Source organism: Rousettus aegyptiacus, unplaced genomic scaffold (assembly GCF_014176215.1).
Source record: "Rousettus aegyptiacus isolate mRouAeg1 unplaced genomic scaffold, mRouAeg1.p scaffold_m13_p_6, whole genome shotgun sequence".
Taxonomy (NCBI): Eukaryota; Metazoa; Chordata; class Mammalia; order Chiroptera; family Pteropodidae; genus Rousettus; species Rousettus aegyptiacus.
The window spans coordinates 64,798,072-65,060,542 of NW_023416309.1; the positions used below are offsets into that span (position 1 = coordinate 64,798,072).

Consider the following 262,471-nt stretch of genomic DNA (forward strand, 5'->3'; position numbering starts at 1 on the left):
GCATTAAGTACACTCACATTGTTGTGCATCTGTCACCATTCGCCATCTCCAGAAATTTCTCATTATCCCAAACAGAACTTCTGTACCCATTAGACACTAACTTTTTCTCCTCCCTCCCCCAGCCCCTGGTAACTTCGAATTTACTTTCTGTCTCTGTGAATTTGATGACTTTGGGTACATCATATAAATGGAATTGTACAGTATCTGTCCTTTTGTGACTGGCTTATTTCATTTAGCATGTGTCAGAATTTTCTTCCTTTTTAAAGCTGAATAATACTCCACTGAATGTACTTATCACATTTTGTCATCCATCAAACACTTGGGTTGCTTCTGCCTTTTGGCTATTGTGAATAATGCTGCTATGAACATCAGTGTACAAATATCTCTTTGAGACCCCGTTTCAATTCTTTTGGATATATACTCAGAAGTAGAGTTGCTGGATCATGTGGTAATGCTTTTGAAATATTTTTGAAAGTTCCATATTATTTTCCGAGCAGTTACATCATTTTATTTTCCCACCAACAGTTCTAATTTCTCCAAGACCTCCTTACCAGCACTTGTTATATTCTGGTTGTTTTTCTTTGTTTGTTTGTTTGTTTTTGGAAAGCAGCTATTCTAATAGATGTGAGGTGGTATCTCATTGTGGTCTTGATTTGTATTTCCCTAATCCTTAGTGATCTTGAGCATTTTTTTCATGTGCTTGTTGGTTATTTGTATATATTCTTTGGAAAAATGTCTGTTCTAGTCCTCGTCCCATTTTTTAATTGGGTTGTTTTTTATTGTTGAGTTATAAGAGTGCTTTATATATTCTGGATATTAACCCTTTATCAGATATACAATTCACAAATATTATGAGACATATAATTTATAAATATTTTCTCTCATTCCCCAATGGATGCTTGAAACCCTATATATACTATGTTTTTTCCTGTACTTACATATCTTTTCACCTAGTGGAAGCACTTTACAGCTTCTCTTTGGCATATCCAAATTGCCAGCATCACTACTCTTGCTCTTTGGGGCCATTATTAAGTAAATTAAGGGTTACTTGAACACAATCACTGTGATACCAGGACAGTCCATCTAATAACTGAGAAGGTAAGTAAGTGAATAATAGGCAGGTGTACAGCCCTTGTGCCGGACAAAGGGATGATTCACTTCTGGGAGGGTTGAAGTGGGATTGTGCAAGATTTCGTCACACTACACAAAACAGTGCACAATTTAAAACTTATAAATTGGTTTCTGGAATTTTCCTTTTAATATATATTTTCAGATTGTGGTTGTTCAGGGTAACTGAAACCACAAAAATGGCAGATAAGCAGAGACTACTGTGTCTTTTGAAGTACAAATCAAATGAACCCTCTCCAGAAGTTTGTAAACTCTGTTTTAAAGATTCCTTGGGCAGCAGGAACAAGCAAAGTTCAGAGCTGGCTTCCCAGCTGGGAAGAGGGCTCCAACCACACTAAGCATCTCCATTTTGGACTTTCAGCCTCTAGAACTTTGAGAAAATTAATTTGTTGTATAATCCACTCAATGTATGGCATTTTGTTATGGTAGCCTAAGCAAACTAAGACAACCCCTAAATACCACAGCATGCATCTGCTAAGAATGACATTCTTCTACATCATCACACTCAGGAAAATTAGCAATTACTCCATAATATCTAATATCCTATCCAAAGTCAACTTGTCCCTAATTGTCCTAAGAATGTCTTTTTATAGCTACTTTTAAAATTTTCAGCCAGAATCTAAACAAGGTCTACACATTACATTTAACGTCTTTTAATCTAGGACAGCCCCCCTGCCTTTTTGCCCGTCATTAACAGTTTCGAAGAGCCTAGGCCACTTGTCTTATAAAATGTACCACTTTCTAGATTTGTCTAATGTTTCCTCATGTCTAAACTCAGATACAGTATTTTTTGGCAAGAATTCCACATAGGAGATGCTGTCTACGCTGCATCATATCAGGAGGTATCTGACCGCAGAGAGTAAGGCTAAACTGGAACTCGTGGTTAATGTGGTCATGGGGACCCGCTTTTAACCTCTACACAAAACAAGAACCACCAGGCTCAACGCTTTTTTTTTTATACACCTGCAAAGTCAGTTATGCTCGGGACCTGCAGTTCAGGGTTCATCACGTAAGATTCCTTCTCTGTCTCCCACAGCCGGTTCTTCCCCATCTTAGCCCCGGTCCAGGAGAGCACGACCCCGCCCCCCGCCCCCCCGCCCGCCCGCCCTGCCCGGCATAGCCCCGACCCTGCCCATCCTAGCGGCTCGAAGCCGCCATAGGCTCAGGGAGCGGAACCAATTGTGTCTGGCACTCCGCTGGGCGTCGCACACCCGGACTCTGAATCCCGGAGCGCGCGGCGCACGAGTACGCTGTTTTTCGTGGGTTTCCGGGAGCAGGCTGTTCGGCTACTGTGTCGCCTCGCCGCCGCAAGGCCGGAATTCCCGGCTTCGCCGCTGTCTCTCTTGGTACGCCCAGCTCAGCCGCAGCCATGGGGATCCTGGAAAAGATATCCGAGATAGAAAAGGAGATCGCTCGGACGCAGAAGAACAAGGGTGAGGGCCTGCCCGACGGGGCCTTCTTTCTGCCCGCTTCAGTTTTCCTGTCTGTTAAACGGGGGAACAACTCCAGCGGTAGAGCTGGAGGCCGGCTCCAAAGCCGAAGAGAAGTGCCGGATTTGTGCCGAGGCAGGCAGGGCCAGGCAGGGTCTGGCCCCAGTCGGACTGCAAACGGCCTCAGAGAGATCTGATCAATACCAGAGAAATCTGATCAATACCAGAGAAATCCCAGCTACAGCGCAAGCATCAGTCCCAGAGAGAGGCAGAGCCAGGGTTCACCTGGTGGCTGGGCTTGGAGGGTTTTTTCTCTCCCCTTTTGTTCTGAGAAGGGTGGGAGAAGACAGCTCGCAGGTACAACCTTACCCAGCAGCCGGGGGACCCTGGGTGTAATTGTGGTGGCAATCAGAACTCGAGTCTGGCACACCTGGCTTTGAACCCACTTACCTGCTGTGAAACCTTGGAAAGTCGCTTCACCTCTTTGAGAGCTCAATGCATGCAAAAGGGGACAATAATCCCCTGCCCCATCTTAACTCACAATTAAATTAAACTAGATAGCATATGCAGAGCACTAGGCACATAGTGTGCACTGAGTATTTAAAGTAAACCTCCAACATAGATAGCACATAATGAAGCATCAAATCTGGATTTAAGATGGTAAAGGCTGGAGGAGCTCAGAGAAGAGAATTGTGGAGGAAAATGGTGGCACCCAAGAAGGCTTCCAGGAGGAGGTGGCACTTGAGCTGCTGGAGGGTAGGGTATTCCAGGCGAAGAGCATTCCTGAGGCATACAAATGGGAGTCAAGGTGGAATGCTGAGGAGAATAATCTAGATTAGAAAAAGGGTTTTGAGTAATGGGGTATGCGATTGGCCAAGGCGGGTGAGGCCGGGTGGGTGAGGCCCAGTGCCTGGCCATACCTGCTGTGGGATTACAGGGCCAGAAACCAAGGAATGCTAGGTGGCTAGTCTCAGTGACTGCCCTCCTTTGGCACCATTTAGTTGTAAAGGCTAAGAAGTTGAGGGACTTATATCAAGTATTTTGTAAATTTTTACTGAGCCCTTACTGTGTGCTAGGCACTATGGTTAAAGCAGTGAACACAGCAAGAACATCCCTGCCCTCATGGAGCTGACCTTCCAGTGGACAGTCTGTAAATTAGTAATCAAATAAACAAGATAATTTTAGATAGCAATAAATTTCATGAAGACAAACCAGAGTGATATAGCAGAGTGTTGAAGTAGAGGCTAGGTTTACTAAGGTGGAAAGATTCCAAGATGGTGAGCAACTGTAGGTATAGTTTCAAATAAAACTTCCCTGAACATACATAGGAGTTGCATTCCTGGAAATTTCAGCATTTATTCACACTGCAAAAAATGTTCTGTGTTTATATGTGAAATAGATTCTATGCCTCAGTGATCCTAACCCAGGTTTCCCTCTGGATGTCTTTGGGACATGAAAAGACACCAGACAATTCTAGGCCATGCTGGACTAACACCTTGTACAGCAGTTGACTTCCCTGACCCCTGCCGGATAAATGCCACTGAGGACTTTACCATCAGAGTGACAATGGAAAACATTCTTGGGAATTTCCAGAATGCCCCCATGGAATGGTGCTTCCCCCACTGACAGCCACTGACATGGGGTATCAAAGTCTCAATAAGGAGGTTTGTTTTTATTCTAAACGAAGTGAGAAGCCAAGGGGCATTTTAAGCAGAGGCGTCTTTTCTTTCCTGATCTCCCTGACAATGATTGCAGATGGTTCTGATATTCCCAGCCAACAGCTGATTGTGTGTGGGGCCCCACCTGACCATGGGGCTTGGCTACTTTGGACACTTACCTTCCATTTTGCTTTTCATCCTTTAGCCACCGAGTATCACCTGGGCTTGTTGAAAGCAAAACTTGCCAAGTATCGGGCCCAACTCCTGGAACCATCCAAATCGGCCTCATCCAAAGGAGAGGGCTTTGATGTCATGAAGTCAGGCGATGCCCGTGTGGCACTGATTGGATTTCCTTCTGTGGGTAAGGTCAGTGATGATCAGTGTGGGCTTTGGGCAGAAAGGCAGGATGTGTCCATTCAAACATGACTGTGCCTCTTCTCACTGCCCCTCTGGATTATTTCCACGGACAGAGAAGACCCAGGATAAAGTCTCACCGCTGTATCATCCTAACATGGAGAACATTCTTGCAGTTCTAGCAGAAGTAGCTCCACTTAGCTCATCCACTGTGCACATTTATTAAGTGTACACTATGTGCCAGGTGCTGGAGATACAGCTGGGGATGAGACAGTTCTATACCTGCCCCTACAGAACTATCATTCTCAGGGGAGAAAAGACAGTAAGCTAATGGAGAACCAGGTGTATTAAGTGGCAAAGACTGTTTTGGAGGGGTATGTGGGGTGGGGGTTGAGGTCCCACCAATTTATGTTGGGGGTCCGGAAAGCCTGTTCTGGTAAGCAGATATTTGAACAGAGGCCTGACTGAAGTGTGGGAGCTTGCAGAGTCCTGGGGAAGGGACATCCCTGGCAGGAGGAACAGTGAGTGCAAAGGCCTATAGGCGGGAGCTTGCCTGGTGTATTCAAGGGGGTTAAGGTAGCCAGGTCTGAGCGAGCTGCAGTAGGAGATGAATTATAAAGGGTGGATGACCTTGGGGGCTGCCACACAATTTTGGCGTTGAGTGAAGAAGAGTGAATCGGGGAACGCTACAGAATTTTCTAGAAGGTTTCTTCTGTAAGCATTTTAGTTTAGTATAAAATCCATATTTTTATGTGAGGAGTAAGATAAACATCACTGAAGGGTTTTGAGCAAAAAAGGCACTGAGATGACTGGTTTCTGTTTTTTTTGTTTTTTTTTTTTCTTTAATAAACTTTAAATTTTAGAAGAGTCTTGGATTTATAGAAAAATTGCAAAGCCAGTGCAGAGAATTACTGTATACCCCACACCCAGTTTCCCCATTACTAGTACAGTACATTTGTCACACTATGACTCAGTATTTATCTGTTACTATTTATTAAAGTTCATACTTTATGCAGATTTCCTTAGTTTTACCTGTCCCAGGAGACCACATTATACTTAGTTGTTATGTCTTCCTCAGGCTCCTCTTAGACTTGCCTTGATTTCATGACTTTGATAGTATTGAGAAGTGCAAGTCAGGTATTTTGTAGAAAGTCCCTTAATTGGAGTTCGCCTGATGTTTTTATCATGGTTAGACTAGGGTTATAGGTTTTAGGAGAAAGACCACAGAGGTAAAAGTGCCATTTTTATCACATCATATCAAGGGTACATGCTATCAACATAACTAATCACAGTTGATGTTGACCTTGGTCACCTGGCTATTGACCATACAGTGCTGTAGTGAATGTCCTTGTGTTTGGAGCTTTGCGCATTGAAGTTGTGTTTCTAGAGGAAGCATTCCTAGATGTAGGCACAGTGGCTCAGGGGTTTTGGGTTTTTAAAGCAGCCATCAGCTCTGCCACTTACCCACTGAATGCTCTAGCTGTCCCCATCTGAGAACAGCTGGGAACATTTCCTAGTGCACCCACTATATACAGTGCTGTGTCTGGGCAGGGTTGGGTGTGCTGGGGCAGATGCCGATTGGACTAAGACTAGGCTCTGCTTCAAAATCTGCAGGATACCTTCCTGGTGGCATTTAAATGTTTCTTAATCTTAAGGAACATTCTTACCCTAAGTAGATTATTATCAATACCTAGCTGCTTGATTTTCTCCTTGTCCTCTAACTGTATGGGCTCAGGAAACAATGTCATTTTAGTTATCATCTAAGCCAGGTAGAGTGAGGCTGGGAAAGTTGCTGTAGATGAAAGTTATAAAATGCTCTGGAAATCAGGTGCCAAGCCCCTTGTAACTCCTACTCCTCCAAGCCTTTTGCAGTTCATCTAACACATCCCTTTCAACCCTTTCATAAAATGTGAGCGCTCCTTTGACATGTAGTTTTCTGGCCTGTGCATGAATTCCTTTAGTGATGGGGTGCTCATGATTCTCCAACTTCACAAAAGCGGAATGTGGAATGGCTCAAAGGCCTCCTTAGAAGGAGCAGGTACTCTGACTTCAGGAGCCCCTCCTGCCAAGAGAGTAGAGACATCCCCCAAGGGTGCCCTCTGCTGGCTAAGTACCCTCACAGTTTTCAATCCTGGTATGGTTTCCAGATTGCTCTGTCTTTTTGGTCCTTTCTCATTTTTCTCAATTTTATATAATAAAAATTTTAAAATATGCAGAAGAAATGAAAACAGATACAATATGCCCTCCATCTAGATACATCACTGACTGACATTTTGCCATATTGCTCTATCTTTGTGTGTATGAGTGTGTGGGGTTTTGTTTTGTTTTGATTGAACCATTTGAGTAAATTGCAAGTGTCATGCTTAATGACCCTTTACCCCTAAATCTCCAAGAATAAGAACATTTTCCTACTTGGCCACAAACTGTTATATCACACCAAACAAAATTAACAGAATTAACAAAATTAATTATCTAATGCCTAGACTATATTATGATTTCAGTATTTACCCCAAAATGGCCTTTGCAACTAGTCTGTCCAAACTAGGATTCATTCTGGAACCACATGTAACCCGTGTGTCAGTTGTCCCTTTGTGTGCTTTAATCCCTTTTGTCATGACTCTGACTCACTGAAGAAACTAGACCAGTTGTCCTACAGAAAATTTCATGCTCTGGAGTGGTCTGCTTGCTTCCTTATGCTGTGCTTTAGCTTGTTTGTCTATTCGCTATACTTCCCGTGAACTGAAAGCTGGGACTGCATTGCCCAGGTTTTATGAGATGGTGCGCACCTCATTTTACACCATGCCAGAAAATCTCTGAGAGCTAGTTGTATTTCTGAGACCACTGGATTAAAGAGGGGACACCCTGTGTTCCCCTCCATATAGTTACATTCTCCCCACACAAACAAATTAGAAAATCACCTGCGGGGTGCTACTGTTGTGGCTCATACAAGTCAGGCCCTGTCAACATCCTTTCAGTGGCTTTGGCACCAGTGAATTGTCTTTGCCTGCAGATTTTTATTAGTGGTCGTAAAATGGCAATTTTCTACTTCCCTTCTTCCTCATTTAATAGCTGACATTCCTCAGTAAAGCAGCACTGTGTCTCATCAGTGTGAGCTGTTTGGTTACTCCGAAAAGTTCCACCAGGAAAGGTAGGACAGATGCTTACCTGTTGCCCTTAAAGATAAAGCATGGCATTGGGCGCACAGCTGTCCAACAGATGACAGATAAAGATTTCTAAGCTTTAACTGTTTGGGTATTATTATGAGCTCATTAGTTTTAGTCTTTTCTTTTGATTTTACTTTCCAATCTGCCAAAGGCTTCTTTACCAGGTGAGAAGCTCAAGTTGGAAGAAGCTACTTTAGTTCCCAAGGTCTATGCCCCTTGTGGTCTGGACCCTCTGGCCAGACCCCACTGCCCTGGTAGAAATCTAGGCTCTCTGGCCATGGAAGGGCCCAGGCCTCTTCAGCAGAGGCCAGACAGGATCAGGGACATCTTCCAGCAACCACTGCTCAGTGTTTCGGCAACCCTTGCATCCCCCTGCCCTCCTTCCAAGAGGTCCCCAGAGTGTTTTTGGATTTGAGGCCTGTGTTTCCTTCATGTGCCCCATTCTGGGTTTCAGAAGTCCAAGGGTGTGTGAGTGAGGTATGTGCTCAGACTTCCTGTCTGCCAGTGAGGGGCAGGGTCTATACAACACAAGCCCCAGGTCCAGATGGCACTGTCCTCGTCACAGCTGCTTCTCAGGCTTCTTATTCCAGGTTCCCTGCTGACTAGATGGGCCCAGGATGCTGGGGCTGGGTTTCCTCTATTCTTCATGCTGCCCACTGCTTTGCACTTGCCCTCTGGGCCATAGCATCCAGCACTGTGGTCTTGGTGTATCCTGGACTCAATGTGCCCTGTGCTTTGTCATCTCCATTAATCTCCATGCAGCCCTGGTTGGATGCCCACTCTACATATGAGGACTCCAAAGCTTAGAGGATAAAGTTTCTTGCCCAGGGTTCTCCAGCAGAGGCAAGGTTCAAGGCCAGGTCTCTGTCATCTAGCCAAGCCACAGCTCCATTCCCACTGTGAACCATGGCTTAAGTGTTCCCATCTAGGTCTTTCCCATCTCACCCCTCCCTTTCTCTCAGCATCTTCTCCCACCATCTGGCTTTGTCTCAGACCAGAAGGTGAGTATCTCTGTGTATATCTTGCCTCTCCCTGGGTGAGCAGCAACTTCAGGTGCCATGGGGCTGTTGCCAATTTGAAGTTCTCTGGGGCCCAGGAAGGTTTGGAGGGTTTTGTAGAGCTAGGGAAGGGCCCCTGATTTAAGAAGCTAGGTCCCTGTGTCCTCTTGAGACAGGCCTTGAGTCCTCTGAGGAATGGAGGGGTTCTCTGGTGCCCATCTCCTGGGTGGGGCTAGAAGCAACTTTTCCAGGTGTTGGTCTCTTCACAGCCCCTCCAGTCACCAAGCCGAGGGTGAGGAGAGGATCTCCCTGCTGCTCGCGGCCTGTGGAGATTCTCTAAGGAGGCTGGGACAAGATTTCTTGATACAATGGCTTTCTTTTTCTTCTAGTCTACCTTCTTGAGTCTAATGACCTCCACAGCCAGCGAAGCTGCATCCTATGAATTCACAACGCTGACGTGTATCCCCGGGGTCATTGAAGTAAGTTGGAGTTTGCTGGATCCCAGGAGGGGAAAGGGTGTGTGCTTGTGTTTGCAATTGTGTATATGTTATGTGCATGCTTGTGCAGGTGTGTCTGTGTCTGTTTCTGAGGAATGGGTGTCCCTGTGTGGGGAAAGGCTCTGAACTGAGCTTCTTTGCCCTCAAGCACTGGCACTTCTGGGATTCTGGCTGCTAAGACTCTAGAGATGCCTGGCCTATCTTGCAATCCTAACTGGTTTCAGGAGTCAGGCCAGTGTATAGTGCCTTTTGTGCTCCACTCCCCCACACCACCCCAGCTCAGGTCATTCATTACTGCTTGGCTGGATTCCGTTTCCTATGAAGCTTTAGAGCCGTGGACAGCCCGGGTCCTGTGGCCTTGAGCCTCTCACTATGAAGCACTTAATTTTGTGAAGCGCTGATATCATCAGCAATGAATGTTATGAGACTAAAAACTCTAGAGCCCTCCCCAGGTGGCTCTTCAGCTCTCAATGAGCAATGAGGCTCAGACAAGGCCATGAAGGCTGACCCCAAGGTTCCTACAGCCCCTAGCTATAGGCTGTTGTATGTGTCCTGGGTTCAGGTAGGCCCTGCCCAGCAGTGGCCCATCCTCACCTTACCATCTTCTCTTCTGCATCCTAGTACAAAGGAGCCAACATCCAGCTCCTGGACCTTCCTGGAATCATTGAAGGCGCAGCACAAGGTGTGAGATGGGCACCCAGATCCTGTCTTCTCTCTCAGGGGACTCAGGAAGCCTCACTGTTAAAATTGGATGTGGCTGTTAAAGATTGATGGATGGGGCTCACAGCTCCTCACACTGCTCAGTATTCTATTCCTAAGGGATGCTTTTCCCAGGGGAAACACATCTTAAAGCTGAGGAAACTGAGACAATGAAATGTCTTGCCCAAGATTGTTCAGCTTACCAGGTGGGCTTGAATCCCCACTTCCACTCCATGTGTTCCACCATGCCCTGCTAAGATACTTATTAGCTGGTGAACTCAGACCACGCTCCTAGTCCTGGAGCTCTGTCCTTTGTTGTTTTGGGGGTTTTCATTTTATTTTATTTTTCTGAGATAGTATCATGCCTGTGCTTCTGGTGGCAGGTGGCTGCATCCAGCATTTGGAGAGATGATTACTAACTGCTGGTTATCCAGCACTTGCTAAGTGCTGGGCTATGTGCTGACCATTATCTCACTTAATCCTTAGATAGTCCTATGACTTAGGGGGCATCATCATTTCCTTTTAATAGCCAGGAGGAACCCCAGGGACAGAAAAGTTAAAGGTCTTCCCTAAACAACTATTCAGCTGTTAAGTGCCAGAGCTGGGATTGGAGCTGCCTCTCTGGTTCTATAGCCCCACGGTGGCTGGCAGTGAGGTGTCCTCTCTAGGTATTCAAGTGCAATCTCTGCTATACACCCTCCCACGCCCCACCACTCCCATTGTAGTGAGATCCTGCCTGTTTGAATTGGTTCGTGGGGAGTGGTGATGGTTCTTCATGCCATCCCAGCCAGCATATGGGGGGTCTGGAGGTGGTCTGGTCACATGTGTTGGAAGGGCATGGGCCGGAGGCAGAAGGTAGCTGGCCCATGGAGATAGATCACCTTGTCCAACCTCTTACTCTTAGAAGAGGGAGGCAGGTCATAATTGAAACCCATACTACACAGATCCTGGTACTGCTGCTTTGGTCCCTGACTTTGTGTGATGTTGGCAAAGTTCTTGACTTCTTTGGTCTAATAGTAATGGAGTCTGGTTTTTGTATAGTAGTTTCTAAAGCACCTCCTCCTATGTTGTCTCCTGTGATCCTTTCTGCAGCCCTGGGTGAGCATTCTAACACTTTGTTTTCTAGAAAGGGCAGACAAGTTCAAATCCTGGCATCACATTAGCTTTGTGTTCTCGAGGAAGTGATTATCTCTAAGCTAAGCCTCAACACTAACCATATGGGATAGTTTTGAGGATTAAGTGAGGAAATGTTCATGAAGCACTTAGCACAGGGCATGCCACACAGTAGGGGGAGAGGGAGGATGTAACTTCTCCCAAGGTGGTGATGTTGGATTTCCTTCTAAAACAAGTCTCCATGAGTTGGACAGCATCTAGATTAAAGACAAATGCCAAAGAAATCACAGCCAAGAAAGTGACATGTGGCAGGTCTATAAAGGACAGCAGTCCAGGCGCTGTGGACTGGGTGGGAGTCACATGGGTCCTGTTTGTGTCACTGTGTAACATCCTTTCTACCTGTCCAGGGAAAGGCCGTGGCCGGCAGGTGATCGCTGTGGCACGTACAGCTGATGTCGTCATCATGATGCTGGATGCCACCAAGGGAGAGGTGCAAAGGTCTGCGGGGTTGGGTAGGAGGCAGGCTGACATATCTAGTAAGGCCTGGGTATGGCGCTGGGACACCTTGGCTCCTGCAGATGTGTCCTGGAGCTTCTGGGTGGTCCAAGGGGTGCTTGGCCCTGTCACATGGAAGTAGTGATAGGACTGACCACAGGCTAAACCCAATGCACTGAGCCCTGGAGAGACGCATCCTCTCCAAGAGGCTTCCATCTAGCACAGAGGCTGTCCTGGGCCCAAGGTCTGTGGCCTGGCTCTGGCTTCTGCTTGCAGAGGGTCAGTGACCCAGTCACTGCCCAGAACCTACTAGGAGCCTAACCCCAATCAACAGAAGCCTTGTTCGTGCCCTAGTCTGATGCCTAAGGGGCATACCAGGCCTGCCTTTTCACTTGGATTACAGACTTGGCTGGTCTGCCCTGGACTGGGCAGAGGGTCCAGAAGCTCCCCCTCTGTAGCTCTGAGTCATTGGGTAGGAATGTTCCAGGTTGTTGATGTAGGTGGGCAGGGGCTTCCTGTATAACATAGAAACTGTGCAGGCTGCCTCTGGGCACCTATGAAAATTTGTCAGTGCTCTGCCCAGGTCTCTGCTGGAGAAAGAACTGGAGTCAGTGGGCATCCGCCTCAACAAGCACAAGCCCAACATCTACTTCAAGGTGAGGCCCCTCTCACCTTCAGGCTGCAGTGTGGGTGGTTTGGGACTGGGTCAGTCAACAGCTGAGGCACATGGGGCTATTGCTGCTAACTCTTTGTCAGCATCTCTTCCCCTTTCCTCCTCCAGCCCAAGAAAGGTGGCGGCATCTCCTTTAACTCAACAGTCACACTGACCCAGTGCTCAGAAAAGCTGGTGCAGCTGATCCTGCATGAGTACAGTATCCTTCCTGAAAAGAGCAGTGAGAGAAGGCCCACAGCCTTCAGAGCAGGGGAGGAACAACCAGAGCCAGGGCACCCTGTGGCCCAGGGTCACAGTAGACCACCCCAAGCCTCCCTGGATCCACTGAAACAGGCTCCAGGAAAGCTGCAGTCGCTGACACAAGGCGCTTCCTGTTTGCTTTGCCTTTGTGCATAGTAAGTTCCAGCTGGCTGGGCCACAGCCATGCACTCAACAGTGGCTTCCTTGCTTCTCACTGACTACTAGGTGCTGTGGCAGCCAGTCACATCTGGAAGGAGATGAGATGTTGAGGGAAACAGCCACTGTGGTTTGGCCTCCTGGCCTAAAGAAGCCTCAGGGAGAACCGGGGTCCTGTGCACACTCCACTAAAGTATTGTCGGGGCTGTGTGGGATCTGGGGCTCTGAAGGACAGGGCAGGGCTCTAGAGTCAGTTGAGCTCAGCATAGAGAAAACTCATGGTAGGACAGACTGCCTAGCAAGGTGGTGAGGCCCTCGTCACTGGGGATATGCGAGCAGAGGCAGGGTGGCTCCTGAGGAGAGTTGTGCATGAGGGGCAAGCCGAAGTTAGACCAGAGCTTTCAGACAATGCTCTTAGCACTGAAACCTGAAGTTCCACTGAGGTGCTTTGGGGATTCTGGCGAGTAGGTTTTCTTGCATAACAGCAAAGATTTAAACTGCTGGCTGAAACTTTTACATGTTGTGGTTCCTTTTGGAAAAAAAAAAAAAAAAAAAAAAAAAGGACCCTCATCAAACTTTAAAATCTGGTAAAACCTCACAAGCAGATGACCTCTAAGGTCTCTTCAGCCATCATATTTCCTGATTGGCTGTTTCAGGCCCTCATCTGAGTTGGCATAGGAACTGCTGGTGCACAGTCTGCCCTTAATCTGAGCTTCTCAGAGATCTTCAATGCGGAAGTACTCTTCCGAGAAGACTGCTCCCCGGATGAGTTCATTGACGTGATCGTGGGTAACAGGGTGTACATGCCCTGCTTATATGTAAGTGGTACCAGCACATCCCTGGGTGCTCTTGTAGGAGGGGAGCCCTTGTTCCAGGCCACATTTCCTGAGCCCTCTTGACCCAGATGGGATCTGTCGCCACTCTATTTCAGTGTCTCCTTGAATCTTGCAGACTCAAGTCTCACTTGACACTTGGGTTCTAGTCCACCAAGCCTTTCCTTCTGGAGAGGCTGGGAGCCTAGGCCCCTTCAGCCTGGGAGGGGAGGTAGGACACTTAACATCAGCCCATGACCATGGTGTGCAAAGGAAGGAACCACAGGCAGGGCCATGGCTGTTTGGGGACCCTTGTCCTATACTACTTTGTCCTTTTCTTCCTTTTAATTCCAGGTTTATAACAAAATTGACCAGATCTCAATGGAAGAAGTGGACCGCTTGGCCCGGAAACCCAACAGTGTAGTCATCAGGTGAGACTCTGCCATCCTTTCTGTGTGTGAGGCTATCAGTGAAGCCTGCCAGCTGCCTTAGCCAGGCAAAGCCTCCACTGCACAGCTCAGAGCAGATGGAACCCTCCAAATTGCTGGTCACACTCTGAATTGACGTGAACAGTGTGGGTGATGTGGGGTGGGTTCTGGTTAAGAAAACAGATTTTGTCCATCAAGGTAATGGTTACGAATGGTTAAGAGGCTTCATACTTAGTAGTTAACCTCAGTTCCCCAGAAAGCCCTAGGGTGTGAGCTAGTATCTTGATATTCTGGAAGATGTGGCTCTGTAACCACAGATGAGAGGAAAGAGGGAACTGAAGTCTTTAGGTGGGTAGAGTCATCCTTGGCCACCTGCTCCCTGCCATTCTTCAGGAGTGGGTCCTGGGAGTGCAACTTGCACTCTGGCTGATGGCTGCTCATTCACTTCCCATCATTGCTATGGGGTTCCTCTTTTGAGGCAGACTGACTCGTGCTTTACTGTCCAGTTTCCCAGCTCAGCCAAGGTGCTTTGTAGCTTCACAGTGAGGCTTGGCTTATGAGGAGGGAGATGCTCAGGGACCAAGTGGAGGTGACTGTTACAAATGATGGGTGAAGGTCCTGGACTCAAGAAGGTCCCTCCTGCAGGATAGCCTCAGCTCATCTCCTCCTGCTCCCTTCAGGGGTGGCCTGAGGACATGCCTGCCTTCAGGGTGTAAGAGCACCTTTACTTGCTCATGCTCACAACAGCTCTGCAGAGGGCAGGACACCCATTCAGGGTAAGACGACTATAAACCATCAGCCAGGGGCTCCCCCATTACTGAATTCTGTGACGGGCAGCCCTGGGCCACTTCGCAGCTCCTCAGGAGAGGTGAGCTCTGGATTGTCATCCTTTGCCCACAATCCCATCATATCCCCTCACCATTTTCCACACAGCAGGTACCAGAAGGGAAGCCAGAGCTCCAGTGACCTGTCTCAATTACAGATGCCATCTGTCCTCCACAGAGAGCAGTTGTGACCCCCAGGAAAGATGGCTAAGTTCCATTGGGTGTGATTGTGATTGCTGACCAGAAGCATTGGCAGCTAAAGTACAGGCTGCCTTCAGAACTATAGGCTTGGTTCCCCACAGGCGCCAGCTTGGCCATACTGGCCTTGGTGCCTGTGCCCAGCCTGGTGGAGGTTGTCCTTTGTAACAGTGAGAGAGCAGGGACCACTGGTCTCTGAGCCCATTGGGCTCTTCTAACTAGCTGCCTTCCTCCCTGGCAGCTGTGGCATGAAGCTGAACCTAGACTACTTGCTCGAAATGCTTTGGGAGTACTTGGCCCTGACCTGCATCTACACCAAGAAGAGAGGACGTGAGTCAAGCAGCATGCAACCCAAGAAACAGCTGAGCCTTACCCTCCCTCAAGGGCTGCCATGCTATGCATGTGGTCCCCTGAGGGGGGTGGGGGAGGATGGGAGTAGGGTTGGGATGCAGTGGGGTAGAGTTCCCTACTGGCTACAGCAGTAAGTGCCTCCTGACCTCACCCAGCAGTGACAGGCCCCACGTCACAACTTTAGGCAAGTAAATACACAAGAGCCTTTTCCTTTTCCCTACCCCCTGTACACATACCTTACATATTCAGGGACCTAGCTGCTGAGTTCTGGCAATTTTCATTGACCTTGATCTTGTAAGCAAGGGGAGAGATGTGGCTGCCTCTGACTGGATTCCAGCAGCTGTCATATCTTGCCAGTTCAGTCCACATGCTTCACATGACTCGTCTCAGTTTTGGGGCTTTCACGGCAGACTAGGTTACAGGCAGTTTGAATCCTGGACTTGGTTGGATTCATTTTGATTTTCTGTGTTAAGTTCAAGGTTGTAGAAGAATGTGTGAGGATCGATAGTGAGGCTGTGCCTAATATGACGGGAAAGGTTAGTTCAAGGCTGGAGACTGGAAGGGCCTCTGTTCCCTGTGTAAAGGAACTATATAGCATCAGGCTGTGACTTTGGTTGACACTCATACCCATCTTTACCTGTTTAGAGAGGCCAGACTTCACAGATGCCATAATCCTCCGGAAAGGGGCCTCCGTGGAACACGTGGTAAGTTAACGAGATCTGCCTAGACTAGGGTCTCAGGGACTTCTCTCTGTCACCTCTCAGGGCGTGGTGAGGGGGTCCTGCCTGAAGTTCTCCCAGCCCTCAGCTGACTCTTGGATGACACGTGCTACAGTGGCAGAGTTGGTGTTAGACCTGAGATGCATCCCAATCACCCTTCCTAGCTGCACGTTGAACTTCCATCCTCTTATAAGATGAGGATGGTGCTGCCCACCCCCTGGTAGTTAGGGAGTGGCATCAAATGAGGTCAAGCATGTAAAGCACTTGGCACACTGCCTGGTACATGGTAGATGTCCAGGAAGGAGTTGTCCTCATTATCCTGTCTTATCCCAGTGCTATAGGCTCCTCAGGGCCATTGAGATCTTCTCTCAAGGAGAACTACTGCCCCAGGGTACTCCTGTGTTCATTCCAAGTCATGTCTCCCCAGTGCTGGTCTAGGGCTCAGAGTTGCCACCTCCCATGCCCTTGGCCCTTACTGGCTTCCAGGTCCCCTTTGTACTCCCAGTGTGGCCTGCCCCTTCCTGCTTCTACATCCCACCCCCAGACAAGGGATGGCTTCGAATGCTTCCCACACACAATGTGCTTTATTGAGCGTCAGCAAAGTACCCTTGGTTCCTGCCAGAACTAGGATCCTTGGGGGTCAACAGATGCAGATATCCAATCCTGGAACTAAGAAGTCACACATAAAGGTGAGGGCAGTAAAAGAAGAGGACAGTGAATGGGAAGATATGGCACCAAGTCTGCATAGGACATCTCAGAGGAGGTGATGTAAGTGGACCTTGTAGACCAAGCAGGACCTGACTGTGAAGAGTCAGGCAGGGGAAGCTCCTCAGACAGGATGTGCAAAGGCCGTGAGGCCAGGGACTCTGAGCTGAGCCTGTGGGTCAGGGAGAGGAAGTGTGTGTTTCTGTGTCTGGAGCTCTGTCAGAAGCACAGGGATCACTCTATCCCCTGAGTTTATCCCTGCACCATCTTTTTCAGAAGGCATTGTGGGACCTACTGGAATAGGTGATGGCCCAAGAGCTTAAGACAATGCTCCATGTCACACAGCCCTCTTCTGGGGCTTTTGTTTTCCTCTAGCTCATTTCTTCTCAGGATCTGTAATCTTGTCAGTAGGTGGGCATACAGTCTGGTCTTATGCATTCCTTCATTCAATTGCACACCCAGCCTGAGGCCTCTGCTGGCCTGGAGATAGATGCTAACACAAACAGGGCAGGGCTTGAAGGCCTGCTCACCAGGTAGAAGCCAAAGAAACTCAGGATTACCCTTGCAGACCCCTTAGATCAGGGGTCCTCAATCCCTGGGCCACAGACCAGTAGTGGCCTGTTAGGAACTAGGCCTCGCTGCAGGAACTGAGTGGCAGATGGGCCAGCGAAGCTTCATCTGTATTTATAGCCTCTCCCCAGCACTAGCAACACTGCCTCAGCTCCACCTCAGATCATCAAGTGTTAGGTTCTCATAAGAGCACTGGTCCCTGGTGCCAAAAAGATTGGGGATTGCTGCCTTGGAACACTCCAAAGAACTCTGGGAGTCCCTGTTCCCTGGGCCTGTTTTGGAACCCTGCTGGGTTCCAGCAGGCCATTAACACAGGTGCCCACATGTGCTGCCCCTCCCTGGGGTTACTCTACATCTTCTGTGAGCATTTTCCTCAACCCTCTCAGGCCCTTAGCTGTTTACTCAAGAGGATGTGGGGCTTCGGCCACACCTGGGAGGAAAACAGGAGATACCAGGAACAGAAGGATAGTCTAGGCACTGAGAATAACAGGTGCAAAGGCCCAGAGGCAGGAGTAAATGTGGGGAATGCTAGCTGTTTGCTATTAGCTGGCATGGAGGGTCAAAAGCAGCAGGTGAGGAGAAGCCAGCAGGGTGGGGAGGAGCTTTGGGGGCCTTACTCCAGAGCCTGGACTTTGTCCCAGAGAGGCCTACTCTTAAGTGGTCAGCCCCTCCCCACTCACCCACCCTCCCATGATATCCACCTCTCCCAGGTGCCAAAGAATGTATATAAAGGCCTGCCTGAATGCTGACAACAGAGACCCAAAGTAGAGGAACCAGGTAGACACTGGAGCCAGGCAGACCTGGGGTAATACCCTAGCTCCTGATAATGTCAGCCTTCCTATGCTTCAGTATTCTCATATGGGGGTAACTGACCCAACCCCCAGGGTCTTTGAAATACACCTAGCCAAAGCCCTGGTACATTTTCAGTGAGTGGTAACAAGCCTGTCTACAAAAGGGTCATGGGCCATAAGCCCCAGAGGTAGGGAGGACCATGCAGGTCTCAGGAGTGAGAGGCACAGTGGACTCTAAGGAGCAATAGTCTCCTATCCCCAAACCATATACTGTCTCCTACATTGACAAGATAGCCTTGGATGACCTTTCATTCTCTCCCATTACTAGAGATGCAAATACAGAGAACTTCTATGAGAACCATAGAGCAAGCTCTGTGGTAAACGGTTTCTACTGATAACACTTGACTTTAGTGTCAGATCACTAGGGCATGGTGGGGCCTGTGACAAACTGGAGAACACATTCCCAATCTGCCTCAAGGGTGTGAGTGCCAGCCCAGTGCTCCCAAAGCTCTCAGGGTTCCAGGAGAATCCCTGACTATCACCCTGTTCTGCAAACTTTGCCAGTAGGTTTAATTTAGTTGTTGGGCAAGCCGAATAAACTTAAAAACCAGTTCGCAGGCCAGAGCTGACTTCTGAGCCATCAGATTTCATTCTCTGGTGTAGGAAACAGTATTAGAACTAATTGTGTGGGTATCTCTGTTTGCCACAGACAGTAGCATCCTCTCTGCCACGGCTGTGGCATCCTTGGTCACCCAGAGGAGGCCCAGATCAGGTTGGCTCCTTGGCTAATGTTCCTGCAGGCCTGACGTTGGCCTCTGTCCCCACTGAAGCTAAGCTGAGGCATTTGGTCTCTAACCAGTAAAGCTGTGGACACATGGGAAGAGAGGCAACATTGCACACTTTTCTCTGTAGCCCACCTCTACTGCACCCATCCATCGTCTTACACCCAGGGGTCCACATTCTCAGGGGAAGAGCTGGCTGTCCCTCCCAGACTGCCTCCTGGCCTCCTGACAGTGCAGAGATTTTCATGACCTTCATCCCTACCTGGGAGTGCTAAAGAATGTAGGCTGTCTTGGGGGTCGGGAATGGATGATGTGATATGCAAGAGGCTCCAGGTCACAGCTATGGACAGGAGGCATGAGAGACAGTGACCAAACGTGGTGACTTGCTGAGATGAGCAGGGGATTGGGTGTTCTGAAACTACTCTCACTCCTCTGAAGGGTCATCTGTCAGGGCTCTTGTTCAGGCAAGGTGCACAGCCAAGACCCATACCTTTCTTCAGTGGCTATGAAAACATTCCTAACTGGATATCAGTTATTCCAGGTATTCCTAACTGGATACCTTGGACAGAGCTGGAAGCAGGTGTGTCAGAACAACCTACAGCCATGAATATGAGGCTGTGTATGGACAGTGGTGTTCCTTGACATGAGGCCAATGCTGTTTGAGCACTCACCTTGGGAAATGCTACTTCTTGGCATGTGCTCAGGGCTTGGTGGGGTTGGATGGAGCCTCATCTCATTATCTGACTCTCTCCTGTCCTCCCACTAGTGCCACCGCATCCACAGGTCGCTCGCCAGCCAGTTTAAGTATGCACTGGTGTGGGTAAGTTTGGGCAGAAGGTGGGCCAGGGTTATACCCAACATAGCCCCCAGGTTAGGCAGGAGCAAGGGGTTTACACTGCTCTGCATGGTGTCCCTGTCCTGTATGGAGACCAGAGTGTCTATGTGTCTCACTCCATAAGGTATGCATGTTGTCCCATACTGGACAAAGGCTTCTCCATCTTTGGGATCCAGAGATAGTCAGACCACTGGGGAGTCCTGCTGTCTGAGGCCTATGGGGTTTGCTGATGCTGGGACCCCCACTTAGACTCTGGCATTCAACACACCCCCACCTCTCTCCACTGATAGCTCCATCAGCCTTGGCCTTGGTCAGTACTGATGTGGCCCCTCTGCCCTGTTCCCTGCCCAGGGCACCAGCACCAAGTACAGCCCTCAGCGGGTGGGCCTGACTCACACCATGGAACATGAGGATGTCATCCAGATCGTCAAGAAGTAGTGACCTGAGGCCAGGCCACCCATCTACCCAGTCTCCCTGGGGCGTCAAACAGGAAAAGAGAAATACACATACTCCAGGAAAGGGTCTTTCAAGTCTCTGCTTTTTCCAGAAGTTTCTTCAGTAGGCAGGTGATGAAGAGTGTGTGGGATAGAGGGACAAGGTTGTAGGCCTTGGGCTGGGCTGGGGGTATTTCCCATGAGACTTGTCCCTTATACAGGGATTCTAAATTTGGAACCCTGGGCCTCTACCCTACCCCTGGCCTCCTTCAGGCACTGACAGAGCAAGTTGCCCCTTAACTTCCCAGCCAGCGTCTAAAGCAGATGGGTTGCTCAGTGCAAGGGTGGGGAGCTGGGCCTGCCTGGGTCCCTAGAGGTAGTAGTTACTGTTGGGGCACCTCCACCTCGGCTCCTGCAGTTTCTCTGGTACTCAGGGAGGGGAGCTCCAGGACAAAAATTCCTACCACCCTCCCCCTCCCAAGGCTGCCCTGTGTTGGAAACTAGAGGTCAGTGGCTTTAAAGGCCTAGCTCAGGGCCTCTGCAGCCTGATGGATCCTGAAGTGCTACCCCTTCCCATGGCAGCCCCTGCCCAGCATAAAACCCCAGGCCCCAGGCCCTATACAAACACCTGGGGAAGTGACTGGAGTTTGGGTTCTGTATTTTCTCTCTAAGCCCCCTTGATCTCAGCTCTCTGTGAAATAAAGAATGAAAACAATTCCTGTTCAGACTGAGGTCAGTTTTGTAAATTTGCTGAACTTGGTTACCAGGCCTGGTCAGGATGCAGCAATTAGCCTGGTAATCAAAGTGAATGGAGCCTAGGCTCTAGGGGACCAGGCCCAAGCCTGGGGTGCAAAGGGGAATGTAGAGACTTCAAGGACAGGCTCTACCCTGGAGGGTTGGCCAGGGGCTGCAGACCCCAGACTTGGCACCTCCTTAGACCAGGCTTGACTGCCAATGTGGGCAGCATCCCCAGAAGGCCCTTATATTTTGTGGGGTGGCAGGGAAGCTGCCCTGTGAGAGTAGGATAGCCCATATATTTCCTGTTGCCTCAGGAGGCAAGGGTGAAAGGGCCTCATCATGGTGCCAAGGAATGGCAGCCAGTGTTCACTGAGTCCCTACTGTGTGCCAGGGGCTGAGTGGGGCCATCTCCCCACCAGCCTATTCTCCAGGGGCAGTGACTTTCCCTGGGCTACACAGCTTGTAAGTATAGAACTGGTATTTGAACCCCAGCCTGAGATGTCTGAGCCATTGAGAAGGCTCCTGGAGGAGGTGTGCCTTTTAGGATTGAATGTTAACAGGTTTTGTGAAGCTGCCAGGCACTGGGCATGCAGGAGGAGTAGAGAGCTCCCCTGGGGGCTGGAATATGGAACAGGCCCACTGTCCAGCTCTCCAGGATGTTCTTGGCTCCTCTGTCAGCTGGTCAGGCTCCTTTCCAGAGACAAAACAGGAATAATAGACATCATCAAATATACATGGGGCCCCAGGCGGTCGGCGTGATGAGCTGAGCTTCCCTTCCCCACAACACCGAGCTATTCTGTTGGGCTAGCCATGTATCTGAGGCCAACCACAGGACCCCCATTAGGCGGCATGCAGTCAGGGAGTAGGCCACAGGACCCAGGTAAGGAGACCGTCCCTGTTCTTGGGCCCTTAGGGTCTGCCCCTAACTTCCTGCCCCCTGTTGCAGATGGGAAGAGGTTAGGGGGTGGTGGCAAACCTGGGGCCTTGCCCCTAACTCACTGAGGTCCTTCTCTGGGCCTCAGTTTTTCTATAAAATGGGTATGATGATGCCCATGCAGTACCCCTCTTGGCATTAGTGAGATGCCAAGATGGGTATGTGCTCAGTGGTTTAATTCAACTCCTCCTAACTGCCACAAGACCCGGCCATGAGGTCCTAAATAAGGGAATCTGCCTGGTTGATGGTCACTACCACTTTCTGCCTCAGGTAGTGAAGGGCTGTGGGTTCACAGGGTGTCAGATCCAGGCCTGTTCTGTCCCCTAAGCTGGCTGGGAAAAAGGAGGAGATGAGACCAGAGGTCTGGACATCCTTGGGCAGTGTGGGCTCAGGGCCAGTAGTGTCAGAGGCTCTAGCCACTGGGCTGCCGTTTTCCTCACCGAAGATGGGCTTGTATCCTGGGCAGGGTCTGTGTGTCCATGTATCAGAGCTGTCAATGCATCTCTGTTGAGTCCTTGGCCTTGAATCTATGGTCAGCATAGTTATGCTGTCTTAGCCTGAGTGAGAGCCAGAGGCACTGTATGCATTGTTCACCCATGTTAGTGTGAACTGGCAGTTTGCAATGCCCTTGTACCAAGGATGGTGTGTTTAGGCCTGGAGAAGCCTCCCCTAATACCTCCCAAAGGGTCCTGTCCCAGGCAGCCACCCGATTCTCATTCCTTACCCACTCTGGGCCTTCTGTGCAGGGAGGCTATGACAAGGGTGACCTGAAGTTCTTTCCTGCTCAGACAGCCTGGTTGTCTTCGTGAAGGTCAGCAATTCCCCTACCCCCCACTCAGGCCCACTGCTGAGCTACAGAGCTGCACTCCCAGAGGGTGGCCCTCCTGCAGCTTTTGAAGATTTGGGTACAAAGGAGCCTCAGGGCATGAATGACCATCATTTGTCCATGTGTTCATCTCTATGTCCAGCTTAGATTCCATGGGTCCTCATTTTAGAAACCTCCTTTAGCAGGAAACCCTGAACTCATCTGTCCTCAAGATCCCATCCAGCTCTAGGAATGCTGCTGGGGGCACTTGTATTACCTATGGCTGGGCGTCTCCCCACATCATTGACTGCCCTAGCTCCCCCTTGGCAACTCTTCTAAACCCGCCATGCTCCCCTCAAGCCCAAGCTAGAAAATTTGTCTCCCAAAACCCCATACTCATCTGCACTCCATCTCCCTCCTCAGGGCCTCCACATGCCATGCCACAAATGGTTCAGTCTCCTCCCTCACTCCCTCCATCCCTTTCTCCTGGATCAGTCCCCTTAATTCACCAACTACAGTTGACCCTCGAACAACACAGGTTTGAACTGCATGGGTCTACTTATACATGGATTTTTTTTCCAGTAAATATATCGGAAACTTTTTGGAGATTTGCAACAATCTGAAAAAGTTCACAGGCAAACCCTATGATTTTAATAACATCTTTTCTCTAGCTTACTTCATTGTAAGAATATAGTATGTGATACGTATAACAAACAAAATATGTGTTAATTAACTGCTTATGTTATCAGTAAAGCCTCCGGTCAGTAGCAGGCTATTCGTAGTTAAGTTTTGGGGGAGTCAAAAGTTATACACGGATTTTGTACTGCACAGGGGTTGTCTGTGTCTGTACTACACCTTTGTTCAAGGGTTAACTCTAATCCGTATTCCTTTGCTTGGGCTTCCATAACAAAGTACCCCACACTGGGTGGCTTAAACAATTTTTTTTTCTGCCCTTGTACTATAATTTATTTTTTTTATGGTGACATTGATTAACAAAATCAGCTGTACAATGTAACAATAAGACATATATATATATATTGCATTGTGTGTTTGCCTCCCATAGTTAGATTTCTTTCTGTCACCACATATTTGACTCCTTTTACCCCATCTATCTTTCCCCTCCCCGCAACAACAGAAATTTACTTCCTCACAGTTCTGGAGGCTGGAAGTTCAAGATCAGGGTGTCAGCAGGGTTGATTTCTCCAGAGCCCTCTCTCCTTGATTTGCAAACTTTCTTACTGCATCCTCATATAGCCCTTTCTTTGTCCGCCTCTCCCATTGAAAAAATCATGAGACCCCTAAGCGCCTCATTTCTATGGCCACCTCCTTTTCATGGCTTAGCTTCTGCAAGTCCACCCCTGTGTCAATTTCCTGATGCCAGGCCTCTCTAAAATGCCATCAAAACAGGTACTGCCAAACCCTAATGCCACACATTGCTAAACAGCGAACATTTCTAACCCCATTTGCTTGGGCAAGCTTGTCATAGTTTGGCACATCTGGTGTCAGCCCCCTCTGGCAGCTGCTCCTCCTCGCCTCCTTCCCACACAGTCTTTAAGGACTGGAATCTGAGGCCCCCTCCTTCTCATTCTCTCCCTCTCCTAGACAGCCTTACCCCTACCTCCCTGAGCCTCCATCTCACCCAATCTGTGAGTCTAAACCACATCCTTCACTCCACCTGGATGTCCCTACACCCCAAACCCTCCTTGTCCCAGACCAAATCTGTGATATTCTCACACCACCCACCTCACCTCACAATAATTCTGCTCTCCATCCAGCTGCACCAAGCCAACCCTGGGGGTCCCCCAGGTTCCACTCTCATTCAGACCCCCATGCAGCCCCTTACTGAGTGTGTCCACTGTACTCTGTCACAGCTGTCCCAGGCCAAGCTACTATCTTCTCTCTCCCTGCCTCCACTGTGTATCCCTTCCTCATCCTTCACACAGTGGCACAAGAGCTTTTTCTAGAATACCTTTCAAGAAGTAATATGAGGCAATGCTTGAGAGCATGGACACTCTGGACCAGACTGCCTGGGCCTGAATCTAGTTTCAAGCTGTGTGGCCTCAGGCAACTTACTAGACCTCTCTGGGCCTGTTTCCTTATCTATAAAGTGGGGAGGATAATAGTCTCTACTTCCTGAGATTGTAGCAGAGGTTGAATGAGTAGTGTGTAGCCTGGTAGTTCTCAGCACAGGCCTCATCATTTTCTCACTGTCGGCTCTTTCTTGGCTGAGTGACCTATCCTCTTTAAGACTGGGCCCTTCATCTGTAAAATGGGAATAGCAGTTCCCATCTTGCATGTTGTGAGAATCTAGTGATTTTATTAGAGGAAAGCATTCAGCACTGAGCCTGGCATATAGTAACACTTGGCAATGTTGGTTATTTTTATTTTCGAAATGAAAATCTGGTCACATTTCTGACAGCTTTTAAACCCCGCCATGCCCCCCGCCCCACTACTCTAGGGCTGGGGACCAAAGTTCCATCCCAGCCTCTATGGCCTCATGGGGCTGGTCCCTCCTGCCATCCTAGCTGCTTCTCACTCTACATGCCCCCGTCACTCTGCCTCTCTCACCCCTTGGCCTTTGCATCTGCTGTTCCATCTGCCTGAAACACCATTCCCTCTTCAATTCAATTAGCTCCCTCTTATCCTTCAGATCTCAGCTTAGGGTCATCAACTCAGGACAACCTTCCTGGCCTTCTGATGCCGTGTTTGCCTACCTGCATTGTGGCCTGGCCTTCATAGCTCTTCCCATAGCTGCAGTTTCTCCCTTTTTGGTTTGGCTCTTTGCTTAAAGTCTGTGTTCCCTGTGACATTGGGAGCTACATAAGGGCAGAGACCATGCCTGGTTATGCTCTGCTCTGACCCCACAGGTGCCCAGCACAGTGCCTGGCACATAAGTGCACAACCAGTATATGAGGCATAAATAAGAGACTTATTCCCTGATACCCCTCTGTGCCTGCTGTGGAGACTGAGGACCCTGAAGAGGAAGGGGGATCCTGAACCCACCAGAGAAAGGGCAGCTCAAGATGACTGGAGGGGTGGGGCACTACCTACATAGCCTGGGGGCAAGCCTCGGCCCCAGAGACCAGAAAGGGTCATGGGGGCAGGACCTGCTGCCAGCAGTCACCCAGACCACCTTCCCGCAGCAGATAGGAGTAGCAGCCTATAATACTGATGTCAGCAATAATAACAGTAACGGCACTTTATTACAGGCCAGGCACTGTGCCCAGCTATTTCTCTCTTAATGCTTCCATCAGCCCTGGGGGTAGAAGGCAATATTAGCACCTACACTTACAGATGAGAAGAACCAAGTGTAGAGGCTACACAATTTGCTGTGGTCTGATCCAAAACGGGAACCGGACCTGACCCAGAGTTCTGAGCCACCTGGCTCCATATCCCTCTGGGCTCCTCTAAGTGCCTTGGGCTCTCCTATAGCTACGTTCACCTCTCTGAGCTTCAGTCTCTTCATCTGAACAATGGGGCTTCAGAGCCTAAAGATGCCCACTGAGTGTGCCATAGGCCCCAGTCAAGCCTATTGGCCACTTGCCATGTTGGCCTCTCAATTATTTTCCTGGACAAACTCTAGGAGGCTAAAGATCCCCCAACTTGGGGCAGACAGGGGGTGTGACTGTGGGAGGTGTCCTTGAGCCCAAAACAACCCTGCCCTTTTCCCCTCCTCAGTTTCCTCAAATGTCACATGGAGCCTGGGGGTGGGTTTAGACCCTGCAGCCCTATCATTCTTCTGGGAGCTCTTCTGAAGGTATGTTCCCACTCACTCACTTTAATTCCTTTTTTCTGCGTTTTCATTTTTTCGTTTTAAATGTTACATTTTTGTTCATTTGAATCAAATGTATTCATGTTTTAAAACTCAAACCACAGATGTATAGCAAGATAACCACTTTGATCAATTTATTGTGTATCTTTCTACTATTTCTACATGTAAATAAAAGGAAATGCAAATTTACATTCTTACACACACACACACACACACACACACACGCACACACACACTCTTCATACAAAAAGACAAGCCTAGGTATATATTATAGACAATACACCGCTCTGTGCCCTGTTCTGTTTATTAGCAGATCCTGGGGATCTTCCCTATCAATACACAGAGATCTTTCATGTTTTTTATCATAGCTGTGTAGTACACTGTGGAATGTACCATGGTGAATTGTAGCAATGAGTAATTTGGTATGTAGGCCATTCCCTGTGTACATGAGGCTCTGTAGGATACATTCCCAGCAATGGGCTCCTTCCGCCCTCCTTTGCTCCTTTTTTTAAAGAATAGCTTTATTGAGATATAATCCACACACCATACAGTTCACTCACTAAAGCATGTATGATGCAGTGGGTTTTGGTATGTTCACAGGGACACACACCCTGTGACCACCACAGTCCTTTCTTCCCTGAACTCTCTTCCATCAGGCTGTTAACCCCCTTTCCCCCTTTACTCTACTGGACCCCCCGCCCCACCCCTGCTTGTCGTTCTATGTAGCTGCTTCCAATGGTCGGCTGTCCTTAATTAACCTACCCATGTGCCCATTTGCTGCAGCTGCCCTGTCCTACTCTTCAGCCACTTGCCACCCCCTTGGGCCCCAAACAGTGCTCATTCCTTGGGTCTCTCCGCTATCTGCACTCATTCCCTGGTGTCATCCTTCAGAACTATGGTTTCAACACCACATAAGTGCCACTGACTCCCTAACTGATGTTGTCAGCCCTGAGCTCTATGATGCCTCCTCCCCAACTCCCTGGCTGTGCCCAAGAGACGTCTGAAACCAACATATCTAAAGCTGACATACTGGCTTTGCCCACAGCCATCCTCATCTCAGATATGGCCTCTCCATCCTTGCCCTTGTTAAATAAGGATATCTTGGAGATACTTATGACTCCCCTATAAATCCTGTTGGCTCTACCTGCAAGATAATCAGGATCTCACCACTTCTCTCCATCTCCACTGCCCCCAGCATGGTTCAGGCCCCCTGCAACAGCCAGAGAGATCCTGTGAAGACTGAGATCCAATCCCATCCCATCTCTGCCCAAACCCTCCCATGGCTCTGGCTTCACATGCAAAGCCAAGTCCTTACTATGGCCCACAAAGCCCTATATGCCTAGCCCCAACTTCTGGCTTCACCTCCTACCTTTGCCCCTAAATTGTACTCCTGTCACCCTGGCCTCGCTCTTCCTCCATCATATCAGGACCATGTGCTTCCCCCAGGACCCCCTCCCTCTCCTCCTACAGCTTTTGACCCCAGTGTCACTTCCCAGCAGGTCATCCCTAACCTTATTTAATGTTGCACACATCTACTTCTTCACGCCTCTTCTCTGCTTTATTACAATCCCAGCACTTATTGCCACCTAACCAATTACATCTTCAATTACATCTTTTACTTATTTTCCTGGTTTGTTGATAACCCCCCCCCCATACATGTAAACTCCACAAGGGTAGAGTTTTTATCTGTTTTATTCTTAGCTGTATCCCCCATGCTTAGACAAAGCCAGATGCACAGCAGGCTTTCAAAAAATAACTTCTGAATTAATAAATGAATAACCAAGCAAATGTATATTGGCTATAGGACCCTGAGGGTCAGGGTCCAGGCCGACTGAGGAATCCAATTTCCCTCCCACATGATGGCCCAAGTATCCAGGAGTCCAGCAGGCAGGAGGGTGTAGCAGGAAGGACTTTGGACCCACCAAGGCCTTGGTCTGAGCCCAGTTCTACCCTCCCAAGCTGGGTGATCTTGAACAAGTCACTTTACCTCTGAGACTGTTTTCTTATCTGGAGAATGGAGATGGGGCCTCCATCTCATGAGAACCTCATGAGATAATAGTGGCTGGGACCTCAATTTGGAAATCAGCTCCAGGAGGGAAAGGGGTGGCTGTTGGCATTTCTGGGCTCAGATAGAATGACCCCCTACCCTCTGTTTTTCCTCAAGCGGGGAGCAGGCACAGCCCAGAACAAAGCAGGAGAATGGGTAGTATAGAAGGTGATGTGGAGAGTGGACATCCCCTCAAAATTCCACCCTGCTCAAGGCCCAGTTCTTGCATGACCCCCACCTCACCCTGGAAGCCACCTGATTGCTCCAGTTTCCATCAAGTTCCCTTCCACTCCCTGGGGTTGCCTGAAATAGGTACCACTAGCCCCTGGCACGACCCCCTTCCTGAATTACTGGGCACCTGACTGGCTTTCAGTGAATCTTGGGGGAGGAACAGAGACAAGAGAAAAAAAAAAAAAGCGAATAGGCAGAAGAAGTGAGGAGATGGGGAGAAAGAGACCTTGCTCACTCGCAGATTCACCTCTCGGTTCCTCGCCTCTTGTCTGAGAAAGGCCTCTCACTGTCTCCATTTCATAGCTGAGCAAGCTGAGGCTCTGAAACCGCTCGAAGGCATGGAGTCAACAAGTGGCAAAACCAGAGCTAGAACCTCTCTGCCCTGGGTTCTCCTATGCAAAACCTTAAAGGACCAATTTGCTTTGGGACCCGAAGACTAAACAGAAGTTCAGTGATATTAGCTGGAGGTCTGTCTTCAACCACCCTGGGCCCTGTGTGTCCTGATCCTTGATCCTTGGAGAGAGGGAGAGGGAGAGGTGGAGAGGGGAAGAGTGGGAGGGAGAGGAGAAAGAAGCCACAGCTCCTACCTCTTACAGTGCAGATTCTCAAAAGTGGACTGGTCACTGACCAGACAGTGGTCATATGGCCTTGTGTCAAGTGTCCACTCTGGAGCAATCAGCTGTAACCAGAGAGGGAGGGGTCCACTTGGCCAATGACTTCTTAGCAAGGGCAGAAACCGGGAGGAGAGGCCAAGAACCTCAGATATGAGCCACACATGTAGCATCTCCAGCCACTTACGTTTCTCAACAGTTCCATCAAGTCTTGGTTTCTCCTTGTGAAGAAGACAGGGCACAGCTTATCACTCCCATCCTACAGATGAAGAAACTGAGGCCCAGAGGGGGCAAGGGCTTTCCTGAGGCCATACAGCCAGTCAGTGGCAGAGCCGAGGATCAGAGCCAGGCCTGACCCATCCTCTGTTTCTGCTCCCCCAGCCCCCTGGCATATGGTCTCACAAGGCCTTGCTGAAGTTCCACTGAAATGCCCCCACCTTGCCCTGCCTTCTGAGCTGGCAGCCTGGTTCTCAATGCATTATTCATGCTCCCGAGAGCCCGCCAGCTCCAGTTACACTGACCAAAACCCTGGGCACCTGCCCTTTTCACTCCCCTCTACCCTCTCCCAGGACCTGGAGGGTCCAAGGTTCCCCTCCAAGGCAACTATGTGGGTTTTAAACGTCCTACCCTGGCTCAGGAGACGTAGCTCCACTTCCTGCACAGACAGATGTGCTGGGTGGTTTAGGGCAGGTGGTTTCCCCTCTCTGGGGGTCAGTGTCTTCCTCTGTGAAGTGGCAGTGACCCAAGCACTCATTTTGGTGGGCTAAACTGGCTGAGGCACAGGGAGGGCTTGATCCAGGGTGGTCCTCGCTGTGACTTTAGAGCCAAGATGGTCACCCTCAGCATAGTCCTCAACCAGGTTTCCCCTGCTCTCGGGTAAATAACACCCACGCACTTTCCACTACTGCTTGAGAGTGAAACCCAATGCGGTGTCTGAAGGAGATGAATTATGGATCCGTCCTCTCGGAATCCTGGTCCCAGCCAGAAGCAGCTTAGCCGTTCCTCCCCAAGCCACCCAGTCCTGGCAGCTCATAACTAGAGTCTGCGTGTGCCACCACAGGCAGGAGACCCGGGACGTCCCCTTGTCTCCAAGTCCCTGAGCTTGTGACACTGGCCCCAGCCCAGTGAGTAGGCTGTCACCATGGCGAAGGAGGAAGATGATGATAAGAAAGCCAAGAAAGGGAAGAAGGGGAAGAAGGCTCCAGAGCCGGAGAAGCCTAAACGGAGCCTGAAGGGGACTTCGCGGCTGTTCATGGGCTTCCGCGATCGCACACCCAAGATCTCCAAGAAGGGCCAGTTCCGCAGCGCCTCAGCCTTCTTCTGGGGCCTCCACACCGGCCCACAGAAGACCAAACGCAAGAAGAAGGCACGCACTGTGCTCAAGTCGACGTCGAAGCTCATGACGCAGATGCGCATGGGCAAGAAGAAGCGTGCGATGAAAGGCAAGAAGCCGTCCTTCATGGTCATCCGCTTCCCCGGACGTCGCGGATACGGCCGCCTCAGGCCGCGCGCCCAGTCACTCAGCAAGGCTTCCACAGCCATCAACTGGCTTACCAAGAAGTTCCTCATCAAGAAGGCCGAGGAGTCTGGCAGCGAGCGGGCCACAATGGATGCCTGGCTCAACCGCTCTGGCTCCCGTGTGGGCTCCCGCAAGCTGCCCTTCCCATCAGGTGCTGAGATCCTACGGCCCGGAGGCCGCCTGCGAAGGTTCCCCCGCAGCCGCAGCATCTATGCGTCGGGAGAGCCCGTGGGTTTCCTGCCCTTCGAGGATGAGGCCCCCTTTCGGCACGCGGGCTCCCGCAAGTCATTGTACGGGCTCGAGGGCTTTCAAGACCTTGGCGAGTACTATGATTACCATCGCGAGGGCGACGATTACTACGACCGGCAGTCGCTCTATCAGTACGAGGAAGAGCAAGAGCCCTATCTAGCCGCCTACGGTCCCTACAGCCCGGCCTGGCCACCCTACGGAGACCATCTCCATAGGTATTCGCTCGAGGACCACTATGACTACTACCACCCTGACTATTATGGTGGCTCCTACTATCCCACATCCACCTACGGCTACGGCTATGACGATTACGAGCCCCCTTACGCGCCCCCAGGGGGGTACACGTCTCCCTACAGCTACTATGATGGCTATGGCTACGAGGGCGAGCCGTACCCATACAGCTACTACCTGGACCCTTTTGCACCTTATGAAGCACCATACCCACCCTACCACCTCCAGTACAACCTTCCATATGATGTACCTGCTTTTGATTCTTATGGAGTGCCCTATGCTGCTCCCTACAGCGTCCCTTATGCAGAAGGCATCTATGCAGGTGGGGACCAGGCCATCTATCCCCCCGAAGTGCCCTACCTTTATCCAGAGGAGTCGACCTTCGAGTACCCGTGGGTGCCGCCACCCATCCTTTCGCCCCACAATCCTTATGCCCATCCCATGGATGACATTGCAGAGCTGGAGGAGCCAGAGGAGGCAGCTAGGGAGCGGCAGGGCACCTCCTTCCGCCTACCCAGCGCCGCCTTCTTCGAGCAGCAAGGCATGGATAAACCTGCCAGGTCCAAGCTCTCCCTTATCCGCAAGTTCCGCCTTTTCCCGCGGCCCCAGGTGAAGCTGTTTGGGAAGGAGAAGCTGGAAGTGCCCCTCCCCCCCTCCCTGGATATCCCCCTGCCCTTGGGAGATGCAGAGGAGGATGAGGAAGAGGAGGAAATGCTTCAGGTGCCCACCGGGCCCTATGGCCACCCTTTCTGGGGCTTTCTCACACCGCGCCAGCGCAACCTCCAGCGTGCGCTATCAGCCTTCGGCGCCCACCGCGCCCACCGTGGCCTGGGCTTCAGCCCTGAGTTTGGCCGTCCTCCACCTCGCCCGGCCACCTCGCTGGCCCGCTTTCTCAAAAAGACGCTGTCGGAAAAGAAGCCGGTCCCGCGGCTCAGGGGCAGCCAGAAGGCCCGGCTGGGGGGCTCAGCAGTCAGGGAGGCGGCCTATAAGCGCTTTGGCTACAAGCTGGCTGGCATGGATCCCGACCGGCCCAGCACCCCCATCGTGCTGAGGAGGGCCCAGGCGCGCGCGTGCAACAACAACAACTCACACTGTGCGCCCACACGGCCTGCCCACTGGAGTGCGCTGATCTCCCCTCCCGCGCCGCAACAGCCCCCCAGCCTCAGACCCCCGCCCAACGCCCCCTTCTCCTCTGCCCTCTCGGGCCTGCCCCGACCAGCCTCGCCCTATGGCTCACTCCGCCGCCACCCACCACCCTGGGCTGCCCCGGCCCACGTGCCGCTCACACCACAGGACAGCTGGTGGGCCTTTGTGGAGGCCCCTTGCGTGAGCCCTGAGGTGCCCCCTGACCTGCTGGCCTTCTCTGGACCTCGGCCACTTTTCCGGGGCTCCCACCGAAGAGGGGCGCCCTTTGGCTTCCCTGGGCCGTCCCCACCGGCGTCGCGTAGGCGGGTCTGGCCGTCTCCCCAGCCCTCTCTGAGGAGCCTGCCGGGCCTAGGCTACCGCTCCCCTATGGGGCCCGGGTCCCCTCAGCCTTCCATTCGCTCCGGCCCCTTTCAGCCGCCTTTCTCTCCCCCACTCCGGCGTTTCCGCTCACTGCGAGAGCCCCTGACCCCACGCCGAGTCTCTGGGCGTCTGGGCGCACCCCGTTGTTCACCCACGCTTGGCGACTCGCAGCAGCCCTCACCACCCCCTCTGCTGGGCCCCAGCCCGAGAAGCTGCTCGCTCAACCTGCCCTCACGCCTCCCACACACGTGGCGCCGTCTCAGCGAACCTCCCACCAGAGCTGTGAAACCCAGAGTGCGCCAGCCCTTCCACCGACCAACGAGCCCTGGGCCTTGGCAGGCAGCAGTGGCTGCAGCTGCGGTTACCCCTGATCCCCAGGAAAGCCAGCGTGAGTCTGAGGATGCCGAGACACCCTGGACAGTACCCCCGCTGGTCCCCAGCTGGGACGTGGACATGCCTCCCACTCAGCGCTCACCCTCACCCTGGCCGGGAGGTGCTATCAGCCGCCAGGGCTTTTCCAGGCCACCCCCTATACCTGAAAACCCTGTGCCAGCCCCTGCCTCTCAGCTGGAGGACCCAGCCTCTGACTTCACCAGTGTCTTCCTGGGTAGACACCATGACCTGGGGCCTGGACAGCTGGCCAAATCAGCCAGCCCTGGCCCTGAGCAACCCGAAGAAGAGGCTCCCTGGGGGGACCACCAGCCACCAGCAGAGCCCGAGCCCCCAACCCAAGTGCTCCCCCAAAAGTCCCCCCCAGAGCGGAAGGCACTAAGGCTCAGCCTCTCCCACCCACTGGCTGCATGTGACCAGATGAGGTCTGCATGGCCACCATGGCGCCGCTGGGGGACGCTAACCAGTGCCCCAGCTTCCTTGGCACCCACTGGGATCCCAGGGGCCCTGCCCAAGGCAGGTGTGCAGCACCAAGCAGGTCCTGGGCGTTTTGCTGTGGTTATGCCTCGGGTGCAAAAGTTGAACTCTTTCCAGCCAGTTGGTCCTGCCACCCAGCAGCCCCCTACCCAGCTGACCCAAGATCCAGAATCCAGCTTCAAGCCAAGAGCCTGGAGTCTGCTCTGGTCCTGCCTCTGGCTGCCAGCAAAGACCCACAAACCCTGGCCACAAGTACATGCCTACCCCCAATCCTGCCGCCTGGACTCTGGAGCTGCCTGTCTGTCCCATGGGGGCCCCTGGGAAGAAGTTGGCCCCAAGAGCTGGTGGAGCAAGGTATGGGCACAGGTCAGAGGGAGGGCTTGGGGGTTGTGTCCTGGGAAACAGGCAGAAGACAGCCTCAGGACCTTGGTGAGCTGCTGCCTGTATGGGCCTCAGTCTTCCCATCTGTAACTTAGGGAGAACAATTCCAGGCTCCCCAAGCCTCTGGAGGATTTAACAAGCGGATGCCTAGGCACAGAACGGAGGCACCAGAAACTCCTCCCAGGTCACTTTGGGAAAGGGATCTTGTCCTAGCTTGGGTTCTGAGCAGCCCTGTCCTGGTCCAGTCTGGATGGCATGTTGACCCCTTCCTACCCCTCAGAGATTTTGGCTGAGTACAGAATTGCAGTACTTGACTATCCACCCTGTCCCATCCCACATTAAAGGCCATGCTGTTCCTCTTGCCTCCTCCTGACCTTCCCCTCAATTGGAGTCCTTTCTCCTGGGTTCCTGCTTAATGGCAGTCTCCTGAGCTGGAGGATTCTGGACTATCTAAGGTTAGGGACTCAGGAACCAAACTTCCAGCCTCTTCATTGCACTGTGGGGAAACAGAAACCCAGAAGGTCACAGTGCATCAGGACTGAGCCAGGAATCTGGCCACCTGTGGGATATTGGGCAAGCAGCTTGTCTGAGGGGTGCCAAGCCTGTGCCTGGCTGCCATGTTAGTGGTGGAATGCGAGTCTGACTCTGAGTGGCCATCTGCGAAGGGGGGTGGTCACCGGAGCCTCCCCCGGGATGCCTAGGGTGGGCGGGGCATACAGAGGCAACAGGCGTTTCTCAGCCTATGCAGACGGTGCCCCGTGGAGCGGGCAGCCAGCTGGCTTGGCAATGGCAACAGGGGCAGCTTGGCTGCTGGGGGGGCCTTGGCCCCGGCGGCGGGTACCCCAGGCCGTGTGGGCCGCAGCGTTGCGGGAGCGGGCAGCAGGGCGCCCTGGGGTGAGGGGCAAGGATGCCTGGGCTCTCCTCACCCTGGAATACGTGAGTGGTTGAATTATTCAGGGTTTGTGGCCACTGGTACACATGGGTAGACGGGTGGGCAGGAGGCCAGGGCCTCAGGGTGATACTCACTGTGGCCTACTTAGTCCTCAGGGCTCCCTTCTGGTGTCCCCTTTCGTCACCTGCTTAGGGAGGGGTTTGGGATGGATCTGAGAAGCTGGAAAGGTAAGGCACACACGTGCACTTGCAGTCATGTGAGTCACGCGCAGGCTTGTGTGCCTGGGATGTATGCATGGGTATACTACAGCCAAACAAGGAAAGCATGTGTCTGTGCTGCAAGGTCTGAGGAGCTGTGGCATCCATGGGGTCATGTGCACATGTAGTCAGGCACAAAGGAGACCCGGCAGCCAAAGATGGTATCAAGACTTCCATGTTGAGCCCCCCAGGTATGGGGACAGCCCCAGACGTCTATGCACACAAGAACATGTCAAATGGACTTTGAAAGCATATGCCTCCAGCTAAGTACCATGAGCTTTAACACATGTCCACAGGCATCTTGCAAAACCACAGCTGTGCATGGGAGTTGTATGAGCAGCAAATGCCATTGCATGTAGGTCTGTGCTTCTGGGTCTACATGATTGCCCTGGCCTAGGCACAGGGTTATGGCGTGGAATGGGACAGTATTGGTCTTGAACTTGCTGGAGGTCCCATGCACCAAGATATGAATGTTCATCGAGTTGTCACATAAGCAAAGATTTGGGATCCATTCGGAAAAGGGAGAATACTGAGAGAGCATGGGAACACATGGGCATAGGGCAGCTGTGTGTCTCTGTGAGTAAGAGCTACATGCAGGCTCCACAGGCCATAGCATTCTAAGGCAAGAAAGCCCACAGGACCTACCTGACCTGGACTTTTCCCTCCTTCACAACAGGAGCAGGCAACAGTGTGCCCAAGCTAGGGGGCCGTTCATGGAAACCCTCTAACTGGGTAACCATAAACTCTCTCTCTCACAGATGCACTCCATTCGCAACCTGCCATCCACACGGTTCCGTGAACAGCTCCGGGAAGATGGTGTGGAGGACATGACACAGCTGGAGTGAGTAGGCAGGGTGGCAGAGTCAGTGACGGGTCACAGAAGAGTTACCACCACACTCCAGGGCGGAGCAGTCCTCCTACCAGGGGCGCCTCTCACTTCCTGGAACACTTTCGGAGCCTCAATTTCTTCTGCAAAGTCATGTAGTGTCACAAAAGCCAAATGTGTGCATAGTATCTCTGTGAGTCAGACAGGCCTGAGTTCGCGCAGCCCTACCACTTACCAGCTGGGGGACCCTGGGTAAACCACTTTGCTCTATGTGCCTCAGTTTCTCATCTATAAGAGGGGGATGGTACGGCTGTTATTATGAGGATGCTGGCACATTGGAGGTACCCTAAAAATGAGGGTTATGCTGGTCAATATCATTATCTAATCATGGTGACCTCATATCTGCTAGCTAAGAGCATCTCCAACCAGTGAGGTAGGGACAGTGATTATCATACCAATTGGATAAGTGAAGAAACTGAGGCACAGAAAGTTTAAGCGACTTCCCAAGACCTCAGAGACAGGACTTGAACTCAGGCCTTTCTGACCAAGGCCTGCACTGAGGGAAAGAGGGCCCTGACTATATCTATCTCCCTGCCCTCCCAGAGACCTCCAGGAGGCCACCGTGCTGTCCAACCTCAAGACCAGATTTGAACGGAACCTTATCTATGTGAGTCCTGGGGCTGGCGCTGCCCTGGGCTCAGGTCTGGCAGGCAGCCGCCTCCTGGGGCCCTGGTAGGAGGCATAGACTTCTGCTGGGTCACAGACTTGTGACCTCTGGTTTCAATTCTGGGGTTTCTATTATATAAGCATAACCTACTGAAGCTTGGAGCTCTGAAATCCAAGGTTCTAAAGATAGAGTCTTAGAGTGGTGGGTGCCAGGGCAGAGACCTAGAGACAGGAACTCAATGGGTAAAGCTTCTGGAGTCTTAGACTCCATTGACCTAGATACCAGAAGTGGGGAGGCCAAGGGGAGGAAGGGAGCTACTGGCCCCAGAATGACAAAACAAAGGCCCAGAACCACAGGGGAGGCGGCAAGGCCACCCAGAAGGGCTCTGGCCACCTCAATCCCCTGTAATCCCAGCCCTTCCCCTCTCCAGGCAGTAGAGATTTAACTTCACACTGAGGCAGAAGTTCCTCAAGCCTGGCCCTATGAATAAATGAAATAGGCAGCAGCTGACACAGCCATATTTGCAGAATCATAGCTGTGGGGCTTTGCTCACTCCAAATTCCTCCAAGCCTGAGCCTGGTACAGTACCTGAAATAGCAGATGACCCATCAAGCTGTCAGAGGGCCCAAGGTTTGAACATTCAGGCCAAGCACCTACACATCTGTCCCCATAGAAACAGGGATCCAGGCTGGGGGAGCAAGGGAAGGAGGGACCCACAGGGCTGCAAGGAGCCACAGGCACTGAGGCCGCTGTCTGTCCAGCAGACATATATCGGTAGCATCTTGGTGTCGGTGAACCCATACCGAATGTTTGGAATCTATGGGCCGGAGCAGGTGCAGCAGTACAGTGGGCGGGCCCTGGGAGAGAATCCCCCGTAAGTGTATCTGGGCTTGGGGAGGGAACTGTCCTGGCTCTCCTGGGTCCCTGTCTGAGCTTGGTGAGCCCCTGGCTGCCCCTCAGCCATGAGTCAGGGCTGATGGTGGGCAGCCCACCTACTCAGCCCAACAGTGTTTCCCCAAGCCTGGCCACAGCCCCTACTGGGTTGTAGGCCACTGTGGCTCAGACCACGGTGGGGGGCATTGCAAGGAGTGTTTCCCCAAGGGTAGGGGATGGAGCAGATTGGCTGCTTGGCTGGACACAGATGCCTCCACCTATACCCTGGGAGGTTTGAATACACAAAGACAGGCTTCTGCCCCAGTGCCTTCCCCCCATGGCCTGTTTCTCCAGGCATCTCTTTGCAATTGCAAATCTCGCCTTCGCCAAAATGCTTGATGCCAAACAGAACCAGTGCATAATCATCAGGTGAGCAGCAGGTCAGGCTGGGGACCTTCGTGCATGCTGGGGGGAGAAATGGAGGGGGACCTCAGGCAAGAGGTTTGCATCAGAATAGACCTGCTGGGGAACCTGGGGAAGTTACTTGTCATCTCTGGGCCAGCCTGCCTGCCTGCCCATGTCCTCTTATATCATGGCTGGTCTGGGGGAGTCCAGAAGAGGAAGCTTACTCCGCCCCTTTGCTTGGTCAGTGGAGAGAGCGGCTCTGGAAAAACTGAGGCCACAAAGTTGATCCTACGCTACCTGGCCGCCATGAACCAGAAACGGGGTATCATGCAGCAGGTGAGTCTGTGCCCAGGGCCCTCAGCTGAATGCTCCTTGTGTTCCCCAAAAGGCAAGACTTCTTGGCCCCACTTGGAGAATGGGGAAGCTGAGCCCAAGTTTGCACTGAGAGGGTACTTAGGATGCAGGGTCGTTGCTGCCACCCCTCCCAGGGAGCGTCTGCAGGGTTCCCTCCTTCCTGTATCTGTGCAGCTCTGGGTTTTAGCACTCCTGGGTCTGGCCCAAGTAGAGACCACATGGGCAAGAGGAGTCACTCCACTTCCCTCACCTGGCCTCACCTTTCTGTTAATGGCTCCTGGTCCGTAGTCAAAGAGGCAGGACAGGCCTGAATGTAGGGGAGGTTTGTGCGGGTGGGGGTCAGTAGATGCTGAGCAATGAGGAGGCCTGGCCAGGGTCTACAGGATCTGAGGTCTGCTGAGAGTGCAAATCCTCTGAACCTGAGACTGTTCAAGGTTTCCTGAGGACCTACTGTGTGCTGGGCCCATGCTAGGCTCTGGGGAGGCAGACAGCAGCAATGCAGACTGAGCAATGTTCCAAGCCCTGTGGGAATTGTAGTGGAGAAGACAGAAAGAAAAATAATACACAAGTAAATTATGTATATGTGAAAGGGTTATAGGCCGTGGAGAAAAAAAGCAGGGAGTAGGATAGGGAGTGTTAGAGGTTATATTTTGAAGTGTGGTAGTCAGGGTAGGCCCTACTGAGAACTGAGGGACTGGGCTGAGGATGTCTGGGGGAAGAGCAGATAGGCAGAGGAAAGAGCAAAGGTCTTGGGGTACAAACAGGTTAAATGTGTCAGGGGACAGCAGAGGGGCAGTGTGGAGTCTAGATGAGGGAAAATGGTAGCTCAGGCCAAGGAAGTGGACCCCAGTGCAGTTCAAAGGACAGCCATCAACTTGCCGAGGGACCAGATAGGGTTGTAAGAGAAGAGGGCAGTCCAAGGGCAACCCCAGGAGATCAGCCTGAGCCACAGGCAGCATGGAGGAACTGTCATCAGCTGGACGAGCAGAGCTGCAGAGAGAAGACAGTGGTGCCCTTGAGGTGTCTGCTGGGCATCAACACAGAGATGGTGGAGAGTCAGTGAATGCACCATGAGCCTGGAACTCAGGGAAGGTGAGGCTGGAGGAAAAGGCCCACCAGATCAGAAACTGACTCTCAGACTCCCTGCCCTAGGCCCACAATCTCAGCAGGTGATCTCGAGGGCATCAGGTGGGGCTACTCAGCTCTCAGTGAGGAGTGGGTCAACGCAGGCTTTGCGGTCAGGACATTTACTTCGTGGCAGGCCCCCTCTGATGCCTACCTTGGCCTGCCAGCCCCTCCCATCAACCTGGGTCTCCTGGAGGCCAACCAGACCATCCCTCTGCTCCAGGCAGGGTTTTCAAAACCTCTCAGTTAGACATCTGCAAGTACCAACTAGGTAGGCAGGCAAATCTGTGCATCGAGTCCCTCCTGTGTGTAGGTGATTTTAATCATGTCACTCTAGAGCCTCACGGCAGTCTGGGGCAGATATGTTGGTGTCCATTCACAGATGAGGAAATTGAGGCCTGGGAGGGAGATTACTTACCCAGTGTCTCAAAGTGAGGGGGTGGAAGACTTTGAATTTGAAGTTCACGGCAGAACGCTGTCTTAGCAGGGGTCAGGGAGGAGGGTCAGAGCTGTGGGACACAGCAGGTTTGTGAGTTTCTGTGCCAGGCATACAGTAGGTGTGATGATGTGTGTGTCATCTGGGACAACTGTGAGCTCATTTCCTAACAGCTGCTCCTCCCTTCTCATGTAATCATACAGGCTGGATCCAGGGTCTTAAACAATGCCCCTTGTCTTGGCTCCACCCTCCCCCATGTATGAGCATTGTACTCAACCAGTCTCCCATTGGTCAGCAAAATGGTGCCACTAAGCCACAACCCATACCTCCCAGCATGCCAGAAAGTCTCAGGGCTCCCTCTTGTTGGACTGCTTTTGGCTCTGTGTCCTCACTGGACCTAGTCATGCCTCGACTAGTTAAGGCCTAGGCCACAGGGCTAGAATGTGATTAGGATACTCCAGGGTAAGGGGGTTGGCTAGATGCTGTGCACCCCGAACCACTGGCACCGCCTTACCTAGGGGCTGACCTGATGGCCCCACAGGGCCAGATGTTCATCTACGTGGCTCACCTGTCCTTGCCCCTGGCTTCTGGCTATGTGCTCCAGCCCCATGGTAGGCACTAGGAGCAGAGAAGCTGCTGACCTACCCTCAGGTACCCTCAAGAAACTCCCAGACTAAGGGATAGTACAGGCCACAGCCCAGGCAGACCCTGACTCATGGAGTAGCCTCGGGCTAGCCCCAACGCCTCTCTGAGCCTCAGTCTACTCCTCTGTACAATGGGCACATATTTCTTGGACTAAACAGGACTGTGGGAGTGACCAGATGGAGGAAACTGGCACTGTCTCCAAGGTAACTTCTGCAGAGACCAGGCTTCCTCTGCTTCTCCCCTAAGAATTTATCCTAAAGAAATGAGTCAGCGAGAGAGAACACACGACTATCCACATGCTTGTCACAGTATTATGCTCTCTCTTATAGACACTGGCATCCAGAGATAAGACATTACCTTATCTCTCCAAGTCTGAGTCTCCTAATCTGCAAAACAAGGGTGATATTAGTGCCTGTTTCATAAGATTGACTATGATATAATTTAAGTTCATAGTAGGTGCTTAATAAATGGGAGCTATTATTAGCTATGTGTGCCCTGTGTAGCTCTGCTCTCATAAAATACTATTCCTCCTTGCATCCATTTAGCAGATATTTGTTGAGGGCCTTGAGTACACCAAGTACTATGTAGATGCTGGGGACCCAGAGGTGTGCAAACAGACAGATTCCTGACTATATGGGGTGACATTCTAGTAGAGAGAGATAAGATACATAGAAATGAATTTGCCGCTGGTGCTGAGGGCTGCAGAGGGAAAGAATTCTGGTGCTCAGAGGGTGTTAAGGGCACAGTCAGGAGGGCCATGGTGCTGGGCAGAGTGACGAAGGGGAGATAAGAAGATGAGGCCAGCAGGGGCTGGGTTGTGCAGGCCCTTGGAGGTCACTGTGAGGATTTGTCTTTGAGCCTGAGTGAGGTGGTAGAATGTGACCTATTCAAGTTTTCAAAGGACCCTTGGAGGGAGCACAGCAGAACCAAGAGCCTAGATGGTAGCTGTGGGGGTGAAGAGGACATCCCCAGAACCTTTTGGCAGGTAGACCCAGCAGACTCTCACATCTGGCACCTCACTGCAGTCCCCAAGGCTCAACACCTGGGGTCTCTGAGGCTCATGGCTTTACTCTCACCTGGTGGCTCTCCTGCCCACCACAAGGGCCCAAAGGGGTCAGCCATTTCTTCCATGGTCTGAAGCCCCTGGTGTTGTCGGAAGAAAGGTGGTCAGTCCTACAGGTGACCTGTTTCTGTTCTTGTCCCTCTCTCCTTCTCCCTCCTGGCTGCTCCTGAAGATAAAGGTATTTGGAGTATGTGTGCATGCGTGCGTTCATGTGCGTGTGCATGTTTAAACCCCTGTGAGATGCATGCATGGGTGCGCATACTCATATATGATGGGCAGGAAGTAGCATTTAAAGGCCTGTCCTGGCCCGGGGCTGCCTTGTGAAAGGCTGGAGCTGGTTGAGAGGTAGCTGGGTCTGTGTGTAAGAGTTGAACAGCATGAGGTGGGAGCATTGTGGGACAGTAGGGAGACCCCAGGGTTCTATAGGGAGCCCACCTCTAGTTTCCCCTTCACAAAGGGAGTTCTTGGGGAGATCTGTGTCTGGGAAATCCTGTGGTGGCCCTCCCCATGTCCCCCACTCTAGGCCCCCAGAACAAGTTCCACATCTTCTTTTGGGGTCCAGATCCTGGAGGCAACACCCCTCTTGGAGTCCTTCGGTAATGCCAAAACTGTCAGGAATGACAACTCCAGCCGCTTTGGGAAGTTTGTGGAGATCTTTCTGGAAGGGTGAGTGGGACAGTGAAGGAGCCTCCAAAGGCCTTGCAACATACTCCATGTCCTGGCACAGCCTCTCAGAGCCACCGCCCCCCACATCCTGCCTGCTGACTGCCCAGGTGAGCTGACTGTGCTTCCTTACCCCAGGGGCATGATCTCTGGTGCCATAACCTCCCAGTACCTGCTTGAGAAATCCAGGATTGTGTTTCAGGTGAGCAAGGCCTCCTAGGCCCTTGTGTGTTGGTTGGGACATGGGATGGGGTCAGGGGGTGTGTGTGTGTGCGCACACACATGTGTTTGCATGTGTGCACTCATAGAGCCTGGCACCTGGAAGGGCTGGGTAAGTGTTGAATTAATGAATAAACATGTGTGTGTGTATGCACGTGACTGAGTCTTCTACCCAACCCCACCCCCGCCTTCCAACTACATTGTCTCATCCCTGTCCCTGATGCACACTGGGTATGATCCTGCCTCAGGGCCTTTGTGCCTACTATTCCTTATACCTGGAGCACTCTTCCCCTAGATACCTGCATGGCTGAACCCCTCACCTCTTCTTGGTCTTCCCTGAAATGTCACCCATGTAGGGAAGCTATCCCATTTAAAAATGCAACCCCCTCTACCCCACACCAGAACTCCCCATCCCCTTCACTGCTTTATTTCTCTCCAGAACATGTCTCATTACTTGACATATTTTGTATTTTAACGAGTGATTTGCTGAGTGACTGTCTCCCCAGCTAGCAGGTGGGCTTCTGTCTGCCTTGTTCTCTACTGTGTCCTAGAACAGGGCCAGGCCCACAGTGGGTACTCAGCCACTCTGGCTGAATGAGCCATTAGGAGGCCTATGTGTACATGTCTGCTCTATGGATACACATATATGTAGTTATATGTAGCCAGTACACATGTGAGAATGGCCACTTTCTCTGATTTCTCCAAAAAAAAAATTAAATTCTGCCCAGAGCCTCCTACCCACAACCATATCAGGGCTTCTCCACCCCCGCCCCTACTCCTAGCTAGTGCTCACTGAAAGCTCACTTAGCACAGAGGTGCCTAGGCTTACCTACAGGCCCATGTGTGTATTTATATTATGGCTATACTTGGGTCTGTGTGTCTGGGGGTCACATAGGTAGGCAGGCCACCTCTCTGCACCCATCTACCTGCTCTGCAGGCCAAAAACGAAAGGAACTACCACATCTTCTATGAGCTGTTGGCTGGACTGCCTGCCCAGCTCCGGCAGGCCTTCAGCCTTCAGGAGGCCGAGACCTACTACTACCTGAACCAGGTGAGCACCAACAGGCATCTGAGAGTCCTTAGCCCTGGTCATCCTACCTCATCACCCCAGTGGGATGAGAGAGCCAAGTTGTGATGTAGTGATGGGAAGTGAAGGTGATGGAGGGTTGGGAGGGCAAGTTTGGATTTCAGGTGTCTCATAACAGCAAGCAGACAGGCATCTTTGGGGTCCAAAACCAGAGTAAGAGTCAGGCCTACTTGACTCTTCATTTTCCTGGAGTCTGGAATGAAACTAAGCAGCCTAGAGCTACTATACTTCTCCTCTAGTGCCTCAGTTTCCTCATCTGTAAAGTGGGGACAGCACAGTACCACTTTCCAGGGATGTGGTGAGGATTAGAGGAAGGAAATGTATATGAAGTACTATCACAATACCTGCCCAGAGCCTCCGAGCCCATGGGAATGGAATGAGAGCTGAGTGGACAACACAGGACACACTGCCAGTCAGGACGGAGCAGATGCCTCGAGGGGTCCCAGCACCCCTCTAGGTTCCCTGACCCCTGGCCCTACTCTTGCCCAGGGTGGAAATTGTGAGATCTTGGGGAAGAGTGATGCAGACGACTTCCGCCGGCTCCTGGCTGCCATGGAGGTGCTGGGCTTCAGCGGGGAGGACCAGGACAGCATCTTCCGCATCCTGGCCTCCATTCTACATCTGGGCAATGTCTACTTTGAAAAGTATGAGGTAAGAGAATGCCACAGCCTGCCATGGGGCCCTAGGCACACAGGCGTCTTTTCAGAGGCCTAGGAACCATCTGCATTTGCTTTTCAGGTCACGTCATGCACATATCATTAGTTTTCCCCTCACCCCAGCTCTGGGGTTGTTCATCCTTTCATTATCAGTGTATGAGAGATCTTTACGTATGTTAAGGAAATCAGCTCTTTGTCTCTGATATGAATTGAAAATATGCTTCCTGGTTTGTTATTTATATTTTAACTTTTTTACAGGTTTTTTGGTGTTTGGGTTTTGTTTTTTGTTTTGGCCACACAGATTTTTTAAATCATTTTCAGGCATTCATTTATCAATCTTTTCTTGTATAAATTTTAGAAGTTTTATGATTTTTTTTAGAGAACTATTTCTCTAAAATTATAACAGCCTTCTCCCATAATTTTTTAAAGAACTTTTATGGTTCGTGTGTGTGTGTGTGTTTTATAACATTTAAGTCTTTGGTTAAAAACAACCAAAGGAATTCATTTTAGTAGGTGTGAGGTAAGGATCCAGTTTCTTTTTGTCCAGGCAATTGCTTAATTATGCTAATCCTACCTCTTGAGAGATACATATTTGTATCTAATTCCAGACCTTTTATTGTGCTTCATTAATCTATTTATACCTATTATGTGTCTATCATCATACTGCTTTAATTATTATAACTTTATAATGTATTTTACCATCTCACTGGGCTCCCTGCTATTCCTATTTAAGAATTTGCTTGGTTCTTCTAGCTTGTTTATGTTTTTTATATGAACTTTAAAATCAGCTTATCTAGCTCAAAACACACTTCTGTTGGTATTTTGCATAGACGGACGCACAAGAGGTGGCCTCGGTGGTGAGTGCCCGAGAGATCCAGGCTGTGGCAGAGCTTCTTCAGATCTCCCCTGAGGGCCTACAGAAGGCCATCACCTTCAAAGTGACTGTGAGTCTCTGGGCACTGGGGACTCTATCAAAGCCTCCTGCAAACACCCACATAGATCTTCATTGTGCCCCATCCTGTGGGGGCCATCTTTCCCTCTTCCCTCCTCTCCTGTGCCATTCATCTGTGTTGGGCCCAGAGGGGAGTAACCTCAGATCCCAAAGGCATTAGGTACTCAATCTCCAGGCTGTTTCTTCTGCCTGGAATGCTCTTCCCCTTTCATACATATTCCTCTTTCAAGACCTAACACAGGTATCCCCACCTCCATGAAGATGTCTCTGACCCCTAGTGGAATCAGTACCTCCTCTGGCCTCTCACGAACCCTGGCCCTTTCTCCCTTCCCAGGGCTGATCTCACTGTGTTGTGTCTGCTTATGCCTCTGTCTCGCCCATTAGACCAGCAGCCTTCACCCTCACCAGTATAACCAGGCAGAAGGGGGGACAAAGATGACCTATTCCACCCCTGGCCAACTATATGCCTAAGACCATTTCCCTTTCCCACACATACTCCCTAATCTTCTGGAGACTTCCTGGAGGTGGTGGCCAGTCTTCTGTCACTCAGAGGCCATATCCTTCCCCAGGAAACAATGCGAGAGAAGATCTTCACCCCTCTGACTGTGGAAAGCGCTGTGGATGCCAGGTGAGTCCATACTCCTTACTCCTCCTTGCCTGAGCCTCCAGATGCTTCGTGCCCACTGTGTTCACTCATCCCAACACCATCTCTCTTCAGGGATGCCATCGCCAAGGTCTTGTATGCACTGCTATTCAGCTGGCTCATCACCAGGGTCAATGCCCTGGTGTCTCCACATCAGGACATGTTGTCCATCGCCATCTTGGACATCTATGGCTTCGAGGTGGCACTTCGTGTGTGTGTGAGGGGCAGGGGACATAAAGCTTCATCTCTCGCATTTCTCTGCCTATGGCGCAACCATTATCAGGGCCCCCTTCCCTTATTATTTTCTCTCTTGTCTTCTACCATTTTCTTCGCTTACCCACACTGTCAGGCACTATCTGAGGCCTCTGGGTGCCAGACCCTGTGCTGGGCAACACGAGGGACCCTGGAAAGGACCAGACCTGGGACCTTCTCTTAGGGAGGTTCCGGGAAGGACTGGGTGGAGATGGGAGACAGAAATTAACAAACATATTTGGTCAGAGCCATAACAGAGGCAGCCTGGAGCTGGAGGAGCCTAGAGAAAACCCTTATTTGGGTAAGGATCAGGGAAGGCTTCTTAGAGGATCAGAAGACATCTCTGAGCTAATTCCTTAAGAATCAGTAAAGGTGGAGGGAACAGCATATGCCAAGGATGGGGCATGGTGTCTGGGGAACTGGAAGTCATTTGTAGGGGTGAGGAGGTGTAACTCTGTGTTGAGTGCATGATGGGGGAAATGGTGAGAGACAAAGCAAGATCATTGTAATAAAAGAGATAGCTAATACTCACATGGCACGTATTATGTACCAGGTACTGTTCTAAGCAAATTATGTTTATTAATCCACTTAATCTTTATAACCACCTTATGAGGTGATATTGTCATTATCCCTGTTTTACAAATGGGGAAACTGAGGCACAGAGTGATTGTCAAAGGTCACATGGTTAAAAAGATTGGCAGAAGGTTCCAGAACGTGGGCCTTTAACTATTACCTAAGCTGCCTTACATTGGGACCTACACTGTCAGACTCTCACCTGTACATAGCAGGAGCCATAGAGGCTTCTGAGCAGAGGATCTGTGGTCCAGGCTCCAGCTTTCTGAAGCTGTGGCCATGGAAGGCAGGGATGGCACTGAGCCTGGGCATGGGGGATGGGTAAGGCCTGGGAGGGGCCAGATGGGCTGCTGCCAAGGAGGGGCCAGGCCCAGCTTCACCACCCGCCTAACAGGACCTGAGCTTCAACAGCTTCGAGCAGCTGTGCATCAACTATGCAAACGAGAACCTTCAGTACCTTTTCAACAAGATCATCTTCCAGGAAGAACAGGTGTGGAGGGCCTCCATTAGCACTCCCATCCCCATCTTCACTGGCCAATGGGCTTCCTTGGTGGCAGACAGGATATGCTGGTTCTTTAAGGGCAAAACAGAGGTTGTCAGTAGAAATAGAGGGAAAGGCATTGTAAGGTGGGGACCAGAACATATGAAGGCCTCTATTCTGGAAGGGAAGGTGCTAGGGTGCTGAGCCCAGAGAAGAGCCCTCTTGGGGGATCCTTCTCACCCTCCAAGGGCTGTCCCAAATAGAGGGAGGAGCAGAGCCCCAAAATGGTTCATGTTGCCCTGCTGGGGACTGAGTTTCCTATGCTAGGAGGTGTGCAGGCAGAGGTGCCCCTGGCCTAGTTTCTTCAGATGGATTTGGCCTGGGAGGCAGGGTGGGTGGGACCTGGGCAGGGCTAGGAGGCTGATCCCCTGCTGCCTGCAGGAGGAGTATACCCGTGAACAAATCAACTGGAGGGAGATCACATTTGCTGACAATCAGCCCTGTATCAACCTCATCTCACTGAAGCCCTATGGCATCCTACGCATCCTTGATGACCAGTGTTGCTTTCCTCAGGTGAGCCACAGACACTGTGTGAGTCTGGACAAGTTGCTCAAAATCTCTGAGCCTCGTGTCATTAAGCCTGGGTCTTACATTCCTCTCTGCTCTGGCCCGGGAATGGGGCTTAGTATACCCAACCTGCCATTTATAACCTGGGATAATTGCAGTTGAATAGGGAGCTGCAGGTGTCCAGATGAGGAGCTACACAATCTGGGAAATCATAGAAGGCTTTCTGGAGGAGATGACCTTGGGATTGGGCCTCACATTCTGACTGGAAAACACAAGGGTGGGATGGGTGCTCTGGGCAGTGGGACTAGAGCAGTGGTCCCTAACCTTTTTGGCACCAGTACCAGTTCTCCTATGAGAATCTAATGCTTGATGATCTGAGGTAAAGCTGAGTCAGTGATGCTAGCACTGGGGAGTGGCTGCAAATACAGATGAAACTTCGCTTGCTCACCCGCCACTCACCTCCAGCTATGCAGCCAAGTTCCTAACAGGCCACGGACTGGTACTGGTCTGTGGCCAAGGAGCTGGGGACCCCTGGACTAGAGAGTGCAAAGGCAGCTGGGCTGGAGGGGAGGCAGCTGGGAGCTAATCAGACACACCTGTCTGCAGGGGTCTGCTTTAGGTCTCCCCGCCCAGGGCAATGGGCAACAAGGGGAAGCTGTGACTTGTTCCTTCTCCCCAGTGCTCACTGGGGACCAGTCAGGGCTGGAGAGTTTGCTACTAGACCAGGAACAGGGTGCCCAGGTACCCTGCCCACCCACTGACCCCTACCTATCTCCAGGCCACAGACCACACATTTCTGCAAAAGTGCCATTACCACCACAGCACCAACCCACTTTACTCCAAACCCAAGATGCCACTGCCAGAGTTCACCATCAAGCACTACGCAGGCAAAGTCACCTACCAGGTGAGACCCAAGATAGCCCGCACGGCCTCTGGTGCCACAGTTCCCAGCCGTTGGAGGCATAGAAGCATGACAGGAGGTCCAACATTCTCATCTGCTTCCAGCTCTGGCCCTGTTGATCCTTAGCTGTGTAACCTTGGGCAAAGCACTTTACCTTCTAATCCCCAGTTTTCTCATTTGAAAAACAGGGTTAATGATAGTGCCCATCTCATGGGTGAATGTGAGAAGTCTAGCACTAGGACGGATTTGACAGAGTAGCTATTACTAGTAGTGATAATCACTGTGATCACTCTTATCATATTATCTCAGGCGCATTCCTACCCTGGAGTTGTTTCAGGCCAGGATTCTAAGCCTCTCCCCATTTGGGCCTAATTTTCCTCATCTGCAGCGTGGGCCCCAGACAATATCTTCCACTGAAGATGGGGCCAAGACCCAGACTGAGCATGTGAAGTGGCTAGTGCCTCCTTCCCCTGGGAGTGGGGAGGATAGTAGGGGCAGGAGGAGAGGGGAACAAAGCAAGGGAACTGTCTAGTTCCTCTTACGACAGAGTGGGAGACAGCGGCCTGGATGGGCTGGGCCAAGGTTACCCACGGGATGTAGGGTGGAAGGGAAGAATCGGGGAACAGACTGGCTGGCGTACACAGAGGTGGATTAGCCTTCTACACTGCCCCCCAGATGGCATGGAGGTGGGGGCGGGGTCCAGCCTCAGCTGTGCTGCCATTCCCCCTTTCCAGGTGCACAAGTTTTTGGACAAGAACCACGACCAGGTACGCCAGGATGTGCTGGAACTATTTGTTCGGAGTCGGACACGGGTGAGCAAGCGTTACCTCCTGCTGCTCTGGCCCTGCCCCAGAGCACCCAGCTCACCATCAGGCCACTCTCCTCGTCTTTGAAATGGGGAGGTACCCTAGCCTAATCCTTCCTCTTGTTCACCTCAGTCCTAGCCAGGCTCTGACCCCATCCCAACCCTAACCGCATACCCACTTAGCTTTGCTTTGCTCTGTACTTTCTCTAGTTCCTGGCCCCACACCTAAAGGGCCATGCCCCTGGCTGGCCACACTGGGTTGCCCTATCTATCTCCTAGCCCTTCCTGGCCACGCCCACACCCACCCCATCCCCTGGCTGAGCCGTTCTCCCATTCTGCCCCCATATTCTCAGCCACCCACCCCAAACTCTGGGTCTCCATTTCCTCCTATGGCAAATGGGTACATTGCCAAAATTCATGACCTGTGTAACAGGCCACCTCGGGCCCAGGCACACAGTCAGTGCCTGTATGTCCCCCAGACTGAAGAAAAAAGTCATTACAAAAATAGGACAGGTTCCTTGAAAGGTGCTGAACTCCCTGGCTTGAGATATATACAAGCCAGGAGGACAGTGGCCTTGCAGAGAGGGCAGGGGTTCAGTTGGTTAGTTTTCTGGTCCCTCAGGTCTGGAGACTTGATTCCTTTTGTTCTCTCCCTTTTTCTCTCTCTCTTTCTGTTTCTCTCCTTGTTTCTGTCTCTTGGTCTCTATCTTCCCCTGTCGCTTGGTACCTCGACCACTACCCTGGGCCTGCTGCCCACCCCTGCCCAGGTGGTGGCACACCTCTTCGCCAGCCATGCTCCGCAAGCTGCCCCTCAGCGCCTGGGCAAGAGCAGCTCTGTCACCCGGCTCTACAAGGCACACACAGTAGCAGCTAAGTTCCAGCAGTCGCTCCTAGATCTGGTGGAAAAGATGGAGAGGTAGGTGTGGCAGGTGGGTGGGACCTAGCCTTACCTCTGACACTCAGGGATAAGCACCTTTCTTCTCTGAGGCCTCACACTGCTTTTCTTCTCCCCCTGCCCAGATGTAACCCTTTGTTTGTGCGCTGCCTGAAGCCCAATCACAAGAAGGTACATGATGGCTGAGATCCCTGGGAGAATCAAATGCTCTCCCCCATGCCTTATGACCTTGGACAATTGGCTTTGCCTCTCTGGACTTCCATTGGCCCAGCCCACCATGAGGACAATTTGCTGTTGTAATGTCCTTTGCACAAGGGTGGGACAATGTGCAGACTTCCTATCCGGGTCCTCCCTACAGGAGCCAGGCCTCTTTGAGCCAGAGGTGGTAATGGCACAGTTACGCTATTCAGGGGTGCTGGAAACTGTGCGGATTCGCAAGGAGGGCTTTCCAGTGCGGCTGCCTTTCCAGATGTTCATCGACAGGTACCTCAGTCAGAATAGTTCCTGAGCTCCACAGACCCCTACCCAGCCCATCGGGATCCCAGGAACATACAACTTGGGCGGAAAAGGGTTTGCTATGCAGTTGCCCAGGTCATACATTACACAAGACCACCACATGCTAGCTGTTATATGGCAGATATATTTATTGTTTTGTATTTTTTCATGGTTTTCTTATGTATTGATTCCAAAGAGGAATAATTTTAAAAGTTATTATGATGTTTCCAGCAGATGACAGTAAGGTGTCTTATTCTACTGAAACCATTTTTACAAATTTCTGACTCTGAGAAGTAGTCTTGAGGATGGAGTGCCTATTTATTATTAGAAGACACTGAGTAGAGCCACTGCTGGGACTCAGGCCTCCTGGAGAGAGGGGATAGAGGTGGTGAATCTGTGATCTAGTGGGCAACTGGGGTAGGTCCCATAGCCCCAGGCTGAGTTTTGGCCCCTGCAGGTACCGCTGTCTAGTGGCCCTCAAGCACAACCTGCCAGCCAATGGGGACATGTGTGTGTCGGTGCTGAGTCGCCTATGCACAGTCATGCCAAATATGTACCGCGTTGGCGTCAGCAAGGTGAGTCTCACTCCACATTCAGCCCCTGCAGGCCCCAAGTTGAAGGACTCCAGAACTGGAGCCTGTGGATTCAGAAATGCCCAAGCTAGAGTTTACTGTCCCAGAAGCAGTCCAGTTGAGCTTGGTAAATGGAATGCTAATCCCGCCTCCAGACCTTTGTTCAGGCAGTTCCCATTGTCTAATTCATCTTCATCCTTTCTTCCAAAACCCAACCCATCTTCCACTCAGCTCCAGCAGGCTGCCCTATCTATTCTGTCTCCATGGATTCTGGAGAGGGAGGGAGACCCCAGGCCAGTCACCTGGCCCTTACTTGCCACATTACTTATCTTCTATCCTCAGCTGTTCCTTAAAGAACACCTACATCAGCTCCTGGAGAGCATGCGGGAGCACGTCCTGAATCTGGCAGCCCTTACTCTGCAGCGCTGCCTTCGTGGCTTCTTCATCCAGCGGCGTTTCCGCTCCTTGCGCCGCAAGATCATCCTGCTGCAAAGTCGGGCCCGAGGCTACCTGGCCAGGTGCAGCCCAGATAGGCAGGACTCCCTGGATCCCTATGGCTAAGCTTGGGAGAGGTCTTGCCTGAACTTGGGTAGTAAGCACCCTGATCCTTAAGGAATGCAAGCTGAGAGTTGGGGCCTCTGCAGGAAGGATGATAAGATTCTCTGTGTTTCTGCTTTTGGAAATTTTCTGTCCTACTTCCTGTCCCTTGTGACTGGTGGGTGGGACTCCATCCAGCCAAGAGGGACCCCACCCTGCCTTTCAAGGACCCCAGGACTTTAGCCTGTTGGGAAATCCATAGGCAGTTTAATCCAGGCTCTGCCACTTAATTTGCTGTGTGACTTTAGCCAAATCCTTGCCCTCCTCTGACCTACAATTTCCCTTTGTGCCAAAGGGTCCGAGTAAAGTGTGGGTACTGACACCCAGACCAGGTTGGCATGGGCATCTCTGCCCCTTGTTCCCCCTTGACCCCAACCGTTAAACTCCCCTACCAAGACACTCCTTTTCTCCCCACCTCACAGGCAACGGTATCAACAGATGAGGAGAAGTCTGGTGAAGTTTCGGTCCCTGGTGCACACATACATGAGCCACAGGCGTCACCTCAAGGTGCAGGCCTCCCCCTCCCCCTTCTAGGAGCCAAGCCTACCCTGTCTGGGTCCAGGGAGCAGCAGGGGTGGGGAAGAGACACTTAGCCCCTAAGAGGAGACTGTCTTGGGTTTGAATCCCTGCTCTGCCACTCACTAGCTGTGTAATCTCAGCCCCTCTCTAGCCCTGCTTCTCCCATCCACTCGTTGGGGTTGTGGAGAGGGTTAAATAAATTTTGCATGTAAAGGATTTGGTCTGGTGCTGGGTTCACAGTGGTATCTTAAGTTATTGGGTATAATTAGAATGTGGTGAGTAGACCAACACTGGATATGATTTTGCTCTTACTTTGATGTCAGTCTTGACCCATTGTCATGTAAACCAGAACCAGAAAGACAAATGTCATACCTAAAGCATCAAAAGAGTTTGTGGCTTTTACTAAAGGTTTTGTGGAGCAGCAGGGGAGGGAGTTTCATCACACATCTCTCAGCTACTTCCTAGAAATCCTTCTGCGTATCTCTCCCTTTTCCCTAAGTGTTACTCTCTCTGCCTTTTGCCTCAGTCTCTCTCTTGCTTTGTCTTTTTCCATTCCCCTCCCTCTTTCTCTGGCCACACTTCTGCCTCCCCTCATCTACAATGTGGGGCAGTTACCTCTAAACATCAGGCAAGCTCACCCCCTTATTTCTTGTGCCGGACTCCTTGTGTGAGCTGGCCTGGCTTGCCCCTGGCCTGTGGCCTGCCGTTGCCTCTGCCTGCCATTCCCTGCCTTGACCATCTGCTCTCCTGCAGCTAAGGGCAGAGCGGAGGCTCCGGGTGGAGGAGGTGCGGCTACGGGAGCAGGAGGTGGGTGTGGGGGTCTGGGTGGTAGCCGGGGACAGGAAGGGAGGCCAGCAGGTGGGGGTTGTGACAGGCCTGTCCCCTCACCATGAGCTGTCCTTCCAGGAACTGAGCAAGCGGCAGTTGGTGGCTGTGGCTCACCTGGAGGTACCAGCAGAGCTGGCTAGGCTCTTGCAAGCAGTGGCAGGTACATCAGCGCTGGATGGTGTGGTGGGAAGGGCGTGAGTTGACAGGGGAGTCAGGTACCTCATGCCCTCCTCTCTCCATAGGCCTCAGGCCAGCCCAGGTACCCCGGGTGGCCCCTGTGCGAACTCCTCGGCTCCAGGCTGAGCATCGTGTCACACTGCCCTTAGATATCAACAACTACCCCATAGCTAAGTTTGTCCGGTGCCATTTCAAGGTAAGAGGGGCATAGGCTCAAGCAGCCCTGGCTGATGGGCACTGACCAGTTAAAATTGATACTGTCCTCAGCCTGGGGGCAAGCTCCTAGCTGTGCCCTGTGAGACCTGGTACAAGCCCTTCAGTTTCTGTATCATGAGGTGTCTCAGGGCTCCACAGGGGGCCTGGATAGCAGTGGAGGGGGGAAAGTGGCTGTTTGTCAACCAGTTTGGAAATACTTTAGAAATTTAACCATCAGTGGAGCCATGGATCGTCATCTCTGCTTTAATTTCCTGCCCTCCGGAAAGGGCCTAGATAGGGGCTCAGACTATCTCTACACCAACTCACTGAGGGCTAGTGTCCACCCCTCTCCAAGCCTGAGTTTCCTCATCCACAGGTTGAGAATAGGAGTCCTTGCCTCCCAGGTTCTTGTGTCCCCACCTGGCACAGAACAGTGGATTCAGAGGTGCCTGTCAGTCCAGGCTCTGTCCCTATATGTCTGCCTTGTACCTTTAGGAACCTGCCTTTGGGATGCTGACAGTACCACTGAGGACGCCTCTCACTCAGCTGCCGATAGAGCACCATGCAGAAGCCGTGAGCATCTTTAAGCTGGTATGGGTTTGTCAGGATCACCTTTGAATTCATTGGCCTGCCCCCGAGGTCAGGCCACAAAGCCCCATGTCCTGCCCTCCTGGACCCTTCAGTAGCCAAAGCCATAAGCCAAGGCCTCTTTCTTGGAGGAGAGACTTCTCTCAGGGGTGGTCTGGCCTCCTCTCTGGGCTGGGATCTGGGCATTGGGGGATTTTCTTCTTCCAGCCATCTTCCTGGCAAAAGGCCACCTCTCTGGAACTTACCAGAGATACAAGAATAGATCCAGGTCCTCTCCTCGAGGACTTCCTAGTCTGAAGGGGGTAGGGGGCAGAGCACCCCTGACTAGTGGCCACCAGTATGGACAGAGGGAGCCATGGAGTCTGTGGAGTTCAAATGGGGTCCCTAATCCAGCCCTAGGCAGGATCCAAGAGGGCTTCCTTGAGGAGAGGACATTTGAGCTACAGTGGAAGGAAGAATTGGAATCTCTCAGCCAAGGCAAGTGGAAAAGGCTCAGAGAGATGAGGAAATCGATGTGGTTAAATTAGAGAATCAAGAAAACAAAGGCAAGAAAGATCACAAGGCCTGGACTGACAGACCAGGAGTTCAGAGTTCATCTCAAGGGCCCAAGGGAGCCAAGGAATGTGCTTCCATAGGAGGCATGTGGTCCCATGTGTGACCCCTCTTGGGCCTGAATGGAGCAGGAAGTGAGGCACTTGGTGGAGGCCAGGGTACAGAGCAGAGCTGGGGCTGTATGGGAGCTAGAGGAGGTTCATGAACAGGAGAGAGAGTCAATATGTACCTTGAATCTTGACTTTTCCCATTGTTGGTGTGAACTGCCTAATCAAATAGTCATTTGATTATTATATTATAATTTGGGGGATTTTTATATGAGCAGGGGAACACATGGGAAGGACATGAGAGGGATGCATGTTGGGGGTAGGGATCTGGTAGGAATGACTTTCCAAGAGTCCCAGGAGAGTCTGTTTGTGGCCCAGATCCTACGTTTCATGGGTGACCCCCACCTGCATGGTGCTCAAGAGAATGTCTTCGGGAACTACATTGTACAAAAAGGTCTGGCAGTACCTGAACTGCGGGATGAGATCCTGGCACAACTGGCCAACCAGGTGTGGCGCAACCCCAGTGCCCACAATGCCGAGCGGGGCTGGCTCTTGCTGGCTGCCTGCCTCAGCAGTTTTTCGCCTTCCTCACGCCTCAACAAGTACCTGCTCAAGTAAGTGGAACTGGGTGGGACTGGGATGAGGATGGTAACACTGGCACTAGGCCCCAGGGCACAGTGTTAAAGGTCAGGCCAGGAGTGAGGTCTCTGCGTTCAGAAGGTTAGCCAGGCCTGGAGGTCAGCCAGGGGCTGCTCTCTGTCTCCACTGAGCTCACTGTGGAAGGTTGGAGTCAGGTGAGACTCAATAAAGGACTTCTAGAACTCAGCAAGTGGTGGGGAATTTGGAATTGAGGCATTGACCTCTCAAAGCATGGAGGTATAGCAGGGTGGCTAGGAGTATAAACTCTGACAATTTGTGCTCAAATCCCAGATCATGACCTTGGGAAATTACTTAACCTCACTGGGCCTCAGTTTTCTCAGTCTAAAATGAGTATAATAAGAGTATCTACTACATCTGTGTGAGGATTAATGTGTAAACACACGTGAAGTTCTTAGAACAGAGCGAGCATGTGATAAGTGCTATGTGAGGACAGCCATCATCAGCATCCTGAGGAGGAAGAGGAAGATGTCACACTGCTGGGTGACAAGGATGATTTACAAGGAAAAGAACTCAAGCAGGCCCTGGGTGCAAATTCTAGCTATGATGCTTACCTGCTGAATGACTTGGGGCAAGTCATTGCCTCTGAACCTCTTTCCTTACCTATAAATTAGAGATGATAACAGGACCCACCTCACAGGGTGGCTGTGAGCTGCAGAGTGTACAGAGCTTCACCCAGGCCACATGTAGTAGGTGGGCAGCTCACTTGCCAGTCCTGTGAATCTATGGCAGTAGGGTAGCACCACCTGCTTGTCCCTCTGTAGAGACTGCAGACCTGCTCCTCTGTTGCTCTCAGCCAGAAACCCAGCAGTTAGGAGGGGTACAGGGAGCCAGGCATGAGGAGAGCCTGCAACTGGCAGGGATCAGGCTCATTGGTCCTGGGCCAAGTTGAACCCTCACAGCCATCTCTTGAATAGGTGAGAACTTGGCGACAGGCTCAGAAAGAGCAGATGACTACTCAGGGTTGCTTGGTGAAAGAACAGAGGGCAGAGTCTTCCAGAGTCTAGGCTCTTCTCCACACCATGCTGCAGACCCCACCCTGTCAATGACATTTTGCTCCAACAAGCCTAGGTGGGCCGACCTGGAACCTCTTTGGCTAGCTTCAGACCCTCTCCGTTTAGCATTAGAACTCTAGGCTAGCCTGAGATCATTTACAGCCTAGCCTCAGAACTCTGCGATAGCCTGGGACCATTTAAGCCTCACCTTAAAGCTCTGGGCTAGCCTGGGCCTCCTTAAACTACCCTAAAAATCTTCCCCCACCTCAGATCCTTCTTCATCCTGGCTCCAACTCCTACCCATCAGGTTTGTGTCTGATTATGGGCGGAATGGCTTCCAGGCCCTGTGTCAACATCGCCTCATGCAGGCCATGAGCCGGGCCCAACAGCAGGGCTCTGGGGCTGCCCGCACTTTCCCTCTGACCCAACTTGAGTGGATAGCGACCCAGGAGAAGGCCAGCATGGCGCTGGATGTGGGCTGCTTCAATGGTGAGCTGCTTTCTCACACCTTATGCTGCCTTTCCGCCCTCCCTCTTTCACGGAGGAGCAGCTGGAATCACCAGGCCCCAGTATGTCCTGGGGTCTGGAGAAGCCATGGGAGGTTCTAGAGTTGGGGAGGGGCCTGCTGGATTTGGCCCTGAAGAGGTCTTCGTGTGGGTGTGGGGCTGGACCTGGAATGAGGGAGAGGGGCTAGGGCAGAGAAGATGCAGACTCAGGGTCCTAGAGGAGAATAGAAATCCTAAGCACAGGATGCAGATGGGGAAGCAGCAGGACTGGACTGAACGCAGATGCCGCAGGCTGAGCTCAGCACTTGCTGCCATCCCAGGTGACCAGTTTTCCTGCCCAGTCCACTCCTGGAGCACGGGAGAAGAGGTGGCTGGAGACATTCTCAGGCACAGGTTGGCTCCTGGAATGCCCAGCCCAGCACACCCTTGTGTACTTGGGAAGAAGGGAGGGAGGAGAAGGAGGCCAGATCCTTTGAAGAGCCCCACAGGGTCCACTCTGGTCATGCTTAGGGGCTGGCCCATGTCCCAGGGTCTCCACAGGTGTTACTTCTTGGCTCTGTCCCTCATTTGTGTCTCTTCACATGCTGTCACCAGGGGGCTGGCAGATGGCTGGCGGGGCTGGACAGTGGCTGTGAAGAATGGAGTCCAGTGGGCAGAGCTGTCAGGCCACGACTATGTGCTGGACCTGGTGTCAGACCTAGAGCTGCTCAAAGACTTCCCACGACAGAAGTCTTATTTCATTGTGGGTGCAGAAGGGCCCATGGCCAGCAAAGGAGGCCCAAGAGCGTAAGTGGCTACCTAGGTCCCCTTGTACAGATGGCCTCTCCCAGCACAAGGTTCCCCCTCCCAGCTGCTGGGAGAGACTGTGTTCTAAACTTAAGCTTCAAGGTTCTCAGGGAGGTGGGGCTCACCAAAGGGCCCTAACTTCAAAGGAAGAGAGTCACCCAATTCCAGGGTATAGAGAATTGGCGTGAGTTCTGGGAGGGTAGTGGGTCTCTCTGGGGGTCAGCTGCTCCATGTTCCCCTTCTCACAGGGTGTTTTGGAACAGCTGGGACTCAGATGAGGATGCACTCACTAAGCCCCAGCCAAAGGGGTGCATGCCCAAAGTGGCTGACTCCAATGGGTACTGCGGCCACAATGAGGACAATACAAATGAGAAAGCTGAGGACCAGAGAGGGACAGCGACCCATCAAGGTCAAGTCAAGCAGTGGTGGCAGCTGTCTCTAGTGGGGAGGGAGCCTGGGGGCTGTGGGAGGTGATCAGCAAGAGAACAGAACTTGAGATTTCTTTTTAAATTAGTTTCAGGTATATAGTACATTGGTTAGACATTTATATAGTTTATGAGAACTTGACTTGTGTGTGTCCCCCCACTGCCAGACTCAGACAGCCTTGGAGAGCCCACTGCACCCCACGAGGGACTGGACTGCTACCTGGATAGCCTCTTCAGCTCTGTGCTGTCCTGTGGGGAGATGGTAGGGATGGGTTGGGTGTGTGAAAACAATAGGCACAGCACATACACACCAAGTCACACACACCCACAGGGTGACACAGCCAGGGCCATGGGATGGCGTAGCTCATCTGGGTTCTGCTGGGGGCCAGACGAAGGATGAGGGTATCCTCGTGACTAGAGATATTCCTGGCTGACTCTGGAAGAACCCACAGCTAGAGGCCCAGGACCCCCTGACACACACACCTCCTGTGGCAGCCAGCCCCCCGAGGTACCCCTGCTCACTCTGGGAATTCCCAGGAGCCCCTCCATGGCATGATGTTCAGCACTGAGTCGGGCACAGCCTCTCTTTGAGCCTCAGTTTACTCCTCTGTGAAAGGAGGGAAGGGGAGTTGGGAGCTTGCAAGGTTGTAGGTAGACTGACGGGAATGCATGTGGACAGAGGGCGGGCATACAGCAGACACTTGACTGGTGGGAGGCCCCTGGGATGGCCCCTGGTGTCAGGTGCCCGTTGCCTTGGAACCTTGGAAGGACAATATTGAGGCGGTCACTCGAGCTACCTGCTGCTCCTAGGACCTAGAGAAGCCAACAGCCATTGCCTACCGCATGAAAGGGGGAGGCCAGCCTGGTGGAGGTGGCAGTAGCAGGACTGAAGACACCCCCAGAAGGCCCCCAGAGCCAAAGCCAAGTCAGTGCCTGCTTTTGGGTTGTTTTCAGGGTTGGGCAAGGCTGGGGACCCCTCTGGTTCTCTGGACTTCTTCACATGCTAGAATGGAGGTAGCCATGGGCATGTTGGGGGTAAGATGACTGTGGGGGGGGGCATGGTAGGGAATTCCCATTTCCCTCATCTCTTGCACCTTGGGATCTGTGCCTTCTGACCCGACTCCTGTAGTCCCAGGCCTGGACTCCTCCACGTTGGCTCTGCAGCAAGCTTTCATCCACAAACAGGCCGTGCTGCTGGTGAGTGCGAGAGGGGTTATGTGGGAGTCCCCTGAGCATGGGCCTGCCTGGTCACCACCACCTCTCTCTAGGCCAGGGAGATGACCCTGCAGGCTATGGCACTCCAGCAGCAATCCCTGAGTCCTGTCCCAAGGCCCTTGCCTCCAGAGGTGAGCTTGGCCTGCCCAGGTGAGTGTTATGCTGCTCCAGGGCATCATTGCACCTCTCTGAGCCAAGACTCCCACAGCCTATCCTGAGCAGACTTGGGGTCCCTGAGAGCAGGCTGGTGTGTCCCAGGAAGCCCATCTCATACCCTGCTCTCCACAGAAACCCCTATCATCAGAGACACAGCCAAAGCTCGTAGGCACTGGACCTCCAGCCAAGCCTGTGCTCCTGCGCTCCACTCCAAAACCTTTGACCCCAGCCCCCCTGGCCAAGGCCTCAAGGCCCCCCACCAAGCCCGTGGCTGTCTCCATTCTAGCTCAGGACCAGGCTTCTCCAGAAACCAGTGAGTGTTATACCCCACCTTTTGTCAGGGGCAGACTTCCCAGAATGGGACTGGGAGTGTGGTATCACCCTGTCCCCTACCCTCACCCCTTGCCACAGCTTCAAAGTGCCCAGAGCTGGTTCGGTACTCAACACTTAACTCGGAGCACTTCCCGCAGCCAACACAGCAGATCAAGAATATCATCAGGCAGTATCAGCAGCCGCCAAGGGGAGGCCGGCCCGAGGCCCTCAGGTCAGCTCTGCTCCAATCCCAGCTTTCCAGTTCTCCAGACTAGGGGTCTCCTTACCATCTCTGAGTTCCCAGTGACATTCAGGGAATGAGTCTATTTATGCAGATGGTCCACACGAGCACTTTAGGCAGAGGGAATCCCATACTGTTCTCTAGGTTGTGCTGTGTGGTCTCAGGCCAGTTTCTGATCCTCTCTGGGTTCTCATTTATAATGATATGGGGTGGAGGAAGAGGTTCCCTATTGTAGGAATTTGTGGCTAGGAAGAGGAGACTCAGTGTCCAACCCACCAGGAAGGACGGCGGGAGGGTGTTCGTGAAGCGGCCAGACCCCCATGAGGAGGCTCTGATGATCCTGAAGGGGCAGATGAGCCATGCAGTAGCAGCACCAGGCACCCAGGTAAGGGGTAAGGTAAAGCTGGGCCCAGACAAAATGGAAGGTAAAGGGGAGTCTCCAGGGGAGCCTCAGAAACCAGATGTACCTATAAGTGTGGTCCTGATGCTGCCCCCCTCTAGGAGACCCACCTGTTGCCCCCTGAGCACTCTCTTTTTTTTGGGGAGGGGGGACAGGTGCCCAGAGAGGCCGTGGCCCTAGTGAAGCCAGTGACCAGTGCACCGAGGCCATCCATGGGGCCTACTCTAGGTGAGGGGCCAGGAGAGAGGGAGGGAGTGGCAAGGGACCATGCATCCAAAGTGTATGAGTAAGTCTGTGTGAACACAGATGAGTCTTGGTTTGCATGTCAGTGGCATGTGTATGTTTATGTCCTGAGCCTGTATGAACCTATTATGTGTACTTTTGTGTTATTACATCAGCACTTAAATAACACTAATTTTAGGTTAAGCCGGCCTTGCTAAATCTTCACTAAAGCCCTTTGACACAGTACTATTTGTAACTACAGATGTTAGTTACAGATGAGGAAACAGGCATAGAGAGGTTAAATGACTTATCCAAGATCACACAATTCAAAAGTGTCAAACCAGGGATCTAAATCCAGACCTCCTGATATTACAATAGGAGACCTAATCTCTACATCCTTTGCCTCATGGCAGCCACAGAGATCTTAAGAGATATAAATCAGTTTACATCATGTCCCTGGTAAAAATGCTCCAGTAGATCCCAGGACAAAATCCCTAATTCTCACCGTGGCCTTTGAGTCCCTGCGTGACCTGCCCACCTCACCAACCTTGTCTCCTTCTTCTTTCCCCTTGGCACACTTTGTTCCTCAGTGTTCCTGAAACACACCAAGCCCACTCCTGCCTCAGGGCCTTTGCACTTGCTTTTCCCTCTGCTCTTCTCTAAAGATCTTTGCATGTCTGGCACCTTCTTATCATTCAGGTCTCAAATTCTGCCTTCTTAGAGAGGTCTGACAAACCACCTGGACTGAAGGACCCTTACACACCAGCCCCCCCACCCCCCAGATTCTTTCCTAAACCACCCAGTTTTTCTTCTATCCCATAGCTCCTAGCACTAAGAGCTTTCTTGTTTTCTAATTGTTCCACACACACCTGCCAGGAGACTCTGAACTCAAGGCAGGCGCCTTATCTATCCTGTTCATGATGGAATCCTCAGCCCTTAGCACAGAACTGCATACACTAGGTGCTCTGTGTATGTGTCATATGAGGAGTTGGGCTGTATTAGCGTTCGTATGTGCACATGATGAGGTATGTCTGTGGCTAAGAGTATGGGAGACCACTCTGCCCCAGCCTCTCCCACAATATAAAGTTGCCCTGAGTCCCCTCATCAACTGGCCCTGTCTCCCCCAACTCAGGCCTCCCCAATTCTCTGTGCTTTCCAGTGATACCTTCGAGGTCGCTGGAGCCTGTGGAGGAACCTGTGCAGACACGGCTACACCGCCTCCTCAACCCTAACTTCTACGGCTACCAAGACGCCCCCTGGCGGCTCTTCCTGCGCAAAGAGGTACCTGTAGCCAGAGGAGAAGCGGAATGGGGGCTGAGTTGCCCACTGGATCAGATCATGGGGTTGGGGCCAGGAGAACAGGGTCAGGGCAAAGCAGAGCTAGAGGACCGCTAGCTGGTACAGAGCGAGCAGGTCTGTATCCAGGAGGTGGGGCCGGGTGTGAAACAAGGTGAGGGGGCCTTGGGAAGGTCCTCATTGAAGCCCTGCCCCCACAGGTGTTTTACCCAAAGGACAGCTACAGCCACCCTGTGCAACTAGACCTCCTGTTTCGGCAGGTGAAGTCCTCTCTTGCCTTTCTGCCTCAGTGTACTCAGCAGGGCAATGGACACATAGATTAGCTGTCTGCATTTCTGCTTCTGCACTCTTGGAGTTGGGTCCTTGACCATGGTAAGGATGGGAAGTTGTTCTACTGCATCCCTCACTGCCATGGAAAGGGTCAGCGAGCCCACAATCCCATCTGACCAGGTTCAGTTTGTCTGAGTTCAATAGGGCCCAGAGGTCAAATCCAAGTCCCACTGTATAGATTAGGAAATTAAGGCCTGGGACGGGCAGTATAGAGTGTGGAGGTGAGGAGAAAGGAGAAGGTCCTTATAAGTGGGATCTGTTTACCCAGGATGACTCACTGCTGTATACATGGGACACCCCCCACATTCTCACTCATCCTAGAACAGTCCAGCCTGGGTTCTTGATTGGGGTGCCCCAGGGCCTGCCTGCATCACAGCTTGTTCCCACAGATCCTGCATGACACGCTCTCTGAGGCCTGCTTGCGGATCTCCAAGGATGAGAGGCTCAAGATGAAGGCCTTATTTGGTACCACAGAGGGAAGGAAGGGAAGGGAGGAGCCTAGCCCCACTTGCCCACCAGATACCCATCCTTGCTCTGCTGCTGGTCTCTCCTATGACCAGGCAACAAAGTTTGAGGTCAGCTCTGCCTAACAGGCTGGATGGCCCCAGCCATCCATCTGTCTCTGGATATCAGTTTCCCAGTCTGGACACTGAGACGACAATGGTCCCATACCTTTTTGCTGAGTGTCAGCCTCCCTCCCCGCAACATGGGCCAGCATGGGGAGCAGGGAGAGTGTCCTGACCCAACCTGGTGTCCCCTTAGCCCAGAACCAGCTGGACATGCAGCAGCCCCTGGTGACAGAGAGCGTGAAGCGGGCCGTGGTCAGCACCGCACGTGACAGCTGGGAGGTCTACTTCTCCCGCCTCTTCCCTGCCACGGTTGGAGCCTCTGCCACCCCACCCCCACCCAGGGGCTTTAGGTGCCCTTATCCCCTTATACCCTCACGTGCCCTTATCCCCTCCCCAGGGCAGTGTGGGCACTGGTGTGCAGATCCTAGCTGTGTCCCATACAGGCATCAAACTCCTACGGATGATCAGGGGCAGTCGGGAGGCTGACAGGCAGCTGCGGGTCCTGCGTACATATAGGTAACCAGCAGGCGGGTAAGAATGGGGCTAGCCAAACACTGGGGCACTGACTGGCATAACATTTCCTCACCGACTCTTTCCACAGCCAATTACTGAGCATCTGCAGTGTGCTAGGCTCTATACCATGCTGTTTAATCTAGCCCATTTTCAAGATAGGGAAATGGGCTCAGGGAGAAAGGGTACTTGTCTCAGGTCACACAGGAAGTAGATGAGCTAGGAACTCACTCTGCCATCCTACCACCCAGACCACACCCCAGCCCTGCCCTCACAGAGCTCACTGTGTAGTGGGGCAACTGTGTTGTCAACAACCAAATTTTGATGCAGCCCAGAAGGAAAAGGGTGCTCCAGTGAGACTTTACTGAGTCCCATGGCCACTGCCTGCCAGCAGCCCCTTTTGTCCTTTATAGCACAGGACAGGAATAGAGCCTTGTTCACCTTTTGGGTGAAAGCTCCTTGCTTTGAAAGATGGAGAGAATTTGGTCAATGAATGAAAAATAAATTTCTGTGAGCAAACCCAGGAGCTTAGATCAAAAGGCAAGTAAATAAGTAAATAAATAAATAGCAGAAGGTAGGGAGGATCTGGAATGTTGGTGCAAAGGGCATTGGGCAATGAGCTGGAGCCACTTTGGGATCAGGAAAGGGATGCTGGGGCAGTTCCTTGGGTCTCAGGGTGCTGGTATAATAGGGCCGAGGTGGGCATGGGACAGGGCAGGGGCAGTAGGAACAGGATGAGTGGGGTAGAGGGTATCATTCTGGTCATGGGATCCTGTTCTCATTCCACCATCCCATCCTCCAGCTTTGCAGATATCCTATTTGTGACTATCCCCTCCCAGAACATGCTGGAATTCAACTTAGCCAGTGAGAAGGTCATCCTCTTCTCAGCCCGAGCTCATCAGGTCAAGACTCTGGTGGACGACTTCATCCTAGAGCTGAAGAAGGTCAGGGTCCTCCTACAGATGGCCTCCCACCAGTGGCCAAGTGCCCAAGAATAGGGCTCTCCTACCCGATACATATCAGTCATGCCTTCCTGGGAAGTATGAATGTGTGTTTGCACGTCAGTGGCTGTTTCCATAGGCTTTTGTAGGCCTTCGGGCCTTTGCGCAGGTTTTACCTTCCACCTGGAATACTTTTTTGCCTTTTGCCCGTTCTTTAAAAAACCTTTACTTTTACCCTCAGCAGGAGTGTCATGGCACCTCCTCTGAGCTCCGCAGCAATTGTATTCCTCACCCTCCTGCAGTGACTGTACTGCCTTCCACTGCTCACTGCAATTGCAGTGTCCAACCCCCACTTACCCTCCAGACTGGGGAGCCCCCAGGCCAAGAGCTTTGCACCCTCCTGAAGGTTAGTACAGCCAGCTTTGCCCAGTACTCTTTCCTGCTCTGTGGCTCAGTTCCCCAGCTTCTGGCCTCAGTGGGGAAACTTTTGTGAGCGATGGAAGGGGTAAGGTATATGTATGTACTCTAACATCCATCCGTGTTCATCAGACACCTTGTGCAACTAGCCCTCTGCAAAACCATACTTTGTACCCAGAATGTCCCACCCTCTTTCACCTAGAAAATATTCCCTAATGAATGGGGAGAAATGCCTGTGGATGTAAGGGACAGAGAAGTGGCCCCAGGCCTCTGAGGGAGAGGAGGATGGGACTGTGGGGTCCATCACTCTTCCCCTGGCTAACTCAGGACTCAGACTATGTGGTTGCTGTGAGGAACTTCCTGCCTGAAGACCCGTCACTGTTGGCCTTCCACAAGGGCGACATCATTCACCTGCAGCCCCTGGAGCCACCTCGAATGGGTCAGTGCCTTGAGGTAGAGTGGGTACAGGAGGGGGAGGCTGGGCATGGGGGCCTCCCTGGCAGATGCTGACACAAGCCTGGACCACAGGCTACAGTGCTGGCTGTGTTGTCCGCAAGAAGGTTGTGTACTTGGAGGAGCTGCGACGTAGAGGACCAGACTTTGGTGGGTACCCCAGGATCCCTCCTCCAGCCTTCAATGCTTAAAAACCTGTAAACCCCAAACAGAGCTCACCCTTGTTTCATGTACTTATACTGCGAATGCACAATGGGGGTTTCTCAGTGCCCCAAAAGGATCTGGCCTGGCCAGGTCTCCTAAGGTGACTCTTGGTGGCCATCCAACCCAGTCCTCTGACTGCTTTATCTGGCTAAGTGTTTCTGGGCATTTGTGTTTCTATGTTTGTGCCCAGTCTTTTTCTGTGTCACAAAGGCTGCTCCACCTCCTACTGAGAGAATGCCATTCATCCCTTCCTGGAGCCTCTAGTTTTCTCATCTGTAAATAGGCTCCCAGGCATGTCTCAACCTAGGGAGGGGCCAAACTACTGGAATATTTCTAGTTTCAAGAGAAGACCCTCAGGTTTGCCTCAGACCTCTTCCCTGCCATAGGCTGGAGGTTCGGGACCATCCACGGACGTGTGGGATGCTTCCCTTCTGAGCTGGTGCAGCCTGCAGCTGCCCCTGACTTCCTGCAGCTACCCATGGAGCCAGGCCGGGGTCGCGCAGCCGCTGTGGCTGCCGCTGTGGCCTCCTCTGCTGCTGCGAGGGAGGTGGGCCGCAGGCGGGAGGTGAGACTACTGGGGCCAAGCCAATGGGGCAGAGTCAGCAAGGGAGTCAACCTGACTGTGAAAGTGGTTTGGACCAAGGTCAGCCTAGGGCGTGACTAGTCCTAGGATAGGGCAAACACGGTGGACTAGCCAGAGGTATGAACTATGAGATGTGACTAGAGGTTAGGGGAGTGGCCAAATGGGGTAGAGAAGGGTGGAGTCAGCTGAAGGGTTGTTGACTAGGTCTATGGGACAGGAGCAGCCCAGAAATGGGGCAGGGCCAAGCAAGTGGGATGGGGTCAGGTATGTGAAGTGTGCTAACTAGCTGAGGAGTGAGGTAAAACTAAGTAGTAAGGGGCAAGGTCAGCCCTACGAAGCAGCTGGGTAGGTCAACACCTGGGGAACAGCCTGGTGGTAGGGCGTGGCAAAGTGGGGCAGGAGGTGGGATCAGGTGGGCCTCTAGGGTGTGACCAGGCTGAGGGGCTAAGCTAATCGAAGATGGGAGGGCAGGGACAGGGGTGGGAGGAGGGTCAACCTGCAGCAGTCCGAGCTCAGTCTGCCTGGGGTACTCTTGAGTCAGCTTTAATGGAAGTAGGGTGTGGTGGGATGTGGTAGACAAGGCCCTCCTAGCTCCTGCCTTCCTGCAGGGTCTCCCAGTCAGAACTGGCTCAGCTGACCGTGGGGAGGATGACCAGACTCTCCCACCATACACAATGCTGGAGTTTGCCCAGAAGTATTTCCGAGACCCTCAGAGGAGACCCCAGTGAGTGGTGGCCCCACCGTGAGGAGGGTCCTTCTGGGGTTTCTTGCAGTGGTCCAAGTTGAAGGCCCCACTTTGGGTGGGGGGATGAGAGACCCACCTGCAGCCTCAGCTTCTGGGAACCTTCCTACCTGGTGGACTGACATTGAGTCCAGAATATTCCTGTGTGGGAAAAGGATGTAGTCACAGGCTGAGATGCAAGACTGGTCAGGAGCATGTATTTCCTGTCGCAGGGACGGCCTCAGGCTGAAATCAAAGGAGGGCCGGGAGTCCAGAACCTTGGAGGACATCCTTTGCTTCACCAAGGTGCCCAGCCCCAGGCCTCAGTTTCTCCATCTGTAAAATGGTGATGATGCAGGAGCCCTCTCTCAGGCCGCGGGAGCAAGCAGCCTTTTCCTCAGAGGGCCTCCAACTCTCAGCACCCTGAGGGCCTGATTCCTCCCAAGGGTGGCATCTGTCTGCAGTGTCTGCCTAACTCCCATTTCATGAATTGGACCCTCCTGTCATGAGGCAGGACATACCACGTGGCCCTCTGCTCTTTTCTGATATGTCCCTCCCTCATCATGACACCGCCTCTCCCTCCCTTTACAGATTCCACTCCACGAATCCCTCATTGAGCTCAGCGACAGCAGCCTAAACAAGATGGCCACTGACATGTTCCTAGGTGTGGGGGGTGGGCCCTGGGCCGAGTGGGATCCAGCACTGTGTGACCTCTGCTCATCACCACTTCTCTGGTTCTCAGATATTTCCCCTCCCCCAACTCAGACATAGGCCCCTTTAAGATAAAGGAAGTCCCAAGCTGCCCTTGGCCTCAGCCTTTCAGGGAAGGGCCCAGTGCTGGGGTCTCCTGAGGTGGGTGGGCAGCAGGGATCTGGTGGCCTAAGTGGGGTAGGTGTTTTCTACAGCTGTGATGCGGTTCATGGGGGATGCCCCGCTGAAGGGCCAGAGTGAACTGGATGTCCTTTGCACCCTCTTGAAGGTCAGTACAGCAGACTTTGCCAGATACTCTTTCCTGCTCTGTGGCTCAGTTTCCCCATCTGCCAACCAGAGTTGCAGGCCTTTGAGGTGGGCTGCTTCTCGTGTGGCCCAAAGAGAAGTGCATCCCACTGGTGGGAGGGGACTGGGGAAAGGCCATCAGGCCTATCTCCAAGTACCCACTCTATTCTTATGTGTCTGGTATGTGGCATGTGACCTGGCATGCCCTCCTACAGCTGTGTGAGGACCATGAGATCATGCGGGATGAGTGTTACTGCCAAGTTGTGAAGCAGATCACAGGCAACACCAGCACCAAGCAGTGAGTGAGCTGGGCCTTTAGCTCTGTCTTCTCCTCCTCCACTGTGTCCATGTCCAGGAGGGCAGCTCAGCCTCCCACTTGCCAGGGCTGTCCATTCCTGGATTCTCTCCTCAGTCCTCTTCTTCACTCAATAGATAGAGCACATGTATTTGAAATTGCTTGTTCTGGGACAAACCATTCCCGTTCTTGGAGTTTCAGTTTCGCCATCTGTAAAATAGCAGTGATAATGTGTGAGTCAGATTCTTGGTGGCAAGTGACAGAAACCCAATTCAAGTTGGTTTAACAAAAGAGGATTCAGGTAACTAGAAAGTACCACATATGACTTCAGGCATAGCTAGATCTAGGAGTCATCAGGAAACAAGCTTTCTCTAGATCCTGGCCCTCCTTTCCTTTGTGTTAATACCATTCCCAAGCAACATTTCCCGTAGACTGGCAAGATGGTACTCAGGGGAGACATTTCCCAGCTCAGTAATCCCAGGGAAAGCAAGATTGACCAGTATTTGCAGTGAAAATTCCCAAATCCAGTCTTATCAGCCTGAGTTGGTCCCATGCCCATCCCCAAACCAACCACAATAGCTAGAGGACACAGAGATGTGATTGGCTAGACCTGGGTCACATTCCTGCCCCTAAACCATCACCATAGCCAAAGGGAGGGTGAACTCTAATTAGCCAGGTGTGACTCTCATGCCCATCTCCACACCACACAGATATAGGGAAGGGTGGGTGGTTTTCCAAAGGAAGACCAAGAGCTGTCCCCAGACACTAGAGGTCTCCAAAAGTGAAATTCTCACACCTGGTCAGTGTAAAGGTGAATTACTACAGGTTAGGAGCAGCACACAGCAGGTGCCCAAAGTGTGTGCTGCTTTCATTACCACAGGACCAAATGACCTGTTCCCATCTCCTCCACTTCCACCACATGCTCTCCACCCCCCTGGGAATTTTAGAACCATCCTGCACATCCTCTTGCCCCTCAAACCCTACCCCAGGCCTTACCTGACATTACCTCTATTCAGCCCTAGAAGGTTCCCCCTTGCCCTCCTTCAAGGACCTTTACCCAGAAGCCTCTCCAAAGAGATTCTTCTACCCAGGGAAAGCTTGTTTCTTCGTGCATTTTTAGAGCCTCATTCCCTTTCTTCTCTGCCTCCCACCTTGGCTTCTCATGCAGAATATACGTTCTGCATGGCTTTGGGGCCACCTGCCCTGCTCTTCAGGCAGGGAGGAATATCCTCAGAACACAGGAGCTTCCTGAGAACCAGAGACCTCCAGCCCCATCCAGGAGACTCCTGGGAATGGCATTCTAATGCTGTGGCCACCTGTCATGTGGTCCTATGTGTGTGTCCTCACAGGGACAGCTGCCAGAGAGGCTGGAGGCTGCTGTACATTGTGGCTGCCTACCACAGCTGCTCTGAGGTCCTTCAGCCATATCTTGTTCGCTTCCTCCAAGATGTGAGCCGGACCCCAGGCCTGCCCTTCCAAGGTGAGAGGCCAGAAAGTGGGGACCCAGGGCCAAGGGCCTGTCTGCATGGGCAGCCAGCAGGAGAGAAAACCCAGGGAACCTAGCCCTTCGCAGGTGCCTGGGCATTTTTTTCTAGAATTAATTCACTCCCCAAACATTTGTGGAGGTCCCACAGGGGCTGATGTGATGGGTTGTCTGATCCAATGAGGAGGGTGACATGTCAGGGAAGGCCTCCCAGAGGAGATGTTGTTCTGGGTAGTGAGCACATGGGAGAGATTTCTAGGTGGGCTGAGTGGCAGGAGCAAAGGTCTAGAGGTGGAAGTGTGGCATGTGGAGGAAGAGGAAAAGGAGGTAGCAAAGCCTAGATTACTGGAGTGAGGCCCTGCTTCTTTGGTCTTGGGAACCAACAAGGGTCTTAAGTGGGTCCAAGTGGAGGCAGGCCCAAATCTGGTGTCAGGGTCTCAGCTTTTTTCCTCTTGGAGTATAAAGGAAAGGGGCTGTGCCTCAGCCTCCCCTCCAGCCTTGTTTCCATAGCAACTCCTGGGTCCCCCTAAGAAAAGAGGCCAGGGCCCCTGTGGTCAACACAGCAGCCAGCCGTAAAAGAAACAGGCAACCTCTTTCTCTCTTCCTCTGAATCCCCCTCTTTGATTTGGTTAACAGATATTCGCAGGCTTAGAGGTGAATAGGCCCAGCTCTAGGGAAGGGCTCCCGGAGTCATGAAGGTGGCTGAATGTGCCCTACAACTCTGGATTTGACCCCTCCCCAGAGCAGGGCTAGGGTACTGCTTAACCAGAGAAATGGAGAAGCAGATGGTGGAGTCTTATATACTGGGACTTTAGGTGAGGGAGGGAGGTTGACAAGGGGGTCCTAGCTAGCAAGGGCATACCTGCATCACCATAGTCACACAGCCTGTTAGGGGCAACTCCCCCCACCCCACACACACACACAGTCAACAGCTCAAGGTGACAGCTATTTCCAGGGCTCATCAGTAGCCAAGGGGACTGTGTACTAGACAAAATGCCTTAACCACATGGAATGTGGGCAAATTACTGCCCCTCTCTGAACTGTTTCCTACTATCAAATTGGAACATAAAAGCCTGTCCCACAGGTTGTGGAGAGAACCCAGTGGGCTTGTGGCTGGTGGCCAGAAGAGCCCCTTTCTCTTACTGCTCACCCTGAGCAAGACCTTGACTCTGTCTCTATAGGGATTGCCAAAGCCTGTGAGCAGAACCTGCAGAAAACCTTGCGCTTTGGCGGCCGTCTGGAGTTCCCCAGCAGTGTGGAGCTTCGGGCCATGTTGGTGAGTATGCAGTGGAAGCAGGGGTCAGGATGAGCACGAGACTCGAGCTCTGTCCAGAGACCCCATCGTGCGCTTGGATACATGCAGATGAACTCTGTGAGGTTCAGATGTACAAGTGTTCCTCCATGTGCCTGCCCAGAACCTCTTGGCTTGGGGACTCCAATGGCAGGGGCTAATGGCTGACCCAAATCCCAGGACCCAGCCTCTCCTGTCTCCTCACCCTTCTTTGTCCCAGGCGGGCCGCAGTTCCAAAAGGCAGCTCTTCCTTCTCCCTGGAGGCCTCGAACGCCACCTCAAAATCAAAACATGCACTGTAAGTGAAGGACTATCTCTAGCAGGCAGCTGCTGGAGGGACAGGGACACACCCCAGTCTCCAGAATGGGTCCTCAAGGGTACTGAGCCCCTCCCAGGTGCTTGCACAGCCCCAAAAGGCAGGAATTATGTTTCAGAAGAATAGACTAAGCCTTAGAGGGGGTGAAGCTTCCAGCTCAGGATTGTATGCAAATAGTGAGCCTCTCAGACTCCAAAAGTTGTGCTCCTTGCCTGTGTGAGGCTGATTTTCAGAGACCTTAGAAGATCCATGCCTCTCTGCAGAGGTCCTAAGGAACTCTGCACTTGGCCTCCTGGGGCCCGGGCAGGCTGGGAGGACAGAGCCATCTCATCACGGAGGTAAGCCTCACTCTTACCTCTGCCCAGGTGGCCCTGGATGTGGTGGAGGAGATCTGTGCTGAGATGGCTCTGACACGCCCTGAGTCCTTCAATGAGTATGTCATCTTCATTGTCACCAACCAAGGTAAGTGGCCAGGAGGGCTGAGCATGCTGGGCTTACGTCTACCACCTAGCCTGTAAGGTCCAGGACAGATACCACTTCCTCCTCCCAGAAGCTCCTTGACTCCCATGTGGAAGGACCACTCTGTGCACCAAGCATCCCTCAGTCCTTTGTCCCTCTCTGCTCTGTTGTGTATAAGTTTGTCTTGCCTACCAGACTGGGAGTTCATGGAGGACAAGGCCTTCTCTCCGATTCCTCTGTCTGCCCCTCCTTCTGCCCCAACTCCTGAAACCCACGAATGCAAGCATTTTTCTTGCTACTTATACCTTAATATTTGCCATAAGAGCCCCTTTTCTTCATTTCACCAGGCCCTTCTCATGCAGCCCAAAGCCCTTTCCACCTGCTGTCCACCCACTCCAGACCATGGTCAGGCCTATAACCACCTGGTTGACTCTATCTACTTTCAACCAGCTCTCCCCACTTCCCCACTGCTGCCTCATTCCTGAACCATGTGTCTTTCCTCAGCCCTCCTCCTTGCCCCAAGTCCAACCAAGAAATGGGGGGAGGGGAAGGTGGTAATGAAATGGTCCTAATAACTGACATTTCTGGAGCAGATACTATGTCCCATGCACAGTTAAAAGCATTTAATTCTATCGACTCCTTTCACCCCCACTATAACCCTATGAAATGGAAACCGTTATCATCCCCATTGACAGATGGGGAAAATGAGGCCCACAGAGGCTGTACTAGTTTCCTATTGCTACTGTAACAAACCACCACATATTTAGGGGCTTAAAACAACACTTGTTTCTTATCTTATGGTTCTGAAGATCAAAAATCTTGAAATCAGAGTGTCATCAGGGTTGGTTTCTTCTGGAGCCTCTAGAGGATAAATTATTTTCTTGCCTTTTCCAGCTTGTAGACGCTGCCCAAATTTCTTGGCTCATAGCCCTTCCGCCATCTTCAAAGCCAGAAGCGTGGCATCTTTATATCTTCCTCCCTCCCTGCCCCTCTCTATCTCTCTCTCCCCGATCCTTCTGCCTCCTTCTTATAAGGACCCTTGAGATTACATTGGGTCCACTTAGAACCCAGGATAATTTCTCCATCCTAAGATCCCTAATTTAATCACATTTACAAAATCCCTTTTGCCATGAAGGCAACATAGTCATGTTCTAGGGATTAGGGTATGAGCATCTTTGGAGAAGGACCATTATTCAGCCTTCTATAGAAGTTAAGGGACTTACCCAAAGTCACACAGTTGGAATTTAAACCCAGGCAGTCAGGCCTTAAGAGTCTGGACTTTATCATCATGCCGTACTCACCTCTTTGGTAAATTTTACTGAAGGTGTGGAACAGGGAGCAGAAATGTCCGTGCAGGAAATAAAAACTTAAGTCTCTCCTATAGTCTCAAACCCATTCAGTGCCAGACCCAAGTCCTTCCCAACTCCCACCTAGGAGCCCAGCATAGGGTCTCTCCTGAAGGAGCTCTATGAAAAGACACCCGTTGGGTTTCATGATCTGAGGCCTGTTGTGCTTGTCCTTGTCCCTAGCCTCCTCTGGAAAGGGACTAGGCTTTCTCTGAGCATAACCTGAGACACTTTCCTAGACCTAGGGGACTGTAGCTTTGAAGTGGAGGTATTCCCATCTCTGGTCATCAATGTTCTACAAATGCAGGGCACTATATTCCATAACATGCTCTCTTCTACTGAGGGTGCTGTGTACCAAAGGCAGCAGGGGGCTTGCCAGAGGTGATGCCTCACCTGGGTAGCAGTTTGGGATCTGCACATGTGCTCTGCAAAGGCACACACATGTGCACATGTGTACCCCTACTCAGCTGCCCCTGGCTCTCTGCAGGCCAGCATGTGTGCCCTCTCAGCCGCTGCACCTACATCTTGGATGTGGCCTCAGAGATGGAGCAGGTGGACGGTGGCTACATGCTGTGGTTCCGGCGTGTGCTTTGGGATCAGCCGCTCAAGTTTGAGAATGAGCTGTATGTGACCATGCACTACAACCAGGTCAGCACGTGTGGGCCACTCTGATGCTCTGGAAACTCCCAGGTTCCCCTAGGCATCTAAGGTCAGACTGTGTGGCCTTGGCATTTGATGCCTTCATTATTCAGCCCTGGCGCCTCTGCTTCTTTGTGTGGTCTCCTTGAAGTACTTAAACGATGTCACTCTCACTGACTAATTCTCAGACCTTTGCAGGTCCGCCTGGCCTGCCCTTCCTGCACCTACACTTTTCTAAGTCCTCCCTAACAAGGCTGTCACAAACAGCACCTCTTCTATAAGGGCTCTCTGACTTCACCTCTCCTGATTTCCTCCTGCCACTTGGCCAGTTCCTCACTCAAAGGCCTAATCAGATGTTGGCTGGCATTGTTATTTTTATCTTTGTGTTATTCCCCTTTGCTACTTGGTCCTCTAAGTCAGGATCCCGGGTTTTGCAAAATCTGGTTCTCCCCTCCTGTGCTAACATTTGTGTAAGTGCTTAGACAGAGAGTGCGTGTTTTTATGGAAATGCCAAAGCTTCAGCAATTCTAAGTACAAAATACAGTCACTTGGCTTTTGTGGCCACGTGGTGTCACTGTTGCCCTACTATCCCTAGCAGTCTAGCATAGTGCTGGTCAAGATAAGGCCTGTAGGCCAGCAGTTTAGCTGGGAACTTGTTAAAATGTAAATGCTCAAGTCTTGCCCCAGATATAGTGAATCAAAATCTGGTGGTGAAGCCCTTGCATCTGTTTTAGTGACTCTAGCATGTGCAGTTTTCAGTAACTCTAGCCAACAGACACTCCCACACACTGTGGCGTGGATGTCCACAGTCTTTCCAGGTCACCATGGGAACTACTATGTGGTCTTCAAGGCCCTCACAGTTCACCCTCACATGCCCTCTGTCATCCTTACCCAAAGCCCAGGAAAGTAACAGGCCACTCAACCCCAGAAGCAAATGGGACTGGAACCATTAAAATTTTGTATTGGCACATCCTCTGTGATTAAATGCCCGAATGCGTGCCTGGCTGCAGGCTCTCATTGCAGTACTCCCCAACAGGTCCTGCCTGACTACCTGAAGGGCCTCTTCAGCAGTGTGCCAGCCGGCCAGCCTAGTGAGCAACAGCTACAGCAAGTGTCCAAGCTGGCTTCGCTGCAGCACCGGGCCAAGGACCACTTCTACCTGCCCAGCGTGTGAGCACCTATTCACTTGTCAGCCCTCCCACCCCTACTCCACCACATTCCTCAGAACTGGCCTTCCCAGGCTCCTGTGTACCCCTCTTGGACCAGCAGGCAGACTGGGAAGGGGCTGTCCTGGCCATGGGGCTAAAGTCCTCTAACTCGCCATATGAACTGGGACCACCTCTTCCCACAACAGGCTGCTTCCAGCTGGTATTAATAGCTCAGAGCAAATCTAATGATGAAAAGGCTTTCAAGACACACACACACCCTGTGGTCCAGGAAATACACATGGCCATGAAGAAAGGTTTAGCCACAGAAACATTCACCACAGTGTCACCTACAACAGCAACCTCAATGTCCAACAACAGAAGGTTCCTTGAATAAATCCTGGGTGTTAGGCAGCCTTTAAACTGATGTTCTCAAAGAGGTGATAAATTAGTCCTTCTCAGATTTGGTCTCAGGAGCTTTTTACTTCCTGAAAATAGGACCCCAAAGAGCTTTTGTTTATGTGAATTCCATCTATCAATATAGTGACCATATTAAAAATTAAAGCAATTAAAAATATTTATTAATTTTAAAATAAAGATATTACATTTTAATGTAAATAACTATAATAATTATATAAGGAATAATTATAATACAAATAACATAAATAACTTATAAAAAAATTTATATTTTCCAAAACAAACTTAGTAAGAAGAGTGGCACTGTTTTACATTTTGCAAATCTTCATCATCTGGCTTAACAGGAGAGAGCCAGATTCTAGTATCTGCTTCTGCAGTCGGTTTGTTGTAGGCTCACATGTCGTGTAGCCTCTGGCAAACTCCATTGTACACTTGTGAGAGAAGGAGAGGGAAAAAAGCAACTAACATCTTAGTGTTATTATGGAAGTGACTTTGACCTTCCATGCCCTAGGCCACACTTTGAGAATCCCTGGTGTGAATAATAGTAAGATAATGTATGTACAGTGTATGTCCTAGGGCTCATAATGAAGTAAGGGCTTAGTATGTTATAGTTTCATGCAAAAAGCACAAGAAGCACATAAAGGTATAATTCCAACCCTGGATAAAAATAATCATTGAGTTCTTAATTTTTGCAAGGCACTCTGCATGCATTATCTTAGCTAATCTTCCCAACTGCACTTTACTTCCTCTTATACAGATGAGGCAACTGAGGCCGAAAGAGTTTATGTGGCTTTCTGAAGCTTATCGAGCTAATGGGTGGTGGGGGGGTGGGATCACGATACAAACTTGAGAAGACTGGGTCCAGATGCCAGGCTCTGATTCCAGCAGTGTGAAGAAGGAAAGATGTGCCCAGTGGGGGGGTCTCTTGGGGTAGGGGGCTTCCTCGGATTTTCTCCTAACTGTTCCCCAGTCTGCAGCCTAGGGCAGCCGGAATGTACTGGGACTGCTGTTGGTATTTTCCAGTTGTCCTGAGAGCCAAAGGAGCTGCCCTGAGGGAACCAACAAGTCAGAGAGAAGGGACTGGAATGGGGGTGGGAGGCTGATGGTCCCTCAGGAGGCGAATGGAAGGCGGTATTCTTGGCCTTCCTCTGCTCCATGCTCAGACCTGTGGTGGTGGTGGTAGCTTTGCCTACCGTGTTATTTCCACCTTCCCCGCAACCTGGTGACCTCTGGCCTGGGCTTCTCCTTGGAGGCAGGGACTATAAAGGATGAACTCACCTTGGGTTCAAGTCTCAGTCTCCTAACTCAGACTCACTTGAATACTGTGTGACCTTGGACAAGTCAGTGAACTTCTCAGAGCCTCATTTTTCTCATCTTCAAACAGGGAGCCTAGTGGTGGTGGCCAGCAGTAATTGAACACCTGCTGTGTGCCGGGGTACCATGTGAGCACTTTACCACCCATCTTCAACTTATCTGCATTCCCCAGCATTTAGTCTTCCAGGAAGGTGCAAAGATCGCATCTGTTTTGCCTAACACCTGCCTTGCAGTGAGGATTGAATGAGACTGTGTGCAGAATACATGTAGTGACAATAATGGGCACTCAGGACCTCTTTTCCCACCATGTCCAGGCGAGAGATACAGGAGTACATCCCAGCCCAGCTATATCACACCATGGCCAGTTCGGCCTGGCTCAACCTGGTCAGCCAGCACCGGCAGCAGACACAGGCACTCAGCCCCCACCAGGCCCGTGCCCAGTTTCTGGGTAAGAGTCAGGGGCTGGGGGAAATAATTATAGGGGATTGTGCTGAGGAGGGGATTCTAGAGGGTGGAGACAGAGAAAGATTTTTCTTTGCACAAAGGTATTTTCAGTGTTAGCCAAGCCGAACTGCCTAGAGAGAACACCTTTCTAAAATTATCACCAAGGCATCACCTAGGCCCTGGGTGGCCTTGGGCAGAGAGAGCTGGCAATTGGGGAGAATTGCTACAAGTGGAGAGAGAGGACAGTGCTGAGACATGAGGCTGGGGAGGCAGGAGAGGCAGGAGGAGACCCAGAATGAGGACTCCTTTGCCAGCCACAGTGAGAGAAGACATGGGCAGCAGGCAGCTGTGCAATTGAGGGCTCTGGTTGCCACTGATGAGTCCCTCCCTCTGACTGCCCTTCTTGCACTCTAGGCCTCCTCAGTGCCTCACCCATGTTTGGCTCCTCCTTCTTCTTCATCCAGAGCTGTAGCAATGTTGCCGTGCTGGCCCCCTGCATCCTTGCCATCAACCAGAATGGCCTCAACTTTCTCAGCATTGAGACCCACGTGAGTTGCACCAGCCTGACACTGCCCCCTCACCTGCCTCCTCTGAGCCCCACCCCTCAGAGGAGCTGAGATCTCCAGGTGGATGCCCAGCTCCACCACTTATACCTGTGTGACTCTGGGCACATCCCCCCTGCTCTCTGAGCCTCATTTCCTCCTCTGGAGCATGGGGTTGATAGAACCCACCCCATGGGGCTGTTGTGAACCTAGAATGAGATAAAACACATACTAAGCATTCAGATAGTATATTTGTCAGCTCCAGCTGCCATAACAAGGTACCACAGACTAGAGGCTTCAGCAACAGAAATTTCTCACAGTTCGAAAGTCTAGAAGTCCAAGAATCAAGTGCCAGGAAGGTTGGTTTCCTCTGAAGCCTCTTTCCTTGGCTTGCAGATGGCTGTCTTCTCCCTGTGTCCTCACACAGCCTATTTCGTTCAAACTTCTTTTCATAAGGACACTAGTCAGGTTGGATTAGGACCTACTTCTTTAAAGGCCCAATCTTCAAATATAGTCACATTCAGAGGTGTGGGGGGTTAGAGCTTCAATATATGGATCTGGGGGAACATAATTAAGTCCATAACAAATAGGACCTGTTACCCCCTTTTTTAGTTCTTCTTCCAGAACTGGAACCTGAGATGAGGACTCTGGGGCAAGTGGTTTATGGAGGTGATTCTAGGAAACAGTGGAGTGAGAAAGTACAACTAGGAAGGGATGTCTCACACATCTTGGGAAGGGTGTTTAGCAAGCAAGTTCCTGCTTTGGTAACTGGAGACCTGGGAGACAGCATGGAACACATCCCTCAGAATATGCCCTCTAGCCTAGGTACAAGGGAGCTGGAGTGTCTAGCCACCACATTAACCAAGGCATTCACTCTCATTGCTCTGGCTTTCCCTTTTTTGCTCCAAGTTTGCTCCTGGGGATTAAAAGAACACTCCAGACAAAGAGGTACATGTGTTAAGCAGTGGCTTTGATGTGAAGGTCAGGGCAACCCATATCTACAGCACTCCTAGATCCCAAGCATTTAGAACAGTGCCTGGTACACTGTATATCTTGTTGAATCAGTTTTATAAGTGAGATCCAGAGAGGTAAGGCATTGACTTGCTCCAGGTCATATAGTAAGTCACTGGGGAACTGGTACTCAAACCAGGGCATCTTGCTTCCTACTGATCTGATCTGCAGGGGAGGGAGGGGTAAGGGTGGGTGAGATCATCTCACCTATAAGCCTGTCTGCTCCCCTCCCCACCAGGAGCTGATAGTGAAGCTCCCCCTGAAGGAGATCCAGTCAACACGGACCCAGCGGCCCACAGCCAGCTCCAGCTACCCCTATGTGGAGATTGTGCTGGGGGATGTGGCAGCCCAGTGCACCATGCAGTTGCAGCTGGAGCAGGTGGGTCCTGCCCCAGGACCCAGGCCTTGTCACCCAGCCCCTCACTCCCTTATTCTGCTCACCGGGCTCTTCTCTGAGCCTGGCTCCAAGATAAGTCAGCTCCTTGCTATGACCCAGGGAGCTACCGCCGGCCCAGTGCAGGGGACAGAACTAACCTAATACTGCACAGAATTGCAGGTCATTAGGGTAGTCTTCCAGTGAAGCACCTTAGTGGTGGGATCATGGGAAATAGTCCAGGGTTTTTACAGAATAGTGAGGAATTTGATGGAGAACCTGGTAGACACAGCCAGGGCAGGAGAGGTCTTAAAAATCCTTGAATGTCAAGCTAAGACTGCAGATTTCTCTTGAGGGCATTAGGAAGCCATAGAAGGTTGATGAGAGAGCAGGAACACAGAAAGTCTGAGGAGTTCACCAGGGCTAAGGCTTGGAAGATGGTTTGTGGGGCCTGGGATTGAGGATGAGGAGAGTGGGGTCCCCATGTGACAGACAGGGAAACAAGCCCACCTGCCCTGTCCCTAATCATACATGCAACAACTATGGCTGCTCCCTGAAGGTATGGCTGACCTCTAGGCTCCTGTCCAAGTATCACAGATTGCTGGGGGTTGGGCAGGACCAGGGTTCTCGCCCTGTTGAAAAGATGATTGAAGCTCACAGAAGGGGTAGAATTGGGGCTGGGACCCACACTCTACCCTTGCCAGTCTACCACATTTGTCCTCAAGATCTGGGCCCAGGACCATACCCCTTTTCCCCCATGCCAGGGCCTGCCTTGAAGGGTCTGATTTCTCAGGGCAAGAGAGAAGAGTTCTCATGGCCCCAGCCCTGCCTCTGAAGGACAGGACCAGAAAAGAACCCCTATGGCCTCCTGTGCCCCTTGGTGAACCTGTGACTCAGGGCTAGGCTCCCCAGTCGGCTTTCTACTACACTCCAATTCTTTTCCTGCCATGATTACCCTAGTTCTGGCTTTACCCTCTGGCCTTGCTTGCATCCCAGAACCTTCCTCTCTCCCACTTTAGCAAACCTGCCTCCTTGTACCTGCCAACAACCTTTTCCTACTTGGGCTCCTTTCCTGGGGCCTTCTCCCCAGATAGCCTCTGAATGTTACTGAGTCTTGGCCTGTCCCCCAGCACCCTCTCTGGCCCTGAGGCTTCCAAAACCATCTGTTGTCATCAGCCCCCATACTTCTGTCTCCTGCCGTGAGCCCCCTGCATCTTCCTTGGAGACCAACAGTCCTCTTCATCTTACCTCCCAACCCTCCCGAGCACTCGGGCCCCCAAACCCAGGAGCCCTTCCCATCGCTGTCCCTCCTCTCATTATCTCCATGGCCCTCTGCTCACTCTCCCCAGCTTCCCTGGCCTCTTCCTGCTCCCTGATGCCAAGTTTGCCTTCCCCTCCCACCCCAGACCCTTTTGCACTTATTGCCTCCTTTACTTGGAATGTTCGCTCTCCTCCTCTATTCATCACAGGCCTCCTTCCCTTCCTTTATTCGAGTTTCAACACTAACATCATCTAGAAGTCTTCCCTGACAATCCTCTTTTTTTGCCTCAGTAGCCCTGACTATGACTTGCAGATCATTTCATCTAGTTATTTTTTTGTTTATGTATTATTGTCTCCCCGACCAGAATATCAGCCCCAAGAGGGCAGGGCTGTGTCTATTTTGTCCATACTATGTTCATAGCACAGTACCCAGCACATAATAGATGCTGAATAAGTGGATGGATGACCAATGGAGTCCTTTTTGGCTTCTCTACTTCCTTGCAGCCCCACTGACCTCTTTATGCTACCACCTCTGCCTCTCACATGTAGAGTGGGGGACACATCCATTCATTAATTCATTCAATACATAACCATTGAGCATCTCTCTGTAGCAGGCTCTGCACCAGCTGCAGAGATACTGAAGTGATTGAAATCCCCTGATCACTGGCTCTCACAGAGCCTTGAGTCTCGTGGGAGAAATAGATATCAAAGAATTTCTCCAATAAACCACCATGATCAGTGCTGAGACAGTGTACTTGAGAAGTACTGGGAGGTAATCAGGAAGGCTTCCAGGAGGAAGTGATATCTTAATGCAGCAATGATTCAGCCAACAGATCTGGGTCTCTATCCCACCTACCTCTGACTGTGTGAGGGGATCCTAGTGATGCCTGGAGCACTGCAGCATGTGGATAGGAAGATTGGCTGGAAGAGAAGGTCCCCATTTTATACTCTCTGATCTCATTAGCTGAGGTGGCCCCAGGGTGGAGCAGCCACAGCTAACCTCAGCAAGAGCACTTCAGAGTGTGGCCTTGGGCATCCAACCACCTGGGTTCAGTCTCTACCACTTACCAGCTGTGAGATCTGAGGCAAGTGGCTTCATGGTTCTAGCCTGTTTCCTAGCTTGTGGAATGGGATCTAAGAGTGTATGCCTCATAGAGACACTATTGGGTTTAGAAGGGGTAGGAGACAGGAAGCTCTCAGGACAATGCCTGGCCCACAGCTGCCTTTCAGTAAGTGCTGCCCTCATTATTTCTACCCTCTCTCTGAGCAGTTCCTACTGGCCCTCTGGACATTCTCAGGGGGATTCCAATTGGCTGTGCTCTGAGAACCACTCACAGATAGATTTTCCACGGTTCCCTTTTGCTCCCCCTGCTCCAGTTGGGAGCTCTGAGGCTGGGTCACTGTGTATTTTGAGCTGTGGGTGTCAGGTGGTAACCATGGCAACATATAGTTAGAAACTGTTACCATTTATTGACTGGACTAATATTTTTAAGATCGAAAGGATTCACATATAATAAAATCCCATGGAATCCTCACCACAGCCTGTGAAGCAGGGTAAATTGAAACCCTACAGATGAGGCCACTAAGGCTTAGAGAGGTGAAGTAACTGGCTTCAGGTCACACAGCTCACATGAAGCAAAGCTAGCAGATGTTCTTAGTCTCCTGCTTGCTTACCCCTTCCAGCCTGCAGCCCAGCATTCCTCCTTCTAGCATCTCATGCTCCTCCCAGGACTCTGGAGAAAGTAGGGAGGCTGGTCTCCACCTCTCTCCCAACCACATCTTACCCCAAGGTGCTAGCTGGGGAAGTGTTGGGTGGGGTGTGGACTCTCACTGTCTCTCCTGCAGGGCCTGGAACTATGCCGTGTGGTGGCCGTGCACGTGGAGAACATGCTCAGTGCCCGGGAGAAGCGGCTCACATTGCCCCCCAGTGAGATAACACTGCTCTAACCCAGCCCCAGGCATGCAGCTGCCCTCTGATAGAATGCTTTGCTGTGTGGCCCTGGGGGAGTTACTGGGCCTTTCTGAGCCAGTGATCCTTGTAAAGGGTCAGAACCTTGGGGGAGACCAAGAGGTGGTAGGAGGAGTGACCCAAGTCCCCAGGAACCCGAGAAAAACCATCTAGAGTTGGGAAAGAATAGCAGCATGTAACCTAGGGTCAGATAGCTGGAGGAACTTCCAAAGGCTGGCCCATAGGGCCTCCTGCCACATACTCACTGAGAGCCCTGCCCCCAACTCCCACCTGAGGCAGGAAAGCCCCACACCAGTGGCCTGGATGAACTGGACTTTGCCTTTAGTTTACCCTGGGTCTGATGTTCAAATGTGTTCTACATCCCAGCCCCTCACATGTCTTCCTTGGGTGCCCCCCGCACTGCCACTCAGTTTGGATTTGTGACCTTTGGTCATTTCGTGCAAATAAAAAGGTTTCCCTGGCAGCCACCATTCCCTCATGGAGTTGCTGAGTGGCTAGAAAACAAGTCTGAGAGATGAGGCACGAGTTGGAGGCCTAGTTGTGCTCACTGCCCATGAACAGACTTCCAGAAGAGACATCTGTCCTTACCTCTCCCTGCAGACCCCTGTGCTCCTGCTCTACACTCCTTGGGTAGCCCTAACCCCAGGCTCCCATCACTGGATGGGCCACACAAGGTTCAAGAGTGGTCTAATAGAGGGAGCGTGAAGTTTCATGTCAGGGGCTGGAGAGGGAGAAGTCTGGGAAAGAGATCCCTAGAGAATGGGACTCTGTGGTTGAGTTTCAAAGAATGAATAGGAGTTTGCTAGGAATAGATGGAGGGGAGAGGAATGAACATTCCAACAGAGAAAATAGTGTTTGTTCCCTACTATATCGCCCAGAGCCTCTAAAAACAATGCCTAACACAAAGTAGGCACTCAAAAAATACTTGTCACATGAATAAAAGAATAAACGAATGTTGCTGGTGCTTTGGGGAACTTGTGGGGGAGGGGAGCAGGAGTCTTGGGAGAGGAAATCTGGATAGTTATGTGGGGGCATAATTGGCTGGAGAAAGGATTTATTTACTTATTTGATACCTATTAAGCACTTATTGTGTACTAGGCAAATGCCGGTCACTGGGAGTTGCTCGGTTAAAGTATAAACCAGAATAAAATCTCAAAGTGGGAATTAGCTAGGTGATTAGGGTAGGAAAACAGCATGTACAGGAACCCTGAAGTGGACATTACTTAGGGGATGGACATTACTAGTGCAAGGACTTGAGATTGAAGAGGCTGGCAGGGGTGGATTGGGTAAGGTTTTGCAGGATACACTACGGATTTAGGATTGTATCCTAAGAGCCATGAAGACCCTTCAAAGGTTTTTCAGTGAGGGCAAGGGGCAATCTGCTCAGTTGTACTCTGAAAAGGTCATTCTGACTACAAAGCAGGGTGCATGTAGGAGGCAGAGACCAGAGGGGAGGCTGCCGCAATGTCAGCTGGGAAACAGTGGTATGGGCACTGGTGGTGGTGACAAGGGTGGGGAGAAGTTAACTTGGGAGAGACTTAGGAGGTCCAATGGGCAGGACTGGGAAATCAGTCAGACCGTCCTGAGACAGGAAGGGTCAAGGAAGAGATGCCACAGGACCGTTCCACTTTTACCACTGCCTTAGGTTGGCTTCCCCCAGAAACAGCCCCAAAATGAAGAGTCCAGTACACATAGCTGATTTGGGAGGTCAGGTAAGTGGGGAAAGAGCTAGAAAGAACTACTCCTGCTGTAGTAGCTCTGCCCATGTGAGAAGTGAAAGACCTTTTGGGATTCAGAATACGACTAGGCTGTGTGAATAAGGCAACTTGAAAGTGAGTCCTCCAGGTCAAGTTGCCCCAGGTGAAACACATGGAACTGAAAGGAACCTCTTAGCCCATCCCTAGCCAGACTACAGATTTATGAGCTGGATAAGTGACTGTTGTCTCAGTTTTGGGGTACTTTGTTACAAAGAATTGGATAACCAAAACATCAGGGCTTTTGGGCTTCAGGACCTGGGCCTTAAGGCATAAGGCTCATGCTTTAACAGCTGTCGTGGTGACTAGTGGCATCAGTGAATTGAGCTCTTTTAAGAGAAGGTAGCAATTCCTGTGAGGCAGAGTGGAGAGTTAGGGGTGGCAGGAAAGTCAGACTCCCTACCCCAGACACCCTAGGGGTACACACTGGTCTAGAACTCCAGGTAGATGTGGGGAGATCTAGAGAAGAGGGAACCAAGTCCCAGGGTTTCCAGCCTAGCATGGGGTTAGAACAACACAAGGGAAATGTCTGGGTGCCATGGGAGCCTGAGACAGTCAACTGGTGAAAGCTTGCAATTACAGCTGAGTGTAGCAGGATGTACCATATGCGCATGCTTAAAAGTAACTGGAAGAACCTCTGCTGCCTCTCTGTGAGATAGGGGGCTGACTTGGCCAGGTTCCAGTATCTACATACTTAACCCACTGGTCTTCCTCTGCCCAGGTGTGCCTCCTCCTGCCTAGGACCCACAAGAATCTTAAGAAAATTTTGGTTTGGTAGTTAAAGGCCCAAGTTGTGGAGCCAGAAATCCCTGCGTTCAAATTCCACACCTGTATGCTGGTTAGCTGTATGGTCTTTTGCAAGTTGCTTGCCCTCTCTGAGCCTCTGCTTTCCCTCTCTGAGCCTCTGCTTTCTTCTTTGGAAGCATTGACAGAATCTTTAGGACAAGTGCTTTCTAAGTGGTCATCATTATGTTCCACATGGGATTCAAATGGATGTCTGGAGTGGGAAACTTTTTTTTTTAAGAAAGCTAATTTTCATCAAGTTTTTACTCTATACTCTGTACATGTACTAACCCATTTAATCCTCAAAATATCCCAACGAGGTTGGTACTATTATTGCCATTTTGTATGTGGGGAAACTGAGGCCCATAGTAGTGAAGCAAGTACCTACTTAGTGGCCTAGCCAAGATTCAAATGTAGGCAGCTGGATTCCACAGTCTGTGCTGTCTGTCACTGAGGCTCAGAGAAGGGAGGGCCCTGATTCCAGAATACAGTCAGGTAGGAGCACATGGTAGCTTCCAATGAGAGTGTCTAGGATGGGAGGGGCTGTTAAAATCTAGAAAAGAGGTGATTTGAATTTTTGCCGGGGCTCCCTAGGGGAGTCTCTAGAAAGACTTTCTGATTCCTGAGGTAGTGAGCTCTCTGTCAAGCAGGTGTGTGAACAGAGTATAATGTCCCCCTGTTGGAAGGCAGTGTAGAGTTGGGTGCTGGGCTCCTGAAGGGCGTGAGGCCTCCCAGCCAAACAGCCTATTATGAAGGTAAGGAGCCCCTGCCCAGATGTTCACTTAGTATGGCACAGGCAAGACTGGAGCCATAACCTAGGCTTTGCTGCCCACTGGCTGCCTTCTCACTACCTATGGCTGCCTTCCTACCACCCCCACCACCACCAGCAGCACCCCAGGACAGGAGCCAAAGTTACTATAGGCTTCATGCCTGCCTCACTTTTCCTCTGCACCTGCTGCTTGGAAGGGAGGGTAAATCAGCAGGGAACCTGGGGACAGAGCCCAGGTGTCCAGGATTCCCCATCCCACAGACTTTGCTGGCCTGGCCTTGCCAAGTCACTACACAATAACCCCCACCTCCAACAGGGACTGGTAGGACTGTTTACAAATGCAAAGACTGAAGCCAACTCTGCTTAACATACATGACTTCATTTCATCCTCGAACTACCATAAGAGGTGTTATTTCCATTTTATAGACCAGAAGACTGTGGTTCAGAAAGGGGAAGTCACTTGCTCAGAGTCGTACAGCCATACAGCCCCTCAAGAGGTCAAGATTCAAATCCACGTCTCTCAGATTCCAGAGGCAGGTGCTTATGCTTTGACAAACTGCTGAGGGGATCGGGGCGGTGGAGAGGGCTCAGAGACACACTAGCTGGGAGCAAAATGGCCAGGAAGTTGAGGCTGAAGGCAGCCGCAGAGGCCAGGTCATGAAATCTAAGATGCATTTCATTTCAGTGAGAATCTGGGAAGTTTGCCAAAGAGAAGGGAGCTGAGCCTCAAAAAATCAAAACGAAGATGGGTGGAAGGGAACCAGTATCCTAACTTGGATAAAGTCCAGTCAGTGTAACAGGGTATATATCTGAAGACTTGACAGTGTCCAGGTGAGGCTGGGTGGGACTCAGTGTTCGCGGAGAAGGGCAGGAAAGGTCTTCAACAAAGGCCTTGAACGCCAAGCAAAGCAGATGAACTTTATTTTGAGAGGTTGACCAGAAAACCCTACCCGTGGAGCCGCCCCTGCACACCCCGAGTAGCCTGGCCTCTGTTCACACCGATCACCTTGTCCGACCGCACTATTTCAAAACTTATTATTATCTCGAGTAATGATCTACAATTTTGCCGTATCCACGAGCTTATTCTTCCCCTTGAGTTTTCTTCTGCCGTTCCCGAAAAGAGGTGCTCTCATACTTATCTCTATGTCAAAGGAAAAGCTATGACAAACCCAGCGGCGCAAGCGCCCGAAGCCAGCCGGACGTGACTTTTGGAACGTTCGCTCCGGGTGGGGGCGGAGGGCAGCTGTAGCGGTGGTGGATGGAGTGGACAGGGAGATGTTCCGTCAATGCCTCACGTTCTGCGAACGTTGCTGCCTGGGTTCAGAGCTGGGACGCGGTACTCTTGACCCTGCAATTTCAGCAGTACCCACTGGTTTCAGAAGTTTGCTTAAGCGTCTGAGGGATTTCTTCCGGTCGGTTCTCCATTCAGGCACTTACTTGGCCACCCATTCACCCTCAGGGGTCCTCAGCGCCCTCCCGACAACTAATTAAGTGACGGACGCAGTAGCCAAGGCAACCGCCTGATTGACAGTTATGGTTACCAACCAACTTGCGGAATCTCCCGTGTAGGACCGCCCTGCACGCAGCCGGTGGCCCAATGAAAGAAGTGAAAGCGTCAAAGGGGACGGTAACGGGGTAGCCTAGGTTGTGGCGGTTCCCCGGGAGATTGCGCGCCGGGGCCTAAGGCGTTTTCGGGCAGTCGGACGATGCTATGACGCAGCATCGCGACACCGTTGGCACTGTGAGCGCAACACTGTGGAGGGAGACTTTCGGTCGTGGAGGTGGCGCGGCGTGGAGGCAGGTTGCTATTTGAGGGTGCTCCCTTGGAGCCCTTCACGAGTGGGGGAGGGGCGACGGCCGACAAGCAGTCCCCGTCTGCGCATGCGCTGGCACCTCTGCTGACCCGGCTCGCACGCACGCGCATGCCTGCTGCGCGTGGAGCCGCCGTGATCGGCAGCATTGCGCGTGCGCGCTAAGGAGCCCGCTGAGGAGCGGCGCTGGCGGACGTCGGACGGTCGGCGCGTGACGTCGTGAGAAGCGCTTTAAAGTGCGGGTCGGGCCGGGTTTCTGAGGGTCTGGCCGGGAGTCAGGCGGAGCCTCCGCAGTGGGCTTCTGCGGCATGAGGCGCTGCGGGCGCCCCTGCTCTCCAGGACGTGGAGAAGGTGGTGGAGGTGGAAGCTTCGTTGCTGCGACCACTGCATGACCCGCCGCCCCTGAGGTTCGACCCTGCGCCTGGCCTCTTGACTCCCTCCGCCGGGCCCTCAGGCCTCGCATGGGGGCCTGGCGTTGAAAATCCCCTTTCCTCCGGGGGCCCCGGGGCACATCCCCCGAGAGCCATGCCCGGCCGCCCTGCCCGCCCCGGAGGACCCTAGAGCAGCGTCTTGGGGCCATGGCGGCCGCCAGCGGTTACACAGACCTCCGTGAAAAGCTCAAGTCCATGACGTCCCGGGACAATTATAAGGCGGGCAGCCGAGAGGCAGCGGCCGCCGCGGCCGCTGCTGTGGCCGCGGCCGCCGCGGCCGCCGCTGCCGCCGAGCCTTACCCGGTGTCCGGGGCCAAGCGCAAGTACCAGGAAGACTCAGACCCCGAGCGCAGTGATTACGAGGAGCACCAGCTGCAGAAGGAGGAGGAGGCGCGCAAGGTGAAGAGTGGCATTCGCCAGATGCGCCTCTTTAGCCAGGACGAGTGCTCCAAAATCGAGGCCCGCATCGACGAGGTGGTGTCCCGCGCCGAGAAGGGTCTGTATAACGAACACACGGTGGACCGGGCACCACTACGCAACAAGTACTTCTTCGGCGAGGGCTACACATACGGTGCCCAACTGCAAAAGCGCGGGCCCGGCCAGGAGCGCCTTTACCCGCCGGGCGACGTGGATGAGATCCCCGAGTGGGTACACCAGCTGGTGATCCAGAAGCTGGTGGAGCATCGCGTCATCCCCGAGGGCTTCGTCAACAGCGCCGTCATCAACGACTACCAACCTGGCGGCTGTATTGTGTCTCACGTGGACCCCATCCACATCTTTGAGCGTCCCATCGTGTCTGTGTCCTTCTTTAGCGACTCCGCGCTCTGCTTTGGCTGCAAGTTCCAGTTCAAGCCTATCCGGGTGTCGGAACCTGTGCTTTCCTTGCCGGTGCGCAGGGGGAGCGTGACTGTGCTCAGGTAACCCACCGGGAGGAGGGGGCAGTTCAGCTTCTTTAGCTGCCCTCCCTGACCCAGGAGGCAGTAGCTTCTAGGAGCCCGTGCTTTATCATACAGTTCTGGCCCATTCTGTTTTGCGGGGGTGATGAGGGGCAAAGGGTCTGCGTTTAAAACATGTAGTAGAAAAGCAGGCAGGGAGGGCTGGGGGAACCATCTCGAGGGTAGGTTTGGCATGAAAATTGAAGGCATCTTTCTAGAAGGCTAAGATTTTAGGAGTCTCCGTTTGTGATTTTAGCAAATTACTTTTTAATTCTGGGCCTCTATTTTCAAATTTGTGTTTTAAAAAAATGAGTTGAATTTATTATTTCAATCTTTCCAACTCTGCTGTTCGTGGTTTCCTTAACAGTGTTCATGGACTCAACAGAAAATACAATGGAAGGCCCTTGAGCATGTTTAATTGATACACATTCTCCATTGAACAGAGTTGTGATTGGGCCAAGAATCGAGTGTAACGCACTCTTAAAATTCAGCCCCTGTTGGCTGCAGAAGAGCCCATTGGTGTGTACCTTTTATCAAGACTAAATGAAATAAAATAAAGCTGGTTTCTTTACCTGGAATTTGGTCTTTTGGTTATGTCGGCAGCAGAACCTAGGTTCTTGGCCTTTTTGGGGCCCCACATGCTGCTGAGAATTAGTACCCTGACCCCCAGAGGAGATTGCCTGCTAAAGGAACACTTTTGCTCTTTATATGAGGCAGAACATTTATTTAGGAGCTACCTTCTTCCAACTCTGAAACAAGTAAATCTAGCAAAGTACTTCCATAAATCCCCAAAACCTCTTAGGAGGTCTAGACTCCAGCTGTTCAGAATGGCTTGGTTGACCACCAAAGTCTCCTACAGGATCTGGACACACTGAGCTCTTGTTGTGAGCAGTTTAAGTTCCGAAATGCAGTCAGTGCCATAGCCCATGGTCATGGGGAGAAGCAGCCAGGGTCCCTGGAACCCTCCTAATATCATGAGTAGGTCATCTATCTGAATTGAACAGCCCGAGGCTGCTTTCATATCTGGGATGGCAACAGAGCCTTGTGATATCCAAGGTCCCCTGATGGGGAAGTTCGGGAAGTCAGTGGCAGCAGAAGCAGTATTTGGCCTCCTTATGCGGTAGTTGCCCTTTTCATCATTTGGGCTTTAAAGTTTCTCCGTTGACCTATACCTGGTACTCCTAGATTGATGTCTTAGCAGAGCTCTTTAGGATAGGATTTCCAGGGCAGACCCTCCCAAGTGGCTTGCTGTAGAAGAGTTTGGTGTCTGACTTCACTGAAGGGTAGTAGATGCCAAAAGGACCTCATACAAGAGCCATTTGGTCTATTAATGAGATATTAATATTTCACGTCACAGCCCTCAGGGTTGTCAAGAGGTCTAAAATAGTCAGCTATGTAATGGGGCAATCACAGGAAGCAGTTTGACTTTGAGACTTCCCACCCTTTTTCATATGGGCACCCGTGTATTGAAGAGCAGAGTTTCAAGTTCTTAAAATGCAGGTCTGTTAATGATCAGAAACAGGATTGCATCATCAGGAAAATTTTCTTCATCTTTCCCTTAGAATAGTAAAGCCCTAAAGCTTTCCTAGTCCCTTCCAACTCCTCTTGAATTCTGACTTGGCTATGGAGTTGGTGTGGGAGGCTCAGCCATGTCCTGAAAAGTGCTGCCTCAGGCTTTGAATCCAGCTCTCATTTGCTTTGGGATTTCCTGGGTGTTCTCTGATCTGGGTTTCCCATCTGTAAAATGGGGGTGATGCAAACTTCTAAAGCCTATTAGAATTAAGTGATGATTTTGTGTCCTGGCACGAGGTGGGCACTTAAATGAGTGCTCACTTTCATGCACAACCATTTAATAATTCCCTGCTCTCTCTTTGGAGAAGGGGCTAGGGATGTGGTGGAGCCTAAAACATGGCTTTTCCCTTCATGGAATTCACAGCCCATTGGAGGCTGCAGACAGTTAACATTAAGCCCAGAAAGGTAACTGCAGGAGTGCATTGAGGGAGGCATCCTAACCCACTCTGGAGTGCTGGAACTTGAAGGGTGACTAGGAGGTAACCAAGCAAAGAAGATTTTGGCAGCAGTAGCAGAGAATAGCTATAGGTAAGGGGATGGTGGGGGGCGGGGCATAGGTGTGTAGATGCTGACTTGAGGCAGATGAAGTTCATTATTAGTCCTCACATCCAACCTGGACTTGAAGTAGAGATTCTGGTGAAGCATGTCTTGATAAATAAAGCCCTAGTTCAGAGCTTTTCGATACCAGTACTATTGACGTTTTTGGGTTGGCTAATTCTTTGTTGTATGGGAGCTGTCCTGTGCATTGTTGAGTGTTTAGCAACATCACTGCCAGTAACACCTATGACAACCAAAAATGTCTCCAGACATTGCCAAATGTCCCTTGGGAGGCAAAATCATCCCCAGTTGAGAACCACTACTCCAGAGTTCTGAACACCCCCACTCATTTAAATCTTATAACACCTGCTCACTTAGCACTGTCAGCTTACTCGCTGTGCAGGTGGGTGAATACCTTCCTTGTTAGTAGTGGTTCTTTTCAAATCCTGCTTGAGCTCCTAGTATGTATTCCAGGCCAGAGATGAGGAGCCTGTTGTTCTCTGCATATGGGGAAGGGCTGTAGTGATTCTCATCTGACTCAGACTTCATTTGTTGGTGGCTGTGGTGTCTGTACCTGTCCAGGACAACATGGCAGGAATACAGTTTGATATTTAATAGTTGTTAGCATGGATGTTAGTGTGTGACACAGGTTGACTCAGCAGTGTCCCAATGTGAGCATTTAGAGCAAGGCCTCACAGAACCTTCTGGAGGTACTTTAAACTTCTTTCCAAACCCATTTGTTTTCTTTGTAACCTCACATTGGGCCTGGATGGATCCCCTCTTAATGCTGTTCTCTAGGGAAGTAATATATTTTACCTCCTTTTCCTATCAATTCATACCACCTATCTTCTTCCCGTTCCCTGTAGGGTGAATGGGCAGATTAAAACATATTTAAGTTGGATTAATTGTAATAATTACTTCAAGGCTAATTGCTTAGTTGCTGCTACTTTTTAATCATTGCTATATGGGCAGTGGTTTGGTGGCCAGGTGCCCAGAGACCCAGGCCCTAGCCACCTGTCTGGAAATGACTGTATTGCCCAGCCATAGGATATACAGAGGTGAGCCTGTAACTCCTAGTTAACAATTGATAACTGGGTGGAGTGAGTACCCCTGTCAGTTCTGGGCTAACAGCTGATCTTCAGCTGGTTGAAAGCAAAATTTAGCTTTCTGGCTTAAAATAGTTGGGAAAGTAGGGCAGATAGGTCTGGGCCACATCTCTTGTGTGGAATCTTCTGATTCCATGAGAGGGGGAGGAACCTCAGGATGAAGTCAGGGCAGTGCATTCTCAGGAGGAGCTTTGGGCCAGCAGAGTTGGCTGACCTTGGTTCTGCCAGGCCTGATAAGAAGGCAGAGGGCAACAAAGGAAAGGAAGCTAGCAGGCAAGCCATGGTCTTAATCATGAAGCTCAGAGCAAGCAGAAAATAAACAGGTTATAAAAATTTAAGGGCTGGATGGCCATTTTTACCTGGGCAGTTGGTGTGCAGCCATTGTTTAGGTAGGGTGCTTGCTTTTTAGGGACCTGGGCTCATCTTTGCAGACTTCTTCCATGGGGGTCATTGGTATATCTGTGGCCTTTGCTGAGGCCAGTGAGGTCACCAGGAAACAAATGGGCTTTTCTTTCTACCTCTTATTACCTACCAAAACCCAAAAAACATCTTCCACTCAAAACCCCCCCCCCCCAAAAAAAAAAAATCGATGTAGCATAGACACTAAAACTAAGAGTTTTGGTTGGAGTTCCTGTGTCACCACTTTAGCTGTTTGACCCTGGGGAGGGTACTTAACCTCTTTGGGCCTGAGTTTTCCTCTGCAGAATGGGGCTATTAATATCATAGAGTTGTTACCGAAAATTGAATCTCTTTCACATTACTGAATGCTTGAAGTTTAGGTAAAGTGTCTCAGAAAATGAGTTGCCTTCTCTGCTTAGCTACTAGTGTCTATCTGTATCTTGATGTGTACAGAATTGGGACTCTGAGCAAATAGATAGTGTTCTTTCTAGATTCAGAAAGTCCTAGGACTTCTAATAGTTAGGGCATGTGTCATCTTGGAGGTTTGGGTCTGCTTATAACTTGAGCCTGAGCTCACCATCCAAACCCTGTCTCCAAGTAGCTGGCCTGCTTCCTCCAAAACCTCAGCTTCTCAGTCCTGCAGGCCTATAACTGGTGAGGTAGGCTTGTGGATGCTGCCCATAGCCGGTATCTCTAACCAGAGGGAGGCTGTCACAAGGCTGATACCTTGGTCAATACCTCCATCTCTGGTTCTGTCCTGTGCCAGGTAGGGCACAGAGTAGATGGGAAATGGTGGCCATCTTAGAAAAGTGCATTAACTCAGTCTCTAAGACTGTCCCCTAGAGCAGAGATATATAGTCCCTTGTCATTGAATTTTTAAGATTTTTTATTTAACCTGCATCCTCTGAGGACTGACTTGCCATGATTTCTGTTTTGCACATGTAGAAACTGAGGCTTCAAAGCCGTAGAACAGTTGAGCTCGACACACACATTTATCTACTGTATGCAGAGCTGAGGAAGAACTTTGCAGAGCTTCGTCTTGTAGGGAAGACAGTTTTCACAAAACCGAATGTAGTAGTAAAGAGGCGTGGGTGGATGGTGTGGGAAAAACCCAGCCCTGGGGAGGCGAGAAAAGCTTCTTAGGGAAGGAGACTCAAGAGTTACTGTAAGGCACAGCTAGTGGATGACAGAACCAGGTTCTGTCAGTCTTGATGCTTGGGGCATGTTAGTCACTACCGCAAGGGGAGGGGGGACTCCAGGGGGTTCAGCACAAGCAGGGAGCGGGCAGGTTGATCAGCACAAGGTATTTTCCTCCTTACTCTTCCCTGTGAAAACAAAAGAGCAGGAAGCACTGGAACTTTTCTTCATGCCAAGGGTAAGACTGGATCCAGGGTGTGTTAAATTTCAAGCCGGCTGACTGGGAGTCTCAGTTTCTCTTGTAGCAAGTAGGTTCCTTAGTAGTAAATAACCTGGTCTCTACTGGACATTTTCTGATGAAGTTTAGCCAGACAAGCATCCCTTGGTCAGGACTTTGAGCCTCTTGCTCCCAGAGGAGCCTGATACTTTGAGGAGGTATCCGAAGGCAGTGGTGTCACAGCTGCCAGGAAATTCTAGAAGACTAGTGCCGATGAGCTCTTCTGGTGGGGTCAGTGCCAACAGTCATTTCTGTGGGCCTCTGCAGTTCTACCTTTTCACTAGTTCTTCTGAGGCCTGGGCTCTGTGGCAGGAACCTGGCATGGCTTATTTTTCATTTTAGAACCCTTTGGGGGTGGGGACAGTTAAGATTGACAAACATCTGGATTTGCTCCACAACTGTATTAAGTGTAAGACAGATTCATAACACTTATTAACAGTAGAGAAGGTTGCCTGTATCCAGTACTGTAGATTCAGTCTTAGAAATGTGCCTTGGAGTACCTTTGAGGAATTGGACTTAGCTTTTTGAGGAAATCCTGTGTTTATATGGAGTTGTCTTACAGTCCAGATCTGAATGTGGAGTGTCAAAAGCATAGGAGGAGACCTAGAGATCCTAGCCCTGGAAATAGGGCCCAGGAGGCCTCTGCTGCTGGCAGATTCTTGCAGGGGGAACGTGGATCACATCTCCTTGGCAGGTGCTGAACCCAAAGCTCTGGCTTGCCCCAGGGTGGTCCAGGGCCCTCTGGTTTGTGTCAAGTGTTTAGTAAATGAAGGTGGTGTACCAAGCACCCTGCATTATCTGACAATTCTCAAACAGCCCTGCAGGTAGGACTCCACTGCCCCTTTCCAAAGGTGCCGGCTGTGTAGTGTTAGAACTATAATTCTGCCTGGAAGGGAGGAGGCACTGTCCCCATCTAAAAATTTTTATAGTTATCAGTGGCCACAAAAGAGGGCCTACATTATAAAGCATAAAAAATGAACACCCAGGAACCTACCGTTGTCCATATTATGGATGAAGAAACAGGTTTAGGCCCAGCAAGTGACTTAACTAAGGTTACAAAGCTAGCTGGTAACAAAGCTCAGGTTTGAACCCAGATCTCTTCAACTCCTCAATCCCTGTGTGGCATTTCTCACCATGGGCCTACAGTTATTAATAGGTGTTAAATTTGAGAGAAGGTTCTTTGGTCAGTGCTCAGTTAAAGTCAGCAGTTTCTTTTGCTACAGTAATTTTCAGATCCTTAACATACTAATGCTTTTTTAAACTCCTTAATACTTTCTAACTTAATTTGACTGTAGACATTTGTCCATAGTCTCTTGTGTGACTGATACAGAGAAAACTGAAAAACTCTGGTTTAGGAGCAGCTCTAAGGGGAAATCCCTAAAACAAATGTTCTTTTCTCTACCCCTAGTATGGCATCAAATCAGATTTCCAAATCAGAGGTACTTTCCTCTCAGACTTACTTTTTACTTGCTTTTGCTTCTAGTTCTTGTCCACAGCTGGGGCAGCCTGCTGTGGCCATTTTGAGGAGTCCTCCCCTTGCCCACAGTTTTTCTGACAAGTTAAGCATGTGTCTTTACAGCTGCCCTCAAAAGGGGAGATGATTAGCATCCAGGTCAAGGAAGATTTATGGTCCAGGGATGGTCAAGGGAATCTTGAGCAGGAGGAGAATATTAAGAAGGTGCTCACCTCCTACTAGACCTGTGGCCAAGTATGTTTCTGGCTGTGTAGAACTGCCTTCGCTCAGTGGAGGAACTTGGGATGGGGTACCTCTTGGGTGCCATGCTCCCAATTAGGGTATGCAGTGGGGCTCAGGAAGCTGAGTTTGCTTTTATAGTGTCAAATCAGAAAGATGTTAACTGTGAAGGGAACAGTCATCTATGTTCATTGGTTTGGGAGGATTTTTAAAAATCATGTAACTTGATGAAAATAGATATTTGTGATGGAAATTCTTAAAATATCCCAAACACAGCTGTCTTCAAGATTTCGAATCCCCGCCCCCTAAATGGAGGTTTTTTGAAAGCTTTTTCCCAAGTAGACAAAATCTCATTTTGAACATTTTAGTCTTAGTTCTCTCTGGTGACTCAGTGCTATCAGTGTCTGCCTCGGCTTCCTCTGCAAGCCGAAGGATGAGGGGAAAAGGAGGGAAGGAAGGGTCGGGGTAAAAGGAGGGAAGGAGGAAGAGGAGATGTTCTTTTTTTGTCACCAAGGTCTGGCCTGAGTCACTCCAGCTGCCTCCAAAGCAACTAAAGGTGTACCCTCTTGGAGGCCTTTTAAAAGGAGAGCTCTTATAGTCTGTGCAGGGAGTTTCCTGCTTCGGCTTCTGCCTTCAGGCTCTCCTTTGCCTCATCCCAGGTCTTTCTTGCATGGTTTCTGGGGAGAAGTGTTCTGGAGCTTAACATGTTATTTCCTTTCCATGTGGATCCTTAAACCTCTCAAGGCAGCCATAAGACCTGAATCATATTTTTCTCATTACCCCCCACCCCTTCCCAAGAATTTTGTCCATTCTCCATGCTCACATGTTTTGTTTGTTTTCAGTGGATATGCTGCTGATGAAATCACTCACTGCATACGGCCTCAGGACATCAAGGAGCGCAGAGCAGTCATCATCCTCAGGAAGTAAGTGCCCTGGTACCTGATACCTCCAGGCCTCTTTGAAGATATAAGTATGAGTTTTCTTAGAACTTAGCTGCTCCGTATCAGTAGCATGGCATCTGGAAGCCTGGGAGAGGAAAAAGGCTGTAAGTTCTCTTTTTGATTTGACTTCTGTGAGGATAAAGCTGTTTTATATTTTCTTCATCAGAAAATTAATTTCTGTGGCTATTGAGAGAGTTTAGGGCTGGGTGAAAGCACATGCTCTCAGTGTTATGAGAACAGTATTGAGACAGGATTTGGAGAACACTTTTCTAGACACCTCCCCCACTTTTCCCAACTTCCTTGGTTCTGATTTATCACATATGCTCTTGCTGATTATTTTTAGACTTGCTTTAGCAGCCTGCTTTAAAAATGCCTGGGTTTTCACTTCGGGGAGGAGCAGGGAGTGAGGAGAGGAAAAGAAGGTGGGAGGTTAGGCTATATAGTGTTCAGCAGGTACATAGCTGTGCCTGTCCCTCTTCTCTGGCCAGGAGTCAGGGATGTACAACCAGCTTTGCCAAACTCTTCTTTCTTTCTGCTCATGGGGTGAATGGATTGAGTCAAGCAGACACTGGGTTAAGATAAGCCTACCTTTAAGAATGGAGTCCTGAGAGGCTAAGTGATTGCCTGGGGTTAGATAGACATCAGTGAGCAGAGCAGGACTAGTAGTTAGACCCAGGCTGGAGCAGAATGCCCTATAGCTTGCCATCTTTTTTTTTTTTTTTTTTATAAACTTTATTTTTTTAGAACAGTTTTAGATTTACAGAAAGTTGCAAAGATAGTATTGAGAGTTCCCATGTACCCCACTCCCAGTGTCCGCTATTGTTAACATCTTATATTGGTATGGTATGTTTATTATAACCAAAAATCCAATATTGATCCATAATTATTAAGTAAAGTCCATACTTTATTCAGATTTCCTTATTTTTTTTCCTAATGTACTTTTTTTGTTCCAGGATACCACATTACATTTTGTCGTCATGTCACCATCGAGTCTTCTTGGCTGTAACAGTTTCTCAGACTTGCCTTATTTGTAATAACTTTGGTCAGGTTTTTTTATAGAACATCTCTTAATTGGGCTTTGTCACGTTTTTCTCATGGTTAGACTGGGGTTATAGGTTTTGGTGAGGAAGACCATAGAGGTGTAAAGCATCCTTCTCATGTCATATGTCCAGAGTATAGGACTTATAACTGTTGATGTTGACCTTGATTGCCTGGCTGAGATCAACAGATTTCTGCACTCTAAAGTTAAATTATTTGCCCCTGACCATACTGTCCCCTTAGAGGGAAGTCACTGTGTGCAGTCCATACATAAGGAGTGGGGAGTTAGCTCCACCTCTTTAAGCAGGGAATAATCTACACAAATTATTTGGAATTCTACACAGGAATTGTTTCTTCTCCCCCATTTGTTTGTTTGTTTATTCACTCATTTGCTTATATCAGTATGTACTCATAGATATTTATGCTTAACTTATTTTAGGTTTGGCCATTGGGAGTGCTCTTTAAGTATGTCCTTATTTTCTAACTTGCCATCTTTTTAACTTCAGTCGATAACTTTGGTGTCTTGGCCCTTTGGGCCTTGAACTCCAGAATAATGTGGTGGTGAAGTCTCTTTGGCATGGCTCTGCCACTTTGTCGAGTCAAAACTTTGAGTCTCCGTAGAGTGGAGATGATTCAGACCTGTAGGACAATCCTGTGGTGCAGGCAGAGCAGACTCAGGTCTGCTCAGTGTCGGCGCCCGAGACACAGGTCTGCTTGGCAGCTGGCAGCCTCTTTGCTCTAGCCCAAGAATGTTCTCAGAATTCATCAGAAGAAAGGTTTTTATCTACCTTTCCACCTTTTTTTTTTCCTGTGGTGCCCAGCACAGGCCATATCCCAGAATCTGGAAGTGATAGAGCCTAGCGTGTAAATCCCTTCTGGTCTTTCCTCCCCAGTCATTTCTTCTCAGTAGCGCCTGGCACCTCCAACTGCAGCCACAGATAGGTGGCCTGCTCAGGCCAGGAACCTGGAGAGAGACTCCCAGGGTGATGTAGAACCAGAGCAGCAACTTCGCCTGTGTTCCCTCCAAGCCTCTCAGAATAGGTTACCTCAGGAAAATCTTCACTGGAAATACAAATGGAGGTGGCCATAGCCAGAGTATCAGTTACTCTTCAACTGTTAACTTCCTCTTGAATGGTGTCTCTCATACCTGGCTACCTAGGCTGGCTGAGTTGCATGCTTCTCAGTAAAGGTAGGTGTCTTCACTGTTACCAGTTCCCCCAAGAAGCTTGTTAGCCAACTGGGCCCCTGGCAGTGGTCTGACCTCAGAAAGGCTGTTGTTGGTAACTGAGGCTCTTTGATGTTCTGATTTGAGTGATCCCAGCAGCCAGCCAGTGAATAGGCTGGAGGGCAGACATACAGAGCTTTGGGGTGAGAGGGCTGAAGAGGAGTGGGAGGATGCCAACCAACTTTCTCAAGTACCTGAGGCACAGGCATCTCTGTTGCCTGCAAGATAAAATTCAAGCTGCTTTGTTTGGCTTTGTCTATTCATCCAACCTGATCTCTTCTAGTCCTCACTTATGTATGTTAAAGTACTTGAAATTCTTAGTATGGTCTATGGACTTGTGTCCTAGGCTTTTTCAATAGTGTGGCCTCTGTTGGGAATGCTTTCCTATCTAACATGTTCATCTTCTGATCCCTACCCTACCCCCCAAATGACTCATATACACACACTGAAAGTTCGTTAACCTAGCCATCCTTCAAAACTCAGGTGTTGACTGTTTTGACATGCCAGAAGCATCATATACACCATATACACATCTGTAGCCCTCTTAGTACACCCCTTCCCCCTTTAGACTGTCATAGCCCATATACTTGACATTTTGAATTTCCAAATCTGTCTTCTTTTGGGAAAGAGAGATTCCTGTTCATCCAGGGTTCAGCATGAGGCCTGGCCCAGAGGAGGACAATTAGGCTGAGGAGGAGAAGCTTCAGAGTAGCTGTAGGGTCTTGTCTTGATAAAAGACAGGCTCGTTACCAGATAAAAAGGGGAGCATCCTGGCCTAGACACTGCCTTGATATCAGGGATATGGCCTTGGTGTGTACCTGGCTGGCTTGATGTCTTCTGGTGAAGTCATGTCCAGATAGGTGGAATTTGGGCATTGAGCTGGCCCTGCTTCTCATAGGCAGAGGAGTAAAGCTAGTTTGTCTTCTCAGGATTAGATAGGCTGCTGAGAGAGGGCCTGGGGGCTCTGTCACCAGCTCAGGTCAGTCAGGGCAATGGCCTCATGAAAATTGGGTTGGCAGCTGCAGAGTTCTTTGTGGTTCAACAAAATGTGGCTCCTTGGAATGTGGATGATGCTGAGTCCTCATGAGTGTGGTGCCATCACTTCTCACAGGGAAGATGGGCTGGGAGTGACCTGAGAGTTTCTGTAGGAGTGGATCCTTGGGATACAGCTTAGGTACAGCTTAGTGTAATAATCTTTTGAGGGGCGCTAGTAAATGGCTGAGTGAGGCCTACAACCTGGGTCTCCTGATACTAGGTCTTGTGGTCCCTTGGTGGATGGCACAGTGGCTACCCCAATCCCTGCTTCTGCCCCACTGTATCATTGGTGTGGATGCTGAGTTTAAGAAGCAAACTTATATGCAGATAGGCTTTCTTGTCTCTATTGTGCAAGTAGAAAGCTGATTAGTGAGAATGTTTTGAGTGGCAAGAGAGCTACTCTACAGAGAGTGGAGTGAGGCAGTAGCTGCAGGCCGGTTAGCTCCTTAGCATTCCCAAAATTCCCTAAATGTCAGTTTCCAGCCCACCCAGGGCAAGCTGCCCAACATGCATCTTTATTAAACACTGGTACTTCTTTTAGGGAAACTGGACCTAACCTTTTTAAAGCTGTGGTTAATGTTTTAAATCACTGGTTAGAGAATGAAGGGGCAGTCTGAATTCTGGGGTATAGTAATTCGTCAGAGCCGAGTGCGGGGTGATCCTTTTTTTTCCACAGTTTCCTAATGTGCAACCTGCTGACAGACCATGTGAGCTGCCCCATGCCAAGCACCTACTAGGTGCTAGGCACTGAGTAGAGTGCTGCATACACATTAATCCTCAGTGTGTGAACTCTGTTTGGAAAAGAGCACAGGTAGGCAGTGAGCTGCCTTAGGTGATCTAGTTTGGAATGATCTTTGAGCAGAGCTTCCTTACTTGGAAACATTAAGCATCTACCATGTGCAAACCGCACAAGGCAGGCATGTGGGAAACTTAGCTCCTTAAGTGCTTGGTATGTGGTAGGTGGGCAGTTTGCATGCCCATGCAACACAAGCAGAGTGAGCACTGTCGTAGAAGGACAGAGTATTTTCTGGGGCCCAGCAAAAGAGAGAGAGACAGAGACAGAGACAGAGACAGAGAGAGAGAGAGAGAGAGAGAGAGAGTGTGTGTGTGTGTGTGTGTGTGTGTGTGTGTGTGTGTGTGTATCCAACTTAAAGAGTGGGGGGGTGTTTAAATTAGGCTTGGCAAATCTGGCTTCTGAACTAGACACTGCTTGCTGGGCAGAAATGGTAAGCTCAAAGACTGGAAGGCAAGAAATACAGAGGACCTCTGTAGGTGAGGGGTGATCAGGGAAGGAGACCTAGGATCAAAACTTGATCATTAGGAAAATGGCTTCTGACTCCTTGGATCCTTCTAGTTGGTGGCCCAGGCATCCAGTCTCTTAGCCTTCAGGAGGCCCCCAGGGCTGCACCAGGTCTGCGTGTAAGACTTTATTCTTGCAAAGTTGCCGCCCAAGTTAACTAGACAAAGTGGCTCAGCAGTGTAAATACACTTCTTGGTCAAGTGGTGCTCAGCTCAGAGTAGGCTGAAGCTGAGAAAAGCAGGTAGAGATTGATTTGCCAAGTATTAACCAAGGCTGATGTGAGCTAGACTCTGCTAGCTCTAGGAATGTGGTAGTATGGTCTCTTCTCATTCCCTTTGTCTTTTTGAGAAAGGCAGACATTTAGTACCTCACTGAGGACTGGCCAAGGAAGGCTTTCCAGAGAAGTGCCATCTGAAGGTAGTCAAGGATATATGGGCTTCAGGCATACACAGAAGAGGCTTAGGGGCAAAGATAGTTCAGGCAGAAGAGATGCTCTTTACAGAGGCTTGGAGTCTGGAAATCTGTTCTGGAACATAGTAGAGATGGAGTGGAGCAATTGAAACAATCTCAGCTCATCAGAAAAGACTGTGCTGTGCCAAAGAAATCTAGAGGGCATTGCAGAGCCATTGAGGGCGAAAGATTTATATGAGAGAGATTGTAGGAGGCTGAAATGAATGGCTTATCAGGACATTCAGGCCAGAAGGCCTCAGGGGTCAGGGGGAGACCTTCCCTGAAAGCAGAGCAGCTCAGATGTGAGACCATGTGTGCCAATGAGCTGAGGGTAGGTGAGAAAGAAGGGTATGCTCTGGGGTTCATCCCTCAGATGGATGGGGAGGAGTGGCCAACTCTTGGTTTCCTTGACCCTGACCAGGCCTGAGACATACCCCCACCAAGACTCCTGCCATTGATTCTATCTTCATGATTCTTGTCTCCTGTGCTAAGAGTGAGGCCACTTTTGTTGTTCACTGGTCCAGTGGGTGTCCACATGCATACACCCTATCCATATGGCAGCCTGACTAGCCTATTGTGTCCACAGCTGACCAGTGAATCCAAGGGGACAGTGAGACTACCAGGGGATGTGACTGGCTTGAGCTCCTGGCCTGACTTTGTCCTTTTCTTGCTCAATACAAGTCAGTTACCTGAGCCCTATGTTCTCACTTGTGAATTGGGACAATCATGCTGGGGATGGTTCAACTCCAGAATGCCGAATGTGCTTTTCCTAGCCCCTTCCTTACCACACCTCCCCTCTGATTTTGCTGGATCAGGCTAGGAGCTGAGGAAGGCTGTGCTCAGATGATGCACAGTGAGCAGAGGCACCTGGAACAAGAAGAAAGAGATACCAGGAGGTGTGTTGTTTAGTGGCTCAGGTTGGGGAAAGCAGGCTTGGTATCTGGCCTCTGAGTTCCTGGAAGATGATATCTAGACCTTTCCAGGCCTGAACTAGGGGGATCCCTGGGCGCTTGTGGTGTGCTGTTGTCTGACTGGCATCCATGGAACCCTGGCTCTTGGAGCTCTGGGTTGTGCACTTGTGTATGACATGGTGGTAACCAGGCTGAATGATTTAGAAAGACTCCCCTTATCGCCTGGGTATCTTTCAGGCTGTATATAGGGGGAGGTCTTCTGGAAACTCAGGACTGTGCTTGGGGTACCCTCTCTTTGGGTAATACCCTCACATGGCTTTTAGACTCTTCTGACCATAGTAGGCTTCTACACCTGTCTCAGAATTAGCTTGTGGGGAATAGGCAGGAGTTGGAGAAGAGGTTATGTTGGAGGGAGGTCGGTGGAAAATGGGGAAGTGGGTAGTACGAGGAGGGGGTAGATACTGTTGAAGGAGAGACAGTGGTGCAGGTCTGGGATTTGTGGAATCTGATACTTAGAGGTGCTAAAACTTAGGCCTAGGGGCCCAGGTCACTTGATAGATAAGAAAGTGCTCAGATATGCCTGCCATACTGCTTCTTGCTTCCTTACTCCTTTGGGAAAGCCAGACTTTGTAGCACAAGAGTGCTTGGTGAAGGTGGAGCCAGAAGTTGGGGGAAGTGGTGGCATCAGGGCCTGAAGTGCAAGCTGATTCACCATCTCCCAGAAATGGTGGTACCTGGACAACTCTCTGCTCTGCTGCAGTGAAGCAAGCCCACCTGGGCTTCAGGGACCGTCATCAGGTCATAACTATGTGACAGACCAGTGACTTGGTCTCTGATTTAGCCTTGCTTTTCACCCCCAGTGGATATAGTCCTACCCAGCAGTTTTCCAAGAAAACCTGGGACAGAATCAACTCCTTCCCTTGCCCTCACCACACATGGTGGTAATGCGTTACATTAATGCTGGCTCATCCTCTTTTTTTTCTGGCTTCCCCTATACCTAGGCCCAATCCCTGCTTTCCCCAGCAGGTTGACCTTTCCAGGTATGGTAGTCTGCCTCATTTCCCATGCCTGGGGTACCTTGCCGTGACCCCTGCATGCTAACTCAGATTTATAACACAGGTCTTTGTTCCTGTTGCCAGTTGAAGAGTCCCAGGCCCAGACCTTACTCCTAAAACTGGGCTTTCTTACTCCAGATTTGTGACTGTGTACACTGAACCCTTAAGGGCCTGGCCTGCTCCTGGGGAGTTCACTGCCTTTAAGAGGGGCATGTTCTGGAGTTAAGCTGCTGGTGGACTCTAGGGTTGGGATCTGGCTCTAGCTTGGCTTCCTACAGCTTAGTGGTGTTTTGAAAGTAGAAGGAGGAGCTTCTCCAGCTGTTCTGAGATGTACTTGTAACAGCCCCAGGGGGTGTGTAGGAAGGCCTTTGCGGCCCCAGAACTTATGCTGTTCCCGAAGTGGGTAGAGGAGGCTGGGATTCTGGTAGGGCCACCTCTGATCACCACTCCTTTGAGGGTGGCCCGTTGATGGCAACAGCTATCGTGTGGGAAGAATACCCTTCCCTCATTTAGGCAGGTAGAGAGCAGCGGAGCCCCTCCATGTCCCTGGCCTATCTGTTCAGTCTCAGCTTGTCCTACCTTTCTCCCCAGCCTCTTCAGGAGTCCTAGACCCATAGTAAGGGGCTACCACCACTGCCTCTCAGCTGCCCAGGCAGGCTGCACCAAAGAGTAAGCAGCTTAGGAAGGGCGAGGCCACACCAGGTTTGGCCTGTGTCAGCTGTGCCTGCGTGGCAGGATGTGCTTATGTTTTCCAGCCCCAGAGGTGTGTGGGTCAGGCTCTCCTTTTGGTGGCTCTGTTGTTCTCTTGCCATCTGTCATTCACCCAAGGAAACAACTCCAGGGTGCTAGGCTCTGTCCACCAAGAGCTTTGGGCACAAAGGGGCTTTCCTGCCCAGAGTATGTGCTCCCTGGCACCTGTGGGTTCTTAGTGTAGGACTTAGCTCCATGGTGCCAGAAGGGGACATTCCATCATGAGGTTTTAGACCCTTAGAGTCCTCAAAATCAAGCTTAATCGCTGATTTCTCATTTAGTCTGATCTTTGCCACACCTGGACCTCTCAGCAAGGGATAGAAGGCCTGACTGACAAGGAAGAGCTTGTGGCTCAGGTGATTCTAATTCCCACTCTTGTGTCTAGGTGTTGCCCAGCATCACCTCTTCCTGGTGCCCCCGCTTCAAGAGTCCTTGAAGGAGGCAACTTGTCTTTGGTTTCTAGACCCTCAGAACTGAAAGAGGCCTTTGAGACAATCACATTTCTTTCTCCTTTGCTTAGATGGGGAAACTGAGGCCCAGAGAAGGATGGTGACTAGCCTAGACTCTGAGTGGTAGCTTTAGGGCTGGATCTTCTCTTGCTGCTAGGTCCTGCTTCCCTGAATCTGGAGTCCCTAGAGTAGAGGCTGAGACTGGTGGGCCAGTCAGCGCAGCTGTGCTCCTCTGGCCTCTGTGGCCAAAACAAAGGGGCAGGAACCAGTTGCCCTGCCTGCCCACCAGTTTGGGCCTGAGAGCTTCAGAACGTTAGTTCCCAGCTAGAAGGCACCCCCTGTTGGCCTCAGGAGAAAGACCCCTGCCCAGGTTCAGAGTCCTCTGGCTTCTGCCTGTCATGGTTGGAGTCTCACCTAGGCTTAAACCTTTCTCCCATGACTTACAGGGCACGTGACTTATTATCTTTCTGACCTGGTTTTCCCCATCTGTTTACAGCAGGCTAGCTAGTAGGGGTATGGGGAGCTATGAGGACTGGACACAGTTATTAACTAAGAACACCAGGTGGCCTAGGGCAAGGAAGCTCTCTGATGTCCTGCCATTCTCTTCCCCTCAGAGTTCTTATGAGCATGTCCTTTGAATACTGCCCTAATCACAGCACTTGCTTCCTCAGAAACAAGTTACTACTTTGTACCCAGCAGCCAGTGGGAAAGGTGCCTCAGAGCCTTGTGCCAACTATGCCCCCATCAATCCACATTCTTGGCTTCTCTCCTGCCCCTTGGTGTACTCGCCTGACTTGCCAGCCTTCTTTGTACCATACAAAGAACTTCAGGCTTCTTCGAGGTTCCCCTGGCTTGGCTTTATAAAGGACTCAGATCATTGCCCTGGGTACCTTTCTGCCCAGCTTCTCCATTCCCTCTTCCCTGTCCATGCTTGCATGTTCTTCCTTCATGAGGCAGTATATTCCTCGAAACTCTACTGTTGGTAGGTGGGGACTTTGCCTTCAAATGCCCTCAGCTTGGTCAGTATCCTGGAACAAGCAGAAACTGCCAGGTGGCCATGTTGGAACCAGAGCCAAGTGCATGAATGTGGAGTTGGGCCTGGGCTATCCTTCTGGCCCTGCCACAGCCTCAGCATGCCTGTGTAAGGAAGTAGGGAAGCTCTTAACTCTGTTCCCCTCCAGCCCTCCACAGGCCTGGGCCAGGGGAACCCTCTTATCTAGGTAGTGTAGGCAAGGGTGAAGTTGTCTGTTGGAGTATACTGGTACCAACCAGTGGGCCCTCAAGTCCTCTGGCAGGTAGAGTAAATAACCCTGGAGAACCTGTGGGCCTGAAGTGGTACTGACTTGTCCAGCTGAAAGAGTACCCTGGTATCTTTTCCCCTGGGGCAGCAGATCTCTATCATGGAAGTCTTCAAACAGAACTATTCTTGTTCCCTGCTTCTAAGCCTGACTTTAAGAAGGAGTGTCTTTGGAATTCAACCAGACCAACTTTAGTTGAACCCCAAGGAGACTGAGGCGCAGAGCAGAGCTGCTGGCCTCCTCACTCAGCTTGGCTGGAGAGAAAATTGGTCTGATAGAGTCCCTATCCCCACCAGAGGCTGATTGGTGATCCCATGCCTGTTTCCTTTGCAGGACAAGATTAGATGCACCCCGATTGGAAACAAAGTCCCTGAGCAGCTCCGTGTTACCACCCAGCTATGCTTCTGATCGCCTATCAGGAAACAACAGGGACCCTACTCTGAAACCTAAACGTTCCCACCGCAAAGCAGACCCTGATGCTGCTCACAGGTACTTAGCTTAGGACTCTCAACAAAGACTAGCAAAGCAGCCCCATGGCCTAGCTGCAGTGTGAGAGTGGTGGGGGAAGCCTGGGGTAGGTCATTAGGAGCTTGGCATTGCCCACATTTCTAAAGCCTTCTGTCTAGTTCTCCTGGGTTGATAACATTGGTGGCATTCACACTTTATTCCTAATCGATTACCTATATCCCCAGAGAGAAGAGGTTGGGTGAGACTGACAGGTGGGAACGCTTCATGGCCTGCCCATGATTTCCTTTTTTCAGTCCACCTAGACAAATGCTCTTGTGGGTTATACTTAAATGTTAGGAGGGACGTTCAGGGCTTGAAAGATAGTGAACTAGGGACCCATTTCAGAAGGGAAGGTTTCTGAGGAAGTACAGTTTCCGCTAAGACTAGAAGGATGAGGAAGACCTATTGGAACGGCAATCTAGGCAAGAGGTACTATGTGGGCTGAAACACTGAGGCAGGAAGAATTTGGTGGATTCAGGGGCGAGTGGAGTTGGTGAGCAGAAGAGGGGGTGGGCAGGGAGAGAAAGTGGGAGTAGAGAGGAGGATTGAGAAGTAGAGGGAAAGGGCAGGATTGCAGGGTCTTGAGGCTATAATAGGGAAGGTCTCTTTCCGTCTGGCAGCCTTAACAGTGTCTTGAGGCACTAGACTCAGAGCCAAGCAGACCCCACACTGTACTTAGTAATGTCTCAAATACTAGGAGTGGCCACTGGCTCTTAATGGGCAAAGTCTACATTGCCTGCCTGTGCTTTTGCCAGTACCACCCCTGTGGAGGGCTACTGAGCTGGAGTGAGCGCCATCCTGTAGATGAGGGTCAGAGCCAGGCACAGAACTGGGAGGCCCCTTGGCCAGCCTCTCTTGGTAACCCCCTTTCCCCATAGGCCTCGGATCCTGGAGATGGACAAAGAAGAGAACCGGCGCTCAGTGCTGCTGCCCACACACCGGCGGCGGGGGAGCTTCAGCTCTGAGAACTACTGGCGCAAGTCCTACGAGTCAGGGGAGGACTGCTCAGAAGCTGCAGGCAGCCCTGCCCGAAAGGTGAAGATGCGGAGGCACTGAGGCCCTCCTCATCATCCCGGGAACTCCAGTTAATCCTCACATAGCTGCCCCTTTTGTTTCGTTTTGAGGAGTTTTGTTTCTTTTTTTGATCCCTGTATTTTTTTTCTTGGTTCGTTGCCTGGTAAGGCTGAAGAACAGAATTGGCTAGGACCTGGTTCTCATGTTCTTGATTTTCCTCTTGAACAGAAAGACTGACAGAAGCTCACGCTGGAGTGGCCAGTAGAGGCATGGGGGGCAACCATCCTCAAGTGGGGCTGTGTTAGGCTGGTTTTATTTAAAAGCAACAAAATATTTTGGTTAAGAAAATTCTTGTTTTGCTTTAACTGTAAATCCTCTCAATGTTGTAAATGTAGTTCAGTCTCCTGCCCCTCCCTGCCATGTCTATGCTCGATTGAGGTCTCCTGGACCTTGTTCGCTCCACAGGGGTCCTGCTGTCCTCCCACCTCTCTCTCACCTGCTCTCCAGGCCCGGAAACTCATGAAAACAGCAAACACCCTCTTCTTCTGTGGCAGAGTCATTCCGGATGACTGGGCAGGGGCTTAAACAGTGCTAGCCCCCGAGAGCTATTGGCTGCGCCCTGGGCTTCTTCCACGCCCACTGGCCTCCTCTACCCATGGGTCGCTGGCTGCAGTTGTCCTGACCTCTCTTGCCAAGAACACACCTCTTTGCTGGGTTGCTCCTTTCAGGCATATGCGTGATTGTATGAAACAAGACTTGCCACGTTGGGGCAGTTTTAAGAATTGTTTCTAGCTAGAGGGACAGATGTCCTTCCAAGTCTAGCATTTGGGGTATGGAAAATTGTTGTGGTGTGTGGTAGGGTTTTTGTTTTGGGTTTTTATTTTTCCTTTGGTCTCTTTGCTTTCCCCTTCCCTTTCCTTTTTCCAACATTGGCCAGTTTGGGCCTTCTCTCCATGTCATCCCCATAGGAAGGTGCCTGCCCCCTGTCTGCCTGCAGCATGCAGCCAAGGCCAGCGCTCAGGCCTGCAGACTGGGTGCCTCTTCTGCCTCAGAGGAGTGGGAGCTGGGGAAGAGGTTTTTTAAAAAAAATAGCAGTGAAAGGGAAAAAAAGTGAAGTCTGCGGCAGTTTTCCCCTTACTCAGATCCTTGAAGGCTGCAAGATTTTCCTATCCAGATTCATTAGAAATGTTTCCTTGCCAGCCAGAGCCAAGACCTAGGCCTGCTAAGAGCAGAGGCTCTCCCAGTCCCCAGGCTGCCACCACCCCATGAGGACCTTGTTTTACAGAGGCCTAGGCCTGAGGCTGCAGAAATCTGAGGCAGCCACCATCAAGAAGGCCCTCTCAGGGGCCAGAACTCCTTTGCCAGCGTGGATTCCTCAAGTTGGGACTGCATAACTAAAGCAGTTGCAGTTTTTTTTTTTTTTTTTACAGCTTTTTTCCCAAAAATGATTTGTAGTTGTGTGTGCAGCACTTTGCCCTGATATGTGTGCTCTACAATAAAAACCAAATCTAATATATTTTGAAACAGTTGTCTGATGTTATCATAAGAGAGGGCTTGCCTTTGGTGCTTCCTTAAACCCTTTATTTTCTCAAACCTTAATCCCTTTTATTTCTCAACGGGGGTTGGGGGTGGGCAGAGCTCATTGCTCACCAGGGCCCTAGAGATGATCAGTTGCTTACACAGGCTGAGGGCTGAAGGTGGACTTGCCTTCTGCCTACTGCCTTCTCTCCCGCTCCCATGAGGATGGATTTCATAACCCATGTGTCCAGGTGCTAAGGGCACCATGGGCCCACAGGAGCCAGGACCATACCCTGCTGAGTTCTAGAAGCATCTCAGGGTGATCAGAGAGGCTTATTCCAGTGAAGGAAGGACAGCATGAGCAAAGGCAGGGGAGAGCCCAGACTTTGTAAGATGTGCAAGTGGTTTCGCACATTAAATTTTTGAGGTCTTAACTATATATGCCAGCCAAGCCTACAGTGTGGCCCTACTAGTGAGCAAAACACTTCTGGTCCCTGTTTTCAAGATGCATACTGTAGGGTTATGGCATATGGATACAGGCATGAGGCAGACATTCTGGGATGGACTGGGATTGAGGACCAGAGGGTTTTAGTCCCTCCATGGCTTGGGCCTGGTTCCAGTTTCTGGTCAAGGGCTTTGGTCTAAACTCCCCTTCATTCACTTTCAGTCACTCAGAGCCAGGCTGCTTAGCCAAATTTTTGCTGTGGAGATCTGGCAAGCCACTTAACTGCGCATTTAACAGGAGAGAGTCCAGAGGGACTAAGTGACCGCCAGGTCACAGCAAATCAGTGACAGGATATACAGAAAGGGCTAGAGCCTCCATATGGTCTGGCTAGACTGAACTGTGGATGCCTCAGAGAGCAGACATTAGAACTGAGAGGAAAAGTGACTTGCCAAAGATCATCCAGACTACATGGTAGAGGTGGATACCTACCATTCTATGCCTGGGTCCCTGACTCTGGGAGCATGGAATGGAGCTTACATGAAAAGCTGGGAAGCTGGGAGTGACTCTCTTCTATAGCTGTCACGAAGCCAGACCTGCATTATTCCTAGGCCCTAGGTTAAAGAGGCTCTTTGCCCTGCGGGATCGAGAGACAGGAGAGGCTAGAGGAAGTGGCTCCAGCCCTAGCAGGTCCTGCTGTCATTGGCTTTGATCTCCATGGTATCCCATTTCTGGAACTATGATAATCCTCTTACAAGTCCCTAAGCCTTTAGAGGCCTTAAGGAAATGGGAGTGGGGGTCCCCGTACCTGATGGCTCCCTGAATCTGACTGTTCTCAGCCATCTGGGGCACCAGCTGTTTTAGCCAAGTGCTGACCTCCATCAATCTCTGCCCCTAGCCCAGTCTTGCACACAGTAGGTGCATCTGGCACCAGTACTGCCCACCTGGGGAGTCCATTCCCATTCTTCCAACCTTGTTGTGTGGTGGGGGAAACAGGTCCAACATCATATTCATTCAAAAAAATATTTGAGTGTCCTATTGTGTGCCAAGCTCTGTGTTGGGTGCTGAGGATATAAGACAGACTTGGAATATGTCATATACACTCATAAAGTTATTATAAATTGTACTGATAGAAAAGATGTGTAGCACATAAATCACAAATAATAAAATGTAAAATACTCTTATAAATTCTGTATAGCTGGTTATTTCTCACAGAATTTTTTCTGAATTCTTGTATTTCTGGCTTATCTGTGGTTGTGATTCAACCACGATATGGCAAATGAACTTGCATTCCATTAACTCATATTAGTTTCTTATGGCCGCAGTAACAAATTACCACAGACTTGGTGGCTTAAAACAGAAATGAGCTTTCTCACAGGTTTGGAGGTCAGAAATCCAAAATTGCTATCACTGGACTGAAATCATGGTGTTGGCAGGGCCATGCTTCTTCCAGAGGCTCTAGCCCTTGCCTCTAACAGCTTCTGGTGGCTGTTGACATTCCTGGACTTGTGTCCACATGGCCTTCTATGTATACCAAATCTCCCTCTGCCTTGCTCTCATTAGGACACTTTTGTGATTGGATTTAGGACCAAGCTGGATAATCAAAAATAATCTCCTATGTAAAGATCTTTAATCATTTGCAAGGTAAAAAAAAATATACAAATGTTTGTGTGTAGTGCCAGATGGGTGCTAGAGTAATTGGGGGGATCACTTCATGGATTGTATAAATATCTTAACTCTTTTAAACTTAAAAAAAAAAAAAAAAGGAAATTTATAAGTTCCACAGATTAGGAACCAATTTATTGTTACTAACTCTGATACATGACCTATTGATTTCTCATCATTGAACAAATTGTTGGATTGAAATGTCTCGGCCTCAACACTACTTTTAGATTTAATCTGCATCATTAATATTTTCTCCATCTAAATCTAGACCTGTGCTGTTCAATTCAGAAACCACTAGACAACTCGAAATGTGGCTACTTTCAATTGAGATGTGCTTTAAGTATAAAATACACACCAGAATTTGAAGAGTTAGTATGAAAAAAAGAATGTAAAATATTAGTTACTTTATATTGATTACGTGTTAAAATAATATTTTGGACATACTGGGTTAAATAAAATATGCATTTTAATTAATTTCACCTGCTTCGAATTTATTGTTTTAAATCTGGCTACTCAAGAATTAAAATTAAATGTGGCTTGTATTATATTTCTATTGGATGGCACTGGTCTAGAAAATCAACAAAAAATCAAGCCTGATTTGTGTATGCTAATTTTCATGGTATAAACTTTCCCGTCATGGCTGATTTCAGGCTAGTAGTAATGCAATGTAACTGGAGTGGTGAAGAGATGTGCAGAAGCATACCATTATAGTGTTTCCATCATACAGCTATAATAGATGTAATTAAAGCACAGACAGTAGTAAAATATAGTAACAGGAAGCGCTTAGTTTTGAACATTACCTTTATTTTTAATATAATTTAAATTTAATTTTTAATAATGGCTGTGTTTCAAAAAACTGACTTGCAAAAATTCTTAAAATTTGAGTTGGTTCTTGTGAGTGGCTTTCCATGAAGAGCAGAGGACATGATCAGACTTAGAATCCTTCAAGATGCTGTGTCAAGGACAGTCAACCTCAATAAGGGAGCCACTACACTGGAAAGAGATTAAGGGGCTCCAAACTGGGGCTTGGGGCCCAGGTTGGGTGGGATTGGAGCCATTACTGGGCATTGTGAACTGGGGTTCTCCAGTTAGGTTTCAGGGCACTTATTGGTGCAGTTCTCCCCTCTTCCCACAGTGGGGCAGCAGAGTCTGAGCAACAGTACTTCACAGTGGGGCAGAGGACAGCTGTCCTTTGGTTTGGATGGGGAGCTGAAGCCCAGAGGCAAGAATTCAGGTTCCCCACTGCTTCTGCCCTGCTCAGCCAGGGCCCCCAGGGTTAGCAGAGGGGCCACAGCTCACTGGGGCTTTATACCCTTAAGACTGCACATACCAGTGCCCTCTGCCTTAGGCGTCTCCTGCTGAAAGCCACCTTCTTTGTCTTCCACCCAGCCACCTCAGGGCTGCCACTGTGCTCCCCAGACCCTGGCTTTCCTCAGCACAGCTCAAAGTGTACGGTGTGGTCCCAGTGCTTCCACTCCAAACTGGGAGACTATGACCTAACTCCCACCCTCTCCTGGACTCTCATAGTGAGTGAAGCCCTTTACAAATTGTTCCATTAAATTGTTGGCACAATTTCTAATACCTCATTTTGAGGCTTGGGTTCAAATCCTAACCCTGCCACATACTAGCCTTGTGACTTTAGACAAATAACTTTATTTCTTGACCTCAGTTTCTTCCTTTGTTAAATGGGCATAGGATTAAAGGAATGATTATAGTGCCTGGCACAGACCAAGTGCTCAGTGCCATTAAGTGGTAGCAATTAATATTCACCCCCATTTTGCAGATGAGTAAACTGAGGACCAGAAAGATGAAGTGGCAGAGGCAGGATTAGAATTCGGGACCACAGAGGAATGAAGCACAGAACCCCACCTTCTAATAGGCCTGTGACAATGCCCACCTGCTCAGCCTCTGGAGCCTCAAACCTGACACTCTCTGCTAGAGGCAGGTATACCTGAATCCCCAGGTCCTGTAGCCTAGCATGAACAGAGGAAAGCATAGCACAGGATACCAGCTCAAGGTGTCAGGAGTGTGCAGGTGGGACACTTGCACTCAGAGATGAAACACTAGGCTGGAGGTCCAGAGACCCAGGTATTATCCCCCCATGTGACCTTGGGCAGGTCACTTCTCTCTGAGCCTCAGTCTCCTCCTTTATAAAATGAGGAAGAATTAGGTCTGCCCAATACTCCACTCCCCCTACCTGTGAGGCTTTTCTTTTGCTGAGGCTCAGCACACTGTCCACCCTGTCAAATGAGGGGCCCAGATCCATTGCCATCTCCCCTATCTGGGCCCTAAAGGGCACCCTTAGAGCCAGCTTCATTTAGCACACTACATAGGATGAGGGACTCACCCCTTCCCACTGGCTCAGGCTCCCCAGTGGTCTCCCAGTCAGTCTGTACACCCCACTTGCTTTCTCTTTTATCTTGTATGCCAGGCCCTGCCTGCCTCTCCTGCCTCTGCCCTGCTTTTAGTCAGATTCCACTCCAGGAATCCTCTGGTCTACCAGGACCCTGGAGGGACCTCCAGTAAGAAGAGGCTTGTGTGGTTTGGGCACCAGAGGAGGGTTATGGCCTCAGCAGGGATCTGGGCAAGCTCCTAGAAGGCAGGGCCCACCTCCTTTAGCCAGGTTCTCCTGGTTTTCCTTCCACTCTCTTGCTGCCCCTACTCTGCCTCCACTTGGGGCTTTCCCCCTTATCACCCCCTTTCCCCTCCTTCCCTCCACAGGCAAGTCACTTCCTTACTCTTAGTTTCCATTTACTGTCTGTAAAGCGGGATCGTCCCTGTATCTACCTCCACCATTGTTGCAAGTATTCAAAGAGAGCAGGCACAGATCCATTTATTGGGGTGCCCGCCTCTGAAGATACCTTCAATGCATGTCAGCCTGGCTCAGGGACACCCCTACTCACACATCTATCCCCACATATCCCATTAAACCACCACTTCCTATGGACTTGACTCCTACTAAACAGTGTGGACTACTTGTAGTTTTTTTTAAATGAAATATTTCAAACACACTGAAAAATAAAATCTGAGGAGCCACATAAGCACCCACCACCCACATACATTAACATTTTGTCATTTTGCTTCAAATCTTTTTTAAAAATTAACATATATTTTTTTCAAACTGTTGAGTACCTACTGTGTGCCGGGCACTGTTCTAGGCACTGGGGGCACAGCAATAAACAGCTTTAAAAACCTAGCCCTCAGGGAGCTCATTTCTCAAGCTGGAAAGACAACAGTATGCACAAAGAGAAGTCGAATAGGTAGTAGGTGAGAAGAGGTAGTCAGAGAGAACCAAGCAGGGGAGGGCATCCAGAATGGGGGAAATGGAGAAGTCAGGGAGGTTTCCTGGAACAAGTGTTGTTTAAGGCAAGACCAAAAAGATATAAGGGATTGGGCTAAGTGAAAATCTAGGGGCAAAGTGTTCCACACAAGGAAACAGCAAGTGCAAAGGTCCTGAGGCAGAAGCTTGTCTAATACATGTGAAGAATGATGACACAGTATGTTCTGAAGCAAGAGTCCTAAAAATAACTGACCTCACTAGGTACAGCCCCTGCAGGACCCTGTGCTCAACTCCTGTTTTGAATCATCTCACTTAGTCCTTACTACATTTTACAGATGAAGCAACTGAAGCCCAAGATGGACAATTGGCTTAACTGAGGTCACCCAGCTAGCAAGGGGATATCTTGGGATTTGAAGCCAAACCTGGGTTCTACCTCACAGCTAGGGTAGGGCCCTAGGGTGGCATAGGAGGAGGAGGGTGGTGGGAGAGGCCACTCCACCCAAGAAAGCAACAGTTCCTCTCAGGCCTGAGGTTGACCCAGAACTAGCTTTCCTTCCAGTGCTACTCACTCAAGCATCCTCCTGCCTCCTGCATCTGCCAAGACAGGTGTGGAGGCATCTGAGATCACTGAAGACCCTTTGTTCTCATCCTTGCTTGGGCTCCCCTGAGAGTCAGTTTCCTGCTTCAAGTAATGAGCAGACTTGGCCTGGGGCCTGGTCTTGCTGCCTTGGGCTACCATGGGGAGAGACAGACCCTCCAGACTGGGAGATGCTCCCCACCCAGATGCCATTCCTACCCCTGGCCGGCTGTATAGATAAGCTGGGCCTGTCCACCCACGTCTCAGTTTACTCATTTGTACCTCAGTGTACCTATTTAACCCCCTTCGATCTGACTGAATTGGGGCAAGCTGGGCCTCAGAGTCACCTTGGAAAGGGTTGGTTTAAAATCCAGATTTTGGGGCCCCATCCACAAGCATTTACATTTGGTGGACCTAGAATCTGTATTGTTAACAAGTGTTGGGAGTAGTTCTGACCATTTGGGAACACCGACTTTCCAGGAGACCATTCTCTAATCCCCTCTCTACCTGTTATTGCCCTGCTTGAACAGTGCCCCCTCCCTCCAGGCTACCTGCCTTGGGATCAAATGCCTCTGCTGGGCTCCCACAGCCCCAAAAGATTCCCCTAACACAGCAAACTCCTGGTGGTTGTGGTCTCCACTCAACTCTGTCCCACTCCTCAGATTGTGAGCTGGAGGTGGGGGTGGGATGGGGATGGCATGGTTGCTTACTGCCTAATGACTAAGCCCCATTTCAAAGAATGGAGACTGAGGAAGTGTAGGGACTGGCCCAGGACGATAAAGAAGAACTCAAATGACAATTAGTAAGAACTCTACAGCTAACGCATAGTTCTTCATGTCTGCCTGGCACATTCTAAGGGCTTTAGAAGTACTAATTCATTTCATCTTCACAATCCTTTGAGGTAAGTCCTAGTATTACCCACATTTTTACAGATGAGGAAACTGAGGCACAGAGAGCTTTAGTAAATTGTTCCAGGCTGCAACAGCTTTTAAATGGTGAATTTGAGATATGAATTAACAAATTCTTAACACTTCCCTGTGTGAAACCCTCATTTTGTGGAAGAAGCAACTTGTCATTTGGCCAGTGGACAGCAGGACAGGTACCAGAACCCTGGCCTCAGAGCTGCCTGTACTGGGAGTGGGATGAGCAGTGGTTTGAGGAGTCTGACCTTTCTCAGCCCAGCCAGCTCTGCACATAGCCCAGGTCAAAGTCCTTCTTGCCTTTGCCCATCTGTCTTAGCTTTCTCATTTGTAAAACTGGGATAATATTGTTGCCTCCCTCACAGAACCATTGAGAGTATTAAATCAGTTGAAACCAGGAAACGGTTTTGAATAGTGCCTGCCACACATTGGGCATTAAAGCTTTGTTGTTCTTAACATTTTTCCCATGCTCATCATCCTCCTTCCCTATCCAACCCTCTTCCAGATCCACCTACAACTTCAGGGAAGGGGATGAGCAGTGCTGACCTGGGTTGAGAGGGGCAGCCAGGCCACCGTTGCTTGACAGCTGCCTCTGGGGCCAGGCCCCAGGCCAAGTCTGCTCATTACTTGAAGCAGGAAGTCAGGACTACCAACCACCCTTGATACCTACCGCTGGTGGGACTGGGGCCCCATCTAAGTTTCTGGGACCTTGGACCTGTCTAGCCCTGAGCCTAGGGCAACCTATCCTTAGCCTGGAAGGAAAGGTTCAGCCTGGAGGCCATTGTCCAGATGAGAAAAAGAGGCCCAAGAGGTAGGTGGGCACAACTCAACTGACCCCAAGAGAATGGAGGCAGGGTACAGCTTTGTTCATACACTGTTCTCAGGGGAGGGGAGGCCCTTCTTGCATCTTGGAAAAGCCCCAATCCAATCTCTGTACCTTCCCAATTGCCACCTCCTGAGAAAGGGCCTCTTCTCTCTGCTGGGTCTCTGTCCCTCTATTTGGCTGATGGCACTCCTAAGCACCCCCTGCGCTGCCACACAGAGCCTTTTATGTCAGAGCCTGAAGGATGTGTAGAAGTTCTCCAGAGGGTTGAGGCTAAGGATGGCCTTCCTGGGGACTGGCAACACAGCCAGGGCAAAAAGCATGTCGGTAGGTGTTTTGGCACGCTGGAGAATAAAGTGGTGTCCCGCGAACCTGGTAAAATATTGGGCCAAATGGCTTAGATGGAAAACCTGAGGCTGAGAGGCCAGGGAGTTGCACCAGTCAGAACTCTACTGGCTTTCGGGACAGAACTGTCTTATTACTTGAATGTGCATGTCGTTTGCTCGCTAGAGGAGTGAAAAAGAGTCTTTCAAATTCGGGAACACGCAGTGACCCCTCCAAAACCTGTCTCCGGCCGCCCACGCTGCAGCTCTAGCTCGAGGACTGCAAGTCCCGGCAGGCCCTCGGCCGCAGCGCATGCTCGGTGGGTGTACTTTCGTGAGGCTGGAGATGCTCCAGGCCTTCTTCCTCCTTTGTCTGGCCGGCCCCGGCGGGGCGGGTTGCACGCGGGCGTGCCTATTGGTCAGGTGGTGCATCAGTCTCGCTCCGCGGCCCACCCCCGTGAAGGCCCGCTCCGCGCGCTCGCGCCCCGGACGCCTGGCGCCCCGCCCGCGCTTCAGGACCCGCGGGGCCGCGCCGCGCATCTTGCGGGCGGCAGAAGCGGTGGCGGGCGCGGCGCCGGCGGCCGTACGCAAGATGATGAAGTTTCGGTTCCGGCGGCAGGGTGCCGACCCGCAGCGCGAGAAGCTCAAGCAAGAGCTCTTCGCCTTCAACAAGGTGAGGCGGCAGCAGCGCCCGGGACTGGGTGGGAGGGGGCGGGCCGGGAACTGGGGCCGGGGGCCTGGGAGCCAGAGCCACGTCGGGCTCGGGGGGAGGGGACGCCGGGCTGGGGCGTGGCGTCGGGATCATGCGCCCCCTCGATGGCCCCCACTTTTCGCCTCTGCCTCAGCTTCGGTCTCTGGGTGGGTCTGGGTCTCTCGCTCACTTTCGTGTGAACCTCTCCAGATCTCTCTGGGCCTCAGTGGCCCTGTCTCTGCGTCTCTGTGCGACTCTACAGGTCTCTGCGTCTCTGCCCTTTTCTGACTATGACCGCCACTCTATCCTCAGTGTATGCCAATGTGTCTGGGGAGGGGGGGGGGGTTTGCCTCCGTCCCTGTGTATCTCTGCGTACCTCTTCCCAGTTTTCCTTCACCTCTCCGCCTCTTCATTTCTCTGTCTTTGCATCTCTTTTGAGTCTTTAACTCTCTTCCTTTCTGCCTCTTTACGCCACCATTTCTGTGGGTCTCTTGAACTCTCACGCTGTCTCTCACTCACCACTATCTCTTTATCTTTCTTTGGGGGCTCCTCCATACCCATGTCAGCCCGTGGGGCAGCCCAGAGCCAGGGATTGTTTTGCTTTCACACCCAGTACGGGTAGGAGGGGTGAGAAGAGGAGGCAGATGTTGCAAGGGCGGGGTGAGGGGGTGGGAGGTGGAGAGGTGGGGCTGGGAAATCCCTTCCATATTCCTCTCCTCCCTCCCGCACAACTTAAGACTGCCTTGCCCTGCTCTGTGGAGGGCTGTATACCTAACTGCACTTCGGATCATGGAGCCTCAGGTTTTTTTTTTTTCCCCTGTGAAATGGGGCCGCTTTTCTCTCTGCTGTGGGCTATGGCTCCCTGTGTCACAACCAAGAGGGAGGTAGAATGGAGGGCTGCTCCTCCTTTCTTTCCCTAGGTAGGTCTAGAGGGGCCATGGGAAACGAGCAGCCTTCAGTCTCCACCGCCCTCTGCACTGATGTGTGGTAGTGTGAGCCCTCAGCCGGACCCTTGCTAACTTCTCCCAGTTTGTTGATTCTGGCCTCAAAGCCCTCTGATTGTACAGCTCTCACTGCTCTGGGGGGATCTGAGTTGTTATCCCCATCATACAGGTGACAAAACTGAGGTTCAGAAAGGGGCGGTGCCCTACCCAAAGTCACAGATGAAGGTGGGGCACTTTATCCTTGTGTCCTGTTGTTGGTGGATTTTGACTTTAACTTTGAGGGGCTGCTGTGGTCCAAGAGGAGACTCTTGTTCAGGAGGAAGCTCTGGAATACTGGGTCTGTAGTGGCTGGGGCACTCCAGCATATCTCTGGGGCAGGCAGGGTTTCCAAGGTGGTGATGGTTCGGGTGGGGGCTGCCAGGACCCTCAGACTCAGTGGTCAATAACCTGCCAGAGGCTTGTGGGGCCTAGGGTGAAGGCTGGTGCCCAGGTGCTTCCACGTGGCCCTCTTCCTGTCCAGGGTGGCTCTGATGGTGAGCCTCTGTGGGGTGAGAGAATGATGAGGGCAGGCACTCAGCTAAGGTGTCAGTTCCTTAGCCAATGATTTGGAGTGTGAAGCGGGGACCTGAGACAGATGGTAGGGAGGCTCAGTTCCCCCTGGCTGGCCCTGGGTTGGCAGAGGGTGAGGACTCCCCACTAAAGAGAGTGAGGTCCCATTCTGAGTGGGCAGCAGTGGTGTGAGAGGCTAGTCTTGGGCAAGGAGCTTGCTCACCAGAGGGGGTAGTAGGTGATCACTAGAGAATAGGCCCTATATTCCCTAGTGGGTGGGGCAGGTGAGGGGCAAGCATGGACTTTGGACTCAGTCTTGGGTCCATATCCCGATCCTGCCTACAAGTTGTCTATGGGATGTCCATTCTATGTCAACAAATACTGAGCTCCTACTGTATGAGTTCTTTTAGGTACTGAGGACACTGAAGTGACCAAAAGGGACAAGTACCTCTTCACTATGGGGGCTGATGTCCTAGTGGGGAAACAGTGAAAAGCTCAAACAAAAGAGTAAAATATGCAGTAGTTTGGATGGTAGCTGTGGATAAAATAAATTAGGATGAGGGCCTGGAGCATGTGCATGGATCGTTGCTATAGCCAGTATGGCTTGGCGGAGTTCCTCTGAGGAGTTGACTTCTGCACAGTCAGAGAGATGGAGTGCATTCCAGGTAGAGGGACAGCAGTTGAAAATGCCCTGAGGCAGGAGCCTGCCTAATATGTTGGAGAAGAGCAAAAGGCCACTGGGCCTGGAGTCAAGTGAGCTGGGGGAGAATGGGAGGAGGAGAGGAGCCAGATGTGAGGACGTGACTTTGACTGACTTAGGTGGGAGCCCTGGGGAGGTGGGGGTGTCCTGAGCAGAACACGGGACTATGCAGACACAGGTCCAGCATGGCCATGGCAGTCCTGGTAGGAAAGAGAAGCTGCCCAGCCAAATGGACAACTATGTCCTCAGGTGGACTCACTGCCCCCAGTGCTCAAATGAGAAATTGAGGCTTGAAGAGTGCTGTGACTAGCCCAAGGCCAAACCAGCTGTCCAGAAGGCTCAGTCCCTCCCTGCATGGGCTGAGGCAGGAGGGAGGCCTTGGAACCAGGGCTTCTTACAAAATTTGTGTCTTGCCGAGGCAGTAGTCAGGAGGTTTTAGTGGCCCACAAGTGGTATCCCACATTGGTGTTGAGGACAGAGGGCCGGGGGTGGAAGCTTCCCAGGGGAGGGGCCCCCAGGTAGGCCTCAGGGGATGCATAGGAGCTCCTTGGGTGAGTGGGCAGGCAACAGAGGAAAAGCCCAAGCCAAGCTGGTGGGGGTAGGACCACTCTGCACTTGGATTGGCCCTGCCAAGGGCAGAGGACCAGATGGGTGTTGTTCCATCAACACCACCAGTACACAGGTCCTCTTCACACCATTCCCACCATTGGTGGGGTGGGAATTATGTTGCTCAGTTTCCAGCTGGAGAACCCAAGTCTGGGAAGTGGGTGTCACCTTCAGGTGCTGGGCAGGAAGCCTCTCTGGGCCTCAGTCTCCCTGTCTCTGAGTCTGGGGGTTGGGCATAGAGCCCTCTGTGGGAGGTGTCTAGAGCCTCTGCCTAGATGATCTTGAGTGTTGGCCTCTGACCTCCACACAGGGCCTGTGTTTGGGGAGTGCCATGGTCTTCATGGGGGTCCCCTGGTAGCATGGTACCTCATTAAGCTTCTGTCTGTGCCTCTAGGAATGGGGCGTGGAGCTCCGCCCTCTGGGGCAGGTGGGGTCCACTTCTGAGCCTGCAGCTTGTTGAACCTTGTTCTTCCTGTTTGTTGCTGGAGCCCTGGGCATAATGGGATGGATACAGGTGTTGAGAGGCATGGGGACTTGGCCAGGAGTGGGCCTCTAGTGGGACCCAAAGGTTCAGATCCTTCCATACAGACTGGAGGTGTGATTGCCCATTTCACAGTTGAGGACACAGACATAGAGCACAGGTGGCCCCAACTTGAGTCCCAATTTGTAGCAGCAACAGAGCCTAAAAGGTACCTTGGGGTAGGCCTTGGTAGGCCAGGGGACAGCTGTGCCTGTGCAAGTGCTCTTCCCTCTCCCACAGACCGTGGAACATGGTTTCCCCAACCAGCCCAGCGCCCTGGCCTTCGACCCCGAGCTTCGCATCATGGCCATTGGCACCAGGTCTGGGGCCGTCAAGATGTATCCTTTGTGGCCCATGGCCTTTGAGGCTGTGAGGACCTGCTTGCAGCTCCCTGTGTGCTGGGCCTCTTGGGTAGGGCCCAGCCTGGGAGGTTGTGGTAGGTGCCTGGATCCTGGTGGAGGCTAGCACAGCTTCTGCCCTGGGATACCTCTTCAAAGAGATAATGGCGAGGTTCAGTTGCAATGGCCACAGCTGTCCCTTGTTGCATTTCAGCCAGCCAGTTACCCAGGTGTCTCTGCGATCCATCATCCCAGCAACTGTGACTAGGGAGGCTGGCTGGCGCTGGCCAATTGAGGTACCTATTGAGGGTCACACAGCCGGCTTTGCCATAGTAACTGGGCATATATACATGTGCAAATGTGAAGAGACCTGTGTTCAGCCAAGGGCTGGAGGCAGTGCCAGGCTCGGCATAGTGAGTATGGCTCTGCCCCCACCTGGATGCTGGCAGCTACACAATGGGCCATGTGAGCCACACAAAGCAGGCATTTTCCCTGCAAGTGCAGAGTTGGGGTGGGGTGAGGGCAAGCAGACAGCTGAATGCCTTCTTGCCTGCCATGGAGCATCTCATCCCCACTGCCTGAAGTGAAGCCCCCCACTCGGGGAAACTGAGGTGCAGAGTGTCTGGCAGCTGCTTGGTGAGGGGTGTCCACCTCCACTCCTCTCCATGTGACCTTCTGGGTCTCAGTATCCTCATTGGGAACATTGGTTGACACAAAATGAGTTATTCCCAGTAAATAGGAGGGGAGGAGGGGTGCTGGGAGCACTGACCAGGCAAGAGTGTGTATCTGGGCCTGCAATTAATAAACTTGCCTACTCTAGGGGGTGTGGCTGGGCCTGACGCTCCCCTCTCCCATGGGCGTCCACTTCCTGGCCTGCTGTCCCTGCCCCTTGAGGTGCTGTCCTGTTCTACATGTGTGTTGTATTCCTAAAGTCAGTATCTCATAGTATTCAATGCTATGCGTCTCTGTTAGCTTTTCGAGCTGGCCCTCCTGGTATTCTAGGCTTTCTTGGGCACTGGCTCCTCAAAAAGAACCTGTTGTACAGTCTAGGAGACAGCCTTGGAGAAGGCCAGAGCTCTTCCCTGGCTCCTTCCTCCTTTCCCCAAATCACCCCAGCCTGGAGCCTGGGTCTGGGAAACTTTGGACCCCTGTTTGAGAAACTGAGGCTGGAGAAAAGGGACCTAGACACAGAAGCTGCCCCTCCCCCTCAGGGCTGTCTTGTCTCCTTGGTGACTCTTGAGTCCCGCCCAGAGCTCCTGCCCTCTCTTTTGTCCCCTCTTCTGTGTTCTTCCAGTTCCTGCAGGGAATCCCAGCTCCAGCTCCAAGCAACGGCTTGGCTCCTGCGTTGTCCCCAGGCAACGTCGCTGACCCCTTCCTTGCCCTCCTTCCTAGGGCCCCCTAGGCCTTGCCCATTCACTGTCAAACCCGGAGTTGCTGGGACCCTGACACTGACACCAGGCACTTGAAGCAGGTCACACAACCCGTCTAAGCCTCTGTGTGCTGGTCTGTTTCATGGGCAGGCTGTAGCCTCTCCTTCCTTGCGGTAAGGGCTGCTGGCTGGCTGCCTGCCCCAGAGAGAGGTTGGGTTCCTTGCCCATGGCTGAAGTGGAGCCTGGAGCTATGGGAAGGGACAGCCTGGATTCTCTGCCTTGCTTGGCTTCTCTGCCTGTGTGATCCAGCCTGCAGGGCTGGCTCTTGTGCATACAGACATATGTGAGACTGACAGAGAGCAGAGCCCTGGCTGTGTGCCAGGCCTGGGCCAAGTGTACTAGCATGTTTTTATTCTCACTTGTCCTTTGTTAGCCTTACAAGGGGGGAGTCACTACCCCATTTTACAGATGAGGAAGTGAAGGTCATGCCACAGCATGACTTGTAGGAGCTGAATGGAGCCTCTACTCTGAGCCTGGGGACACCTTGGGGTTGCAAGATGGTGCTTATTCAGGGAGGGAGTCCACATGGACTTAGGAGGGCTCCTGGATAAGCAGGCCTAGTTTGGGGCTGTCAGAATGGTCCTAGAGGAGGAGGAAGCTTGGGCATCTTGGCCTGTACCTGCCCTTGACCTCTCACCCTCAGCTATGGTGCGCCTGGTGTGGAGTTCACAGGCCTGCACCCAGACATGGCCACTGTCACCCAGATGCACTTCCTGCCTGGCCAGGTGAGCCTCTGCCCCCACCAGCCGGCTCATGGTCCCCAGGTCCCCTCCCAGGCCCCACCAGCCCAGTCTTGGTCTCTGCTCACTCACCAGGGCCGCCTCCTGACCCTCTTAGATGACAGCAGCCTACATCTCTGGGAGATCGTCCACCATAATGGCTGTGCCCAGCTGGAGGAAGCACTCAGCTTCCACCCACCTAGTCGGCCGGGTTTTGATGGTTCCAGGTATTAGTGGCTGGGGACCAGCTCCGGGCATATCAGCTTTGCAAAGGCATAGTAAGAATGGGAATCAGCCTAGGGCTGGGGTTCAGGGTTGTGGGGTATGTTGAGCTGAGCCTGGGTCCCCAGAAAGCAGCATTTGGACATGGTTCACTGAGATGTACTTCATGGACTTGGCGGGTGTTAGAAGAAGGGGAGTTCCAGCTGAACCCAAGGTGAGTAGGTGGGGTCTGTACTACAGGACCACTGGGGCACTAGGAGATCCAGGATGGGAGAATGTGCACTGTGTCCCAGACTTCTCTTACCTGATGCATGGCCCTGTATTTCTAGCAATGATATAGGTATCTGGGGCTGTGGGGCAGGTTTTAGCTGAGCCGACATCAGCAAAGTTTCCCTAGTGTCCCAAGTTGGGGGCGGGGCAACGGGCTACAATGTACACAGGTGAAGAGACAGATTGGGGTAAGGAGGGTCCTGTCGGGCTGTGCTGCTTAAGGTGCTGACAGGGCACCTGACAGAATGCCCCAGGGGGCAATGGTGTGGCGTGGACCTGTGTGAGAGTGTAAGGGACCTCTTGGTCCCTGACCTTGCTGGTCCTCACAGAAATGGCTACTGTAGGCGAGTTCTTCATGCTACAGAATGCCTGTCCTCAGCTCAGCGAGAGGCTTGTTCTACTTCTGCTGGGCGCTGGGTGACAGCTCTGTTCAGTGCTAGTTCAGAGGTGGATTACTGGGGTCTCCCAGCCTGTGTAGGAAGGGGTGATCTGGGGCCTTTCTGCAAATTCAGGGAGGTACCCAGAGGGCAGAAGGCAGGGTTTCTGGGTGGAGCTCGAGAAAGCCTTGTGTCTTGGACCTCCTGGTCTTGGCCCAGGCACTGGCCTGGTTCCTGCCTTCTCCTCCTGGTGGGTGAAAGGGGAGCTGGTCTCCAAGACCTGGGGAGCCCATTTTTATCCCTCTCTCTGCCGACAATGATGAATAATTGAGCAAGCTAATTATGATGCCCACAACCACTATTATTGCCTTCCTGGTTCGCCAGCTCACTTGATAATCAGCCCCCAGTGAGTGCAGAGCAGCCATAATGAGCTAATAGTAGCAACTCAGTACCCTCTACCTCCCTCCTCAGTGGGCGGGTGGGTTAACACCCTCACCCACCTCCCTTCATTTCCTTCAGTGGCCCACCCAGCCTTGCCCGCATCACAGTGGTCCTGCTGGTGGCAACTGGTGACATGGCAGCTCTGGGCTCCGAGGGTGGCAGTGTTTTCTTCCTGGATATTTCTACCCTGATGCTGCTAGAGGGGCAGACCCTTGGCCCTGATGAGGTTCTGCAAAGGTGAGAGGCAGATGGACTTCCCACACTCACTCCGTGCCTAGGCAGTGTTCCTACCAGCTCACTTGCGTTCCCCCTGCAGTGTGCCAGATGATTACCGGTGTGGGAAGGCACTGGGCCCTGTGGAGTCACTCCAGGGACACCTGCAGGACCCCACCAAGATCCTCATCGGCTACAGCCGGGGCCTGCTGGTCATCTGGAACCAGGCTGCGCAGTGTGCAGACTGTGTCTTTCTAGGGAACCAGGTGTGTGGGAGGCTTGTGGTCACAGCTGGGACCCTCTGCTAATGGCCACCTCGCTCATGCCTCTGCTTTGCCCCACAGCAGCTGGAGAGCCTTTGCTGGGAGCGCAGTGGCAGCACACTGGTCAGCTCACACAGTGATGGCAGCTATGCCATTTGGTCTGCGAACACCAGCAGCTCCCCAGTAACGCAGCCTATGGTAGCTACCACACCCTACGGTAAGTGCTGGACAGGCTGAGGGCAGCCCCACCGCCCAAGCACAGGGTTTTGATGGGTGATCCCAGCTCAGACACTCGGGGTTTCCTGGCCTTTGCGGGGGCATCCTGGAAGACTTGTGGAAGGCGGCAGTGCCAAGCCAAATCTGCAAAGGCGAGTTCCACCCCCACCTCCCCAGGGGTCATGGTCAGGAGCAGCGGGCTTTCTCCTTGGGGCGGCAGGAAGCAACTTCCAGGCAGAGAATGATGGGGGCAGAACGAGAGTGGGATAAAGGGTGAGAGTGGAGAAATAACAACCCGAGGCTCTTCTGGTCTGGGCAAACAAGGGAGTTTGACACTGTTCCATTCCTCCAGGCCCCTTCCCCTGCAAAGCCATCAATAAGATTCTGTGGCGAAACTGTGAATCTGGGTAGGTGGGGAGCCGGGTCTCAGGTGTGGGTTGGGGGCCACATCTGGCTGGCAGTGGAGGGTGGGCTCTGGGGCACAGCTGGGTTGGGCAGTATTTGTTCCAGGCCCAGGTGGCTCATGTGGCTCCCCTGCCCCTGTATAGGGGCCACTTTATCATCTTCAGTGGTGGCATGCCTCGTGCCAGCTATGGCGACCGCCACTGTGTAAGTGTGCTCCGGGCCGAGACTCTGGTGACGCTGGACTTCACTTCCCGCATCATTGACTTCTTCACAGTGCACAGCACACGGCCGGAGGATGGTGTGTGCCCTGCCCTCCCCTGTCCTGTGCCCAGTGCCACCTGTGGCCATGCTCACCCCGCCCCATCCCACAGAGTTTGATGAGCCCCAGGCCTTGGCCGTGCTGCTCGAAGAGGAGCTGGTGGTACTAGACCTGCAAACACCTGGCTGGCCAGCCGTGCCTGCTCCATACCTGGCCCCACTGCACTCATCTGCTATTACTTGCTCGGCCCACGTTGCCAACGTCCCTGCCAAACTGTGGTCCCGTATCGTGAGCGCTGGCGAGCAGCAGAGCCCCCCACTTGCCACTAGTGCCTCGGTGTGTGCTCGGGCATCCTGCAGTTTGGGGTCTTGGGGAGGGAGAGTATTCCTATTGAAGGGCACTGCCCAGGCACAGGCTTGGAGGTGGGAACATGGTAGGTGTACACCAGGGACCCAGAAGTAGCTTGGTTCCTAGATGCCAAAGCTCAGGATGAGGGGCAGAAGACATTTGTCCTGACCTGCCACTGACATCTCTGTCTCCCTGTCTCCCTCTCCCAGAGCTGGCCCATCACTGGGGGCCAGAACCTGGCCCAGGAGCCATCGCAGCGAGGTCTGCTGCTGACCGGGTAGGGCAGACCTCAGATCTCATGGCCAAGCACAGTTGTGATGTGTGTGTGCATGCATGCATGTGCAAGTGGGGCCTGGTGTAGCCCACGCAGGTGTGGGAGAGCACAGTCTAGGACAGGCAGGCACTGACCTGCCTAGTGACTCAGGCTCGGCTCCTGGTGGGACCCAGTCGCCCTCTCTAGCTGGGTAGATTGGATGTAGCTTCCCTAGACCCCTCCCTGCCCTGCCTTTTGGCTTGGAACTGAGCTCCACCCACCCAGCCTACCCTGGGACTGGAAAATCTGGGCTGGCCTAGGGCAGGTGCAGGAGAGCCCAGCCTGGGCCTGGCGGGCGCTGACACGCCAGGTGACTCAGGCTTCAACTTCCTGCCCTTCCCCTGCTGCCTGCCTGTGCTGGGACCCTTGAGTCTCTGATGCCTGCATCCCCTCACCTGCTTAAAAACTGGCTTTTGGGGCTGTTGGCGGTTCCCCATCCAACCCAACAGACTCCTCATACCAGGGGTTCCCACTTGAGGCTATCCCAGATTTGCTTTCTCCTTCCCTCCCTTCCTCTCCCTGCTTCCTCCTGGCCTCTCAGTTTTCCTGCTGCCTTGCCCGCATGGTTGCCTCATGCCTCAGCTGATCCCTTTGCTCTGTGGCCAGCTAACTCCTGATTACATTTTCTGGATGTCCCAGTGGGGGAACTCCCTAGTCCTTTGTTCCGTTTTTTGTTCATCATGCTGGTGATTGTTTCCATATCTTCTCACCCTGTTTGAGGGGTCCAGGTGCATGTGGCTTGGCATATAGTTAGGCACTCAGTATATGTTTACATTATATAGTGTGTGCTTCCTATTTGCTATATGCAGTAGGAGTCTGGTCAGTGTTTGGCATATACAATAGGTGCTCAGTTGAGTGGTCACTGGATGAGTGGAGTGAAGAGGTACGCTGGGTCCTGGTTTGAACCTAACATTACCCTCTCTGCAGCCACGAGGATGGCACTGTGCGGTTCTGGGATGCCTCTGGTGTAGCGCTGCGACCGCTCTATAAGCTGAGCACAGCTGGCCTCTTCCAGACAGACTGTGAACACGCTGACAGCCTGGCTCAGGCTGCTGAGGATGACTGGCCGCCCTTCCGAAAGGTGGGCCCCTCCCCTGGCCCTGCGGAGCCTGGCCCTGGCTCTGCCCCATGTCTTTACTCCATCCCACTCCCCAGGTGGGCTGCTTTGACCCCTACAGTGATGACCCCCGGCTTGGTGTGCAGAAGGTGGTACTCTGCAAGTACACAGCCCAGATGGTGGTGGCTGGCACTGCAGGCCAGGTAGGCTTGGGGTAACCCCAGGGATGGAGTCTTGGAGGGCTTTCGGGAAGAGGTGGCCTGAACTGGAGGGTCTGGTGAAGTGGTAGAGGGACCTGCATTGGCAGAAGCCGAGAGGTGAGAATAATGAGGCCTCAGGTGGGGCTGGCTGGAGTGAGGCCAGTCAGGGAGGGCCTGTTGTTGGGGCCTTGAGTCCAGGCACTGGCTGTAGGGAACCATGGAGGGATGGGGCCGGTTGGGAGCATAGGTGTTAGATGAACCCTGGGAGGGCAGAGACCAGTGGGTCTTGGTCATTTTGCCGTCAGCACTTACACAATATACAGAAGGTGCTCAATGTGTGCTTATTGCTAATGGGAGACAGGTGTGGTGGTGGGATACTTTGCTCCAGGAGAGCAGGGACCAGTGGGTCTTGGTCCTCAGTGCTCAGTGAGGGCCCTAGTGCACAATAGACATTCAGTAAATGCTTATTTGGTGGATGAATTGGAGACAGTTGTGGAACCACCCTAGCAGTGGGTTTGCAGGCTCAGGTGGGACATGGGTGACCCCATTCTCCATGCTGACCCCTCCCCCTCCCTGGCTTCGGGTTCAGGTGCTGGTACTGGAGCTCAGCGACATGCCTTCAGAGCAGGCAGTCAGCATGGCCAGTGTGGACCTCCTCCAGGACCGCGAGGGCTTCACATGGAAGGGCCACGAGCGGCTGAGTCCACGCACGGGGCCCCTGCCCTGGCCCATCGGCTTCCAGCCCCGAGTGCTGATTCAGTGCCTGCCACCAGCTGCCATCACCGCTGTCACTCTCCACACTGAGTGGAACCTCGTGGCTTTTGGCACCAGTCATGGCTTTGGCCTCTTTGACTACCAGCGCAAGAACCCTGTGCTGGCCAGGTGTGGGGTGGGGCAGGCCCAGAGCCTGGGGAGATGGGGTCTGTACCTCCACCTGGCCCTAGCTTTCTATGAGACCTTTGGTGTTTCCCTACGCCCGCCTAAGCCTCAGTTTCCCTTATAAGGCTCTGTGTGGTGAAGGTGACTCTATTCCCTTTGGTAGCTTTGTCCTTATATGATGTGCTACTGGTGGCATTCTAAGCGCACCAGCTAGCTGCTGGGTTGATGGAGTGGCAGAGAGGGACTTGAGTTTCTTTATCTGGGATCCTTAATGCCTGGCTGGGGGCCAGCGGGAACATGGAGGCTGCTCCAGGAGGTTGCTCTATAGCACAACTGGTACCCGTCTTCCCCCAGGTGCACCCTTCACCCCAATGACTCCTTGGCCATGGAGGGGCCACTCTCCCGGGTAAAATCGCTCAAGAAGTCGCTGCGCCAGTCTTTCCGGCGTATCCGTAAGAGCCGAGTCTCAGGCAAGAAGCGGGCCACTAATACCAACAGTAAGGTGAGCTAGGGCCAGGCTGCCAGATGCCGCCTCTCCAGATCCTGCTGTACAAACATAGAGCCAGGCCTGGGCCCTTGCCCAGAGTCCAGTGTCTGCTCACCTTTGCTCATCTATCCCTCAGCAGCCCCAGCCCCTGGTTATCAGGGTGAGCTGGGGAGGGTGATGGGATATTGGGTGCTAGGCTTTGTGGGAAATGACAGTGTCCTAGAGCCCCATGGCTCTCCAGTTGCAGGAGGCCAACGCGCAGTTGGCAGAGCAAGCCTGCCCCCATGACGTGGAGATGACACCTGTGCAGCGCCGCATTGAGCCCCGCTCAGCTGATGACTCTCTCTCGGGTGTGGTTCGCTGCCTGTACTTCGCTGACACGTTCCTTCGAGATGGTGAGGCCAGGAGAGGGACAAGGGTTAGAGAAATGGGCCTCAGGTGTCCATCTAGGAAATGGGCAGTGGTGGGGGTGGGACCGCATATTCTAGTGCAGTGGTTGCCAACCTTTTTGGCACCAGGGACCGGTGCTCCTATGAGAATCTAATGCCTGATGATCTGAGGTGGAGCTGAGGCAGTGATGCTAGCGCTGGGGAGTGGCTGCAAATACAGACGAAGCTTCCCTTGCTCACCTGCCGCTTACCTTCTCTGTGGCCCAGAGGTTGGGGACCCCTCTTCTAGGGGATTGGAAAGCATTATTGGGCTAGCATCAGGGCGCCCCGGCTTCCAAACAGCCTCCCTGGAATTTCTGATGGCGCAGGGTTGGTGAGTGAGCCAGCAGACCCTCTGAGACCTGAGAACTCAAGATCTTGAAGTGAGCACAGGGTCTACTAGTGTCAAGGCCCTGAAGTAGGCATGTGCTGGGAGACTGCCTGCATGGTGTGTCTGCAGCAAAGGGCAAGGGCTCCTGGAGGTGCTCGTGTTCACTGCCTCACAAAGGGGCTGGCTTTGACCCTGAGTGAGTGGAGCCCCAAAAGGGTCCTGCACAGGGAAGTGAGGTGGTCAGGTTTATTGAGTGATTCACTGATTGATTTTTAACTTGTATAATGGGACTTTGAATCATACACAAAAAGAGTACAAAAATAGTCACCCTATGTACTTTACCTGGTGCCACTTCCACTGCACACTCTGTTGTTTATCTTGCTAGAGTATTTTAACTGAAAACCCAGTGTTAGTACTTCGGTGTATATCTAACAGATGTAATTGTCACACCCCATGGAGCTGACACTGATCCTGGAGTCCCTTGTCACACTTGGTTCATGGACAGCTTTCTGCTTTCATCTCAAAAATACCTTTTTGTGGTTGCTGCTGGGTCAGCACCCAGTTAGTTCAAATGTGGCGTTTCACTGATGTTTTTCAGCCTCTGAGTCTGAGAGAGGGTCCCCTCTTCTGATGGTGTTTGTCGAGGGCACTTTGTCCAGATTTTCCCATTTGGATGTGGCAGCCCCAGGGGTCTCTACCTTGTTCCATGGTTCCCAGTTCTTTTGAGAAGGACTGTGGGGCTCAGTTCCCAGCTGGGTGGGCATTGGGGTGTTGGCTACATGTTAACTTGCTCACTAACTTGTCACTGAGCTTTGGCTCCCCCTGATGGTTGTTGCTGAAGTCATCCATTCATCCATGGTGCACAGCCATGACTACCATGGGCCAACTTTGGCTCTTGGGTTTTTAGCTGACTTTTCTCAGAGGTTCAGTTCGCAGAGAAAAAGCAGGCAAGATGGTCTCAGTTCATTTAAGGCCAGGCCCAGGACTTCATGTATGGTGGCTGCTGTCTGGAGGACAAACTGAAAGGGGTGGGGGTGAAGCAGGGGGTGTGGTCAGGACCTTGATGCACCTTCGGGGTGAGAGCTTTCTCAGAGGGTCAGCAGGACTAATGATGGGATGTAGGGGGTGGAGAGAGTTGGGGCTTTGTGATAAGGTTGTATTACTGAGATGAAGCTGAGTGAGGGTGTAGTGGGTTGGGGTTGGAGAGATCAGGATTGTGGTGTTGACATCTCCACAGAGATACACAAGAGGCTGTTCCTGTCTTTGCAGGAGGCTCTGATTGTGATCAGCAGTATAGAGAAGGTGCCTGAGGCCAAGAGGCTGGCTGAGGTCACTAGGGAGATAAAGGACAGGAGAAAACCAGTCCTGGGTCCCCAGGCATCAGGTGAAGAGGGGAGGATCTTGTAGTGTACGGCCAGATGCCCCGCCTCACCAGCCTGTTACCCCGCAGCAGCCCATCACGGACCCACCATGTGGGCAGGCACCAACTCAGGCTCTGTGTTTGCTTACGCGCTGGAGGTGCCAGCAGCAGCAGCAGGCAGCGAGAAGTGGCCCGAGCGGGTGGTGGAGGCTGTGCTGGGCAAGGAGGTGCAGCTGATGCATCGTGCGCCTGTGGTGGCCATCGCTGTGTTGGACGGGCATGGCCGGCCACTGCCTGAGCCCTTTGAGGCCTCGCGGGACCTCGCACAGGCACCCGACATGCAGGGTGGCCATGCAGTGCTCATTGCATCCGAGGAGCAGTTCAAGGTAAGCCACCGCAGAGAACACCTCAGGCTACTGCCTCTTAGACATCATTGGACCCCCTAGAACCCCTGCCCTGTTTCTCCCTCTCTGCCTGCTGAGACCCCCCAAGATACCTCCCAGCTAGCAGAGATGTCCCTGAAGAACCCTGATGACCCTTCAGCTTGCTGCATACCTGCAGGATCCTTCTACCTCACCAAGTCCTCACCAGGACCCCTTGACTGCTTCCTGGGCTCTGTCTGGCAGAAAGTGATGGTTTGGAGGGGATACCAGCCATTTAACCATTATAACCCAGTGACTGGTTTTGCCAGATTCTCCCAGGAGGTGCCTTGGGAGGATTCTGGGAGCAGTGTGAAGCTAGCTAGGTAGAGGTGGTAGCGTGGCCAGGGGCACAAGCTTGAGCAGCACGCTGAGCTCCGGGTGGAGGCTGGCACTGGCAGCTGGGAAGAAGGGGCCTTGGGGGTGTGGCAAGGGCCAGACTCTGCTCATTGGCCACCTGCCCGCTGCCAGGTGTTCACACTACCCAAGGTGAGCGCCAAGACCAAGTTCAAGCTAACAGCCCACGAGGGCTGTCGTGTGCGCAAGGTGGCACTGGCCACATTTACCAGCGTGGCCTGTGAGGACTATGCAGAGACCTGCCTGGCCTGCCTCACCAACCTGGGTGATGTGCATGTCTTCTCGGTGCCTGGCCTGAGGCCCCAGGTGCATTACCCCTGTATCCGGAAGGAGGACATCAGCGGCATCGCCTCCTGTGTCTTCACGCGCCATGGCCAGGGTGAGGCGAAGGCTTCCTGGGGCAAGGGACCCGAGCAGGTCCAGAATTGCCAGGGAGTGTCAGCAAAAAGGGTGATCCAGGTTGGGGGGCACACCACCGGCCATGGTGGGGTAGGGCCTGCCAGCACATGCAGGGCAGAGACCAAGTGAGGGGCTGTGCTTAGAGTCACATATCCTGACTACACTGTGCTCATTCTCTCCCACCCCACCCAGGTTTTTACCTGATTTCCCCTTCGGAGTTTGAACGTTTCTCCCTAAGTGCCCGGAACATCACAGAGCCACTCTGCTCTCTGGACATCAGCTGGCCCCATGATGCTGCCCGTGCCAGGTGTATGGAGCGGGTAGCCCCTGGCCCAGAAGGCCTGTGGCCAAGGCTGGTCTCAGCTCTACCCCCAGATTCTGCATGGAGCAGGGGTGGCCCTCCCTGGTGTTACCCCTCTGGTTCCAGGGCTTGGGAATGGGAGGACAGGGATTTGGCTCTTCAGCCTTGAGGTGCCTGCCTGTGACCCCCATCATGGCCCTGTCTCTGCAGCTGCAGGCTCCAAGAGTCACCGAAGCGGAACCAGGCTAATGGGACCCCGGGCATCGTCCTGGCCCCACAGAGCTGTGATGGAAGCCCCAATCCTGTCCACAGCAGGGGAACTGGTGAGGAACTGGGTGTGAAATAGGGGTACTGGGACACTGATCCGTTCAGACATGAGGGCAGGACTTGTAGGAGGTAGCAGCTGAGCCAAGGCTGGAAGCTTGGGGAGGGGCATGTCAGGCAGAAGAGGGGTAGGGGTCTATTGTTGCCATGTCCCACCATGGGCTGGGTTTGAGACTGAGTCCCCAAGTTCAAAGGATGCCTAGGATCCCTGGCAGAAGTCTGAATACTTTCTCCCTGCAGACACCGCAGAGCCACCTGAGGCCACGCTCTCACCTATGTCCATTGACTCGGCCACCAGTGCTGATACCACACTAGACATGACAGGGGACGTCACGGTGGAGGATGTGAAGGATTTCCTGGGGTGAGGTGGGCGGGCAGGATCCACAGGAGGGGCTGTCCCCACTCACCAGCCTCCCTTCCTCACCTCAGCTAACCTAATATCTAAGCTGGGTATGCAGGACCAAGGAGGGGGCGTAACCCCAGACCCTGATCACTACTCCCTCCTCCCAGCTCTTCAGAGGAATCTGAGAATCTGAAGAACCTGGCAGAAGACGAGGCTCGAGCCTGCGCCATTCTGATTAAATGAGGTGCTGCATGTGTGGGGGACCCTGTGTCTACCTGATCTTTACCTTTCAGCCTTAACCCCTGTGGGCTCTCTTGCCCTACCTAGTCTTGAACCTGAAACCCTAACAGGTCCCTGTGATGGCAGTACTCCCCAAGGCCCACAGAGACATGATGTTCATAGTTCTGTATTTTAAAAAATAAGGCTACCTATCAGCCCCTAGATGTCATGGGTGGTATTTGGAACAAGGCCAGGTTAAACCAGCCTGGATTTCAGGGTCTGGTTTGGCCAACCCATTTCAGCAGCTGAGATTACCCAGGTACATAAGGTTGGGCCCTGCCAAGTGAACCTCAAGACTAGGGTCTGGCCCCCTACTCCCAGTCTTGGTGTGGCCTCCTGCCCAGCTCTGGGTTCCATCGGTCTGCCCAATCTATTTGCTACCTAGTACCTCCACTTTCTCTTCATGTCTTGCTTGTGACACCCCTGGCCTCAGTGGGCCAGATGTGGTCTTCGCTCAGACTTGGCCAGCCCTTTTGCCTGTCCTAGAGAGGCTGAATGGTGGTACTTGTGTGGCCACCTGCCCGTTTTGGTCTCCCTAGCTTTCTGCTGATCCTTCTCTTCTTATACTAGGAAGGCCCAAACTACCTGGCCACCACCTGCCCTGCTCAGAGCTGGGATCCAAGACCCCTGGTTCCTGCCCGTCCTTCGCATAGGGGTATATCTGCTAACCTTCAGGCTCCAGTGGCACCTGCCCACCTTGATCCCCAGGCCAGCCCCATGGCATAGCCCTGGAACTTGGCTCAGAGTCTCCAGGGCAGATTTGAACTAGACCCTGTACAGGCAGTTGGTTACCCTGGAGGCCAGATACCACAGGGGAGGACAGTTGGGGCTGGCAGCCCATGCTACCTCCCGTTCCACACACCATCCTTCCCCTAATTCCTTTGCAAAGAATATTTTTCTAATGCCTGGACTGGATAGTGCCAGGCTGGACACTCATTTCGAAAACTATTTTGGTACTCGCTCTTTGGCCAACAACTCTCTTCCCCCAGCCTGAGTACACAGGTTATGTGTACATGAGTAAGTGGGGCGGGGCGGGGCGGGGTGGGGTGGGGGTGCGTGATTGGGAGCTCCTCGGACATCCAGGACTGGGGACTAGCCAGGTGTGTGTGTCGGGGGGTAGATTGGGGGGGCGGTCACTATGGGTTTTCCTGTAGATTGATTGTATCTTTGGGATTTTTCTGTCATTTTGTTAAATTTAGTGTTGTTTTAATATTAAAAGTACTGATTTTCAATATTGAAAATAAAAGCATTTAATATCTCAAAAGGACAACCACATCTGCTTTATCCCTGGCAGGGGAAGAGGGGTGTTACATGTGAGCTCACACCAAGAGTCTAATTTCCCATACCTCTGTGGGCACCAGTCAGGGTTACCCCCATCGGTACTGCTTGCGCTGTGCTGCTGGGGACTGTGGCACTGGAGGGTGATTGGAGCAGGGGCTGCCACCTGCATACAGCCTCTGCTGGCAGGTGGTGGACGGATAGAGGCCCTTCCTCTTCCTCACCCAGAGCTTGGGTTTTCGACTGGGACAGTGCAGGCTGATGGTGGTCGCCCTAAGTCAGGGCCTTGCGGAAGGTGCTCCAGGCATGGAAACATCGAGTGAAGGCATGCTGCTCGTTGCCCTTACGGACAAGGCGCAGGCGGCGAGGATGCTCGTGCTCTTTGGCTCGCATGTGCTGGATGTACACCTGGTGAGCAGGACGTGTGTGAGCCTCAGGCCTTTCAGATTACTAGGGTCAGCCTTGGCCCTTCCCTCTACCCCACTCACCTGGCAGGCCTTCAGACTCAGCTTGATCTCCACCTGGCTTGTCTGGGTCCCTACCCACATGTAGACCTGTGGGGATGGCAGGGGAGGTGGTCTCATGAGGGACTCAAGAACTCCCCTGTCTTCTGGCCTCAGAATTCCTGTTTGCAAATGAGTGGGCTCCTTGAACAGGTAGGGGTCTCACCTCTTGGCCGTTGTCTAACAACATGATATCGTCATCTGCCAGGTCATCTTGGCAAAAGTCAGAGCATTTTTCTGTCACTGCAAAGTAGCCCTTCTCGTTGGAGCACCTGGGGGTTAGGGGTCAGGGAGAGGCTAAAGTCATAAGCAGTAGTGCCGGGACTTGGGCAGAAGCTGGGGCAGGGGTCTGCGCCCGGCCTCACCGGAAGAGCCGGGTGTGCTTCATGTATTCGGCATCATCGTCGTAAGGCTTCTGTGCCCCGATGCCCACCCAGAAAAAGTTCTCAGGCTCCTCACCTTCATTGATGACCTGTGGGGAAAAGGTTGGTCCAGCCCAGGGCCCCTGTCTGCCCTTGCTCAGTTACCTGCCCACAGCCCACCGTGGTCACCTGCTTGCTGTAGGAGGTGTCAAACATGGTGTTCAGTATATCCTCTGCCAGCTTGGCCTCGTCAGGGTCTGATGCCCGGCCCACCCATGCATACACAATGCCCTGGTTGTCCTCACTCTCAAAGGGAACCTGGGGAGTATGCAGCGGGTTCAAGTCAGGTCAAGCCTACAGCCCCTCACCCAGACCCATAGTCCTGGTCACATCCATGACGCTACCTTGAGGATGAAGCAGAACTCAGAGTTGAGGAGGCTGGAGTCGGTGTTGATCTGGATGCACCTGGGGGAAAGGGAGTGTCAGCAAGGAATCAGGGTACCTCAGTGACCTCACCTGCCCACCTGTGCTGCTCTCCCAGCCAGGCACCGAGTGCAGAGGGCGCTGCCATTGGTTCGAATCTGGTAGAGGCTTGGCTGCAGGGTGCCCTGGGCCACCTTCCTCTTGCCCCGGTGGATGATGAATTTTCTCTTGAAATGGGACAGGAACTTCGGGTTCTCTTGCTGCTGCGTCATTCGCACCACCTGTGCGTGTAGAAGTGTTTTGAGTAGCACCCCATCCAAAGGCTTTGGAGGTACGGTTCTGAGCAGGATGCAAGGGAGGAGAGCATGGCAGGCGCACCTCTAGCTTGCCCGGAAAGAGGCTCTCGAACTTCTTTTGCAGGCTGAAGGTGAAGGTGAGCCAGCCCATGTTGGAGGCTTCACGGCCCTGCCAGAAGTACACGATGCACTGGAAGTCCTCCTCAGGCTGTTTCTCCTCTGCTTCAGCAGCTGCCTCTTCACCTTCTTTGCCCTCAGCCCCAGCCTTTTCCTCCTCTTTCTCTTTCTTCTCTTCTTCCTCATATTCCACAGGGACCCAGTATCTGCAGGGTCAGAGGGCAGTGAGCAGGGGCCCCCAAGTACCAGGGTAGGGGCCTGCCAAAGGAGGTGTGCTGAGACAGTACCTGCAGAGGAAGACGTAGCAGTCCTGTGTGTAAAAGTGGCCAAACTCTTCCTCAGGCAGCCGTGTGAACTTCTTACCCTCAAGCACGAAGCCTTCCATGCCATCCAGGTCCTCATTCCACTCCTCCATCAGCTGCTCAGCCTGCATGTGAAGGTTTCTGGTGGGCTGGGGCTGGCCCCTCCTCAGTGACAAGGGACACAGAGCTCCTCCCAGAACAGGCCTCGAGGCTGTCAGCTCAGGCCAAGTCCTCCCAGCCCTGCCCTGTCCCAGGCCTAGCCCCCACCTCAGCTAGTGCCATGGGCGGCTGCCGGGGCAGGAACAGCGCAGTGAGGTCAGCCTTCATCTGATCTTTCTTCTCGGTATCACGCTTCACCTTCCCGGTAAGTCCGGAGCCCTGCAGCACGGCTTCTGCATTGCGTGTGTAGTCCACCGTCAACACATCATCCCAATTTTTGAACTTGGCTTTGAACACCTGCCAAGGGGGAGAAAACAGGAGCTGGAGTGGGGGTCTGCCTGGTTAAGGTTGGGGTAGGAGGTCAGAATGCGGGCACAGGGATGTGAGGGCGGGATCTAGGAACCAGAGCAGGAACAGCAAGTTACAGAAAGGTCAGGGCCTAGGTATCAGTGTGAAAGTGGTGGGCTTGGGCCCAGCCAGCTCTGTGGGGTGGTAGCGGATCCACAGAGTCAGGGCCTGAACCGGTCTGCAAGATCAGGGGCGTGGCCTGCACAGCTGGGCTACACTGCACACCTGTGCCTCAGTGCCCTCAAGGCTGCGGCTGACCGTGGCGTGGCGTGGCCGGTGCAGCATCCCGCACAGCTCCTGGCCCAACTTGAGGGCTGCAGCACGCACCAGGCGCGGCGACTTGCGCCCAAGCCAGATGAACACATCAGACCAACAGTCCAGGATGTACACGCATCGCGTGTCCAGTAGGCTCTGCAGCTGTGGAGCCAAAGGACAGAGGTCAACCGGTGCCAGGCCATCGATGAGGGAGCCCAGCCTCCCCCGCTCACTTCCCGTGTGTCTCACCAGCCGCATCCTCGGCATCAGTTCCACCTTGGGCCGCGTCTTATGTTCCACAGACAGCTTGTAGTTGATCTGTGGCAGCTCCAGGTAGCCTAGACCCAGGCCCACCTGGCAGGAGAAAGGTGAATGTAACAGAGGTAAGATCTGGAGACAAGAGCCCCACCCACAACAGCCCCTAGTTTGGAACCTCGCCCAGCCTTGCTGTGTACAGTCAGGTCCACTGCCTCTTCCTCTCTGGGTCTTAGCTTCCTCCTCCTCCCCAAGGTCATTTTAAAGATATCCTATTAGTGGGCGGCTTTTAAATGGTGCTTTCCTGCCTTTCCTCCCCCAGTCCTGTCATTTCTAATTCTCTAACCTGTCCATTTTTTCCTGGTCACAATTCTCTATGATTTATTGTCACCTACAGAATTAAGGCCAGCTTCTCAGGCCTGGCACCCTGGTACTCTGGCCTCCATCTCCAGCCCCACCTTTCAGGAACCACACACCCTAACACTATTCTCATGGCTTGACTCAGAGCAAACCTCCAGACCTTTGCTCAGGCTATTCCCTGTCCAGAAGGTGGCACCCTCTCCACACCAAAGTCCAGATGGAGACCACAGTCACCACAGTGGTGCATGGCCCACTCTCCCAACTTGACCACTGGTAAAGTCAGGCCAGCCCTGCACCCAAACTCACCTTATACAGCTTAGGCTGGGGTGGCCAGAAATCATCAGGCACATGCTTCTTGATCTCAGAGGGCTCACCACCCAGTGCCTCCCAGAACTCTGGGGGCTCTTGGCCCTGCATCAGCAGTGTGATCTCTGCCTTCCCTTTCCGCTCGTTTTTGTTAATTTTTTCTGCAAAGAGCCTAAGTGAAGGTGCAAAGCCCTCAGTAAGGCCCATACCCCTTCTTAGGTGACAGTTTTTCTTTGCACAAAACCCCCCACCATGTTTGAGCAGGGTGTAGTCCTTGTACCTGGCCTTGGTAGTGCTACTCAGTGTGGCCTGGGCCCCCCGCCACACGTAGATGTCCAGCCCTTGGTCCAGCAGGAAAACAAACCTGGACAGAAAGGGCAGGAGGGGTTGTGAGGGGTATAAGACAATGACTGCCCCCAGACCCTGACCATGCCTCTGGGGTGTTACCCCCTTGCTGGTCCTGCTAAGCTCTGTGGGACAGGGGTTAAAAGGGCTGCTGGAAGGCCACTTCTTCTAGAGCCCACATCTGCCCCTCACTGGTGGGGAGGAGGTTCAGGGTCAAGGACCCCAACCTCACATGAGAACTCACCTTGGGTCCAGAGAGGCCCCCTTGAGTGGCACAGGCTCCAATTTGATGTTCTTTTTCCCATACACACGGTACATCCTGGGGGCCGGAGTAAAAGTGGCTTGGAGGGGGTGCTAAGGGACCAATTTACCTCTTAACACCCTTCCCTCAGTCCTTCCCAGCTGATTCCAGGTCAGTGTCACTCACCCACACACACTCTCACCTGGTGACATAGTGTGTGTCCTCTACCGTGTAGAAGCCACTGGCTGTTCCACCCTCGATGTAGGCGATGTCGTTGTCAAACACCTGTGTGAGAGTGCAGTCCATCACTGAGCTGCCCCTGTCCCCCTTGTGTACAGGTGCCTCAGGTGCTACAAACCCACGATAAAGTTAAAAAGGAAGAATAAGATCTATCTATAAATAGATACATATTAGAGTGTTAAGATGTACAAAAATAGGAACGTGTTCACTCTTGTGCCTGTTTGGATCTACATAGCATGTTCAGATATATGCAAATCAGGGTACAGAGGCAAGCAGGTTTACGGAGGGCAAACTTGGGTGAATCAGTAAAATCCCATGTGTGTGGCCTTGTCTACACGTAACCAGCTGGCAGGTGGACCAGTTCAGCTCACTAACCCTGCTCAATGGACTCAGTCTCAATCTTGGCCCTGCCTCCTTGGTGCTCAGCTTGTGGCCCTGCCCCTAACTGCTATTGGCCCCAGCTTCCCATCTCTCTTCAGGTCTCCACTGACCTTTGGCCTCATCTGCTGCCTCTAACCTCACCCTATTTGTCCCTACCCTCTCTGCTTTAAGTCCCAACCCAAAGATCTTTGGTCTTAGTTTCCTGCCCCCTCCCATTAACCAAATGCACCACCCTTGCCCGGCTCCTCCAATCCCACCCCTGCAATCCTACCCCTCCTCAAGGCCCTTCCAGCCCACTGGTACCTGCAAGAACTCCTCGCTCTCATCTCCCATCTCCTCCCGCACAGTGCGGCACTCCGCACCCAGGTAGTTGCGCAGGTTCACCGCGTGGATAGCAGAGCAAGCCTTCTTGTCGAGTGTGGCCTCCCCACCGATCCAGTAGTAGATCTCCCAGTTCAGAGAGCCACTGTCATCCAGAAAGGTCTGGAAGACAACCATGTCAGCCCTCACCAGACAGTCCTGGCTTCCCAGCTCATGCCAGAGAGGCTGCTCTGATGGGCAGAGGCTCCCTAGCCCCAGGAGAGGTGCACTGCCACACTTCTGCCTGGGCCATGTCCACCTGGCCTCTTTGGCAAAACCTTACCCTCCTACCTTGCCTCAATGAACAAAACTGTGAGACTGGGGATTCTGAGTTATCTAAGATGAGGTCACTAGGGGGTCATGTAGCTCCAAACAGTGTGCCTCTCACCTTGAGCACGATGTAGCAGTCAGCCTCATAGAACTTGCCATGTAAGGCTTCCTCCACCAGCACAGGCACAAAGTTCTCGATCTGCCAGATGGTCAGGCCAGGCAGTTGGCCCACATCCTCCGTGAAGAACTCTGAGTAGTCGAGGCGAGGCTTCTCCAGGCCCTGGTCCCAGCGCCGAACCTTGCCCCTCGGGGCTCGGGTGTCAGTACTCTCCTGGGGTCACAGCAACAATGCATGGATTGACTCTGTGACTCAGGTTGGTCTCTCTACTTACCACCCACCTCAGGGCCTTTGCCCAGGGCCACCTCCCTCTCTTGACCTGTCTCACAGTCTGTCTTGAGCAGAGCCTAGGGCTACCTGTTCTGCCCCAACCACTGGCCTGACTTACCTCCTGTTTTTTATTCTTCTCCTGGGCCACGTCTGACATGCCCTTCAGCACCTGCTTGGCTTGGTCATCCTGGGCTGAGTCTTTGCGCCTCCGTAGCCGCATCTTCCGAGCCAGGGGGTCCTTGGGCCCACCCCCTGCTTAGGGGAGGGGGAAACAGCAGAGCTCTGGCTGCCCCCTGGGGCATTCAGCACACCAGGAGCCAACCCCATCCACCAGGGTCTAGAGAGCAGTGTCTCACCCAACTATGGATGGATTAAATAAAGCACCAGAAAAGAACCCCCGACTCTTAGGCCAGATTGTCACCTGCTTACCAGCTGCTGCAGCAGCCACTGTGGCAGGAGAGGCACCTGCTAGCTGTAGCTGGTTCTGCAGTGAGAAGTCGATGTTGTACCACTCGGCAGCACGGTCAGCAGGCTTGGGAGGCATGACCAGGCTGGGGTTCTCCCGCACGTCCAGGACCTGTTTCATGGGTTGAGCAGAGGCGGCGCAAAGCCTGAGTCTTATCTCCTAGCCACACCAAACCCAGTTTCTTGCTCTTTGCAGGCCTGAGAGGTCCAGGGCTGGGGTCAGGGGCCTGGATTCTCATCCCAACTCTGTGCCTGCCCATTGTGAGCTTTAGTTTTCCTTCTGTGAAATGTGACCCTGTGGGTTGGCTGTGGGACTTAAATGACTCTGTCCAGCATATGGATACAGGGACGTGGCTTACCTTCTTCCCAAAAGCACCCTGGCACTGGCCACCCCTCCAGGAGGCCTCTGCTGGGTTCCGCTCACTCTAGTAATACTTTTGAACTTGGTCTTTCCTGAAGCTCTGTCTGTACTTCTGCCCTCGTCACCAACTCCCACCTTAAACCCCACCCACTGGCCTGGGCTTGCCCTGACCTCTATCTCCGTCAGGAAGTGGATGGCCTCTGGGAGGGTCACCAGGCGGTTTTTGTTCAGGACGAGTTTCCTCAACTTTGTGCACCTGTGAAGACAGAGCCAGGGCCTCAGAGAGGTGAAAGGCGGGCAGGGAAGCTTCCATTCTTAGGAGAAGGGAAACAAGTAGGGCCAGGGAACTGAGCTGCCCGCTTAGTTAAGAAACCAGTGGGCTATAACATGTGGAAAGGGAGGGAACGCTGGAGCACATGGAACTGGAGTATCCTCACAGCTAAGTGACCAGGAAGTTCTTTTTTGACTTTGATGGAGCACAACTTTCCCAAGTGGACTTCTGCAGATTAAGGGCCCCTGGATACAAACAAGAGGGCACCAAAAAACATGTTCTGTCCTCAAATTACTCTGGAAGTTGCTGGGGGCAGGGGTTCTCTATTCTCTGCCTGAAGAATTTCTGAGAGCCAGGAGACCACACTAGTGGACACTGTGGCCTCCAGAAGGGCATGGAAGCAGCATTGTGTCTGCAACTCACACAGCAACACCTCTGGCCTTGTCCCTATCGGTGTCCTCCCAAGGAGTGCTCTGGGGAACCCAGATTGGGCTTGCTGGCACAGGACTGTGGGGGGGTTTTTATCCATGAAGCCAAATTAACCCATCTCTTTTATATGATGCACAAAGACCACAAGGTGGGTTCCTGTTATGATTCTTGGGTTTTCAATGCTGTGATCCCTCTGCCCCACTTGCCCAGCCTTGTCCCAACACCTGCAGAGGCTTTCAGGAATCAGCTCCAGGTTATTGTTGGCAGCCATGAACTCCTCCAAGCTGGCCAGCTTGCCAATGCCTGAGGGCAGCCCATCAAAGTCCAGTTTGTTAGAGTTCAGGTATAGCTTCTTCAGCTTGGTCAGCTTGCAAATGGCCGACTGCGGGGGTGGGGGAGGGGAAGCAGACAGGGGCAGGAGTTAGGGGTAGCAGCCAGGGTGGCACAGCATCCTTCCCATACTCCTCCCCAGGCTGGGACGCACAGGCAACGAGGTGAGCTGATTGCGGGACAGGTTCAAGGTCTCCACATGCACCCACTGGTCGATGCACAGGGACAGCTCTGTGATCTGGTTACTGCTGAGGTTCAGGCGGCGCAGGCTGGGGAGGGTGTATAGGCACTCAGGAACCCGTGTCAGGTCGTTGCAGGACAGGTCCACATCTAGGGTACAGGGTGGGGCACATCAGCCAGGGCCCACACAGCCAGCAGCCCATCCTAGTTTGAACCCCAGCTCTACCATCTCCAGGCTCTGTGAATTTTAGCAACTGACTTAACCTCTTAGAGCCTCCATTGCTCCATTTGGAGAAACTTCCTTGCACCAGTGGGTCTAAACATGAAGTCGGTGCTTATAACTTGGTGTTACTACTAGTCATGATAATGACGGGGATAATCATAACCATGTCCTTCCCTTCTGGGAGGTGGTCAGAGAAGTGAGGTTCAATCCCTTCCTCCACAGGGACCTGAGGGGACCAGAGCCCAAGGGGTCACCCAAAGGATTGCCAACCTGCAAGGTTGCTCAGGCCCTCCAGGCTGGTGGGGAGGTTGCCCTGGGTGCGCTGGGTGTTCCTCAGGTGCAGGGTCTGCAAGGCCGTGAGAGCTGGGAGCTGCCTGCAAGGAGACATGGGTGGTCAGGCCAGATGCAGGGCCAAAAGCATGGGTCCAAGAGGGTCTGAGGGGACAAGGCCAAAGAGGCTGTGCGGTGGAGTAGACGAGACAGGGGATTGAGATGGGGCCTGGTTGCGGGGCACAGCCCACACCGAACCCAAAGCGGGAAGGGCCAGGGTCACTGGGGAGCTGAGGAACCAGGCCAGATTCTCCAGGGGTGAGTTCTGGAAGGGTGTGGCCTGAGCGGTGCCAACCGGAGCTGTGCATGTAACAGTGGGTTCCCGTTGAGCACAAGTGTCTGTAGGTGCACCAGGCGGCGCATCTGTGGGGGCAAGCTTTCCAGGCAGTTCTCGCTGAGGTCCAGGTACAGCAGGTCGGTGAGGTTGATGAAGAGTTGGTTGGGAATGGTGTCAATGCTGTGGGCAGGAGGGAGGGAGAGAGGGAGTGAGGCAGGCAGAGGCTGCCCAGTCAGTGCCACATGCCCACTTCCAGGACCTGCCTGCCTCCCACTGTGTTGTGGCCCTGCCCGATTCCCCTACCCAGCCTGACATGCACCTGTTGTGGCTGAGGTTCAACACCAGCATGTTCTTGGCATTCTCCAGCTCCCGCGGGCACTCTGTCAGCTGGTTGTAGCTCAAGTCCTGAGTAGGAGGGGTGAGGCGAGGTCAGGGGTGTCAGCATTGATCCCACCTTGCCAGTCCTCTGCCAGGCTGGGGGATCAGCCAGGGCACTGAGGGGAGTAGATGAGGGGGGTTCAGGGCCAAAGGAAGACAGCAGGACCCTGGGAGGAAGGGTGCCTAGGCTAAGGATCTGAATAACCTTGGGCAAGGCACTGTTTACTCTAAGCCTCTGTTTCTCTGTATGTAAAATAGGATAACGATGGCCCCAGGGACCATCAGAGTGGGTGGGTAGTCACTGACCAGGACTGAGAGATCATCCAACTTGAAGATGTCATCAGGGACTCCAGAATTCTTCAGGCTGTTGGCTCGAGCCACGATGGCCTGGGGATAAACCATGGGAGTCTATGACTCTTGACTTCTTCCTCCAGGAGAAGCAGAGAAATGAGGGACAAACACCTCCTCAGGAAGTTCACTGGAGACCAGGCCTGAATGCTCTTCCACCTTGGTCTTTACTCATAGTCCCTCCACTTGGCAAGCTCTTCCTAGCCTCCCTGTGAGCTCCTATTCACACCTCAAAGCCCAGCTCAAATGTGCCCGAGAGTCCAGCACAGGGTCCTCAGGGAAACTTTTCCCTCATCTCAATTCCAGAGGGCAAGATGGGGGTGTAGCTCTGAGTCATGGGCTTCTAGATCAGAGGGAGAAAGTTGGCCCAAAGAGAAATCAGATACGGGCTAAGCAAGTCTGTTTTCTCTCTCCTTAGGGCTGAAATCTCCTCATACTACAGACCTGTAGAAAGTTTAAGGGGGAGAGAGAACAGGCCAGGGAATAGTGCCTTGATGGCAAGTAACAGCAGGGCACAGGGCTGCTGCTGCCTCTCCTTTGGCCCTTATGTCTGTGTGGTGCCATGCTGCTTTACAGCGGTTTCCCACTGAACCCCACCTCCCTCCCTCCCGCCCAGAAAGTGGACTAGACTGAGGTTATACATCCAGGAAGTGGCAGAGCTGATTTGAATTCAGATAGCCTGAGTCCAGAGGCTGTGCCCTTAACATCTCAGGGCTCCAGCCGTGGATGGAAATGACCTTTGCCAAGGCCCGGAGGGTCTGGCCAGGAGCCTGATAGTCTGGAGTGTCAGAAGCTCCATAAAGAGCAGAAAGGTGAGCAAGTCACCCTGACCACCTCTGCCCCTGGCTAAACCCCACCCTAACCCAGCTCTACCACTGCCTGGCTGTGTGACCTCTGGCAAGTGACTTGCCTCTGTGGCCAAGTGTCCTCAGCTGTGAACTTGGTAGAAGTCAGAATTATAAGAAAAAACCCACACAGAATAGTTGGGTTTTAGCCACTAACAGTTGTTATTGTAGTTGTTTTAAAAAAGGGTGAGACTCTGGATTTTTTTACTTTGTTTTCCCCATAGGTTACTTAACACAGGGCATTATTATATCCTCAAGCTCCCCTTAGGAACAAGCCTTTGAGTCCGACACAGGGATGGACACAGGTGCTAGCCTAGCTTGGGATCTGGCCCTGCCCTCATATCTTTTGCTGGACTCCAGTCCTCAACTCCAAGTTTGGTGGCCTCCAGCAGCACTCACCCGAAGTGATGGCAAGCTCGACAGCTCTCCATGAAGTGTGGTCAGGTTGTTGTGGCTCACAGACAAGTGCTCCTGGACCGAGAGAAGAGAGTAGAGGCTCAGTGGAGTAGGCAGGGTGTCTATATAGAGTCCCCATCTGCCACCACAATCCTGCACCATCCAAGGTGGCCCTCAGCAACAGAGGCCCAGCCCACCTCTGCAGCCTCCCTCTCTCACAGACCCGGCCTTCTCGTATACCTTACAGGATAGCGTGCTCTCTCTGTCTCTGCCGGCTCTGCTCACGGCTATCAACATCTTCTATGTCTTCTGCTTTCTGCACAGGCTCTGCCCCACCCGACCTAGCCCCATCCACAGAGACCCACCCTGTCTGCTGAAGCCCCTTACCAGCTTCTGTAGGGAGCCCAACTCCTCCGGCAGGTAGCAGAGGCCAGTGCGGTTCAGCTTCAGCCATCGCAGACTGGTCATGGCTTTAACATTCTCAGGGAAGTAGCCTCCCTGTGGAGTATGTCATGGTGAGGCTGGTCTGGGAGAGGAATGTCCCTGCTATACCACCCTCTATGGCCCCAGCTGCCCATGGAAGCCTTTGGGGGAGCAACAGAGCCAACTCTCTCACCAGCTGTGTGACCCTGGACAAGTCACTTTGCCACTCTGTGCAAGTTCCTCATCCATAAAATAGGGCTAATAAAAGCTCTCTCATGACAAAAGTGTTGTGAAGACCAACTAGTTATCAGGAGGGCTGCTGGCTTAAATCTGTCTTGCTGGTTTCTGAGCCCCAGGAGGGTCAGGATGAAACTGGCTTGTTGCATCAGGTGATACGCCAGCATCCAGCTGTGTGGTTAGCTTGGGTCAAATGCCTTCACCCAGATTTCTAGGACATGTTTAGGTCACCTGGGATGGGGGTACCCCCTGAGCCTCTGTCCCATCTGTGCCCTCACCCTTCCATCAATATACAAGCCATTTGTGGCAAGGTCCAAACTCCCAGTGCAAGGCCCTAGCTCCCCACCCTTCACAGGTACTGTCTCATTCATTCGTTTATCCATTCATTTCCCACATTTGAATGCCCACCTCAGTACCTCCAGCCCTTGTGGCAGGGAGCCTGGGGTAGCACGTGCCTTCGGTGCCCTCGGCTGATGTCCTCTCCCTTTCCCCTGAAGCCACACTTCCCACCAGTAACTCAGACTCCCAGTCTGGGAGAGCATTTGGAGATACCATGTGAGGATGGTGGGGAAGGAGGCTGAGAAAATGATGTAGTCACTTGTGCATGGGGTCAAAAGTGTGTGCACCTGTGGGTAAATGCAAGCAGAACTTGTCTGCCTCCACAGCCCTGGTCTGACCCCTGACCATAGCCAAAGCCTGGGCTCCCAGACCCTGTAGAGTCAGGCTGACACTAAACTGACTCTAGTCTGAATCTGCCCACTCACCCACCCTGAAGCTTGGGCTGACCCTCCTAGTACTAGGCCAACTCTCACCTTCACTCCTGCCTTGCCTCCTCTGGTCACTTCACTGCTCACCTCATCCTTGACTCTAGAACCACCTCACTCACCAACTGGCTGGAAAGCTGAGCTCAGGCTCCATGTGGCCCTGGTCTATAAGTCCAGCAGGTGCTCAGACGACCACCACCCAGGGCTTTGCACTCCTCACACGCTCTCCATACCCACTAATCCATGCTTCCAAGGGGACTATTTTTAACCTCCTGCACTGGATGAGAAGACAGAGGTTCTGAGAGGGGAAGTGACTTGCCCAAGACCACACAGGATGGCGCAGGCAGGGCAGTGGCAGCGATGAGCCACAGACCCGCCCCAAGACAGCCGGCAGCGCGGTAGTGAGTCAGGGCCTGGCTTGGGCGTGTGACCTCAGCGGGTCGGGGAAGGGGGGCTGCGGGGACAGCAGCAGTACTCCATGACTCCCGCTCTACTCTCCGGTCGGGGCGGGGCCAAGACCCCAAGACAGGGACATGGGGTGGGGGTTCCCGGCCCACGCCCTGGCGTGACTTTGAGCCCACACGTCCGCGCCGGCCCAGTCTTCCCATGAGGGCACTGGGCGGAGGCCTCGAGGATTCGTTCGAGGCGGGGGACTCGAGCCCCGGGAGAGCCCCACCCAGCCCCGTTTGCAGTCCCGAGTGGCACTGGGCCCGGAGGCGGGCGGGCCAGGAAGCGGAGACCGGCGCGGGCCGGAGCGGAAGAAACAGCCTGGAGGAGAGCCCGGCCCCACCGCCAGGTCGGCTCACCTTGAAGTCGTTGCCACTGAGATCCACGCCGCGCACAAACGGCAGCACCCCGGTGGCCTCCATGGCGCCGTTCGCGCTGCCTGGCCGGGCCAAGCGCGGGGGGGCGGCCGGGAGAGCCGCGGGCTGGGCCATTGCCGACCCCGCCCCTTTAACCCGCCCCCGCCCGGGCCAGGCGCGAAGGCGGAGTCCCGGCCGCGCGCTCCAGCCCGGGCGCCCCCAGGCACATTGCGGGAAGCACTGGCACTCTCTCTTAGGGGCTTTAGGCCTCTCCGGACCTCAGTTTCCTCGTCTGTTCAAGGACTTGAGGGGACTCGAGGAGTCCGGGTGTCCCGTGTGCTCGCGCAGGAGACTTCATAACCTACAAGCTAAGTCCTTGACCCCCAGAGCAGGGGGTTTGTCACACGCTCTGCAACACCTGTCTCCTGCGATGCAGTAGCTGAAGTTGGCTGTGGCCCTGAAGAGATCCTGGACCCAGGACCCGGAGCGCAGCGGCTCAGGGAGTTTCTCTCTGCCAGCCAGGCCCTGCGTGGCTACCATTGGTAGTAGGAGCCTACGCCCTTGGGTCCTAAAGCTCTGGACAATCCCAGGCCTGCTCCTGGCCTGTTTCCTCATCTGTGGAATGCTTCCTAAGGTTGTCACCAGAAACACATGAACAAACGCAGGTGTAGCTCATGGCATACAGCAGGTGCTCAATAAATGGCGTTATTATTTTCAATTAGAGTCACTACCCCCTGTCCATGTATATGCTTCTCGCCCTCCCTGGCTGGCACATAGTAAGCCCCCAATAAATGAATGCTGAATGAACAACAAGTTATATGCACAACCAATCATTCACAGGGGTGGAGGATGTCTGGTGTTCCCATTTCACAGGAGAGAAAACTGAGGCCCTGGTAAAGAAGTGGCCCACCCAAGGTCACACGGAGCAGGAGGCAAGCATAGGCCCCTGACTCACGCTGTGTGCCCAATGGGCCAACAGATATTAACGGGGACACCAAGACACTCTCACAGAGGCAATCAAAAGCGTCAGACCTGCAAGCCTCTGGGCCAGGTACCGCCTGTTTGCCCAGCCCCTGGAAAGAACGTGGGCCCAGACAGCTTTCTGCACGCTAGAGGCTCACATACGTAACAAGCGCACGCACTTTACGATGGGCCCCAGGTGCTGGCTCATTCCGCAAACTGCCACCACACGACTGGACTAAGAGATGGAAACTCACTCCTGCTCCTTTAAATTAGGGGTGCGTCGGAAAGTCCCGCCCCGAGGGAGCGCGCAACCAGGTTAGGGGGCGTGGCCTGGCCACTATTGGCTAAACCACGAAGTATTTTGGAACAAGGGCGCGGGCCTTGAGCGCTTCGATTGGAGGTGGGCCTTCGTCCTCTGCGTGCGTTCCGGGCCTCAGCGTTCGGTTCTCGGGTCTTTCACATTCCATTCCCGCGCAGGTTCGGGGTGCGGGTCCGAGAGGACCGGCTGCGTCTGCCAGTCGGCGCACTGAATCCGCGACGCAAGTACGTCCGAAGCGCGGTAGGGCTGCCCGGGTCACCTAGGCCCCGGCGTTGAGGGTGCCCCCGACGCCTGTCTGGGGCGTGGCCTCCGCTGGGGCTCGCAGTCTGGGCCAGAGAAGGAGGGAATGGCTTTGGGCCCCCAGGCCGGAGTTCGAATTCCGCCTTGGGTACTTCACTGAGTTTCTCAGGGCCTCGGTTCCTTCTCCTGTGAACGGGGCCCTCACAGTCTCTTCGGAGGTGCTGTGCAGCCCGCTCAGCCCGGCCCTAGGTTTGTCGGAGGAGAGGAAGGACAGGCGACATCCCAGGGCTCCTTGGGGCCCAAATGCGCAGAGTCAGGTTATTTTTATCCACGCGCACCCATTCTCCCTTCCCGGAGTTGTAATGCTCCGAGTTGGGGCCAGCGCGACCCCGCTAGGATTTGGGCTGAAACCCAGGTTAAGACAGGTGGGGGTTGTTGAAAGCGCTTTAGTTTGCACTCTGTATTGCTGGTCCTGGCGGAGGAGGTAGGTAACGGTACCGATAATCTATGCAAGAACAAACTGGCTGCTGGGCTGTGGTGGGCACACCATCAACCTTTGACCAATCCAGGCCCCAGAGCCTATTTTTAGTTTGGGCAAATGGGGGGGGGGGCGGGTATTGGGGCTGAAGTTCCCAAGTGCTTCAGGCTTCAGCTGTTCCAGGAATATGGACATCTGGCACTCACAGCCTGGCAGAGAGGGCTGAAGTCCTTGGTGCCCCAGCTGGCTTTGAGCTCAGGGTCATCTGCTTAGGGGCTTTCAGTGAGACACTTATGCCTGGTCCCCTGAGCTTGCCCTCTTGGACACACACACCCTCAGCTTTCAGAGCTTGAGGGCAGGAGTCCCTCTGGAAAAACCGGAGGCTGGGGCTTGGTGGGTGGGGCCCTGGGAGAGGTCTCTTCCTCTACTTCCCAAGTGCTGTGTCCCACCCATCCTCACTGTTCTGGGCTCCTCACTTTTAACCCTTTCTCCTTGCTGCCTGTGCCACTTTACAGGTGTGCACATAGCTGGAGCTTCAGGTCCTCCTCAGTTTACCTTCTGTGTTACTTGGGCTCCCCACAGCTGAGGACAGCTCCCACACACACACACACACACACACACCATTGTCCCAAGTGGCCCAAAGAGGCCCCTGTCCACAGGCATTGGGCCAATGCTCTGTTTGGAGTCTTTGTGTTTAGAGTTACCTTGCCAGCTGTCCTCACAGTGGGGCCTTTGGCATTGACTGGCACATATCTGTTGACATCCTCCATCCCATCCCACCCCCAGCAGCCTGGGCCATCTCACTGTCCTTCGACTTGATAGCTATGCTTCTGGGGGCTACCCTGTTGAGATTTGGAGGTAACTGGCCACACTGAGGTCCCCTAAAGGTCTGAGAGGCCCTTTAGGGCAGGCTCTCTAGGACCTCAAGTTGTGGTTTTTGCTGGACCTTGTTCTTGCCGTGTCCAGCCCTGATTAGGAGCCAAGGCGAGTCAGCCTCTAGAGGCTGATCATAAGGCTGGGGAACTGAGAGGACTCTGGGGGTGGATGAGAGTGTAGAGGCTTTACGATTGTGGGTCCAAGTATCCACTGCTCAGCAGCCTGTTTCTAAAATTGGGGCGATGATGAAATCCCCCTCGTGGGTCTTTGGTGATGTCAGGAGCCCTGGAGGGTAAGGTTGGGGAGATTGGCCCTCTTCTTTGACCTGCTGCAGGGCCTTTCTTTGAGCCATCCTGTCCAGAGGATGGGTAGGTAATTTGCAGGTTTAGGGAAAGGGGCGTCAGAAAGTCCCGCTCCGGCCGTTCGCTGTCTCCTCGCCAGAAACCCTTCAAGTGGTCCCTTTCTTCTGAAACTCAGGAATCCCCCACATGGGCTTGACTCACAACTGCAGCATGATAGCAGCCAGAGTGCCTACCCATGCCTGCCTCATTGCTAGCCTGGCTGCCCCACACTTTGTTCCCTACACCCTCTCTTATAGGCAGACAGACATGGCAGAGTTCTCTCAGAAACGGGGGAAGCGGCATGACGACGACATGCTGGGCAGTGCTGTGGACTTCCTCCTGGCCAATGCCCGCCTGGTACTGGGCATGGGCGGGGCTGCCGTGCTGGGTATTGCCACCCTGGCTGTGAAGAGGGTAAGGCCACGCTGGACCAGTTACACCTGGGGCTCCCAGAGGAGGATGACAGGGCTGGAGCCTACAGTGGGGTCATGGGTCGTGGGGTAAGGAAACTGGTTTGCTTTGCCCCAGGGCTTTGCCATGGTTCCCCAGACTTTGGATGTTCTGATCTGTCACTCTGCCTGCAGCTCATTGATAGGGCCACCAGCCCTCAGGACGAAGATGACACTAAGGGGGATACCACATGCCTGGAGGACAGTTGGAAGGAACTGAGCCTGCTCAAGGCCACACCACGCCTGCAGTCCCAGTCCCCACCTGCTGCCCTCGGCCAGCCTGTGCTGCTCCCAGCCCCCTTGCCCTCTGCCCCAGGTGAATGGCACCCCTTCCCCTATAACCTGGGTGGGTACCCCTTTGGAGGTCACATTCAGGAAATGCAGCCCAAGCCCTGCCACTGACTGACCTTGCGACCTATGCAAGTCCCTGCTTCTTCAAGCACACGGGCTCCCTGCATGTTTAGGGTGGTGTTTCTCTGCCCTCAAACTTCCTGTATGGTGCTGACGCCCCAGCTACTAGGACATGTGGACTTCAGGGGTGCTACTGGAGCAGGACAGCAGCCATATGATTGGGAGGCCTCAGATTGGGGAAACTGCATGAAGCTGTTTTGACCCCAGAATGTTGGGCATTTAGGGCAATGTGAATTTGTCATCAAATTCTTTATAAGTGAGGACCTGAGCTAAGTACTTTCTCAAGTGGTCATTTTACAGGTGAGGAAAATGAGGTCCAGGGCTGGCACACAGCTAGTAATCGGGTAGAGTTCTCTTGGCTCAACACAGGGACTTCTGACATGTTCCCTGGCCCTTTCACTCTGCAGAGGGGCCCACAGATGCCGACCCTCAGCCATCGTCTCAGCTTAGGTCCCCAGCACCATTGTGCCTGACGTTCCAGGAGAAGCTGCTGGTGTTTGAGCGGGAGCATGTGACCATCTCATTGTCCCATGTGGCTCTGGCCAAACAGTTGACCGGAGACATTGCCCTGGAGCTTCAGGCCTACTTGAGGAGCAAGTTCCCTGAACTGCCCTTTGGGGCACTTGTGCCTGGGGGGCCACTCTATGATGGCCTGCAGGCGGGGGCTGCTGACCATGTGCGTCTCCTGGCACCCCTGGTGTTGGAGCCAGGCCTGTGGAGCCTGGTACCAGGCATCGACACTGTGGCTAGGGACCCTCGCTGCTGGGCTGTGCGCAGGACTCAGCTTGAGTTCCACCCCCGTGGAAGCAGCCCTTGGGACCGCTTCCTGGTGGGTGGCTACCTCTCTTCCCGTGTCCTACTGGAACTACTCCGCAAAGCACTAGCTGCCTCCGTCAATTGGCCAGCTATTGGCACCCTTCTTGGGTGCCTGATCCGGCCCTGTGTAGCTTCAGAGGAGCTGCTGCTGGAGGTACAGCATGAACACCTGGAGCTCACTGTTGCTGTGCTTCTCACAGTCACTGGTGCCAGTGTTGGAGACCACTTCCTTTTGGCCTGGCCCCTGGAGGGGTTGGCTGGGAACCTCTGGCTGCAGGATTTGTACCCAGCAGAGGCCGCCAGGCTACAAGCTCTGGATAACCATGATGTTGGGACCCGCCGGCGGCTGCTGTTGCTGCTCTGTAGTGTCTGCCAAGGCCACCCAGCCCTGGGGCGGCTGGGCCGGGGCCACCTGACCCAGGTGGTTCTACGTCTTGGGGAAGAGGAGGTAGAATGGGCTGAAGAGGCCTTAGGGGAGCGCTTCCTTCAGGCTTTGGAGCTGCTCATCATTAGCCTGGAGCGGGCCAGCTTACCCTGCCATTTCAACCCTGGTGTGAACCTCCTTGATGGCCTGAGTGAGGAGGAGATTAATGACATTGGCTATGCACTGTACCTTGGCCTGCAGGCCCCTGAGGTGCTGCTGTAGGTGGGTGGGAAAGGGCAGCCAGCATGTGTTCTGATGCTGGTCAGCTACACACTCCTCGTTCCAGGGATTTGGAGAGCATTTTTCTTTCAGGCAGAATAAAAGGGTGCATTACCTAAGCCCGCAGGATTAGCATGTGTATAGGTGACAGTTACTGGAACCTTGACCTGAGCGAGCTTGGGTTGCTGTCACTTGAGTGTGGCTAGACTGCCTGTCAGGTGTCCCAGAGTACCAGCCACTCACACAAAACACCCTCAGCCCTCGGCCTGACCCCAGGACCTTGAGCTTGGGTCTATCATCACCAGCAGTGAATTCAGTGACAAAATATGGCTTCCGCCATCCTAAGCAGGGGATAAAGTCAGCTTCATTTTTCTGTTGAGAGGGTTAGTCCTTTCCTCAGGTGCCAGCTCCCAAAGCTTCTGGCGCTAATCGGTAAATACCACATAATCTGCCCATCCCTCAGGGGCTGGAGTCACCTGGTACCTGCAGAATGCAGCTTTTTGGTTGATCTAAAGGCTAATGTTTCCCATTGTCTGTGGTCTAGTTTGCTTGTCGAGCTCTCTTCAGCCTAGAGTGGGTGCTCAGCCTGATGTGCTGCCCACCTCATACCTCTGGGGAAGGCCCTTTTCCCCCTAGTCATGCAATTTTTCTCTTTGGGCAGTAGAGGCCCCTGGTAGAGCTCCTTCCCCACTCAGTGGGGAGGAGAAGTTGAGGTTCTATGCCGCCTGCCTGTCCCAGTGTCCTGATAGCTGCTAATGGGCCTGGCTGGAGTATAGAGGCGAGACCCTCCTAGAGAGGCCTGGTGTGCAGGCCAACTTCCTCAGTGCCAACATGAACTGTTCTCAGCCAATGTTTATTTCCACTGAAGCCTAGCAGAGGTGGAAAGGCTGGAGAGGGGAGGATCTGCCTTTCCTCCCAGGTGTCCCTCCTAAATTTGGTATCCTTCCTGCTGAAGCAGAGCTATGCTTCAAAGAATGTGAACAAAAATTAAAAAATTGAAACGTCTGTGTGACTCATTCTAGGCTCTCATAAACAGCTGTTTGGAGTTGGGGAAGCTTGGCCAGAGGGGCTTGAGATCAACCTGGAGATGGTATGATTTAACTGGAAAAGTAGGTTATATGGAGGGAGACTATTACAAGATTCCTGGTGTGATGTCTTGCTTTAATAATGGGAACCAGCTAGTTAAGGTTTTGTTTCTTTTCAAAGCCTGAACTTTTGAGCCACCTTGTGCTTTCTGGGATGGCTGAAACAGCCCCAAAGCCCTTCAAGCCAGTATTGTCAGAAAAATGTGACTTCACCTCCTTTGTTTCTCCTTGGGGTCCCACAAGTGGGGGCAACCTTCCTACTCCGCTTTTACAGATAAGGAAGCAAGTGTTTCTCAATATCTCCACAGGAGTCAAACCTGGGGCTCACTACCTTTGTCACCACAGATGACAAGAGAGGCCTGTGGAAAGCTTCAGGTGAGGTGTACTTAAAGTATGGCTATGCCATTCCTATCCTGCTTCTCTTCTTCCCATCACATTGTACTTCCTAAGGTGACTGCCCGCCTTCCAACTGTGACTACAAGGATGGGGGATAGGATCAGAGTCCTGCCTCATCTAAGGGACCATTGTCACACAGGACAGATGAGATGCTTGTGTTCCTCTGGGTATAGGACCCTGGGCTGCCTCTGTAGCATTCAGATAGCTCAATGGCTGCATGCAGAGGCTATAGTGAGGGTCAGAGGGCAGGAGACTGGCTTCGCTGAGGGCCATTCAGATAACTTTGCCCCAGAGCTGGTGCCAAGAGAGCCTTAAGCAGCTATAACTGCCACTGAGGGTCAGCAAGGGAACAGGCTGGAGACAGAGGCTGTACCTCAGTATTCTCATTTAAAAAGCAGCAAATTACATAATATACTTCCAAGGGCAGTTGAAAGGAGTAACTGCTGGTGGGAGTGTTAACCCAGACCTGGCACAAAGTGAACCATCCCTGAACCAGAGACTGTTGGGCTTTGGTGCCTCCCTTACTGACCAACACTACAGAGCTGAAGCACAAGGAGCTCCCCCACTGCTAGGACTGCATCTGACCGTGGCTGTACTCCACAGAACCACAGGGTGACCTGGTGAAGGGCTGGCCTAGGCAGCAGTCTGGAAAGTGAGCTCAGTCCAGAGCCCCTCTTCTCAGTTTGACTAAACTCTTACGTGTTGTCCCCTCTAGGGAGGCCTTGTGCTTCAGGTAGCTTTGAATTTTCCCTCACCATACTTTCAGTAAGAAAAAAAAGTTGAATGAATTAAAGGGAGAGAAATGAAGTGTTCATGGTTATATCACCAATGCAAGGTTAACGTCTGAGACTTCAGTTTCTAGCTAGAGAACTGGAAACCACCCACCATTTTGCTAGGAGCCTTTGCAGGAGCTTCTGTCTGGGCTGGCTCGGTCCCAGGCTGTGCCAGCTGAATAAATAGTTAGCTGCTGCTCAGTTTCACTCGCTCCTCTTTGATGCAAGGATGATTCCAACTCTGAGCCAGATGCGGTCTCAGCCCAGGGTCTAAACATTTGAATGTTTAGACTCTTTAGCTGTGGTGGAAAAATCTGGCAATCTGTGTCCTTGATTTAACTTTATCAGGTGACCTAAAACCTGGTGTTGTGATGACTGGTGCAGCAGTGATACCTGCTAATGAGGAAAGGATTGTCAGAGCAGATTAAAAAAACACAAAAATGGCAAATAGAAACTAATTTCAAATGTCACCCATATTTCCTTTACCGTAACAACTCAAAAATAAATTTTAATTAAAAAAAAAAAAGGATCATTTTGGATATTCACTAAACATGACTCCTCGGGAATACTTAGTTCCAAAATATTCTATCAAGTGGGAGTACCAGTCATCTCCTTAGAGCTGACCTGTCCAGTTGTTTCTTTGCTTAAAAAAAAAAAAAGCCTAAAGAAAGTCTTTGTGCACATGGGCTTTCTCATTAAAAGATTCCTGGGAATGGAAAGTGTTCAAGCATTCAGATCCTGAAGGATTTCAGCCAGCAGGCCGGAACCCCACCCCCTGCCCCTGGCACTAAATGCAGAGCCATGACTGGTTAGGACTGGTGCAGAAAGGGAAAAGTGGCTGCATTTGGAAGACAGAAGCACGCAGCCCACCTCAACTGACCACCGACCTTCACTTCCACACCACTGTATTCTTTTAATCTCCTCTCATAGGATCTTACTACTTTGGGAAATGGAAGTGCAGTTCCTACTTCTAGGAGCAATGCCTGTGTCTGTGGCTCCCCACATCTGCCTTGTATATGCTGAAGAAAAATGAAGTCAGTTCAGTGTCAGCTGAGGAGCTAGTTGGTTTGGGAGCCTTAATAGGCCAGAATCTATCTCGAGAATAACTGCCCCTGAGCAGTGTAGTGTATAAGCCACAAAAGGAAAGCACTTCTTGACTTTTGGTTCCAAATGGGCCTTTCCCCTTAGGATTCCAGGGACTTAGCTGGCCACGAGGCCAGCCTTGGAGCCCGAGGGAGCAGACACAGAACCTGAAGAGGTTCTAGAGCAGGTGTGTACCTCCTCCAGATATAGAAGACACTGGGCCCAGGGTCATGGTTAGGGTCAGGGTCAGAATTTGGACAGCCACCTTGAAGCATATAATCCAGGGCCACTGTTCTACCTCAGCCTTGCTCTTTCTAAAATGAGGGGCCGTCAATCTGGCATGTCACACATCTGCATTTTTCAAAAGTATATTTTGCTTTTCTAATCAGGGTCTTTAAAAAACCCAATAACATTATAATTTGGTTGTACTTAGTTCAATGAGGAAGCTAAAGGTCTAGTGGATAAAATCAAGTGTATTACAAAAGCCAACACCAAGTGACCCTGAGGATGCTGTTTTAGATCACTGCACTGCTGCCAATTTCCTGAGACAACTGTGGCCTCAGGCTGGCAGGAAGGCCAGACTCTGAGGCTCTTTTGCTTATGTAATTTCACACCGAACTTCCCAGGCTGCCCCCAGTATCACCTCCCAGTGTAACCACAGGTGGTCTAAGGTAGGGATGGAGTGCACACACGTCCCTAGTAGTGACCACCAACAGGAATGAGCAGCACCACCCCGGCATGCTAGTTGACCCCATGCTACCTTTGATTTCTAGACCAGGGATCCTTGGGTCTGAACAGCTTAAGTCCTAGGCTGCAACAGGCCTTGCAAGGAAAGGCAACCGTGAATTCACCCCAAAGGGCAACAGGGTCTCCTCTCAGAGTCCCAGGGCTGATACCTGTTGTGAGCACAGTGCTGCTGGGCACACTGGGCCTAGGGCTTGGAGAGTGGCTGGTTGTGAGGGTAAATGGGGCTTATGTTTAGCTTCCAGATACTCCAAAAGCAGTAAGCATCAGTTCCCCTCAAATACCAGCAGCTGTGCAGGGCGGCCACTCTTGCTGTTTCTCAGATGGGCAGCAGAGGCACTGTGGGAAGGAAGTTCAAGAGGCATCAGAGAGGTTTCCTCTTCTCCAGGGGGATGGTAGGTGGCTCTTGCCCTGCCATGCAGGCTCTCACCACAGGATGGAGAATGGTGTGGATTCTCCAAAAGCTTTGAGGTATAGACATGGAGGCAAAGACTGTTTTAATTCCCACTTAGCTACTTGTAGGGGAAGGCATTTTATCCATCAGAGCCTCAATTTCCCTTGTAGGGAAGCTGAAAAACATGGTGTCAAATACCTGGCCTAGTTCCTAGTCTCGGACAGGGCTCATTTCCTCTTCAATTTTACATTGTGCAAGCTGTAGGAGACAGGGCTCAAACTTTTCCTTCCAGTCACTACTGGAGGGGGAAGGATTAATTTCTTGGTGCACTAAATGCTTCTAGCCTGACTGGGCCACCAAGAGACATGGAAAACTCCCTCACAGGTTATATTTGTGAAGTTTTCACTGCAATTGGGCCTGAACATTGCCATCCACCAGAGAGCCTCTGGTTGACTACCACATGTTACAGATGAAACCATTTAGGCTCAGTGGTGAAGGCACAAGCCCAGGGAAGCACAGCAGGCTGGTGGAGCGTCAGACCTGAGCTGGGTCTGTCCTTGATACAGCCCAATCCAGCAGTTCTTGACCTTCGCAAGCACAGGAGTTACTTGTGGAAAGATTACAACCCACAAAAGCATCTAGTATCCAGAATCTATACAGAATGCCTACAGTTCAACAGCAAAAAGACACAACTGAAAAATGGGCAAAAGACTTGAATAGACGTTTCTCCAAAGATATATTTCTCCAAAAATGGCCAAAAAGCACATGAAAAGATGTTCAACATCTGTGGTCATTGGGAAAATACAAGTCAAAACCACAATGAGGTATCACTTCACACACACTAGGGAGGCCATAATAAAAATAAAAAGAAAATAAGTACTGATGAAGATGTGTAGAAAAGGACCCTAGGGCATCATTGGTAGGAATATAAAATGGTACAGCTGCTATGGAAAATCACTTAGTAATTAAACATAGAATTATTACCACACGACCCAGCGATTCCACTCCTATACACCCAAAAGAACTGAAAATAGGTGTTCAAAACTTTTTTTCAAATTCTTGTACATGAATGTTTATAGCAGCACTATTCACAATAGCCAAAAGGTAACCCAAACATCCATCAGTTGATGAATGAACAAAATGTGGTCTATCCACACAATGGAATATCATTCTGTCTCAAAAAGAATAAAGAACTGACACATGCCGCAACATGGACGAACCTTGCAAACACCATGCTTAGTGAAGGAAGCCAGACAAGAGTCATATTCTGTATAATTCCATTTATATGAAATGTTCAGGATAGGTAAAACCAGAGACAGAATGTAGACTGGTAGTTGCCAAGGCTAAGGGAGGAGAAAACCCACAAATGCAGGGCCATAACCCATACTCACTGATCAGGTACTCCAGGAGCAAGTCCAGGCATCTATCTGCACTTAAAAATTCTCCACGCTGCTGTCCAACAAGGGCACAGAGCTATTGGTCTAACTGAAAGGCATAAGGCCAGGAGTCCCAAGACCTGAAGATAGTTCACTTCTTTACCAGCTAGCAATGTGACTCTGCACAACTCACATCCCATTTCTGTTTACCTTCTGAACCATAAAATGAAGCCAATATGGTTATGTATCATTCACAAGCCTTTTGCAAAGGCAAATAAAGAAGGTGGCAACCTCTGGAGGTGTGGAAGATGAAGAGTATTTTGAATCTTGCATCAGCTTTCTCTGCTCTGCTTAAAGTTGGGCTTGCTATTTAGCATGTGAACAAAGAAGAAGGGCAAGGGCTGGGAGGGGAGGCCACGAGGGCTAGAGGCTAGCGAGACATCCCTTGGGCATTGGCTGGTGTCTGTACCTGCTGTTCTTGCCACTGTTCACCAGATACTGCACCGTACCGACCAGAGTAAAGGGGCAGAATTCTTTATTATAAGGCACATGAGCTGGAAGTGTCCTAGCCATAGCAGCTTCTAGATAAAAGAATAAAGCTTCTTCCATAGATATAATTTTAGGACAAGAGCAACTTCCTTGAATTGTACCCTCCATTCTCAGAATGTATCTATAGAGAGAAGCCCTTTCCAGGCTGCTCGGAGCCTGCAATGGGAGTACCAGTCCCTCAAAGGGGCTTTCTGGTGGCCACAGCTGCGGAATGCACGGACCTCAATGCCAAATGCTCTGCCTACCAGCTTCTCTACAGTGCTAATTGCGACAATTCGTGTGGGATCACAGGGAAGTTTCTGTGACTTCTCAGTGGTGGCCATGGTCATTCCTGAGCCCTGGGCAGAGGACCACTGTCCAACAGAGGTGGACTTCTTGAGAGTGCAGTCTGGATCTTGACTCCTTAACACAGGCAAGCCAGAGTCCAGTAGCTCTCACTTTCCTCAGTGCCTCCAGGCAGTGAAGGGCCATCTGGTCCTAGTGAACACAATTCATTCCTGGAACAAAAGGGGCAGGTCTGAAGAAGTGGCCCTTTCTACCCTACCGTGCCCTCATCTATTCTGAGGACAGAAAGGACGGGTGTGTCCAGGCTGGTGGCAAAGGCTGCATTTCCGGGTTTTTTTGGCCGTGGACCCTGTGTCTGAGGAACTGGCCCGGGGCCTTTTGCTTCTGGACTCTGGTCCCTGGGTTTTTCCTCTGCTTCCTGGCCAGGGTAGGGCTCCAAAAGTTCCTGTGAGAAGAGTCAGGGGAAGGCTGAGTTTAGAAGGACACACTGAAGTGGAAGGAAAATACAAGTTACCCCAGTGTGTGGAGAGTATCCTCTCAACCTTTATGTAGTCACACCTAACCCACAGGCCAGGCTCCCTTCACTCTGTGTCAACACAAAATGCGTCACTACCTGAACCCTGAGCTCTTGAAGGCCTTGGTCCACTCTCACTGTTCTGGTAAAGAGGGCACTGTTGTCACTTCGCATACACCCTTTTTACAGAAGCGGAAAACAAGCAACTGGCCTGAGGTCATGTCGGTGAGGCAGCAAAGGGAGCCTGTGACTGACAACCTGCTTCCCACCTCACCCGAGTTCTGGACCCTTGCAGTCCTTAAACAGACCCCTTACTACCGACTGCCTGATTATCCAGAGCAAGTGATCAGCTGTCCTGGAGGTCAGACACTACTTCCTTCCAGTTGAGGAGACAAGTAGCCCTTCCATACCTGAACTACCTTTCATACACTTCTAATGTGGGTCCATCACTTCAGTGGCTGTCTCTGGGCTCCTCTGGCACTGGAAGCCAGCCCTATGCTTTTACCAAGCCTTCTAGGTTCTTCTTGTACATGCAGAGCTGGCAATATGTGTCTGAGAACCATAGTCTGAGACTAACTAAACTCCTTTATAAAACAGAAATCTTAACAAAGGTAGGCAGGTGCCCATCTTATTGAGGAAACTGAGGCTTAGAGGCCAAGTCATTTGTTCAGGGTTAGGCAGCTGGGCTTTGAAACTAGATCTATACAATGACAAAGCCACCACCAGGTCTTTTGGTATTCTTGGATATTTTAATTAAACTTCCGCTATGTACTGGAGCAGGCAGGGACCATTTCAAAGTGCCTTCAGGTGGATCTACTTTGATCCAATGTCTGGGTGCCAGTTCTCACATACCCATTTCTAGGGTGCCGGACTCAAGCCGTGTAACCTTAGATAGGTTCCTAGACATTAGGACCAATTTTTTCATCTGAAGAAATGAGGCTATTGATTCTGCATGGTTTACAAAGGCTACAGGAGCATAGGACTGTGGGATTAGGCTGAACTATATTCAAATCTTGGGCCATGCTGTGTGACTCAGAAAAATCACTTTCTTTGTTGGGGCTTCACCTTCCTCATTTGTAAAACTGTGATTGCATACTTACCTGGTAAAGATGGACGATGCCTACTATATAGGCTACTTAGCATAGTGCTAAGCACAAAGCAAGCTACTCAACTCATGACAGTCACCCTCTGGTTTGGAATGAAGACTGCCATTCACTACCTTGCTGAAAATGATCATGTGAGGAGCTGGAGGAGCAAGGCAACCCAATCACTTTCCTGCTTCCACCACTGCCCCACCCTACCTTCAGTCTCTGAGGCAAGGATCTGAATGCCCCACGCTAGGCCCGGCTTTGGAGCTGCTCCCTGCAGTGGTGCTACAGGGAAGGGTCATGATCCTCACCTGGGGCCACATTCTCGTCCACCCACTGGAAGAAGCCGCACTGCTGCTCTCTTGGCTTGGAGCATGTATGGAACTGGCGTCCCTTGTTGGGCCCATCCTTTTGCACAGTCAGTTTGACAGCGGGCTGGCTGCACAGGCAGGCCATGCCACCACCATCATTACCAGGGTTGCCAAACCCACCTGGGTATTTCCCTAAACCTGGTGGGTGCCCCAGTGAGCCATCTAGGGGTCTTGATGTGGAGGAAGGAGTCCTCCCTGCTTCTGGATGGCTGCTGTCTGCCCAGAGGAAGAAGTTGCAGCTGCCACCATGGCATTTATAAAACTGCCGGCCCTGATTAGGACCTTCCTTCCGGACAGTGAGCAGAATGGCCTCCTGGCCACAATTGCAGGTCACAGAGTTGCTTTCACCAGCAGTAGAAGGCAATGGTAGATTCCGGGCCAGAGCCTTTGAAGGCCTAGGATGCCTGGTGTCAGGAGGCAGAATGTGGCTGTGCTGGCTGCTGTTGATTCTGTTCAGGGACTGGTTAGCCTGGAGATGGCTAGAGGGCTGGTTGGCTGGCTGGCAAGTTCTGGAGGTGCCCCGTGAAAACCTTAGGTCCAAGATTTCCCTCAGGGTCTCATCACATCCACCGATGCAGCCAACAAATTCAAGAGGCATGGTTGGGGGAAGGCTACCACGTTTAAATTTTAACTTCAACCTAGTGAGGCCAGAAGATGAGAAAAAACATTAGCAGGTACAAAAGTCTTCTTGGTCAACAGAGGGCTGTTACCATCCTAGGTCTCCACTTGGCATCCCCATGACCCAGAAAGCCCACATAAGTCACCAGCCAACCACCCACCCCCTCCAATCTTCATAAGAGTGCAGAGTGGGAGAAAGATGAAATCTAAGACCCTAGTAAATCACTGCAATACAGAAGCCTCTAAAAGATTCATTCCCCTGTACCAGGTTCTCAAACTGTGTTTCAGCAGCCTCTGGGGGCTCCTGGGCCTTTTCAAGGTGAGGTAAAAACATTTTGTAACAGCACTAAGAAGTTACATCTATTGTACTCTCATTCTTCCAAGTGTGTGCAGTAGAGTTTTCCAGAGGCTACAATACATGCAATAAACTTAGTTGACTGATTGCAAAAGCAGATGAGAATCACCTTTCTCCTATTAAAGACAACAGACTTGCAAAAATGAAAAACTATACATTCTTCTAATTTGGGGGGGGGGGTTAGAAAATAGGCATTTTAGCCTAAAAACATGTTATTTTACTATGCAGTGCAGCTGTTATGAACAAATAACCTAAATTTTAGAAGATGTCTCCACTTTAATTTAGTATATGGTAAATAATGATAAACAGAACCTACAATAAAAGCTCTTTAGGTTCCTCAAATATTTTTACACGTATAAGGGGTCCTGTGACCAAAAGGTTTGAGGATCAGTTTTAAATGAGGACTCTGGGCTTTTGGAAGGTGCTTGGAAATGATATTAAACATATAAATATTTTCCTACACTCTACACAGAGGAAATCTAACAGGAGGACAGGGAAATGGGGCCTTCATGGTTTTTCTCCCTGAGCCAGTCCAGGAACCTGTCCCCAGGACTGGCTTCCTTGCCTACAAAGGCATCTATGGGACCTGAACCAATTTAGGCCTGTTGACCTGGCTACTGCTGAGCACAGAGAATACACTTCCTAACTAGGCATTAAAGTCCCTGGAAATTTTCCACCTGTGCTCTTACAGCTGACTCAGGCACCCTGCTCACCTGTAAACAGGGTGTGGCTGACACACTGGACACACACTTTCATCCCTGCTGGCCTCCAGCACAGAGTCAGGGAACCACATGGCTGATCGACATTCTGGGAAACCCATGCAGCTGAGGTAGAACCTGGGGGGGCATGGGGACCATGGTGAACAGGAGCCGTTAGACCACAGGTAACGGGAAACAGTCCTAGGCTAGTGCCCATCTGGCAAATTTGTCTTCGGCTGATTAAAGAAGACATTCATTTTTCTGGAGGATACTTAAATGTCACTGTTAATGAATGACTCAGAAAAACTAGCCTGCACTTATTTCTCATCTCCCTAAAAAAGTGGAACAGCTACAGCTGACTCTGCTTTCTATTGGAAAATAACCAACCCACCTACCAATACCCAGACCAGCAAGTACCAACGGTTCTGTTCAGACTCCGTGTTGAGTGCTCTCACACCATCTCTAACCTCTTCCTCATCATACTCCTCAGCTGCCACCACTGTCCACCACTCTTGCTGTGAACTTCCCTCAGCAGCCAGGTGTTGGCTTGGACAGCTAGGTCAGGCCAGGTAACCTGAGCCTTGGAGTAAACTGCCTACTCTGACTCCCTGCACTGAAAAAGAAGAGAGATTTGAGATGTTCAGCCTCGATTCAGAGCCAAAATTAGGAGAGAAATGAAGCAGTGTTGTTGAGTATCTCTAACGTATCAGGCTCCGTGCTAGACCCTTGACCCTTTTCACTGAATCCTCACCTGTCCCATAGCGTTGTGAGGTAAACACCACTGCCCTGAGTTTGTAGAAGAAAAAATTGGGGCTTGGAGTAGTTAAGTAACCTGCTTTGGGGTACAAAGCTTATATGTGGCAGAAGTGGGATTTAAACCCCACACACACCTAGGTCTGAAGCTCATACTTCTCCACCATTCTCCACACACTGGCTGAGTGAGGTGCTATCTATAGGGAATACAAGCCCCACCACCAGCCAGTCCCCCACCTCCTCTGAATCCCACAGCACTTCATGCCTTTAGGACCAGGTCCCAGTCGGATACCATTCCATACCCAACACCCTGTCCAGGGGCTGGCAACAGCAGCCTACCTTTAAATAGTGACACAGAAATGAATGATAGGGTCTTACAGAGAGCAGTATGGCAGGTACTGAGCAAGCAAAGGAGGGGGTGGGGCACAAGCTAGGTACTGACCCGCCATTCTTCTTGGTCTTGAGGACCATGTCTTTATTGCACTGCGGGCACTTCCTGATAGGCTCTGGCACAGTTGGGTAGATGGCTTCTTGCTGGGCCACCTCTGCCCCTTCCCCAAAGTACTGGGACAAGGCTTCGTCCAACCTGAAGAAACAGCAAAGCATCTGCAACATTCTTACCTGCACACAACATGTGTGTGACCTGGGAAACCAGCTGCAGGTCAGCCATAGGTCTGATACAAAAAAATGGAGGCAGACAGAGAGCTGCACTAATCAAGTAGCCCTGGCTCTTCTTACTCCTGACAGTTCCCAGCAGGGATCCAACTACAGGGCAGGTATGTCTGCCTTGTCACTGACTTCACATCAAACAAAACTGCACAAGGTCCATGTACACACTGGGTTGAAGTGTGCTTGCTAAATGGCCACCTCCAAACACTCCAGAGAGCAAATGGGTTATACCCCAGCACTTGGGTTTACTGATATATGGTTGTGCTGCCTACTGATTCAAGACAATTAAAATCAAGAGAATGGTATTTCTAAAGCCAAGAGCCCAGAATAACTGGATCAGTTCTTTCTGTTTATTGTTTCTATACTGACAAAACTTTATGGAAAGTAACAAACAAAACTCAGGAGGAAAACCTGAAGGGGAGGAGCTGTATGTGGAAAGCACGGCCAGGTAACAAGGCCACTGGCAAAGAAGAAATGGGCTGGTGGGGCTTTAACAACCTGAAGGGCTGGGGTTACGAGGAGCTACACCTGGTTTATGCTGAATCGCCCCAAGAACTCCTATTCTCATGGAAATGTTAGGGCCAAGGTCACACAGCCAAACCTCCACATGCACAGAAGAGCAGGGCCTGGTACTCACTTCTTAGCTTTAGCCACTGCTTCAATGAAAACCTGCTTGTACTTCTGGACCTGCTGTCTTAGAACCACAAATTTATCCTTCTTTCCCTCACAGATCAGCTTGAGATCAGCTTCCAGCTCAGCCCGGAGGTCAGGCTTAGACATCTCATAACCCATGGAGTCATAACCTGCAGGAAAACAGCAGTGTTCTGTGCAGCCCCAGACAACACAACTTAGGGACTTTAGCCACACGGCCTCCCCAGCTACCCACTGCAAGCTCCCTCCTCTTTACCTTCCACAAGTCCCATGCCCAGATGCCCAGGGAGAAACCGCTTGTCAGGGGTGAGTCCAACGTACGTTCGGGCTTTGATCGTCTCGATGTGTTCCGCATGTGTAGCATCAGTACCTGAAAGCCACTCCTGGTTACTCAGGTTAATCCTGTCCTCCTCCCAGGTGTCCCATGGGCCCCTTCCTCTATGTGGATTTCCTATTCTCAGTAAGACATTTCCAGTCACATCTGGCCCATGTAGAAACCATGATGGCCCCTCACCTCTCCCTCACATCCAGGTACTCGCTAAAGCTGTTAACTCCAGCTCTGAGTTCCTTTTTCAAGTCTTTCTCCTCAGTTCCATGTGTCAGAACCATGGCCAGGAACAATCTCATCTGCATCATTACATCCTCAGTCTCCTAGTTTCTGGTCTCTTCTTCCACCCACCCCATTCTTCATATTGTTGCCAAAGGGACCTTTTAAAATAGAGCTCTGCCATCAGAGAAATGTAAACCAAACCCACAAAGAAATATCACTTCATGCCCACCTGCATGGTTATAATAATAAGGACAAATAATAACAAATGTTGCTGAGGATATGGAGCAACTGGGACCCTCATACACTGCTGGAGGAAAGTAAAATGGTACAACCACTGGGGAAAACAGTCTGGCGGTTCCTCAAAAGGTTAAAAAGAGTCACCACATGACCCAGCAACTCTACTCTTAGGTATATACTCAAGAGAACCAAAACTATGCATACAGAAAAACTTTTACACAAATGTTCACTGAAGCATTATGGAAATAACCCAAAATGTCCATCACTGATAATAAAATGATAAACAAAATGTGGAAAATATTCAGTATCGGTATATGCCACAACCTGGACGAACCCTAAAAACATGTAAGTAAAAGTGAGTTACAAAAGGCCACAAACTGCATAATTCCATTTATGAGAAATGGCTAAAATAGGCAAATCTATTGAGTCAGAAAGAGGCAAATCTATTGAGTCAGAAAGATTAGTGGTTGCCTAGGGCTGAGGGTTAGGATTGGAGAGAAAGGGAAACGGGGAGTGACTAATGAGTATGGGGTTTCTTTCTGGGGTAATAAAAATGTTCTAAAATTGATTTGTAGTGATGGCCATACAATTTTGTGAATATACTAAACACTGAATTGTAAATCAATGAATTGTATGTATGAATTACGTCTCAATAAAGCTGTTAACTTTTTTTTTTTTTTTAATGTAGCTCTATGGTGCTCTTTTCCTTAGAAATCTTACATGACTGTCTGCTGACCGCTGGCCAACATCCAAACCCCTCTGCCTGGACTGGCTCAAAACACCCTTCTGGCCTCATTTCTATGACCACCCTCCAACTCCCACCCAGCCACCCCAGTCCCAGCGGCATGTGCTTTCCTGTCCCTTAGTCCTTCCTCAGGCCCTGACTGCACTGCTGGGCTTGCCTTTATTCATTGGGAATTCTTACTATGAGGTTTTAAGGTCCCTGTCTGTTCCCTGTAGAACCCATCGCATTGTATCTAACATGTCAGTTTGGTTTGTCTCTCCTGCTATACAAGCCCTTGAAGGGAAGGATTAAACCTTACTCCTCTTTGTGTCCCTAGGACCTAGGCCTCATACATTTTTAATGAACAAATCACGGTGGGAAAACTATCTGTAATTCTGTCTAAATATATGGGCTTTCTGGATAGTCCAGTGATGGCCAGTGGACTCCAGGTGGGAGCACATCTATTTAAGTCACAGAACTATAAAACTCATTTAGTAGTGAGGCAGCTTTGCCCAGAGGAAACAACTTGCTTCTATAACACATCCAAGGAGCTTACCTCCCCCTTCACCCACTTCTCTCTCCATCAAGCACTGGCCCTTATGGACTAGGCTTGCCAGACACAATCCTCAGAGTTGTGGTGAAAAAGGACAAGGGGCAGCAGGTTTGTCACAAGGGAGCACCCTGTAAAGCTTGGGCTATATAGGACTTAGCGGGGAAAACAATTCTGGCCTAATTTTTTTTTTAATCTAATTTTTAATTCCAAAACAATTATAGGAAATGCTTCAACAAAAATCTAAGAATATGGCCACCCATGGCTAATAGCAAGATGGCAAACAGACCCCACAGGGGCCTGGCATGTAATGAGTAGGTGAAGGAAGCCCAGTGTGAGCAATGGAGAATGACATCTAGAGGGGATGGCTGCTGCTCAAATCCAAACAACTGTCAACGCGGGATAGAAGGCTCAGGCCGCCAGACCTCATGATAGTTTAAAAGACTGAGAGAGAGATTTTTATGTGGCATCTCTCAAGTTTTAAATGTTGGTACCTTATTCAAAATAAAACAACATACCTCTGTGTGGGCCCAAAATACTGAGTCTATTGAAAGCACCTGCTCCCAGGTGGGTTATGGGAGATGCCTGCCTTTATAGGCACACCTCATTTTATTGAGCTTTGCAGATATTGTGTTTTCATCAACATCGAAGCAAAACTCTACCAGTAAAAACATTACAATTCTCTAGAGGCTCAGATGATGGTAAGCATTTTTTAGCAAGTATTTTTTCTTTTAAGACCTACAGCACTTGGTATTCCTAGGTGGTCTCCCATCCAAGTACTAACCAGGCCTGACCCTGCTTAGCCTCCGAGATCAGACGAAATCAGGTATGCTCAGGGTGGCATGGCCATAGGTAAGCATTTTTTAACTAAGGTATGTACAGTTTTTCAGACATAATGCTATTATATGCTTAAAAGACTACAGTTTGGTGTAAACAACTTTTATACGTATTGGAAAACCAAAAAATTCATGAGACTCTTATTGGCCTGGAACCAAGCCAGCAAGAAGTATCTCTGAGATATGACTGTATATGGATGGTGAAGAGCTTGGGTGAAGAGCGCTGACTGCAGTTATTTCATTTTGATCTAGGTTTTAATAACTCAGATACTTTGTGACTTTAAGTTCTTATTTTTTCAAAGCCTCATTTCAGCCATAAACTGGGGTCAAGAATATGACACCTACATTAGAGTTGTGATCAAGAGCTACTAATTACCATAACAACAAGCTACTGACCAATGCCATGCTTTTCCATGAGAGCAATGAGGTCGGCTTCGGTGAGCAGCTGGGGTGGACTGGTCTCCCCGTCCACCATTTCCACAGTGCTGGGTTGAAAGCGGGAGCCTCTCTCATAGATAGGAAGGGTCTACAGAGAGCAGCAGAAGCATCTGTCAAATCATTCTGCCATGGCAGTTAAGGCAAAAGACAAATCCTAGTTCAGAGAACATGCCTGGCCCCATACAATGACACTAGATTCAAGAATATGACTGTCTTCCCCTCTGAGGCCCATGGGGTGAGACATGGATTCTGCCCTTTGACTGGACCTATGATTTATCACCTTGTCACTCCAGCGATCATATGGGTACACATCCAGATAGTTTCGGGCCAGAATCACGAGGCCATGGGCTACGAAGCGTTCCTGAGCAATGTCAATCTCCACAGTGGTCTCCTGCCCCTGAGCATCCTGAGAGCAGCAAGCTAGGAAATGGCGAACGATAAACTCATATAGTCGCTGTTCATCTCCCTATGAAAAAAAGAAGAGTCTGAAAATCCCTCCAGAATATTACCACTCAAGGATCTCAGCATTATTGGTAGTGTAACCTGGTTTAGGCTACCCTTCAGCCTGAAGTTGTGACTAGAACAGGGCATGCCACTCCTGTAGCCCTCTGCACAAATGTGGAGTGCCCGGCAAATCTACTGTGAGTTTATGGGTTTAGGCTGATAAAACGCATAACTCTAATTAGGCAAAGATAAGCAAGAGAGTCATCTTGCCCTCAAGACTGGAAAATGATTCTTTTGACATAAACCCAACCTAAGCAGAAAACAAGATAAAAGCATAAGACACCCCTTGTGTATGAGACACATATAGTAAAGATGCATCTAGTAGCCTCAGACCAACATCATGCACACAGGGTTGATGGTGATTTTCTAATAATTCAGTAATCAAGCATTTGGTGAGGCTCAATCTATCAAAAGCTCGTTAAGATGTTCATACTCATATCCACTAATTTTCCTTCTAAGAATGTATTCCAAGGAAATAATAAGAGATCCACACTAATATTTATGTATACGAGTGTTTAATATAGCATGTATCAAAAAGTTAGAAACAAATTAATCCTTTAAAAACAGATTTGGCAAAATATATTAGGGTATATCTATGCAATCATTAAATATCATACTTAAAATATTTCAGCATATAGGGAAATGCTCATGATATAAAATGGGAAAATAGTTTATAAATCCAAGTTAAAATTTTATTGTAAGAATATTACATACATACATAGGAAAAAAGGCAGTTCTCAGTAGGAGGTTAGATTATAGGTATTTTTTTTTCTTCCTTACAATCTTATATTTTCTAAATTGTCTAAAATGAACATGTATTATTTTACCATCAGGAAAAAAATATATAAAAAAAAAACCCAGAATTCCTTAGATTTATAATAAGCCTGCGGATGTCAAACAAGCCTTATTAGCTTGGGCCTCACTGAGCTTATTCCTCAGCTGAGAAAATGACTGAGATGTGGGACATGCTCAAGCACAGGTGTGTGAGAGAGCCCTACCATGACTGGTAGATGACAGGAGGGTGATGCGAAAGTTTCGGAAAGTGGTGGAAACCAATCCAGTCTCAGGAGGATCAACAGGATTCTTCCAGTTGACAAGGGACCAAGAAGGCCAGGTGGTTCTATGTGGGTGTGGGGGCTGTGTAAGGGAACGAGGAAGGTGAACTGCCTCGTTTGGGTGTGGTGGGATCAGTGAAGCAGGAGAGGAAGCTGACAGAGAGTGAGGAAATGGGTGGGGCGAGGTAGAGAGCAGAGCCCACCATTAGGGTCTTTCATAGAAGCCAGACAGAAGATTGTGAAATAGGAGAATTTTGACACTGACATCTCTTTTCTGAAATGGAAGTGATATTTCAAAATCACTTAATTCCTACAAGAGCCCAGAGTAAATTCAAATCCCACTACTGACCCCTCACCTCCCTCTGGGTTCCAGCAGACAGAAGTCAAGGAAACCAACCTGTAAGCTGTTTGTGTATTTGGTGGGGTGGATGGGAGGGTGAGCTTGGTCAGACTTGTTCCCGTTGCGGGGGGTGGGGACACCCCGCTCTAGAATGCTCTGGGCAAAGGCCCCCCATCGTGGATCTGGGATCTGCTGCTCCACCAGTGCTGTCAAGTTTAAGTCTCTGGGGAAAATATTTGTTTCAGTTCTTGGATAGCTAATGTACCTAAAACAAAGGCAAACAAACAGAGTAAGAAACTGTTCTATAAACAACTGAATTAGATTGAATATACCTCGTGACACCTGCAATAACCCATCTGACCTAGCCAACTCAACTGAAGGAAACCCTGGTTACCTATGTTGAGAAAAATTCTGAGATGTGTCATGCAAACAGGAGAGAAGCTTTGTGTATCTTGCTAGGACACACAAAGAAGCCAAAGGATAAAAGGGCAGCACAACATAGGGCACACTTACTATAGCTCAGCTTCGCCAGCAGCTGTATGTCCTGGGGCACATCCTTGGCCCACTCTAGCGTCAGTCTGACAGTGAGCCCAGGATGAGCAACATGGCTCTGACATGTACAACAGTGTGTCCTTCTTAAAAGTATAGAAACAATGATGCTGCCCAGTAAACTATAAAGTGGACCCTATATATAATTTAAAACTTTCTATTATCCACTTAAATATTGAGATTGTTTGCATTCTTTTTTTTCATATAAGTATTCAAAATCCAGTACATATTTCACACTTAGAACCCATTCTAATTCAGACAATCCAGATTTCAAGTACACAATAGTCAACTGTGGCGTGTGGCTGCCACACTGGTCTGTGTGGTACACACTGTCACTGGATGACACTGGGGTGCTCACGACCCTTGAGGCAGGATTATTTACAATAGGCAAACAACTCCTAAAGGTGCTGCCTGTCACCTGCCAGAGCCCCAGAGGGAGCTGCTAAGGAGTCTAGTTTACTCTATGAGTGCTTGTTTTAGGAAAGATTTTGAAATGCCTTTTCAAAAAAGAGAAATTAGTGTCAAAATTCTTTTACTTCAGAGCTTAGGTGATATCTAGATAGTCTGTGTTTCCCCATAAGCCCTCTTTCTAAAATATTTCATGCTGATAAACATGTATCAAATTCCATTCCCAAATGTGGAATATTTACCCCTGAGTGTAGAGTTTTTCAGCAATCCTCATGGTTTCCTTAGCATTTATTTTCAACTTTCGAGAAGCCAGCTTCTCAAGTTCCTGTTAAATGTGTCAACAGGCACATTAGGGTATAATGGGTGAGTCAGAGGGCATCACACAACCACATGACACACCTTCAGAACTGTCTGGCCCCAGTCACTCCAGCTGTTGTCACACAGAGGGAGAAAGATTATGCTGAAGAAAGATTTCTAGGCCTGCCAGGCAGAGCCAGATCCTAGTCCAGTGGTTCTCAGCCTCTGATGTACAGAAGCAAGCAGACTGCCAGGTCCTGAGCACTAGGGATTCTGACAGAGATGGGCAAGGTAAGAGGCCAGAAATCTGTACTTTTAAGTAAGCATCTAATATACCAAGTCTAACACAGGCAGTCTGAGAATCACACTTCAGGAAACCATCTGAGCCCCAATAAAATCCCTCTTCCAGGCATCCTGGGAGATAACCAGCTGTCTTTTCCCCTTGATGACGATACTGTTGGCTACATGTCAAACATACTTAACCAGCAAAGAATAAAATACTCATACCTACTAGACTAATCCTTAATTTTCCCGTCATCCCTCTGTGCGCACGTGTGTGAGCGGGCACACACGTCACACTCGAGATAAAGACTGTACTGCCCACCACTCTCTCCATATTTCTGAACTTACACATTCTGCATGTTCAATCTCTAGAGTTAGCCCCGACAGGAATTATACCCTGAATTTTCCTGCAAAGAGGTGACTGGGAAGGGACACCCCTCTTTACTCAGACATGTCCCATGGGGTGGCTCTTCTTGGGGTCAAAAAAGTTTGAGAAGCCCTGTTCTAAGGGAGGCTCATAAAGTAGATATGTAAAATGATGTTTACACAGATTATGAAGAAACAAAAAAATGTTTGGATGCAAAAAAAAAAAACAATTTCAATGATAATACACTAAAAAATAAGCATATGAAATAGGAAAAAAAAGACACCAAGATTATATCAGTGATTATATAAGGATAGCAAGGTGATGGGTGATTTATCTTCCTCTTTTTTTTCCCCAAACCCCACATTAAGCAGCTTTATCATATTCATTAACTTAAAAAAAAAAAAGGCATTGAGACCAAGCAGGCCCATGTTTTGGGGTTTCTAGCGTTTCTGTTTTTCCCAAGCACTTTCCTGTGTGTCCCTGTGAAAGGTGATGCTTCCTGTCACTGGGCCAACATCTACAGAAGAACCCTGGTCCCAACAACAGGAAGTCGGGGGCTGGTGCAGTCCCTCTACAACATACCACAGTGTCCAAAGCTTGAGGCCTCCACTTGCTCTTTGCTTTAGAACTGACCTCGACCACAGTCGCCATTGGATCCTAGAAAGCCAAAAAAAGCAGAGGCCACTTCAACTTGCTGGTGCATCTTCCCCAGCTTTCTTATGATAGCCCCTCCTCATCGTTCCAGATGACACCACCAGCAGAGGCCCCTATTCTAGCCTGTGAGAGTGGCCCACGTAATGTAGCCCACAGTGTGGTGGACACCCTCACCACCTTCTCACTCAAACTAAGACTTTGAGGGGCAGTTTTATAGTCTCTCTGGAGCCTATGTGTCTTCTAAGCATAGTTTCCTTTCTTACGTTTTCAAAAAATTCTCGTAATACAGAGTTATAAACAGAAATTATATAAGCTGGAGAACTTTAATCTTAAGACCAATTTCATACTTTTAAAAGACTGCAAATGTACAAACAACTCGGCTTAAGTGATTTGTTAATGAGAATATTTGTATATCAAAATCCAAATTTCTCTCTACAAATAGATTGGGATTAGGTACTCTTGAAAAGGAGTTCAATGTATCCCACCTGCCATATTTTTTATGCCACATCCTAGTAAAGCAAAAAAAAAAAAAAAAAAAAAAAAGGGCAGGTCTTTCTTACTGAACGGATAAATGTGTAGTGTCATAGACACATCAGGTGGCTGTGTGGCCTTCAGGTTCAAAGGCTGATATAGCAAACAGACTCCTGAAAGGCAGTGTGGTCTGTGGGAGTTGAAGTCAGCCACACTGGGACCTAGTCCTTGCACTGTCCCTTATTAGCGCCACTGTGTCTGTACACAGTTCCTTTACTCTCTCTGGCATCCTCATCTGTAAAACTGGGAGTGCATCACCACCCACATAGGCACTATTAGGATTAAAGAAAATCACATGTAAAAATAGTGTCTGGCATGGAGCAGGTGCTCAATAGTCATTACCCCACCTTAGCAAATCAATACTAAACCTGCCAGTGGGCTACAGCCAGGAGCACAGCTGACTCATCAAACCTAGAGAGCACTGAGTTTTATTTAGGTTCCACTGTATGCAGCCTCTGGGTTAAAAGGAGCTGACTGACAGGAAGCAACATCACAAAGTGGCTAAGCAGTCTGAGGGATGAAACTTGGCCATTGACTAGTCATGGTCCTTTGCATGTGCTGCTCTCTTACCACTGACACATGCATTTCCCAAGTCCCACTGTAGTTGCCTCCTGCTAATCACTCTGGCCTTTACTCAAATGTCAACTCTGAGATATCTTTCATAACCACCATGCCTGGAAGAGTCCTCTACTGACCCTCCTAGGCCATTCTCGGTTCCTTTACCCTAGTTTTACTTCCAGTCATGTCACATTGTATAAAATACACATGTTCACTTATTTGTAACTTTTTCTCTCTAGACTTCACCTGATCAATGGCAGAGTGAGTTGGACCAGATGCTGTCCAAACTCCTTCTAGCTTTAGGAAGCTATGAACTAGACTGGTCTAGCTGATCCTTATAAATTGCTGACGATAATACACTGCTTCGGGGAGGGATTTCAGCTATACACGTTTTTAAATTTCTGCTTTTACCTAGAAGTTCCATAGATCCTTTCCTTTAGTACTATTTTCATGGGGTTCTAGTCTTAACTGGTCGCCGAAAAGTGATGCCCTGCGATGCAAACTGAAAGGTACAGTTCAGTGGGAAAATGGAAGAGAATCACCTCTGCCAACAGAGATGGAGTGGCTTGGAAAATTACAGTTTTCCTAGGTCATTAAGATTTAAAAATATTACTTACCTCCATGCACAGCTGATAAAGGACAAGACAAGCTGTATGGTTAAAGAGACGATGTCTTTTCCAATTAAATTCTACAATGCCATCTCTGTGGTCATGAGTTACTGTTGGGGAAATACAAACAGGAAGTCCGTGACTCAGAAATCCACACGATATGATAGATAACAACAGGAGTAAAAGTCAAAGGATTATAAAATAGAGATCACTGAGGAAACTTTAAGTGGATTCTGAATACTGTAATGGGGTAGGACATAAAGGGCAGTGAGACTGAAAAAAAATCACACATTTCTTTAGAGCCAGTGATGTTCCATGGTGCCCTTGGTTATTCCTGGGCCCTTAGGTTACATATCATAAACAATTTCCACAGCCCTACCTTTAATTTTGTGAAAAATTTCTGGCACAAAAGACTGAATGGCTTTAAACCTTTCCACCACAAACCCCAGTGTTGGGAACTGACAGCTGCCATAACTGATCAGCTGCTCTGCCAACACCTCAGGAAAAATCTTCTGAAGCCTCAGGGTCTGGAACCTAGTGAATGCAGCTCCTGGAGGTGAGGATGGAAGAAAAGAATAAACAAACAAATGATGGACTTCAAGATAAGAAATAGCTGCACATATTTACATATGCCCAATACCCAATGGCCATGTGGGCCATCAAAGGAGTTCATGCAGCTCCTCACCAATCCTGAGGTCCAGTTCCTGCCTCACGTCCACAGCATCACTCACTCTCTGATCAGGCTCGGTCAGATTTTCGCAGGCCATTCTCACGGCTCGGGGGGTGATCTCAGAAAAACGTGCTCTCAACACCTGAATAGTGGGCTTTACTGTGGAACAGAGTCACCAAGGTTAAAATTAAGTCATACTGCCCTCTCATCTTTAACTGCCTTGAACAAAAAGAAAACCAGTTCAAGAAGCTATAAGGTGTCCACTTTAATGGTTAGGTTAAATAACATGCTAAGTGGGAAACTTCACTATAACCGCCAAATTCAAGTGTTGTCAGAAATAATGGCAGAGCAAATTTAGCTATTTACTAAACTCTGTCAGTGAGCATTTTCAGACTTTAATTTCATTTGCTTTCTTAGACCTTTAGGGAAAAGAATTAAAAGGTCTTATGAAGAAATTTCCTGTCCTGTCATGAAAATAAGATAGGACATATACACTGTCCTGAAAATTAATGTATTTAAGTCCCAGGAATTATAGCTTCGAACACAAGAACACTTAGGGAAAACAGCACCCTCCCACACACACACTGTTTAAAGGCCTGCATATCACTTCCTCTAAGTTATCTGAAATCATTAACCCCGTTAAGAGTTGTTTAAGTTCATTTCAACAATTATTAATGTTTGGGCACTGTACAAAAAATATAGCAGATAAAGAAACAAATGGAATCCTGCACACCTGAAAATTCCTGATAACAAATAATGTTATTACCAATGTTACCCCAACAAATTTAAAGAAAAAGTAAAAACAAAAAACAAAACAAATGGAACATTCTAGGATTATCCTTCATACTTTACATAGGGTATATACATTCTTTTGTAAATATTCAATATGCAATTAAAAAAAAAATACAAAGTCCCTGCTCTGAAGGAGATGGCAATCTACTTGAACATAACATGTAACAAGCCCTGAGCTACAGGATCTACGCCCTCATGCAGCCTTTGGAACTGTGTCAGACTGGCTTTACTTTTCAAACGAGGAAGCCAAAGCTCCCAAGGGTTCAGTGATTTGCTCCAGGACATACAGCCAGTCAGACTGGTATGTAGATTTAGAAGGAAGAGTAAATGGGAAGGAACTCAGGCAAAGCCACCTGCATACATATGCACACTTATCATCCATTTATGTGGTACCGAAGTACAGAAACTTAGAAGCAGTATTGCTTACCAGCCTTGCATACATGGATAATCTCAAACCCGATATTTTCACCTTCTCTGTCACAGTCGGTCCAGATCACCAGGGCCTGGCACTGCCGAGTCTCTCGTTCCAGAGTTTTCTGAAGTTCCCAGTGGGGAAGCAGTGAGAGTACAACCCACAGAGCAATTAATTTACACCTCTACATTAAACAGATCTGACGGTAACATCAACAATGTTCTCAGAATAAGCCAACTTGGTAAGAAAGAGACCAGAGAAAACAATTCCTACCAGTTCTAAGGATGGTGAAGAAAACTAGTATAATCCAGCTTAGAATGACACTCATTAATGAGTTTCTAGAAGATTGAGGGTTTAATACAATTACGTAAGCATGAAGAGACCTAAAACTCAGCTCTAACATATGACTCTAGTGATTCTGATTAAAAAAAAAAAATGAACTCCTAATTGAGTTTCATCCCAAAGTTTCCCAATTAGAAGTGAACTAACTATAGGTGCCCTGACTACTTGAGAACTCACAATTTATTGTCAAATGACTATATATACTTTGTAGTCTCTTCACTGTAACTAGGAGAGAGGTGGGAACCAGAATTAATTCTCAGAATTTAAACAATTACTATTCCTAAAAAGGCTTATTCAGTCCCTTGGCCACATAGTTTAAATGGCCTCATTTATACAATGTAGGGGAATCATTTTTTAAATCATGATGATTTGGTGGAAAATCTTATCTCTAAATTCTAATGCATTCGAAATACAGAAATTATTTAGTTCAATTATTTTGTGATTGTTCAATTCCAGGGCCATATGTCTTTTAAAAGATCCTACCTTGATGTCCACAAAGTTCTCTGGGCAGTACTTTTCAATTTCTGCTTCAAAGAGGACAAGGGGATTGCAGCTTTGCCTAGAAAAGAAATGAAAACACAAAAAATCCCACCTCAGCACAAGTCCTCCATTTTAATGAGAAAAATTTGCTCCAGTGTACTCATGGATGGATCCACAACAGAAAATGCCAGAGGACTAAAAGCAGAGCTCTGATCCTCTGCACGATACACTTTTCACTTCCCATGATGATTAACAGAAGCTGCTAAGAAGTTCTAGAACTCTCTCACACGTCTGGAATAGGATAATAAATGCAATCCAGTGACTAGACAAAAAAGTTCTGGCCATAACTAAAAGTGGCTGTTTATTCTAAACATATGGTAAAAATTCACAATGAATGAATTAATCCTAGGTCACTGCTATGGTCACTATGGCTGTGTTCCCCCAAAATTCACACGTTGGAATCCTAACACCAAAGATATGGTGTTAGAAGGTGGGGCCTGTGGGAGGTAATTAGGTCATGGATAGAGCCTCACAAATTGAATTAGTGTGCTTATAAGAGATCCCCTAAAGTTCTGTAGACCCTCTACCAGGTGTGGATGCAGTGAGAGGTCAACAGTGTGCAACTGGAAGAAGGCTCTCACCCAGCCACGCTGGCTGATCTCCTATATCCAGCCTCCAGAACTGGGAGAAATAAATTTGTTTTTATAAACCAACCAGTCTGTGGTATTTTATTATAACAGCTTAAACTGACTCAGTCAGTCATCTTAGCATTATAAGTTACACAGTAAGACCAACATGCCTCAAAATTCCTGTAATATTTTACAATTTATTGTAATAATCTGAAAGTCCCTCCCCTGGAAACAGTACTGACCATTTACGAAACTGCATCTGGAAATCATGAGCCAGCAAATGTCCAGTAACTGAAGTCATTATCATGGTAACGTTCTGAATAACAAAATTCAAGTTAGTCTTTTAGCAATTATATTTTACCAAATCATTCAAATAAAAAGGAGAAACTTCTATTAAAGGGAAAATAGTGGTTGCAGGGGAGGGGGGAAGAATGAATAGGTGGAGCACGGAGAATTTTTAAGGCAGTGGAAATACTCTGTATGATATTATAATGATGGATATATATTTATACATACATTTGTCCAAACCCATAGAAAATACAACATGGAGTGAACTCTAAACTATAGACTCCAGGTGATTATGTGTCAAGATAGGTTCATCAATTATAACACATGTACCACTGTGGTGAAGGATGTTGCCAATGGGGGAAAAGCTGTGAATGTGTGGTGGCAGAGGGTATGTGGGAACTGTTACCCCAATAAATTTAATTTTTAAAAAAGAAAAAAAGTGAAAACAAGAAACAAAACAAATGGAACATTCTATGATTATCCTTCATACTTCACACAAGGTATATACATTCTTTTGTAAATAGTCAATAAAAAATTTTTAAAAATAAAATATGGAATCCCTGCTGTGAAGGAGCTGGCAATCTACTTGGACCTAACATGTAACAAGCCCTGAGCTACAGAAGCTTGTTAGCTCATTTAGTTCTCACACAGAGCTTGGAACTGTCATACTGGACTGCCTTTCAGATGAGAAAGCCAAAACTTCCCTTCAATTTTCCTATGAACGTAAAATTGCTCTAAAAAAAAAAAAAAAAGTTATGTAAAAAAACCAAAAACCAGTTGAAACAAACATAAACACAGCTCTTTGAAGCCCAAAGTCATAGTAATACAATCACCATTCTAATGCTAGTACCATGATGTCTTTTGTAGCATTTAAAAATTTCCTCAAACTATTGGACATTAGCTTCTTTCTTGTTATAAAGATGTGACCAAAATTCACTAAAAAAGGACTTCCTCATAAATTATAAAATGATTGCCTATGACCAGGTCACCAGAGTTATCCTTAAAATATAGTGGCAGTCTAAAATGGTCAAGCTAATTCTTCTTTATTAAATAATTCTAAAATATAAGCAATTTAGGGAGGACTTATAGTAAACAGCTGCTCTTTTTAACCATAACAAAAAACCTGAGAAATATACACCAAAATGGCACATGGATCTGAAAGCACACTTCAGTTGTATAATGCAAATACTGTAGCACCTACCTGGCCATACAGATGATAATCAAATTCATAGATCTTATTGAATTTAGAAAGTCCTTCCCTCTATAAAACAAAACAAAAATAAAAAATATATAAATTACATAAAAAAGATTCCTTAGCATAAAGATCAAGCAAAACCCTGCTAAGTGGGAATATTAAAAATGCAACAGCCTTTCCTATAAAAATGAGGCTAAATTACTAGTAACATTTATTAAGTGGTCCCTCAAAACAGTAATAAGCATATATTGACAGAGTCCACGGAGTTTTTGTGTTGGAAGGTAACCCTGAGATCAGCTAATACAATATTTTTTATAGATGAGAAAAAGACTTGTCTGAGGTTGCATACAAATTAATATCAAAGACAGGATTAGGGCATAACTTTCTTGATTTTCTCCTTCCTCCTCACACATTTCTACCACTTCCTGGTTGTACAACTGCACCAATGGACAAGTCACTCACTTTTCTGAACCTCAATTTATTCTTGAATAAAGTTATCTTTAAGGTCCCTTACGACTGGAATCTAGTTTACACAGCACTTCTTCGGCTGCACTTATAGATGAATAAAACCCTAAGTAGATCCCACCATCTTCACAAAGGGGTTAAAAGTACAGCTGAGCTCTGAACAATGCAGGGGTTGGGGAACTGAACCCCCAAGCAGTAAAAAAATCTGTGTATACCTTTTGACTCCCCCCAAACTTAACTACTAGTAGCATACTGTTGACCAGAAGCCTTACTGACAACAGTCGATTAACACATATTTTGTATGTCACATGTATTATATATTGTATTTTATATAATATATATAAACTAGAAAAAAAATTGAGAAAATTGTAAGGAAAATATATTTATAATACTGCATATATTTACTGAAAAAATCCATTCGTGTGTGGACCCCTGCAGTTCAAACCATATTGTTCAAGGGTCAACTGTAGTTATGAATTTGAGTTTCACATCCACATTGTGCAGAAGACAAGAGAAAGGCAAACTGGTAACTGGGGAAATACTGGGGCCAAGAAAGATCAATGTCAAAAAGAGTCTCCCTCAGCCTCACAAATACCATTTTTCTGCGTGGAACAATGAATGTGGGTCTCTGAGGGACAATGGCAAATTTAAAGAGGGAATTTATTTTAGTATCTGATAGAGTTCACTGCTCTGATGTTGCCAAGAAAACCCCCCTCTATAAACTCCAATGACTACTAGATAAGCCCTTTTAGTACAGTAGTCCCCCCTTATCCTGGGGAATACATTCCAAGACCCCCAGTGGAAACCTCAGATAAGAATGAACTCTATACATACTGTTTTCTATGCATACGTACCTTTTCATTTAAAGGAAGTACTTTTTGGCTTCTCTGGCATACCTAAACTGCCAACATCACTATTATTGCACTTTGGAGTCATTATTAAGCAAATAAGGGTTACTTGAACACAAGCACTGTGATACCACAATAGTCCATCTGATAAGTGAGATGGTTACTAAGGGTGGGTAGTCTACACAGTGTGGATATGCTGGATAAAGGGATGATTCACGTCCCAGGTGGGATAGAGGGGGACATTGTGAAATTTCATCATACTACTCAGAAAGGCATGCAATTTAAACCATATGAATTGTTTATTTCTGGAATTTTCCATTTAATATTTTCAGACTGCGGTTGACCGCAGGTAACTGAGCCCATGAAAAGTGAAACCTCCGATAAGAGGAGACTACTGTAATAGAAAAAAGAAATTGTCTAATCAATGGTTTCTCTCTTTTTCCCCCTACTTCTTAAGAAAGCATTGAAGCATTCCCAAACAAAATCTTATATGGACCCTGACATATAACAAGGCTGAGGTACCCTTGGCTGAAACAAGGCCGTGTCCTGCTAATGCAACCTTTCCCCAGTCCAGCCCCAAGTGGCTCCCAAAGTGCACATCCATCGTCCCTTGGGTCTCTTGGGAACATAATCTGAAAACTACCATTTTGATCCTCTCCAGGTAAGTGATTTGTTTAATAACATGTGCAACCCCAGGTCCAGGGCTCTCCTTGGCAGCCTCCTCTATCAATGGATAGTCATAAGGATGTAGAAAGTTTTTCCTGATGTTTCAAAATTTCCATCTAAGGATAGTACACAACTGTGATTCCCACTCTTGGGTGAGGTGCTCAGGCGTTCTGGGCTGCTCCCAAATTACAGTGGCATTTTGGAGCCTAGAGAAAGAAAAAAACCTAGAATGTAGCTTCTGTGATCTCTTTGGCAGTGCTATCCATTCTATTAAAAAAAAAAAAAAAAAAAAGAACAAACCTAAGTCCCATTTTCTTTATGCAAGCAATAGAAATTGATCACATTGTTGCCATTAAATCTTTAGCAGGATTCTTTTTTAAGGTTTCTCCTTCTGAATATAAAAATAAAACCATGTAAAAATCATGTACACAAAAAAGTTCTCGAATTTCTTTAAGTTTATATCATACAATTAAAAGTCTTTTCCATAATAGATGTCTAATAATCTATCATAACTACATACAATTTAACTATTCTATTTCCATTACTAATTCTTGTTATTTCAATTCCTTGCTATCATAAAGCTGCAAAGGCCATCGTTTGATTCTGAGTTGTGTGTCTGCATGCCTTAGCACCTCTATCAGAATCTGATATGCACATTTACCATGGGATTTTCATGTAGCAGGCTCTGAGGGATAAATGAATGAATAGGACCCGTCACTATTCTTAGGGATGTGACACATCATGGGAGAGACAAACAAAACAACTACATAACTTGACCCATGACGACTGCAATTATCAAGACAGATGAAAATGCATCTCTCTTGAAATGGATGGAGAGGACATTTAGGAAAGGCGTTACGAAAGAGAATACATTTAGGTTGTTTTTTGTTTCTCTTGTAAAAGAGGAAGAGCTAATCAGGAAAAAGGACCAAAGTTTGTAAAGCATGGTGAACTTTAACCTTTTACACTCTGATGGTTTCTATCATTCTCTTCCTTCCCATTTACTCTGCTCCTACTCAAACTGTTCCAAGGGTCTCTAGAGTTCAGGTCTCTGATCTCTCCACAGGGAACTCCAACATATGTCTCCTTGACTCTAGCTTTTCGCTCTTCAAATTTTCTGCTGCAAGAAAGATTTTATAAAACACAAACAGGACCCCAGTACTCCTGCACTTAAAATCTACATTGCTCAATTCAATTGATGCAGAAAAAGTATTTACTAAAAATTCAACACCCTTTTTGATAAAAGGCATTTACAAAAACCCCACAGCTAACATCATACTCAATGGCAGAAAACTGAAAGCTTTAAGATCAGGAACAAGACAAGGATATTCATTTTCATCACTGCTATCCAAGATTATTAGATTCTAGCCAGAGCAATTAGGCAAGAAAAAGGAAGAACATCCAAATCAGAAAGGAAGCAGAACTATCTCTAGTCACAGACAACATGATCTTATAGATAGAAATCCTAAAGAAGTCATAAACAATTAGTACTAATAAACAAATACAGCAAAGTTGCAGTATATATTATATAAGATCAACACACAAAAACTGGTAGTAATGAACAATCTGAAAACAATTAAGAAAACAATTCCATTAATAACAGCATCCAAAAGCACAATGAAAACTATAACACATTGCTGAAAGAAATTAAAGACCTAAATAAATGGAAAGATGATCCATGTTCTGATGGGAAGATAATATTAAGATGGTAGTACTTCCCAAAGTGATCTACAGATTCAATGCAATCCTTATGAAAATCCCAATAGTCTTTCTAGGGAATGGAAAAGTTCACAGTAAAATTCATATAGACTTGCAAGAGGCACCAAATAGCAAAAATAATCTTGAAAGAGAAGAACAAAGTTGGAGGACTCACACTGCCCAATTTCAAAACTTCTTACCAAGCTACGATAATCAAAACAGTGTGGTACTGGCATAGGAACAAATATACAGAGCAATAGAATAGAATTGAGAGTTCAGAAATAAATCCAAACATCTACAGTTAACTGATTTTTGACAAGGGTGCTGAGACCATCCAAGGGGAAAAGAACAGTCTTTTCAACAAATGATGCTGGGAAAAACTGGATATCCACATGTAAAAGAATGAAGTTGGAGTCTTACTTACACTCTGTAGAAAAATTAATTCAAAATGGATCAATGACCTATATATAAGAGCTAAAACTCTTAGAAGAAAACATAAGAGCAAATCTTCATAACCTTGGATTTGGCAGTGATTTCTTAGATATGACAATAAAAGTGTAATCCGCAAAAGAATAAAAGATAAACTGGACTTCATCGAAATTAAAACCTTTTATGCATGAAAGAACATCATCAAGAAAGTGAAAAGACGACCCATGAAATGGGATAAAATATTTGCAAATCATATATCTAACAAGGATCTAGTATCCTGAACTCTTACAATTCAACAACAAAAAGACAAACAACTCAATTCAAAAACGAGCAAGAGACACAGAGAAACATTTCTCCAAAAAAGATACACACTGGCCAATAAGCACATGAATAAGCTCAGCATCATTAGTAATTTGGGAGAAAAAAATCAAAACAAGATATTTCACACCCACTAGGATGATGGTAATCAAAAAAATGAAAAAATAACAAGTGTTGTTAAGGATGTAGAGAAATTGGAAACATTGCTGGTGAAGATGTAAAATCTTTCAGCCACTGTGGAAAAGTTTGGCAGTTCCTCAAAAAGTAAAACATTAAGGGTTAACTTATGACCCAGCAATTACACTTCTAGGAATTTACACCAAAGAACTGAAAACAAGTATTCATACAAAAACCTGTACATGAATGTTTACAGCAGCTCTATTCACAATATCCAAAGGTGGAACCAACTCAAATATCTACCAACGAATGAATGAATAAATAAAACATGATCTATACGATGTGATGTTGTTCATCCATAAAAAGGACTAAAGCACTAATACAAGCTACACCATAGATGGATTTCAAAAATATCGTGTTACATAAAAGCCTGACACAAAAGACCATGTATTACATGATTCTTTTTATATGAAATATCCAGATAAAGTAAATTCTTGGGGACAGAAAAGCAGATTAATGGTTGCCAGGGGCAAAGAGAAGTGAGAAAGGAGGGTTTGGTTCATGTCTATAGGGTTTCCTTTTGGTGTGATAAAGATCTGGAACTAGATAGAGGTAGTGGTTGCACAACAATGTAAATATACTAAATGCTAATAAATTGTATACTTCAAAATGGTTTAAATGGCAAATTTTATGTGTACTTTTAACACCTGTGCATAAAATAAATAGCTCTCTAATACCCTTATGATCTACCTTCAACTGACTCTTTTGCTTAACTCACTGCTTCCTCCTCCTATCTTCTCACACTCTTAACTTCTCAGTTTTTGAACACGCCAAGCCATTTCAAGCCACTGGCTTGTTCTTCATACATACTGTTTCCACTTCCTGGTAAAACTTTCAAGACTCATATCATTCATTCCTCCAACAAACATTTACTGAAAGTCTCCTGTATTCCAAACATTATATTAGGCACTAGGAATACCACAATAAACAAAAGACATAGTCCCTTTCCTTTGGAGCTTAGAGTTCAAGGAGTGGTAGTGAGGGACATCAAATGAATAACTGTACAGTGCATTATTTGTCTGTAATTGGTAGGTGCCTTCCCAAGAGAATAGGTACCATGACAGCATATCATAAAATGTTCCTGACCCAGTTAGGGGGAGAATGTGAGGAAAAGGTTCCTTGCAGAATAGACATTTAAACAGAGCCCTGAAGGATACAGAACTAAGTTAGTTAGGTGTAGATGGGCCAATATAAAGAGGCCCAGAGCCCTAGAAGTAGGCAAACCTTGGGGCTGGTCACCAGGACTCTGTACTGGAAAGAAGTGAAGCTCTTAGTTAGCAACCACACAATCTTGGCTCCTGCTCCCATTCGTTACATTCTGGAAACAGAGTTCTAAGGACCCTGGAAGTTGAGCAGGAACTTCTACCCCATGCTCTTGGAAATGTTCTTCAAAAAACCATTTCAGGATCCACTTTTGTTCTTTGAGAGATTTTCCTGAACAGCTCTTAAGGCCTCCGTTGTCACTTCATTTCTGAAACCTTTCCTTACCTTCCCCTTTCCAAGCCCTGTGTGTCTAGAACACATCATATCTCTTACTTGCCTGTCTCTCCGAATTGGTTTGTAGGAGTTAAGAGAAGGGCTGACATTGCCTCTAATCCCCAAACCTTACACAGTGTTGATCTATCAGTATGCACTTACAGACTGTAAAGTCAGTGTGGCTGCAGAACACATGGAATGTGGCAGAAGACAGGGAGGCTAAGTTAGCTGAGAATGATCTCTTAGGGCTTGAATGTCAAGTTAAGGGAGTTTGGTCAGTGGTTCCCAACTTAACCAAGTTTTACAATCATGATGAAAAAAATGTTAAAATACGTATTTCCTCAGTCTCACTCCAGGTCACAGAATAGCCAGCCAGTGCCCCAGGTGGGTCCCAAAATTAAGACAAGTTAGGCAACCGTTCCTGTGGTCAATGAGGATCCAAAGTTTCCAAGTAAATGAGTGAATCGTCTTAACTACATTTTAAAATGCTCATCAGTCCGAAGAGAAAGCAGGAAGCCACTGCAATGGTACGCGAGAGATAGCAAAGACCGAAAAGCGGGAGAAATGGCTTTCATCAGTATTCCCGGCGCACACAACGCTGTCCCGCTCGGTGGGTCTCCCTCATCAAACACAGCTGATCAGAAATGCGCCTCCTTACCCGCCTCATGCGACCGTTGGACAGCAGATCCGCGATTCCCTTGGCTGCGTCGTTTTTCTCGGCTACACAGAGAACTTTCCGCACGCCTCGGAAGGCTACCTCCATGGCGGAGGAGGAAAAGGTCCGGCCTCCGGGACGATGTAGCCACCGGAGCACGCAGCGGGAGACCCGTAAGATCATCCCTAGGCCCCACGCCCGCAGCCGCTACCTGGCTGCCCGCGCATGCTGGGGAAGCCAGAGGTGAGGGCCGCCCGACGGTTACCCTAAGAGAACCACATAGATGTTTCCAGGAGCTGCCGGAGACGCCTCTCGCCTTCCCGTCACCTCCCACCAGCCCGCCAGGCTTCGGAACCGCGACAGCAGGCCCTCCTGGTCACGCCGCCGCCTCTGCACAGAAAGCCGCACTCGGGCGTCCCGCCACAGCCTGCCTCGCGTTCCGCCAGGCGCGAGTCCACGGGACCGCGAACTACAACTCCCACGCTGCCTCGCGTACGCAGACCCCTCGCCCAGCACGTTTCCGCTCCGCGGCCTCACTTCCTTTCCTTCCGGACTATGGGTTGGTTAATCGATTCGTCCTTGGGAGAGGCCTCTCGACAGTCCCGCCCAAGCCTCTTGCGGCTCACAATCCTTTTCTCTCGTGCTGGGAAGTCTACGCAGACGCTTTCGCGTCACGCGGCGCCGACACCGCGAGTCATGTGATACCAAGATGGCGGTGCCACCGTAGCTCCCCCTGTTTGCGGCGTCCAAGGAGTCGCGACGGTTTCTGCCCTCGGGTCGTAGGGGCGGCAATGCTTGGCCGATCCCTGCAGCGGCCCGTAGCCTGGTGTTAGGCATCGGTTCAGGAACGGGGCTGTTGCTGTCACGGTGGGTTCAGGGGAGTCCCGGTGACCTCGCTGCAGTCTTCTGCGTCGGCAGCGCTCGCCGGAGGAGGAGGAGGAGGAGGAGGAGGAAGGCATCCAGCCTCCCGGATCTTCTGGACCTGCGGAGTTCATGAGGCCTCCGAGGATCTTGGCAGAGCTACACCTTTGAGAGGCTGCAGGAGTTCGAGTTCTCTGGATTGTGAGAGGCAGCCTTCTACCCCTGACAGCGCAAAGAAGACTGCAAGGAGTTTGCTTCCTCTTCCGGAGGCCTGGCTTCCCCTCCGCGATTACACCACAATTCTTTGCCATTTCCTCTCAAATGTTCTCTCCATATATCTGTAAATATGATTAGCGCCCCTGACGTGGTGGCCTTCACCAAAGAGGATGAGTACGAGGAGGAGCCTTACAATGAGCCGGCCCTGCCAGAGGAGTACTCGGTGCCACTCTTCCCCTTTGCAAGCCAAGGAGCTAACCCGTGGTCCAAACTGTCTGGAGCCAAGTTCTCTCGAGACTTCATCCTTATTTCCGAGTTCTCAGAGCAAGTGGGACCGCAGCCCTTGCTGACTATCCCCAATGACACCAAAGTTTTCGGTACTTTTGATCTCAATTATTTCTCCTTGCGGATCATGTCTGTGGATTACCAGGCTTCCTTCGTGGGCCATCCCCCTGGTTCTGCTTACCCCAAGCTGAACTTCGTGGAGGACTCCAAGGTGGTGCTGGGAGATTCGAAGGAGGGAGCCTTTGCATATGTGCATCACCTTACCCTGTACGACCTGGAGGCCCGTGGCTTCGTGAGGCCATTTTGCATGGCTTATATCTCAGCCGACCAGCACAAAATTATGCAGCAGTTCCAGGAGCTTTCAGCTGAGTTTTCCAAAGCTTCTGAGTGCTTGAAGACAGGCAACAGGAAGGCCTTTGCTGGAGAACTTGAAAAAAAACTGAAAGACTTGGATTACACCAGGACAGTGCTGCACACTGAAACAGAGATCCAGAAGAAAGCCAATGACAAAGGCTTTTACTCATCTCAGGCAATTGAGAAAGCCAATGAACTGGCTAGTGTAGAGAAATCCATCATTGAACACCAAGACCTGCTGAAGCAGATCCGCTCATACCCTTACCGGAAGTTGAAGGGGTTCGATTTGTGTTCTGGGGAGATGGAGCACACCCAGGATCAGCCTGACCAGGCAGCCACTACCTCTAACCCTGATGAATATACCAACACAGACCTTTACACCTGCAGACCCACCTACACCCCAAAACTCATCAAAGCAAAGTCCACCAAGTGTTTTGACAAGAAGTTGAAGACCTTGGAAGAGCTCTGTGACACTGAGTATTTCACCCAGACCCTGGCTCAGCTCAGCCACATTGAGCACATGTTCAGAGGGGACCTGTGTTATCTCCTTACCAGCCAGATTGACAGAGCACTACTGAAGCAACAGCACATAACAAACTTTCTCTTTGAAGACTTTGTGGAGGTCGATGACAGTGTGGTAGAAAAACAAGAAAGTGTATGTCCTAAGCCCAGTCAACACAGGCCACCTTCCAGGTCTCTAGAAGAATGTCCGATCCCTCAAGTGTTAATTAGCGTTGGCTCTTACAAGTCCAGTGTGGAGTCTGTGCTTATCAAGATGGATCAGGAACTTGGAGATGAGGAGTACAAGGAAGTGGAGGTGACAGAATTGAGCAGTTTCGACCCCCAGGAAAATTTGGACTACCTAGATATGGATATGAAGGGGAGTATCAGCAGTGGTGAAAGCATTGAAGTTCTAGGCACAGAAAAGTCCACCTCTGTGCTGTCTAAGTCTGATAGCCAGGCCAGCCTCACGGTGTCATTGAGCCCCCAGGTGGTCCGGAGCAAAGCGGTCAGCCACAGGACCATCAGCGAGGACAGTATTGAAGTCCTCAGCACCTGCCCCTCTGAAGCACTCATCCCTGATGACTTTAAGGCCAGCTACCCAAGTGCCATTAATGAAGAAGAATCATATGCAGATGATAGTGAGGGAGCCATTCACTTTCAAGCAAGCATCAGCCCACCAGAGCTAGGTGAAGCAGAAGAGGGCAGCTTAGAAAACACCTTATCACAGACAGACTCCTGCTGCATTGGGAAGGAGAATGACAGTCTGCGGATGCCGCTCTCCAGTCCAGTCCACCCACACACTGACGAGGATGCAGTAGTGAGCGTCCCCCCGCAGCGCTACAGGCAGAAGGAGCAGGAGTTCCATGTGGATTTTGCAGTAGAAAACGTCAACCCTTCCCGAGACAACATTTCCGAAGGTTTTCCTGTTTATGAGCTGGACCCTAGGCACCTGCTGGCTAGCCGGGATGTCAGTAAGACCAGTCTGGACAACTACTCAGACACCACCAGCTTTGTGGGCAGTGTGGCCTCCACCAGCTCAGACAGGACTCCTTCTGCTTATCCTGCTGGCCCCTCTTCCGAGAGGCATAAAAAGAGGGCTGGCCAGAATGCCTTAAAATTCATCCGCCAGTACCCTTTTGCCCACCCAGCCATCTATTCCCTGCTCAGCGGGAGGACACTTGTGGTTCTGGGGGAGGATGAGACCATAGTCAGGAAGCTTGTGACAGCATTGTCCATCTTCGTCCCCAACTACAGTCGCTGTGCCAAACCCGTGAAGCACTGGGTCTCCTCCCCTTTGCACATTATGGATTTTCAGAAGTGGAAGCTCATTGGCCTGCAGAGGTAATTGGTTACAGATGGTGGGGAAGGGCCTGTCTGGTTAGAGATGGGGCTTCAAATGTACAAACCTCTGGGTGAGGTTAACAAATTGTTGTGGTGGACCCAGAATCAGAAGGCATGGCTTTCAGACTGGGCCCAGCACCAACTCCCTGTTACTTTTGGCAACTTGTTCCCCTTCACTGGCCTTCTGTTTCCTTATTTAGCACACGAGGGGGTTGTAGTTCCTAAGTAGTTGCTAACCCTAATCTGTACCTTGTTGTGTCAGAATTATTTGAGAGAATTTTAAAAATCTCAATTCCTGGGCCCCACCTCCAGAGATTCCGATTCGGTTAGCCTGGGGTAAGACATGGACTTTATTTGTTATACGGCAAGATTTGGGAAAGACTGGACTTACAGATCTCAGGACCTTGCTGACTCTCAGATTCACACTATGGTGTAAATGACTGAGGAGAGATCTGCTTCTAAGAAAGGGCTGTGGTGGTAATAGGAGAGGGAAGCCATCACTAGTGAGAGGAACATCAGAGGGCTCCAGTGGCTTTCACTCCACTGTCCCGTTTGCCCTTGAAGGCTGTCCTAATAAGGAAATGCAAAAGCCAGTTTCTTCTCCCTCTTTCTTGGAATGTTTTCTATTTCATTTCCCCATGTTACTCACTTGTGCTTTAGTAGATTCCTTTTGTTTTTCCAAATACTGCTTGACAAGTTTTCTGGGTCAAGGGACTCTTTCCCTTAGCATATGCACTGTGTTAAGTTTCCTCATTCCCTTCTCTGCACACCACTTTGACAAAGGTGATCGTCTGAGTCCCTGCTGATACAAGACAGTCTGTGCTTCCCATACCACATAGGAGGGCAAAAGGAATTTCTTCCACAGTGCAGTCAGCCACCATTCTAATTTTCCGATTTCTCCTTTATATGATTCCTTGATACCAATGAGGTAACCATCCCAAGTCTCCTTATGTTCACCCCTTACAGAAATCACCTGGACTTACTCTAACCCTTGCTTCATTAGGCTTTCCCCAGGGTTGTGGTGGTGGAATTTAAGCAAATACCACCTCCATGCCATGCTGGCAGTGCTGGAGTACCAGCTGGAGGTACCTGAGCAAGGCCACTGCACTGGAAGAATTTGTAGTTTAGGAAATAAGGCAGACAGGTGACCAGAGCCTTGCCAGCAAGATGAGAGTTCCAACAGTGGGTGCTTTGTGTGTTCTAAGAAAACAAAGGGAGTAATTTAGTGATGGATGGATGGGATGGAGGGGAAAGATGGGAGGTTTGGAGTCTTTGGTTTGAGTGATCTGGAGGGCTTGCCCTTGGGGTTGAGTGACAACATAGAGACTTGTTGTGACATGCCTGAGACGCCTGGACAAGCTCATTCCTTGGGCATTGTAGGAAACTGCCAAGTCCTTGCTTACAGATGCTGAATCTGGGGCTCAGTAGATGAGATGGCTGCTCTGAGTGCTCTTCCAGGCTTTGTCCTTCCTCCTGGGCTCCTTACCCTCTGCTCTGCTCAGGTTTAACCATGCCGTCCCAGGAAGGGAAGGGCTTTTCGGGGATTGGGTTTTGCTACTGTTCTTGGTGGAATGATGGGTTAGTATCCCTTACACACACACATATACCTTCTCCAGCTCAATCCCCTCACCCCATTAACACATTAATCTGTTGATACCTGGTTTATCGAGGAACAGGCTCAGGATGGTCTTGCCCTTTTCAGAGGTTTTCCCTGAACTTCCCTCCTTAGAATGTGCCAGAATGGCAAAAGAGTTTATCCCTTATGCCAACTCTACTCCACTGGGCATTTGACTGGAGTGCTGTGTTGAGAATGATTCTGAGGCTTAGTTTGGGGTGCGCTGGAAATCCTGGTCAACTATAATATCTCTATGGGTACAGGAGAGGAGAGCTAGCAGGTGGACAGTATATTTGGCACCCTGGTGTGGAAGAGGAGGTGCGAGGTGGTCTAAGTCCCTATCACTGTCCATCCACACTAGGCACTTGGGCAAATCACTCCTCCATTTGAGGCTTTGTTTATCCTGAGAAAATAAGAGGGCTGGATCACTGATCATTTGCCAAATATTTATTGAGGGCTGTGTGCCAGACACTGTGCCCAGTGCCAGAATTTTCAGGTGAGTCAGCAGCCATGTTGCATCCCATGACAGGGTGAACATGGCCTTCGTGGTCAGTTCTAACTTCAGCTGTCACCACTGTCAGTCAGCTTGACTTCTCTGAGGTTGTTTCCACCTGCAGAGGGAGCTACAAGACCTGCCTCATGATAGCAGAGGTCAGAGGGCCTATCACATATGATCATTGCCTGATCAGTGTGAGCACTCCTCTGATATTCTAGCAGGGGCACAGACAGACTGCAAGGAGGGCAGGCCAGGGTGGCCCTCACTGCAGACTTCAGAGCCTCAAAGCAGCCCTCTATAAAGGCGAGAGGCCTGTCAGAAGTGATAGTTGAGATCTTTCCAAGAATCCCAAGTGAGAAGTGAATAATTACTTCTCCCTTGAAGCTCTTCTGCTTGGACCTGCTAGGAATTGGGAACATCGCCTCCAGGGAGTCCTGCTCAGGCATGTGAGGAATGGTAGATAAGGATTGGAGGCTATATTCCCTAAGGAACCTGTCACTGGAGGGTCAACTGAGTGAAGGTCTAGAAGTGGAGTGGAGACTGAATTTGCTTCAGTTCACCTGAAAAAAAATCCTGGGAGGTGAACGGTAGGCAAGATGTAAAGGTTTCATGGGATGAAAACCCATGGAGTCGTTAAGAGGAAGGCATTGGGTATTCTGAATTGAGGTCCTGGTGTTAACACTACTGGCTGTGTCAATTTGGACCATTCATCTCCTTCACTCACTCAACAAAGCTTGTTGAACCTGTCTGAATGGGGCTTTATAGTAGCCCTCATACAGAGCTGGAAGCAGGCACATCTAGGATATGTATACAGCCCTTAGAAATGCTCAGAGCTGTGGATAGATGCTGAGTCACCGCCCCCCCCCCTCGCCCCCAGACTCAGCATTGAAGTAGGGAGCAGATTGAGGCCCTTCTGAGATTCAGCATTAAAAGTTGTGAATAAAAGAGGTGCCTTCCTGTGGTCATGAACTTCCTGTTCATGGGTGCTCAGCTGTAGAGGGGCTTGGTCTCATGTAGTAGGTCAATCTGGAATCAGAATTGTTGACTCTGCAGAGTCCCATTCTCAGTTGTTTTGACTGAAACCAACTCACATAATGAACTGTTTTTATGGACTCCTACCCTAGAACTGCCAGTTTTGTTGCCTCTTGATTTTTTTTCCCACTAAAGTAGGCCCTCTGCCTACAAAACGGGTACAAGAGATGGATAAACAATCAAGTCAGTCTCCCATCATTTTAAGTCAAAACCAGGGATTATTTTATTGCTTACTAAGCAGCAGTAATAAGCCCTGGACTGTTTGCAAACAACTCAATTCTGGTGGGAAATGTGCTAATGTGGGTCAGAGGCCCTGGGTTGAGTCCTAGCTCAGCCACTTACTAGCTAGGTGACCTTGGACAGCCTTGTCTCCTCTCAGAGCTTCAGTGTCCTTATCTGTACGGAGGAGTTGGTCGATATCCTAACTTTGGGATGGGCTATAATGAATCTAAATAGGTATGGGAGGTGAAATGTGAGGCTCTTGGGTGCCTGTGCTGTGCAGCCAAGGGACAGGCCTGGGGCTTGCCTCTTCCCATGTCATCTGGCCTCCTGATGAGGAGCTTTGAGGGAACCAGAAATGGAAGAAAAGTTAGAAGGAGCATCATCTTCTCAAAGAAGTGGTGCAGCCATAGGTAGGAGTTGATAGGGTTGTCAGAGCTGCCCTGGGAGAGGCCAGTGTGAGACTAGTGTGTTACTACAGTTGGACAGGTGGCAGGAAGATGAAGTAAAGCCTTGATTGTGCTGCTGCAGTGGCACCCAGGTGGGCTGGATGTGCCAAGCTCAAGGAGGTATTTGGATGTGGCCCAGGCCCCTTGGGGGAGGTATGGATGTCTTCTACAATTCCCAGGGCCCACCTTTCTTTCAAGGCCCGGCTCCGAGGCCACTCCTCCGGGACTTTCTGGCCCCAGGCCCCTCCTATGGAGACGAAGACCACATTCCTCTTCACTTGTGTGCATGTTTTTTCTTCCCAGACACACCAGGCTCATTCTTCCTTGCCTGCTCAGTCCCTGGGTCACTGTGGGAATATAGTAGATGCTCAGTAAATGATTAACTACACAAAATAACAATATTTAGGAAAGAAAAAATATGAGATTATCTTGGTCCCAAATGACTGTCAGTCCTTTTTACATACCACTTTAGGTCTTACACAAGCCCTAAATTGTAGAGGTATGTCAGTCTGAAATCTCTGGTCAGCCAGCCATTTGCCTGACTCCGCAGAGTAATCCTGGCTCCTTTGGGAAAACTGATAGAGAGGAGGGTTTTAAGTGGTTGCTTACTAAAACGGATCACTCTGACTTCCTTCCCTCACTGAGCAGACCTTATGTGTCTGCCTCTGATATGCTAGGGAGCAGGGGCAGGAGGCCACATCAGAAACTACAGTGGGCAAGACAAGAAGACAGGTTGCTGTCACCACACTGGTCAGTGCCAGGCTGGTGATACTAAAGGCCAGGTCCTCTTTTGAACACAACTCATTTTGTCTCCACAATGACCCCATGAGGTAGGTAGGACCTATTATCTCTGTCTTACAGATGAGGCTCAGAAAGTTTAAGGAACTTGATGAAGGTCACATAATGAGAAAGGAGAGGAAGAGGGAAGGTCTGTAAAAGGTTTCAGCTGGCATAAGCCAAGTACAAAAAAAAATATGCCCATTATTTTGAGGCTCCACCAAAAGCTCGGCATGGCTACAAGGGAGGGTCACTGGGGAAGTAACAGATGAGGCCTCAGAGGTCAGCAGGAAGCAAGGTTATACAGGGCCTTGTGGGCCATGCGAAGGCACTTGAACTTGGTTATGAGGGTGGTAAGGAACTCTTTGAAGATCATGATGACCAGAATTGCCTTCTAGAATAAGCCAGTAAGTGTTGGCCAGTGGGAGCTTGCTTAGATACAGGAGGCCCCACACCCATGCATCTGCCTTCATCTTCCTGGCCCTTGCCCTTACTAACCTTGACCTGTGTGTTGCAGAGTAGTGTCCCCTGCCAGTGCTGGCACACTTCACGCTCTGAGCCGCTACAGCCGCTACACGAGCATCCTGGACCTGGACAACAAAACTCTGCGCTGCCCTCTCTACAGAGGCACACTCGTGCCCCGGCTGGCAGACCATCGTACTCAAATCAAACGGGGCAGCACCTACTACTTGCACATCCAGAGCATGCTCACCCAGCTGTGTTCCAAGGCCTTCCTCTATACCTTCTGCCACCACCTGCACCTGCCTGCCCATGACAAGGAGACGGAAGAGTTGGTTGCCAGCCGGCAGGCAAGCTTCTTGAAGTTGAATCTGGGTCTAGTGAATGAAGATGTCAAGGTGGTCCAGTACCTGGCTGAGCTGCTGAAGCTGTACTATATGCAGGAGTCTCCTGGGACCAGCCACCCCATGCTCAGGTTTGACTATGTCCCTAGTTTTTTATACAAAATATGAGGTCAGGCCCAGCCACTGTGACCAAGACCTGTGACTCAGGGCACGGGGAAGGAAAGTATTGGCATGACCAAGCAGTTCTCTGAGCTGTGTAGACTTCTGGTGTCATAGGTGGGAATGAAGCAAGATGGCAACTGTGGTTCCCAGGTGGTTCTAGGCAGCTTGCAAATTGGACTTGAGCAGAGGGGGGAGCCTGGCTCTCTGAAGGCATCTGGAAAGACAGTAACATCTCCTTTGTCTCCCTGGTGAAGTGGCCCCAGGATCGGTAGGGGCCTCATTAGGGCTGGTGGCCATAGCAGAGGAAAGCCTCAATGGGGTGGCATGATGGGCCGGAGGGCGGGATGATGGGCCGGAAGGTGAAGCCCTAATGGGAAGGACATGGTGACCACATTCAGCTCTGCTGAAAACTTGAGCGGCAAAATCAAGTGAAGCAGCCTGTTAACTAGAATGACTTGGTGGAAAACAAGATGATAGAACATCCATTGCCTCATTCAGATCCCAGCTGAATGGCCTGGAGCCCATCATCCCAAGGGAGGCCCCTGAATGAGTGAGGTGGAGGGGAGAAAGCGCTGCCCCAGCTGGATGGTGGAAAATGCAAAAATGCTCAAAGGAGAGTGAGCCAGCATCCTGTGCCTATACATACTTCCTCACCAGGCACAGAAGTACCAATGGATGGGCCTTGGAAATTGGAACCCACAGGTCAGCAGAAGTGGCTGGAGTACTCACTAGTCCTCAGTTGTCAATGAGAATGCTTTCAGAGGTAGACAGCCCAGGAGACAGGCAGAGCCAAGGTGCCATGAGGCCATCACCACTGTGCAAGTGATGAAGAGCCAGCAGCTTTCTGGGGCCTGGTCTACCAGCCATTCTGGCCAGGGTGAGTTAGCATTGTCCTCTTGAGGAAGATCTGCAGCTATATGTTGGAACTTGGTAGCGATCACACCATAGTCGACTCTCTCACCCAAAGCAAACATTTGCAACCACTTCACTACCTCTGGTGGGGTCTCATGGACACTGTGACAGTAGAGTTCTGTTCAGCTGGCTGGTCTGGATGGGCAATCCAGCTGGTGATAACTCATGGCAGGGATTTTCTTCAGGAAAGAGGAACGTTTTCTTGTGTGGCCGTCTTTATAGATCTGCTTTGGGAGGCTGTGCAGGCCTAGAGTATGCACACCTAACGGCAGCTCACTCCAGTCCCCACAGAATCCCCCAAGTATACTCACCTCACTACAGCTCACTTCCACCCTTATGTGAGTAACCCCAAGTGTGCTCACCTCAAGGCAGCTCACTCCCACCCTCATGAAGCCCCCTAATATGCTCACTTCATCACAGCTTACTCCCACCCCCACTGAGTACCCCTTAGTCGACTCACATCACCACAGCTCTCTTCTGCCCTTACATGAGTCCCCCAACTTTTTCAGAAGATGCTCTCTGGTTCACCCACCATGATCTCTCTGAGGCTTCTTACACAATTGCCACTGGTATGTAGATGGTTTCTTGCAACCTTGAACGTTTAATAGTTTTTTTTTTAAGCTGTTTTTCCCACTAAGTAGGGAGAACTCTTAGTATTATTTTTTAATTTGTTCCCAGAAAATTGTGATAAAACAGATCTGAGCCAGCCACGAGTGGTACTCTTGAGCACATGTATGCATATCTCTTGGGGCTGTGTTCTGTGTATTTGGCATCCTGCTATTGAGAACTGGTGTACCCATCAGTTTGAGGCACATTGTTGAAGTCAGAGGAGAGGCAGAGACCCCTGGTGACTAAGGAGGGTTTGTGTCACAACACTCCTGTGGTCCCTTCTTTGCCCAGGTCCTCTGCAAGAATATAGCCTGTTGGCTGCCACCCATCAGCTTCTGGTCAAGGTCCCCATTCCTCTCATGGCAGGGATTTCCTCCAGTAAAGAAGAAAGCCTTGTGTGGCTATCTTCATGTATGTGATTTTGCTTCTCAGGCTGTGACCAAGAACCTTTTATGGCAGATGGTGCTGCTTACATGTCATCACTTTTTCTTGTATATATTGCATATACTCACTCAGTCAAGTCTCCAGGAACATCTTGGCACCTTTGAAATGTGAAGTGTGTTTGCCAGTGGGGGAAGCTGAATAGGAAGCTTGTTTTTCTCTGTGAGCTCACCTTGTGTTACCATCTCCCCTTTCTGGTCTTGTACAAGATGCTTTGTTTTCTAACTGGGTAGCTAACTGTTGTCTACTTAGGCCTCCAGGGACATGAGCTTATGACACTTTGTTTCCAAGGGAGTAAAAGTCTTTGGGGTCCCAGTGACAAGATAGAAAGTGATCATTGGCACCACCATAGCTACTTGTTCTTGTGTTTCACACTGACATAGACTCTGCAGGTAACACTGTTCTCATCTTGGAAACTGATACAAGCAGTTCAGTTGGACTTGGCCTTCTAGACATACAAGCAACACACTACGATAGACCTTTGCTTTGAAAGGTGTTTGCTCAGCTCTGCCTCAAGGATGATTCTGAAGGCCCTGAGGATTCTAAGGTGAGACCAGTTGGATGTGAACAGAACAGACTCGTGCACGGTCAGCTACAGAAAGAGCAAATGGGGAGCATCTCACTGGAGTTGTTTCTTCATGAGGAAGGCAAGTTGGCTTCACTGACCAGTGAGTGAACTCCAGGATTTAAAGTTTGGCTAAAATCTAATTTTTGGTGTGGCAGTTTCAAAGGATTGCTTAAAGCCAAGTACGTTTCTTTTCAAAGGGATCTTGAAGTGGTATTTGGACTGAGGCAGTTTGGGCAGAGGCAGTTGAGACTGAAGCTGTCCCTCCGTAGCCCTACTCCACTTGGAGAATTGGAACCTCCTAGAAGATGCATCTATAAATCTTAATGGTGGGGAGCCCGATGCAATGGGACTAATCTCTTCAAGAATTTTCATTTGAGGTTTTTCTCTAGTAATAGGTCAATAAGTGTTGTTAAAACATTTAAAAACACTTCCCAGAAAATAAAGGACATCAGCACCTCTTATTTCTTCAGTTCTATCACTTTAAAGGCCTAGGCACTGAAATTTTGAGGATTGTTTCAGTTTTACTTCCAATTACCTGCCCCCTCCCTCCTCCTTCTTCTTTTTTTTTTTTTAAAGCAGTCCAAGTTAAGAAAAATCTGATTAGGCTAGCAATTATGCAGTAGTGATCTCCAGAAGCTCCGTTTTAGAGATCAGCTGAAGCTTTTTATAGTACCTGTGGCACTTGGGACACTCAAGCCTGAGCTGCTGCCTTCACACTTCACTGTTTCCTTGCTCCTTTAATGAAAACGTTGATTTTAGAAGTTGTGACTTTTCCACAATTGACTGCAATGGCTGAAATTACACACATTGCACCAAAATTTGGAAATGGGCCATGGTAACTCAGCTGTCATTTTCTATGTAGCTTTTACTTCATTTCAAATCAGTTACTATATGAAAAATATGGTATACTTCAACCCTAAGTAAACAACAAATCCCATTTCAAAATCCAAGGAAAGCCAATATATTCTACCCCAAATGCCAGGGCTTCTGTGTTTCAGTGACATGTCTGGAGGCTAAGAGTAGTCTTAAAGATCTTGCATGCACACTTCTGTCAGTGTTGTATACATGTGACCTGATGTTGCCATGTCATCTTTGCACAGGTGGTAGCACTCAACTGGTAGGGATCTATGGGTATGTGTGGATAGCCTTCAAAACACTGATTCCCCAAGCCAGCAATCAGATTTTACTCCCCATCTCCCTGGAGAACTCAGAAGCAAGTGCCTTGGTTCGTGCTTTGAATCAAACCAGCCAGATTTCTGGCTTTTCTCCAATACTGTCATAGGGATAAAACTGGAATCTTTAAAAGAGATATGGTGTTAACAGACTGCAAAAAGGAAGAAGCATCAAATTTTCTACTTCTGGTTGAAAGCAAAACCAGTCTCAGCTGATAAGGTTTGAGCACACCAAGTTTTCCTGAGTCCTTTCCCCATGGAACACTGACCTAACTTGGCCTTATCTATTAAGGTTTCTTATGGCCACGAGGAGGAGGAAGCAGGAGTCAGGGAAGGATGAACAAGCATTTTTCAGTGAACTAAGCTGCAATTATAGGGCCCTGGCTTCCTGGGAGTGATTTTTCAGCTCCAACACGGAGGCTACACAGCGAATCTTGGAAATGTTCATGTGTTCAGCTGGGAAAGAATCAAGCCCCTGAGGATAAGGCTGTTTTGGCACCATAACAGCTCCCAAACTGAGACAGAGATGTGGGTACTGGCATGTCACTCACACCCCAGAGAGACTGCAGCAGCTGTCCCTACTGTGCTGGAGTAAATGCCAACAACATGCTGGACCCTAGGCCACAGGGGCACCTTCCAGGCAGGACCACAGGGTGCCTCACCCACCGACTGCCTGACACTGGCTGGCTACAGAGGTTGGGTTAAGAGAAATGCCACCTTTAAGGTTGCAGTGAAAAGCATAGTCTGTGAGGAAGTCATATTTATTATTTTTTGAGAAGTATTTTATTACTGCATGTTCATTCCTCTGTACGTGTGAATGTGAATCTGACCACCATGTGAGCTGCAATCATCATCACGGTGGCAAGGGCAAGAATATGCCAGACACATGCGAGAGCAGCTTGTAGGTATGGCTGCACAGTTCAACCAGAGTAAATGCCAAACAAATAGTATGAAAAGTGTACTTTTTAAGAAACTAATTTATTTGAGTTGAGATATTTTTGAAATATAAAAATTAGTTGTATTTTTTAAAGCTATAATTCTTGTAGACAGTCTGTGTTAAACTCTGATTGTGCTTATTATTAAAAATGGTAATTTGTTTTGCACTTCAGCTTTGTGAAAAATAAAGTTTCTTTTGGAAGGTGACATTTGGTTTCCTGATTACAGGAGGGAGTTGGTTCTCTCACACAGGGCAGGAAAGCCCCAGGCTGATGCTGACATTAGGACAGGACTAGGTACCCCAAGCTCTCCCACTTTTTCAGGGGTGGAGGTTGAAGGAGACCATTTTCATGGTGCGCTAAGCTGCTAACAGTGAGACCCACAAACTGGCACCTTCTAAAGACTTCTCTGACTTAGACTTCTAATTGAAAGCACATAGCAGAAGCTTCAGGAGGAATTTCTGTCTTCATTTGTAATGTCGTAATTCATTTCTCCTTTGATGTCCCACTGGGTAACAAAATACTAATAACAGGAAGCTTTCACAAGCTATGAATGTGGGTGTTTCTTATCTGCTGCAGTGAGTTGGAAGAAGCCCAGTAACTCTTAAGAGAAAGGTGAGTAAAATTATTGGAATCTTTCCGATACATCAGTCCTACCCCAGTGTCTAAATGAATTAAGGCTAAATAGTATTTCTTTTCTCCAGAATAACTATTTTTGTAGTTCTGAGAAAGTGAGGTTCCGATTTAAACTTCTTAATAACTTGTCCCAGAATTACTAACAGTGGGCCTTATTAAACAGATTTTGATTTGTGAAGATAACATGGGCAAAGTCTTAAAAGAACCCCTCAGACAACACATGGGGGTCCCATGGGGGCAGTGCTTCTCTCTCTCTCTCTTTCTCTCTTTCTCTCTCTCTCTCTCTCTCTCTCTCTCTCAGTCCTTGGGCAAGCATTCCTGGGCAGTCCCATTCCTGCGCAGTCCCAACACTCCGGCACTGGGATAGGTGCAGCCTGGTGGCTCCTGGTGGCTCCTCTAAAAGTCGGGCAGTCCAGGCAGGGGGAAAAGAGACGCGAAGCTCTCCACCTCCTCCCTGAGAGCTCTGATGGCCCTACGGTGCTTCTCGTCCCCTGCTAGTTTCTCCTTGAACTCCTTCAGGGTGGCCTTGACACCAACGTCGCTCTGAATCTGCAGAGTCAGTTCTATCCCTGTGTGGTAGAGACAAATGAGTCCTCTAGCCTGCAAGACACACCCAAGGCCCAACTGCCCAAATGCCCCAGCAACTGGAGGTGAGACAGCCGTAAGTATTGATGTTTACCACATAAGTGATCCTTGTATGCACCCTTCCTCGTACAGGACAATCTTACAAACCTCTCAGACCAGATGGTTTGCTAAGTGGTTTCTGCTGTCTCCAGCATTCAGCCTTGACAGAGAAATGTCCTTCAGTAGGTGGGTCTCAACCACTCACAGACTCCATACACACAATATGATGTGGCAAACTTCCAACCTATATCCTTACCTCTGTGAATAAAATGGGCTACTTTTTGGAACTCTTTTTCCAGAAGTCCTCGGGATGTCAGTGCTGGGGTCCCCAGGCGCAGCCCGCTGGGTCGCAATGCACTTCTGTCACCTTCAACATAAAGAGGCTCTGTACTTGGGCTTTACCCAACTTACCACTGACCAGTGTGCATTAAAAGGGACATTTGGGCAAAAAGAATAGATGCCAGCTCAATCTAGAGAGAAGAGTACAGCTGATGTCCACAGTAGAGGTGGGAGCAAAGACACAGGCTGGGAGCACATTTTGACTACTGTACTTTAAATAGTAAGAAAGTCACCTTCTGTGACATGGCCTTTGCTCCATAAAATGAGGCCAGCATCTGTCTGGGTCTGAGGTATGTCCCTATATCTTACTAAACTCACTGAGAAACCTAGCCTATTTTCCAGAGGGCCCTGCCTCCCTCACCCAAATGCCTTCTCACCTTTAAGCACCCCACCTCAGTCCCCTTGTCCTTGGCAGGGTTAGAGCCTGTCAGAAGGAGGGCAAGGAGAGAGCCATAACTTACCTGCCATCCAGCATGATGTACCTATCCCCCTAAATCATCTGAGGTCTGTCCCCAGAGCCAATGATCATCGGCTATAACTGGCCATAGCGCAGACAGGAGAGGTGTGGAAGAGGAGACTAAGAAGGATTCTCACCTGGGCAGGTGTTCTTGTTGCAGGCAATAGAACAGGCTTCTAGCACCTTCTCAGCCCTGCCGCCATCCGTGCCTTTGGAACGGAGATCCACAAGGATCAAATGGTTGTCAGAACCACCTGGAAACCGAGTTGGACATGTAAGTATGTAAAAGGCTGATACCATGTCAAGCAAAGGAATTTCTTCCTAAGAAATGAGGATGGGGGAGGAAGGGGGCTAAACCAGATGAAGTCAGGAAGGTGTGTCCTGGAAGTCTTTAGTCATCTTTAAAGAAAAGATGCCCCAGGGCCTAAAAGTTTGACAGAAAGGTCAGAGTAATGGGAGCCCGATGATGCAGAGAGGGGCTGAGGCTGAAGGGAAAATGGCTAGACTGCAATGACCCAGCATCCCAGGTGCCAGTAAAGGGCCTGGAAGCTTGTCTGGGGAGCGACAGCTTGCTCAGTGCCATTCATGGCTTCTGTTTTCTCTGACATACCACTAGGAAGTTCCTATGCATCTCTGAAATTAATCTTCAAGGCTGAGGCAACATCAGAGTAGCAGGTAATGGTTCCGTTTATGGCAACCATGGGTAATTACTACTTTCGCTGAACACATATTAGACACCAGACACTACTAGCCTGTCATATACTTTATCCCTAATGCTGTGAGAGTGGCAATATTATCAAAGCAGATGAGGATATCAAGGCTCTAAGAATTTTTTGGAACTGGCCCAAGACCACTGAGGAGTCTTCAAAGTACTTTATCTTTCCACTTTGAGCTCTCATTAATCCCAGGTCATTGACCTGGGCAAAAGTAATAACTCCAGATACAGGTAAACTAAGTCAACACTTAGCTCTGGACCCCAGAGCCTGAGCTTTTAAGTCAGTCTCCACAGTCTCTCATTTACTAGCTGTGCGGCTTTAATCAGGCAGCTCAAAATTTTGGAACCTCAGATGCCCATTTGTAAAATGAGACCAACCATATACGAGGCCCTTGTGAGGTTTGAATAAGAAACTGTATATAGTGCTTGGCTACCACCACCACACAAATGCTGGCTGTGATTACGGTCATCACTATCTGTTTCAGCTGCCTGTACCGTGTCCTCAGAGCAGAATTAACAAGATGTAGGGACAGGCCTGGAAGCTCAGGAAGGTGGGGAAGATTCACTGGGAGGCTCACAGCAGCTTGGCCGACAGGGCTGCTGGGGGACGCCTGCAGCCAAAGGGAGTTTGGCCTAAATCTTTGTAGTGCCAAGTCGGTTCCTAGGCCAGCATTACCTGGGAGCTGGTTAGAAAGGCAGTCCTCACCCCAGGCCTGCATTTAACAGGGTGCCCAGGGATTCATATGCACACCCAAGTCTGAGAAACAGTGATCCAAGGGACCTTGAAGGTCACAGTCCAGACTGAGATTTCTGGGGCTTTTTGTGGAGGATTAAGAAGAAAGTAAAGAGAGAAAGTAAAAGAAAACAGAAGAGGTGCTACCTTTTCTCTGAGAAAATGATATTTGCCCCGGCTCTACCACTCATAAGGTTTGGTGGGGAGCTCACTCCTCAGACTAGGGCCGGGCCTATAACCCCTGTTAAAGGGCAGTAGGCAAGGAGTGGGCACCTGTGCCTACAAGGGACTGGACCTATCTTCCTGGACCATCAACTGCTAGCACAGATGGCAGCCATATGAGCAGAAGAGTAAAGCTCCTCTTCCTTGAGATAACAAAGTATACTCTCTGCCAGAAAAATTTTGCTAACTATGTGAGCCTGAAGTGACTGAGGTCGATGGCACTTCTGAATGGGGCCCACACCTGGAAAGTCCATCTCAGTCAGGGTCACTCAGTGCCACGATCTTCATATTAAAGCAAATGCTGACATAGCAAACTCTCATGAGCTCCCAGCAGGACAGCCTATTGCGCTTTGACCCTCAAGGTGAGTGGAGACACTCTTGCAGGACAGTGCACAGCATTGCTGTAGAGAAAGCCCTGAGGTCCTGCCCACTCACAAGGTTTGTTTCAAGTCTTGGCTCTGCTACCCACCAGCTGTGTGACCACTGGTATCTAACCTCTCTCAGGTGAGACTCGGGTACTCCTTTCAGAAAGCTGTTCTGAGAACTTGAGGCCTCCCCTGCCAGGTGACAAAGAGCAGCTATTATTACCATCATCTCTGGCTCAACTGAGGAGGCAGCTGTCATCAAGTAAGGAAAGGGGGAGACCATGACAGCCACACCAGCTCTCTGGAGGTGGTCCTGATTATACCTCAGCTGCAGCTGTAGCTGCAGTGCCGGGGCCACGACCCTACAGCCACGGCCTGATTGGATGAACCGGGATGTGAGGCTTAGTGCAACCGTCAGGAGCAGGGTTGCATCCTGGTGTTGGTGGGTGTTGCCCAAGTTTTTGATGGTACCTGTTACTACTTTGTAGCCCAGCTCCATCAAGGTCTCAGCCAGAACCCTGCAGTTGGCCACCACCTGGTGCTGATAAACTCTGAATTCCGGAGTCATAGCTTGTTTCAGCGCCACAGCAACCCCTGGCAGGAAGAGATAATGGGTCAGGAAGAAAGGACAGGATCAAAAGACAGATTGAGAGTCAAAAACACTCCTTGTCCCCACTCCGGCTTGCCTCTCAGTGTCAGTGAATGGGGTGGATTATATTTTCCTCAAAAAATGACATACTATTACCTGGCTAAACCTCCAGACCTCTTCTTTGAGTAAATGCTTTTTTTAAAATTTATTTTTTAATTTTTTAACTAATCAATTATTTTAATTGAAGAAATGATTTAAAATTTTTTTTCCCTATCTCTTCACTTCCCTCTGGTAACCACTAGTCTATAGTTCATGTCCATGAGTCTATTTGTTTGTCCTGTTCATTTGTTGCTTTTAGGTTTATATCCCACTTATAAGTGATGTCATGTGATTTTCAACTTTTTCTGTCTGGCTTATTTCACTTAGCATGGTTATTTCAAAGTCCATCCATGTTGCTGCAAATGGCAGTATTTCATCTCTTCTTATGGCTGAGTAATATTCCATTGTATACATGTACCACAGCTTCTTTAGCCAATCATCTATTGTAGGACACTTTGGTTGCTTCCATGTCTTGGCCACTGTGAATAATGCTGCTATGAACATTGGTGTGTAAACATATTTTTGGATATGAGTTTTCAAGTTGAGCGAGTGCTTTTGAGGTAGCCTTTCTCTAGGCATGGAAGTGTCGTGCTAACAAGATCACCAGAGGAAAGCTGCTCTTAAACAAGATAGATTTTACAGTCCTTTCTAAGCTCAATATGTGAAAATAATTATTGAGCTACCGTAAAAGCTGATGTTTTGATGTCAAGTTATGCAGATCTTTCAGCTTAGGGTCCAGGTAAGAGGTACAGGCTGTTCTACCCTGCACATCCAGATTTATCTGGTACCTTGTGTTCAATTCTGAGGGCTAATGACAGGGCATGGAAAATGAAGGAGACAGAAAATGAAGGAGAATGCAAAATGTATGTGCCTTAGTCCTAGTACAGAAGCCTCCAATCAGTGTGTGTGGAAATGACTGGAAAAGGCCCAGAGTGGCTAGAGGCTGGGCAATCCCATCATCTGAGGGTTGAAGAAACTGTGGATCCTGAGCTTGCAGATACAAAGGGGGAACATGAAAACACCCCCATGGACATCCAGCCCCGCCCAACACCCACGTGCCTAAATTCCCCATTCACTGCTTGCTTCCTCTACTCTCCTCTTTGGAAACACTCGTGCTTCCCTTAATGAAGAAGTTACTCCTTCATCCTGGGCTCTTATGTCTGCTGCTTTGATCCAAGGGAGACAGTGGAATAACCCTGAGATCATCACAAATTTTCTAAGCCACTTGTACAAAAAGAGAGGGAATAAGTCAATGACTGCTTGCTGGGGGATCAGAGAATCAGATAGACCCAGGAGCTACTGTTGCAGCCCCAAGGTCAACAGCACAAGGATCAGACACAGGTGCCTTTACCCCACAGAGGTGAGGACCTCAGGAGAAAGGCCATTCATTTTTGCTATGCCTTCTTCTAGTTGTCAAATTCCTTTTCTGTTGGTTCTTAAAGAGGGCTACACATAGAACCAGACCTGACTCTCAGTTTTGCCTAGGGGTGGACACACATGTGGATTGGCCACCACTCCCTCTTGTCCCTACCTTACACCAATCACCACTGTTTTCCTTGTCTTCATTGCTAGCATCTCCTAGACAGAGATATTCCTCTATTTTCTCCCCAGTGTGGAAGTCTTGGCATACGTTTTGGTGGACAGGTGAGATGGGAGTTAGGGGTCATGGGATGAGCAAAAGCAGGAGAACCCCCAGAATGACTGCTTGGGAACCATCAGGGGTGAAGGTACACTCTCCAAAGGCTCAGGGTTTGGTGATATTTTACCAGCAATGGCATGGTTGTGGGGACCTCCCTGCAGGCCTGGGAACACAGCAGAGTTGATGAGTGACTCCAGGTTGTACAGAATCTCTCTGCCAGTTTTGGGATCCAAGCTGCATACTCCTGAACAAAGAAAAGCATCAGAATGGGAACGTCAGATTGTCTGTCCCCCCCGTTTTCTCCCTGCCTGGATTCAAACCCAGACTGGCTATGGGGATGCTAAGCACAAGCCTGGCCTCTACTCCTGGAGGCAAGACCTGATATGAAATGCTGCGAGGCAGAGAGGGTGGTTGCTTCCAGGGCGGGTAGACTGCCCTTTCACAGATGAAATAAAAGGATGAAAATTTCCCTCCGTTGAGAATGTAACAAAGAATATGCCTTGGGCATATTTCCCCAAAAAAGTATCAGAGAGTAGTCAGTCTTCCAAGATGACAGGGAGACATGACTCATGTGGCTAGAAATACAGAATAAAGTTCCTTTTGGAGAAAAAGTTAATAGTCAGTAATAATAACAACCATCTCTAAAGAGCTTGTGGGCCAGAACTGCTCTAAGCACTTTACCTAAATTAACTCATTTAATTCTCACAACAACAGTCTGAAGGGATGGCTGGGTCAAAGAAATTACACCAACATACAGTGGGAAAAACAAACGCCTTCCAGGTAAGTGGGAATGGCTACCTGCCTCAGAAACCTCAACACAACTAAAGAAGGACCTCAGAAGAGTTTGGTGGCTTCAAGTGAGCATATGGGTGTGTCCATCCTGGCCAGAGGCTGGGTGAGAAGCCCCTAATTCGGAGGTAAAGAGAAATCCAGTCACCAGAGGGCTGGTTTCTCTGCTGATGCCAGGTTCATGCACAAGGTCCCACTGTAGGCTGAATGATGGCCTGATTACTACTCTGGCTTTCTCAGGTATATGAATCCCCAAATAAGGGGAGTGCCTACATATAGGCTGTAAGCATATCCAGTACTGGAAAGAGAAATTCCTTACTAAAATGACAAAACGTGCTAGAATTTATACATTAGTATCTTATGGTTTGATTACTGCGAGTCTTTCTCTTGGAGAAACATGCTAGACTACAGTAAGTTCATCAAAATAATGCTGTACCATGAGGCCTCCACGTAGTCTCTGGTGAGTCATTCTTTCACTCCGACACCTGCCTCATGAGGAGAAGTAGTTGAGCCAAAGGATATTGGCATCTAGCATAATACTCTTCTCCCTTTCCCAGGACCTGGATAGCTATGCTCAGGGTTTCTTTCTAGATCTCTTCTATAAAGCCTGTCATTGTCTCCTCTTAAGTAGCTCTTTAAGGGATCCTAATATCTTCAAGGGATCCCAGGTCAGAGTTTTCCCCAGCTTCCAAAAAAGCATGTGAATGCCTAGAGGAGAAAGGATTACCCAGCACCCTGCCTGTACCCCATGCTCAAAAGCACACCTTTCCTGTAGAAGATCATGCCGGCTCGGCAGCCTCTCAGAGTTTTGTGGGTGGTAGTAGACACCACGTGGCAGTGTTCGAAGGGGGATGGCACCACACCAGCCGCCACCAGCCCGCTGATGTGTGCCATGTCCGCCATGAGATATGCCCCATTGTCATCGGCAATCTTCCGCAATCGAGCGTAGTCTAGGTTTCGGGAGTAGCAGCTGGTTCCTAAAATGGCAAAGGCAACACCATACATATCCATGGCCAGCTGAGAGTCAACTGCAAAGTGGTCTCTGGATATGCGTATTTGAAAGCTTGGAGATTTCTCCCTCTAAAATCTGAGGACAGGAATGAAGAATGTTCTCAAAAAACATCTTTGTGTCAAAGGTAACCACTCTGGTTTCTGCCTCTTCAATGTCATGGTGGTTGGGGTGGCCCTCAGCTATAATTACCACCCCCAATTAGTAAAAGATTAACATTCCTAGATGCTTCTCAGAACAGCCTCAGATCTTATTTTACCTAGTACTAATGGTGGCAAACACAGACGTTTGTCCTGAAAGAATATACTTAGACTAAAGCAACTCAGCTATCCAAGGCAGAAACTAGCTGTGAGCAAGGACAAGGTAGGGAACGTCACTCGGTAAGAGGCCTGGAATCTGCTAATACAGTGCTTTCTACCCAACTCATCACCTGCGATAATCAGCTTCGGGTGGAAGAGGCGGGCATTTTCCTCCAGTTGGTCATAGTTGATGTAGCCAGTGTCTGGGTTCACCTGTGGAATGTTATGGAGAAAGCAGGCTCAGGCTGCCCCCTCCAGCCTACCCTCCCATCCAAACTTGAGCCAGCTGTCAAGGATAAGATGACTTCTTCTACCTACCCAAAGCTATTTGCGTCACTCCACCATGAAAACAGAAAAGATATCCTAGGCCAGGACTTGGTGGCGAGGTGGCGTATCAGAGTATTTGGCCTGCACAAGTGGTGTAGATAACCAAGTATCACTCAATGACTCGCGATGCCCTCAAGGGTACCAGGGGGAAAAGTAAGCCCCTGCTCCTAGGGCTCTCCCAGGATGAAAAGAAATCAAAAGGCCACTGCAGAATTAAATAGGAGTGACAGACATGCACCATACCATGCAGGTACTATAACACACAGTTACCTTCAGAAGTGAGAGAAAGTGCCTGCCAATACCACTTTCTAGTCCAAGTACAATGAGGCCAGAAAAAGAAATAAAGAAAACATAAAAAAGCAGACATTACTCAGAGACATCACGATTATATACCTAGAAAATCTAAGACTCTAGAGGCAAGCTATTAAAATTAGCAACTGAATTTAGCAAGATCATTGGATGTAAGGCCAAAAACCCCAAATCAATTATGTTTGTATATTTAAACAGCAAAAACTAGAAAATGAAATTTTAATAATTATTAGTTTCAAAGCCATAAATCTTTAACAAAAGATGTATAAGACCTAAAAACACTTAAAAAGTTACACTAAGGCAGTATGTGCTTGTGGAAAGACAAGCTGAAATAGAACTCTTTGTGACAGATGGTCATCTGATCAATGACAGCAATGGGTGGCACTTCAGAGAAACTATGGTCTTCCAATAAATGGTATGGGGTCAACTGGATATCTACATGAAAAAATACATTATCTGGATGCCTACCTCACCCACATAAATCAATTCTGGACAGACTGTCGTCTGGAACAATGTGAAACGTAAAACAACTTTTTTTTTTTTTTTTGGCTATACATTTTTTAGTAAGTTTAGTTTACTAAAGCTATGTTAAAACATTTCTGATAAGGAGAAGTAAAAATAATTACAGGTGATTACTGCAGGGGTGTAGGATATGGGAGCCCTCTAGGGAGGAAGTGGTGAGAACTTCCTGTGCTAAAGCCCCTGCCCCCCACCCCTGCCCTCTGAGGAAAGGGTTTTGAATTAGGTGGTTACCCCTTCAAAAAACAATAACAAAAACAAAAAGATTTCAAGCTATGGGAACCTAGATGTCATCCAGAAAGGTAGGCTGAAGGACGATTTGTGGTTTTGTTTTGGGTTTTAAGGGTGTAGCTGATGCTTTCTCAGTCATCTGAACTCAGCAAAGAATCTGCTGTCTTGATGAAAAATCAATAGCTGATCTCCAGTAAATAAACAAACATAATTCTTAAAAAATGTTTAAAGACATAGTCACCCAAAATAATCTGTTGCTACTCTAAATTTTGCTTTTGAAACCTGTGGGATTTTTAAAAGGTTTTTCTTTTTTAATCTTGAAAATGAGACAATAAAACAGCTCCTAAAAGAATTCACAGGCATTTGCAACAAAGTGTGCTGGGGGCAGGGCAGTACAGAGGCCTTGGACAGGAAGGATGGAGCCTCCCGCTAGTAGTTTAGGAACAGCAGCGAGAGGGAATCCTTAGTCACAAAAGAGGAGGGGGAGTGAGTTCATGTTGCTGTTTCTCCACAGAGAGATGAAATGTCTGGCACTGCCTGGGGTGGCTGCCCAGAGGGTGAAAGAAGTCCCAATGAGGGGAGGGGCCCAAAAGGCTGGGCAGGCCGACAGCCCAGTGGGTAGAGGAAGGGTTGTGGTGGCGGCTGCTGGAGGCCAATTAGCTCTGTGTCTTACTCCCCTGCCCACCAAGCTGTTGCTCACACAAGCCACTCCAACAAGTGAGCTGTGTCTTCTGCTGTCCAAGCTGGCCGCAGTCTCAGTCCCCACCATGCCACGCCCCCTCAGGCCTACCACTGGGTGGGCCTCTCCACTGCATCAATGGGGCTGCAGCCTGCACAGTGCCTGTCAAAGACAAGGGTGGCTGGGGGGATATCAGGTGGAGCCCAGGGCTTGTTAATGCCTGGAAGACTCTTCGGTGACAGTAGACATTGAGCTAAAAAGCTTGAGGCTCCCCAAGCCCTTATCTAAGGTCAGAAAACAAGTCAGTGATTACTCTGCCACCATTCTTTCCATGGTGAGAGAAACTATGTTCTAAGTGCAGAGAAATAACATTGTATTACTATTGTCATGTTTCAAAATCCATTTTCAAGGTCAGCATTGGCCAATGAGAATAATTGTGACTGGAAACACAAAGGCTTGGCATGAAAAGAATTGAGCTGTCACATGCACACAAAAAGCATATGTGCAATTACTAGAACTGAGACAAAGGCTATTAAGAAAAACCGCAAACGTTCAATGATATGCAACAATGACTATAGAATGCTAAGAGAGAGCACTGGCTTGATTTTCTTAAAATGATAAAATTATGTGTCTGATATTCAACTAAACATAATGATATATGACTGTCTTTACTCCTGGTAAGACAAATGAAACTAATGAGGAACAGCCCACTTGACAATAAACACAAGGAGATGGTTTCTGGACACAAGGCAGAATCAACACATGTACAGATGGCACCATGAACAAGTACACAAGTTACCTTTTTTCTACCTACTCCTCTCACCATCTTTATAGATAAGTCACTATGCCCATGAGACCATGAATCTCACATGCATTTTCTTGACTGAATTGTTTATAATGACAAGAGTCCCCACATAAATACATGCCAGTCTCGTGACTGGGCATGTGGCCTGGCTCTGACTGGACTGTGGAAAGCTGACTGGGTGCTGATGGTGGGTCTCCTGGCAGTGGTGTTGGAGCCAGAGATGCGATGCTGTCAGTAGGGGTCTGACTGTAGTGGATCTAGTTACTGGGAGGTGCCATCCCAGGTCTGGATCAGCCAGCAACCTGCTGCAGCTGAAACCTCCTGGGCAGTTGTCTCCCCTGCCCATCTCCCAATGCCTCAGCTTAGCCCCTTGGTCTCCATCCCAACTGTCCCCAGCCTTCCCTGTATGCCCAAGGAGTCCCCCAGGGAAGGGAAATGACAAGTAGGGAGAGGAGGGGACTTCTTGGAGTGCCACATGAACAAAACTTATTTCTGTAGGTGCAAACTCTGAAGGCTTTCTGAGGAGATGGACTACAGAGCTACGGAGAGGAATTCTTACCTTATAGGGCATAGATTCAAAGAAGATGGAAGTAGCAGAGATTTTCTTCTTGTCTGTCATAAACCCATGGGTCAAGTGGCCTCCATCAGGCAGATCCAGGCCCATGATGCGCCCATGGGGTTCTACCAAGGCAGTGTATATTGCGAAGTTGGCAGGGGAACCTGGAATGGACAGACCAGAGGAGGTACAATTGTTTCTATCCATGAGGCATCAATCAGGACCCCAAGCTTGGACACTAGGCCATCAAACCAGAAGTAGCCAGAACTGGCCTGGTTGCCATTACACATTTCCTGAGCCCCGAGAATCCCCTGTATCAATCCCCCTGAAAGTAAGGGAAAGGGGACATTCAGAGATAGGGTACTGCCCAGGAGAGGCAAGCACAACTGGGAGTCAAGGGCGACGGAAAAAGATGCACATACCCAGGAGGGGCTTAGCTTATTTTTAACCTTCATTATTGGGCAGTCCTAGGACTGCTCTCTGTGAATGTCAGATGCCCCAGGAGTCTGGTTTCAGAACTGTCTAGATGTGATAATTACCTGAATAGGGCTGGACGTTGACCCCCCAGCACTGGGGGTCCAGGTCATAGACCTGCAGCGCTCGCTTCTGACAGAGGATCTCCAGCTCATCGATAAATTCAGTCCCACCATAATACCTGTGTGAGGAAAGCAGAAGACTTAGGCCCATTCTGGCACTGAACCTTTGTGCTTAATACAGAGGCCAAACAAAGAAGCTCAAGTGTGGGACAGAAGAACAAAAATGGAGACCTGGTGAGAACCCTTGACTCATCTTCCATTAGTGCCAAGCTGTGTCACATTGAGCAAGTATCTCCTCTCTATAAAGAAATTCTGATGTAAACTACATGGATGAACCTTGAGGACATTAGCATCATGCTAAGTGAAATAAGCCAGTTACAACTGTATGGTTCTCCTTCTATGAGGTACCAAGAATAGTTGGATTCATAGAGACAGAGTGTGGAATGGTGGTTACCAGGGGCTGGGGGAGGAAGAGGTGGAGTGTTATTGATTTTTTTCATATTTCTAATAAAATTTTACTTTTCGTTTAATAATTACATGTCAAAATTTATCATATATTTGATTTTTTATCTGTAATAAACTAATTATAACTCAATCCAGAAGAAGTATTTAATACTTAAGTCTTATGGTCACAAAAAGCTTTAAAAATTTTAAATTAAATGTATGTACATTCTGATTATAGTAAAAACACACAACATAAAATTTGCCACCTTAACAATTTTAAAGCCTACATTTCGGTAGTGCTAAGTACCTCATTCATTGTTGTGCAACAGACCTCTAGAATTTTTTCATCTTGCAAAACTGAAATTCTAGACCGATCAAATAACTTTCCATTTCTCTCTCTCCCTAGTCTCTAGTAACCATCATTCTACTTGCCATTTCTATGATCTGACTATTCCAGATACTTCACATAATTGGAATCATGTGGTATTTGTCTTTTTGTGCCTGGTTTATTTCATTTGGCATAATGTCCTCAAGGTTCATCCTTGTAGCATGTCACAGGATTCCCTTCTTTTTTAAGGCTGAAGGACCTTCTGTTATGTGGCTATACTACATTTTGCTTATCCATTCATCCATCAATGGACACTTATGTTGTTCTTACCTGTTGGCTATTGTGAATAATGTGCTATGAACACAGGTATACAAATATCTGTTTGAGGTGCTGCTTTCAATTCTACTGAATATATATCCAGAAGTAGAATTGCTAGGTCATGCGGTAATTTTATTTTTAATTTTTTGAGGAACCTCTATACTGTTTTCCACAGTGGCTACACCATTTTACATTCCTACTGACAGTGCACAAGGGTTACAATTTCTCCACATCTTCACCAACACTTGTTTTCTTTTTATTTTTTCTTTCTTTCTTTCTTTCTTTCTTTCTTTCTTTCTTTCTTTCTTTTTTTTTTTTTGATAGTAGCCATCTTAATGCATGTGAAGTGATAGCTCTTTGGCTGGAGTTGTTAATGGGTACAGACCGTTGTTTCTGCAAAATGAAAAAGTTCTGGAGATGGATGGTGGTGATGGTGGCACCATATTATGGATGTACTTAATGCCACTGCACTGTACAATTACAAATGGAAAATTCTGTTATGCATATTTTCACAATAAAGAAAAGGGTAATGAGAGGTTCTTACTCATATCACTTCTGATGCCAAATGTGTGTGGTTTTTTTCCTCACACCAACCAATTCTGACACCAACCGACTATCCTGCAATTCAATTCAATTCTGGCTTGATTACCCAGAGTTAGTATCAACCCCTCAGGTTAAGGGTTCAGTCCCACAGAATGCCTTCACCTCAGAGGCCAGTCACAACTATCAAGTCCCCAGGTTATCCACACTTCCGACAAACTCCAAGAGTCACCTCTATAACATAAACTCAGGTATGCTCAAAAGGGCTCATTTTGATTAATAAAAGACATTCCTATCACCATAGATTCCAAGAGTTTTAGAAGCTCAAGTGAAAGAAACCAGGGACAAAGACCAGATGTTTATTTTTTATCATACCAAAGTTTGAAAACATCTGGATTCAAGTCCTAGCTCTGCTACCTGTGTGCAAACTTGAGAAGTCACTGAATTTTAGTGAGTCTCAGCTTCCATCACTTTTTCCTATAGGGCAGCCGTGAGGATCAAATGAGATATTAGTTGTGAAAACAATGCAAAAGTTATTCATTCACAGCAGGAGAAAGACAATGCCCTCAACTTGGTTTTCAGCCCTTCTAAGGAGAGATTCAGAGTATCTCAGGGTAGAATGCCAATTCAACTCCAACGGTGACCTCTTATTTCCCTGTGTCCTTTGGGACACAAATGTACAAATTTGCAAAAACCACGTCAAATTCTGTAATCATAACCTTTGCCTGATGTTGACTGTAAAAAACAAATGAAAATAACGTCTTATGGTTCTCAGGGTTAAGGAGTTGACTGAAATCATGGCATATGTAAATCCAACATTTATAATGCAGAAATGGTTTCCAGTGCAACAGATTCAGTTTCAACTTTCAGGTCTCTCCTGATACAGAGTCGATTATTCATATAGCAACCACCACCTTCTACAGCATCATTCAGAGTACTTTTTTTTTTTTTTTTTAGGTGAGGTGACCCTTGGCTGACCTCACAGATTGCAAAAACCTTGTCAGCTTACAATCCCTTGTTTTATATTTTTTATGCCTACAGCATCAGGTCTTCGTAGATGGTCTCCCATTCAAGTACTAACCAGGCCCGACTCTACTTAGCTTCTGAGATCAGACGGGATCAGGCTTGTTCAGGGTGGCATGGCCATAGACTCAGAGTACTTATTGACCTTTTTCTAGAGGCTCAACGACAGTCCAACAGCTCCATACTCCTTATGGACTGGCCTGTTATTCTAGAAAGCCCCCAAAGAGATTGTTAAAGAGACCCTGAGTATACCTGCTTCTTGGACATCAGTGTTACCACACACCGGGCATCATAAAAGACTTATGTCAGAGCAGAGTGGAATAGAAATCCTCACATGGTTTGGATTCTATACTGATTCAGTACCTTGCATCACTATGTCAGAAGCATGCCTTTGACGACATTCACATACCTCTGGCCTGGATACCCCTCAGAATACTTGTTATTTAAGCAAGAGCCCAGGGCCTCCAAAACTGCTCGGCTAGCAAAATTTTCTGAGGCAATCAGCTCCAATCCAACCTTCTGCCGGTTACTCTCTTTCTTAATGATATTGTACACCTGATGAAAAGAAAACAGATGCTAGACATTCAGATCTTTTAGTTTAATATTTTGCTTTGATCAAAGCAATAACCTAGTAAAGGGAAGAGCCAATTTGGCACATTATAGAGGCATATTTTACCCTCAGAAGCTGACCATAACTCAAATAACCAAACTCAGAAGACTCCCATAGCACTTAAGGATTAGAAGAGATCTTCCTCAAAAATTTTGCCATTTGGAAAGGAATAGAAGACAATGAATTAAGGAAAATTAAGTGATGGAAGAGAAAATGATCTTTAAACACCTCAACTAATTTTTACTTGTACACCATCTTGTCATTTTTATCCTACATTTCACCAAGTTTTTCTTTTCCTGAACCTTACTCCTTGCTTCTCTTCCTTAAAATAAAAGATGCTTAGATAAATCCAGAGACAGAAGGTAGACCAGTGGTTGCCTAGAGTTGGGGAGTTTGGCAGGGCTTAGGGATAGCTGCTAATGGGTTGAAGGTTTCCTACTGGGAGGATAAAAATGCCCTAAAATTGACTGTGAAAACACTAAAAAACACTGATGACTTGTATGGTCATAAACGCGAATGATATCGCATGTATAAGACTGCTATAAAAAATACATAAATAAAAGATGCTTCTCAGTGTCTTCAAATTATAAGGAAGGGGTCAAACCTCAGTGATCCCTCTCCCTCCTTTTTCCTCCAGAACAGCCAGCACAGTGCTCTGCGATTTGTAGAAACTCAGAAATATTTAAATTTACCCTAGAAGGTCTTTTAGCATGTTATCAGCTATTGCCTCTAAACCTGGCTCTCTTGTACTAATTGCAAGGCCATTCCAAAATGAAGTTAATTTACGATTAGAACTAGAGACTCTGATTTAGGAACACCTATGAAGACCCCACAAACCTTACCTCAATGTCACTGTCTTTTAGGGGCTGTGCCAGCATTTTATCATGAGAGGCCCACAGGTCGGCATCCTTGTGCGCCCCGTTGACTGGAGTTGCCATTGCACTGGTTCAAAGTTGCCTAAAAATGGAAGAACTTCTAATATTAAATTTAGTTAAAGCACACCACGACCTTAGTTTTCTGAGTTGCTAAAGTACTAACACTTTTTTTTTTAGCCTTTCCCTCAGAACTGCTTGGTAAACGAAGATATTCTATTGCAAAACCAGTGTGGAACTTCCAGTTCCTTTCTGAACTGTGTATGTCAGCTTGTTATCATGTTAATAATGAGAACTATCCCTGCTCCCTATAAAGCCTGCCCGAGCTGACAGAGAGCCCTGTGCCGCCTCTTCTCGACTGAACTTTTCCTGGTTATGGCTTATCTCCCTAAAACTTCCTTGAAGGCAAGGACTTTATGTTACTTTTATTTTTTTGAATCTCCCACAGAATCCAGCACAGCCATACTGAAGTAATATTTGCCGAATGACTGAACAAATGAGTTGCTGACTTAAGTGTGATTTTCTATTTTTCACGTAATGAAAACGAGGCTCAGAGAAGTAAAGCATCGTGGACCCATGGCTGCCCAGCAAGTTGGCCATGAAGGTTTGACTTGAAACTCCAAATCACATGCTCTAAGTACCCCATCAGGGTTCCTGTAGAAACTTCAAGTTTAAGCACTCACTTGCTTAAATACAAACCCTGCTGTAAGAATTACAGGTCAGACTTGTGTGTTTACATTTTTCATCAGAAAACTATCTCCTATTAAAATACTGAAAAATGTATGTTTCTTAACACATGTTTCTACAAAGAATGAGAATTTGTGATCAGTGGCATCTCTCCTAGTGTGAAAGTTTAAATTATTACAGGGACTAACCTCCCTTAACTAATAGTTGGCAGCCTTTCAGTACTTTTCCATTAACTTAGTAAGTTTTCTGCTAAAATTCATTAATTCAACAACTATTCATTGAAGACCTTCTCTGTGCTGGCCATGGCGTTGCTACTGAGAACATGATGGTGAACATGATGGACTGGGCCCTGCATTCATGGGACTTCCCTCATGGGGAAGATAAGCAGCAAACAAAACAAGTACACTAAATGCAGATGTATAAAATGAGCAAAGTACCAGGAAGGACAAGAGCTAGGTGCTGGGGTAAGCAGGGTCCACTCTGGACAGCTGCTCCAGGAACCTGAGAAGAGGACATCTCTATTGATTGATTGAGAGAGATCCTATCATGAGGAAAGAGCCTATTTTCCAATAGTACTGTGAAATAATAAGAAATATATATTGGTCTCTGCTAAAACCCTTGTGATTTCCTAAGTGATAAAAGAACTAGGAGCATCTTTTGTTCTCTGGGTGGGCCTGGTCACCAGAAAGACCAAGTTATAATTAGAAGCTTGAATTTTCAGCCCTACCCACCAGGTCTTCAGAGAGGGAAGCGGTACTGGAAATAGAGCTAATAATTGATCATGCTTACAAGGGGAAGCCTTTGTAAAATCCTAATAGTATGGGGTTCAGGGAGCTTCCAGGTCAGTGAACACATCCACACCAGGAGGCGACCCACCCCAGCTAGACAGGGATAGAAGATCCTGTGCTTGGGACCCTCCCAGACCTTGCTCAATGCATCTATTTATCTGGCTGTTCGCCTGTATCCTTTATCATGTCTTAAAAAAAAAACAACTGGTAAACATAAATGTTCCCTGAGTTCTGTGAGCTGCTCTAGTAAATGATGGAATCCGAGGAGGGAGGTCATGAGAATCTCTGATTTATAGCCTAGTTGGACAGAAGTTATGGGTAACCTGTGGATCTACTACTTGTGATTGGCATCTGAACTGGGGGGGAGGGTCTCATGAAGCTGCATTAATATCAGAATTGAACTGATGTGTAGGACACTCAGCTAGCATCACGAACAGATGTGTAGAAAATCCCCACATATCTGGTGTCAGAGTGCTGTGAGTATGATAGTGGTGTGAGAGTAAAAGAAAAACATAACAGAAAGTTGCAGTTTTTCTATACACATGCACATAGTATAATTTGCTAGACTAATACTCATTAAATAAAATAGTCTAATAGTCCCAAATCACAGTGATCCTCCTTAATCTCTGGTAGAGCAACTAAAAAGAAACTGACAATAATCTTTAACCATGAAATTCCTAACTGGGGCTTTCAAAGCAGTTTTACCATGAGTACATGATTAGAAATTCAGTTATGCCTGCAAAATGCAAAGTAAAGGTGGAAGCACTACTTAAATGTGGCAACACCAGTATCACCTTGCCAAGGGTAGGCAGGGAGCCTTAACAGTGGCCAGCCATGTCTATGTTACTATCAGAGGTGGAGAAACAGACATATAAATGGTATGGACACCATGCCCACAGCTTCTTCATGCTGATGTCTGCACTCACGAATGGCCAGTGCAACCCATGGACTTTTGCATGGGCCAACAGGCATGGCCTCAGCAAATGGTAAGCCCACACACAAAAGCACTGGAGCCAAAATAGGTCTCCGGTCTTAGAATCTCAAAGAGAAAAGCTTCTTTTAAATATTCTAGTCAAGGTTAAAAAGGATTTGAAGGTGGCAAGCAGCACAGAGAAGATATTTCTCAACCAACAAATAATTAAAGTGCATTCAGAACCCTCCTCCTCTGAGAACAAATAGATCTATAATAATATCATGAAAGGCATTCAGTTCCACTCTGCTCAGGAAAAAGAAAAAGCCTCTACCTTCATCTGTGGTCTTACCCATTTCACTTCAGCATAACAACCTTCTGCCTTTTGCCCTGGATGCAAATCTTTTCCTTATCTACCAAGCTAATTCTGAGTCATAGTTATTTCTTAACCCCCAGGGTGAGTGTATGTGTGGCCACCTCCTCCTCCTTAGGCCTTCAGTGCCACCCTTATTTCATTGCTCGCCCACTTGAAGGAGTTTTCTTCCCAGCATCCTGTTACCACTCAGGATTAAGTCATCCCTCAAATGGAATACTTAATCCATATCCTCCTTAAATCCATACCCTCCTTGAGTCCAAATTAAGCTTTTTTTTCCTTAACCAGGAAGACATTTGAATTTCACTCAGAGCTTGAGATTCTTTGTCCTGTTTCAATTAAATCAATTACATCTATTATAGATATAATCTAGCATATCTATTAAGTCAATTAACTTTATTATATTCAGGGGCATTCTGAATTACAATAACACAAAGATCCTGAGTGTGATGGTCAATTTATGTGTCACTTGACTGGGCTTAGGGATGCCCAGATAGCTGGTAAAACAAGTAAGAAAGATACAAATCCTGAGACAGTGTACTTTTTAAGATGCAGAGAGATCATCATGTTTAGCTAATGAGACATACTCAGCATCTTTTCTTGAGATCTGGAGGTTGGCTGAAAAACAATGTATCTTTAACTTCTCTCACTTTTTAAAAACTGTGATAAAACATACATAAAATGTATCATTTCAACAATTTTAAGTGCACAATTCAGTGGTATTAAATATTCACGCTGTTGTACAACCATCACCACCATTCATCTCCAGAAATCTTTCATCATCCCAAAATGAAACTCTGTGTACCCATTAAACGACACTCCATTCTCTCCCCTAGCCTGTGGTAGCAACTATTCTACTTTCTATCTCTACGAATTTGACTATTTTAGGGACCTCATGTAAATGAAATCACACAATATTTGTCTTTTTGTGTCTGGCTTATTCCACATAGCATTTCTTTGAAGTTCATCCATGTTTTAACACGGGTCAGAATTTCTCTCCTTTTAAAGGCTGGATAATATTCCACTATACATATATACCATATTTTATGTACCCCTTCATCTATTGCTGACATTGAGTTGCTTCCACCTTTGGCTATTGTGAGTAAAGCTGCTATGAACTTGGGTGTACAAATATCAAGTCCCTGCTTTCAAATACCCAGAAGTAGAATTGCTGGATCATACAGTAATTCTATATTTAATATAAGCATATAGTAATTAATTCAAAATAAGCTTTTAATATTTAAGAGCTCTACTCCATCATCAACCTACAGTGAATTCATTCATTCCTTCAACAAATATTTATCGGGCAACTCCTATGTCCCAGGCACTGAACTAGGAACTCAGACTACAAGGGCCAACAAAAACAGAGGTCCTGTTCTTAACACTACAAACAAGTAAACAAGAAACATACAAGATAATGTCAGGCAGTGATGAGGACAATATATGGGTTGCAGCGGGGGGGGGGGGTGGAGGAGGGGTGTAGTTCTTTAGATGGGGCCTGGAACATGCCTGAGCTAAGAGCTGAACAGTGGAAAGGAGTCAAGCTTATAAGATCTGGGAAAAGAGAGAATAATAAGAGAAAATAAACACCAAGCAGAGCAAACACCAGTGCAAAGGCCCTGACATGGGAAGTTTGATTTGTCAAGGGTCAGAAATCAGGCCCATGTAGCTGAAGCCTGAGGACTAAATCAGAGGCACTGGAGATGAGACTCACAGGCCCTAGGGTAAGAGCAGGGATGGGAGAACAGATTTTTTACCTTGACAGTACATATTTTACAAGTTTCAACTGTGTTCCAGAAATCTCAGTCTTGGGCTATTTCTCAATCCAACTATGAAACCTGATTCCTCCTGTTTCCCAACAGTGAAGTTCAGCCTGCTGGACTTCAAATCTCATTCTCCACTACTTAATGTGCAACCTGGGTTACTGACACCTCTATGCCTCAGTCCTTTCAGTATTACACAGGGATGATGACAGTTCTGAAGCTGGTTGTCAGGATTAAATGACATATAAGACAAAGGGCACTCAGAACAGTGCCAAGCATAGAGTAGGTACTCAAAAATTATCAGCTACTATTGTTATTTAAGAAACATGAGGACCTTAGGGCCATTTTCATTACCATTCGGTAACCCCTACTGAGCACTCCAGGGGAACACAACTCACTCAAGCCTTAACTGTCATTACAGTGTTTGATAGCTGCTGGGAAAATGTCACTCATGTGTGGCATAATCCTCACCTCAAATCCAGGGAAATAGACTTAGTACCTGAATTCACCAAGGTCACCAGTCTCCCCATACCTCCAAATTTTCCCTGGGCCTTTGTCACCCAAGTGAACCAACCAGTGCTCTGCAGAGGGAACTACCCTGTTGAATACCATCTGTCTCACATACAGATTTTGTGATCTCTACAGAGGAAACAGGCTCAGAGAGCTTCGTAGTCTAAGGTCATATGAGTCAGAATCTGACCTTGTTTACCTCTTGGTCCAAAGCCCTTTTTCACAACACTGCTCTAAATAAAAGCACAATTACCCACCTCCACTGCATGCTCCCTTAAGAAAGAAATTAAAAATATGATTCCATAAGAATTTAAACTGGTGTTTCCAGTCCTGCAACTGCCTGACTGATGTCACATGTTTGTGCTGGCCTCAGCTGACCAAGGTTCTCTTAACTCCCAGGACCTGGAAGCACAGGGCACCAGGTCAAGAAACAGAAAACACGCGCAGCCCCTCCCTGCAGGGATCTGGTCGCACACTCCAAAAGCAGAGCGACCACATAAGTAGTGGTTGAAACCTTAGGCTTGGTTGATTCCCGGCAGGGCCGTTTTGCTAGATGCAGGGTCGCGCCTAAGTCGGTTCTTCTCTCTGAGCCTCACCTTCTTCATCTGTAAAATGGCTATTCGATAGCTTTCAATGCAGCTTTGTTGTGAGGATACTGGAGTGAAGTGAAGAGCTGCACTTAAAATGCTCGACCAGGAAAGTGATCAGTAGAGAGCGGCAATTTGTATCAGCAGTAAGCCTTCGTATCTGTGTTAAACTGAGGCCACCACCCCTACTGCACCAATCTGCGAGCACGGAACTGGCGGTCCGGGCTCCCCTCAACCCAAGCACTAACAAAGCGTTCCTCACATCATCCGGCCCACGGGGTGGGGGTGGGGAATGCGGCTAGGAGCTGACACTAAAGCGCCCTGCGAGTGCCACCGACACCGAGGCCCTGGAATCCGAAGCCGCCCACCTACCGAAACAGGATCCCGCGCACCAGCCTAAAGACACCTCGGCCCCACGTTGCTGCCCGCGCGACCAGAATCCGAAACCTGTCAACCCGCGTTCGGCCGCGCACCCGCCACGTGACCCGCTGCGCGAGACTTTGAACCGTGATTTTGGCGCTAGGCAGCTGGCATAGTCCACTCGTACCCGGCGCGCACCGGGCCTGGCCCCGCCTCTCGAGGCGCCCAATCAGAGTGCGCAGGTGCTGGGGGTTGCCGCAGAGCGGTGGGGGGCGCTCACCCCAGGACGGGGAAGACCTCGTGGTGAGCTGCTTACTTGGCCTAAGGACTGTGGGGCGGTCGGGGTTTGGCTGCTGGCGGGGGGGCTAGGGAGCGGGATTTTCGGGAAGACAGCGGAGGGCCTGTCTCAGTTAACTGGGGCAGGCTGTGGGATTGTGGGTGAACTTTGTTGCTTATATTTGACTTTTGCATTATCCTACTTACATTTTAATACAGTGGTTATTTAAATAAGACAGACGTGGGTTCGAAATCCGAACCTATTACTCTGTACATATGGAATCCTGTACGTCACTTTATTTTTGAGTTTCATATTGCTCATCTTTGAACTGAAAATAATTATATCTGCCTAGCATGGCTATCAGGATGAACAGATGTATCTAACACAATTAGGGCTCAATAAATATTAGCCATTGATAAAGATAATAAAAACGATGGGGCCACATAATAAAGGGAAAAGAGCTGACAAAGACCACATTATACTCAGGCTCCCCTGAACTCTTTTTCAGCTAAGACTGCCTTTTAGACTTCTGTGGTTGGCTCTGCATTGTCCAATTTTAGAAAAGACATTGCGAAGTCAGTATGATAAGAACCCCTACCCTCCACACCTGGTTGGATTCCTCATCCTTCACCATCTGAGTGATGTCTGATCACCCTGACCTGGTTAGTGTAGCCAGAATTCCCCTTACCCTTGATTTTTCCTCCTAGTAATTTTCCATGCACTGACTCTTACCCTGCTCCTTGGCTATAAATTCTAACTTGCCCATGCCATATTCAAAATTGAGCCAAATCTCTCACCCACTGAAAGGTTCCATCTCAGTGGTCCCAAAACCTATTGTAATAGTCCCCCCTTGAATAAAATATTCTTTATAGTGTCATTGAATAATTTGTTCTTCAACAGCTCCTAATAGTTCAGTCCTCAGTGTATCCACGACACTTAACCTCCTCCAATGTCAAGCAATTTCATCTTAGTAACAAATTTTGTGACAAATGTGCCTAATGTGACAGTTAAAATTCTCCCAGTTTAAAATAAGAGATTTACCTCTGCTCCATTTTCTTTGACTATGTTGATTTAAGAATATCCAAACCTGTAGAGAATTTTTATAAGAACTTATTTTAGCCAAAACTGATGACAACGCTGGGAAATAAGATCGCAAATTCTCCAGAGAATGACAGTTTGGAATTTCTTTTACACATTTGGAATTAAGAAGGGAATATAAGAAAGATTAAAAGAAGGTGGGAGAAAGCAAGGTATGGATTGGATTACAGGAGAGTTAACAAGAGTATGTGTTTCCTTGAGGGTGGTTATGCCTCTAAGGGGTCTGAACTGTTGTGACTGTGATAGTGGTGTAAGATGGATTAGCAAGAGAAAATAACCAAATTTAATACATATATATATATGCATGGGAACCCCGCATACATGAGAGAGTCAGAGACCCCACATACATGAGAAGTTCAAAGACAGAAAAAGAAAGTGTGGTATATGTGACATTCTGAGCTAAGTATGAGGAGATAAGGTGCCTTGGGGGCTTCAAAAAGTCATTGCAGGATAATAAGAAGGGGAAATGTTCAGTAATTATAAATTTGCCCTGCTCTATAGGTAGGTACAAAGATTATCTCTGATAATCTCTTATTATGGGTAAAACTCCTAATTTGAATTCTTCTAGATAGTTAAGTGGGGACAGAAGTCTCTCTTGAGCCCACAGTGTCCTGGTTGTCTCTATCTCAAAACAATCCTCAAACCACAGAGGCACATCTTGGGGTGACTCGTCCTGAGCCAACTGTATAAGAGGGTGAGGTTCCTTTCTCTCTTTGCAATCTCTTATGGACCAAAAGGGGTCCTATGGAAGGTAACCTCACAGGGTGATCTGATCATAAATTCCTAACTCAGCAGGTCCTGGTGGATAGTTACGTCCAGACATATAACTTCTTTAGCGAAAGTTTTACCTTTGCCTTAAGCAAGCCCTGTCCATTGTTTTTGTGCATCTAGTTTAATATACCTTTGAAATGAGAGGTAACCACCCCCAAGAGAGTCCATACTTTTAACTATCATGTAATCTAATCCCACCTTTCTTTCTCCTACCTTCATGTAATCTTCCTTAAGTGTCCTCCTTAATTATTTCAAATGCATAAAAGAACCTGCAAAACTTATTTTCTGGAGCATTTGAGAAGTTGCTTCCTAGCAGTCATCAGTTTGGGCCCAAGTTAATTCTTACGAAAATTCTCTACAGGTTTGGACATTCTTATATTGCCAAAGGCCACAGTCCTAGGTCTCCTTGTCTTGCCTCTCTCAGCTTGGAGTCCTAGCCTCAAGAGCAAAGGCAGGGATTATGAGTGTCTAAGGTAGAGCCTTGGTCTCACAAATGGGGTTTGGGTGAAAGAAGGAAGCCCCACTCTTTGCACTCACCCAGAACTTAGCCTAAGCAACTGGTAGGTAAGGGCAGGATGAGAAATGTTGAAGTCCTGCCCTCCTGAGAGGATAGCCCAGAGAATGGGAGCTGGGGAGGGAGGAAGTCCCATTCTTTTGACTATACCAGTCTGTGGTGGGATTTTTCTCTCTGAGCTGGGAGGAATGAGGAAGTGTGTCTTGGTTCAAACATCACAGACTTTTTTTCTCATTGTGCTTTTGTAGATTTTCTTGAATAAATATTTCTTCATTTGCTGTGGGCCCTTAAAACCATTTCCAGAGACTTAAAAAATAAGTAAATAAATTTCACCAGCTTCTCTGTGGAGCAGATTCACAGAGCTATTTTTATATACCATCGTGCTAGAAGTGGAATACAATATACATAAATATTAAATAATGTTACCATAATGTCCTTTTTTCTGGTTCACAAGCCATTGAGGATATCAGATTATATTTAGTCATTGTGTCTCCTTAGGCTCCTCTGATCTGTGACAATTTCTTATATTTCCTTTGTTTTTGATGACCGTTTTGAGGAATATTGGTTGGATATTTTGTAGAAGGCCTTTTAGTTTGGGTTTGTCTGATGATTTTCTCATGGTTAGACCAGAGTTATGGTTTCTTTGGGAGGAAGACCACTGTGGTAAAGCATCATTCTCATTCTGTCATACATGGGGAGGTGCCGGAGCCAGCCGGCTGAGATCGAACAGCACCTGAAAGAGGGGGGTGAAGCCTAAGGGAAAAAAGAGAAGACAGAAAAGATCTTCCCGGGAGAGCATACAGTCAGAGCTGCAGCCCCGAGTTTATTTAGCATACCCTTTTTATGTGATTTTTGAATACCGTAATCAATCACCACGTTACCATAGCAAAGCATACCATACATATCTAAAACAATGCTTGTCAATTACATAAGATCCTACACGTTCTTGTTTCCATGGTAGTATAACATTCCATTACCATAAAAGGTGGCTTTATGAGGCTTACCAAGGTGACCATTGTTTTAAACTCATCAGCCATACCATGGCTTTTAGCTACGTGACCTCTTCAGTGCCTCATAATGGCTTCTCAAAATGGCTCCCAACATCTCCCCCTTTTTTATTATTTAAAATGCCAAAGCTTTCTCAGCTATGGCGCGGATAGACTGTGCTTGTCTTAGGCGACCGTTCACAGACCTGGACCTTACCCGTCATTGGCACATGAAAGTCTTGCAATCATGCCCTGTCTTAGGTTGGTCCCGGGCCTGAAGGATTCTTACCCATCTTTGACTACCAGCCTCTGCAAATGGGAGATGTATTATTAGTTTATAGCACAAACCTGAGCCTGGAGCCTGAGACCATGCAGCTCTGCACGAATCCTCAGCAGAGAATTGAAGAAGTATTTCATCAAAGGTGGAAGCAGACATAGGCCTATAATTATGCAAAGGCTCAAGGCTAAAGCCGAGATAAGCAAATGACCCAAAGGAGACCAGGATAGTAGAAAACTTTTCAGGTGTTGTAAGAATTTTGAAGCTTCCTCAGCTGCATCAAACTGAAGGGGTCCCGCATCCTGCAGCCCCTGAATTTCTTTATGCAGCTGTATTAAATCTAGGGATGTGTTAGCATCATGCCAGACACCTTGGAGATGAAAGCGCACGTGATTCCATCCATGTTGACTCTCATTATAAATTTTTGAGGTGACACATCCACTGATATGCTGCATGGCATTCTAAATGAAATCTCACTTTTAAACCTTGGATTTCATCTCCTAAATACATAACTAAACTGTATAAAGCATCGAGCTTCTGTTCTAACTTGTTATCAATGTTTTCCTGGGTCCCTAAAGCCATTGTAACATTTTTAGACAAATTATTAACATAATGAGCAGTTTGAACAGTCTGAGATAAAGCGACAGCAGCAGTAGCAGTAGTAGCTATAAGCGACATGAGAGCGGTAATTTCAGCAATGATCAATCCTATTACTCTTCTGTCTACTCAAAGCCTTATTGATTTTTTTCTAATACCTGTAAGCCTCGATCTACATACCAAGGTCCCGATGTGTTAACAGGTAACATTACAAAGAGGGTTGATGAAAGACCATTACAATAATTCCTCCTGGAACAAAAGAAATACAGTTAGTTAAAATGTAATCATAACATGTGACATAGAAATTTCTACCTTTCATAGTTACATTAATTCCACCAATCATCAACACATGCTGTGGGGTTATACGTGCAGTTATGTTTGTGTCTGCTATCTGAGGGATCCATCCCGCAGGGTGTAGTTCTCTCATGGCTGCACCCAACTTCCAAATATAAGTTTGAAGAAATTCTGTATCTGTCCACCATAGTCCCACTGTCCAGCTGGTACATGCTCCATGTCCTCCTATATTTCCCCATTCTCCCCCAGACCAGTCCAAGATGTATCGATCTGTTCCAGTCACATTATACCTGGCAGGAGCAGGGACATAGCATCTTTTCCAGTGAATGGTCCGACTGGAAAGCTCCTCTTCCCCACAAGGAAGAAAAGACTGGGGAGAAGGTGGAGGCGAGTTCACTTGTGCCCCCTTTGGGTAATTAAATCCGAAAAGCAGAGGCCTTTTTTTCCCTATCATTTCCAATTAAACTGGAACCGTACACTGGCAGGCATCCAGTAGTAGCTGACCAGCTTTTTGAAAAGCAGATAGGCAAACCAATCCCCGATCCTGTATAGTTGAATCTCCTTTCTTCTCTTTTATCTCCTTGGCCCGTTGCTGGTTGGTCTAGCAATCGCGTGTCATTCACCTTTACCATAATTTCTGGACCTTCCCAGATAGAAGGATGTAGAATGGGTGGATCAGGTATGTAGGCCCAGTACAATTCTCCTTTAACCAGAGGACTCAACATCGTCACCATTATCAGGAGCAATCTCTGGAGGGGGAGAGGTCCCGTGAACTGGACCAATCTTTCTGGCAACCATCTGGCATTTTCAGCATCCTGTGGAAAAACACAAGCATGCCCTCGTCCGCATATTAGTACCGGATCAGGGCCATTCCATGTGCTTGTGAGAGGATTCTTCCACCTCACCTGCGCGTATGTGGTCTGAGTTTTTGGATGCCAGAAATGCTCTGCTACAGAAAATCCTTGAGCATCCACAGTTAAAAAATTAAGATAAAAAGAGCATGATTTAAACTGTTTTGTGGAGAGATAGGGTATAGCTCTCCCTTTTTTATTTTATTTAATTGATTTCTGAGAGCACCGTGAGCCCGTTCCACTATTCCTTGACCTTGAGGATTATAAGGAATGCCTGTTTTATGCATGATAGAGAGTTGTGAGCAAAAACGCTGGAATGCCTGACTAGTGTATCCTGAGCCATTATCAGTCTTAATCACAGAGGGTAGGCCTATCATAGCAAAGCATCTGAGGCAGTGAGAAATGACATGTTTAGTAGCCTCTCCAGTTTGAGCTGTAGCTACAATAAATGCAGAGTACGTGTCAACTGTTACATGCACATACGTTAGCTTTCCAAATTCTGGAATATGTGTAACATCCATTTGCCATAACTGGTTAGGCTTCAAGCCTCGCGGGTTGACGCCATAATGGGGTCCAGTTTGATGCTCTGGGCATGTGGAGCACTGTCTAACAATTTGACGAGCTGCCTCTCTGGGAATATTGAACTGCCTTTTCAAACTTTGACTATTTTGATGATGCAATGCATGTGACTGCTGGGCAAGCTCCAACTGAGTGAGACTGATTACCTGAGTAGCTCGATCAGCAAGAGCATTTCCCTCTGTTAAAGGTCCTGGGAGTCCTGAATGTGCTCGAATGTGACCCACATAACATGGATGGACTCGTGCATGCAAACACCTTTGCACCTGAGAAAAAAGTTCCTTTACTTGATTATTTGCAGTGTCAATGTAAGCTACTATTTCTAATACCTGTAAAGTTCTAGCAATATAATGACTGTCTATGTATAGGTTAAAAGAACACTGACCCATAAGTGTAAATACGGCAGCCACTGCTCTCAGCTCTACAATTTGAGCTGAGGCAGGAGGTGTATGCAGTATATGTGGCTGATCTTGAATCACATAAGCAACAGTGCCATTAGAAGACCCATCAGTAAAAATTACCTGAGTATCCTTTATAGGAGTTTGCTTCATAATCCTAGGAAAAACTAAAGCATGGTTATTTACAAATTGCAACAATCTGTCTCTTGGAAAATGATTATCTGTAACTCCGGGATAATGGGCAAAGGCAATAGCCCATGCATCATCATTCTGAAATAACCAGCCTATTTCTTGTTTAGTAAAAGGAACGCCAATTAAAGAAGGCTCCGCTCCAAAATATTTACGAGATTCTTCACGAGCCGGTTGTACTAAGCAAGCAACAGAGTCACAATAAGGTGTTAACAGCCTAGCGGGTGACACAGGCAAATGCAAGCAAAGCGGAGGACCTCTCTTCCATGACACCACAGTGGGCGTGCGTGCGGTAGCTAGGACATGAGCGGCCCATCCCTGGGAGTAGTCGACATAAGTCTCCTGTCCTTGCTCTATAGCCAGTTCTACCTTCTGTAATGCGAGCCGACCATTTTCTGTGAATTCTCCTTGAGAGGCAGGAGCAGGGTCCCCCTTGAGAATGTCCGACAGAGGTTTTAATTCACCCGTGGAAAGGTTTCAATACGGTCTAAGCCGATTGATATCACCCAAGAGTTTCTGGAAATCATTCCAAATTAATAACTGGTCCTTTCTCAACTGAATTTTCTGATGCAATATAGTCTTTGGGTATAATCTATTTCCTAAATAAGAATAAGGAGGCTCTATCTGGGCCTTTTCTGGAGCAATGACTAATCCTTGTTTCTTAAGAGCTTTTTGAAGGTGAGCATAAGCTGCTAGAAGTCGTCCTTCCTCTATTTCTGCCAAAAGAATGTCATCCATATAATGGATGATGTACACCTGTGGATATGCTTGCCTGGTTTTACTCACTGCTTGAGCTACAAATTTTTGACACAGAGTAGGCTTTAATTGTCTTTCCCTGCAATGCTGCGGCCATGGCCAGACCTTGCGTATATGCCGGCCCAATATCAGAACACAACCGGACATAGTCTGCCATATCTCCTTTCTTTCTATATGGCCTGAGAGCAGCCTGACATGCAGAATTGGCGTTTTCATAAGCCAGTTGCTTTACTAAAAGCATACCTGCCTCTGCATCCCCTATCAGTCTTCGAGCTGTTTCCATAAGCCATGCTACAAATTCCTGAAATGGCTCATCAGGTCCCTGCCTTATCTTAGATAAATCTTCAGTTTGCCTTCCCGAAACGGGCAATTTATACCAAGCCCTTTTTGCAGCAGCACTTATTTGTGCATATGCTCCTTCCTCATATTTAACTGCTGATCATTTGCAGAATATTGGCCTTCTCCCGCTAACATCTCAAACGTAACTTGTACTGGGGGATTCTGATTTCTATTTATCTCCACCGTTTTTTCACATTGATCATAATACTCTGATTTCCATAATAAAAAATCCCCAGGGGTGAGACAAGCTAGAGCTAAATTCTTCCAATCAGCAGGAGTTAGGGCTTCTAAAGATAATGTTTCTAGGATAGCCTGAGTGTAAGGGGCAGTATGACCATACTGAGCACATGCCAATTTCAACTCTTTTATAGATTTAAAAGGGATAGGATTATGCCCTCTTATGAGAACCTGTTGACCCTGCGCATCTTGAGCCTGTTGTTCTGTTACAGGACAGGTCAAATGAAACCCCTGTATATCATCACCTCTTTGTATTGCCTGATGTAACGTACTTTGTAAAGGTGAAAAAAGTTTAGGCCCCCGAGACTGCTTAACAACAGCAATGGCCGGTTGTGACTCCTCAAACGGAGGCAGAGGATCTATCCTATAGGGGTCTCAGCTAGGTATTTTAAGTGTTTTTTCCTGATTTCCCAGTTGCAGAGTTAATTGTTGTACTGCACCTTGCAATCCCTGAACAACTTTTTCTGGATCTTTCGTTTTATTATCAGAGCCAACCGCCACCACGAGGGGAATACAACCTCCTTCATTATGGTATTGCGTGGCTTCTCCCTCTAGTTGTTCTGCATCCCCCAGATCCAATAGTTCCTTTCCATGTCTAGAAAATAAAAACTCAAAGAAAGGCTCAGGGTGTGTCGGCGGCACGGAAGGCTTAGTTTCATTTTCCTTCCCGGTTGCCTATCTGTCTTCATTTGCTTTTTCCCTCTCATGCCTAGGATCTAGACTATCTCTAATTAAAGTCCACAAGCTAAAAGTATGTACAGGCACTTTGCCAGGTCCGTGGACATCATAATAGTCTTGTAGTTTTTCTCCTACCTTTTTCCATGTCTCTAAATTCACTGTTCCCTCCTCAGGGAACCAGGACAAACTTTTTCTATAAATTCTAAAAAATTACACAATTGTTGATGCCCTACCTTAGCTCCTCTAACCTGGAGCATATTCTTAAGCATATGTACAGAAAGCTGCCGGCTATTTCCATTTCCCATTTTTCTTTTATTAAGTCGACTTTTCTCTTATTTCTTTGTATTTACAAACACCGCAACCCTTATTTTTCTGAGCGCTCACTTCACGCAGTGTCTTTCTTACTCCTGGACTGTACCACTGCACCCACCTCTGCCGTTTACTCGGCTTTTTACTCAGGGACCCCCCCCCCCTTTTTCCTGCGGTGGCGGTCTTCACCTCCACGTTCAGTCAACGTTCTGTCCCAACCTTTCAGGTCACTGTTCGGGCACCACTTGCCGGAGCCAGCCTGCTGAGATCGAACAGCACCTGAAAGAGGGGGTGAAGCCTAAGGGAAAAAAGAGAAGACAGAACAGATCTTTCCAGGAGGGCATACAGTCAGAGCTGCAGCCCCGAGTTTATTTAGCATAGCCTTTTTATGTGATTTTTGAATACCATAATCAATCACCACGTTACCATAGCAAAGCATACCATACATATCTAAAACAATGCTTGTCAATTACATAAGATCCTACACGTTCTTGTTTCCATGGTAGTATAACATTCCATTACCTTAAAAGGTGACTTTGTGAGGCTTACCAAGATGACCATTGTTTTAAACTCATCAGCCATACCATGGCTTTTAGCTACGTGACCTCTTCAGTGCCTCATAATGGCTTCTCAAAATGGCTCCCGACAGGGAGGTATAATGACCTCAGGATGACTAATCACTATTGATATTGGCCTTTACCACTTGGCTGAGGTAGATTTCTCCACTGCAAAGTTACTCCTTTCTTCAAAGTTATTCCACTGTGAAGTTACTCCCAACTCCCTTACTTGTCCATACTCTATTCTCTGTGTGTGCACGTGTGTTTTTAATAAAATGTTCCTCTTTTGTGTTTATCTGATGTTTCTTCATTATTAGATTCTGGTTATGTGTTCTCAGCCAGAATACCCTGTGTAAGTGATGTTGGATACTTCTCAGGGTATCACATTAGGAAATACATGATGTCTATCTCCCTCACTAATAATATTAATTTTGATGACTCCATAAAGATGTCTGATTTCTCCACTGCACAGTCACTATTTTTTTCTGTTTTTAACTGATAAGCAATCATACACAGAGTTTTTAGACACTTTTTCTTGTAAAATATATAGAACATAAAATTTACCATTTTAACTATTTTTAAGTGTATATTCAGTGGCATCAAGTACGTTCTTGTTGTGGTACAACTATCACCACTCTTTCCAGATCTTTTTCAATATTCCAAACTGAAACTCTATAGCCATTAAACAAACTGCCTCTGAAATGTTTTTATTCCCAACACTTCTGACACCAAATGTCTAGGGTTTCTTTTTTTCCCCACGCCAATCCTCCAACTCTCCAACTCTGCATACGTTTTATTTCTACAACTCATTTTAATTTTGACACCACCAAGAGTTATTGCAGACCCCACAGGTAGAGAAGGCTCAATCCTTCAAGACTCTGCTCACTTCAGTTGCCAGTCACAAGTACCAGGTTGTCACCTATACTTCTAATCACAAGCCTCAGGTTTGATTATTTGATAGAATGACTCACAGAACTCAGGAAAGCTCTTTACTTACTCTTAGCAGTTTGTTATAAAGGATACAACTCAGGAAGAGCCAAACACAAGAGATGCAAATCAGGCAAGGTGTAGGGGGTGTCATGCCCAGCCAGATAGCACCTCAACATGTTCCCAGCTCAGAAGCTCATTGAATCTGGTTCTTTAAGGATTTTTATGGAGCTTTAATCACCTAGGCATGATTGATTAAATCACTGGCCACTAATGATTAGCTCAATATCCAGCCCTCCTCACCTCCATGGACTCTGGGTGTTGGTGCAGAGAGTATCAACTCTCTAATCATGCCTTGGTCTTTCTGATGACCAGCCCCCATCCTGAAGCTATATAAGGGCCCATAAAGAGTGACCTCTAATGAACAAAAAATACTCTTTCACCCAGGATATTCCAAATGATTTAGAAGTTATGTGTCAGGAACTGGGGAATATATTTATTTATTTGTTTGTTTATATTATAAAATTCACTCTCTATTTGACCCTCTGTCCAAACTCTGGTAACCACTATTCTACTTTCTATCTCTATGAATTTGACTATTTTAAGTACCTCATATAAGTGGGTTCAAACAATATTTGGGTTTTGGGGGTTTTTTTTTTGTGAGTCTGATTTATTCTACTTTACCATAATGTTTTCAAGCTTCAGTCATCTCGTGGTATGTATTATAACTTCAGTTCTTTTTAAGGCTGAATAATATTCCATACATTCCATTAATGTATGTACCATATTTTGTTTATCCATTCATCTGTCAATGGACATTTTGAGTCGTTTTCACCTTTTGGCTATTGCGAATAATATATTGCTATGAATATCGGTGTGCAAATATCTGTTCAAGTCCCTCCTTTCAATTCTTTTGGATACATATCTGGAAGTGGAATTAATTCTATGGATATACACCTAGAAGTGAAATTGCTGGGTCATATGGTAACTGTGTTTAACTTGTGAAGGAACTGCCAAACTGTTTTCCACAGTGGCTACACCATTTGATATCTCCATCAGCAATGTACAAGGGTTCCAACTGCTCTACATCTTCCCAAACACTAATATCTATTTTAATTGCCAACAAATATTTTCTCTCATTCTCTGAACTGTCTTTTCAATTTCTGGATAATGTCCTTTGATACACAAAATTTTTCATTTTGATGAGTTCCATTTTATTTTGATGAGTCCTTTTCTGCTTTTGGTGCTTGTGCTTTAGGTGTCACATTTATGCACCCATTGCCATATTCAAGGTCACAGAGATTTACTCTCGTATATTCTTCTAAGAGTTTTGTAGTTTATGCTCTTATATTTAGGTCATTGACCCATTTTGAATCAGTGTTTTAATCTGCTGTGAGGAGATCCAACTTCATTGACCATTGATGTTTAGGTTTACTTCTGGACTGTCCATTTTATTCCGCTGGTCTATATGTCTATCTTTATGTTGGTACCATATTATTTTGATTACTATAGCTTTGCATTAAGTTTTGAAATTAGAATGTGTGAGTCTTACAACTTTGTTCTTTGTTTTTAAGACAGTTTTTACTATTTGGGTCTTGCAATTCCAAGTAAATCTGAAGATTTATTTCTCTGTGTCTACAAGATAGGCTTTTGGATTTCAGTAGAAATTGCATTGAATCTGTAGATTGTCTTGTGTATTATTACCATGTTAACAATGTTAAGTCTTCCAATCCATGAACATTTATTTAGATCTTTAATTTTTTTCAGCAATGTTTTGGACTTTTCAGTGTACAAGTTTTACCTTTTTGTATAAATTTATTCCTAAGTATTTTATTCCTTCCTTCCTTCCTTCCTTCCTTCCTTCCTTCCTTCCTTCCTTCCTTCCTTCCTTCCTTCCTTCCTTCCTTCTTTCCTTCCTTCCTTCCTTCCTTCCTTCCTTCCTTCCTTCTTTCCTTCCTTTTTAACTGAGAGTTTATCTTCAAGAAATCTACATCAAAGAAATCTTTTTAATTGAGATATAATTGATGTACAACATTGTGTACGTTTAAGGTGTACAATGTATTGATTTGGTACAATTATATTGTAATACGATTGCCATTGTAGCATTAGCTAACTCCTCTTTTGCATCATATATTTATCATTTCTTCTAGTGGTGGAAACTATATCTAGTTTCTTAGCAAGTTTAATGTTTATAATGCAATTTTGTTGTCTATAATGGAATTGTTTTAATTTTTGAATTGTTAATTGCTGGTACATAGAAACAAACTGATTTTTTTTTCTTTTGATGTATATAACAAGAGAAATGAAATCCTGATCTCATGAAATGAGTTAGGAAGCATTTCTTCCTTTTCTATATTTTGGAAGAGTTTGAGAAGTACTGGTGTTAATTCTTCTTTAAACGCTTGATAAAATTCACCAGTGAGTCCATATAGTCCCAGACTTTTCCTTGTTGGAAGATTTTTGATTACTGCTTCAATCACTTTACTTTTTATAGGTTGATTCAGGTTTTCAATTGTTTAAAGTCAGTTCTGTTAATATTGTTAATGTGTGTTTCTAGAAAATTTTCTATTTCATCGAGGCTGTTTAGTTTGTTGGCAAGCACTAGTATTGATAGTATTCTACTATAGACCTTTTAATTTATAAAAATGTTTGTAATATTCCTGTTTTCATTTCCAATTTTAGTTATTTGTTCTCTTCTTTCTTTTTTTCTCGGTAAATATTACTAAAGATTGTCAATTTAGTTGATATTTATTATTTATTTATTTTTTATTATGGTGACATTATAGGTTAATGAAATCCAGTAAGTTTCAAGTGTACAATTCAACAGTAAGGCATATATATATTGCATTTTGTGTTCACTGCTCATAGTTAAATTTCTTTCTGTCACCACATATTTGACTCTTTTACCCCATCTACCTCCCTGCTACCCTCTGGTAACCACTAGTCTATTGTCCATGTCCATGTTTGTTTGTTGCCTTTAGGTTTATATCCTACATATAAGGGATATCATGTGGTTTCCAACTTTTTCTGTCTGGATTATTTCATTTAACATGATTATCTCAAGGTCCATCCATGTTGTTGCAAATGGCAGTATTTCATCTCTTCTTATTGCTGAGTAATATTCCATTGTATATACATACCACAGCTTCTTTAGCCAGTCATTTATTGTAGGACACTTTGGTTGCTTCCATGTCTTGGCCACCGTGAATAATGCTGCTATGAACATTGGTGTGCAAATACTTTTCGGATATATGTTTTCAAGTCTTTGGGGTAAATACCTAGTAGAGGGATTGCTGGATCATGTTGTAGATCAATTCTTAGTTTTTTGAGGAATCTCCAAACTGTTTTCCATGGTGGCTGTACCAATTTTCAGTTCCATCAGGAGTGTATGAGGGTTCCTTTTTCTACATATCCTCTCCAACATTTGTTATTACTTGTCCTATTGATTATAGCTATTCTAACAAGTGTGAGATGGTATCTCACTGTGGTTTCGATTTGCATTTCCATAATAGCTAGTGATGTTGAGCATCCTTTCATATGTTTGTTGGCCATTTGTATGTCTTCTAGGGAGAAGTGTCTGTTCAGGTCCTCTGCTCATTTTTCAATTGGATTGTTTTTTTTTTTTTATTGTTGTGTGAGTTCTTTGTATATTTTGGATGTTGGGCTGTTATTGGAGGCGTTTGCAAAATATTTTCCCATTTGGATGGTTGTTTCTTTACCTTGTAGATGTGCAGAAGTTTTTTAGTTTGATATAGTCTCATTCATTTATTTTTGCTTTTACTTCCCTTGCCTTTAAGGTCAAATTCATAAAATTCTCTTTAAGTCCAAGGTCCATGAGTTTAGTTCCTCTGTTTTCTTCTATGCATTTTACTGTTTCATGTCTTATATTCAGGTCCTTAATCCATTTTGAGTTAATTTTGGTGTGTGGTGATAGAGAACAGTCTAATTCCATTCTTTTGCAGGTGGCTTTCCAGTTTTCCCAGCATCATTTATCAAAGAGGCTTTCCTTTCTCTGCTGTATGTTTTTGGTTCTTTTGTCAAAAATTATTTGTCCATGTAAACATAGTTTACTTCTGGACTCTCGATTCTGTTCCAGTGGTCTATATGTCTGTTTTTCTGCCAATACCGTGCTGTTTTGATTATTGTCGCTTTGTAGTATAATTTGAAGTTGGGCAGAGTGCTGCCTCCAGAGTTGTCTTTTTTCTCATAATGGCTTTAGGGATTCAAGGTCTTTTATACTTCCATACAAATCTGATGATTTTTATTGTATTTCTTTAAAAAATGCTGATGGGATTTTGAAGGGGATTGCATTAAATCTGTATAATGCTTAAGGTAATATAGTCTTTTTAACTATGTTGATTTTTCCAGTCCAAGAACATGAAATATCTTTCTATTTCTTTGTGTCTTCTTCAATTTCTTTTAATAGTTTCCATTATATGGATCCTTTGCATGTTTTGTTAAATTTACTTCTAAGTATTTTACTCTTTTTGTTGCAATTGCAAAAGGAATTATTTTTCCACTTCTTTTTCTGACACTTCATTATTAGAGTATAGGAATGCACTATGGATTTTTGAATGTCGATCTTGTATACAGAAACTTTATTGTATTTGCTTATTGTTTCTAGTAGTTCTTACGGAGCCTTTAAGGTTTTTTTATATAGAGAATCATGTCATCGGCAAATAGTGACAGTTTGACATCTTCATTCCCTATTTGGATGTCTTTTATATCTTTCTCTTGCCCGATTGCACTCACTAGGACCTCCAATGTTATGTTGAATAAGAGTTCTGATAGTGGACAGCCCTGTCTTGTCCCTGATCTTAGAGGAAAGGTTTTTAGTTTTTCACCATTAAGTAGAATGTTGGCTGAGGGTTTGTCATATATAGCCTTTATTATGTTAAGGTACTTTCCTCCTATACCAATTTTGTTAAATGTTTTGGTCATAAACGGATGCTGTATCTTTTCAAAGGCTTTTTCTGCATCTATTGATATGATCGTATGATTCTTATTTTTGAATTTGTTTACGTGTTGTATCACATTAATTGATTTGGATATGTTGAACCATCCCTGTACCTTTGGGGTGAAGCCCACTTGATCGTGGTGTGTAATCTTTTTAATTATTTAATTGCCATGTTCAGTTCACTAGTATCTTTTTTAGAATTTTTGCATCTGTGTTCATGAGAGGTATTGGTCTGTAGTTTTCTTTCCTTGTGTTATCTTTACCAAGTTTTGGTATCAGGGTGACATTGGCCTCATAAAATGAATTAGGAAGTATTGCCTCCTCTTCAATTTTTTGTAAGAATTTAAGGAGAATAGATATTAAATCATCTTTGAATGTTTGGTAGAATTGACTGGTGAAGCTATCTGGTCCTGGACTTTTACTTTTTGGTAGGTTTTTGATAATTGTTTCCATTTCCATACTACTGATTGGTCTATTTAGATTTTCCAATTCTCCTGGATTCAGTCTAGGAAGGTTGTGTCTTTCTAAGTACTTGTCCATTATTTTTAGGTTATTAAATTTGGTGTTATATACTTTTTCATAGTATTCTTGTATAATCCTTTGTATTTTTGTAGTGTCTGTCATGATTTCTCCTCTTTCAACCCTGATTTTGTTTATTTATGTCCTTTCTCTTTTTCCCTTAGTGAGCCTAGCCAGGGATTTGACAATTTTATTAAACTTCACAAGGAACCAGGTCTGTTGCATTTATTTTTTCTACTGTTTTATTTTTGTTTTTGTTTTTTCAATTTTTTAAATATTCTGCTCTAATTTTGAATATTTCTTACCTTCTGCTGATTTTAGGCTTGACTTCTTCCTTTTCTAGTTTTTTAAGATGAAGTGTTAGGTTGTTTATTTGGGCTTGTTCTTTTTTTGAGATAGGCCTGTAATGATATGAACTTTCCTCTTATGACCACTTTTGCCATGTCCCAAAACTTTTGATATGTTGTACTATCATTATCTATCATTTCTATGTATCTGTTGATCTCTATTTTATTTCTTATCTGTCCCAGTCATTCTTTAATAGCATGTCGTTTAATCTCCATGTGTTTGTGGTTCTTCCCACTTCCTTTTTACAGTTTATCTCCAGCTTCAAAGCATTATGATCAGAGAATATGGTTGGCATGATTTCAACCCTCTTATATTTGTTGAGGCTATCTCTGTGTCCCAGTATGTGGTCAATTCTTGAGAATGTTCCATGTGCACTAGAGAAGAATGTATAAGCAGCTGTTTTGGGATGAAAGACTCTGTAAATGTCAATTATATCCATTTGGCCTAATGTGTCATTTAGGGATGTTATTTTCTTATTGATTTTCTGTTTGGATGATCTGTCCATATCTTACAGTAAGGTATTTAGGTCCCCTACTATGATAGTGTTTTGGTCTGTTTCTCCCTTTAGTTCTTTTAGTAATCGCTTTATATATTTTGGGGCTCCATAATTGGGAACATAGATATTAATAAGTGTTATGTCTTCTTGGTGTATGAATCCCTTTGTCATTATGAACTGTCCCTTAGTACCTTTCTTTACCTGTTTTATTTTGAAGTCTGTTTCACCCAATATTAGTACCACCACACCCACTTTTCTCTGAATGCCATTTGCTTGGAATAGCATTTTCCATCCTTTCTCTTTGAGTCTATATTTGTCTTTTGAACCAAGATGTGTCTCCTGAAGGTAGCATATGGTTGGATTTTGTTTTTTTATCCAATCTGCAACTCTGTGCCTTTTTATTGGTGAGTTCAGTCCATTTACATTTAAGGTGGTTATTGAAATATGAGGTTTTCCTATAGCCATTTTATCTTTTGCTTTCTGGTACCTCAGTGTTTGCATTGCTTCCTTGTCCTTGTGTTTATATTTTCTTTATTTTGGTTGGCTTTTGTGAGTGTTCTCTGGTTCTCCTTATTTTATGTTATATACTTCAGTTGTGAATCTTTGGTGTGTGGTTACCATTATGAATATGTAAAGGATAGTATGTATACACACACACACACACACACACACACACACACACACACATATATCCATTTTCTTTTGCATGTGCCTTATCTCCATTACCCTTTGCTAATTTGGATCTTGGAATCTTCTCCTTTTCTGTTAGTGTTATCTCAAGTTGTCTTTATGTATGCTGAACAATCATTACTACCTTGCAATAGCAAATCTCTTCTTATTGTTTAAGCTTATAATGCCCTGTTCCTAGTAAGAGTTGCACTCCTCTGCTTCTATCTTCTGCCTGCTAGTCGCCTTGTTCGTAGTTATGTTTTGTTTTGTTTTGTTTTTTGGTCATTTTGTTTTAGGTGAGCTGACTCCTTTCAGTATTTCCTGTAATGCAGGCCTGATGGTGGAGAATTCTCTCAATTTTTGTATGTCTGGAAAGGTCTTTATTCCTCCTTCAAATCTAAAGGAAAGTTTTGCTGGATACTTTATTCTTGGCTGGTAGTTCCTTTTATTTAATAGTTTGAATATTTATTCTACTCCTTTCTGGCTTGTAAGGTTTGTGCTGAGGAGTCCAACAATAATCCAATGGGTTTTCCTTTATAGGTTACCTTCTTCTTTTTCCTGGCTGCCCTGAGAATTCTTTGCCATTGATTTTTGATAATTTTAATATGTGTCTTGGAGAAGGCCTTTTGGGGTTGAGATCATTGGCTGTTCTGTTGACTCCTTGAATTCCAAGCTCCAGCTCATTGCTTAGATTTGGGAAATTCTCGTCAACTATTTGTCTGAAAATGGGCTCTTCCCCTTTGAGAATATCCATCATTCTTATGTTTTCTTTCCTGATGGTAGCAACTATTTCTCTTTTGTTATTTTTCATTCTTTGGTCTCTTTCTTCTTCCTTCTGATTTATTTCTAGATTTCTGTCTCTGATATTACTGATCCTTTCCTCCATTTGATCGACTATTTCCCAAACTTGCTATTTTATTCTTTATTTCTTTTAGTGTCGTGTTTTTCATCTCCAAAAGTTCTATTTGGTTCTTTTTTAGGGTTTCAATCTCCTTGCTAAAAAACTCATTCTGCTCATCTAGTCATTTTTTCAATTCCTGGAATTATTGATATGAATTATTTTGGATCTCCTTGAGTTTTTTCAGAAGTTTCACCCTGAATTCCCTGTCATTCAAGTCAAATATTTCTATGTCTTTAAGCTTATTTTCTGGAGATTTTTCTCTTTCTTTCTGAGCTGCCTTGTCATCTTGGTTGTTTATGGTGTCTAATGGACTATTTCTCTGCTTGGGCATTAGTGGAAATGTATTCTGCTTTTCTTTCTTTCTTTCTTTCTTTCTTTCTTTCTTTCCTTTCTTTCCTTTCTTTCCTTTCTTTCCTTTCTTTCCTTTCTTTCCTTTCTTTCCTTTCTTCACAGAAAACTAATACAGGTGGCTTGAACAAGATAGAAGTTGGTATCTTTTGCACATAAAAGAGTGTGGATAGCCCAGGGCTGCTATGGTGTCTCCACAGATGTGTGATTCAGGCTCATTAGTTTTCTGCTCTCCCATCTCTAGTGTGTGTTCCTGTCTTTATGCACCAAGAAGGTACTCCAGCTTGGCACTTCGTTTCTGAGTAATAGGGAAGACAAAGGGCCCCCAAGAATTGTCTTTTTGAGAAAACTTCTTAGAAGCTGTCATGAAACACTGTGTTTTATCCCATTGGCCATAAGTTTGTTACATGATCACTCTGGCCATTGAAAAGCTGGAAAGTGTGAAATGTAGTCTCTACTTCAGCTGAAAGTCAGAGGATCTAAGATGTTAGCATAGATATTGGGGTCATCAACTAGCTGTCTCTTTGTGCTATTTCTTTGCCCTTGTATTCATTTTATAAGTTGAAAATATTTTTTAAAAATCACCATGCAGAGGTTATTATGCTGAGTGAAATAAGTCAGACGAAGAAAGACAAATACCATATGATTTCACTTATATGCAGAATCTAAGGAATAAAAGAAACAAACAAATTAAATGAAACAGACTTGTAAAGAGCCAGATATGAGCCTGACTGGTGGCCAAAGGATTGGCAAGCCATGCTTGACTGTGTTGCAATCTGCCAAGAGCAGAGAAGCAAACAAAGAACAGACAGTTGCTTGTGATTTAGCACAGAAAACTGGGTACTTTGGGAGATTATTGTTGCCATCGTTTCAAGGTCCGAGAACAAGACTCCCATCCCCTCCTTGATTCTTAGCTGTATATAATAAATGCTCTGAGCTTGCCTTGGGGTCACTGTATCTCCAGCATAGTGCAGTGTCCCACCTGGCCCCAGCTTTTGTATATACTGTCTCTGTGTTTTTCTTCATCCTTCCATTGCTTCCTCTCAGGTATATTAACCCTCTAGCTGTGCAATTCTTGGCATAGACTCACAGGTAGAGAGAACAAAGTGGTGATTGCTAGAGGGGAAAGGGTTTGTGGAGCTGGAAGAAAAGGTGAAGGGATGAAGAAGTACAAATCGGTAGTTACAAAATAGTCATGGGATTGTAGAGTACAGGAAATATAGTCAATAGTATTGTAATAATTACATATAGTGCCAGATTGGTACTGGACTAATCAGGAGAGCACTTTAGAAATGATGTAAATATCTAACCATCTGTATACCTGAAACTAACATTAAAAAAAAAATCGCCACACATTATTTGTGTATTTTTTAAATGTTTGAAATGAAAAGGGAAACCAAAAATGTTTTTAGAACTGTTTTAACCATACAGTATTTGTGAAAAATAATGAAATGTTTGAATCAGCAAAAATATTTTTTAATTTTTATAAAAATAACCATGCACTATTTGTGTACTTTTTAAAATGTTTGAAATGAAAAGGAGAAAGAAGTTAGGGTGTAGTAACTTACTGCATCCAGGGCTTGGTCCTCCATACGGAGCTCATCTGGAAGCATCCGCGAGGAGCTGATTCTAGGAGAAAACTCAAACTGAACCCAGGAGACTACTGTGAGCAGCAGACATGATCTAACCGACTTCCTGGAACCCCTCATTCCCATCAAAGTGGCTGTCACAGTAAAGCCAGCAGCAGGCTCCAGGGTGAGTATGGGGATTGACAGGCATTTCCAGCAAACTTTTTGTTGAGTATTGTACTAGATTGAATAGTGTCATCCTCTCAACACGCATTCATGTCCATCTGGAACCTCATGATTTTGACCTCATTTGGAAATGCTCTCTTTGCAAGTATACTTAATTAAGATAACCTGAACTATTTAGTGTGAGCCCTAAATCCAAAATGATTGACATCTTTAAAAAAAAGAGGAGAAGAGACACAGAGACACAAACACAAAAATGTCCTGTGACAACAAGGCAGAAACTGGAGTGATGTCAAGGAACACCACAGCTGTCAGTAACAACCAGAACCAGAAGACAAGGAAGGACACGCCCCACCTCCTTAGAGGCTTCAGAGGGAGAAGGACCCTGACAACACCTTGATTTCTGGCTTTGAACCTCCAGAATTGTGGGAAAATAAATTTCTGTTGTTTTTATGCACCACCCCCTCCTCAAATTTGTAGTACATTTTATGTCAGCCTGGGAAGCTGATACAAATAACTACCATGTGCTAGACCCTGCGCCATACCCTGTAGACACAGTAGTGAAGAGAGACAAGACTATTGTGCTCAAGAGCTCTCAGTCCAGTGGGAGAGGCAGACTTGTACCGAAGACCAGGAGGTTACAGGATAAAGGGCAGAGACACCTAACCTAGTCCATGGTCAAGAAAGTTCTCCTAGAGGAGGAGATGCCTGCGCAAGGCCTAGAAAACTCAGCTCTTCTTTGGATGGACATATTTTTCTAGGTGATGGCCAAGCTGAGACTCCTCTGTCATCCCCCATTTGTAGTGAAAGCTTCAAACACTCTCAACTCTTTCTGGGTCATAGGCCATGCTGCTCTGTCTTCCCTGAATCACAGAAATTGGGTTACATGTCTGTTTCCTCTAGGTTGCAGGGACCAGGAGTCTTACTGACTTTTTAAATCACTCATATTGCTTAGCAAAGTGCCTGGATCTTAGCAAAGTTTCCAACATTCAAAGAATGTTGAGAAAAAATGAGGTTAAAAACAAAGCTAAAATCATCATGAAAGAACATTTTGAAGTGATGGAAATGTTCTAAAATTGATTCGCGGTGGTAAGAACTCTGTACATTTACTACAAGTCATTGAATTATACATGTAAAAACAGGTGAAATTTGCAGTACATAAGTTATATCTCAATAAAGCTGTTTTAAAAAGCACAATGTCTAAAGTACTTGAATGGCTAAAAGGGAAAAGATGGAAAATATCCAGTGCACCCGTAATGCTGCTGCATCACTGTGGGGAGTGAAAATGGGCTCAGCTGTGTTGGAAACAGCTGGGCAGTATCTGCTAACCAAATATACACAACCTATAGACCAACAATCCCATTCATACGTACACACTCAACAAAAATGTGTTACATATATCTCCAAAAGATGTGTCGAAGATTCAACAACATCACTAGTCACAATTGCCCTGAACCTGAAGTTACCCAAATGCCCATCAACAGTAGAATGCACAAATGAATGTGGGACCTACAGAACCATTTGGACAACTTTGTTCACTCAAAAATACAGCTACACAGGATTGCATAGTTGAAGCTCTCAAGTGAACATTAAGTGAAAAAGCCAAAAGCAGCACATACTGTATGATTCCATGTATATAAGTGACAAAACAGAAAAGATCAGTCCATGGTCTTGCTATAAGTCAGGTGAGTGTTTATTTTAGTGAGAGTGGAGGTGGGGGGAAGAGTGGCTGGAAAGGGGCATGAAGGGAACTCCCGAAGGGTCAATCATGTTCTATCTATTGAGATGGATGCTGGTTTTTTCAGTTTGTGAAAACTCCTTTAAGATGAACACTTAAGATGCACTTTTCCATGTTTATGTTACACTTCAATGACAAGTTAATGAAACAAAACAAAATCTCCAAACACTGGAGACTGGTTTCTTGCCTTTCCATTTCCCCCTCGTGGTCACTCTGTGAATTAGAGCACCCAACCAGTGAATGCTCCTGACATGGGCAGAACTGAGCGTGAGGGAAGCTGGTTCACTAATGCTTTCAGGAAAAGACAAAAATCCAACCAACCAGCCCAACTCTTTCTGTGTCCAAAATATCTCTTTGAAGACTTACAGGATAAAAAAGCCCTCAGAACCAACTAAGACCCAAATGTCCTCTGAAGTGGGTTGAGACAAGGTCACCAGCTAAGTGACATCCCTTTCTGTTCTCATCTCTCACAAAAGCCTTGAACTCCATCCTCCAGAGTTCAGCCACACTCAGCTTCTACTCCTTTGCTCAGGTCTGTGCCCATGCTTTCTCTACCATATGGAGCATATGACTCAGAGCAGGTTAATCAGTGGTGACACACCCTGGCTTGAGTGATTGCTTCAGAGGTGAGCATGTAACTAAGCCTAGCCAATCAGAGTAAATCTTGGAACTTTTGCTTAGAATGCTAGGACAAATTCTTGCTGACTGTCCTTGTAGAAGGAGACAGACAGCTCCAGAAGCTGTTGACCACTACCCAATCTCCTGTCTGCAAATGGAAGCAACACTGAGATGACTACCCAAGTGATGGAGAGAGAGAAATGGAGGTTGCTCTCATCTTTTGATCTCTGGGTCAAAACTTATCTGAAATAGAATCTAGGACTATTTAGTTATATAGGAAAACTTTCCCTTCTTTCCTCCCTCCCCTTCTCACCTTTCTCTTGCTCTCTACCCTACCTTTGTTTAAGGCAATTTTTTGGTTTATTTATGTGCCTTGCAACCAAAAGAAGTCAACAGAAAGAGTCTGATGGCATGTGCTTCCAGAAGAATTAGCACTTGGATTGGTTCTATGGTCAGGAGATCAAGGGGTGCTCCATGAAACACAAGGGATCTATATTATGACTTGACAGCAGGGAGGTTTAAACAGGCAGAATTAACTGACCAGTAAACCACACAGGAAATAAAAGCAAGAGGTGAATCCCTCCATTTCAGACTTTTTACTCTCGATTTCCTGTAATGAAAATTTTCAACCACAAAAGCACTAGAAGAATAGTTTTACAAACATTCACTTTCTCACTTCCTAGATTCAATAATTGTTAGCCTTTTGTCTTATTTATATTTTTGTCTTTTTTGCTTTTTTGTTAAACCACTTCTAAGGAAGTTGCAGACATCATGTCAAGAGGGAAGGTTTTCACAGCTAAACCGTGAATCCCTTCTCCAATCTTATCTATTTGTTATTTGGTCTGAATTTAGATAGGATTCCTGAAGGACCTAGTGTGTGCTGTTAAATTGACCCAAGAATGTCCCTCAGCCTGTTGTACTGGGCTGACAGGGTTATTCCTGGTATAACTTGTCATTTATGGACTGTAGCTCTACTTAAGAATGGGAAGTAACCACTTATTTTTACAGAGCTACTCAACTAGCAGGAGACCCCAGAGCCAGTTGTTGGTTCATAAACTGGTCCCTATACATGAAGGACAGAGACCAAAGAAAGAGGAAGACCATTACAGATTGGAAGGTGGCAGTTCAGTAAGCAAGGGAATATCTTGGGTGACTATAAGATGAAGAGATCTCTATACCTGCTGCCAGATTTTCTAAAGTGTATATAGAGGCCTTAGGTGGGTTTAGTCATGTATTCAGTCCAGATGTTCTCAACAACATCTTACTCTCTTAAGGCTGCACCTTTGGAACAGCTCCCATTTTTGGAATAGTGGGTGGAATATATATTCCAAAGACAGGGAGTGGCTGAGAAGCCTCCAATCCTGGGGTCCAGCTTGATGGTCAAGTGGTGATGACTTCCTCCAACACTCCACCCCTTGTGACTGGCTCTTACAGTCTTATACACCCCTTTTCCACAGTGTGCCCTGAGCAGTCAGCAAGCAGTTTCATTAGTGTGGAGGTGGCTCGTTTTTGGTGGTTATATGGCTGTATTGGAGGCAGATACCACAGCAATAGTATACAAACATGCAGAAGAAAACACAGATTAAGACAATGATTCCCCAAATAATCACTGAGTTATTAAGTCCTTTAGGCTGGGGGTTGGATCACTTGGGGCATTCATTTGTGTCATGTTGATGAAGAACACTGAGAGAAGAGGATTCTTTGGTGGAGAATGTAGAAAGAATTCAAACACATGCCAAAGTTAGAGTCAAAAGGAAAATTTATTAGAGAAAGGGTAACACTTCATAGACAGAGCATGATCTCCTCTCAGAGGCAGAGAGTTAGAGAGCCTAAGAGAGATTCAGAGAAACAGAGACAATAGAGACGAGGACAGTAGAGAGACAGGGTAAAGACACTGAGAGTAAAGGCACCGAGAGAGATGGAGAGAAAGTCACTGAGAGGGACATTAATGTGTCTTAATAAAGAGAATGCATTAGCAGACTCATTAGGTCTGAACATTCAATGTTCTGTTTCGATAATGGCACAGGTGTGTCTTTGCAAGGCAGTAATAATATCCAAGGCCATCCTGTTTTGGAGGTCAGCTTTTTGTATTAGACATTTTAGTGTTCAATAAGGTCAGGCTTTGCTGGCTATCATTTAAGTCTTGCTGGGTGAATTTTTAGTAAGGGTTTCCATGTGTGCTATAATGTACTCCAAAGCAATGGAGGGGACAAAAACAACAGCCAAATGATTGTCCTAGTAGAGTACAGAACATGCACACCTGACTCTGAGGAGAAGGGAGGTTGGCAGATTTAGGACTTGACCTGGTTGTACATACCATACATATTGGCTGCAGGAGCCAGCACTGTTAAGTATGAGGAGATGGGCAGGATATGCCAGACCAGGATCCCCATCTTCTTCCCTTTCAATGGTGCATGTTCCATTCTAAGAATAATGAGTTTTAACAGGTCTGCTTGCAACAGGGCAACGGGATCCCAGTAGAGACTGAGTAGTTCCCCCTTACCCAGGGTATAAAGTAACTCACCCATCCTAATGGGTGTTGATCCATGGTGAGAAGGCCTCATTGGTCAGCAAAACTGTCCACAGTAGAGGCCAGCCCACCATGGCAGTCATTTGTTTCCTTTTTTTTTTTTTCCTACAGTGTGCTCTGCACAGTTTCTCAAATGCATTTAAGAAGCTGGTATTTTGGGGGTATCCCAGTACTTAGCATCAGTACACAAATCTAACCTAGGGGCCACCCCTCCCCACATAGAGGTTTATGGCCAATCCAGAATTTTCACCAAGGATGCCTCTTTCCCAAGATCCATTTCTTTGGTCTCCTAGCTGGCTCACCAATTGTTGGTTCACAAACTGGCCCCATACACAGAGGACAGAACAAATAGAGGAAAGAGGCAGGTCACTCCAGATTGGTAGATGGCAGGTTCAGTAATCAAGGGAACTTGCATGCAAAGCTTGTCTGGAGCACCTGCCAGAACCTTAGAAGTTTATATAGAAACCTTAATTGGGGCTAGTCATGTATAGTGTCCAGGTGGTTTCAACAACACGGTACTTTCTCAAGGCTGCTTCCTTGGCACAAATCTAATTATGGGAAAGGTGAGTGGAAAGTACATTCCCAGGACAAAGGAGAGGGTCAGAAACCTCTGATTGCCTGGTTATGTCATCTTGATGACCTCCTCCAACAACAGTGACTTCCCTTTGCTGAAATTACCTGCAACTAGAACATATCCTATTGGCAGTAATTAAGGACATAGAAATCTGTATGTGAGGATTCAATTTCTCTATTAAGCTGCTACTGTGTTCCTTGTTGCATATCCTTTCTAATTGAATTAGGTGCTGGATGAGCCACTGTATACAGTGAGTTTGATTGTAGCTCTAACCTCAAACTCACTCCTGTGGTTTTGAAGTAAATTTTCATCTCCAAACACTTAAGCATGCATCTCCTAAAAATAAGTACTAAAAAGACATTAATTGCCACATTTAAGAAAATTTAAAATTCTAAAATATCATCTCATATCCAGTTAATTTTCAAGTTTCCTCAATTGTTTTGAAAATCTTCTTTATAGCTGATGTTTAAAAATAAGGACCAAATGGAAGATCGTTGGCAGAGATTCTATCCTTGACTAAACTTTAGTCAGGCTCCTCTGAGCTGGACTTGGTTCTGTCCTTGGACATGTCCTCAAAGAGCCCAGTTTTAGCAAGAATTCTGCTAAGTCAGTTTAGCCAGAATTTCTCATCCTCTATAGCTGATTACCTTTGATATATGACCAAATTCCTCATCTTCTTCACTCCTCAAGTGATGTCTATCACCCTGGCCTATCTTCAGCAAGACTTCAGTTGCGAGGGTTTACCCAGAATCCCTAATCCCCCCTGATATTTCCTCCTAATAATTTTCCTTCTGTTGACTCCCACCCTGCTGCTTGGCTGTCAATTCCCACTTCTCCTTATTATTTGGAGTTGAGCCCAGTCCTATAATGAGGTCTCTTTTATCCTATCGCAACAGTTCCTAAGGAAAATCTGTTTTTACCACTTTGACCACTGTCTGGCTCTGGTTTTTCTTTGACATTGTGAGATTGGGATATTTTTATGGGCCAAGACTCAAAGCAGTGGAAACCACTCACATTCCATTGTTCAGAACACAGTAATATAGTCTCACGACAAGGAAACTGGGAAATATAATTATCGGTATGCCCATGAAGACACTTACGGTATTGAACCAGGAGTTGTTATCATTGCAGGAGTTCATAGAAGGGACAGTAAGAAGAACATGTCACAGTGATAAATGTAATGGCTATTACTAGTCATTTTCCCAGTACACATTGTTACCCTCCTAATATTACCCCACTTGCTATACCTCAAGGGAAATTGGCACTGCCTTTTAGTACAACTGGAAGAGAGAATGATGAGTTGAGACTAGATTTCTTAGGTCGGAAATTGGAAGCCATTGTAGGTTTCTTTCCTCATAAATTCATGATAAAGATAATTTTTAAAAAGAGGAACTAATTAAGACTCATACATAAAATGCCTTTTGAATCTGAGGCAGGTTACCTTCATCGCATACAAACAATCTGCCCCAACAGAGAGATTTTGTGACTCAATTCTACCCCTCCCAACCCGCACCCCAAGCTGAGTTAGGTGACCTTCCACTCTGGCTTGAGGAATGGGTATGTAAACCAGAAATGACCAAATTCCTCTAGGAACCAGTGGATGAAGTGATTAAAAAGGGGTTAGAGAGAAAGAGCTTCTGGCTCTGCCACTTCCAGGTTCCGTGACCTCAGGCAAATGACTTTCCCTCTCCCCTCTCTAGTATCTTGTTGTGTGAGACCTAAGGGACAAGACAACTGCCTTGGTGGGGTCTGTTTTCCAGACAGTTGTTTCCTGATTTCCCTCTCAGAGCAAAATGGTCGAAGATCATGTTATTATTCACAAGCGTGCACTGCCACCTTCTGGAGAACTCTCTTCCCTGCTTCACTAACAGCAAGCTTGGCCACATGACTTCCTCTGGCCAATGGATGTATTAAAAATTATTTATATTGATCCTTGTTAGGAAACTGTAAGGTAGGCTTTATTCAAGAGGGGCTATTGAGGTAAATGTAGAGACCATTCCAATGGGGCCCTGCGGTAGGGTGAGAGATTGGCTCAATTCCAAATACAACAAGGAAAAGTGGGAATTTATACAAATGAGCCAAGGAGTTAGGTGGGGGTCAGTGGATAGAAACTTACTAAGAGGAGACATCAGGGGTAAGGGAGTTCTGGCTAAACTCACCTAGCAAGAGTCTTGCTGAAGGCAGGACAGGGTAATGAGATATGACCTGAAGGGTGGTGGGGGGAATCTGATCAAATATCCAGGGGGATCAGATATCAAAGTGGTGGTTCTGGCTAAACTCATTTAGCAGGATTCTTGCTAAGTGTGGACATTGCAGAGACAGACACAGAAGCCCAAAAGTCAAGGCATAGTTGAAAAAGAATTCAGAGGTGTCTGAGTAGAGTTTGATCAAGGAGAAAGTCCTTGTCAGATGTGAAAAATGACGTGTCACTTCCCAGCAGAAGCATTAAAGGTTCATGCATAATTAGCAAAATTCTCTTTTCATTCTGCCAAGAGATGGGCAGTGTCCCATGTAGAGGCTACTTCTTCATGCTGGGCCATCGGGTGTAGGTGATGTGGATTGGAGCTCCCAGATGACCACAGTGGGTACATAATGTGAGAAAGAATTCTTCTTGGTGTAAGTCAACAATAATTCAAGGTTCATTTGTTACCGCAACAGAACCCAGCCTAGCCTGACCTATAGAGAAATCTTTATTGCCGCCCATACTGGTACCTTCCCAGGCAGGACAGGCCTTCTGTTGGCAGCTCTGAACAGTTTCCTGAGGATGAGATGGATACTGTTCCCTTGCAGCCTCTGTCTTAGCCCCAGCTCTGGCTTTGGCCTCTGGTCTGTGCCAACTGCTCCCTCCCATGATACAGTCATGCAACGATTCATACATAGGTGGAGGCGTCTCTGCAGGGTCCATGCCTTTACTTCCAGGAAGAGCTCTGCTTTATTTGGCAAGCTCTTTTGGCACCAAGCCCAGGACTTAAGACTGTTTTGAGGGCCTTCATTTATATTTGAGACCTAATTATTAAAAATTACACCCCTCCAAATTTTAAAAACCTTCAAAAATCAATATTAATCAGTATTTAATTAAATGCCCACAAAACTTTCAATTTCTTCTTCATTAAACCTAATGTTCACAAAATATTCATGACAGTGGAAAACATGTAGCTTAGGTTTTCTCTTTGCAAGAATTCCCTATAAATTAAGATGAAAGATAATTACTTAGAAATCAATCATAAATTGAGTAAATTACTTGTGGACAAATGATTTTAGAAGCAAAAGCATAAAAATCCTTTCAAATTTTAATATTTAGCTAAAAGTTATACTTTCTGCGATATGTGGGTGTGTTTTTTATATATGGTAGGGGATGTTGGAGTTAGCTTCCAAAGGTGAACCTTGAGAGGTCTTAATGCTGTTAGCAGTTCTTCACAGGACCTGAGCCACCTCCCCAGCAGTGATGGAGATAGCTAGCAACTCCCCAACATCACTCTCTTCTTCCTCCTCAGACTCAGAGCTCCTAGCTGGTGGTTCTCAAAGTGTGACTGCTGGATGACAGCATCGGCCTCCCATGGTAACTCGTTAGAAATACAGATTCTCAGATTCCACCACAATCTTACTGAATCAGAAACTCTGAGGCCAGGCCCAGAATTCTGTGTTTTAACAATCCCTCTGGTTGAGTATGATGCTCACTCAAATTTAAGAATCACTGCTAACGCTCTCTGGGGACAGCAATGAACTCAGCAAAGAATTTATTTCCCAGCCTCCTTTGTTGCTGGCAGTGGCCATGGGGCTAAATTTTGACAAGATGTAAGTAGAGGTGTTGGGACTTCTAGGAAGTCTGCTTAAAAGGAAGAGGCCCTTCTTTGGACTTGTCCTTCAATTGCTGGCCAGGAATGCAGTTGTAATGGCCAGAGCTCTGGCAGCCATTTTGAATCATGAGAACAAAGCCTAATATATAGGGATGGTGGAGCCTGAGTCCCTGAGAGTTTGTGAAGCTGTCATATATAGAGAAATACCCTTCTGTCTTATGTAAGCCACTTTTATTTTGTTTTCTGTTAGACACAACTGTATCCTAACTGATACACCATCCCAGTTGCGTTCTCAAGCTCAAAGGTTGAATCAACAGGAGCTCAGATTCTTGCTCTTCTGAGCCCCAAAATCTGGGCCCAAGCCTACCTCCTCCTCTGTACCTGCACTCTCCTCCCAGGCCTATGACTCTGCCCTTACCTTCCTTTTGGACACTATGCTAAAGAGGTGGTTATTGTACTTTCCGTCCATGCCCCCAGCTCTGGGTCTGTCACATTCTAGCCTCTCCAACTTTGTTTGTTTTCCCCAGGCCTCCCTCTCTTTCCCCTGGTCATTGCCTCACCATGGGTGGCCTGGCCCCAGGTTATGCCTCAAAGTTCCAAAAGAGAAGTGAAAGTCACATGGTGGGGAAGAGGACAGGGTGAGGAAGGTTTCCGGAGCTATACCTCGGTGGGAGCAGAATTTCAGCAAGCAGAGAAAGGAGGGGAAGAGTATGCCAGGCAGCAAGTACAGCATAGACAAGGCACAAACATGGCTAATCTGGAGGCATGATGTAGGAAACAGATACAGACAAGTGCCTAGGGACCAGCATGTGAGACAAAGGATCTGCCCTTCAGGTTTCTAAAAATAAACTTTATAGATGTATAATGTAAAATAAAATATAATCATTTAATGGGCTACTATCACACCATATGACACAATAGAACTTTACTGTAATTGTGAAAAGTTTCTTCTTGTTCCTCGTGGGTGTCAGGCAACCACTGATCTACATTTTGTCATTGTAGATTAGTTTTATCTTTTCTAGAATTTCCTATAAGTAGAATCATACAGAAAGTAGTCTTTCTTGTCTGTCTCCTTTCACTCACATAATATTTTTGACATTCATCCAGGAGCAGTATTCCATTGTACCTATTCCTTGGCTGAAGGCATACGGGTTGTTTCCAGTTTGGGAGACTATGTATAAAGCTGCTATGCATATTCATTTACAAGGTTTTTAGACAGACTTTTTTTTCCATTTCTCTTGGGTAAGTACTTCGGAGCGGGATCACTGGGTCTTATAATAGTTTTATGTTTAACTTTATAAGAATCTGTCAAACAAAGTGGTTGGAGCATTTTAGATCCCTACCAGCAATATGTGAGTGTTTTAGTTTCTTGATATCCTCATCAACATTTGGCATTGTCAGTCTTAAACTTAGCCATTCATGCATGTATACTGGTCTATCGTTGAAGCTTAATTTACACTTCTCTGAAGACTAATGATATTGAGCATTTTTCACATGCTTTTTTTTTTTTTTTTTTGCCACACATATAGCTTCTTTATTTAAGCATCTGTCTAAATCATTTGTCAGTTTTGCAAATTGGATTATAATTTCCTTCTATTGATTTTTTGAGGTGAAATTCAAATAATGTGTATTTAATCGTTACCCACTTTAGAGTGTATAATTCAGTAACATTTAGTACTTTTATAATATTGTACAACCAGGACCCTTTTTATTTTGAAGATATTTTCATCGCTCCAAAATGAAACTCCATAACCATTAGGCAGTAGTTTCCCATCTTCCTTCCTCCTAGCATCTAGCAACACCAATCTGCTTTCTGTCTCTATGGATTTACCTATCCTAAATATTTAATGTAAATAAAATCATACAATACATAGTCTTTTGTGTCTGGCTTCTTTCTCTTAGCATAATGTTTCTGAGGTCCATCCATGTTGTAGCATGTGGCATATTTCCTTTTTGTGAATGATTAATATTTTTTGCATGCATAGACCACACTTTGTTTATCTTTGGTGACTGAGAAGAGTGCTGATGTTCATCTTTGCATATGAATATTTGTTTAGATATCTGTTTTCAATTCTTTTGGGTAGATACCACCTAGGAGTGGGGAGCGGAAATAATGAGTCATTTGGTAACTCTGTGTTTAACTTTTTGAGGAACTGCTAAACTGTTTTTTAGAGTGGCTGCTCCATTTTACATTCCCACCAGCAATATATGAGAGTTCTGATTTCTCCACATCCTCAGCAATACTTGTTCTTTTTTTTTTTTAATTACTTTTATTATGGCCAAATTAGTTGGTGTAAAGAGACCCTTATAAGAGTGCTTTATATATTCTAGATATAAGTCCTTTGTCAGATATACATATTGTGAATTATTTTTTTTTCACTGTGTCTTTTGATAATAAGCAGGTTTTTAAAATTTTAATGTATTTAATACTTAAAAAGACTCCGCACTATTTTAAGAGAATGAGAGTACTTCATTCGGTTACATACCAGATTTAAAGTTCCCTGGTTTATGTAAGATGTATGTGTATGCCTGAAAAAAGTAACATATAAATTAAATCTGAATGAGTTAACCCTTCGAGGGTGGGCATTTGTGTGACTGTAATTTCTAAGTGGGAAAGATCTGAGTGTGTGTGAGACATCTGTGTGAATATTGAGTCACATCTGTGTAAGGTGGGTGTATGATATGTGATTGCACATGTAATGTATGAATCTGTGTGCCATCCACATGGGAGATCTTTGAGTTTGTAATTTTGTCATGGAAGAAAAAATAGAAAAAATAAGATTCCAAATATTCTCCAAATAAGCAGTATTCAATTATATACATGTAACTTTCAAATTTCATCTTTAATTATTTTCTTGAAACTAGTTTAACCACATAAATATGAATCAGGCTTTTTAGGTTTTTGTCTTTTAAAAAAATGTTGAATTCATTATGCAAAATTAAGTTTTTCTGAAGGCTTATTATTAGAACCTAGTATATTTTACTGTACATTTGTAATTCTCAGAAAAAAATATGAAGAATGCAAAAGGTAAACAAATCATTTTATAGACCCATTTGATTAATATATAGAAAATATAGAAAATATATATCAATATGAACATAAGAATGGTATAGTCATACTAATCAATTTCACTGAAGTACATGGGAAATTACTCTAACAGGATAGTGAACATTTAAGTGAATATGTAATAAATCAGAGTTGTCTCAAGGCAAAATAAAAAAATAACCATTGTTTCCTATTAGATTTTACTGAGGAAAGAGTTCTGTCTAATGAGCGGTAAGAGACAAAACACAAAGATAATGAGACGAAGATCATTTTCTATATTTTCTATTTCTATATTTTCTATATTTGTATGTTTAAACAACCTAAGTTATAAACTTAGTGAAGATATTCCTAAAAGCAATGTACTTTAAGTTTCAAAATTTATTTCAAGATATTTAATAGGATTCCATTTAATTCATGCTCTTTTAAAACGGTTTAATAGGAAAAAGAAAATTTGTTAACTTCTGTTTGGCCAACTGCAAATTTCACTGTTTCCTATGATTAAAGCAAAATTTACATGATGAAAAAGAAAAAGCCCAAGAAACATTAACTGTCCACCTGGCCATGTTAAAAAATGGATAGTGCCTGGTGTTAGTGAGGATGAGGAGAAATGGGCACTCTTCACTTACCTGGTGAGAATGTAAATTGGCACAAAATATCTGGGGGACACAATTTTAAAAGGCATACCATTTGACCAAATAAGTTTACTTCCATAAATTTAATGTGAGAAAATACTTTAGCGAAGGTGCAAAGACAGGTTGTATAGATTAGTAAAAAGTGTCCAGAATTAGAGGTTGGCTAAAACTGTCATGATTCAAAAGTTGGAGTAACACAAATGCTACACATCAAAGCATAAACCTGAGACACTTTGGATGAGAAGGTATTAGTAGGTGAGGTTGCTAACATCCCAAAACAAGAGACAGCCAGACACTACATGCTTTCTGGTAGAAGTTCTCAACACCACCTATAAAATATTCTTGTCCTAATGCTGAATCTGAATTGGATCAAACCTCAAGTTTTAAAAACCAACTTGCAAGCAATGTAGGAGACAGAGGACCATGTTTATGACATCAGGGGGATGAATTCAGCAAATTCAATATATGGGAGATTCTCAGGACACATAACTTGGTTTCCTCAACAAATAAACTACAAGGGAAAAAAAGGACGGGAGCTTCTAAAGAAACTTCGTGTGTGTGTATACTGACTTGAACCAACTGATAAAAGGAATCCAACAAAACAACAAAACAACTTTACTAGTCAATCAGTAAAGTTCCTATACTGACTAGATATTTGATATTAAGGAATTATGTGATAATGATGATATCGTGGTTATATCTTTTTAAGAATCTTAAAATTTAGGCCACCCTGAACAAGCCCGATCCTGTCTAATCTTGGAAGCTAAGCAGGGTCGGGCCTAGTTAGTATTTGGATGGGAGTTCACCTAAGAAGACCAGGTGCTGTAGACATAAAAAAAAAAGAAAAAAAGAAAAGAAAAAAAAAAGGATCTTAAAATTTAGAAATGCATTCTGAAACATCCATAGATAAATAATATGAGGTCTGGATGAAGCAATAATACTTCAGCCGAATCATGGTTACCTGGAGGTTCATTATACTATTTCTTATATAATTAATTTATTTTTCACATGTAAAACAAAAAGTCATGGTCCATTCATATAAAAACAGTTCATAATAAGTATAGCTAACAGAAAGTGGTTGGCAGCTGTGTGACTGGTAATAACTCCCTTGGTCACCATGACAGCCTTACAAGTAGACACTGTAGTCATTTCCATCTTATAGTTGAGGAAGCAGCTGTGGAGATGAAAAGGAACTTGCTCAAAGTCACATAGCTGGTTAGAAGAGGAGAAAAAATTTGGATGCAGGCTATCTGGTTCCCAAGTCTTTACTCTTTAGTTCTGGTACTGACCTAAGTTCATTAATATGGAACTATGTTGCAATAAATTAAAAAGGGAGGTTAAAAAATGTCAAGAGTGATTATCTCTCCATGGTGAGATAATGGCAAATATCTTTTTAATTTTTTCTTTGTTTAATTTTTTACAACATGTAAATATTAATAATCACAAAAGACAATGTGGCTCTTTTCTTTCCAGGGGGAAACAGAAAAAGGAGAAAATCCAGAGGATGAGAGAAAGGATTCAATGATGGAAACGTCAAAGTTCCCCTTGACTAGTAACCAGGCCCTTGGCCTCTGCAGCCTCCCACAACCAGACAAGCTGCTATTATCCTCCACTTGGGAGAAAACCAAAGTCTTGTTTATTCATTTCTGATAGCCAGATATGTGAGGGTGAAGATGCAGCTGCAAAAGAGCTTCCTTAGTTGGCCTCTTACTCATGAACTCCACGAAATCCCCATACAGCTGCTAATCTTAGTGCCCACTTTTTAGGTGAAGGCATCTATCTCAGGTCATTTCTTCAATGAGGAGGCAGGATGCAGACCCTGGTTTTAATGACTGATAGTCAAGTCCCTGCATTTTTATTTCAACAATTATATGAAGGAGAAGTCTGTATTTTCTGTCAGACCCTGCTGAAAACTATAATCTTTACTATAAAACTAAGTAAAGATTCTTCTCCTTCCTTTAAAGAAAATATTGAAGGGAAATGTCTTCAACTTGGGCATCATAATTCATATCCTAAGTGCAGCGGTTTGACTCTCGAATATGGTCAATGATGCAGTGCAGGCAAGCTGAACACTTCCATAATATGCAAAGAGTTTGAAAACTGAAAATAGGCAAGGGATTATTGAGCTTAACAACAGACTAACCAAAAACTGCATTGGAATGGAACTGACCACAGGTTTTAAATCCTGGTCTGCTTCTTTCTTGCTCATTACCCATACCTGTGTAATAAAACATCTTCAAACTCAGTGCCTTATAACAAAATTTTGTTATCATCTCTCAATTTTCTGTGGTTTGGGCTCAGTTGGGTGGTTCTCACTTGGGATCTCTCATACAGTTGCAGGTGGGTGGTGGCTGGGGCTGCAGTCACTGGTGGGTTGTCTGGACTGGATGTCCACCACGGCTTACTTCTATGGCCTTAATCGCATGGATAAGGAGAATGGGAAGTGAGACATCAGTTTAAGACATATTCCAAAAGAATCTTTGGAGAATGGAAAGTGAGTAGAATAGTGGTATCTGATATAACAGAACAAAAGAAATTGTCCACAAAGAGGAGAAACTGATGAGAAACCGGCCATTTTTCTGCAAAACCCTGGAAGCAGAGATATCCAGGAGCTAGCTCAAGCTGGATCACTAGAACAAATTTATAAAATTTTAGAAATATTGTCTCTGTGTGGTGCGAATACTATACAGGCATACCTGGGAGATATTGTGGTTGGGTCCCAGACTACCGCAATAAAGTGAATGTCACAATGAAGTGAGTCACACGAATTTTTTGGTGTCCCAGGGCATATAAAAGTTATGGTCACATTATCTTGTAGTCTATTAAGAGTGTAAGAGCATTATGCCTAAAAAACAATGTATATATCATAATTTAAAAATATTATGTTGCTTAAAAATGCTATCCATCACCTGAGCCTTCGGTGAGTCACAGTTTTTGTTCTTCTTTGCTAGTGGAGGGTCTTTCCTCCATGTTGATGGCTGCTAACTGGTCAGGGAGGGTGGTGGTTAACGAAGGTTGCGGTAGCTACGGTAACATCTTAAAATAAGACGACTATAAAGTTTGATGTGTTAATTGACTCTTCCTTACACAAATTCTTTCTCTGTAGCATGTGATGCTATTTGATAGCATTTTACCCACAGTAGAACTTCTTTCAAAATTGGAGTTAGTCTTCTCAAACCCTGCTGCTGTTATATCAACCATGTGTTTATGTAATAGTCTAAATCCTTTGTTGTTATTTCAACAATCTTCACAGACTCTTCACCAGGAGTATATTCCATCTCAAGAAACCACTTTCTTTGCTCATCCATAAGAAACAACTTCTCATTTGTTAAAGTTTTATTATGAGATTGCAGCAATTTAGTTGATTTTTCAGGTTCTACTTCTAATTCTAGTTCTCTTGGTATTTCCACCACATCTGCAGTTACTCCTTCCACAGAGTCTTGAATCCCTCAAAATCATTCATCAGAGTTGAAATCAATTTCTTTTAAACTCCTGTTAGTGTTGATATTTTGACTTCTTCCCATGAATTACGAATGTTCTTAATGGCATCAAGAATGGTAAATCCTTTCTAGAACGTTTTCAATTTACTTTGCTCAGATTCATGAGAGGAATCACTATCTATGGTAGCTATAGTCTTATGAAATGTATTTTTTCAATAATAAGACTTAAAAGTCAAAATTACCCCTCGATCCATGGACTGCGGAGTGGATGATGTGTTAGAAGGCATGAAAACATTGATCTTGTTGTACATATCCATCAGAGCTCTTGGTGACCAGGTGCATTGTCAGTAAGTAATAATATTTTGAAAGAAACCTTTCTGAGTAGAAGATCTCAACAATGAGCTTAATATATTCAGAAAACCATGTTTTAAACAGTTGTACTGTCATCCAGGCTTTGTTCTATTTACAGAGCACAGGCAGAACAGATTTAGCGTAATTCTTAAGGGCTCTAAGATTTTTGAAATGATAAATGAGCACTGACTTCAACTTAAAGTCACAAGCTATATTAACCTCTAACAAGAGAGTTAGCCCTTCATTTGGAGCTTTGAAGCCAGGCATTGACTTCTCTCTAGTTATGAAAGTCCTAGATAGCATCTTCTTCCAATATAAGGCTGTTCTGTCTACATTGAAAATATGTTGTTTAGTGTAGCCACCTTCATCTTAGCTAGATCTTCTGGATAACTTGCTGCAGCTTCTACATCAGCATTTATTGCTTCACCTTGCACTTTTATGTAATGGAAATGCCGTCTTTCCTTAAACCTTATGAACCAAATTCGGCTAGTTTCCAAATTTTCTTCTGCAGCTTCCTCACTTTTCTCAGCCTTCACAAAATCGAAGAAAGTTAGGGCCTTGCTCTGGATTAGGCTTTGGCTTAAGAGGATGTTGTGGCTGGTTTGATCATCTAACCCCACTACTAAAACTGTCTCCACATCAGCAGTGAGGCTGTTTCACTTTCTTATTTTTACATTGTAGCACTTTTAATTTACTTCAAGAACTTTTCCTTTGCAGTCACAACTTGACTAACTGCTTTATGCAAGAGGCCAAACTTTCGGCCTATCTTGGCTTTCAACATACCTTCCTCCCTAAGGTAATCCTTTAAGCTTTTGATTTAAAGTGAGAGATGTGTGACTCTTTTTTCACTTGAACACCTAGAAGCCATCCTAGGGTTATTAATTGGCCTAATTTCAATGTTGTTGTGTCTCAGGGAATAGGGAGGCTCAAGGTGAGAGAGAAAATGGCTGGATGGTGAAGCAGTCAGAACACACACAATGTTTATCAACTAAATTTGCCATCTTATATGGGCATGGATCCTGGTGCCACAAAACAATTATAATAGTAATATTAAAGGTCATTGATCACAGATGACCATAACAAATATAATAATAATGAAAAAGTTAGAATTTGTGAGAATTACCAAAATATGGCACAGAGACACAAAACGAGCAAATGGTGTCGGGAAAATGGCACCGATAGATTTGCTCTACGCAGTGTTGTCACCTACCTTCAATTTGTAAAAAAAGAAAAGCAATATCTTCAAAGCACAATAAAGTGAAGCAAGTAAAACGAGGTATGCCTGAATAATTCTGTGCTTGAGGGGTAATTCTGAGATCCCTAATTTTACTGACATTTCTTGAGTATCATACTCGTGCCAGGCCAGGTGCTGGGTATTGGGAAACAGTGATCAGCAGAATAGACAAAGGGCCTGCTTGCATGGGGCTTGCAGTCAATGAGGATATTTATAAAACAATCATCCAAATAAATACATAATTAGCAATAATTAGCAACCATAATAAGCTTAATGAAGAAAAGTACATGAAATAGGTTTCTTGAGGAGGGGCTGGAGTGAATTAAGGAAGGCTTGAAAATGACGATTCAGCTGAGAGTAGTTTAAGTAGGAGTTAACGGGGGAGAAGCCTGCTGGGGGAAGTGCATTTCTAGAGGTAGGCACGGCATATGCCAAGGCCCTGTAGTTTAGGAATGGAGCAGCAGGAATGGTGAGAAAGAACAATGAGAAATAAGGGGGAGAACTGGCCAATGACAGAAACCCAATTCACAGTGGCTTCAGAGATTTGAGGGGAGAACTTTATTGGCTCCCGTAATTGAAAACTCCAGGAACCTACTGACTTCAGATTTAGTTTCAATTCAACTGGGCCCAG

General features: G+C 48.1%; 9 protein-coding genes, 1 long non-coding RNA gene and 2 pseudogenes across 26 annotated transcripts; 6 read left to right on the top strand and 6 right to left on the bottom strand.

Annotated features, from left to right (window-relative positions):
- The first annotated feature begins 2,368 nt into the window (after positions 1–2,368).
- DRG2 (developmentally regulated GTP binding protein 2) lies at positions 2,369–20,774 on the top strand. The gene is made up of 13 exons (XM_016145202.2): positions 2,369–2,561; positions 4,422–4,582; positions 9,122–9,211; positions 9,851–9,911; positions 11,449–11,539; positions 12,120–12,192; positions 12,318–12,408; positions 13,326–13,423; positions 13,772–13,848; positions 15,109–15,197; positions 15,864–15,922; positions 19,552–19,605; positions 19,972–20,774. The coding sequence occupies exons 1-13, from the start codon at positions 2,498–2,500 to the stop codon at positions 20,056–20,058; spliced, it is 1,095 nt and encodes a 364-aa protein (XP_016000688.1). The 5' UTR covers positions 2,369–2,497; the 3' UTR covers positions 20,059–20,774.
- Positions 20,775–27,920: 7,146 nt separating this feature from the next.
- Positions 27,921–82,936, top strand: MYO15A (myosin XVA). The gene is made up of 65 exons (XM_016145201.2): positions 27,921–33,918; positions 35,853–35,935; positions 36,524–36,587; positions 37,352–37,461; positions 37,815–37,889; positions 38,111–38,201; positions 41,661–41,666; positions 42,051–42,154; positions 42,290–42,353; positions 43,308–43,421; positions 43,947–44,108; positions 44,944–45,057; positions 45,635–45,693; positions 45,784–45,907; positions 46,928–47,023; positions 47,456–47,587; positions 48,360–48,485; positions 49,217–49,294; positions 50,055–50,203; positions 50,308–50,353; positions 50,541–50,665; positions 51,135–51,252; positions 51,592–51,767; positions 52,269–52,353; positions 53,119–53,172; positions 53,272–53,353; positions 53,436–53,566; positions 54,061–54,156; positions 55,131–55,366; positions 56,712–56,893; positions 57,231–57,303; positions 57,505–57,696; positions 57,945–58,105; positions 58,289–58,383; positions 58,932–59,046; positions 59,251–59,318; positions 59,390–59,467; positions 59,625–59,805; positions 59,904–60,036; positions 60,325–60,430; positions 60,592–60,673; positions 61,827–61,948; positions 62,164–62,223; positions 62,683–62,758; positions 63,056–63,171; positions 63,260–63,378; positions 64,175–64,316; positions 65,058–65,169; positions 65,259–65,333; positions 65,774–65,952; positions 66,579–66,694; positions 66,925–66,997; positions 67,283–67,355; positions 67,597–67,670; positions 67,903–67,985; positions 69,332–69,462; positions 70,647–70,741; positions 70,977–71,054; positions 71,438–71,534; positions 73,365–73,525; positions 74,553–74,686; positions 76,707–76,840; positions 77,251–77,384; positions 78,628–78,768; positions 81,868–82,936. The coding sequence occupies exons 1-65, from the start codon at positions 30,334–30,336 to the stop codon at positions 81,967–81,969; spliced, it is 10,578 nt and encodes a 3,525-aa protein (XP_016000687.2). The 5' UTR covers positions 27,921–30,333; the 3' UTR covers positions 81,970–82,936.
- Positions 82,937–86,901: 3,965 nt separating this feature from the next.
- On the top strand, positions 86,902–111,267 carry ALKBH5 (alkB homolog 5, RNA demethylase). Its single transcript, XM_016145200.2, has 4 exons — positions 86,902–88,456; positions 96,038–96,118; positions 105,981–106,136; positions 107,033–111,267. The coding sequence occupies exons 1-4, from the start codon at positions 87,687–87,689 to the stop codon at positions 107,208–107,210; spliced, it is 1,185 nt and encodes a 394-aa protein (XP_016000686.1). The 5' UTR covers positions 86,902–87,686; the 3' UTR covers positions 107,211–111,267.
- A 5,935-nt stretch (positions 111,268–117,202) lies between these two features.
- LLGL1 (LLGL scribble cell polarity complex component 1) lies at positions 117,203–134,751 on the top strand. 4 transcript variants are annotated; one of them, XM_016145196.2, is made up of 23 exons: positions 117,203–117,389; positions 120,967–121,064; positions 123,138–123,219; positions 123,310–123,440; positions 124,602–124,760; positions 124,840–125,002; positions 125,081–125,216; positions 125,568–125,622; positions 125,764–125,918; positions 125,992–126,215; positions 126,437–126,504; positions 127,468–127,621; positions 127,696–127,800; positions 128,387–128,679; positions 129,031–129,178; positions 129,405–129,558; positions 131,376–131,668; positions 132,173–132,437; positions 132,650–132,764; positions 132,969–133,081; positions 133,323–133,443; positions 133,593–133,669; positions 134,275–134,749. In XM_016145196.2, the coding sequence occupies exons 1-22, from the start codon at positions 117,309–117,311 to the stop codon at positions 133,666–133,668; spliced, it is 3,189 nt and encodes a 1,062-aa protein (XP_016000682.2). In that variant the 5' UTR covers positions 117,203–117,308; the 3' UTR covers position 133,669; positions 134,275–134,749. The 4 variants fall into 4 exon arrangements, with proteins under 4 accessions (XP_016000682.2, XP_016000681.2, XP_016000679.2 ...); XM_016145195.2 differs by having other exon boundaries at positions 125,084–125,216; positions 131,373–131,668; XM_016145193.2 differs by having other exon boundaries at positions 117,204–117,389; positions 131,373–131,668.
- A 178-nt stretch (positions 134,752–134,929) lies between these two features.
- FLII (FLII actin remodeling protein) lies at positions 134,930–148,095 on the bottom strand. Of its 3 annotated transcripts, none has more exons than XM_036222552.1 (30): positions 147,957–148,095; positions 146,114–146,224; positions 145,730–145,801; positions 144,444–144,524; positions 144,079–144,164; positions 143,778–143,939; positions 143,423–143,526; positions 142,904–143,079; positions 142,644–142,801; positions 141,891–141,975; positions 141,323–141,470; positions 141,012–141,145; positions 140,624–140,836; positions 140,179–140,358; positions 139,457–139,539; positions 139,258–139,332; positions 138,949–139,032; positions 138,669–138,840; positions 137,997–138,101; positions 137,718–137,909; positions 137,253–137,441; positions 136,971–137,110; positions 136,649–136,889; positions 136,397–136,551; positions 136,252–136,312; positions 136,037–136,165; positions 135,851–135,957; positions 135,652–135,757; positions 135,471–135,536; positions 134,930–135,390 (listed from the first exon to the last, which is right to left on the bottom strand). In XM_036222552.1, the coding sequence occupies exons 1-30, from the start codon at positions 148,086–148,088 to the stop codon at positions 135,256–135,258; spliced, it is 3,882 nt and encodes a 1,293-aa protein (XP_036078445.1). In that variant the 5' UTR covers positions 148,089–148,095; the 3' UTR covers positions 134,930–135,255. The 3 variants fall into 3 exon arrangements, with proteins under 3 accessions (XP_036078445.1, XP_036078444.1, XP_036078446.1); XM_036222551.1 differs by having other exon boundaries at positions 141,012–141,148; XM_036222553.1 differs by lacking the exon at positions 147,957–148,095 and adding an exon at positions 146,803–147,349 and having other exon boundaries at positions 141,012–141,148.
- Positions 148,096–149,273: 1,178 nt separating this feature from the next.
- On the top strand, positions 149,274–154,494 carry MIEF2 (mitochondrial elongation factor 2). 4 transcript variants are annotated; one of them, XM_016145192.2, is made up of 4 exons: positions 149,274–149,316; positions 151,428–151,584; positions 151,755–151,935; positions 152,438–154,494. In XM_016145192.2, exons 2-4 carry the CDS (start codon positions 151,438–151,440, stop codon positions 153,490–153,492), a joined length of 1,383 nt encoding a protein of 460 aa, XP_016000678.2. In that variant the 5' UTR covers positions 149,274–149,316; positions 151,428–151,437; the 3' UTR covers positions 153,493–154,494. The 4 variants fall into 4 exon arrangements, with proteins under 4 accessions (XP_016000678.2, XP_036079544.1, XP_036079542.1 ...); XM_036223651.1 differs by lacking the exon at positions 149,274–149,316 and adding an exon at positions 149,323–149,459; XM_036223649.1 differs by lacking the exon at positions 149,274–149,316 and adding an exon at positions 149,466–149,959.
- A 4,733-nt stretch (positions 154,495–159,227) lies between these two features.
- On the bottom strand, positions 159,228–187,427 carry TOP3A (DNA topoisomerase III alpha). 5 transcript variants are annotated; one of them, XM_016145185.2, is made up of 21 exons: positions 186,923–187,023; positions 182,467–182,557; positions 182,144–182,372; positions 180,194–180,253; positions 178,947–179,020; positions 178,079–178,154; positions 177,269–177,377; positions 176,065–176,208; positions 175,759–175,929; positions 175,389–175,489; positions 173,611–173,685; positions 172,325–172,407; positions 171,183–171,390; positions 169,507–169,692; positions 169,185–169,314; positions 166,148–166,261; positions 165,878–166,043; positions 165,014–165,157; positions 163,834–163,956; positions 162,088–162,785; positions 159,228–160,619 (listed from the first exon to the last, which is right to left on the bottom strand). In XM_016145185.2, exons 3-21 carry the CDS (start codon positions 182,144–182,146, stop codon positions 160,441–160,443), a joined length of 2,844 nt encoding a protein of 947 aa, XP_016000671.2. In that variant the 5' UTR covers positions 182,147–182,372; positions 182,467–182,557; positions 186,923–187,023; the 3' UTR covers positions 159,228–160,440. The 5 variants fall into 5 exon arrangements, with proteins under 5 accessions (XP_016000671.2, XP_016000670.2, XP_036079545.1 ...); XM_016145184.2 differs by lacking the exon at positions 182,467–182,557 and having other exon boundaries at positions 186,923–187,056; XM_036223652.1 differs by lacking the exon at positions 182,467–182,557 and having other exon boundaries at positions 181,507–182,372; positions 186,923–187,056.
- On the bottom strand, positions 168,688–168,806 carry LOC118604508 (annotated as a pseudogene).
- A 134-nt stretch (positions 187,428–187,561) lies between the features above and the next one.
- SMCR8 (SMCR8-C9orf72 complex subunit) lies at positions 187,562–200,878 on the top strand. 2 transcript variants are annotated; one of them, XM_036223653.1, is made up of 2 exons: positions 187,562–190,480; positions 195,591–195,976. In XM_036223653.1, the coding sequence occupies exons 1-2, from the start codon at positions 188,127–188,129 to the stop codon at positions 195,841–195,843; spliced, it is 2,607 nt and encodes an 868-aa protein (XP_036079546.1). In that variant the 5' UTR covers positions 187,562–188,126; the 3' UTR covers positions 195,844–195,976. The 2 variants fall into 2 exon arrangements, with proteins under 2 accessions (XP_036079546.1, XP_016000672.2); XM_016145186.2 differs by having other exon boundaries at positions 187,593–190,480; positions 195,586–200,878.
- On the bottom strand, positions 200,846–223,411 carry SHMT1 (serine hydroxymethyltransferase 1). 3 transcript variants are annotated; one of them, XM_016145187.2, is made up of 12 exons: positions 223,273–223,411; positions 217,253–217,367; positions 216,210–216,355; positions 213,151–213,266; positions 212,615–212,775; positions 209,317–209,398; positions 208,642–208,854; positions 207,216–207,332; positions 205,233–205,355; positions 202,864–202,980; positions 202,187–202,297; positions 200,846–201,875 (listed from the first exon to the last, which is right to left on the bottom strand). In XM_016145187.2, the coding sequence occupies exons 2-12, from the start codon at positions 217,346–217,348 to the stop codon at positions 201,703–201,705; spliced, it is 1,455 nt and encodes a 484-aa protein (XP_016000673.1). In that variant the 5' UTR covers positions 217,349–217,367; positions 223,273–223,411; the 3' UTR covers positions 200,846–201,702. The 3 variants fall into 3 exon arrangements, with proteins under 3 accessions (XP_016000673.1, XP_016000674.1, XP_016000675.1); XM_016145188.2 differs by lacking the exon at positions 223,273–223,411 and adding an exon at positions 222,910–223,235; XM_016145189.2 differs by lacking the exons at positions 216,210–216,355; positions 217,253–217,367 and having other exon boundaries at positions 223,273–223,410.
- LOC118604547 lies at positions 215,810–215,928 on the bottom strand (annotated as a pseudogene).
- A 2,676-nt stretch (positions 223,412–226,087) lies between the features above and the next one.
- LOC107511082 lies at positions 226,088–228,877 on the bottom strand. 2 transcript variants are annotated; one of them, XR_004951593.1, is made up of 3 exons: positions 227,961–228,877; positions 227,124–227,215; positions 226,088–226,653 (listed from the first exon to the last, which is right to left on the bottom strand). It is a non-coding gene; the product is annotated as an uncharacterized LOC107511082 (long non-coding RNA). The 2 variants fall into 2 exon arrangements; XR_004951594.1 differs by having other exon boundaries at positions 226,088–226,673.
- Positions 228,878–262,471: the final 33,594 nt, after the last annotated feature.

What these genes read in the sequence shown, in the direction of transcription:
- DRG2 (XM_016145202.2), top strand. Translation starts at nt 2,498, where the DNA reads ATGGGGATCCTGGAAAAGATATCCGAGATAGAAAAGGAGATCGCTCGG. An exon ending in CATTGAAGGCGCAGCACAAG is followed by an intron (nt 9,912 to 11,448) that starts GTGTGAGATGGG and finishes CTACCTGTCCAG; the next exon opens with GGAAAGGCCGTGGCCGGCAG. An exon ending in ACCAAGGGAGAGGTGCAAAG is followed by an intron (nt 11,540 to 12,119) that starts GTCTGCGGGGTT and finishes TGCTCTGCCCAG; the next exon opens with GTCTCTGCTGGAGAAAGAAC.
- MYO15A (XM_016145201.2), top strand. Translation starts at nt 30,334, where the DNA reads ATGGCGAAGGAGGAAGATGATGATAAGAAAGCCAAGAAAGGGAAGAAG. An exon ending in TAGCAGCACCAGGCACCCAG is followed by an intron (nt 60,431 to 60,591) that starts GTAAGGGGTAAG and finishes TTTTTTGGGGAG; the next exon opens with GGGGGACAGGTGCCCAGAGA. An exon ending in GACCCTCAGAGGAGACCCCA is followed by an intron (nt 66,695 to 66,924) that starts GTGAGTGGTGGC and finishes TTCCTGTCGCAG; the next exon opens with GGACGGCCTCAGGCTGAAAT.
- ALKBH5 (XM_016145200.2), top strand. Translation starts at nt 87,687, where the DNA reads ATGGCGGCCGCCAGCGGTTACACAGACCTCCGTGAAAAGCTCAAGTCC. An exon ending in GGGAGCGTGACTGTGCTCAG is followed by an intron (nt 88,457 to 96,037) that starts GTAACCCACCGG and finishes GTTTGTTTTCAG; the next exon opens with TGGATATGCTGCTGATGAAA. An exon ending in GACCCTGATGCTGCTCACAG is followed by an intron (nt 106,137 to 107,032) that starts GTACTTAGCTTA and finishes CTTTCCCCATAG; the next exon opens with GCCTCGGATCCTGGAGATGG.
- LLGL1 (XM_016145193.2), top strand. Translation starts at nt 117,309, where the DNA reads ATGATGAAGTTTCGGTTCCGGCGGCAGGGTGCCGACCCGCAGCGCGAG. An exon ending in CAGCACACGGCCGGAGGATG is followed by an intron (nt 125,919 to 125,991) that starts GTGTGTGCCCTG and finishes CCCATCCCACAG; the next exon opens with AGTTTGATGAGCCCCAGGCC. An exon ending in CTTCACGCGCCATGGCCAGG is followed by an intron (nt 132,438 to 132,649) that starts GTGAGGCGAAGG and finishes CACCCCACCCAG; the next exon opens with GTTTTTACCTGATTTCCCCT.
- FLII (XM_036222551.1), bottom strand. Translation starts at nt 148,088, where the DNA reads ATGGCCCAGCCCGCGGCTCTCCCGGCCGCCCCCCCGCGCTTGGCCCGG. An exon ending in GGGCCTGAGCAACCTTGCAG is followed by an intron (nt 143,080 to 143,422) that starts GTTGGCAATCCT and finishes CCTGTACCCTAG; the next exon opens with ATGTGGACCTGTCCTGCAAC. An exon ending in ATTCCTGAAAGCCTCTGCAG is followed by an intron (nt 141,976 to 142,643) that starts GTGTTGGGACAA and finishes CTGTCTTCACAG; the next exon opens with GTGCACAAAGTTGAGGAAAC.
- MIEF2 (XM_036223649.1), top strand. Translation starts at nt 149,838, where the DNA reads ATGCTCCGAGTTGGGGCCAGCGCGACCCCGCTAGGATTTGGGCTGAAA. An exon ending in CCACCCTGGCTGTGAAGAGG is followed by an intron (nt 151,585 to 151,754) that starts GTAAGGCCACGC and finishes CTCTGCCTGCAG; the next exon opens with CTCATTGATAGGGCCACCAG. An exon ending in CCCCTTGCCCTCTGCCCCAG is followed by an intron (nt 151,936 to 152,437) that starts GTGAATGGCACC and finishes TTCACTCTGCAG; the next exon opens with AGGGGCCCACAGATGCCGAC.
- TOP3A (XM_016145180.2), bottom strand. Translation starts at nt 187,102, where the DNA reads ATGATCTTACGGGTCTCCCGCTGCGTGCTCCGGTGGCTACATCGTCCC. An exon ending in GGAACTGGACCTCAGGATTG is followed by an intron (nt 175,930 to 176,064) that starts GTGAGGAGCTGC and finishes CCTCACCTCCAG; the next exon opens with GAGCTGCATTCACTAGGTTC. An exon ending in GCAGTGGCTAAAGCTAAGAA is followed by an intron (nt 165,158 to 165,877) that starts GTGAGTACCAGG and finishes CTGTTTCTTCAG; the next exon opens with GTTGGACGAAGCCTTGTCCC.
- SMCR8 (XM_016145186.2), top strand. Translation starts at nt 188,127, where the DNA reads ATGATTAGCGCCCCTGACGTGGTGGCCTTCACCAAAGAGGATGAGTAC. An exon ending in AAGCTCATTGGCCTGCAGAG is followed by an intron (nt 190,481 to 195,585) that starts GTAATTGGTTAC and finishes TGTGTGTTGCAG; the next exon opens with AGTAGTGTCCCCTGCCAGTG.
- SHMT1 (XM_016145187.2), bottom strand. Translation starts at nt 217,348, where the DNA reads ATGGCAACTCCAGTCAACGGGGCGCACAAGGATGCCGACCTGTGGGCC. An exon ending in CCACAACCATGCCATTGCTG is followed by an intron (nt 205,356 to 207,215) that starts GTAAAATATCAC and finishes TCTTCCTGCCAG; the next exon opens with GGGTTGCTGTGGCGCTGAAA. An exon ending in AGCCCATTTTATTCACAGAG is followed by an intron (nt 201,876 to 202,186) that starts GTAAGGATATAG and finishes TCTACCACACAG; the next exon opens with GGATAGAACTGACTCTGCAG.